The sequence below is a fragment of the Canis lupus genome, chromosome 1 (assembly GCF_003254725.2).
Source record: "Canis lupus dingo isolate Sandy chromosome 1, ASM325472v2, whole genome shotgun sequence".
Lineage (NCBI taxonomy): Eukaryota > Metazoa > Chordata > Mammalia > Carnivora > Canidae > Canis > Canis lupus.
Genome location: NC_064243.1, coordinates 73,362,470 through 73,610,191, shown reverse-complemented (window position 1 = coordinate 73,610,191; position 247,722 = coordinate 73,362,470). Strand labels below are relative to the sequence as shown.

Genomic DNA, 247,722 nt, shown 5'->3' with positions numbered 1-247,722 from the left:
TTTTAGGGAGCAGTGAGAATCCTTATACTCTGCTGGTACAGCTGTATATTGGTACTGCCGATTTTGGGAAAATGTTTTGCATTACCTACTAAAGTTGAATATCTTCAGACTCAGTAATCTAGCAATTCCACCCAAGAGAAGTGTGTGCACCTGCATCCAAAGCCAGGAAAATGACTGCATAACAACAGGGCTGGGAGGGTTAATTCCAGCAGGCCTTGAATTAGCCTGAGCTGTTGTGCTAAAGGTCCTGCATCACAATGACCTCTGGCCAAGGCATGAAACCTACTGATTTATAGGGTCATTTTGTTACCATAGGTGTAAGAAGTTTGGGGGTTGGTTTGTACCACCTTATCAATGTGGTTTATTGATAAAACGACATTGAAGATTCTCACCTGGCTTGATGAGACTAGCAGATGCTGGTGATGGAGCAGGAATATGCCTCCTTGATCCCCAAAATGTACAAAGTAATTGAGACTCCAGCTCATGCTCCCTGATTCTAAAGTGTTCCATACACACACTGGTTCCTGACTGGAAAAAAAGAGTGTGTCTTTCCCTTAGAGAGGCAGGACAATTCTAGCCTCAGTCTGGTCCCTCTGGACCCCTTGCTGTCATCTGTGGGGCATATTCTTACATGAATGCTTTGCCATAATAAATCCTTTACGTGCAATAAACTGGAGACCTGTATTCAGACTTTGTTTGGGTCCTGCAAGTCTTCTTGAGCAACCAAATCTTGCTTGATGGCCACGGGTATTGCAAAGCATTATTTGTAATAACCCTAGACTGCAAATGATCCAAATGTTCATCAACAGATTGCATAAATAAATCAGGCTATATTCATACGATTAAATACTGAACAGCAATGAAAATTACTACTAACTACATACAGAACCAAAATGCATCTTACAGACAGTGCTGAAAGAAGCCAGATACAAGAGAATTTGCTGTGTGCATGTTCAAATATGTGCCTACATGTACAAAACAGTGCAAAAATAGACAAAATGAATCTAAGGTACATACTGGTCTCCTTGGCAGGGGAGGGATGGAGTCATGATTAGGAGAGGCCTTGCAGGCAGTGTTCTATGTCATCACCTGGGGATGGTTCCATGGCTATGTTCAGTTGGCTATAATTCATCAAACTTGCAATTTTCTGTGTGATATTATAATTTTTTAAAAAAGCTTATTAAAGACAAACACCAGTGAGTCCAGGCTATTCAAAAAAAGAGAAAGAAACACCTTTTTTGGTGACCCTTGGAAGTAACTAGAACATCAGTGCCTTAATCTACACATTGGAAACTCAAGAGGGAAACTTCCTTTGTTGTACAGACTGTATTTCAGTGTCGTTAAATATGACCTACCTCATGAGGGAAAGGTTTTCTTTACAAATTATTCCCAGTTAATCAATGTGAAATTAACAGCTGATTTAGAAAAATTATCAGTGGGGGCGTCTGGTTGGCTCAATCAGTTAAGCATTTGCCTTTGGCTCAGGTTATTATCTCAGGGTCCTGGAATCAAGCCCCAAGCGGGGCTCCCCACTCATTGGGGAGCCTGCTTCTCCCTCTCTGACCCACTTGTGCTCTCTATCTCTCACTAATCCTGTTGTTATCTCTGTCTCTCTCACTCAAATAAATAAATCTTTTTTTTTTTTCAAATAAATAAATCTTAAAAAAAAGAAAACAAAAAAAAAAAAAGAAAATCATCAATGATCATAATGAAAATAATGAATCCAGGAAAAAAAAAATCACTGTATTTGTTACCTATGGCTGCCTAACAGATTACCCCAAAATGTAGCAGCTTACAACAAATATTATTTCACAATTTCTGGGGGTTTAGAAATCTGGGCCTGGCTTAATTGAGCGCCCCTGGCTCTGGGTCTCCCACTAGGTTGCAGGTGGTCAGTAGGGCCACAGGCATTTCAAGGCTTGACAGGGACATCTCCAGGCTCACTCATGTGGCTGTGGGCAGCGGATCTTAGATGCTCGCTGGCTGTTGGTCAGAGATACATCAGTTACTTCCACATGGACCTCTCCACAGGACAAATCAGAAGATGGCAGCTGGCTTCCCTAAGAGCTAGTAAGTGAGAGCAAGAGAGAGATTCCAAGATAGAACCACATTTTTTTTTTTTTTTTGTAATTTACTAGATAGAATCTAGTTTTTTTTTTTGTAACTTAATCTAGAAGCAACATCCTAGCATCTCTGCTGCATTCCATTCATAGAAGCAAGTTGTAAGTCTTGCCTAGACTCAAGGGAGGGAATTACATTACATGGGGTGTAACTACCAGGAGGCAGAGAGCACTGGAAGCTTCATAGAGGATGCTGATGGTAATCATCAGTAGAGGGAGGCCATTAGGTGAAAGGCTGATGGGTCACCAGCTAAATGCACTACTCAATCCCATAATCACTAAAAAAGGAACAGAGATATTATTTACCTTTTGTTGTGAAGTCATCTGAATGTACACAGCATCACCTAATAAAGTATTCTTTGAAAAATAGTTGAGGGGCAGCCCCGGTGGCGCAGCGGTTTGGCACCGCCTGCAGCCTGGGGTGTGATCCTGGAGACCTGGGATTGAGTCCCACATCGGGCTCCCTGCATGGAGCCTGCTTCTCCCTCTGCCTGTGTCTCTGCCTCTCTCTCTCTGTGTCTATGAATAAATAAATAAAATCTTAAGAAAAAAAAAGAAAAGAAAAATAGTTGAGCCTGAATCTAATAAAACTTTTAGAAAACATCCAATTTGCAAGAAATATGAATAATTGAAGAGTTAAAATGACATCATGAGGATACAATACAAATCTAGTTTATGGGAACTTCTACAGCATAATATACCTAGGTCCTCAGTAAGTCAATTACATGAAAAAAAAAAAAGAGGAATTGCTTTAGTTTAAAGAGACTTTATGAAACCAAACAATCAAATGCAATCTTTAGACCTGGCCTGGATCCTCCTAAAAAAGGCAGTTTTAGGGGATCCCTGGGTGGCTCAGCGGTTTAGCTCCTGCCTTCGGCCCAGGGCATGGTCCTGGAGTCCTGGGATCGAGTCCCACATCAGGCTCCCTGCATGGAGCCTGCTTCTCCCTCTGCCTATGTCTCTGCCTCTCTCTCTCTCTCTGTGTCTCTCATGAGTAAATAAATCTTTTTTTTTTTTAAGGCAGTTTTAAGACAATAAGGGGATTTTTAATATAGATAAATAAATGGTACTAAGGAATTCCTATTAATTTTTCTTGGTATAGTGCAGCCCCGGTGGCCAAGCGGTTTAGCACCGCCTTCAGCCCAGGGTGTGATCCTGGAGACCTGGGATCGAGTCCCACGTCAGGCTCCCTACACGGAGGCTACTTCTCCCTCTGCCTGTGTCTCTGCCTCTCTCTCTCTCTCTCTCTCTCTCTCTCTCTCTCTGTGTGTGTGTGTGTGTGTGTGTCTGTCATGAATAAATAAAATCTTAAAGATTTTTTTTTGGTATAATAATGTCATCATGGTTATGAAAGAAAATGTCCATATTTTTCTGAGATTCACACCAAAGCGTACAAGAATGATATCTTAGACATGAAGCCCAAGAAATTGCTTTAAAATACTTCAGCAGAGGGCTACCTGGATGGCTCAATTGGTTAAGTGGTCAACTCTTAATTTTGGCTCAGGTTGTTATTTCAGAGTCCTGAGATGGAGGCCTGTGTTGGGCTCTGTGCTCAGAAGGGAGTCTACTTCAGGATTCTCTCTCTCCCTCTGCCCCTCCCCGCCTCTCTGAGAGAGAGAGCGAGCTCAAGCACAAGCAGGAAGGAGAGACAGAGAGACAGGGAGAAGCACACTCCCCACTGAGCAGGGAGCCTGGGACGGGACTCCATCCCAGGACCCTGAGATCATGACCCTAGTCAAAGGCAGATGCTTAACTGACTGAACCACCCAGTGCCCCTAAATAAATCTTTTAATAAAATAAAATACTTCAGCAGGGGCACCTGGCTGGTTCAGCTGATAGAGCATGAGACTCTTGATCTCAAGGTTGTGAGTTCAAGCCCCATGTTAAGTGCAGAGACTACTTAAAAAAATAAAATCTTTAAGATACTGCAGCTGACACAGCAGACCCAATAACAAAAGGAATAGATGAACTAAGTGTGGGAAAATCATAATAAATGTTGAATCTAAGTATAAGTATATGTAGGTTCATTACACAATTTTATTTTTAAGACTGTTTAAATATTTTCATAGTAAAAATGGGAAGAAAGAGGTCAGGACTAGATGATTTTATAGTTGAGTTCTAGCTAGATTTATTTATTTATTTTTTAAAGATTTCTTTTTTTTTTTTTAAGATCTTATTTATTTATTCATAGACAGAGAGAGAGAGAGAGAGAGGCAGAGGGAGAAGCAGGCTCCACACAGGGAGCCTGACGTGGGACTCGATCCCAGGTCTCCAGGATCACACCCCGAGCTGCAGGCGGCACCAAACCGTTGCGCCACCAGGGCTGCCGAGTTCTAGCTAGATTTAAAGAAATAAATATTTCCAATATACAAATAGCTATGGCTTCACACATAAGATGAAAATCCCCCCAATTCATTTTATGAAGGTCACACAACTTTTAAAACTTAAAAAAAAAAATCTATGACATGAATGAAGAAAAGTTTATAATTGTGAGTGACTAGCTGGGGGAATGTCTGCATGCTCAACCATTTGTACAGATGAAAAAATAGATTATGAGCACCCCAGAAGCTGCCCCTCAGGCCCATCTCTAGATAGTATCTCCTGCTGAAGATATCCACTGTGCTGGAGGCAAAATCTGATTTAAAAAAAAATAGTGCCAGAAAAGGAAATTACAGAATAACAACTTAAATGGAGGCAGATTTTCTTATTAAAATTTTTAAAGAAGGTTTTCTTTTTAAGTAATCCCTCCACCCAACATGGGGCTCAAGCTTGCAAACTCGAGATCCAGGGTCCCATGCTCCTCTGAGCCAGCCAGGCACCCCATTTGGAAGCAAACTTTCTAAATAAAATATCAAGAACTGGAATCCAGAAATATATTTTAGTAGCTACACAATCACAAACATCTCTTATTAATCATTTATCTGCATTGATATTTGATCATGATTTCTTGCACTCCCTCTCAGAGTATGTGAGAGTACATACTCTGCAGGCAGCCCAGTTTAGCTGCCGCCTTCCATCCAGGGCCTGATCCTGGAGTCCTGGGATAGAGTCCCACGTCAGGCTCCCTGCATGGAGCCTGCTCCTTTCTCTCTCTCTCTCTCTTTCTGTCTCTCGTGAATAAATAAATACAATCCTAAAAAAAAAAAAAAGTTACAAAAAAAAAAAAAAAGAGAACATACTTTGCTAGTGCTTTTTTCAGCAAGGGATTATGGGCAGTAAAGAATTTCAGCGTTTGCATTTTTTTCAAACGTATTTATTTTAACCCTGCTCTTTCAAGATGTCTGGTTGGGTGGGTGAATTTCAGGTCTCTAGGTGTTTTCCTTCGGCATTTTGAAACACAATCGCTGTCTGACGTCTATTGTTAATGCAAGCTCTGCTGTCGATCTGTCACGTTTGTGTGTCCAAACCATTCTGCTCTCTTTCGTAGGCTGTATTTTCCTCTCTTGCTTACTGTTGTGTGGTTACGCTCGGTGTTTCTAGGTAGAGTGTTTTTGTTTCTTTTTTTTCTTGCTAATCATTCAGTGAGGTTTCTCCATTCAAGTTTTCATTCATTTCATTTCTGGAAAAGTATCAGTCTTTTCATTTTCAAACATCACCTCTTTTCTGTTCATTCTATTTTCTTCTGCAACTTCCACTGGATATACTTCTGAACTCCTCATTCTACCCTCCGAGACCCTTAACTTCTTTCAGAATTTCCTCCTTTCCTCTTACTGTGCCATGATTGAGAAATTTCTCTCTGTGCTATCTTTCAAGTCATTAATCCTCTCTCTTAAGATACATCCAGTATACCACTGAGATAATTTATTGAGGGCTATTAGGATTATTCTTTTACTTTAAATAATCATATTTTTCAATTTCAAGATTTCCAATTTTTTTTTTCCAAATCTTCCTGTTCTTGTTTTGTAAATGCTACTTCCTTCCTCGTGTTTTTAAGCAGTTAACATATTATTTTTTAAGTTCTCAGATTGCTCTCTACATCCTCAGGGGTTATTTGATTTGTTGAATTTACCAACTTTTTAAATGATAATACACTTCTTCATGTGCTTAAAATGTTTTAAAGAGCTATTCTTTCTCAGTAGTTCTCCTTCATAGGTACACTTACTTTTCACATGATCTAGATTTGTCTCAGCCCTTGTCCAGATGGATATTACTGATCCAAACCTGGTCTTATGTAAGAAGATCAATCTGTATCTTGTTCTCCATATTAATGGTTTAATTTTGGACCCTACATGAATATTGTATAGACTCAACTTCTACATTCCATCTGCTTCTTTACTTTTCAGGTGTAAGTTCAATGCTCTCAAAAACAAAATCTACATCCAAAATATTGTAATAAACTACATATTTTATTTAAGAAGAAGCTACATTTTTTTTTGATAATCAACTTGAGGGTAAATGACTAAAGACCCATGAAGGATAGGGGGGCAAATGACACCAGGCATCTCCCGGCTCTCCACAAATCTCTTCTCATCATCGTGCTTTATGTCTATGAATGAATCCAAAGCACTGTGCTTCCATTTCACTATCCCCTTGTAATATCGCCATTCAAGGTCCCTTAGATCCATGAATTGTTTTTCTGCAAAGAATCATATTTTCAAAGAATTACATGATGGTGTTATTTAGCCTTCAGTTATTCAGAGATGCTTCATGGACAGAATGAACCTTTGATGAACTCGCATCTTCTTCTCCCTCTGGTAGAAAGCTGTTTCTGGAGCTTTACATTTTTAGGGGGCACCTGTGGTGTTCATCTGGCCTAAAGCTCTCCTCCAAATGGGAAACTGGGTAGGCCTGGCTAACTGGGCTGGAGTGGACACTGCGAGGCCATAGCAGGTGGAGGGGCTCCCATTTGGTGTTTGGGTAATAATAATGGACAAATGGAGAGATCTACAGAGTACTGAGATCAAGAGGGAGGAGAAAAGGATCCTAATGAAGGCTTAAAACAAGGACAAAGATTAGTCAGAACTACATTGGTTGCTATTGTCATTTTTTCCAAGATTGCTAGTGTCAGCCCTGGGTATAAAAGGGCAGGGGCTAGCTTCTCTTTCAGTAGCTACCAATTTGTGGCATCGCTAGTAATTATAATCCCTTCAGGAAGCTAATGAACCATGGAAAGTTAGGCCAAGATACACTGCATATTCTCTTACTCAGCAGTCATTTCCCTTTCCCTTCCTTTCAGTTCCTTTAATGACTAAATAAATTGTAACCCCCCCCCCCCAAAAGAACAACAACAACAAAATAGAACAAAAAAAGTGTAAAACCAAAGGCCAAAGAGATGAATGTGAGGAGTATAAGGAGAATAGTGGATACAGCAAACAAACAGGAAGGCTGATCTAATTCTCTCTTACCATTCTCCTTGTACGGTGATGTTTGAGCAGATCACTGATGGTCTAGATATGGCCCCTCTGCCAATCAGGCCTCTGTCCTTGTACTAGAAAGGCCTGAGTTTCTGTATATATTTTCTACATGCCTAAAGTAGGAGACTGGGGCCAGGGACTGTTCCTTGAGTTCATACCTTCCCTAGTGGAACAGATACTGGATCATGCTACTGGTGTTGAACACTGGTGTTCAATGGTGTCTCCCTAAGGCAAGTTACCAAATGTCAAAGAGTTCAACAAGATCTTGGCAGGCTTGGCACTGGAAGAACTGGTTACAGAAGGAAGGAAAGGAGTACTTGATATGACCACAGAGTTGATGATTTTGATTATTTATGTTGTGATCTGTGGTAGACACTATAAGCTGGCTCATTGCATACCCACTGCAATCCTCTTCTGCTTTCCTCTACTGTAAAGGGTGAAGAACTAACATCTCTATTCACCACCCAACAGTCAGGATGGCTGCTGGACACAATTCCGACCAGTGAGATGTAGGGAGGAGACAAATGAGATACTGGAGGAGGAGTGTTCTGAGGAATTTTTGTTTCCCTAATAAAAGAGGACAGAAGTAGCCAGTGTGGCCCTTCATCTTAGCCCCCTTTCCTGCCTGGAATGTGGCCATAATACCTGGAGGTGAAGGAGACATCTTTTGGCCATGAAGACAAAAGCCATACACAAAAGGATGGTGGAGCCTGGGTCCTTAACAATATCAAAAAGCATTACTCCAATACTTGTCTGCCTGCCTCCAGACTTCTAAGTATATAAGAAAAATAATCTTTATTTGGTTTCTCTGTCAGTTTTGGTCAAACACATTCGTAATCTACATGGTCCCAAAGGATTTAGCCTGAGCAAGAGGAGCTATATGACAGAAGAACAAAATGGTAGTGCCTACTTTTTTCCTTCCCCAGTGCTAGTAAGGATATGTTCAATAATATATTTTGGTATACCAAGAGTCCTAAAATTCTTCTGGGCCGAGAATACTTTGGGGGTTGGCTGGCTGATAAAATGATAGTAATACTGAACAAAATAGGAAAGTAAAAAATGAATTGTTACAATACCAATTAAACCTAAGAAGTTACTGAATATTCTTCATATGGATGCCTACCCGGCTTGATGCATATTCCTTGATAGACAAGGTGTGTATCTGAGATTCTGCCTATAGGACCTGAGAAAATGAGGTCATGACGGCAGAGAAGAAACTCCAACATGGAGTCTGGAAGGCCTACATGGGAGACATCTAGAAGTTAGGTAGCCAGGAGACAAGCTACGTATTGGGAAGAAAGGACCCGTTGGCTCCTGTGGGTGGCAAAACCATGAACATCCTACCAAACATCCAAAGCCTTCAGTATTCTTTCAATAGCTCTTTGGCAGTACTTACTGATTCCTGATACTTTCTATGTTTTTTTCCTCTCTGGTCCCAGATTTTAATTTATGCACTTCTGTGGATTATCTAGGCCATTCCTACAATTGCTCTGATTTCTACTTCTGCCTGGGCTCCAGAACACAGCAAGTATGACTCTATCAAAGGGATCTGAAGCCTGCATTAGACTCTGTCAAGACATCAGTGCTGTAACTACAGCAAAGACTGTTCCAGCATCTTGGATCAAATATGAGCACAGTAATCAATCTATTCCTTTGAATTTGTTCCTCTTCTCTCTCCCACTACTTTTAGTACAAAAATGGTGCTGTCAAAATATTTTCTGTGCAAATGGTTTTATCTTGAGTTGAGAATCTACTTCAGGAAGGTTCAAATATTTTATATGATTGACTTCATCTATTTTTTTACAGCGATGTAGAATGAGAAATTATCACCTCCCTCAAGTTAGGGAAAATGAAGATCTTATGAGACACTCCCTTCTCACTGAAACTCACTACCATATATTTTATATATTTTTAACTTTCTCTGATTTAGGTCTTTGGTTTTAAGGAACATCTTCCTATTAAAGAATCAGAAATGAAGGGAGGAGTTTCTTCTTCTTGTTTATAGAGATGTAGCAATAAAGAAAGAGTAAAGGATCATGAAAAAATATCTTTATAAAACCCTCTCCATTGTATTAAAGCCAGGATACTTAAGAAAAATAAGCCATTATTTGGTAAATATTTGGCTAAGTTCATAATAGTTAGGAGTGATTTAGAGTCCAAGTTTAACTAGCTAATTTTATAAAGGTGACTTTAAGTACCACATCTATAAAACTTCTTTTTGAGACTGGACCTGAGATTTGCCCCTAGAATGTTCAGGTCTCTGCTCTCTACCTCATATGGACACTATAGGCAGCAAGCACATCAGCCATGAGCCCTGGGTTGGCAGGATTCCCATGGGACATTATTTGCCTGTTTTGGCTCTTGTAACCCAAGTAAACTTTGCAGGAAGATTTCCACTAATTTCCTCCTACAGAGCCTCATCTGTTCAGATTACCTGGATTAACTAAGAAGTACTTAGCAATTTTGTCTCCAAAGATAAAATTTTGTGGCCTGATCCTGGAAATGCCCAGCACGTGTAATATGTTGGCACTCTGAGTCTTCTCCTCTATGGGGATGGGGACCGGTGACAAAGATTTGGAGTGATCAATGAGAATCTCATAAGGAAAAGTGTGGGTAGGAGGAGGAATCCCACACTGGAAGAGCCTCTGCTGGGATCTGGAGAGTCTCTCCACTGGAGACAGTGAGCTGGTCAACAAGCTGCGATACAGGACTTCAGTCATCGAGTCTGGTTCCTCCTTTTCTTTTCTAACCACCTTGCACATGAAAATCGGCTGGAACACTTCTTCCCTCACATTAGTTCCACTGGAGAATGACATGGCACTGAGGTTTTGACTAAGCATTTCCTGTGCTTCACTAAGTGACATCCTGTGAGTTTTAAGGAGTTTCAATTTATTGCTCTTCTTACGAAAATGTTCAACCAAAGCATAAAATTCTGGCAGCTGTGGGGGAATAAAGGAAGAGAAGACATGAGATTGGATGCAAATGTAATTATCTGGTAGACCCACAACACTAGAACAAAAAGGATAACAAATAATCATGAAACAGGGAGGCACCTATTTTTGGAAGATATCTCTAACTAACCAGAGTTAGTAGTGGCAATGTCAAATCTCACAGCCATTCCCAGAAAGGGATATTATTTAGACGCATCACTTAAGCCATGAAATGGACCCATTAGACTTGGATTCTAAAGTCTGTAAGACCTTTCCAATATAAAGTATGATGAGCTGCCATGGAGAGAGAAAGAGCTGTGGAGGATTGCAACCCTTGTTTTGAGTAAGGCTACTTTTCTGTTAAGGAAGAAAGAGAGCCAGATGATGTAGATATCAAAGTTTCATGCCGGTGTCCAAAGGGTCCAGAATGTTCAGGAATGAAGTGCAAAGGAAAGTATAATAGCCCTTATTCACTAAGATATTTTACCAAAACAAATAATTATATTTGTGGAGGGTTTGGGAATAGTTGTTGGCAGAGAAGACAAGAAATACTTCCTCAGAGTACGCTCCTTATCTAAACTCCTGTATTGAAAGAATAAAATCTCATTTTCTAGAGCATCTGGCCTACTAACTTCCCAAGAAGCTTCTTAGGCCATTCGATTGGAAGGTCAGAAAGTCCAAAGTGAGAGCCCAAATTTGAGTCATTAGCTCAATGCAGAGTTCCCCTTCAATACTAGCAATTTGGTGCAAGAGCAAGAAATACGAATTGGGCTAAGGTGAGTGAAGGGCCTCTTCAATTGACTGCCATTGTCGTGAAAACAGCTCTCGCCCTTACTTGCTCGTGGAAGTGCTACATTTCACTATGACAAAAGAGTGTAACATATCCCCAGGTATGTCACCAGGTATTCAGTAATTGAAATCTTCACAATTTTTGAACGTAAAGTTTCCCATGTAGAGTATTACAGAATTGTAAGCACGTACCGACCATCTGGGAGACTCCGCCACCTCGTCCTCTTCATTTGGATTGGTGTCCCTGTTGAGGAACATTATGCTGAGATTTTATTCTCTAATTCCTGAAAAGGCAATATAAGAGAAGATGAAGTGAAAGATCAACAATCTAGCAAAGTACAAGCCAGGGTGGTGGGGGTGGGGGTAATACTTTTTATGTCCCCAGAACTTTGTGAGTGGGACACTTAAAATTTTATGTCATTTTAAGTGTTCTTTTTATCCTAGGTCTATCAAATTACTCACATGCTAATCAAATATTTTCTCTGAAACACCTCAAATTCTTACATGACATATATGCTCAGGCATTTAACACAGATTCAAAGAATCCTGTAAGAGTTGTTTAATATTTTTGTTTTACATATTTTGATCAACTTTCAGTTCCATCTAAAGAAAAACTCACTTATTCCCTACCCAGGAAAAGTGCTTTATATTCAGGAGGAAAAGGCTAATAAAATAATAACAACAATTAACATTTTTGAAATAATTTGCTTTGGGGAAGCTATGCTAGTATGCATTTTACAGATGGAACAGTGTTTAATCCCTTTGTGAAGAGTTAGAAATGGCCATAGAATCTTTATAATTGGTCTCATCAGTAAGTGGGAGTTCAGTTGCTCCAACCTTTTTTTCAAGATTTTATTTATTTATTTACAGAGAGATTGAGTGGAGGAAGGAGCAGAGGGAGAGGGAGACAGAGAATTTCAAGCAGACCCACCACTGAGCACAGAGCCTGAGGTGGGCTTGATCCCACAACCCTGAGATCATGACCTGAGCAAAAATCAGGAGTCAGTTGCTCAACCAACTGAGCCACCCAGGTGCCCCCATCTGCTCCAACATCTGACCCTGGGCTGGCTTTATGTCTTTAACTGACAGCATGAGGTGTAAGTGACATTGTGTGAGTGCCACAGACTAGATCGTAAGCTTCACTTCTCACTCTTGGGATCCCAAGCCACCATGCAAAGAGGTCCAGCTACCCTCCTGGGAACCCCATGTGGAGCTGAGAGCCAGCCAGCACCAACTGCTAGACACGTGAGGCCATCTTGAATTGTCCAGCCCCATTGGAGCCTCCAGATGGCAACAGCTGCATGAGTGTCTCCAGATGATCCCGAATGGAGAACAACTGTCACCCATCTGTGCCAGCCAACTCCAAAATTATGCCAAACAATGAATTATAGTTGTTTCAAGACATTAAGGTTTGAGTGTACTGTTACACAGCAATAAATAGCAGATAAACCCCACAATACTTCACACTCGGTTTAATTTATTTCAGTAAAACTTCTGTTGGAGATAAGGGAATGTATGAGGGAAAATGTCTTCCTGGGTACCACTGTGTCCAGATTGGTAGCTGCAGTAACTGAGATGAGTATCAGAGATGAACCAAAAGTATTCTTTTGGTGTTGGGGATGAAGTAAAACAATTAGGTTCTTCCTCTTTATATATGAATATATTTATATTCATTCTGGATTTTTCTAATTTGCTTGGGAAGAAGGAATAAACTATATTTGAATATATATTCATTCTGGGATATCTACCTATTACTTGGATATATATATATATATATATATATATATATATATATATTCAAATATATTACAGTCACTTGTGAGTACACTATGTCATATATATGACCCAAAAAAAGCAATATAATGCAGCATGATGACTCCCTTTCCTACATTTGCACAGTGGCTTCACATACATGTCTATTGTTGACCAGTTAAGATAAGATTTGATTGTGCTTTGCTTTTTTTCTTTTTTTTTTTTAACTGTACTTTCCTTTTAGTTCCTTCAAAGGAAAATATTTCTCTAATTTGCTTCATCTCAAACCTCTCACTGTCTCCTGGACAGCCATTACCTCTGCCTTTCAGTGGTGCCGTTCACCATGAGAGGGCTGCCTTTTCCCATGACCAGTGGACAACATACTTTTCTCCCTTCTCTTCCCCCTAAAGAGGGCTTGACTTAACCTCCACTACAAACATATGCTGAACTTCAATCAGAATTACTGATGCAGATAAATGATTTCCAACTTCAGTGGCCAATCCTGCAACCCTATAAACATATATTCAAAGCAATAGCTGAGGAATTTGTACTCATTTCATTACAATGAGATTGACAATGGGGAGTCAGACATAAGGAAGGTCAGATTCCTGGTGATTCTCTTTGCAGAATTACTATGGAGGACACCTTTGTCTTGTTGAAGCATCAGGATTCAGAACTCTATGATAGATCACTAGCCAAAGATGATTTTATCCCCTCTAATGCTGACTTCACTAACATATTTCTCTCTTAAGACCCTTGGCTGCAGCCAAGCCAGTGACTAAACTTAGATTAGCCCCTTAATCCAACTTTTCATGGAGAAAGTTCCTGGAGAAGTCATGAAAATATAGCCAATGGGCCTGTTATAGATTCATAGCAACTTGAAGGAGCCCCTGTAGGAGCTCTTCAGTACTTTTTTTTAAAGATTTTAATTTATTTATTTGAGCAGGGAGATCACGAGCAGTGGGGAAGAGTAGAGGGAAAGGCAGATTCTACACTGAGCAGGGAGCCCGATGTGGGACTTGATCCCAGAACCCTGGAATCTGACCTGAGGTGAAGGCAGACACTTAGCTGACTGAGCCGCCCAGGCTCCTGCTCTTTAGCACTTCTATTCATCTTTTGTTATTCCTAGAAATTCCCACAATAAATTCTAGTATTCCTGAGAAGAGCCAGGGCATCTAACAGGGACTCCCTTGGGTGGCATCCTCTTCTCCAGTTGTAGTCATATGCAATTCTTCACCCTACCCTCTGACCCAGAAGGAAGAGGAGCCCTGCTCATCTAATGGTAGCACTCTCTCTCTCCTACCCAGGATGGTATATTCTAGCCTCCTCTTAACTCTTGTTGAAAATTTCCCCTGACACTGGGGAAACAATTTTCTCCTCTTTGCTTCTCCACCATCCCCTTACCTTCAATCTCATGTTCCCCAACGGCTTCTTCCTTTCTTTTTTTTTTTTTATTTTTAAAATTTTTAAAAAAGATTTTATTTATTTATTTGAGAGAGAGAGAGAGAGAGAGAGAGAAGCAGAGACACAGGCAGAGGGAAAAGCAGAGGGATAAACAGGCTCCCTACAGGGAGCCTGACGTGGGACTTGATCCCAGGTCTCCAGGATCAGGCCCTGGGCTGAAGGCAATGCTAAACTGCTGAGCCACCCAGGCTGCCCAGCTTCTTCCTTTCTTATAAAACATGTAAAATCTTTTCATTTGGGAGAAAAACACAACTTCTCTTTTCTCCTATCATACCACTAACTCTTAAACTTTATCTCTTTTCCTTCTGCACTTGCTATTTTTACATTCTCATGACCGAATCTCCAGTATAATGACATTTAGCTTCCTCTCTGCTTGGTGAACCAAAATTGAATTAAAAAAAAAACTTTTTTTTTTTTTTGTAATCTCTACACCCAACATGGGGCTCAAACTCATAACCCTGAGATCAAGAGTCCCATGCTCTTCCTACTGAGTTGGCCAGGCACCCCCTCCCCCCAAATTGAAGCCTTGGAGGCAATATTGACTTCCTAATCATTAATTCTAATGTAGTTTTTACAGGCCTCATTTTTATCCATCTCAACTCATTTATTTATTTGTTTGTTTAAGTAGGCTCCATGTCTAGTGCTAAGCCCCATGTGGGGCATGATCTCAAGACCCTGTAACTCAAGAGTCTAACACTTAACCTACTGATCCTTCCAGTCACTCCTCCATCTCAACTCTTAACTACTCCTTCATTTTAAAACCGATTCTTAAAAAATATCTTACCGATTCTATCCAAATTCATTGCAATGAAAGAAACTTGATTGACTTCAAATTTGAAGTACTGTAGTTCTTCTGATTTCCTTGTCCTTATGTTGTTGTTGTTGTTACTTTTGTAATCTATCCTAAATTGCCTCTTTATCCTGCCATTCATTAGCCCTTTTTTCCAAACTTGATTCCTTGCTACTGCTAGGATTAAATGTAAATTTCCTGATTAGATTTACCAAACTAACCACAATTTGCTTTGAATATCTTCCCATCATTTAAAAATCATATTTCTGTGCCACTGCAATGCCACAATGTTCTCTCCATTTCAGCCAGCTGGCCAATTCATTTTTTTTTTCTTTTTCCTAAAACCATCTTCTATGTTTCCATGCAACCTGTGCTTACTTTGGTTTCCCATTTAATCAGCCAGGATGTTGGTCTAACATTCCTTCTCTTCTATATAAATTTAAATAAAAATTTATAGATAATAGAATTAAAGATTACATTCAAAGAAGTATAATGTTTAGTACCTATTGTGGCAAACAAAAGCAAAATGTAGAATAAGAAATCAAGATAGAAAAAATTAAAAATTCTTTCAGAAGGCTGCAGTATGATCGATCAATGTTTTTACAAAGTGGCAAAGACCAGTCAGTGGAGGAAAGAATAGTCTTTTCAACAGTGCCGGGACAACCGGATATCTACAGGCAGAAGAATGAAGTGGGACTCCTACCCCAATCCATACAATAAAATTAACATAAAATGGATCATAGATCTGAATCTAAGTGGTAAAACTATAAAACTCCTATAAAAACATGGGAGTAAGTTTTCATGACCTTGGGTTAGGCAATGGCTTCTTGGACAAAACACCAAAAAGCACAAGCAAAGGAATAATAAAATAGATAAATCAGAACTTCATCAATTAAAATTTCTGTGCTTCTAAAGACACCCTGAAGAAAGTGAAAAGACAACTCACAGAGTGGGAGAAAATGTTTGCAAATCATATATCTGACAAGTGACTTGTGTTCAGAGTGTGCAAAGAACATTTACAATTCAACAATACAAAGACAACTTGATTTAAAAATGGGCCAAGGGGGATCCCTGGGTGGCGCAGCGGTTTAGCGCCTGCCTTTGGCCCAGGGCGCGATCCTGGAGACCCGGGATCGAATCCCACGTCGGGCTCCCGGTGCATGGAGCCTGCTTCTCCCTCTGCCTATGTCTCTGCCTCTCTCTCTCTCTCTCTGTGTGACTATCATAAATAAATAAAAATTAAAAAAAAATAAAAATAAATGGGCCAGGGATTTGAATAGAGATCTGCAAAGAAGACATACACATGACTGATAAGCACATGAAAAGATACACCACGAACCATCAGGAAAATGCAAATTTAAACCATAACAAGACATCTTTCACTCTCACTAGGATGGTTATAATAAACACAGATAATAATAAGTGTTGGCAAGGATTTAGAGAAATTGGAACCATCATACATTGTTGGTGGGAATAAAATATGGTGTCGTCATTTTGAAAAACAGTTTGACAATTCCTCCAAATGTTAAATAAAGCAGCCATATGACCCAGTAGTTTCACTCCTAGGTATATATCCAAGAGAAGTAAAAACACAATCCACACAAAAGCTTACTGTGAATATTCACAGCATTATTATTCATAATGGCCAAAAAGTATAAACCCAAATGCCCATCACCTAATGAAAGGATAAACAAAATGGGGTACTTCCATACCATAGAACACTATTCATTGATAAAAAGGAACAAAGTTCTGATACATTCAACCAGATGACAAACTTTGAAAAATTAAGTGAAAGAAGTAATTCACAAAAGGCCACATATTGTATGATTGCATTTACATGAAATGTATAAAATAAGCAAATCCATAGAGACAGGTACTAGATTAGCAGAAAGTAGCCTAAGGCTGGGGGGCATGCAGGAATGGGGAGTGACTGTCAATCAATATGAGCTTTCTTTTAGGAGTGATAAAAATGTTCCAAAAGTTGATTGTGTGATGGTTCCACACTCTCTGAATATACTTAAAATTATTGAACTCTGCACTTTGGAAGAATGTAATGGTATATGAATTGTTTATCAATAAAACTATTAAAGATGGTTTGGAAGGAAAATGATAAATATGAAAGACTAAGGAGATACAACATATTTAACTGGTGACTGCAAAGGAAAAAACCCCAAATCATGGAATAGAAAAATATCTAAAATTAAAATTCAAGAAGATTTTCCTGGAATTAAATATTTGAATGTACATATTAAAATATTACAATGGCTAGCACTAAAACATATTCTCATAAAGTAATTGAATTTCAGGAAAAAAAGAATTCTCAGTTTTATCTATGGCAACAGTCAGACAAAAAGACAAAAAAGAAAAACAAAGTTTGAGCCCGGGATTTTTCTATTTATCCAAGCTATGTTTGAAAGAATAAAAGCTCAAGAAAAAATTTTGATCTTGCCAGAACTCAGGAAATATTGTTCCCGAGTGCTTCTTGCGAGAACTACCAGTCGATGGACTTTAGGCAGCCAAGAGATGAAAGGGACTTCAGAGGTCAAGAATCTTTCAGCAGTAGGGCAAGGTGGCCGCTATGCAAAACTGCAAATGCATATACTCTCTGAACCTAGAACTCCCACTTCTAAATATTATATTTTCTTACATTTGAAAACATGTTTGCATAGGTAACAGTGAAACCTAACTGAGATTATTCACTGCAACACTGTATAACAGCAACAGACTGAAAACAAGTTGAGGGTTCTAAGAGGATGAGAGCTCCAAGCAAACTCAATGCCCATCCACAATATAAAGGGTATGTTGTGCTTTTTCATACAATAGAACAATCTTCAGAAAAGGATTCTATACTTTATGTTACAATGTATGTAACACTCAAATATGAGCAAACTTAATCTTTAAGGTTAGGAGCCGGGATAGTTCTTACCTTGGGAGGGGTCAGCACTGGAGCATGAGAATTCCACAGCTGGTAAAGTTTTATTTACTTGATCTGAATGCTACCTGTGTTTAACTTAATATTTTTTTTTTTTTTAATTTTTATTTATTTATGATAGTCACAGAGAGAGAGAGAGGCAGAGACACAGGCAGAGGGAGAAGCAGGCTCCATGCACTGGGAGCCCGATGTGGGATTCGATCCCGGGTCTCCAGGATCGCGCCCTAGGCCGAAGGCAGGCGCCAAACCGCTGCGCCACCTAGGGATCCCATGTGTTTAACTTAATAGAACTCCACTGAGGTTTATCTTTATAGTCTCTGCACACTTTCATTAGTAAAGATCAGGGCCCCTGGCTGTCTCAGGCAGAACAGTATGTGACTCTTGATCTTGGGTCATGTGTTCAAACCCACTTTGGGCAAGGAGATTACTTAAATAAATAAACTTTTTTTTTTTTTTATAGAGATATCAACACAGGTGCCTGGGTGGCTCAGTCAGTTAAGCATCTGCCTTCAGCTCAGGTCATAATCCCAGGGGCCTGGGATGGAGCCCCACATCCAGCTTTCTGCCTCTCCCTTGCCCTCTGCTTGCTGCTCCACCTGCTTGTGCTCTCTTTAATTAAAAAAAAAAAAAAAAAAAAAGATATCAACAAAACTTTACATAAGGTGGAGAAAAAACAGTTTCTAGGGAAAGTGGAAGAAAGCCAAGAAAAATCCATTCATACTGTTTTTGGGCAACCAATGGGCTTAGATATAACTGTCAACATTGAAGGATGAATGATAGTGGAAAGGATCCAGTATGATAAATAGATGTCACAAAGTAGGAGAAAAACACATTGGAGAAAAAGTATAAAACAAGCAAAATCTAGGTTAAGGATGTGCTATGACAAAATATGAGGAACTATGGTTGATAATCACTGTGTAACAGTTTCATTGAAATTCATTATATTTTTCTACTTTTTTTGCAATTTTAAAGTTATATTCTATCTCCACTTTTTTGCATTTCTCTACTTTCATTTGCAATTTGTCATAAGAAATAATTTTTTAAATGCTTGGCTTATAGAAGAATTACTCAAGGAAACAAGGTAATTTTATAATCAAAATCTTCCGTGCTCTGAGTAATGTACAGAATTGTTGAATCACTATATCATATACCTGAAACTAATAGAAAACTCTACGTTAACTATACTGGAATGAAAATAACAAGTTTAATAATAATAAAAAAAAGCTTTAAAAAATTCTCCATGCTTTGAAACAAAGGAAAACATGGGTTCTGTGAAAAAGAAGTCAAAGAGATAAGACAATAGAATATTGGAAGAGGGCACCTGTGTGGCTCAGTGGTTGAGCTTCTGCCTTTGGCTCAGGTTGTGGTCCCGGGGTTGTGGGATCAAGTCCCACATTAGGCTCCCCGTAGGTAGCCTGCTCCTTCTTCTGCCTATGTCTTTGCCTCTCTCTCTCTCTCTCTCTCTGTGTGTGTGTGTGTCTCATGAATAAATAAAATCTTTTTAAAAATGGGAAGAAAAGAACAAAGGCATTAAAACTATAAGACGATAATTACAAAAAACAGTAAAGAACCAACATACATATATTTGGTCTTACTAAAGAACGCAACAGAAAAAATATTAAAAGGTATAATTTTTTAACTTTGCTAAATGAAAGGCCATAATAGTTCATCATGACTGAAAAAGTAATAAGAACGATGGAGATGGAGCCAGATTTTGTTGAGGAAAACAATAACAGCAAACATGTATAGTGTTTATAATGTGCCAGACACTGCTCTGAGTTCTTTTATATATCAACTAACTTGATTTTCATAAAAATGAGTAGATGCTATTATCAGGCCCATCTTAACAAACTGGGAAACTGAGGCATAGGTAAGTTAAGAATACAGTTAAGAATCCAGGATGGCAAAGATAAAAACATTAAAGTTATTTCATGTTGATGAGCTGCTGGGAAAAGAGGCAAGTTTTTAGGACATTTGGAAATAGGGCCTTCTTGGCAATCTGGCGATGTCTGTTAACATTCAAAATGTTCTTTTATGATTCTACAGTTGCATTTCTTGAAATTTTTCCTGCAGAAACTGTTGGCCAAGTATAAATTATGAACCAAGTTCTTCATAGAACAGCTTATAATCAAGATAACATCCAGAAAAAAATCAGGGAGAAGACAGATGCAGAGAAAGTCCTGGTGCATTTCGATTTCCTGGTACATATCACTCCTGAAACTGGCACCATCATGTACCTCTTGCATTGTAGTTATGTTTGCCAAAAATTTCCCCTTTGCTTATGATCATTTATATTTGGGGTTCTGTCCTCCCCAACCGAATTCTGATAAATATATTTGATGTATAAAGAGGTTTTTTTAAATCATTAATAAAAAGATGAACAGCTCATCAGAAAAAGAAATAATAGAAAAATACTCAAAGGGTTTGAAGAGGAAATTCTCACAATTGAGGATGAACAAAGCCAGTAAACATAAGGATATGCTCAAGTCACAGGAAATTACATGCAAATACATGTAAAATGAGATTAAAAAATTATCAGGTTGGGAAATATCAATACACTGAAAATGTCCATTTATTGGGAGGATGGAGAAAAACTGGCATTCTCATTCAATGTTAGAGGAAGTGAAAGTCCAAACTTTAGAGAAAAACCTGGCAATGTGCACTAGAATATGAGGACTCTTAGAACTAATAGTGCTATTTCTAGGGATATAGTGCTAAAGAATAATCAGAAAATTGTACAAAGGATGATCATTTTCAATTGCCCATAATATTAAAAAGCTGAAGTAGGGGATTAAATCAGTAAGACATTAACTTTTTAAAAGTCATTTAAACTACCATGCCATGTAACCATTAAAAAGAAAAAGGTAATTTAAAAATTATTTTCCTTGGAGGGGAATATGGCAGCAGAGTGGGAGGACCCTAGGTCCACCTCATCCCCACAAATACAACTAGATAACTATCAAATCATCCTAAATACCCCAGAAATGGACCAGAAGACTGACAGAACTCCACCACTGAAGGTAGAGAAGGGGCCACATGGAAGGAAGTAGGAAGTGCAAAGACAAGGCTTGGGAGACAAGTGACAGTGGCTGCGTGGTGGGGAGCCGAGCTCATGAGTTCAAGAGATAGACCAGCACACAGGAGACCTCAGAGGGGAGCTAAAAAAATTCCATAGCAATTGTCTTGGAAAGCAAGAGGGCCTAAATTTCGGGAGTTCTTATATCCAACGGGGCTTAAAGACTGGAGTTTCAAAGGTCAGTGTGCTTGGCTCTGGGAGAGCTCAAAGGACATTGGGGCTGCTCTTGGGAGAGAAGGTAGGGCAAACAGTCCATGAACACACGACATGGAAACAGCAATTTGAAAAGCACATGGGGCACATAGCGGGGAGGTTCCATGCTCATCTCAGAGCTATCCCAGAGAGACAGCATTCACAGGGAGACCCCTCTGGGAACAAAGGAACTGGCCAGCACCATTTCCCATCTCCAGCCCTCAGCATAAACACAGAGCCACCTCAGGAACCAACAATGCACCAACACTCACTACCTAACTTGCTTACACCAAGCCCTGCCCATCCCACATTGGGAATGCTCCCCACTCCATTAATACTTGCTGTAGTCCCAACCCAGTGGGCTCCCTCTGGCAGAAGACTGAACCTTGACAGTACCACCATCCAGGTGATTTGCAAGGCCTTGGCTCCAGTGATGGTGGAAACAAGTCTCATTCCACAAGCAGGCCAGAGCACATTTAGTTAAAACATGCCACATTTGGGCCAGGGACCAAACACTGCCCACAACAGGCAAAGAGAGCTTCTGCCAATGACTGGCATAAAGGATAAAGTGGCCAGGATACAAAAGCACAGTGCATGCAGGACACACTGGAGACACTCCCTGAGCACCTGGCCCCCGGGGAACAACAGATACTACACAGCAGGCACTACAAGACCTCGTCTTCATAAGGCCGTTACCCTCAGGAACATGAGAAGTGGCTGACATTCCTAACAGGCACAGAGACTTAGACAAAATGGGAAGACAGAGAAATTTGTCTTAAATGAAAGAATAGATGAAAGCCATGGCCAGAGATCTAAGCAAAACAGATGTAAGTAACATGCCTGATGGAGAATTTAAAACAATTATCCATAAAGACACTCACTGGACTTGAGGAAAGAATGGAGAACATCAGTGAGACCATTAACAGAGATAGAGAATAACATAGCAGAGATAAAGGGCTTAATAAACAAAATGAGAAACAGGCTGGAAGAAGTGGAGGAATGAATTAATGATCTAGAAGACAGAGTAATGAAAACTGAACAACCTGAACAAAAGAGAGAAAATAGAATTATGCAAAACAAAAATAGACTAAGAAAACTCAGTGACCCCATCAAATGTAATAACATTTATATTACTGGAGTCCCAGTAGAAGAAGAAAAGAGAAAAGGGGGCAGAGAATTTACTTGAAGAAATAACATCTGAAAACTTCCTTAATCTGGGAAAGGAAACAGACATCCAAACCCAGGAGGCACAGAGAACCCCCAAGAAAATCAACAAAAGCAGACCCACATCAAGACATATTATAATTAAGATGGCAAAATAATAAAGAAAAAATGATATACAAAAAATATTAAAAGCAGCAATACAAAAGAAGACAGTTACATACAAAGGAACCCTCATAAAGCCATCACTGGATTTTTCAGGGAAAACTTTCCAAGCCACAAAGCAGTGGTGTGATATATTCAAAGTACTGAAAGGGAAAAACCTGCAGCCGAGAATACTCTATCTAGCAAGGCTATAATTCAGGATAGAAGGAGAGAGAGTTTCTCATACAAACAAAAACTAAAGTAGTTCATGACCACTAAACCAGCCCTCAAGAAATACTAAAGGGGGGCATCTGGGTGGCTCAGTGGTTGAGCATCTGCCTTTGGCTCAGGTCATGATCCCAAGGTCCTGGGATCGAGTCCCGCATCAGGATCCCTGCAGGGAGTCTGCTTCTTCCTCTCCTCTGCCTATGTTTCTGCCTCTCTCTGTCTGTCTCTCATGAATAAATAAATAAAATCAAAAAAAAAAAAGAAAGAAAGAAGAAAGAAAGAAAAAGAAAGAAAGAAAGAAAGAAAGAAAGAAAGAAAGAAAGAAAGAAAGAAAGAAAGACTAAAGGGGACTTTTTGAATGGAAAGACCAAAAATGACAGTATGAAGGGAGGAAACATAAAAGCAGTAAAAATAAATAATTCTGTAAAAAAAATCAGTCAAGTAAGTCATAAAGGAAAAGGATGTAAAATATGATACTATATAACTAAAGCATCAGGAGAAGAAAAGTAAAGAATGGGTTCAAACTTAAGAGACCATGGGATGCCTGGGTGGTTCAGTGGTTAAGCATCTGCCCATGGCTCAGGGCTGGATCCTGGGGTCCTGGGATTGAGTCTCACATAAGGCTCCTTGTGGGGAGCCTGATTCTTTGTGTCTCTCATGAATAAATAACTAAAATCGTAAAAAAAAAAAAAAAAAACAAAAAACTTAAGCGACCATAAACTTAATATAGACTAGTATATGCAAAAGATGTTATACATTAACTGAATGGTAGCCACAGTTCAAAAACCACTAATAAATATGCAAAGAATGGGGCAACCTGGGTTGCTCAGTGGTTTAGCGCTGCCTTCAGCCTGGGGCCTGATCCTGGAAACCCGGGATTGAGTCCCGTGTCAGGATTCCTGCATGGAGCCTGCTTCTCTCTCTGCCTGTGTTTCTGCCTCTCTCTCTCCCTCCCTCTCTGTGTCTCTCATGAATAAATAAATAAAATCTTTAAAAATAAATAAATAAATAAATACGCAAAGAATGAAGAGAAAGAAATCCAAATATATCACTGAAGAAAACAGGCCCACCATGAAAGAGAGAAAGAAAATCAGAGAAAATCATCAGAAACCACAAAACAAGTAATAAAATGACAATAAATATATATCTATTAATACTTACTTTGAATGTAAATGGAATAAATGCTCATCAAAAGAGGGTGACAGAATGGATAAAAAAAACAAGACCCATCTATATGCGGCCTACAAGAGACTTGAAAGTAAGGGGATGGATGTCAAAAGAAAGCTGGAGGGATGCCTGGGTGGCTCAATGGTTGAGCATCTGTCTTTGACTCAGGTTGTGATCCTGGGTTCCTGGGATCGAGTCCCACATCAGGCTTCCCACAGGGAAGCCTTCTCCCTCTATCTGTGTCTCTGCCTCTCTGTGTCTCTCATGAATAAATAAATAAAATCTATTTAAAAAAGCTGGAGTAGCAGTTCTTATACCAGACAAACTAGAGGTTAGAACAAAGACTGTAACTAGAGACAAAGAAAGACACTATATAATAATAGAGGGAACACTCCAAAACAAAGATATAACAATTGTAAATATTTATGCATCCAACTTGGGAGCACCCAAATACATAAAACAATTAGAAACAAACGTAAAGGAACTAATTAATAATAATATAATGATAGTAGGGGACTTTAACATTCCCCCTTACATCAATGGGTAGATCATCCAAACAGAAAATCAACAAAGAAAAATGGCTTTGAATGACACACTGGACCAGATGGACTTAATAGATATATTCAGGATATTCCATCCTAAAACAGCAGAATACACATTCTTTTCAAGTGAACATGGAACATTCTCCAGAATGTTAGGCCACAAACAAGCCTCAACAAATTCAAAAAGATTGAAGTCATACTATGCATCTTTTCTGACCACAACACTATGAAAATTAAAAGTCATCCACAAGAAAAAAATTTGAGAAGACCACAAATACATGCTATAGACAAATACATGCTACTAAACAATGAATAGGTCAACCAGGGAATAAAACAAGAAATAAAAAGTACATGGAAACAAATGACAATGAAAACACGATGGCTTAAAACCGTTGTGATACAGCAAAAGTGGGAAGAGGGAAGTACATAGAAATAGAGGCCTATCTTAAGCAAGAAAAATCTCAAGTAAACAACCTTACCTTACACTTAAAGAAGCTAGAACAAAACAAACAAAACCTAAAACCAGCAGAAGGAAGGAAATAAAGGTTAGAGCAGAAATAGAAACAAAAAACTCAATAGAACAGACCAATGAAACCAGGAGATGGATCATTGAAAAAAATTAATAAAACTGATAAAACTCTGGCCAGACTTATCAAGAAAAAAAGGAGAAAGGGCGACCCCCACCAAAAAAGGGAAAGGATCCAAATAAATAAAATCACAATTGACAGAGAAATAACAACAGACACCACAGAAAAACAATTATAACGGAATATTATGAAAAACTATATGTGAACAATTGGACAACCTAGAAGAAATAGATAAATTCCTAGAAACATACGACCTACAAAAACCAAAATAGGAAGAAATAGGAAACTTGAACAGATAGATAACCAGCAATGGAATTGAATGAGTAATCAAAAAGCTCCCAACAAACAAAAGTCAAGGACCAGATGATTTCACAGGTGAATTCTAAATTTAAAGAAGAGTTCATACCTACTCTTCTGAAACTATTCCAAAAGAAATAGAAAAGGAAGGAAATCTTTTTTAAAATTTTCTGGTTGTTTTTTAAGATTTCACTTTTTCATTTATGAGAGACACAGAGAGAAGCAGAGATATACACAGAGGGAGAAGCAAGCTCCCTCTGGGGAGCTCGATGCAGGACTCTATCCCAGGACCCCGGGATCACAACCTGAGCCAAAGGCAGACACTCAACCACTGAGCCACCCAGGTGCCCCAAGAAGAAAATCTTAATTCATTCTATGAAACCAGCATTATCAGAAAAAAAAAGAAAAAAGAAAAAAGAAAAAAGAAAATAAAGAAACCAGCATTATCCTGACACCAAGCACCAAGACCAGATAAAAAACACCAAAAAGAGAACTACAGGCCAATATCTTAGATGAATATAGATGCAAAAATCTTCAACAAAATACTAGAAAACTGAATCCAACAGCATATTAAAAAAAATCATTCACCATGATCAAATGAGATTTATTTTTGATTGCAAAGATGTTTCAATATTCATAAATCAATCAACATGATACATCACATCAATAAGAAAGAGGATAAGAACCAAATGATCATTTCAATAGATGCAGAAAAAGCATTTGACAAAGTACAACATCCATTCATGATAAAAATCCTTAACAAAATAGTTTAGAGGGAACGTACCTCAACATTAATAAAGGCCATATATGAAAAACCCACAGCTAATGTCATCCTCAGTGAGGAAAAATGGAGAGCCTTTCCCCTAAGTTCAGGAACAAGACAAGGATGTCCACTCTCACCACTTTTATTCAACATAGTACTGGAAGGCCTAGCTACAGTAATCAGATAACAAAAAGAAATAAAAGGCATCCAAATTGGTAAGGAAGAAGTAAAACTCACTATTTGCAATATATGATACTATATATAGAAAACTCAAAGACTCCACCAAAAAACTGCTAGAACTAATTAACAAATTCAGTAAAGTTGTAGGATACAAAATCAATCTACAGAAATCTGTTCCATTTCTTTTTTTTTGTTCCATTTCTATACACCAATAATGAACTAGCAGAAAGAGAAATTAAGAAAACTATCCTATTTACAATTACACCAAAAATTTAAAAATGCTTAGGAATAAACCTAACCAAAGAAGTGAAAGACCTGTACCCTGAAGACTATAAAACACTGATGAAAGAAATTGAAAATGACACACACAAAAAACAGAAAGACATTCCATGCTCATGGATTGGAAGAACAAATATTGTTAAAATGTCTACACTACTCAGGAGCACCAGGGTGGCTCAGTAGGTTAAGCATTGGACTGTTGATTTTGGCTCAGGTCATGATCTCACAATGGTGGGATTGAGCCCACCCAACATCGGGCTCCAGTGCTCAATGAGATTCTCTCTTGATTCTCTCCAGTGCTTGAGATTCTCTCCAGTGCTTGAGATTCTCTCTCCTCTCCTTCTTCTTCTGCCCCTCTCCCTACTTGTGCTCTCTCTCACATGCACATAAATAAACCTTAAAAAAAAAAGTTTATACTACCCAAAGCAATCTACACATTTAATGCAATCCCTATCATAATACCATCCGGATTCTTCACAGGACTCAAACAAACAATCATAAAATTTGCATGGAACCACAAAAGACCCCAAATACCCAAAGCAATCTTGAAAAAAGAAAGCAAAACTGGAGGCATCACAGTTCCAGACTTCAAGTCGTATTACAAAGCTGTGATCATCAAAACAGTAAGGTACTGGCACAAAAATAGACACATAGATAAATAGAACAGAATAAAAAAACCCAAGAAAAATGTACAATTATATGGTCAATTAATCTTCAACAAAGCAGGAAAGAATATCCAATGGAGACAGTCTCTTCAATATATGGTGTAAGGAAAACTGGACAATCATGTGAAGAGGAAGGAAACGACCACTTTCTTACACCAGACACAAAAATAAACTCAAAATAGATTAAAGACCTAAATATGGACTGAAACCATAAATATCCTAGAGAAAAAGCACAGGCAGTAAATTCTCTGACATTGGCCATAGCAACTTTTTTTTATCTAGATATGTCTCCTGAGGCAAGAGAAACAAAAGCAAGAATAAACTAGTGGGACTACATCAAATCATTCCAATTTTCGTTTATGTGCTGCCAAAGCGAGCCCAGGACTACATCAAATCAAAAGCTTATTCACAGCAAAGGAAACCATCAACAAAACTAAAAGGCAACCTATGGAATGGGAGAAGATATTTGCAAATGACATACCCAATAAGGCATTAGAATCCAGAATATATAACAAACGTATGCAACTCAACACCCAATGAACAAATAATTTAATTTAAGAATGGGCAGAAGACATGCAAAGACAGTCTTCTAAAGAAGACGTCCAGATAGCCAACAGACACCTAAAAAGATGCTCATCATCATTTTTAAAAAGATTTCATTCATTTATTCATCACAAACACACACACACACACACACACACACACACACACACACACAGGCAGAGACACAGGCAGAGGGATCCCGCTGAGCCACCCAGGGATCCCAGATGTTCATCACCATTGATTTGATCATCAGGGAAATACAAATCAAAACTACAATGAGTTATCACCTCATACCTGTCTGAATGGCCAAAATCAACAACACAGGAAACAATGTGTGACAAGGATGTGGAGAAAAAGGAATCCTCTTGCACCGCTGGTGGGAATGTAAACTGGTCTGGTCATGGTGGAAAACAGAATGGAGGTTCTTCATGAAGTTAAAAATAGAACTGCCCTATGATCCATCAATTACACTACTAGGTATTGACCCCAAAACACAAAAACGCTATTTCAAAGGGATACATGCACCTCTAGGTTGATAGTGGAATTATTTACAATAGCCAAGAGGTGGAAGCAGACCAAGTGTCCATCAATTGATGGATGGATAAAGAAGATGTGGTACATATACAATGGAATATTATTCAGCCACAAAAAAGAATGAAATCCTGTCTTTTGCAACGACATGGATGGAGCTAGAGAGTATGACGCAAAGTGAAATGAGTCAGAGAAAGACAAAGACCATATGATTTCACTCACATGTGGAATTTAAGAAACAAAATAAAAGACCAAAGGGGGAAAAAAGAGAGAGAGACAAACCAAGAAACAGACTCTTAAAGAGAACAAACTGATAGTTACCAGAGGGGAGGTGGTGGGGAATGGATGAAATAGGTGATGGGGATCAAGAGTACACCTATCATGGTGAGCACTGAGTAATACATAGAATTGCTGCATCCCTATATCGTATACCTGAAACTACTAAAGATGTTTTTCCTCATTAAATGAAAACGTGAGGAGATCCCTGGGTGGCTCAGTGGTTTGGCACCTGCCTTCGGCCCAGGGCATGATCCTGGAGCCCTGAGATTGAGTCCCACGTCAGGCTCCTTGTATGGAACCTGCTTCTCCCTCTGCAGTGTCTCTGCCTCTCTCTCTTATGAATAAATGAATAAAATCTTTTAAAAAATAATAAAAATAAATGAAAGCGTGAAATAGTAGAACCATTTGTACAATATGATCTTGTTTTTATCTAATAAATATATCTCATAGGAGCTTAAATACTCATTGTAAAATCTCAAAGGATATATCCCAACAGTGGGAGTCCCTAGGAATTTGGGTTAGAGTGTAGCTTTTACTGTTCTCATTTGAAAATTTTTCTTTCATGAATATTACAAAATGAAAGCATTCACAGTTGGATGACAGGCAGTGATGCAACAGATGACAGAGAGGTGTGTAGAAATGAATCTCCAAAGACATTCAATAGAGTGTTATACAGACTAGAAGACAAATGGGAAACAATCTGAGTGTCCAATGCTGAGCTCATAACCTAACAGATTTGGGAAAATCATTACATTGAACAGAAATATTTAATAACAGGAAAGTTATTATACAAAAGTATTCTATAAAGGAAATGACCCCATTTCATCAAAAAGTCATTCATTTAGGTTCACCTAAAAATCTTTTTTTTTTTTTTTTTTTTAATGATAGTCACAGAGAGAGAGAGAGAGGCAGAGACACAGGCAGAGGGAGAAGCAGGCTCCATGCACCGGGAGCCCGACGTGGGATTCGATCCCGGGTCTCCAGGATCGCGCCCTGGGCCAAAGGCAGGCACCAAACCGCTGCACCACCCAGGGATCCCTTCACCTAAAAATCTTTAAAAAATTTTTTTAAAGATTTATTTTAGAGAGAAAGAGTGAGAGTGAGTGTGTGTGTACATATGAGAGAGAGAGGGAGGGAGAGAGAGCAGAGGGTGGGAGGGGCAGAGGAAGAGAGAGAAAGAGTCTTGAGCAGACTCCCCAGGTGGAAATCAAGAGTCAGAGGCTTCACAGACTGAGCCACCCAGGCTCTCCATGGCTCCTATAGGGAGTCCAATGTGGGACTGGATCCCAGGACCCCTGGGATCACGTCCTGAGCCAAAGGCAGATGCTCATCCACTAAGCCACCTAGGTCCCCATTCACTTAAAAATCTTAACAGTAACTCTATCCATATATAGGATTGATTTGGGGTGATTTGTGTTCTTTCTTAGGATTCTTTGTGCTTCTATGCGTTTTACAATAAGCATTTCTTTTTGCAATTAAAAGAACATTTGAATGTCAGTATTAGGAAAGCTAAAGAAATGGCTGGAGGGAGTTACCTGTGGGAGATGCACGTCATGGGGGACTGCTCATATGTCTGGCAGAGCAGTGAGGCCAGGAACTTCGGGGAGGCAGCTCCTTGTAGCTCCCTGACAGCTCAGCTAACAGCTGGAAGGGATGGGCTCTAACTCACAAGCAAAGGACCAGTGGTTACCTAGGGCTGCAAGTGGGAGCTGGGAGGGAATGCAGATGGGCACCAGGTTTCTTATGGGGACTACAGAAAAGTTCTTCTGGTGCTCCCCCCCCCGGGGGTTCGCAACGGGGGGTGCACTGTGGCCTGGGGGTCTAGGGGCTGTGGCGCCCTGCTCAGCAAGCCCCATGGGGGGGGGTGCAGCTGGCTTGCCTGGGCGTCCTGAGCAGGCTCTGCACTCGCCCTTGGGGAGCTCCAGCCTGCGGGGTCAGGTGCATTCCTTGTATCCTCATTCCGATTCTGCTCTGGATTGAAAAAATTCCTGGAGCTACATAAACCCTCTGATTTCCTTCTTTGTTAGTCGCATGTGGCCCAGAAAAGCTCTAGGAGAATCCTATGGTAAAAACAAAGGCAAAGGGGCGCCTGGGTGGCTCAGCCAGGCTAAGCATCTGCCTTCTGCTCAGGGCATGATCTAAGGAGCCTGGGATCCAGCCCCACATCCCCACCTCTGGCTCCCTGCTCTCCCTCTGCCTCTCCCCCGAGTTCGCACTCCCTTCTCCCTCTCTCTCAAAACAAAACCAAACCCCACAAAAGGCGAAGTAGAAGGGTGCAGGCATAAATGGATTACCAAAAAAAGGACCAACGGAAATCTCTGATAAAAAGACTAAAGTGATGATTCCAAAGGATCTCATTGTTTTTAAAATGGACCTGAAAATATGAAGCTCCTGGCTTGTATGTATGTATGTGTAAATAAATGCAAAGAAAAGTTCTAAAATCAGATTCCAGTAATGGTTGAACAACATTGTAAATGTATTAAAAGTCATTGACTTGTGTACTAAAAGGAATACATTTTACTCTAAGGAAATTATACCCTAATAAAGCTGTTTTTAGAAAGGACACAAATGAAAAGATAGACCCCCAAAAGTTGGTCAATTATATTGTGATCTGCTTGAAGAGGAACTATATTAATAGATGGGTGGAGGTCTGTATGGTGCCTATAAAAGGGAACCTGGCTAGTTACAATTTTAGGGCAGTTTTCAGGCTCAGCACACAGGATGATGGAATATTTCAGAGCCCGGAGATGTGTCCTAGAGGTAACAGAGGCACCAGCACATACAAACTGGGGATACTGATCTTTAGTAATGGCTGTGATCCAGCTAAGTGTTTTGTGAACACTTACTATGTGTGCCACACATTGTTCTAAGAACTTAAATGCATTATTCCATATAATCCCCTCAACGGCTCTTAGACATAAATACAATTATAATCTCCATTTTGCAGATCAGGAAGTTGAGGTATAGAGAGGAGGAACACTTTGCGCAACATAACAGAGCTAAGAAGTAGTAAATTGGAGACTAAACCAAGTAGTCCTACTTCAGGACTTCTGGATAGGGGCACCTGGGTGGCTCAGTGGTTGAGCGTCTGCCTTCGGCTCAGGTTGTAATCCCGGAGTCCTGAGATAAAGTCCTACACCCTCTGCCTATGTCTATGCCTCTCTCTCTGTGTCTCTCATGAATAAATAAATAAAATCTTAAAAAAAAAAGGAACTTCAAAATATTTTAAAAATTTATTATTAAGTAAACTCTACTACCACCATGGTGTTCAAACTCACGACTGAGATCAAGAGTTGCATGCTCTGCCCACTGAGCCAGCCAGGTGCCCCCAAGAACCCATATTTTTATATATTATGCTATTGTACATAAATATGATCTTGTCATACATGCATTTTATTTGCTTTTCCTTTTTGCTTCCTCCACCTTCCCCTATCTTCTTTCATTAACCTTCTTTCATTAACTTTCTTTCATCGGGTAACCTATATAATTAAATTTATCTGTGTTTATATATCATATAGTGACATATATGCGTACTCATGCATATAAATGATTTGTCCTAATTGTTTATAGAACTGAGATCACATTCTACATCTTGTTCTTTCACTAACAATTTCTCATGAAAAGTCCACCAACTCATCTAGTATGCCTCTGGCCATTATGGTTGTTCTCTTACAATTTTCTGCTTCAACCCTATAATTCAATGTATGATCCCTCAGCCCCGGCAGCCATACTACAGACCCTCTTGTCTGGGGAAGGGGAAGAGGCCATGAGAAAACTGAGACTCCTTGCTCTAGGTTTTGCTTGGAGCTGGCCTGCCTGGGGGCATCTCTCCATTCTTCTCCAGGTGGGGGAGCCCCGTTTATTTCAGGGTGGCAGGTATGGCTCTGCTTTGGTTGTGGGAGGGAGACAACAGTGGCTGTGCTGCTATGGGGACAGGGGTCCTTGGGCCATCCATGAGGGCTTATTTCAAGATATAGTTGACCCTTGAACAACTCAGGGATTAGGGCTGCCGACCATGGTGGAAAATTCATGTGTAACATGTGACTCTTGAAAAACTTAACTACTAAGAGCCTACTGTTGACCAAAATCCTTATCAACAACAGTTGATTAACACAGATTTTGTGTGTCATATGTATTACAGATTATATTCTTGCAATACAAGTTGGAAAGAAGAAAATCATAAGAGAAAAATACATTTACAGTGCTGTATTTATTTTAAAAATCTGCATTTGCAATGATGCAGTTGGAACTAGAGGGTATTATGCTGAGTGAAATAAGTCAAAGAAAGACATATACCATATTTTCTCATATGTGGAACCTAAGAAACAAACAGATGAACATAGGGGAAGGGAAGGAAAAGTAAAATAAGATGCAAATAGAGAGGGAGACAAACCATGAGAGATTCTTAGCTACAGAGAACAATCTGAGAGTCGCTGGAGGGGAGGTGGGTGGGGAGATGGGGTAACAGGGTGATGGGCACTAAGGAGGCCACGTGATGTAATGAGCACCGGGTGTTATATGCAACTGATGAATCACTAAATTCTAACCCTGAAACTAATAATACACTATGTTACCTAATTTAAATTAAAAAATTAAAAAATCTATGTATAAGGGGGACCCATACAATTTAAACCCTTGGTGTTTGAGGGTCAACTGCATTGTGTTTTACTAGAAAATCTGAGGCTCAGTAAGGCCAACAGACCAGGAGACAGCTGCCATTGAAGAGACAGTTACATTCCCAAGAGGGTGCATCCCATGCCAGGGGGGACCATACCCTGAAGGACCAGATCCATCAGGAGGCAGGTGGGGGTGGGAAACGTGAGCCAGAGCCTCTGCTGGTTTCTGCAGGGGGGAACTGGGTGGCACAGGCCCAGCAGGTTTAGAGATGGCTAGTTTGGATAATTTCAGCAGGCTCTGGGCCTTAGCGGCTGTCCCCTATGGTCTGACACCTAGCCCTGGGTGACAGGGCAGGTGGGTAGGGGGCTCAAAGTCCGAGCTTCCTAAGGAGGTGGTTGAGGTTGGGATCAGTTGATTTGCATCTGAAAGACACACTCAGACAGGTGGTTTACTATCCCAAGGAATTAGCTAACCCAGTCCCTCCAGGGCCAGCTCCTCAGATGGGAAAGCATCAGAAACTACAGGACATGGTTGATACAGTAGCATCTTTTGTCCTACGCAGCCTATGCCAGAGCTATCTTTCCATGGAGATATGATTCGTTTCCCTACTTAGTATGAATAGAGGGACCAAATTAGGAAGAGCAATAATACCCACCTAATAACTCCTTTGTAAGGATTATTACTGTTGTTTCTATTATTTGTTTCTATGATCTGCTTCAGTAGTGAGCACTGAGGACTTGGATTTCCTTGAAAAACAGCGGATTTTTTGTTGTTCTTATTGTTTTTTGTCTAAAGAAGCATTTACATACTTGTCACTAACAAACACTTGGAGCAAATCTCCAGGGATGTACTTTCCATCCCTGTCCTCAAGTACGTACTACCCAGAAATAATTCATATGCAACCCCTTTATAAGGGCTGTGCAAAGGTGTGCCTTTAATGATATTTACTTAAGGGGCGCCTGCTGGGCTCAGTTGGTGGAGCATGCCACTCTTGATTGCAGGGTTGTAAGTTCGAGCCCTGTGTAGAGATTATTTAAAAATAAAATCTGGGGCAGCCCCCATGGCCCAGCGGTTTAATGCCATCTTCAGCCCAGGATGTGATCCTGGATACCCGGGATCGAGTCTCATGGCGGGCTCCCTGCATGGAGCCTGCTTCTCCCTCTGCCTGTGTCTCTGCTTCTCTCTCTCTCTCTCTGTATCACTCATGAATAAATAAATAAAATCTTAAAAAAAAATAAAATCTGGGGTTCCTGAGTGGCTCAGTTGGTTAGATGAGGGACTCTTGATCTCAGCCCAGGTCATGATCTCTCAGGGTTGTGAGATGGAGCCCTGTGACCAGCTCTGTGCTGGGCATGGAGTCGGTTTAAGATTCTCCCTCTCCCTCTGCCCCTCTTCCCCCACCACTCACATACACACATTGTCCCTAATTAAAAAATAAATAAAATCTTAAAAAAAATTAAAGGCATTAGTTTATCTTTTTCACACAATGAAATGTTCTTTTTTGCCCGGGGAGCCTGATTGTGCTGTTGTGCCACCAGGCGGCGCTCACTGGAAGCTTGCGTCCACTATTTCCTATTTCCTACTTTTTCTTTCTCAACCTTTCTTCATCCTTCCTTCCTTCTGGACTGAATTTTTGGCTGTAAGACAGCATTGATCCAACAACACATAGCATTCATAACCTGTTGGGTACTGGACTTGGTCTTAGGGATGCAAAGGCAAATGAAGTGCAAACAATAAGGAAAGATTTCTAAAACATTTACAAAGAATTCATTGAACACCTGTTCTTACCCAGGCCCAGCTTAGACCCTGGGGTACACCAACATGCAGAACAAACATTTCTGCTCTTGTGACATCTACATGCCAGCAGAGGAGGCCCACAGAAAATCATATATCTAGTAAATGGATGTTTGAAAGCCAGAGTGCTCTAAAGGAAGTAAGCTATAGCAGGGTCGAGGGAGATTGGGAGTGCTGGGGGCCATATGTACCTTTAAATGGGGTAGCTAGGGTAGACTTCATGGGAAGGTGATATCTGAGCAAAGATTCGTAGGAGGTATGAGCCCTGAGAATAATGGGGGTGGGGTGGGGTGGTACCTTCCAGGCAGAGACCAGCCAGGGCCATGTGCTTGGGTGACTGGAGAGAGAGCAGGTTTCAAGGGGAATGGAACACGGGATGTGAGGGGAAGAGGGCAGAGGGGAAGAGGGTTCTGACACTCTGGGGTCTTGCAGGCAGATATGGACTTTGGCACTCCTCCTAGGGACCTGGGAAGCCACTGCAGGCTCTGTGACAGGCGCTGGGATATATGTACATATTTATTTATTTAAAGACTTTATTTATTTATTCATGACATAGAGAGAGGCAGAGACACAGGCAGAGGGAGAAGCAGGCTCCGTGTGGGGAGCTCGATGAGGGACTTGATCCCAGAACCTGGGATCATGCCCTGAGCCGAAAGCAGACGCTCAACCACTGAGCCACCCAGCTGTCCCCTGGCTTATATTTTATTTATTATTTTATTTTATTTTATTTTATTTTATTATTTATTTTTTTCCCTGGCATATATTTTAATGGAGTGCCCTGGCTGCTGGGTCCAGAAACATATTGTTAAATATGTTCTGTAAATGTTAATGGTAATTGTAAAACAATTCCACATATATAAAAATAAAGCCATATATGTATTTCTCTTTTTTGCCATATATGTATTTCATGTAGCAGACAAATCTTTTTGTATATAAAGTGAATATATGAACACAGTTTTCAATTCATAGCAAATCATCTGGAAGGACTTACACCAGTTTCAAAAGAAGAGAGGTAATAGGAAGGGGATGGAAAGGGAGATTTGCTCTCTTCATTAATAATGTGCATTTTGCTTGAAGTTTTTATACGATAAAAACTTCCTTTTGTAATGTCAAAACAGCTCCGTTAGGACATGGCTGACTTCCTGTTTTGAGGAGAAAGCAGCACATATGGGAAAGAAAGATAACCCCCACTTGTCTTGTGTCTACGGAGGTACTTATGCACTTAGTCACACGATAGGTCCTTTTAAGGATACTGGAAACAATATTTGAAATGGTTCTTACTCTCAAGAATACTTTTTTTTTTTTTTTAAGGAGAGGGAATGAGAGAGAGAGAGTGAGTGTGTGTGTGTGTGTGTGTGTGTGTGTGTGTGCAGGAGCAAGGAGTGGGCAGAGGGAGAGGGAGAATCTTAGGCAGGTTCCACCCCCAGCACAGAGCCTGTTGCATGACCCTGAGATCATGACCTGAGCGGAAACCAACAGTCGGACACCCAACCGACTGAGCCACCCAGGTGTCCCAAAAATATTTTTGATATAAAAAAACTAGGCATAGTTTTCTCTCTCCCTCTTAAATCATATATAATGACAATAAAGGAATTAGTTGTTAGAGTATAAATTTAGTACTAGAACAAAACAGCAAAGAAAATACTTATGAGGGGAGCCACGAAGTGGTCTTGCAGAAGGAGGATCTGGATTTGCAAACACCAGCTCTCCATCACACATACCTCACAGGGTGAAATGTGTACAGGTTAAATGAGGGTGACAGGAGCAGTTAGGTGTTCTGAGTTTCCTGAGAGTGCCCGCTCAGGCTTCCTCATGGGGACATGCTTTCTCTTTGACCCTGAACTTTACTCCAACAGCCTGGCAAAGTCACAAACCACCTCCAGGAAGGTTCTTCCCCTGAATCTAACATTCAAGTTCTGGAATCAGTTTCTTCCACACACCCAGCCCCAACTTCCCACATCATCCTAATAACCAGTCCTTACACCACACACCTTGCATTATAACTACTGCACCGTATCCCCCTCACACTTTAACATCTCTGAAAAGCAGGACATACGGTACAGTTAGTGGGGGCTTCACAGTTGGTGTTGGCCAAGTGACTCTAAAGACTTTTCTCATGGCCCGTGCTTGTGAAAAATTGGATGGGGCTGTTGATGTTGTTTAGCTTGATGATGCTGTTGAACAGCTGTTGTTCATTCCCCTAAATAATATGCATTATGGTAGCACAGGTTGTGTTCAGTTACTGTTTGAGAGCACCTGGGACCTGGGTGGCTCAGTGGTTAATCGTCTGCCTTCAGCTCAGGTCATGATCTTGGGGTCGTGGAATCAGGCCCCACATCGGGCTCTCTGCTCAGCAGGGGCCTGTTTCTCCCTCTGCCCCTCTCCTCACTCACGCACATGCTCTCTCTCAAATAAATAAATTTTTAAAGTTACTGTTTGTAGTGTTTTTCTCAGTCTGCTCTGTCCGGTATGGTAGCCACTAGCTACATGTGGCCATTGAGCACTTGATATGTAACTAGTCAATTGAGATGTGCTGTGGTATGAAAAAAATCAAAATACCTCAATAAGGATTTGTATATTGGTTATATGCAAAAGTATGCTATTTCAGATACACTGGGTTAAGTGAAATATGTTAAAATTATTCTTGCCTACTTCTTTTATTTGAATGTGGCTACTAGAAAATTTAAAATCATGTAACCGACTTGCATCCTCCTCTTTTTGACAGCGCTGGTTTATAAAATAACACTGATTCAGCGGTGATCACAGGCAGGCACTGCATGGAGCAGAGTATATAGAATAAAAGCCAGTGCCTAAATAGTCTAAGGAGCTCTTTTTCTTTAATAGAGAGTACATACACAATAAAAAATATAATGGCAAAGCCAATTAGTATTTATTTATTTATTTATTTATTTATTTATTTATTTATTTATTTATTTATTTATTCATTTTAGAGAGAGGGCAAGGGGCAGAGGGAGAAAGAGAATCTCAAGCTGACTCCCCACTTGGGGCTCTATCCCAGGATGCTGAGCTCATGACCTGAGCCGACATCAAGAACTGGAAGCTTAGCTGACTGAACCACCCAGGGGTCTTGAAAGCATGTTCGTATTTTAAATGGAAAGGAGTGATCATGGAATTTCATGTGCCCAAAACCCAGTCTAGGAGATTGAATGCCAGGTACAGCCTGAAGCCGTCTGTACCATCCAGTGCCACCTCCTTCCCTTCCCACACCCAGAGATAACCACCCTCCTGAATTTTGTGTTTAGCATTCTCTTCCTTTTGTTCTTCTCCCTGCTGGTTTTCTTATGTATGTATGTCTCCCTACAGATTTCTCCTGCAGCTTGCTTCCCTCTTAAAAAAAAATAAAATTTTTACAGCAAAATACAAATAAAATTTACCATCACAACCATTTCTAAGCATAGAGTTCAATCATGTAAGAATATTTCCACTATTGTCCAGAACTTCATCTTGTGTGGTGGAAAATGATTTCCTTTTTAAAAAGAATGGCAACTATGAGTGAGAAAATGCTGTTGCCCAGTCCCATGCAGGCGCAAGTGGAAAACAACCTGCAAGGACACCCAGGCCCTTGTCTGACCTCTGTGTCCCTGCGAGTTTCACAGGTCTCTTTGGGGGAGTCAGAGGTGGCACTGTGACTGTATCTTGGCTAATGTGGAGTTCACCCCTGTTGGGGCATCAGGTAGGACTACAGAGTGGGCTGGAGCGGGAAGCCAGCAAGGGTCGGGCATCACTTCAATTTTTGTGTTTTCTGCAGTTTGTTTACAATGGCCAACCTCCAAATTCCAGGAGTGGGTCAACACAGAAGTTCCATTTGGGGTACAATAAATACCCGTTGTTCATCTTTTCTCTCTGGCTTTTTATCTGGTTGTCTTTTCCTTCTGCTTTTTGAGCCTCTCTCTCTACTTTATCTTCCAACCCTTCTGTTTTGTGACTATGCAAGCACTTGGGTTTGTAAGAGCTGCTTGTGTTCGGAGTGTTCTTTCCATGTCCTTCTTTCTTGCTACATGATGCAACATTTCATGCCTCTGAAGACACCATAGTTGGTCTTTTTTTTTTTTTTTTTTTAAAGATTTATTTATTTGAGGGCAGCCCCTGTGGCTCAGCGGTTGAGCGCCACATTCAGCCCAGGGCGTGATCCTGGAGTCCTGGGATTGAGTCCCATGTCAGGCTCCCTGCATGGGGCCTGCTTCTTCCTCTGCCTCTGCCTCTGCCTCTCTCTCTTTCTCATGAATGAGTAAATAAAATCTTTAAAAAAAATTTTGTTTGAGAGAGAGAAAGTATGAGCAGGGGGAGGGGCAGAGGGAGAAGCAGACTCTGCACTAAGCATGGAGCCTGATGAAGGACCGATCCCAGGACCCTGAGATCTTGACCTGAGCCAAAATCAAGAATCAGACTCCCAACTGACTGAGCCATGCAGGCGCCCCCTATAGTTGGTCTTTTGAAGCTGTCTTCTCTCAAGATAGTCTGTCTCTCCTGTTTTGGCCCCTAACTTCCATGATAGGGGTAGTCTTCAGATGTCTGGTGAGCTGTGGTTGTCTGCTCATGAATACAAATGGGGTGCAAAAAAGCTGGCAGGAAACTCTATGCACACTAATGGGGCTTGTAGGTTTTGGGTGGACCAGTTAGGGGAGATCTTGTGATGTGAGCTTTTTTTTTTTTATTTTTTTTAACATTTTATTTATTCATGAGAGACAGAGAGAGAGAGAGAGAGGGAGAGAGAGAGAGGCAGAGACACAGGCAGAGGGAGAAGCAGGCTCCATGCAGGGAGCCCGATGTGGGGCTTGATCCTGGAACTCCAGGATCACACCCTGGGCCAAAGGCAGATGCTAAACCGCTGAGCCACCCAGGGATCCCCCTGATGTGAGCATCTTTAGGCCTTTCCTGGGCTGGTAAGATTCCCCATGCCCTGGTCTGGAGGGTGTTAAGTATCTCCCGGTGACAGGATAAATGCAGAGCAGGAGTGGGGCTGGGAATCCTTGTGTCCGGCGATTACCATACGTTTGCAAAATCCCATGTTGGTTGTTTTCCAGTACAATACTAGCACTCTACTGGGCCTGGCTCTCCCAGTCTGCAGGCCCTGTGTTAGCCTTTCCTTGGAGAAATTCTTTAGGCTATAGGCAGAGGCAATGAAGAGGGGGAGGGCATTCGGGGGTCCACCTTCTCATACAGTGCTCAGTAACCATCTTTTTTTAAAAAATATTTTATTTATTCATGAGAGACACACACAGAGAGGCAGAGAGACAGGCAGAGGGAGAAGCAGGCCCCATGCAGGGAGCCCAATGTGGGATTCGATCCTGGAACTCCAGGATCACGCCCTGGGCCAAAGGCAGGCGCTAAACTGTTGAGCCACCCAGAGATCCCCATCAGTAACCATCTTCTTGGTCCACCTTTCCCATGGCTCTTAGCTCCAGGAAGAGCCAATGTCGCTTGCAGAGGAGGCTTTTGAGAATTCGGGGGCATAATAGGGCCATCTAGTTTTCCATTTCCTCCAGTTTCCTGAACCATTAGTAACCCCTCCTCCATCTGCCTTCCTAAATGTTACTGATGTTAGCATCTCTCCAGATTTCATCTGTGTGATGTCTTTTTAACACCCTTGTGTTATAGTTTTGCTCCAAAGTCGAGGCATGAAATTACTCGGAGGTTTCAATCCAACATCTTAACGTACATCAGTGGTCTCCCTCTGACCTCAGTTCTTTATAGGGCAGGGTAGACATGCAGTGACCACAACTTGACTGTGTGCCATGTTCATGGTATCTGTCAAATGGCATCATACTCAAAATGTAGCTCCCTGGGAGTGAGATGGTGTATGAGTGGGCAGAGAGGTCCTTCTTCCTGGAGCAATAGCCCTCCTCCACTGCTCTCACTGCTCTTGCGGTAGAACACCTGGACATCTTTTTCCATCTACAACTCACCCCTCCGTGAACTGCATGTTCGGTGACACAGAACAAAGCATCACTGTGGTTTTCTGCCTCATGTTTACACACAGCACATACATCAATAGCTGATGACCAGCTCATGTCTGCAACTGGAAATGCTTTTGTCATATTGTATGTAATTAATAGTTGTACAGTAAGATCTTTGATACGGTGCCTGGTGGGCTCAGGTGGAAGAGCATGAGACTCTTCATCTCAGGGTTGTGAGTTTCAGCCCCACATAAGGTGTGGAGATTACTTCTGTAAATAAACTAAAAAAAATGAAATTAAAAAAACCTCTAAAGGGGCGGTTAAGTGTCCGACTTTTGGTTGTGGCCCAGGTCACAATCTCGAGTTCTGTTGGGCTCCATGCTCAGAGTCCGCTTGAGATTCTCTCCCCCTCTACTTCTGCCCTCTGCCCCCGGTTCATATACACACTGTAAAATAAATTTTTAAAATCTCTAAAAAATAAGATCTTTGATGACACTATTTGACCACTAGCTCATTTTATTTCTCACAAAACAGAACATATGTAACTCTGTAGATAGGATTATAACGGTAATGTAACATGTGGCTACTATCTTTGCTTCAATAAGTTAAGGTTTTTTTTAAAAATTTTTTTTTATGATAGTCACAGAGAGAGAGAGAGGCAGAGACACAGGCAGAGGGAGAAGCGGGCTCCATGCACCGGGAGCCCGATGTGGGACTCGATCCCAGGTCTCCAGGATCGCGCCCTGGGCCAAAGGCAGGCGCCAAACCGCTGCGCCACCCAGGGATCCCTAAGTTAAGGTTTTGAATAATAGGTTGGCCATTTTTGTCTTTACTCTGTGTTCAAGCCATGAATCATCTTGTCCCGGAAAGCAATTTTTTGTACTTCTTCCGGAAAAGTACCGTACCATCACCACCTTTTATTATTGAAGAACTCAAAAGCTTTGGTTGTACCACCTGACCGGGTTTTCTTCTGGCAAAGACCTGAGCAAGTGGAAGGCCCAATCTAGTTAAATTCAGTTTTCAGATATTCATTGTGGCACCCCCTTTTAAGTTCCCAGGTAAGCTCTAGACCCACTGTGGGGCTTGAACTCACGATGCTGAGACCCAGAAGTATCTCCTATGAAGCTGTAATTTTCAGCTGCTTTGTGTAATCACACCGCAGATTTGTTTAATAAATCCTGACATTCTACATCATTCTGGACTCATAGTTACCTTGGGTATTCAAAAGGTTTTTCTGACTTGTAGGAGATATATATATATATACACACACTGTTTCCATCACTATTTTATGCTTCAGTGAATACTTTGGGGCCAGTAATCCCTTTTTTAAAAAATGAAATGGAGTAAAATATAACCCAATTGCAATAATAAAGATTGCAAATTTGATACCCATAAGCCAGCCTATTGTGTGAAAAATTCATTAACCAGGATGTACCTTGTCAACTGAATGTTACTTAAGACAATCTGATTGGTGCTGTCCTTATGGAAAATGCTCAACATTTAAATATGGAATGGTAAAAAATATATATATATGGAATGGTTGTGGAGAACAAAATAGGGTTTTGCTGAAGTCACTATAATCTTACATTTCCAATTGAAGATGTGGGACTACCACAGTGTCATTGCTTTTTCCTCTGACACCCAGATGCCTGTGGCCCCCTGGAGAGGTTATGGGATTCCACGCTTTGGGAATGCTAGTCTAAGTGAAAAGAGGGCTCCTTGGGAAGTAGGTGAGAGCCCACAAGGACCTGAGGATTCATCCGGACTTTGTTAGCTCCTGCATGATTGCTCACTAAAATGCCTACTGGGCTTTCCTGGTTCCTTTCCCTGGATTCCTCAGCCTTGGACTCCATCTGCCCATGCGATCTACTTGCACAGCATAGTGGCTGGCACAGCGTAGGTGCTCAATTATTAGATCTTCTGCTAGGGTTGTTGGATAAATTGCATATAACACAATTGATTAAAGAACACAATGTGCTATTATTGATTGTAACACAATCAGAATTAGAACTGTGGATCCATCAGATTGAGCACCTCAGAGAGAGAAAAGGTCTGTAGCCAAGAGCACACATCTCTTCAATGGCATTGTTTTCCACCTTGTTGAGTTGTACTGGTCTTACCTCCCCTGGCTGAACAGTGGCTAAGAGAATCAAGGCCTTTCTTGCTAGCCATGACCTCAGTATTCAGTATACACGTATGTAAAATAGGCCTGATAAATATGATGTCAACTACCTAGAACTGCGTGAGGATTCAGCACGCTAACTCCTGCAGTGTTTGCAAGGCGGCCTGGTCCTGGCCGTGATGTATGTGTTCTCACAAGTGCTACGGGCTTAATCCTGCTACCACCACTAGCTGCTACTACTATGCTGATCCTCCTCCTCCCTGCTCCCCTCCTCCTGCAGGTCACCTCTGGGGGGGTGGGGGGAGACATCTTTGTGTTCTCCACAGCACAAGGCATCATGACAGCAAGGAAGGGCTCCATAAACACTTGCTAACGAAGCAGCTGGAGCCCTGTGGTCCCATAAAAAGCCAGCCTGAAACAAACCAGCAAGACAGATCTGAGTAGAAAGAGGCGCTTTCCTTGGAGGCCTCTCCAAACGCACCAGCCCCCATCCTCCCTGAGCCCAGTAGAAAGTGTTAACGAACATCTTGTGGTGATGTCAGCAGTTCGGTTTGCCATGTCACAGGCTCTCAGGGTGGGGGACGTGGGGTCAGCTCAGGGGCCTCAGGAGAGGACAGTGGAAGATGCCAGTATTTTTAGAAATGGGAATAAGTACCTGGTGTAGACTCCAGGGAAGATCTCTGCTTGATTCTGGTTTGCTTGGTGGCGGCAGCAGCACTTGACCTATAGGATGGAATCCCAAGAGGAAGGAGCCAGACTCCCAGAGATAGAAACCAAAGAGGGGTACTGTTCTGCTTAGCAACCTAAAAGAACAGATGTCCTTGGGGTTTCCCATGGCCAATTCCAACTGTGCCCACCCATCTCTGTACCTTAAACCTTTTCTGCCCCACTTCCTTTGATACGAAAGTCAAGCTGTGTGGCTGCATACAGTGGGCTTACTTCCCCACCTCTTCTCCAGGAACTGGCTAATATACTGAACAGGATCCTAGGCCAGTCCAGAAGCACCAGCTGAGTCACCAGGCTTTGCTCTGCCTGCTGTCCACACCATGGTGTGCTTGTGGGTGCCCCATCACCTGAAATGTAAGGTAGCATGTATGGAAGGGAAGGAGGAGGAAGAGACCCGAGGTGGGGAGCAGCTGCAATAGGACTTGAGATGGACTGAACAGTGTGATTCCATCCAAAGGAACAGCCGTGCACCGACACTGTTCTCTGTAGATGGTCCCAGGGAAGGACACCTGCTCAGGGCATTGGTTGGATGGACAGTGGCCTTGAGGACCGACAGGACTGCTTGGGTAAGGGGGACGAAGTAACACTTGGCAGCTTTGGATGGAAGCCGGTTTGAAGAGTTCATTTATTCCCACCCTTCAGTTTGGGCCCGAGACAGCTTGTCTACACAGGCTGGGTCTGGAAACCGGGAGAGGAAGCTCTCCACTACTTTTTGGTCTCCTGCTTTCAGACTGTCCCCTCTACCGAGGCTGTACACTCTCTGGGCTGAGGGCAGGTGGGAACGGTGGGGAAGGCAGGCCGCTGATGAGAGACCCTGAGGGAAGATGAGGTGGTTTCCTGTGACCTTCTTGGTCCGTTTCCCAACCCTGATTTGTAGACACGAACCCAGGCACCACTTCAACTCTCCAGCCCCTCCTCTCTCTCCACAGCCCACCTCACCCTTCCTCTCCTGGCGGCACCCAGGCTGGCTTCATTTCCCCTCTTCTCTTCTCTCATTATGCCCTAGCAGTGGGTCAGTGGCAGCACCTACCACTTGCTTTATGCTTATGGAGCCATCTCGTTCATGAACCTGTGGGTCTGGGGGCACAGCTGGGTCTCCTTAATCTGGCAACCCCTGGGCCAGCCTGGCATCTGACAATGCTAATGCTTAATAACTATGCATTGTGACATATGGACCTCCCCAAGGTCACATACACAGCTGTGTGACACAAAGGGTCAGGGGATTATCTTCCTACATGAGGGTAATGGGTGGAAGGTGGATGGACAGACATTTTAAAAGGTAAACATTAAATAGCTGAATTGTCAAGTTTTTCCTTTTATAGATATGGACAGGATGCAGAAGAGAAATTGAGGCAGTAACTAGGAGCCAGACTGCATCCTACACCTGCCCACATGGGCTGGCCCGCAGTGGCATGGGGCTAATGGGAAAGAAAATGAGGAGGAAGAGATCTGCTGTAGCACCAAGTGATGTCATTAGACTTTGTTAACTGACAAGAGTGAGGGTCATGCTATATCTTTAACTTCATTTTACCTGATGTTTCTCCCCAGGGTCCTCATGAAGAATTTCATCTGGGTCAGTCGAGTACAATCTTTTGATGCCTTTTTCCCCTTTTGATTCTTAAAACTACCCTCCATTGTTCATAAATAACCATCAGCAGTCACATCATCAAAGGACAATTTCATAGCTGAAAAACTGAGGACTCCATCATTGTGGGTTAAAGAGCAACAGTAGTCACTGTTTAGGCCTCGTCTCCTGCTGATGAAGATTAAAAATGTGTCCCCTAATGAGACACAGCAGGACAAATGCTATATGGACTGCAGGGCTATGAGGTGCCTGGAATGACAAGTCCAGAGACAGAGTAGGACAGTGGTTACCAGGGCCTGGCAGTGGGGAGGAAGGAATTTAGTGGTACAGAGTTTTGTCTTGGGAAGCTGAAAAAGCTTTAGAGATGGATGGTGACAGTTGTGCAGCAACGTGAAGAGACTTTAGGCCACTGAACTACACCCTTAGAAGTGGTTTAAATGGTAAATTCGGTTATGTGCGATTTACAGGACATATTTCCTGAGAAAGGCAAGACCCTGCGCCACCTTATGTGGCTGCTTAGAGAAAAGAAGGGCCATGTAAGACTTCTCCTCCTTGAGATGTCAAACTTGGTCTCTTCAAGAAGACTCTGGGCTCAGCGTGCAGAACCCCAGGCCTCCCAGACCTTTGGCATCAGGTCTGCATTATTAATAAGATACCCAGATTTATTTAAGATTTGAAGTGTGAGGACTGCTTCAAGACCTGGACTCCATGGAGAACAAAACATACCAAGTTTATTTTTTAAGTAATTTCTACACCCAATGTGGGGCTTGAACTCACGACCCTCTGATCAAGAGTTGCATGGTCTTCTGAGCCAGCCATGTGCCCCTAAACATGTACTTTATAGTGAACAGTAGGTATTACTCATTCACAGAAGTAAATCCATGATGCAATCCATGGCCTATCAAAGATATAGGGGAGTTTTACGTTGGGGGCTACCGCTGGTACAGAGCCCCTGCCTTGGGGAAGGTTCTGTTCTATGCCATTAATGAGCACTAGTCTTTATTAAATGTTTTGGTGGGCAGCGAGGGAGGCACTTGACATCACCCATCTTACTGTGACTTAGCCTTTGACTTGGGCTCTGCATCACAGAAGGAGATGGGAGGTCGGCCCTCAGCCTGGCTCTCTGCCGGAGGCCTGGTGTGGCTCTTCCCCCCAGCCCAAGGTGGGGGTTCAGCTACTTCTCCTCTAAGACACATCTGTCTACGTGGGATTTTTTTTTTGGGAGGGGGAATTTTTTTTTTTAAAGGGTGGGAAGAGCACACCCAGGCAGGGGGAGCAGCAGGCTCCCCACTGAGCAGGGAGCCAGATGCAGGTTTTGATTCTAGGACCCTGAGATCATGACCTGAGTTGAAGGCAGACCCTTAACTGAGCAAGCCACTCAGGCACCCTGACATGGGTATTCTCTTAACAGCCAATCAGCTACAAAGAGAATACAATTTCTCTGTATGATTATATATGTAGTTCTTTTCGAATAAGTTGTTGTGGTCACATAAGAATAAGTAAATCTAAAAAGAAAAAAAAAAAAAGAAGAATAAGTAAATCTTACCCAGATTTTAATTCCCTAATTGTATGGAAACGCTCCTTTCCCTAAACTTTTGCTTTGACTGATAATCACGGGTGAAAGAGACTAATACTACAACATACTGAGAGTCACCTCCAAGGTGGATGCTAATTTATATGCAGTAAGCTCATCAAATTTCCCCAAATTCTGAGACTGTTCTACAGAAGGGGTAACAGGCTCAGAGAAAGACCCTAACTGATGCCAGGTCAAGGCTTCAAAACAAAAGAGCCCATGACTCACATCCAGGTCCATCTGCCTCCAGACCTTATAGCTTTGCACACTAGCATCTCACCAACTGCTGAACTGAACCCCCGCATCAGGCCAGTTACGTTTGTATTCACCCTCGAGTTGATGCGGTCTCAGGGCCCCATATCACATTTGCACCAAGGCACAAACTGGACACCTATAAAGAGCTCTGCAGGCTACAAGGGTCTCACAGCTGTTCAATGACATGGGAATGACCATACAGCCTAACATCACAGACTCGCATTTCCTGGTCTCTCAGGCATCAAAACGAGACAAGAAAGGCTGTCTCTTAAAGGTATTTCCTGATGAATGAAACCTAGGAAGGACTGGAAATCTTAGGGACGTCTGATCTTGCAGAGATTTTTCCAACCCCCTCCCTACTTTCCTCTTTCCCAAAGAGAAAATCATTCTTGTGGGGCAGAGGCAGAGGAGCAGGGAGACACTAGAACAGCACTGCAGCCTCTGTCTCTTGAAATCCTTCCTGGTATATGTTAGCTTCTAAGCACACTCTTCTAACTAAAATACCATCACCTCTGTCTCTGTGTGAAGCTCCCACCACAGCAGCTGATGTGGGGCACTTATCAAGTGACCTCTCATAGGACACCTGGGGTTTGAAGTGGAGCTTGGCTGAAATGAGAGAGAATAGGACATGGCTGGTGGAGAGTCCTTTTGTCAAAAATAATTACAACATGCCTGGTGTTGAATGAATACCAATAAAATGATAAAACTCCTGTCTTCAAAAATCATTCAATATTGTGCAAGAGACAAAAAACAAAACAAAACAAAACAAAACAAAATTCGGTCAAATGTTGTTAGTTAGCCAGGGGCCACAATACCATGGCCCCGCTGAGGTTGGTCTGTTCAATGGAGTGTTGCCAACGGCACCTCCAAAGCCTCACATGTTCCCCCTCAGGCCCAACTTGGGGTTCTGCAGTTCTTCCTCCTGCCCCCCACTCCCACCAGCTTTCCCACAGGCAGCCAGCCTGATACGTCTGAATGTAGTCTACGGCCATACCACCCTGAACGTGCCCGATCTCGTCTGAATGTAGATATTTTGCTGGTACCCTGGTAAAGACTGAGGGGCTCCCTGCACCTGCAGCAGCCAGTGAAAGCCTCAAGTTCTGTCCTTTGCCCCTTCTATCCTTCACATTCTTCCTGCTTAACTTGAGTGCTTAGCTTCCTGCAGGTTCTCAATCCTCTTTAGTTTTATCCATTCTCTTCCCTCTTCCCTAAGTCTCTTATGGCTTTTAAAACTTGGTCTAGGTGCCATAACCTGAAAGTAACTTCTTAGAAAGTGCCTCCATCTTGGTTCTTATAACATGTGGCAAGGCCCAACTGCCAGGAGCACAGGCTGGTGCCAGATGGTGTGAGCTGTCACTCTGACCTGGCCACTTTCTGTGTTACTTAGGTCAACTATTTTATTCATGTTGTCCTTTAACTTCTCATCTATGAAATGAAAGCAGTCAGACATACTTCACCGGATTATTGTGAAGACTGTATTAGAACAGTTCCTGGCATATAGCAAGTATGCAATAAAGTTTACCTATTACAACACTTACAGTGTTCTCTTCATTGGCATCTCATTTGTCAATTCTAAGATCTCTCAGGTTGGGTAGTGTCTCCGGTCACCTGTGAAACCTCAGGGCTAGTGGATAGCAGGTACTTGCAAATATGACTGAGGTGAACTGTTAAGAACCTTTTTGAAGATGAACATAAAGGTTGGAGGACAGATTTGGAAACAGCATTTCAGGTAGGAAGAGTGCCACGAGAATGTAAAGAAGGGATCTGGGTGAAACATGGAAGAAGCAAAGCTGAAGACTGAAGAAGGAAGGGAATGCTGAGGTTTCTGGGGCCAAGAGTGATCCAAAATGGTTCTGTCAAAGAGCTGCATGGTGAACGAAGCAGCAAAAAGACTAGACTCAGCAGAATCTGGCAGAGAAAATTCTGTTAGTGACAAGACTGGTTAGAGAAAGATAGCCACCATTCATTAGTAACTTGAATAGCTACTATTCCCAAACCGTTCTTCCTTATAAAGAAAAGGCAATTTTATGATCACAAAGAGGCCACATTATTTTTTATTCACAACTCAATCTCTACATACATACAGTATTGCACAATTTAGAAGTGTACTGACAATTATATTAACAATACGAACTTAGGAGCATTTACATACAGCAACTGCTCTAGGTTTTGGTGCATTTTGTGCTAGGTACTTCAGTAAATATGATGAACATAAATATGACAGCTACTTCACTTCAGGAGAATCAGTTAGCTTTCAAAAAAGCTTATGTGTCACTTCATAGAATGCTTATTATGTCAAACCCAGGAAAAATCAATAACTAAATGACAGAAAAAAATGCTGTCAAAGAGAGGTTGTTGATAAAAATGTTAAGAATTTCAGTCATTGAACTTGAAATCCAGAAGGTATACATGTATTGGGAATTTTAAGAAAAGATCCTCACGTTCTGCTTCAAAATTACTATATTCAAAATGAGTATTTCTGGGCTGCTACAAATGTCTTCTCTGTTAGTATAAACCACTGTTTTAAAGTTGTAAAGAAACAAGATGGTAATTCACATAATAAGTGAGTTTTAAAAGAAGATTCTTCTCACTCAAAATAAACTAAATATGATCTTCATCAAATTACAAAGAAATCTTATCAAAATGCCAACCAGATAAAGAAGCCAGACCATACACTAACCTCCACCGACCACCTCTGACTGCAGAGCTAATGTCCCCTAATGGAAGGGGAGATGAGAGTAGTCCCAACTTTGCTGTTACACCTAGACCACAATATGAAGGTGGACAAAAGTCCTTCAGCTTCCTTGGGTGTTGCTTCCCCAGGTATAGAATTGAGGGGGTGGGCTGGATGGCTTTTAAAGACACCTTTCAACCAAAAGGATCTAAGCCAGCTTGAGATTCCACCTTTGAGGGGACATTTTGGGCGGCAAAAGAAATGGATTAAAAACAGCGGGTGAAGTCTTTCTTACCTTTTGATGCCATCGCTCAGAACTGTTCTGCACTGCAGTTCAAGGAAATCTTTGTTCGATACTTTCATCTACAGGCTGGTGCTGCTAAAGGGTAAAGCAAATGAGGCATCTGACAATGAAATTTTGAACAAAGATGTAGAAATGCCATGCCAAGGCTGGGTAGAAAACCCGTGCACTTCCATGTCACGCCAGCAGCCAGGATCCTCTGCCTCTGAATTTTACAGGAAAACACATTCACGCCATTCAACAGCAAGCTATGGAGTGCACATGTATTAAAAATATGTTTCCTGAAATCCTTCCAGGAAGGCAGCTTTCATGAAACTGGTTCTAATAGAAAGGATGCAAGACAATTAAGTGCAGGGTAGGATTTTTTTTTTCTTTACAGATCAGGAAAAAGACCCAAAGAGAGCAATGGATTCTCATTTTCTGCCCACTAAAATGAATACAAATACCGCTTCTTCTGGAATCTAACACACTGGCTTCACTTTCAAAATGCATCATTTTATTTTCCTCATAAGGCAGTCATACATTATAAACTTTAAGCACGTGACAGTCACATGATTTCTTCAGTAAGCCCAAGGACTTCCATGAGTTTTCCTGGAGCTTACAGCCAGAGTAGTCAAATATTAAAGCTTTCTCCACAGCCACACGTTCCTTTGATGTTTGGGTTATTGAAAACAAACTCACTGGATAATTTATCTTCAACATAGTCCATTTCTGTTCCTAAAAGTGTTAGCTGTGCTTTCTTTTCGATGAACACTCTGACTCCTTGGGGAGAAGAAAACATGTGTCACATAAAGCCTGCAGGTCTATGGAACCTGCTGATTCAAAGTACAAGTGAACTTTTTAAATAGTAACCACTGGCAAAAGTCAAACAGGAAGCTTCTGAATCTGTCTCATTATTTCCTTTAAGAGATCAGTGCTCAGTTTTCCTGTCTGTCCCTTCTTTTCCACCAAATAATCTATATCAAACACAGTATTAGGCTAGACAGTTGTATAGAAGCAAATTCCATGACAATTCTATGCAAAACTAGAATTTGCTTTTCACTATACTTCACTCATTTTCAAATTTGCAACATGACAGAAATGTGTATGTTCTTAGTAAGATTTCTGTAAAGACAGAGTCAATAAATGCATGAAAAGCCTGTAATGACAGCCATATGCATGACACACTGGCAAGCCTAGAGACACACAAGAACTGTGATATACTGGGCTGGTGTCAGAAGGCCAATCAGTGCAACATGGCTGTTTTGTTCTTCTGCTTATGGGCCAGAAAACTGGCAATAATGGAACTCCCTAGAATTATACAGGCAGAGGTTAGTAAATTCACAAATATAATCAGCTTAAGAAAGCTTTCTTCCTTATAAAGAAACTAATTACTCAAATATAAACTATACATGATTATTAGCTTGTATTCTGAAAAGTGAAAAATTTACTATTTAAGGTATTTCATGTAAGTGATTTAAAAAACAACATATTAACAAAAATGTCATTATTGGTTGCTAACTTCAGTTTAATGAAATGAATAGTAAGAACATAAAAGCTAGCTAACAGCACAGCTCTGATACAGAGCCACCACCATAAAACCTGTGCACACCTGAAGTTCCCCCCAAGGCTGAGGTATTATTTTGTTTTAAATAGGTTTTATCAGATTGTAGGGCAGGGGTTGGGGGCAAGATATTATTAAAGCACTGACATATTTTTATTTATTTTTTGACATTTTTAATAAAAATTAAAAATACAGATTGCTCAAAAAAGCATGAGATGACATTACTTATTTGGTATAGATGTCAAATGCTGCTTCACACAAAAATGGATGGTCAGTCTGAAGTTCTAGCATTTTAAAACCTTTCTGCACACAATGAGAATCTTTTGTAATTAAAATCAGCAAACAAATAATAAGAGCACAGCCTCTGCAGTGAACTTGATTATGTTCAACTTTTCACTAGGGCACCGAACTAGCTGAGTGACCTTAGGCAAGCTATTTTGTCTCTCCGTGCCTTGGTCTTTTCAACTGCAAATCAGGGGGACAATATGGTACAGTTCCCACTTAGCTGCTGTGTATAAATCACTGAATATATGAAAGTCCATCAAACCATCCTACCTCACAGCAAGCACTATATATGCTTAAAACTCACCATCTTGAACAACTTCTTCATCAGAATCTCCTTTTGTCTTTGTATATTCTAGAGTATAAGAAAGGCCATTACAACCCCTGGTTCGGACACCAACTTTGAGACCTACCTGAAAAAGCAGTGTAAATATAAACTTAGTTTTAACGTAGTATGTATTAAACATTCACAAAAACCCTGGCTATTTGACATTATTTGTTTCTTCATAAGCTTAAAGATAGATATTAGATTTCTAGCTATAAAATGTTCCCTTAGGAAGTATAAGTGAAAGGAGTTCAACAAGTATTTTAAAATTTTAACTATTTAAAAACATCCCTGCGACACTAGTAGGGATCCTAAAAGAATAAAAACAACTACATGCAAAGAAAAAAAACCCCAAAACAAAAGAGGGGGAAAAATGCCAAAAAACCACAGTCACTACCAACCACCGTTTTTTTTTTTTTTTTTTTTTTTAACTTTCCTTCCTAAGTGATCATTCAGTATTGGTTAACACTCCACTGCCATTCTTATCCTGCACTTCTAAAACTACCGTCCTGCCCTGAAATTATCATTAAAATTGCCGATACATCATTAACAATTACTGTAACTAAGTTTGGTCACTAAACTATATATACCATTCATCCAATGAACATTTGTTATCTATTTGCAGAATATGGCTTTAGGCTGGCTCTTCAAGTTTAATAATAGGTACAGTACATTTTGACTAATAGTAGGTCACAGCAACGGACATCAAAATAAGAAAAAATGTTGGACATAATTCCACCAAAACACCTAATCTGTACAAGGTTCCATGGTATGAGCCCTCTATATAATGTACAACCTGTAATTTCCCAGAAATCCCCAATGTAAAATTTAAATGGTTAGACTATGATTATACTAGAAAAAGCCACAAGCTTTGTGGCATTTTCTAAAAACCTATCTATAAGTTGTTCTTCTATAAGCTGTTCTCATAAAACCATCCATGTTGGTTTGGGTTCTCTGAGGAACAAATGATAAAATGGTATTAAACGTGAAAGAGATTTACTGGGGAAACATTTTGAATTATGAAAGGGAAAAGTAGGCAGAGTTTGACACCTATGAAGGAGAGAGAGAAGGAAAGGAGGATTGGGTAGGAAGAGTCTCAGACAGCAGTACAGTCTGAAGAAAGTACTGGGTGGGCTAATGTCCTCCATCACACTCACTCACTGACTGGGAACAGCCTGGGAGAAGTAAGTGTAGCCTCAGCAGGAACAGAGGAGTGGATTCCATGGAGCAGCAGCTGGGGTTTTCAGTCAACTCTCCTCCTCCAGGAGGAGATCTGAGTGATGCATATCCATCGCTGCTACAACATCTTTTGGAAGTCTTTAGTTTTTTTTTTTTTTGTTAATGTTTGATGGATATAAAAACCAAAACTGTTTTCAGGCCACCAAATTTTACCTATATAGATATTTGATTTGACAGCTGTCATGAAACATGTTATGAAGTTAATAATATGTGGCTTAAAAATCTATACAGTGTCCTTTCATTCCCAATCCCCATATTGGGCAGGTTCTGGGCCTCTGGGTCTACTTTTTTCTTTGGTAACAGGATTAATATCATCTGGAAATTTTGTCAGTGGGTCTTTCCCTAAATTAGAATCTTCTGGTGCATCAAAACAACATTCTGGTAACTTTAGCCTCATAAGAAACTGTTTGACAGGTTTGGATTTTTCTCCTTGAGAACTCATTTTCCTCAGAGAATGACACAGAAGGGGTAATCTTGCTGCTCTCCATTTGGTGGCTGGGACGCCGCCAAGTAACCGAGCCAGTCTTGATACAGTCATGGTGCTAACTCCCACAGGGTCCTCTCACAGAAAACGTCTTATATGTTTCTTTCCTTTTTAATTCCAGTCCTTGTCATACGTACACATAATCTAAACACAGGCTTTATTATAGCAGGAATAAGCCTTATTCTCTGCTTTATTTTTGCCACTTAAGACGTGATCTTTCCATGTGATGAGCTATCACAATTATCATTTGCATATAATGCCTTAGCAGTCCACTATACCAATGTGTATCTACTACTTAACCCTTGCTAATAGCCATTTAGGCTGGGAATAACATTTTTAAAGGAAGAAGGGTTTTTTTTTTTTTTTGTTTAAAGTTTGTTCTGCCCAATGTGGGTGCTTGAACTCACAACCCAGAGATCAAGAGTTATATGCTCTGCCTACTGACCCAGCCAGGCTCCCCTTAAAGGAAGAGTTTTAATTCTAAATGTGAATAATCATTATTTTTTTTTAAGGAAAAAGAAAAGTATCCAGTGGCAGAAATGACTACTTAACAAATTCTCACTTCCTCAAAAACATCTGTGCTCCACTTCATTGCATGAGATGTTCTCAGGAAGTTTCCCCATGGTTAGGTTCACTGAGGTCCATAGGCTGTCACCTGGTAATCATACTGCCTCTACACAGGGCCTTATCTTAACACAGAACTGTGCAAACATTCTCGAGTACCAGAAATCAAAAGACTGCAACCAACACAGATGTAAGAAGTTTAAAAATGACCAAACTTCACTTTTAAAATACCAATGTCTATCTTAATGTGATTTTCTAACAATATCTACTGAACTTCTACTCTTGGATTCTATCTGCTTTTTTGAAGTATACTACAGTAAAAGTATTAGCCCCCAATCATAAAAAGTATGATTTCACCAAGCAGATTCTGATTCTCTTTAAGAGAATTGTTTCAGGAAAGCAATCCTGGAGTGGAAAGGCATTTGGTGAGAGCAGGAGTTAGAATGCTAAGTAGCCTGGGAATTTTGATGAGCTGAAGTATTCTCACAGTAGTCTCTTCTGTCCTGAACAAGAAGACAGAACTGCGGTTTTATTCATTCTCAGAGAAAGCTGAGAATATGTGTTACATATTCGGCATGATCAAGAATAAACTGTTTAGCTGAAATTCTAGAGCACATGTCTTAAGTATTGACTTGACTTAGCTTTTATCTTTGTAAACAAGAAGACCCAAGAAAGCAGGAAGTCCAACTACTAGGAATGAAAACAGATACTTACCGAATTTGGAAAACACAGCTTTAGTAGCTGGGGTTTGGAAAAGGGACTGCTTATGCCATCAATGACACCCTAATGAAGTGTTTGCTTCATCCTTTTCATGTCTTTGTCATCCCTCAAATCTACACAGCTAAACCAGTGTTTCACTGGATCTCAGTGTTTCACTTGGTCGATACATATATAATCTTTTTATTAGTTTATCCAAACAGAGTTGGCATATTGATACATTTTAGCATTTAGTAATTCTTAGGAGAAATGTGCCAGAACTACATTACATTGTAGTGTAGGTTGTACAACAGAACCTAGAAGCCACTCCTTAGTCTAATTACTAAATATCAGGAGTTTAGTACTGGATATAATTTACAATATTCCACAGGCAACTAATAATGCACTAAGGTGAAGGCGATACACACACCCTTATTTAACAATTCTGTGTCTAGGAGGCCAGCTTACATAGTGCACTAGACCAGGCCTAAGGCTTAGTCCTCTAAAACAAAGGGCCTGGCACACTACAGACACTAAATATTTGCTGAATGAGATTTGTGGCAGCATTGGATGTAAACAACCCCAAAGACCTTTAATATGGGGGACTGGCTACATAAATAAAACCTGTTCAGTAAAATACACAAATATATGCAGCCATAAAAAAGAAGGTGGGTCTTTCTGTAATAATATGGAAAGAACTTGAAGCTATACTGTTAGGGGCAAAAAACAAAGCATAACCACAGCATGTATGGAATGCTTTTCTCTAAGTAGGAAAAGAGATACACATACAAACATAACATTCATGGTCTAGTAGGCCAGTAGTTCCCCTCAGGGAATTATGATTGGTTGTAAAAACTAAGGAGTGGGTTGGTGCACCAGAATCTAGTGCGCACAGAGGCCAGAGATACAACTAAACATTCTGCAATCCACCTCCAACAAAGAATTAGCAGCCCAAAACATCAATAGTGCAGAGGCTGAGAAACCCTGGTGTAGGCAGATAAAAATGTACAGATTGTCTCAGGAAGGACACTTAAGAGGTGGCCCCTTAGAAGAATGAAAGATAAGAGCTTGTGGTCACAAAATGACATCTTTTTCAGTGAATACCCTATTATATTTTATCTGGATTTCGAAAATCATGAGTATATTTTACTTTTTAAGTAAAAATCTGGGGATCCCTGGGTGGCTCAGTGGTTTAGTGCCTGACATTGGCTCAGGGCATGATCCTGGAGTCCCGGGATCAAGTCCTGCATCAGGCTCCCTGCATGGAGCCTGCTTCTCCCTCTGCCTGTGTCTCTGCCCCCCCCTCTCTCTCTCTCTCTCTCTCTCGAATAAATAAATAAATACAATCTTTAAAAATAGTAAATAAATAAATATCTCTAACCAATGAAGACACACTGTTTATCAGATAAATTCACTGTGAAAATACAACTTCAATTTTTTATTGAATATTCATCTGATTAGTATTACTTACGTGTTCAGGCTTATCTTTAAGTAGCTGTTTTATCTTGTTTACTGCTGAAGGGGTCTGAAAAGAGAACAAGTTATTAAGTTTTTAGCTATGAAACTTGCTTTCTTTAAAGCCTTATAGTTCCCTCATCTTTTTAAGACTATTAAAGTCTATCTTTAGCAAGTTCATGTGACAAATATATTCCATTCTTGCCTGAGCATCTTGGAGCTTTTATACACAAACATATGAACTCTCCTCAAATCAAAGTATTCTATTTTCATTTTTAAAATACTTTCTAGCAACATTTGAATCTTGTTCCCCCTAGTCAAGGTCAGCTCCCTGCCTTAAGTTCTCTGGTGCTCTCTACTTGCATCACAAATGTAATTTTTCTAGGCAGCATCTATTTTATGCCCTTCCTGCGTGCTCAGCAACAAGCACAATCCCTGACATACACAAGGCGCTCAACAGCCAATGAATCAATCAAGTAATCACTGGGGAAGCCAATCTTCAGGTATTTTTTCTTTGGATTATTAACTCTTTCGTGTGTGTGTGTGTTTTGTTTACCCCAAGTCTATTTCAAATCCATCAAATGCATAGAGGAAACAACATACCAGTATCAACCCAGAGGGTGCCTCTTGTATCAGTCCCATCACATGTTCACACAGATACTAAATGTGGCTTAAAACAACATCTCAGGGATGAACAGAACTGAGCTAGTCAACTACAGAAACAAGAAGGGAAGCATTTTTTAGGAGCACTGCTGTTTAATAATCCGGTCCATTTGTCCTCAAAATGGGGAAAATGCCACAATAGATTATATGTGTATGGGTCAGCATCACTGACCCCACTTTCTTGAAAAGGGCAATTTTCCAACATCTATCGAATTTCTTCCCTTGGATCCTATCTGCTTTTTCATGGTGCTGTTGTGGACAAAGTCTGTTTCAGGGCATTCCTGTCCTACTTCCTAGCCATGTCCAAGCCTGTTGCTTGGCTTAAATCAGAGAACAGACTCTCCTCCTCAGGATTCTTGTGAGGATTAAATCAATGAGTTCATGAAGTACATCTAGAACAGTGCCGTACATCTAGAACAGTGCCAGGCACAAAGAGCTCAATATAAACCAGCTACTTCATAATGATGACAGTATATTAGTGAAGAGATCAGGTCCTTCCTACTTTGTTTTCAGCTTCTTAGCCGGTACTGCTGTGCAGTTCTCCAGTTTTTGTACTGGTATTGTATTAGTTTATGAAATCCCAGAGACTGGATATCATGACCTATGGCTTGGAAGTAACTGTAGCCCAAACCCGAGCCTATGCTGAGGGAGCAGACAGAGAATGGCCCCAAAGTGTGCTCCTCTGGCCTGTCCAGTGGGCACTTGGTCAGATGAGGATGTTGAAGAAGAATCTGGAGCCAATTTGAAAAGCCATGAAACCAATTTAGAAGGTTGAAACTAGAATTTTTTAAAAACATAAACCAGAAGGGAAAACAATGCATTACATTTAATAAAGAGGTATGTTCAGTGAAATTCTGACTTCAATTATTTATATACAGTAAGTGTGCACATATATATTTTGTATCCATGTTTAAAAAGAAAAAGGTTAAAATTATCACCACCAGTAGGTGGTTAAAGCCCTTTTCCCACCATTCATTCTACCAGAACAGGAGCCAACCAGTGTGACAATAGTGGACAACAGGGAACAGTATGCTGCGGGAGGAAGAAGGAAACAGAGAAGAACAGAATTATGGTGGGTTTTTTTTTTTTTCTTTTGAGATCACAGCCATGTCAACCTCAAATACTTACAGAAATATTTCTGACAAAAAAAAGGGGGTTAAAAATATTCATTTACCCTCTAAACAACTGTAGTAAAAACTAGCTTCTGTTATTTTCATGGTCTTATTTCCCCATAATGAGTACCAAAGAAATTAATCTAATTACCGTCAAAGAGCAAAGGATTTCCCAGAAGTTAAAAAAAAAAAAAAAAAAAAAAGGCACAGCCATGGGAAAATATTTATTCCAAGTACTTGTCATGTAATGCTGGGGAGTCAAAGGTGAGAAGGGTTCATTGCTGCATGACCAAAACAAGGCGGACAGGGTGTACACACTACTCTCTGTCAATAGCCCAATGTTTTTACCTTAGGTAACTGAATATTCAGTTACCTTACCTAATTTGATTTTACAAGATAATGTATTTTCCTCTTTTCTCAACTCTTAGTAGGAAACACTTACACAGTGTAAACAAAACCAATTCAATTCCAAAGTGGCTGACTTCAACCTGTGTGCTTGGGAATGGTCATGATAGGAACAAGAATGAGTCTTTTTTTTTTTTTTTTTAGAATGAGTCTTTCTTAATATTCCTGTGTCAGGTCAAAACCAAACATACTCCATTGAGAGGAGTATTATTAATAATGGCAACCTAGTTGAGCAGTTACTTAAGGGGAAAGATATGGATCTTACAACTTTCCAAGTGAGGAATTTGATTTTCAGAACAAGTCAGAAATGACTAAAAGGGAACACGTGGCACTTAAAAAAAAGTTAGCTACAAAAAGTACTTTCTGTATCTCAGGACCAGGCGGAAGCTGAGGACCCTACCGGGCTCTATATCTGTTTGCATACTCTGGCAACTTTGAAGTACACTCAATCTGGCAAAGAGTCCTGAGAACATTACAACTAAACATGCTGCAGGCCTGGTAGCCTTCCAATTTCCGTGTACTCCCCCCAAACAACTGGGACACCTATACTTTTCTAAGAAATTTATGTGTAACTAATGATTTATTCACCTGAGATTTGGCCAATTAAGTTAAAACTTAAGATTCCTGAAACTCAATGAAAATGTAATGATGGTTTTTAATCTACACATAAGTATATAACAGAACAAGACCAAAGGCCCTTAAAAACAGCAAAGGATTTAGTCTTTTTACAGTAGAAACTTTTCTTTTCTTTTTTTTTTTAAAGATTTATTTATTTATTTATGATAGACAGAGAGAGAGAGAGAGAGAGGCAGAGACACAGGCAGAGGGAGAAGCAGGCTCCATGCCGAGAGCCCGACGTGGGACTGGATCCCGGGACTCCAGGATCGTGCCCTGGGCCAAAGGCAGGAGCTAAACCACTGCGCCACCCAGGGATCCCCAGTAGAAACTTTTCATCCTCAACTCTATATCCTTAAGTAACTCCCAAGACAATTTTAATAGTTTGCTGTTCAAGAAAACAAAATTAAAATCAGAGTAACTCCGTAATTATGTATACTAAGCAAGTGTCAACAACTACAATCAATCTTCATGATAAATGTGGCATTTTAATGATTAAAAGATAGTAGATAGCCAATGAACAAAGTACAGTATATATTAACTCATTCTTTAACAGCAATGGACAGCATTATGGTGTTTTTCCTTTTGTCTTTTCCTATTAATCTGTGTATGCTTTGTAGCCTATGTTTTAAACAGTTTAACATGTTTTCCACATAATACATAGTAATAAACATATATTAACCATTTACTGAGTACCTCCCAGGTTGCTTAATGGTTTATACGCATCATCTTATTCTTACAATTCTGTGATTTAGGTATTAAAGATTACATAATTGGCACAGGATAGTTATGAAGAATGAAGAGTTATGACTCCTTAACTTTAAAAAAAGAGCATTATTTACAGTGATTACATAATAGTTCACCAAGTGGATGTACTCACCAACTGGATCTACTCTATTTAACCTCTCTCACTGTTACACATTTAGGGTATTTCCAATTGTTTCCTAGAGAATACCCCTAAATTGCCTAAATATACAAATTCCTGCTAGGTCATTGTTCCTAAGGACTTCTGGTACTTCTCCTTCAATGAATTAATAGCTCCTTATTGGGGCTCAAATAACGTATTATTTCCTAGTCCTCCTCAACCAGGTGCCACTAGAAAGTTAAGTCCTAAGTCATCCACTACACATAATGAATTAGCTTCTCTCTGTGCATGAAGAATGATGCTATGTACCATCATTCTCTTTGTGCTTTATGCACAGCTGTAGGTATGTCCCTAATCCTAAATTACAGTTGCACTAATTCTAATTTGTAGAATGATGGAAATAAAAGCCTCTGCCAGTAGGGCAGTGTTAAATCTTCAGACTCTTTCAACATATTTTACTCTGGCTCCTACAAATTCAATGTCACTTGTCAATTCCTGGGTAGAGTAGGAACAGCATCATCTTTGGAGGTTCTCTGCAGGTGTCCAAAGGAACTCACTTTGATGTGTTGAGGTAGTCTTAAAACAATCAAGGAACCATCTCTGGTTGCATAAAAGTGTTAAGGGCAGCCTGTCACCAGACTAAGCCTTCTGTTCTAGCAAACCATCAGTCCTCTCCTCTCCTGGATTAACATCAGTTAATGTGGATACGTGGGGGTTGACAGCATGGGAACCATGTTTTCATTTCATCCAATTCCTTTTCCTAGCCTGTTGACGACCTGTGGTAGGCTCCACAGGTACAGCACTGACGAATTTTCACCATGTCAAATTCCTGATGCGAAGTTTATGTATCTGGATAACACTGATCTCTTCCTACCCATTTTATTGAATCCTCTCTGGTTTCATTTGCCTTCATCTGTATTCACTCATTAGCCCCTTGATCACCTCCCTGCTTTTGCACTCAACAGAACATGCTGGGATTTAAGATGTTTGCAAAAACACTCAAAAACCAAGAAGAGACAGCAATTCATTGCATGCCAAAGTGTCCTAAGACTAGGGAACATATGCTAGGATTAAAATGACTGCAAGCCTGCTTGCAGGCCACTGGTGAAAAGCAGCAAGGACTTGCGTTTTTCTTGGCACCAGCTAAGACTACGGGGAAAGGAACTTCTAAAGTTAGCCAGTTAAACAGGCTATATTCAGACAATGGACTTTGGCAAGTTAATCAGAAAGGCAACACGGAGCACTTGTGAACTAAGAATTGACAGGATAAAGAACTGACACAATCCTGCTAGCAGAACTAGCAGGGTAACAACAGTCATGAAGCAGGAGCAAGGGTAGAGAGTGCAGGTCTGAGAATATACGAGCTGTGTTATTATCCCTAGTAATTCTAGGGGTGGCAAACGCCTGGCCCACATCCCTGTCCCTGGAGAGTGGGAACTCTGTAACTCATTTATTTCTTGCCCTGAAACACAGCAGGTCTTAAATGTCAGCTGAATGACGAGGAATGGAGAGGAAGGGAATGACTCAGAGATTTTGAACAAGAAGGTGACATGCTAAATGTTGGACAAAGGCAAAAAAAAAAAAAAGTATCTCTGTACCTCCTCTTCCTGGCTCTACCATCACCAGTGGTAGAATTGTTTTCAGTTCCGAATTTTTTTTTTTTTTTTTTTCAACTGAGACCGCAAGATACAAAGTATGATTCGTGCCCTTTAGTTCTTGTGATTTCAAGACCTTGGAGAATTCTAAGATCTGATGTTGTATTCCATCGCTTCTCGGCCTTTTGGCTAAGATCAAGTGTGATGTTGTATTCCAGACTTGAAAGCAGGCTTGGTGGTACAGAGAATAGTAATTCAGAATAACGAGGATAACCTCTGCACAGGCTGAGAACACTGATCCATTATAAAAACGAATTCTCCCACCTGATCACCACTTCCTTCTATTGTGCTACAACTAACTTTCTGACAACGGCTTTCCTACAGCACTGAATCCGAGATCCACTGTATTCTCCCACTCTCTAGGTGCTCAATACTTGCACAAAGGCTTCTCCTTAACCGAGAATGTTGAACTAATCATAAGCTTCCCTATGAAATCCCAACTCTTTCAAGATGGCAAAAACAAGCAGCTGCCTAAGAGATGCTGAGTTTTCTTGGGGTGAAATGTCTTGAAATTAGATAAAGGTGATGGCTGCACAGCACTGGGAATGTACTTAAATGCCACGGAATGGGACATTTCGAGGTGGTCAATTTCACGTTACGTGAGCTTTCCTTGTGTTAAAAAGAGAAAAACAACTGCGCGGCGCACCAGGGATGCCATCTGCGGTGCGGACTCGGGCCCTCCCAGCGCGCTCGACCTTTCACCTGGAGAACGTCCAAGGCTCGCTCAGGGTAGAGATTTTTATCCTTCTCTGTCCTTTGTGAGAGCCGCCCAGGGCCGAGGCCCGCCGGAGGGGCAGAGGGGGTTTCAAAACGCCTCCCCTCCCCGACCCCAGGGAGGAAGCCTTTGTGCGCCACAGCCTTGATCTCCGCGAGGGGTGGGCTCTGAGGAAGCTGCGCCCTCCCGTCGTCCCCCGGCGAGCTCCCGCCCTCCCGGCGCCCCCCCGAGGGAGGGGCCCGGCCCCCAACCCCGGCCCCCAACGCCGGCGCCCCAGGGTTCGCGGCGGCCGCCTCGCCGGCCGGGGACTCACGCACACGCGGCGCCCCCCACCCCACGCACGCGGCGGCGCGCGGCCTGTTGGGAAACGTAGTTCCCCGGGCGCCCGGCTCCCGCGGAGCGGCCCCGCCCGGGCTTGTTTACCTCTGCAAGCCGGGGAGAGGAGAGCAGGGCGGCGAGGCGGCGGCCGCGGAGCGGGCCGGGCGCCCTGCCGCCGTGACCTCCTCGCGGGGGCCGAGGTGAACCAATGTCACCCGTCCGACCGCGCGCCCCGGCCACTCACCAGGGTGAGGGCGGCCCGGGTGGGCTGCAGCTTCCTCTTGCTCACAGCCCGGACAGTGGCCCGGACTAACGAAGCCGACATCGTCGCTGTCCCGGCGCCCGGGTACCTCGGACGGGAGCTCGGCCACCTCAGCCTCTCTCCATGGACACGGCGGCCGCATTGACGCCACAGGCTCCGGCGCACGGCGCCGCAAGTCCCGCCCCGCGCGGGCCCGCCCCGCCGCCGCCATTGGGCGGGCCGCGTGAGTGACAGGCGGAGGGCGGGGCGCGGCCCTGGGCCGTGGGCACGTGACGGGGGGCCGCACGGGCCGGGGGCGGGGAGGGCGGGGGCGACGGGCCAGGGGTCTGCGCCGGGTCCGCCTCGGCGCGGCGGGGGGAGTGGGCTTTGGGCCTGTGGAGTGACTGCCCCCGGGCAAGGTGCGGCGTCACTGCTTCAGGACGCCGGGCACGAGAGCCGTGCTCTCCGAGGCCTGGGGACTCGCGTTTGTCTTCCCTTTGGTCCCGCTGGGCAGCGCTTCCGAGCACAGAATCACGGCCGAGGCGGGAAGCCAGCGGCCCAGCCACCCCCTCCTCCAGGGCCGTGCTGCAGGGGCTGCTGGAGGACGGTGCTCCTGTAACTTTGGCTTCTAGGTGCCCGCGGACGGGGAACCCAACCCAGCCCGAGGGTGTGATCGGGCCGCTCCGCAGCTCTCAGGCGAGAACCACTGAATGAGCGTGGTGGACACCTGTTGTTTGTCCGGCCTGGTGGCCGCGCCAGGGCTTCTGCCTCTTAATTCTGCATGACACCAGGTACACGGAGGACGCCTGGTAAGTGGAGAGCCCAGGAACGGAGGAGAGGTCTAGACAGGACTCGGGAGCAGAACAGGAGGGCGGGGCTTTTCTCGTGGCCGCGCTTGTAGGGGGAAAGGAGGTGCGGCGGGGGTGGTGCTGGGGAGGAGAGCTTCTTGCTCAGTGTTGCGGCGTGGAAAGAACTAATCAGTGAAGTGTGTTTTTAGAGCCCAGTTTAGCTTTCACCCCCCTAAAGCCTACAGGATTGGATGATTCAAAATCCCCTTAAGTAGTTCTATCTCCGTTACTGAAATACGACTGCATGACGGTAAGAGAACGGTCCTCTTTGCCTCACCGTTTGTTAGCAAACGGTGAGGTTAGGGGATGGGAATATGTTGGGAGTGTCTTGGCTTCACCTGACGAGCTGGGTGGGTGATTTGGCGCAGGTGTTTTACTTCTCATGCCCTTCCTACAGACGCGGTGAAGATGAAATGAAAGGCCCTTGGAAGGGTGTACCAGCAACTCAATAAACGTTGCTAGTTTTTCGTGGATATTTAAAGAGGTCATCTATTGTGAAACTGATACAATGGTGGATAGACATGCCGTTATACGTTTGGCCAAACCCATAGAACATATCAGACCAAGAATGCATCCTAATGTAAACAATGGACTTTGGGTGATAATGTTGTGTCCACATAGGTTCCTCAGTTGTAACAAATAACCCCGCACTGGTGCAGGCTGTCGATGGTGGAGGATTTGGGCTCAAATGGGCCGGGGAGGGGGCGGGGGGCAGACGGGTATGTTCAAACTCTGCACTCTCCATTCAGTTTTGTTGTGAACCAAAAGCTGCTTCAAAAAATAAAATGTGTTAATAAAATGTTAAAAAAAAAAAGATGCCATGTATCATTCTTGTTGAAATACCATAAGGTAGTTGTGTAGCATTTTATAGGTTTCAAAAGCACCCTTGGGCACACGGTCTCATAGTAGCCTCACAATTTTAGGCTGAGTAGGCAGGAGCTAGTTTAAGTAGGATGGCTAGTTTAAAAATGATGCATAAACTCCGGCCTTTTAGGATAATGCATTAGAAAAAGATTTTAAAAATCTAGTACTAAATTTGGATTTAGGATCCCCATGTATGTTTAAATCTTTCATCTATTTAATACACACTACTCAGTTTTTAACTTGGTTGGCTGTTTTGCATGTGAGTGGTAAGTCACATAATCTACTTGTTAGTGGGGTCAGGCATACCTAATGTTATTTGAACTGCTGCAGCTTCCTCAGATAAACTGGCATTAAAAGAAGGTTTTCAAGACTATATTAAGAAATATGTGGGCTCCCTTATCTCAGGGCAGCAGCTGTCCTGGGGTGTCATGAGGAGGGTATGGTAACTATAGATGGAGTTGGCAACCACTTTTAGATTTCCACCAATAGGTTAAAAACTTTATATGGGAAAATGTTCAATGGTGCACTTTGGGCCTTAGTTTCAAGAGTTTTAGACATTTCAAAAAGTGTTTTTCCTATTAAGGCCTCACTTCTCTGTGAAAGGGCAGGTGTGACTTCTATTTTTATAGGCAAGGAAATTGAACTGCCATGATGTTAGGGGGGATTGTCACACTCTCAGCTGGAAAACCAGCAGACCCAGACCCTAATTAAGTCTAGAATTCCACCCAGGGAAGCATGCTAAATTCTTGTCTGTTGTCTAAACATACCTGCTTTTGAAGAAAAAAATACTGAGCACATCTTTACAGTTTTATGGGACTTTGTTGAATTGATTGCTTTCCACAGTTTTTTTTTTTTTCTTTTTGCTATGAACTCTATCGACCTATCTACCCAGGATTTTTTTTTTCCACTTAGGAAACTTTTTTTTTTTTAATATTAAATAGAATCATTTGTGAAACACATTTGAAAATGAAAAGTAAACTGAAGTGATGTCAGAACATTTTAGTAACATCTCTGTGTGCAGATTGTTGATAACAGTACCCACTGAGCAAGGGATTAGAAAGTGTGGACTGGGGCTGTAAAAATAGATTTCATTTTCTTGTTTACTCGAGAGAAAGAAGAAAGGAAATCATGCTAGTGGAGCATTTGTGAAATTTGTGGAGGGACAGGCCAGCTGCATTCGAATGATAACTATGCCCTGGGAGCAGGCCTCAGCATGGAGCAGATGCACCTGTCCCCTAGCTGGGGAAGGGACTGTGACTGGCGCCATCCATTCTCCAGGCCTGGTAAATACTGGTCACTGTCCCATTGGGCCAGTGTGAGGGACTGAAATCTAACACAGGAATGAGAATAAAATGTAGGAAGCTTTTAAACATTCTTCATGGTTTCCATAAAAAGGAAGATAATAAACTTGAATGAGAGGAAAAGGGAAGGTGGCGGAGTTAAGTGAGGATGATTAGAAGTGAAATGACAAAATTCATGTGAGAGCAAACAGCAGAATGAACACCAAATCCGGCCAGTCATGTAGAGATTAAGTTTTCCTGGCATGAAGGAAAAGAATAATAAAGAAATACTGAAAAAGGAAAAAAGTTTTCTGAGAAAAAAAATTAAGAACATACCTTCCCAAGTTGAAAAAAACCAACCACCAAAAAAACCAAACTGGACTAGGGAGATACATGGGATTCGCTTTTTGTTTTAGACAAAAGTGACTAACATAAAACTTATAGGGACAAATAAACACTGAAGCACCCAACCATAAAAATAAAACCTACAAAGGAACAAAAATTAGGCTGGCTTCCGATTTCTACTAGTATGCCAGAAGACAGTATTAATAAATAGGCTTTCCAAAGAAAGTGTGACAAGAATTGTGTGCCAAGTCAAGCTCATTTTCATGCTGAAGGCAGGAGAAATCAGAAAAGCAAGCTTCTGCCCAGGGTACATAATTCACGAGATTAATTCTGGACTTTGGGTTCATTCAAAATGAGTAAGGAACTAATCTCTTCTATCACAACTTCCCAAATTCTGTAGGTAATTTTGATAGGATTCTTCTTTAACTGGAGCATGTCTGTAAGTGGGTGAAAGGAAGGACTCTTCTAACTGGGAACGCTTGCCCAGCAAACACCCTCCCCATCCTTCGCTGTCTTCATCCTGCCAAGTCTGTGCCTCTCCTGTGGGCATTCCCAGTGCTTGGCACACAGTGGGGTCAACAAACAGTAGATTGCTTGAGCACAAGTATAGGGAGCAAGAGATAAAGAGGAGCAGATCTGTACTCACTCCCATCTGGTTTCCTTATGAAATTTAGGACTCTCACTAGAAAGTAATGTGGATAAAATTACAGGTTGAAATTTTGATTTTATTTCAAAATGATAAATAAACCGAGGCATAGTTCTGACCACATACTACTTCTGGAGGGCTTGTGGAGTTAGAGAAACAGTTCCAGGAGGGTTCCAGTCAGACGGAAAAGGACACCAACCAAACTTGTGATTGATTGGTGGAGATGGCCTCTTTAATCCTCAGGGATTTTTAAAAGTTCTCCACTCTAATTTCTGAGTATCATAAAAAGTAAAAAGCACTTCTCTTTTGTCATTTTTCCTTTGAAAATGTTTTTAGCAGCAAGCAGGACTACTTGTTTTCCTTACTTCATTTTTATGAGCATAGTAATTCTATGTCAACTTTCTTAAAATCGGAGAGGGAAAAAACCCCAGAGCCCCTCAGTGGCGCTGCTGACTCACAGAAGGCTCGCATAAATAGGTACTCAAGTTCTCATTGTCACTTCTACAAATACCAATAAAATAAGGTTTGTAAATCGTAAATACAGTAGTAGCAGTTCACACATATTTGATATGCTTTCACACAAGGATTCAGTAAACAACAATAAATATAATTTCCCCTCTTCGAAACAAAAAAGGGATTTATAGGTGAAAAAAAGGGTTAATTTACTCAGGGTTTATCAGCACATCACTTTTAGTGTGCTTTGAAAGAATTAAAAACCATGAAATTGTATTCTCTGAATACTGGCCCACAGTTACCCATTTTTTTTTTTTTTTAAATCTGGCTTAAAAAAAAAAAAACCTGGCTTAAATAAATACATCATGGCTTTCTCTTAAAATCTTACATCTATGGGGATTTGTGGTAGGTGAGACTATATTAATTTTTTTCCTCATTAACAATTTCATTAAGTTTAAAAAAATCTGACATTTCCCTTAAATGTTAAGTTGAAGCCTGATCTAAGCTGCTGTGTCCTGTGAAATGAACCTAATTTCAAAGTGAATGGGAATGCCTGAGTGGCCATTTAGAGTGCTGCATTTTTTCCTTCCCTCATGATTCCTGCTGGGTCCTCTTCGCTGAGGCTTTTCCCTGAGTCATATATTTACTGGAAAGGCTACCTAGAGGGGGGGAAAAAACAAAACCCAACATAAATAAAACAAGCCTTACTTTATCAAAAAGCCATAAAATTACTACTTATTAATTATTTACAGAAACTTTTCCCACTGGGATTGGTCACTTATTGTGAATTGAGTAAGCAGGCTAGATATAAAAAAGGTATGTATGGAACATGATCTATTAAACACAAACCTAGTCAAAATTCTTTCTAAATGCAAGCAAGTTGCTAGAGTGACATCATTCTAATACACTAGCATGTTCACTACTTCCATGTTGGTTCAGAGGGCCAGGTGGACTTTTCAAACCTCCACTTTGCATAGATCAGTGCCTTCATTTACAACCACACAGAACAGATTGCAACAAATTCTTTGGTTAGAAAGAAATATCTTGCATCATTACTTTGCAGATATGAACCCGTGAGTGGTGACATTCTAGCAATAACTTAGAAAAAAAAAGGAAATTTATTGTATTTACAGGTAAAGGACAGAAATGTGGATTACTAATTAAAACCATACTACAGAAGAGTTAATAAGTTTTGTTCTGGAGTGTAAGCAAATAGATCAATGAAACAAGAAAAACAGAAATTCTTAAGTGATTACATTTAAGAAAGGAGTATATAACAAACGTTGCATTTCTAACCAATGAGGTGAAGTATGGATTGTTCAATAGCTGGTACCATGTCAAAGAAGTCATTTTGGGAGGGAGGGGAGAGTTTTCTTTCCCACAACATATCCTTCCTCTCCATCCCAATTCCAAGTGAATTACCGAATTAAATATAAGAGCATCAGAATATAAGGAGTAGCGAATATTTATATAATTTTGGGGTCAGGAGGTTTCCTAAGCATACCACCTTCACCTATGAGAAAGGCTTGGTATGCTCAGTACTCAAGCAAGTCAACAGGGGAAAGAGGAACACTAATATATAGCTGGGGAGATAAAAAGCAATATATGGAAAAGGGAAAAAGTATATGAGTATATATAAAAAACATTAAGCATCAGTGAGTAATCAAAGAAATGCAAATTAAAACAACTTTTGATTACCAAATTGAAAGATCAGAAGGACAAGAGAGGTGAGTTGGAATTTTGCTAACTGAATAATCATAGAAATCTTATAAAAGTATGCCAATAACTTATGTGTCCAAAACTTGTGATATGACTGAATATATGATGGACATAATGGAATACTAGGTTTGCAAAGACGGATGATAATGTCAAAAGGTTATAAAACCACATGAATAGTATTTTCATAAAAACTAAAAATTAGGGGATCCCTGGGTGGCGCAGCGGTTTGGCGCCTGCCTTTGGCCCAGGGTGCGATCCTGGAGACCCGGGATCGAATCCCACGTCGGGCTCCCGGTGCATGGAGCCTGCTTCTCCCTCTGCCTGTGTCTCTGCCTCTCTCTCTCTCTCTGTGTGACTATCATAAATAAATAAAAATTAAAACAAACAAACAAACAAAAAACTAAAAGGGATGCCTGGGTGGCTCAGTTGGTTAAGTGTCTCACTCTTGATTTCGGTTTAGGTCTTGATCTCAGGGTTGTGAGTTAAGTCCTGCATTGGGCTTCACACTAGGCATGGAGCCTACTTAAAAAAAAAAAGACCACACACAAAACCCACTAAAAATTAAAACCAAACAAAAAACCCATCAATCAAATGTTTGGTGCCTCATTTTCCTTATCTGCAAAATGTCGGCCATTAGGGAAGCCCAGGTGGCTCAGCGGTTTAGCGCTGCCTTCGGCCCAGGGCGTGATCCTGGAGACCCGGGATTGAGTCCCAGGTCGTGCTCCCTGCATGAAGCCTGCTTCTCCCTCTGCCTGTGCCCTCCACCGTCTCTCTCATGAATAAATAAATAAAATCTTTAAAAAAAAAAAGGGCCATTATACCTACCTCCTTGGAGCTATTCTGAAGATTAAATAAATTGATACAGGTAAAACAACTGAACAGTACCTGGCACATAGGAAAGTACTCAATAAATGTTAGCTGTTATTAGTACATTGATGTGAAAACATGGGAAGACTTTATTTCCCAAACCTAAATAGTAATTATGCTCTAGAATGAAGCATAAATTTTATTTTATTCATTTTGCTTATCTACATTGACTAAAGCAAACATATTAAGTATGCAAATTGAAACTTATGCCCTCCAGAAGCAAACTTTTCAAAGCAGAGCATCCAGACAGTCAACTCACAGTGAAAAATGAGTGATATCACCAAGAAGCAAAGCACTCTCCTGTGGTATTTAACTCTAGAGCATTGACTGGTCTATAGACAACAAATCCTTGATATTCTGAATTGCCCAAAGTGTCAAGGATAGACTTTTCATTCAAGGGACAACAAATTTAGCTTACTATACCTCATACTTTACACACAATCCAGATGGGTTAAAGATCCAAACAGAAAAAATAAAATTTTAGAACTATTAGAAGATATTATAGATGGATATGTTTATGAAACTCAGGGAAGAATTTTTTTATAAAGATTTTATGTATTTATTCATGAGAGACACAGAGAGGCAGAGACATAGGCAGAGGGAGAAGCAGACTCCCCACGGGGAGCCTGATATGGGACCCCGGGATCACACCCTGAGCTGAAGGCAGATGCTCAACCATTGAGCTACCCAGGCATCTCTCAGGGAGTATTTTCTTAAAGATGACCTTAAAATCATTGAGCTACATGAACATGAAAACTAACTATGGAAAAATCCATCAATGATTATCTCAAAATTTAAAACTTTGGAGTGGCAACAGACACAAGTTGAAAAACAAAATAAATTGGAGGAAGATATCTGGAATGTATGTAAAGGAGCAGTATTCAGAATAAATGAATATTTAACAAATTAATAAGGAAATAATAAAGTAACAGGAAAATAGGCAAACGATAGGAACAGGGATTTCACAGAACTCCAATTGGTCAACAAACATATAAAAAGGGGCAATGATAGGAACAGAGAATTTAAGAAGAATAACTCTAATTGGCTAATAAACATAAATAGCATCACCAGTCAAGAAAATATACATTAGAACAACACCAAAATATTTTTCACCCATTAGATTTGTGAAAATAAACACTGCTGGTGGGAGTGGCAATTATTTCAACTAATAACCTGATAATATTTAACTAAGGTGAAAATGCACATAGGCTATGACTTAACAGTCTGCTCTCTAGACACACAAGCTATACAGAATATCTCATACTTGCTGAAGGAGACTCAGACAAGAATGTTCACTACAGCACTGTTTATAATGGCAAGAACCCAAATGCAATCCAAATGCTCATGTGCTAGGTAATGGATAATACATCCTATATTCATACATGGAATACTGGAAAGAAAATAAAACTCACACTATATACAGCAATATATATAAATTTCAAAATCACTTCATTAAATTGATATGGAAAAGGAGAGTACAAAACATTATTATACAGTATACACCATTTAAATTAAAAAATTCACCAAGGCCATAGATGTTAAAGGATACATACATAAGTTTAAACTTGGAGAACATCTGAACTCTTAATAACTGATGCCTCTGGGGTAGAAGGGGACATGAAGAATGGAGTGGGTCTGGGATGGTAGTCAAAGGGTACTTCGACCATCTTAATGATCTTTTATTGAAAAAAGATTGAAAATGTGAAGTAAAATAAGGTCAATTCTCTGGGAGATGAGTTATATTTGTATCTTTATATTTTCCCCAAAACGTTAGGAGACCACTTTTTTCTAAGAATAGTACTAATAGTCTTATTACTACATCCCATATGTAAAAAACAAAAAACAACAACAAAAAACAAATCTCATCATACCTGAAGAAATTTCATATAAAAATGTGCATGTAGGGGCACCTGGATGGCTCAAGGGTTGAGCATCTGCCTTTGGCTCCGGGTGTGATCCTGGAGTCCTGGGATCAAGTCCCACATCGGGCTCCCTGCAGGGAGCCTGCTTTTCCCTCTGCCTGTGTCTCTGCCTCTCTGTGTCTCTCTCCTGAATAAATAAAATCTTAAAAAACAATGTGCATGTAAAAATACTAAAACCACTAGAAATAAAACATGGATGAACTTGTATGTAATCTGAGGGGGAAGAACATGAAATTTATAGCTCTATAAGCCTGACTTGAAATCACCTAAAAGTTGGCTAGATGAAACTACTAAAACCAACAAGCAACCAACTCCTATAGAGCAAATCAAATAAAAAATGAGGCTGAAGGAATAATAGGAGTGATCAGGGTGAAGGATAGAACACATATGACAAAGCATGAATGGATTTCCATGTGGAAAGGGCTATAAACAAAGACAAATTACCTAATTAAAATATACAATGACAGGAACATGAATACAGATGAAAACATGTGAAAAACAGGAGACTTCAATGGAGAATACAAGCTGATGGACAAAAAGGCTATTCCCGTGAAGTGAGGGTCTGGGGGACAGGCAGTCAGGGGCTCTCTAGGATGGTCAATGATCCATTTTGGCGTCACTGGTGTCATTGCCAGAAGGTGTGTACTTTTTTCAGCTATCATTCTACTGCTTAGGAATTTATCCTGAGGAAGTAACTAGGCAAATATGCCTGGGAGTGTTTGATATAAACAGTGCTCTTTAAACTTGGGTACATGTATTCCTGAGCCAACTGAATAAGATGAGCAGGCAGGGAGCTTTAAGGGGACTTAACTGCAGTGACTCATGTCTACCTGGGTTCTTTCCGAGAATGCCTCTGTGGCTAAGGCTGTTAGCTGGTTCTCAGGAGGCACGCCAGTGTTCCTTGGCATGTCTCCTACTCATCTCAATCTTAATGTGGTACATGGCTCTGGGAAAAAACCTGAGCAGACAGGAAGGCAAATGAAATGCTGGTGTCTGTGGTAAATGTCAATGCCTCTAATAAAAGTTCCAAATTTTTAACTTTTGTAAAATTACATTGATAGCTGATGATCATGACAAAAAATTCCTGATGATACATTACTATGTAATTTTTGGTAACTTAGTTAAAAAGGAATGGCAATAACTGAGTGACACTGTTTTTTTTTTTTTTTTTTTTTTTTGAGAGTGACACTGTTGTAATACAACTTCCATTCCCAAAGAAAGTATATTTATTATTTTTAATATGCTATCATAAACACTAATGGGCTTTCTTGATGTTTGCCAACTATAAAGACAAAAAAGATTTGGAGTAAAAATGTAAGGGATACTGTTTAATTCCTGTAGTAAGTAGTATTGATCCAAAAATACATGAATGCCTGGGGAAAATCCCATCTATCTCATTAAACGGCAGTCATTTTTAGTATGTAAACATAAAAATTTTTTCACCCATAAAAAAGGCAATTTTTAAAAACTATAACATTTGTTTTGATCAATTATATATTCTAACACAAAAACTCAATTCAGAAGAAATTTTTACAGACTGATACAAAGCTTAAGAAATTCAATTTATAGGGGCACCTGGGTGCCTCAGTCAGTTAAGCATCTGCCTTTGGCTCAGGTCATGATCTTGGGGTCCTGGGATCAAGCCCTACATGGGGCTCCCTGTTTAGCACTGACTCTGCTTCTCCCTCTCCCTCTTCCCCTGGCTTATGCTCTTTCTCTCTAATAAATAAATAAAATCTTTTTAAAAAATCCAATTTATATAAATATTTTTGTTGCAGATAAGGAGGATATCCTGATCAATAAAATGCTTGAATCTTTTTTTTAAATTTCATTTTTAAGTAATCTTTATGCCCAAAGTGGGGCTTGAACTTACAACCCCAAGATCAAGAGTTTCATGCTCTATCCCCTGAGCCAGCCAGGCCCCCCTAAAATGCTTTAAATATATATGATAAAAATATACCATCTTAATGGAAGTAAAAGGAGTTCAAGGAAGAAAGTAAGATGACATAAAATTTCTGCCTGTTAAAGAGCTGTAAATGAATGGGTGGCAGAGATAAAAAAGCAGAGATATATATTAATTTCATCTGATATGTTTAAGGCTAATTGATAAGTTTTATTTTAAAATGTCAACATTTGGGCAGCCCGAGTGGCTCAGCAGTTTCGCACCGCCTTCAGCCTGGGGCGTGATCCTGGAGACCAGGGATTGAGTCCCACATCGGACTCCTTGCATGGAGCCTGCTTCTCCCTCTGCCTGTGTCTCTACCTCTTTCTCTGTGTGTATCTCATGAATAAATAATTAAAATCTTAAAAAAAGGTCAACATTTATTTTAAAAAATAAAACCTAGGAATTATATGTTTTGCAATTTCAATGAAAAATTTAGAGATCAACTTAAAAATATATGATATATATGGGCTTTCTACATTTTGGGGAAAGAATATGAAAGCAAAAATAGTTTTGGAGGACACTGACATACCAACTATTTGAAAAAAGCTAGTCCATTAATAAGGAATGATTAATAAATAATGGTATATTCATACACTGGTATATATACACTATTCATACACTATTCATACAATATCAAGAAGGGTATCAATAAGAATGATCTGTACTCACTGATAATAAGATCTCCCCATATTGTTTGCAAAGGTACTTCTGTTATTTTATTTCATTAAAGATTTTATTTTTTTAAGATTTTATTTATTCATGAGAGACACAGACAGAGAGAGAGGCAGAGACACAGGCAGAGGGGAGAGGCAGGCTCCATGCAGGGAGTCTGACATGGGACTCGATCCTGGGTCTCCAGGATCAGGCCCTGGACCGAAGGTGGCGCTAAACCGCTGAGCCACGTGGGGCTCACACTCACAACCCTGAGATCAAGAGTTGCATGTTGTACCAAATGAGCCAGCCAGACACCCCTATTTCTGTTATTTTAAATTTACTGTCATAAAGATTTCAAACCATGAGATTAAAATGGAATAAATGAAGAGACAAATGTGGTTTTTTTTGAAATGTAATTTTTCTTTGCAAAAAGAGGGAGGATTAAGGAATAGAGAAATGTCAGGGTTTTTTTTTGAGATTCTCATACTGAATAAATCATTATATGTAAACCAGAATAATTCCCTTATGCATGAAAATTAGTTGATCACTGTGGTCCTACAACCTCCACATAGTCCTGTTTTGTTACAAATTTCGATGATCTATTTGTTCTGTTAGTTAGAAGAGGGAAGGAACAGTGAGGCAGGAGACTGTTTACACAGTAACAAGGCAGTGATAACTTATTGAGGGATAATATGTGCCAGGTGCTGTGAGAAGAGCTTTAGGGATAGGAAATTAATCCTCACAACTGCCCTGTGAAGTGTCAGCCCCAATTTATTAAAGAAACTGAGGCACAGAGAAGTGTGAAAAGCCAGCAGATGGTTGGGCTGTATTTCAAACTCAAGTATGTCTGACTTGAAAGCTCTTATTCTTCACCATTCTTCCACTTATTCTTCTTTATTCTTTCAAAATGAATACACCTCTCATCAGTAAAACTCACTGAACATCTAGGGCACTGTGCCAGCTGTGTGTATGAGGAGGAGGGGAGTCAATGAGGAACGAGGAAATTCATGGACTCTTCTATTCACTACTCTCTCATTTGGTAGCTAAGGACTAGATATGGCGCAGTGGAAAGGGATGGAGCAGGAGGCATAAGGAAAGAGAACATGGCTTGTTTTAGGCTGGGTGCTTTAACCTCAGATTTGATTACATAAATGGGGCTACAGCCCTTCTCTAGATGAGCCACCTGAAGCTCAGAGAACCTAGTCTCTTGCCTGAGGTCAATATGGATGATGGGAAAGAAGAGGGGCTATCCTACCAATAGGAAACCACCTGTCTGTCACCTAGTACTGTGGAAAAGAGGAGGTCTGGGGAAATTTAATACTACCTACAGTTGAGACATAGTTCACATTTATAATATAGACAATTTTGGTAAATTTATTGTGGATAAATGTGACAAGTCTTAACAGCTGTTGTATACTTACTTGAAGAGTTTAAGATAGATTTTAACCACCCAAAAATGTTTTTTTTCTTGTATAAAGTAGGTATGTTTATCGTAATAATTCTTCTTCTGTAGTAAATTCAAGTTTTAAGTTTTACAGTTGCTTAAGATATTTTAAATATGTAAGTCTCTTATGCAGAAGACAATTACAGAAATCCTTATTGTCAATTGATAATGCCATTTCCCGGTATTTGTTCAGATGCCCAACATCTGTATTCTTCCCCCCCTTACGAAAAAAAGCATAAAATCATAATAAACTTCTACTTTCAAGATGTGTAAAACCTTCAGCAGGAGCCATGCCGATGGACGCCATGCAGGGGTATCAATGCAATCACCACCCCTACAAATCTCTGTTGGCCGCTACGCGCAGGTGCTGTTCTAAGTGCTTTTACATGGATTTCTCAACATGCCTACAAGTCAGGTATTATCATCCCCTTGTAACAGATGAGGAAACTGAGTAAGTGGAGACTAAGCAGGTTTTTCAAGACCACAAAGCTAGAAATCCTATCCTGCAATCTGACAGCAGAGGCCATGCTCTTCTTCACCACCTACCCTTGGCAAAAGGAACATCTCAACTAAGCAAGGATCAGTATTTTTCCTCTGTGTAAAATTCTGGAAATATCTGTTCAAGGCTGAAGCTTGTAAAAACAACACTCTTTTGGCTTGTTTATATATGGTAACTCTGTGATCCTCAAACTCTCAGAGGATCTATGGGAAGCAACCTCGAGCTCTGCAGTGGATTTCCCATACTTGGCTTTAAGAGGCAGCGCCTTGGCCGGCCTCCTCTGTCTTGGTTGATCTTGCTGTCCATCAAATTGTCTCACAAGGCCTCAGTTCCATTTCACTTCTGTTTGATTTGGGGGAGGGGGTGGTGTTTCCCACTAGAAATTTTCTCATTTTTACATCCGTCCATGCATCCTACCAGGAACAATTACAAAATCTTGCCAGGAAACAGCTGCTCCTGCATTTTCTCATCAAGCCTCCTGCATCTTTACCTTTATGCCCACCATTCCCTTTTTAGGGAAGGGTGGTACTTCTCTGAAGATTCCTTGTTCTTTCTCTTTCGAGTCATATGACCTCACTCTATACCAAACTAATGCCTATGGATCTTAAATTGTAACTGTGAAGATCTGATGCCACTTTAAATGTTTTCTCCAATCATTTAAAAAAACACAAAAACCCTAAAATTCATGTAGCATAAAAATAAATGCCTATTTCTATTTAGATTATTGTATTATAGTTGAGATACTTTACTTCCATACTGACAGAAACGTTAGTAGCTAAATAATTTAACAATTCCATTTATTTTTCTCTTGTTAACAACATTCAGAGTAGAGGGAACCAGACATCCCTTGCCTGGAGCTTTCAGAGCTTACCCAGGGTGCAATCACAGCGCCCTGGTTCATCTCAAACAGGGCTGGGAGTGCTATTTCTCAATAATGGAGGGCACAGACAGCTTTGTCTCTTGACATTCTAACTAATAGCATCTCTCCAAGCTAGAAACAGTGTTTTCACATCAGCAATGACATATACAATATGTAAAAGCTGAGCATAAAATCTGTGGGTTGTTTTACATACAAAAAATGTCTGGTTGTATCAATGAAGTCTTAAAATTTCAGAAACTTTTCTCACATAAACTGTACAATCAAAAAGACTACACATGCTCTATTTGGTTATATAATTTCCCTTCTTTAACCTACTTTATCGAATAGAATGAGAGAGAGAGAGAGAGAGAGAGAGAGAGAGAGAGAGAGAAACTAAGCAAAGTTACAAAAGGTGTTTGCAGGCCAGAACTCAAAATATTTGTTACCGAGTTTAGAGTTTCATCCCTTCTTACTAAAAAAAAAAAGCTGAAAAAGTTCCTCTGTATGTTAAAGTTACCTGTATGTTAAAGTTACTTTGTTTTTCCTTTTCCCTCTCAAGTTTCCTTTCCCTTTCCCAACTTGAAAGCACTCTTGAAGCACCAGAGAAAGGAAGAGCCTCCCGGTTTTGTCTCCCTCTGAGCATCTGTTCACAGGCCTGCAGGCCAGTGGGGGGATAGCTTGATGTTCGGCTGTCTGCAACCATTCTTCCAGCACTTCTCACCAGAAACCCCTGCAGTCAGGTTTTTGTCCTCTCCATTCCAGAGGGATGGCTCTTTCCAGAGTCACCAGTGACTTGTGCACTGCCAAATGCAATGCTTCAAGTGCAGTTTACACTGCACCAGACTTTGCAGCAGTGATTCCCACAAATCCTTTCTCTGAGGCCCCTTGTCCACTTGACTCTGGGAGCCAGCTCTCTTGCCACTCTGCTCCCTCACTGACCATATTCGGTCTGTCCCCTCTGTTTGAGTCTTTAACTGTTCTGTTCGTTTCTGCATTACTTGCTAGGTGATCTCCTACCCCAGGCCTTCACATACTATCTTTACACTGAAAGTACTCAAATCTCTGTCTTCAGCCTGGGTCTCTGCTCTAAACACTCAGCCTACACATCCCACTGGCTACCCAGCATGTCTACCTGGACATCCAGCAGTCTCTTAAACTAAATGGCTAAAACTGGACTCCTTTTCTCCCTGAAATCTGCTCTTCCTGAGTCTTTATCAACACAGGAAATTCCACTTCTATTCTTCCAGTTGCTCAGACCAAAATTGTTGTGTCATCTTGAGTTCATATTTTGTCCTATGTCATCATCTAACCCAGCAACAAACCACATTGGCGCCACCTTCAAAATATCTAGAACACAACCAGTCCTCAGGTTCCTCACTGCTTTCCCCTGAACTCTAGCAGGAGCCTCCTCACAGGTCTGTTGCTACTGTCACCACCTCATAGCAGCCATAAGGAAGCTTTAGCAACAGAGTTCAGGTTATACTGCCTTTGCTCCAAACCCTCCAACAGCTATCCATCTCACAGACAGAAAGAAATCCAACTCCGCCAGTCCCCGCCAGTGCTCAAGGCACCTCAGGATCCAGACCCTCTACGCTGACCTTGCCTCCTACCACCCTCTTTCCTGCTCAAGCCACTCAGTGAGGCCAGGGGACAAAAGTGGTTTTTCATTCTATTGTAATGATCTAACTCCACCTGACTCATCCCTTCCTTGATTTCTTTGCATAAATGTTACCCTATCAGTGTTTTCCTGGTTTGTTTTTCTCAGCACTTGTTGCCATAGGATATACTTATATATCTCTGTGACAAGAATGTAGAGTAAATGAGAGAAGGGGCTTTGCTGGTTCACTGTTGTATGGTCAGTGTTTAGGCTCATAACCTGTACTTGGGGGCTGGGCAGGGGTGGTGGGGGCATAATAATTATTTTGTTGAAGGAATGAATAAATGATGTAGCTGAGGGAGAGAGTGGAGTTCGGGCCAACAATTTCTTTCCTTACTTTGGTACGTGGCAAATAGTGTCATGAGAATACACTACTGACAGTGGCAATTTCAAAGCAGGAAGAAAAAGTGTGGAAGAGGAACAAAAGTCAGACTATGGTTCCTACTCAGGGATGGTAGAGGAATTACCTTCGAACATTTATAAGATATGCAGGCCCAAGCCTAACCACTGAAGAATCTGATTTGGGATGTAGAGGTGGGGACAGGGTAACTATATTTTTAAAAGTTCCCCGAGTGATTCTGACTTCTGGTCCCTGTTCAAACCACTTACTCAAAAGAAACATCTCAAAAGGCATGTGGTAAACTATACAGTAAATAAAATAACACACATCGTTTTTTTAAAAACCCACATACCTGACTGGGGACTCAAAAATATAGTTGTTTTTTGTTTCTTTTTGTCTTCATGTAAAAGCACTGCCTAAAAAATGAAATAGACTAGTTTACAAAATTGAAAGGAATAGCATTTGAAAAAACAGCCTTAAACTGTTACCATATCCAAGGAAGGCCAAAACTAGGCGTGTGGAAGGCAGAACTTTGCAAGTCAATTGAAAAGCAAGACAGAGACTGAGGAATCCTCAAAGCATGCCCTGGCATCCAGAGCATAGCAAGCCTCACCCCACGCTGCAGTGAGGGCAGAGGAAGGAGCCAGGCAGGTTAGTCGGGAAGGAGGGCAGGACCGGGCACCCAGCATCTTGCCCAGGGGGCCCAGCACCTCGACCAGGGCACAGGGGTGCTGGCGCACAGCTGCTAGCACTCAGAAGGCTTCGCTGAGCAGACAGATGACCCAAGGGCTTCCTACTCAGGTGTGAGCCAGGTTTACCTGAGCAAATGTGCCAGTTGGTCTCAAGGGGCTAGGTGAAGAAGGGGATCCATATACACAATCTGATTTAGACATACCTGAGAAAAAAATTAGCACTTTTTGTTTTCTCACTTTAAAATGAAAGCAGTAGCCCTGTTTTCAAACTTTCACAGAACAATTTTTCTGTGGATAGAACAGAAGCTCCACTCAGTATGTTGGGTGGACAAAATAATCACATATTTGAAGAAACGGAATGGGGCAGCATAATTTTTAGATAGGAAGAAGCAACGGATTTCCTTGAGTTGTTATTGGAGGAAACACACCACATTCTAAACTGCCCCCTTTCCTATTTTACCTTTAGAATACAGTGACTACTTGTTTAATGTGTAAATATTGCATTTTGAGGAATCCAAGATTCTAGTGCTTTTCCTTAGGCTTGAAAATACCCACCACCTCCTCCAATCCCAGGATACCCCTGGCTTTTCTTGATTTGTTGCTGCCCCTGCAGCCTGCCAGCACTGTTCTATTTTGAGAGCTTCACTAGCAGACAACTTAAAACTTGCTACCAGCTAGGAGGAAGAAATCCATCCAAGCTGGGGGCACACAGGGGCCTCCCCTCACTGCTGCACTGTACCAAAGAGGAGCACAATGATGATGTGCTTCATGCTACAGTAAGCATGGACCACCAGTTCTTCAGAAGGGTCTACAAAAATAACTTTGGTAAAACTGCATTACATCTTATCTATACTGTTTCCAGTTTCCTCATCTGTAAATGGGGTGATCAATACCACCATCTCTTGGGGCTGGGGAGAAAATCCGAGGAGATTGCCCACGTAAAGTACTTAAAATAGTGCCTGAATCATAGGAAGCAATCCCATGAATGTTGGCTCTAGCTATTATTTTAATTTCTCTTAAATTTATATTCCTCTTATAATCATAGAAGATCTGGTAGATGTCCCATGTCAGGGTAAAAAAAGTTTGAATTTAAATTTGTCTGAGTTCCTTAGAAGTAGGGCAAGCTGTATCTTCCATAAACACTGAAGTCCTATTTTAAAACCAATAATTAAATAATTTAAAAATATAGTTCATTCCATATAAAGCTCCTTTAAAAAAAAAAGAAGTGCTCTAAAAATTTTGTTTTTAAAAAAAAGAGACACTATTGCTGCTATGATATAATAAAATGGAAGAGAGGTACTAGTATTCTAGGAATGATGAACGGTAGAGTATTTTAAGGGAATTGTCATCAGTGCTGACTCTTTTACACCGTCCACACACATATACAGTTGAGGACAGGAACAGCAGAGGTTACTACTTTAATCTGAAAAAAAAAAATGACTTCCCTGGGTTTCTTTTCTATGCCAATCAAATGCCATCCACTCTCACAGGTTTGTTCTGGGAAATAAAGTCAGAGTGTATAAACTGCTTTATAAATCCTAACTTCTTATATACACACAAAGTACCTTCACTTTTAACAGTCTGTTAAAAAGGTGCCTGCACTGGACACTTTATCCATTTAATAGAAGGGGTCAGTGCAGATCCAACAACTCAAAGGGACGAGATGTATGGATGATATTCGACTATAGACTGATAATGTATTTTTCCTCATTGTAAGAATAATCATGCTTGCTGCAGGAAACTATTAAAAGGATGACGTACTCCGTAATTCTCTTCTGCAGTTAGAACCACCAGAACTGTGTAACACCATTCCTTCTAGTCCTTCTTCTAGGCATATGCATATATATATATTTAAACAAAAGTACAAATGGCTCACTATACAAAGCTTTGTGTCCTGAGATAATTTAGTTATGCCTCCCCCATGGCCAGTCAGTGCTTCAATTTCAAAAGTGCACAAACTGAGTAGTGAAGCTCAAGTGGCAGCTTGTTTTCTGGTCACTTAGGCTACATTTTATAGGCACTGGGGATGACTGGGTTTTCCATTCATTGATAATCCTAGAAAAGTCAACCGAATGACTTCCATAAGCCTCTCAATGGAACTGGGAGTAAGTTTAAGACATATAAGAGGGTCTGAATTAAAGGGGGTGGGTTTACTTTCTCAAAATCTTTTTAAGTGGATTTGTTAAAGAAATAAATATAACTGAAGTAGTAAAGAACTCTAAAACTCTAAAAAAGAGATTTCCCTTGAGATGTGAGTGCAAACATCGAGGTATGACCGGTATCCATACCTGGAGAGCCTTTAAACTGTGGGCATTCCTTTTTAATGTGCCCTTCTCTTCCACAAATAAAACAACGTTTTTCTCTTAAGTCTTTGTCATCCTGTCTCTTCCATTTTTCCATTGGTGGCCTGAGAATTTTCTCTCTGCCCAGGTCAACAGCTGCCCTCACTGGCTTGGCTTTCTGAGGTGTGCAGTGCATGGGCTTATCTTCTTTTGTCGACACCTCCCTCTCTGTGTACTTGTTCTGAATTTCTTTGTCCTCTTTGCTTCTCTTCTCTTTGTTCTCAGGGTATCTTTGGTTCGGGGTATCTTCCTGATCACGCCGTCGCCTCACTCTAGAAGATGATATAACACCGGTAGGAAAGATCTAAACAGAAACCTGGTAAGATATTAAGAGCATTCCAGGTTTGGGAGATAACCAGAGCTAGAAGATATCGGAGGGCAAAACAAGAATTTAACAAACTTAAGTCTGCCTCCTCTTTCAAGAAGCAACCTCAGGGAGATGGTACAGTTTTTCTTTTTGATTTTCACGACTATTCTAGTGCCACAAAACCAGTGTGGAACTTCTTGGTCCAGTACCTACTATGATATGGATGTTATGAAACTCCAATGATCTTTGGGGTGATTTCTTGCAACTTTGTGGCCCATTCTGTACTAGGCACTAGAAATTTGAAACATGGAACTTTCAGTTCACAAGGAAACAGGGGTTATAAGGAGATTTATATTCTTAAAATGTTAAAAACATTTCTTTTTTGCTCTATATGATCGGTGACTATTACTTGAATAAAAAACCAAAGTACTAAAAATAAGAGGCTCAAATTCCAGATGGTGCCTTATTTTAAGAGCATGTTTTAAGATGAGAGTATTATTGTCCAATTAAGACCACCACACCATCCAAAACAACATTATGTCCCAAGTAAGCAACCCAAACTGCCCCTCCCGCCCTGCCTGCCAAAAACATCACCAGAAGAAAGCATGGTGACCAAAGTGAGTGGGTCGCCACAGCAACTATATTTAGGGTTAAACTGCATACAAGTGAAGGCTCCTTCCTATCTGGCAATAAGCTGTACATGAGTCTGGCACAGCCCAGTTCCATACGGGGGTGGAAGTGATGTCCTCAAGGAGCCCATTTTACTTTCCTTTTCTCTTCTTCCATCCCTGTTGGAGGATGGTGACCAAATGGTAGAGTAGCAAGTGGGGCAGTGACCAAAATGAGGAAAGGGGACCAGGGCTGGAAGACTTTTAGCTGTACACCCGAGGGATGTCTGGTCACCTGCACTTAAAGGCATGTTTCATATCACTTCATTTTTGTTGTGAAAAATCATTTATCTGAGAACTGCTGGATTTAACACAAGTTTATTTTGTTACAATAGAACCTCATTTAAAAACTGGTACAGTAAGAAAGTAAAAACAAAACCACCCCTTTTGAACACTGACTTACTTTCTCCTCATAGGACAGTCCTTCATGAAGTGTCCAATTTTACCACAAATTCGGCAACATCTATCATTTGGGGCCAGCTCTCCTTCAGTTAGCACTTCTGGATCAAAAAAGTACTCCTAGCAGAACAATTTAAACATAGAAAAATATGAACAATTAATGTGAGATCAAAACACAAAAACTAACCAGGTATCACTCAGAGACCTTCTTCTTAATAATGATTATTATACTGTTTAATTCCAAAATCTAAAACCATTAAGAGGTTTACTTCAGGATAGTTTTACCTAAATTCATGATGGTTTATTCCTAGTCATCATGCACACCACAGTTTAACCCTACCCACAAAGAGAGCCTGTTTTTCCAGGACACTTCTACACAAGAGCATCACACATACCCCTGAGTCAGCTTCCCCAGGATTTGGGGGAAGCAGAGGCCAGGTATAAAGGCTTTGCTTTCTCATAACATGAAAAGGCTAAAACTCAGTAAACTGAGGAATGTGATTTGCATTACACAGATTACACAGAGAAAATGAAAGAAGCTATGTGTTGTTTTGTTTGTTGTGGCTCCTGGAGAAATTATACCAGAAGAAAGGAAAGATAATGTCTGGACTGAAGCCTCCTTGTCAGTGAAATTATCCTCACCCCAGATCTCCTGGATCAGAATTTGCGTTTTAACAAAATCCCCAACGTGGATTTTGCTGGAACAAGTTTCAGAAGCCTTGGTGTAGAAGATAGCTACTGCATATTCAGCAAAAACTAGATGCACAGATGTGATCTAATGCTGAATATACACCCCATACACTTAAGGTTCATTTAAAGTCTTTATTAAGAAATTTAATGTAGAAAAAAATAACTTTATTTTTTAACAGAAAACTCTCTAGTTCCTAATCCCCCCTTTTCTCTCACTGAGGGAATTTTCATTTATTTATTTATTCATTCTATTTTTAAAGATTTTATTTATTTATTTTACAGAGAAAGAAAGAACACACAAGCAGAGGGAGCAGCAGGCAGAGGGGGAGGAAGCAGGCTACTTGCTGAGCAAGGAGCTAGAAATGGGGCTCGATCCTAGGACCCTGGGATCATGACCTGAGCCTAAGGCAGAGGCTTAACGGACTGAGCCACCCAGGTGCCCCAAAGGAAATTTTTATAGTGCAATTTTGTTTTGTTTTTAATCAGTCCAGTTCCATAAAAATTTTGAGTATTAGGTTATATGACACCAGTTAGCTTGCTTCCACAGAGCAGTATCTCTCCTAGTCCCATTTAGAGATGTATTACTCTGCAAGCAGAGGGAACAACCTAGACTTCACATGAAGAGGGTGGAGGAACCATGGCTATATGCAAGCTGGATTTGGTAGAGGCTGCACAGAGCTGAACGCTGGTAGAGCAGCAATGCCATCTGCATGCATGATGTGATGAAGGCAAAGCAGCAGCACCAAAATGACTGATTTTCCCAAACTCCACTTCTGGCTGTTTCTCCCTTTTCTACTGATAAAAATGGCCTCAGAATTGGGATGTATATAAAAAAAGGTTTTTAGGAATTACTCTGTATTGTGATTATTTATTTGGCTAGACTCACCAGACTTTCAGAGTATTTATTATTGACATAACATGTACAAATTAAGGTGTTTAATAAAGTTCCTTTTTTTGGGGGGGATATTTGATATTTCTAATGGACACTTACCATTTTTGAGGGGCAGTCCTTTGGAAATCCTTTGACTGGAATACCAAATACTCTTCTACCATTAATAAATGCTTTCATTATAAAATTTGTCACTAGAAAGAAAAGAGTAAGTGCCCAATTAGATGGATTAAAAGGAAAAGGGATCACATTAACATTTATAAACAAAGCAACTTACTTTTCCTTGATAATCCAGCTCCAAGATTATGATTCAAATCAAAGGGATCTAAGTCAAGAAAATTAATGAGAACAAAAAAGATAATGAAATAGGAAATGCCACTATTCATCCATTTAAGTGAGTATATAATAAAGTGTTATATACTTTATCATTAATAAAAGTACAGGACCCTTGAACAACGTGGGGGATAGAAACACCAAATCCCCACACAGTCAAAAATCCATCCATAGCTTTTTGAGTTCCCCAAAACTTAACTAGTAACAGCATACTACTGACCAGAAGCCTCACCTATAACATAGTTGATATGTATTTTGTATATATATTATATACTGCATTTTTTACAATAAAGTAAGCTTAAAGAAAAGAAAATGTTAAGAAAATCACTAAGAGAAAATAAATTTACAGTGTTGTATTTATAAAAAAAAAAAATTCACATGTAAGTGGACCTGTGCAGTTCAAACCTTTGTTGTTCAAGGGTTAACTATATTAAATGACTGCTTTTTTAAAATGAGTTTCAAATATGTAATATAGCTAAGTAATATATATTCCTAAATATAAGTCAAATGTTTTCTTCAAAGTGTCCATCAAAAAAAGTGTGTTATGTTTGAATCCATATAGACTCCTTCCTATTATGAGCAGTTGCTTCATTTTGAACAACAAAATATTGTTTGGAGAAGACATATTAGTGGAGTGTTATCTAATGGTGCTGGTTTGGGAAGCATAAAGAGGTCATAAATAGATTTAGAACATTTTAGCACTGGGGATCCCTGGGTGGCGCAGCGGTTTGGCGCCTGCCTTTGGCCCAGGCCGCGATCCCGGAGACCCGGGATCGAATCCCACATCGGGTTCCCGGTGCATGGAGCCTGCTTCTCCCTCTGCCTGTGTCTCTGCCTCTCTCTCTCTCTCTGTGACTATCATAAATAAATAAAAATTAAAAAAAAAAAAAAAAAAAAACACATCCCAACTAGGGGTTGTCCAAAAAAAAAAAAAAAAAAAAAAGAACGTTTTAGCACTGGATGTTCCTGTTAACTAAAGTGTTTTAAGGGTCCCTTTAGGGCAGCCCGGGTGGCTCAGCAGTTTAGCACCACCTTTGGCCCAGGGTGTGATCCTGGAGACTGGGGATCCAGTCCCATGTCAGGCTCCCTGAATGGAGCCTGCTTCTCCCTCTGCCTGTGTCTCGCCCTCTCTCTCTCTCTCTCTCTCTCCTGTGTCTCTCATGAATAAATAAATAAAATCTTAAAAAAAAAAAGGGGTCCCTTTAGTCATCCTGGAGATCATAAAACACACTTATAAGACAAATTAAGACACAGACACCTGTCCCAATGGCATGCCAATGCCTACTTGTTTTTAGTGAAAGCTTCATAAAGGACTTCATTATGATATTAAATGTCCGCATCTCAAAGTCTTAGATAAGTGTGTGTGTATGTAGTATGTATATACATATATACATGTGTGTGTGTGTGTGTGTGTGTATATATATATATATATATATATGTTGTGTTCTGGATTATTATGTATTAGATGACCCAGAAAGTGGTAGGAATAATGAAAAAAATGCTGATGTCACAGAATTATTCGAGATAAATTTATTTCATGAATAAAACTTGTTCATGAAATAAATGGAGGTAAAGTACTACTTCTAAATTAAAGTACTATTTTATACATGATTTAATATACATACATAATAATTCAAACTTTGAATATTATGTGTAGATATTTAATTATTTCCCATAATGCCTAAAAACACTGAAGAAAAGCAAAGGAAAAAAAAAACCTAAAACCTTTCTTGGGGATCATTAAGAAAGTGGAAGACTGCTTATATACAGTATATACAAAAGAAGTACAGAAGTAAAAAGAGGCATCCTTCTGGTTGCCTGTTATGCTTTTCATGGACAATAACTGGGGCATATCATTTGAGATTCAGACTCACTAACAGGTTACAGAAACCTTCACTCAGTTTTGACCCTACACTAGTAACTGCTATCAGGTTACCTTCCTGGTAGGTTTGACTATGCTTTCTTCTGGTGTCTTTCATGTGTGTATATGTGGAAATAATTCTGGTTGTTTGCTTAATGCAGCAAAGATATCAAATATTTAGCTACTGGACAAACACTGTTGGGGCCACCACCTCTGAAACTCCTCCATTCTAGAATTGCTGGTTTAAAGTCTTCTTTCTAATTTAGCCTATTACTAATGGTTCATCTTAAAGTAATGTAAAAATGAGAAGTAAAAGATAAAGAGACTTCAAAAATTAAAAACAAAATATGGACAACTGGAGACCTTAAGAACCCACTATGATAATAGAAAGGTTTGAGACAAAGTTATAGGTTTTTGACATATGAGATCCTAAAAAGTTAAAACCCTATCTAAAGCCTTAGTGATCTGAATTTAATTGTATAAATATTCAAGAGTATTTTAATATTGCCAACAGGCAGAAGTAATGATGCAAATATAATCTAAAGTAACACACATTATTTAACTAGTATATTTTTTAAAAAATAAAAAGATTAAAGTCAATAAAATACTTTTTAAGCCATTTCTCAGTTCAGTTTTAAGCACTTAAACTCCATTTTGTCCCTAAAATTAAAATCCCACAAATTGAAAATAAACAATCAACTACAAACATATATGGCCCATGGATCCTTGCATTCAATGGAAGAAAAAGCTTCAGCATGGGCAAAAGAAATGTAAAAAATTGTAAATAATTACTTATAGGTAAAGTTCTTCATGAATAAATAGCAAGTAAGGATCCTGAAAATTCATTCTTAGTGGCCCCTCTTCAAACTCTCCATTCAGAAAGTGATAAAAGTTCCAGTCTTTGGAACGCCTGGGTGGCTCAGTTGTTGAGCATTTGCCTTCAGCTCTGGGTGTGATCCCGGGGTCCTGGGATCGAGTTCCGCATCAGGCTTCCCACAGGGACCCTGCTTCTCCCTCTGCCTATGTCTCTGCTTCTCTCTTCTGCATCTCTCCTGACTAAATAAACAAAATCTTAACAAAACAAAACAAAACAACTTCCAGTCTTTTGAAGCTGCCTATCTCTATTGCAAACTTATTCTCCAGTACGTGTTCAACAAAAGTCAAAGATGTGCCCTGGCCAAAAGACTTGAATTGGAGAGGCCCCACAGGAGGACACTGGTCATTTAAAAATAAATCTTTATGCTGTTATGCTGGAAACAGACAAGTGTCCTGATGTGGACAGTAACAAGATGGCTATGCGGCACATCCCAACCAGTGGCTCCCTGCTGTCCTGCAAGAGCTCTGCAGGGATGAAGAACAATGCCCTCATAGTTCAAACTCTATAATTCTATTTGATTTTAAGTTTCATTTTATTTGTACCTTCAATAACAATGTATTTTGAGGTCCACTGTTTCTTAAAAGTTGTAAGCAGACTTTTTCTCCTGATGCTAATAACATGTTCTTTAAAATCAAATTCCTCTGTGTAGAATCGAAGAAGTCCCAACCATAGCTGCCCAACAGATTCTGTATTTTTCCCATATTCTGGCCAATAGGTGGGCTAGAAATAGAAGGGAACAAGAGATATCATGCTCTATAGTAAAGTGTTAATAGCTATCTTCATTTGTATCTTAGGGAGTAAATTTGGACTTATTTTAATTAACTGGAATTTAAATACATAAAAATATAATTATGTAACTTTTCTTTCACATTTAAAAATACCATTTATATGAGTTTATTAATCTCTACCCTGTGAGTTGGAGATAGTGAGAGCTCAGGGTTTTAAATGTCAAACCCCAGAATGTATGTTTGTGGAAGAATCTGGAAATAAATTTGAAGAGCCTTGATGATGCCTGGGTTATAGATCTTTGAACTCAAAGTTTTTTCAAACTCTAAAAACTTTGCAAATATTCATTCACTTGGAATAAAGTTATATAACATTTGAAATTGACAGGCATTAAAGAATCCTAGATACAGTCCCTAGAAACTCACCTGGCTTAATAAAAATGTTTTCAATTTCAAAGGACATCTGTATATGCTAGTTTTTTACTATCATAATATAAATAAATATAACAAATGATAATATAGTTGTTGACCACTACACCACAGCATAGTACAGCTAACTTTTAGTCAAGGATGTAAAAAAATCTTTACTCTTAAAATACGTACCAGTTCATCTATTTGATCAAAAAAATAAATATTCCAGCCATCAACAAATATTTCAGGTTTCTTTTCACCTTTGTATATCTGAAATTAATTTTTAAACTATTAGTATGGATTACAAATTTAATGCATTGATACAAAAACTTGTAGGAAAATAGTTAAATATTTAACTATAGAACCACAGAATATTAGAGAAAGAAGAGGGCTCAAAGGCAACCCAGCTTTACAGATGAGAAACACAATTTCTTTTACTAATACCTCTTGAAGGACAGGAATGACTGGTGGATTCCTCTGCTGGAGAAAATATAGCACCATAAGCGTGTATGCATATGACGATAAGCTGCCTCTAGATGCATCACCAATATCACACATCTAGAGGGAAAGAAAACAAGGAACAAAGAGAAGATCACCAATGTTTTTTGGTAAATTTGCAGCTATTCTATTATTACTAAAAATAAGGTGCTTTGGGGGATCCCTGGGTGGCTCAGTGGTTTAGCGCCTGCCTTCAGCCCAGGGCGTGATCCTGGAGTCCCGGGATCAAGTCCTGCATCCGGCTCCCTACATGGAGCCTGCTTCTCCCTCTGCCTATGTCTCTGCACCCCCACTCCCTTCATAAATAAAATAAAAAAAATCTTAAAAAAAAAAGGTGCTTTTATAGAGCTTTAATATAAAAATTACATCTTCAAATGCTAAAATATGCCAACAAAAGCAAATAAGACCAAACAAAAGGACGTTGAAATCAAACAAAAGAAAAATTCCAACCATCAGCCACAAGCAAGATCAGATTATCATAGGTAAATTTAAGACGACAAAATTTTAGCCTTCCATGGCCAGCTTCCCAAAATAGCTAAAGGAAGCATTTAACATGGCTGTGGTTCTTTACAAAATAAAGACTTATGTTTTCAACTAGATTTGAAGACAGACTGAAATTTCCTGATGAATCCCAACAGGAAGCATACTTACCTTTGTAAATACTTTCATGGTATAGCATAAGTATTTCACTCTGGGATCAATGGCTGAATAAGCAGATAAGAGCCTTGTGTTATGGAGAGCCTGTTAAGAGGACAATTACACTACAAATTATCAATAAGAAGAAGTTTTAGGCTGGAATATTCTGAAAAGGTTTACACTGTAATTCATTTTAGGTTGAAGACAATTAGACTAAAATTAATATTTTTCCCCCAAACTGAGCTTCATTAACTTCTTAGATAATAAGAATTATGAATGACATCTGAGCTCGTGACTTGCATGTTAATATGTCCTTAGTCTAAACATTCCTAGAAATAAGGCTATTAAGATAATTCCATCTAAGTAGATGTTAAAAGTCCCCCACCTCACCCTGGCATTATTTAAACTGAATGCACCTATGGTCCAGAGAAAGCCCATAAAGCCCTGAAGTAATAATCCAAGTGTGAGATCAAAGACCTACACTCCAAAATTAAAATTCAAGCCAAACAAAAAGCACCTGCCACTCTGACCTCATTTTAAATAAATACTAACAACTCTTTTTTATATACCCAGTCTCAGAACACTGCCAGGCACCCAGCAAGCACTTCTAAATAATGATTAAAAGAATGAGTAAGATAAAATAAATGGCTTAATTTTGCTTGAGATTTTGTAAATTAAGAGACATTTGTTCCCCTCGACTGCCCTAAAGAAAAAGCCTAGAGAAAAATCTCACCAGTGTGTTATACAAACTGATGTCCACTTCCAGACCACTTCTCAAATGGAAGAACTTTACAATTGGCACCTTTGCTGTTGTAATGGGCAAGATATTTCGCAGACCTAGATTGGAAATAAGATAGTATCATTAAATACAGCAGCCGGAGCCATCAGCTACTCTTATGTTAAGGTTCTAACACAAAATGATATAAACCTAACTCTGACATGTTTCACTGCAATCACTACAACTACTCAATTCTGTTACTAAATATCTGGAAAGACTCTTCTGGCAAAGTTTATATTAGTTAAACACATCAATATCTGAAATTCAAGGATGAACAAGGCAGACACTGACCTCCAGGAACTCACTGGATTATGGGTGTGCACAGGGCTGTCAGTCTGCTAAATACCAGAACGGAAGAAGCAATTACAGAGCCTAGGCTATGTGGGCCCTTCCTATTCTCTCTACCCAACTATATCTAATACAGAGAAAAGCCTTTGGGGTAATCATCTGAATCCTCAAAACAAAAGCTACTCATCACAGAGCCAGAAGTTAAGACAGTAAAAGAAAGGAATCAACTTCAATAGGAGAGGAGGAAATTGCCTGAACTGGACTTTGAAGAAGGAGAGTGACAAGTAAAGTTAGAAGAGGCTGAGGGGAGGGAAAGGAAAGGCCAGGAAAGTACACATGGACAGGGCAGATGCCTAAAGCAGAATGGCATGTTTGAGAACTTCCATGGAATTGTGAAGGCTACAGAGTAGACTTGAGGGAAAGTAATAATGAGTGATAGGAGGTGTGGCAGAAACCAGGAAGAGCTTCTCTCTATATATCCTTAGAGGCAAAGAGACACCAATGAACTGTATAAGTTGGGGGGAATCACTGACCACATCTATCTGGACAATGCCCTTGGCAGTGGACAGACTGGAGGCACCCACTGGGAGGCAGTGTGACTATTACCAAAAATGATCTATCTGGGCCTGAACTATCTTGGTGGCACAGGGATGCAGAGAAGCAGGAAGACATGCTTAAGAGTATGTATACCTATATGCGCTAGGGAAGTGGAGGCAGGGGGATGGGAAGCAGAGGTAGGGGGGAATAGGGGAGAAGAAGGAGGATTGTAACACTAAGAACTACCAGTTCCCGCGCACCAGAATCCTTCACAAACATTACCTCCTAAAATGTTCACCCTCACCCAAAAGATAGAAGACAGAGACCCAGAGATACTAATGTGCTTAGGAATATGGAGCTAGTAAATCACAGAGCTGAAATCTGCATGTAGGTGTGACCGACTCCAAATCTCTACTGAACCCATTCCAGGACAGATTAGTTACTGCTTCACCCATTTTGGTGATTCAAAGGATGTCAATGTCAACCACTGAGAAACTAGATTCAGAAGGAAGGGCAGGTAGTAGAGGTTGTGGCAGAAGGAAGGCAGTAAAGAGAGAGAGGAGTTCATTCTGAGATGGAGTTGGAGTTTCTCAAAGAGGTAAACAGCAGTATCTGGCAGGCAGATACATAGTGATCCAGAACTCAGGAGAAAACTATGTAGACAACAGAAGAAATTTCCAAAAAAAATGTCTGTGCAGAGACAGAGGAGGTCTAACTTATACTGGATGGGGGGGGGGGAGGTAATTCATATTTGCTGAATACTTGGCATATGCTAGATCCTTATTCTACTTTGTAGATGAGGAACTGAACACTTATGATGAAATGAGTGTCTTTCTGGGAATACACAGCCAACAAGTGGGAAGCCAAGATTTAAAACCAGAGAACTGGGGTGCCTGGGTGACCCAGTTGGTTGAGCATCTGCCTTTGGCTCAGGCCATTATGCCAGGGCCCCATGTCGGGCCCTCTGCTCCCCAGGCAGCCTGATTCTCCCTCTCCTTCCTACTCATGCTCTCTCTCTCAAATAAATAGATAAAAATCTTAAAAAAAAAAAAAAAAAAAAGTTAAAACCAGGAATCTGATTCCAGAACTTCCACCAACTACTTTGCTATACTGTATTTAAATTAGATAGCCTTTCACTTTATTTCCTTCTCATTCTAGAATTTGACACTGTTGCCCATTATCTGCCTGTCCTCTACAGTTTATTCACAGCACATTGTCCTAGTTCTTGTCATTCCAATGGCTTTTTCCATGTCCTTTAATTTCTACCCACAGAAATTAAAGGCTTAGTCCTTAACTACTCTCAAAGGATCCCTTAGAATTCTTTTTATTCTTGCTCTCTCTCTCCAAGGATTTCAATGCAAAACTGTTTTCCTTTCGTTCTTCAATCCTGACAGACAACTCCATATTTCTAATTGGTTGCTGGACTTTTAAAACTTGGGGATTATACCTTCATGGTAAACTACACATCTCTACATGGTGTCTTCTGCAAACATTCCCATTTCTCAAGTACCCAAACATTAGTCTGAACTTTTATTTCTTACTTGTAGATACCAAAGCTAGGAGATTTCCCCTTGGGAATCTCTCCTCTCCTTTTCCTTTTAGGATCATTAGTATCTGGTTAAGGTACTAATGAATTTTGCCCTGAATTCACTTGGGTTATACCTTCCCTGAGAGACTCTACTAGCTGCTGAAAAAGCTTAAATTTTATTTTTATTGGGTTGCTCCTCTCTTGGAAGAAACTTCACTGGTTTTCAAATATCTGCAGGCTTTATCTTATCTAGTGATAGGAACCACCTGAAATTCCTCCCTAAATGTACTGATCTTCCCACTGTCCTACGAGATATACTACAGTAACTCTCATGTTCATGTGCATGCACTCTTAGGAAGACTTCTCCTTCTATCTTTCGAGTCATATCCATCATCACCTGAGATCAGTATAAACCCATCTCCTGCATGAATCTTCCCTATGCAACTCTTAAAAAAAAAAAAAAAAGATCTTATTTATCCATTAATGAGAGACACAGAAAGAGAGAGAGAGAGAGGCGCAGAGACCCAAGCGGAGGGAGAAGCAGGCTCCATGCAGGGAGCCCAACGTGGGACCGGATCTCAGGTCTCCAGGATCAGGCCCTGGGCTGAAGGCGGCGCTAAACTGCTCAGCCACCCGGGCCGCCCCCTATGCAACTCTTTACCAGAATCTCTCTATCTTCAGAGCTTACTGAATACTTATAATAGCTTCTGACTTGTTCTGAAAGATGAATACTACCTTACACTGTTACATGGCCTGTAACATGTAACATGGTGTCTTTCCTTTTTTAAAATCTGAAAGTTAGGACATCTGGGTGGCTCAGCGGTTGAACATCTGCCTTCGGCCCAGGGTGTGATCCTGGAGACCGGGGATCGAGTCCCACATCGGGCTCCCTGCACGGAGCCTGCCTCTCCCTCTGCCTATGTCTCTGCCTCTCTCTCTGTGTGTCTCTCATGAATAAATAAATAAAATATTAAAAAATAAAATAAAATAAAATAAAATCTGAAAGTTGTCTGAGGAAAAGACTTGTAGAGACTTTTTATTTTTCCACCATCCCTAAGTGCCCAACACTGTACTGAACACATAGTAGGCACCCAATAAGATAGTTGGGGACTGCTTTTAAAGATGTCAGGTTTCAGTCATAGCCCTCTAGCTATTATTAAATTCTTGTTCCATGCAATCTGTGTTCCATTACTATTATCTGTATGTAGAAGTCATTTCAGTCTAATAATGACCTGTTTTTAACAAGCATGGCTCATTCTTAGGATAGATACACTTTTGTATTGAGGGGAAAGGAACATGAGGTCTCTAGTTTTTAATCTCAAATGGTGCAGGAAAAAAATTGAGCAAATAAGAGAGAGAATAATAAATCGAATGTGATAAAATGTTAATAGCTAGTGGATCCAAATGAAAGATATACAGAGTTTGTCATACAATTTTTGGGGCTTTCCTGTAAGTTTCAAATTATTTCAAACAAAAAGTAAAAAATCTAGCTCAGTACTAAATAATAATTGTGGCAACTTAGCAATTTAGTTTATTTGCATGATTTCAAAAAAATTTAAAAAGCTCATGATCTTTATTTAAAGATTCTATTTATTTATTTGAGAGAGATAGCATGAGAGAGAGACAGAGCAGGAGCAGGGGGAGGGGCAAAGGGAGAAACAGACTCCCAGCCAAGCAGGAAGTCCAATGCAGGACTCAATCCCAAAACTCAGGGATCATGACCTGAGCTGAAAGCAAATGCTTAACTGCCTGGGCCACCCAGGTGCCCAAAAAGCTCATGATCTTTAAAGGTAAAATTCCCAAGTGAAAGGAATGTGTATTTCAGTGACAAAAAAAAGAAAAAAAAATTCAATGCAAATTAAAAAAAAAAAATGATGTTCTATGTTAATTTTCAGAGGGAATAAACTGAAATTAATATTTTTTCTTGTTATTTAAGTAATGTGCTATCCTTTTTATTTAAATGCTTGGAAATAAAAAAAATACAAAAAAAGGAGAGAGGGAGCACTCCATGTGTATGTTTGTGTGTGTGACATTAACTTACGTCTATTCTTTCTGAGAGAGAATAATAAGAGAGAGAGTCTCATAAACCATTTAAGTTTTGTAGGGTCATGAACCATATCATGCTCACCTTCATTCCCAGCTCCTAGCACAAAAATTTGCAAGAAATTTCAAGAAATTTTGAACCACATTTTAAAAGAAGAGTCTCACTGTTAACAGCATTCATAGCTGTCCCTGACAGCAAAATAATATGTTGTTAATGGTATGTCAGCACTGTGCACAATTTATAGCATCTATATGTTTTATAGTTGTAAAAAAGTGACCTGGTTCAGTTTTCTCAACTTATTGATGAGAGGAAAAGAGATTAAGTTAAATGACTTGTTCAGTGTCACATACGACTGTTGAGCAGCATAGCTACAAATACAATCCATAACCCCACCGTGCTTTCCATTATGCTTCACACCTGTCAACAACACTTTGATTGATACAGTCTCATTATGACAAAATGGGTTTCCAAAATTTCTTGCCTGTTTTGTATATGCTTTGTTTTGAAATAAAACTAAGCTAGGCAACAATATGCATTCGAATGATTACCAATTCTTTAGTCCTTCATGCTTATTCATACAAAATTTTTTTTAAGATTTATTTATTTACGATAGACACAGAGAGAGAGAGAGAGAGAGGCAGAGAGACACAGGCAGAGGGAGAAGCAGGCTCTATGCCGGGAGCCCGACGTGGGACTCGATCCCGGGACTCCAGGATTGTGCCCTGGGCCAAAGGCAGGCGCTAAACCGCTGAGCCACCCAGGGATCCCCCTCATACAAAATTTTTTACAGACATCAATATTGCAAATGTGCTATAGATGAGCCACTATACTGTTTCATTGGTATTAATAAATTCTAAGTATGCAAAACACTAGTAAAAAAGACAAAAATATTTTTAGAAAAAGTTTGCAGAGGTACCTGAATGTTTTTTGAGGACTCTTGCCAATTCTTCAATAGTTCTTACACAGTCCAACCCCTGCAACAAAAATTGCATATACTGAATCAAAAAAGGAAGACAAGTTCCTAACCTGCATCCATTACCTTTAGAAATAACGATTAATTTCAGCTCATTCATACATTTTTCCCTTTTAGGCAAGCCTTGGTCAGTATTCATAAGCAATATCCTATGGATATAAAAACTCCCGTAGACCCTACTTCCTAATGGTTTTTGGAAGTACAAGAGAGGCTGAAATCAGATGCCCCAGAAAAGTGTGAATCACTGTCCAAATGAGGACCTCCATTTTTCCTCTTTATGTAGTTGTGTTATTCATAAGTGCACTCTGTGCCAGAATAAATAAGAGGGAGCTTTTGTGCCCCACATTATTCATTCTGGGTGGACTTTCATTATATTTCTGTTAAGAGCTGATGACCTGCTATGGACAGTGATTAAGCTCAGGTGATCTCTCCAGAGGATTGTGTAAATGCACAAATTGAAGTCATACAGCAAATACGAGTGTTTAAAAAAAAAATTACACTTCAAAACACTGGGCTCACCTTTTACAACATAAACCCTTTGATGGCTACATACATCTCAGAATGTATTTGAAACTTTTGTTCAGAAATGTCCATAAAGCTAGTTTATAAGCCATGTAAAAATTTGATATTGATGACATACAATAAGGTAATTCCATATACTGGACCCACTCCTGCTTGTCCTCTTTACTCATCAAACTCAGGGTAGACAACTTTTGGCTATTTTCCCAAATCAGATACATCCTCAAAAGAAAAAGACTTGAAAATAAGGACAGACCTAAAAAGATCTTGAGTGACAACAACATCACTCATTTGGCTCTACAGTATCTGGACTGTTGTCAAAAAGAAAAAAAGATTCTTGGCACTTCTCAGACTTTATACTTCCCTGAAGTGTATTTTGTAAATGTTTCCTATTTGTCAGAGGCTAGCAAACCTTTCTGCTCTGCAAACCACATGACCCTGTTGTAACTACTCAATTCTGTGGTTATTGAGTGAAAGCAGAAGCTGTAAACACTTCACAAATGAAGGATGTGACTTGTGTCCTGAATTGACAAAACAGGCAGTACATAGGCTGGATTTAGCCTATGGGCCATAGTCTGCTGACTTGACATACATGATCCAAGCTGATGTGCACAATCTCCGGATGCAAGAGGAACAGAAGGTACTCTTTCCTTTTATAAATTATCAACCAAATACCACATGTTTAGGGACATATGAAACCAAGTTTGTCTTGAATCTAGGTCTCTGAACTGTGAGTTTAGCCCTCTTATCATTGTACCACATTTGTTGGCCTTCTAAAAAATGTCTCAGAGAACCACAATGCCCACCTCTTAAAACACTTTTCAAAAAGCCTTATGTGGGTGTGTGCATCAAAGTCAGCTTACTGGCCATGCCAGTAGGACACCAGAAGGGCTGGTTTGCCTTTATAGTGTTCCCACAGGCTGCTTTCAAATCCACTCTGTACTACAGGTTGAAAGTACTCCTTGCATTTACCTCTAACCTTAAGTATTTGACCAGAGAGACTATGCCAAATGGCATACTCCATATGGTACGTTCTGATAAATTTGGAAAATACCAAGCTGTACGGTCAGTCAAGATTGTCAAATCATACTGCCACAGCAAATTCAAGTTTTAGGTGGTTACGGTACCTCTGCAGTTTCAAGTCCATTAATTGTCATACAGACGTCAAGGTCACTCTGTTTGAACCCAAATCCATTTTTGGAGGAGCCAAACAAGCTCAATTTAGTTCCTGTTAAGGATATATGAAAAGTAATAATCAATTACTTGAGTACATTTAATTTTCTGATCAAAATAGCCCTCTCAATGAATCAAATATACCCAGCTATTAACTATCCTATATGAATCTCATTATAATTATCTTCTTTTATTAACCATTTATTACAAGCTGTTTTCTCTCAAAATTTATTTTTTTTCAAAATTTACTTTAAATAAATTCAATCTGCATAAGATGTGAAATACTACCAAGTGCCACTTTATTCTTAAATGTGCAAGGATATTTCAAGGAAAATGTGGATCATATTAATATATTTAATAATGTAATTTTATTGCTTTTTAAATATCCACTTTTTAGAGATGAACTTTGACTTTAAAGATAACACGAAATGAGGGAAGCCTGGGTGGCTCAATGGTTGAGCATCTGGCCTTTGGCCCAGGGTGTGATCCTGGGGTCCTGGGATTGAGTCCTGCATCAGGCTCCCAGCAGAGAGCCTGCTTCTTCCTCTGCCTGTGTCTCTGCCTTTCTCTGTGTCTCCCATGAATAAATAAATCTACAAAAATCTTAAAAAAAATAAAAATAAAAACACGAAATGAAATTTCACTTGTGGTGTCTGCTAACAGAAATCCCACACTGCTACTGTCTTTTCTGTTGGTTAACTAGGATCTGGCAGACCAAAGACCATTCTCGGGATATCACAAAGTAAGTGAAGCCCTGTCCCCACCATCACCACAAAATTACCTTCTCATTCTCAAAGTTAATGTGCTTGTAACACATGTACTCATTCTAAAGGAAGGTCATACTACCTTTCTTTTCTTAAAGGTAAAAAGTTATTTACCTGGAAACTCCTGTCTTATGAAACTTTCTAGGTTTTGCCGAATATGTTCACGAGCTTGATCTTCTGAAATAGTTGGAGAAAAATCCTCTGTTTAAAATAAAAAAAATTTAGAAACAAAGATTGTTCACACTCTCTGGAAAAAAACCTTTTTTTATAAAACAAAATCTAACATTAAAGTTAAAAAGAAAACTCTAAATTTTGTGTCTTCCTGGTAGACAGCATTAGTAATATAAAATAGAAAATGTCTCTCTTTGAAAAGAGTCTATCCCCACTCTTTTACACTGTTGGTGGGAATGCAAGCTGGTGTAGCTACCCTGCAAAACAGGAGGTTTTTGGAGGTTCTTCAAAAAGTTGAAAATAAAGCTACCCTATGATCCAGCAATTGCACTACTAGGTATTTACACCAAAGATATAAATATATTGATCTGAAGGGACACCTGCACCCCAGTGTTTACAGCAGCAATGTCCACAATAGCCAGACTATGGAAAGAGCCCAGATGTCCATCAACAGATAAATGGATAAAGAAGATGTGGTATATATATATATATATATATAACAATGGAATATTACTCAGCCATCAAAAAATGAAATCATTTGTACTGGTGTGGATAGAACTAGAGGGTTTTATGCTAAGTGAAATAAGTCAATTAGAGAAAGACAATTATCATATGACCTCACTCATATGTGGAATTTAAGAAACAAAACAGGATCACAGGGGAAGGGACAGAAAAATAAGACAAAATCAGAGAGGATGCAAACCATAAGACACCCTTAACCATAGGAAATTAACAGCGTTGCTGGAGAGGAGGGGCTGTGGGGGGACGGGGGTAACAGGGTGATGGGCATTAAGGAGGGCACATGATGTGATGAGCACTGGGTGTTATATAAGATTGATGAATCACTGACTCTACCTCTGAAACTAATAATATACTAAATGTTAATTAACTGAATTTAAATTTAAAAAGGAAAAAACCCAAAAGTTAATGATGTATTATACCACCCTAAAAATAAAAAATAATAAAACAAAGAAGACAGTCTGTCCCTAGGAGCTGCTCCTGGAATAGAAACAAATCTGCACAGCCGTTCTGCTACTAGATTTCAGAAACGCAGCGGTCTATAAAGGTGGCCTTCAGGGAGCTCCCCCAGAGTGTGAACACTAAAGTTTGCAAGCATGCACAAACATATTGTTTTCTTCGGGGACTCTGGATTCCTTTCATAGTTTATAACTCCCAAAAAGGTGTAAAAACGACTAAATCACTGGTTAACAAAGAAGTGCCTTCTGACACAGTTGCCTCAGGAGGTGGCACCATGGTGCATCAAGCTCATCTAAAGAGTTACCTGCTTCTCCTTTAAACGCGTTTCCTTTAACTTGAATTCTCTGTATACCACTGCTTCCCCACACTGGTATTCCTTAAAGGGCTGTTAGGGGGCTACTCATTAGTGTTAAAGTATTTTATGATTAAATTTTAGAAATGCTGGGATAAAGAGTTACATCAGTTCTTTACCTTAACATTTCTCAGAGGCCATTATTACCCTAACGTGCCCTTGGGTAATAATGGGCAGGGAGTAGCGGCTACACTCTTGGGCCGGGAGCAGCGGCTACACTCCTTCCCTACTTGACTTATGGAGTACTTCTTGCCATGACATACTATTAACTGCACTCAGGAAAACAATTCAAGGAACACCAGTTAGGAATGGTGTTAGACTTAGAAGTTTCTTAGAAACTTAGACAGTTTCTTCAACAGTTAGACTTAGAAGATTCTCCTTCCTTCCCTATCTTTCCTTCCACAATGGTTTACTCTGTCTCAGCTGAAACACACACACAGAGCTCTGTGGACACAGGGAAGAATGGAACAGACATGGTCCCAGTGATGGAGCTAACAGCTCAGTGATGCAGACAGAGGACCTTGAGCAAATGTCAATGCAATATTCTGACAAATGAAATGTTAATAACTTACTGTAACATTGGACGCAAACTTGATCTAAGATATTTAAAAATTTGGGTGTCAGTGGTGGCAGAGGTTCCAGCTGAATTCTTTTGAAGTCTTCGGGACAGTCTTTCTTGAGATGACCTTCTCGTTTGCATAAACTGCACACGACCGTAGGAGACTGCAGTAAGGGTCAAAGCAAAACAAGACATAATATACAACCCTGTGTGCCAAATGAAGGGGTCCTGAATCTTTTTTTTTTTTTTTTTTAAAGTCCATAGTCTACTCTTGCTTTCCAAAGGAATAAAAATAATGTGCAGTCACTCCAAATTATTTGAGATGAGGACATCTTATGGGATACTCAGGAGTAAAAGGTAGTAATTTCCACTGCCAAGAGCATTCCCTTTCTCCAAGGCAAATTCGCATAGGTCTAAGGAGGGAAGGAGATGGAGCAATTGTATTGGAGTGGAAGATCAACCCCTACCACCACCCAGACGGGGAGAACTCTGTTATAGTACACAAAAATTACAGGTGTTAAAACTGTTTAATGTCTCTTCTCTTAGTTCTGAGAGGGGCACTGATTACCTTGCCTTTCGTGAAGGTGAGTTTGCTGAATTCATAGAAGAAATCAGACTGATCCGAAGTTGAACTATCCTCAAATGCACTTTCTTCTTTAAGATTGATTTTGCTAAATTCCATTAGTAGAGCCCCATCTGCAGGTTTCCCACCTTCTTTTAAGTCTTTATACTTAGCAGACTCTCCTAGGTCATCCTCTTCCTCAGACAGGGCATCCTCATCCCCTGATCCTGTATATGTATTTTCTAATTCATCTTCATTAGCCAAGTCATCCTCATCTTCCCTTTGGGTAATGGACAGCCTGGGCTCTTCTTCATCATCCTCTTCCTCTTCCTCCTCCTCTTCATCGGAATGAAGGATTCCTGATGTACGGCCCTCTCTAGAAGGGGTGAAGTGGCTTAGAGCATCTTCGAGGTCATCAGTACCTCCTTCTATGCCTTCTTCATCAACATCAGCCTTGTCCTCTGAAGTAGTGAATCCATCACACTCTTTGGCTGTAGGATTTTGGAAGCCTTCTAAACCCAAAGTGCTATCTGTCTCATTTTTTTGTGTGCTGCCACAGATGGCAAGCTCTCCATGTTTGCTACTCCTTAAACCCAGATCACTGGCAGTCAAAGGATGCTTACCCTCTCTCACAATTTTACTTCCAGTTTCTTGATGGTATACTTTAACATCCTCATACTCATCACAACTGGCCCCTGTCTTGACACAGTCTGAGTTTTCCAGGTGGACACTGACATGTACATTTCCTATTTCCTCTGTTGGGGGGCTTCCAAAGCTTTCTGCAGTCTCTTGAAGAGTACATGGCTGTACCATGCAATTGTCTGCAGCTGAACTGGCAGCACTTGGCCCTTGAGCCAAAACTGTGCTTTTGAGTTTATCATCTTTGGCCTGTGTACCCGAGTCATGCTTGGCTACTTCTTTAGAATGTTTGGAAAGACAAGTGACAGTACTCAGAGACTTTGGAAGGCTGGATTTTGTAATTTTGTGTGGAAGAGCAAAATACTTATACGTTGTCCTTAAACAATGAAGTATATATTCAAACACGGGTTGATTATTTAGAGTCCTTGCCACATTTCGCTTAACAGAGTAGGGATCTGTAACAACAAAAAATCCACCACTTCATACATTTCTATTTCACGTTTTAAAAATTAGCCTGCTATAGATCAAAACAGACAACAAACAAGCAATACTAAAATTTAGCATGAATCTTTTATGCTTTTTTAAAAACTGGGGATGGGGAAGTAAAGATGTAGTTTAAGAACAAAAAGAAATGCTTTCTTAAACGTCTGCTCTATGAAGAGAACCCATTCAGTTCAGAACCAATACCCCTTCCCTATTTTGTTCTGTGACTGTGGAGGTAAAAAAGGTGTCATCAGTGTGGCTCTTGTGCCATGGGGAAGTGAGATCTTCCCACCAGGCTCTGCTGAGTGCTCTGCCTCCCCACTCAGCCAGGCCCTGTGGTGTGTAGAGCTTACCTCCACTCTTCTGCCCTGGGAAGCCCCATCACTGAACTGGCTGGACTGAATTCAGGGGCGAGAGGGAGGCACGAGGAGGAGACACCACTTCTCTCAATCTTTTCTCCTCCCCTAGAACTCCAGCAGGTTAGGCAATTGGCCAGAAGAGCTGAGCCACAGAAACTGCAGGGGAGGGTTTAAAAATGTGAGATCCCCATGACTGCACACAGAATTTATGCAAAATGCAAAAAAACAAAAAACAAAAAACAAAAAAACCCTCTTATGCAATATAAAGCTTGAAAAAAATCAAGCAAAAAATACAAGAATTCCATTTAGGAGGTTAAGTTATTTGAAGGAGGAGAATTAAGATTTTTAGAGGGGTTTCAACCTCCTAACTTTGCAAAGCTGAGAAGAGCTAGTCCACTTAAGGTAGTCTACAGGGCACATCAGCAAGTTTCATACGATGGTTTTAGTTAAATGAGCCTTCGCTAGAAAAAGTGTTTTTATGAATCAGTTTCAAATGCTACCATAGATATTCCAAAAATAACCAGCCCCTCTCTCTATGAAGAGGAATCCAACAAAGAATTATTTTTCATGAGAAAAAGTATTTTCTCACCTTCGTAAAACTAAACAGCAATAAGCGAGGAAAGGACGGAATCTAAAAATCCAGCAACCAGAACAATAAACAGGAAAGGGGGATTCACACATCATGGGGCGGGGTGCAAGCGGGCACGACTACATAAGCGTTTTAAGTTGTTAAGCAATTTACAGAGAAAGCAAGGACTCTGCCAGCCACTGTTTAACTGTTTAACTAAGATGTTTTACTGTAGTGCTTAAAAAGCCCAGGATAAACAAATTTGGTCCCTTGGGATGACCACAGTAACACATGCAAGATTCTAACTATTTCAACTTTTGGGGTCAGGCCTACATTACACGTGGAGGCTGAAAGGAGAAGTAAAAAAGCATGCAGTTAGACTGGTACCTTAAAAAGAAAGGGAATTAAAGATAAACATTTTGAGATACCTTCAATGGCAATGCGCTTTTTGGGCCAATCCTTCAATTCACGAGATACAGATTCTTTGACACGAATGCTTATCACTAAATCAGCTAAATTAAATTCTAAAGCATAGAATCGAAGCATTTCCACCCAGAGCTGCCCAACTGGTACTGATGGCACATGCCTGAGATCAAATATTAATGACACCTATTAAGAGAAAAGAGAAAACATACATGTTAGTTCAGATGTCAGCACGATCTGAAAAACTAGAGATTATTCAAGCCAGTTAACAAAATACCCCTGAGACAGGAATTTGACAATCCATCTAGGTAAATCACATCTAGGTTGTATTTTGTTTGTGGGAAAAATGACACTTCTACCCTGCACTCCTGGGATGAGAGCATGTTAAAATCTAACCATCATCATAGGAGCAGATAGGCAATTTGAGGTAACTAGGTGGCACTCTTCATTTTGAGGCCCTAAGGACAGGTGGAGAGAACCGTGCATGGATTTGCTACTCTCAGCACAGAGCTCTCCCTGGCACTGCCACCGGAGAGGGTACCTTTATACTTTATACAAACGAAAATGTGCAGCAGCCAGAGGTGGAGAGCAAAGGGCAAAACACTCCTTTCATTTGCTCTGAGAAGCTACATGAGCTCACTGAATCTGCCATGGGCAACTGATTTTAAAGTCAACTCTCTCTCTTTTTTTTTTAAGGTTTATTTAAGGAATCTCTATGCCCAACGTGGGGCTTGAATGCATGAACCTGAGATCAAGAGTCTCATGCTGTTAAAATTGAGCCAGCCAGGCGCCCCAAAGTCAAATAACTCTTGATATTGGAAATTAATGCCAGCTTTATGTTCACAGACTCTCGACAAACTGGAACATGCTGTGATGGAATATACTGGAAGGTGCATAGGACCTAGAATAGAAACAAAAGAGTCCAAATACTGACTGCCACTTCATAGCTTTTAACTGCTCTCTGACTTAGCCTCTTCACTCTCAGTTGGCATGATGGCACAGTGGCTGAGAGAACTGGTTTTGCAATGGGACATTAGGTTTGAAATCCATCTCTGCCATGGATTAGATGCGTATAATCCTGGCCAAGCTCTACATTGTCTAAGCCTCAGTTTCCTCATCTGAACAATGGGGATTACAGTACCCACCTCAGAGGGTTGTTGGGAGGACTGAGTGAGAGAATGTCTGTAAAGAGCTTAGCACAGTGCCTGGCACACATGTTCAAAAAATGGTCGCTATCATTATCTGCAGAGTAGGGATGATACCACCTATAACACAGGATAGTTATGAGGATTAAATGAGAAACAAGGGAAAGCACCCAGCAGGTCTGGTTGCTCTGTGTATTCTTTCACTTAGATACAATCTTTTAAGTACAAGAAATCCATTTATCATTGAAACATGTCACAACTGTAAGATGCTCTTGAGAGGTAATCCTTCAACTCCCATATGTTACAGGAGAAAACTGAAGCCCAGAAAGTTGATATGACTTGTCAAAGGTGCCACTGCTTGTCAGTGGCAGAATGAGAACAACGTCTCTCGATCCCAGTACAGTGCTCTTGTCACCACGCCATGCAACCAATCTCAACCCTGTCTAGGTCTTCATTTCTAAAGTAGTGGCATGACTAATCTCTCCAAATAGCACAAAAATGTAAACATCAAATATTTACTTGGGCTTACAGCAACAGCTTTTCCTTCTCAAGTATACAAATCTGTTTCCGATCACACTTTATTATATTGAGCTTCAAAACAGGTGATATGGTATTTTATTAACCACTAAATCCTGACCACAAACATCCTGTCAAATATGATAAAGTCATCAGGTAGATTTACAAAGCAGAACTGCCTGAAAATGGAAGTGGTCTAAGTCCCAAACACTGTAGTTGAGGACATAAGAAAACCCCTAGAAATTGAAAGCCTCATTAAATTTCACCTCTTATCCATAAGACTTACTCAGTATCACTAAGGGCTTTTTAAACATCTCACTGAAATAACTTAATACAATAACATGGGACTTAAGAGATCAACATATCTACACTTATAGTACACTTAAGCTGTTTTTCTTTTAAAGTAGAGAACATTTTCTTTAAAAAAAAAAAAAAAAGAAGGGCAACTAACATTTAATGTGTTTACAATATGGTTGGCACTGAGATAAGCATTCTATAAGTCAATGACCCTGAGAGAGTACCAATATCTCCATTTTTAAGCGAGGAAACTGGGGCCCAGGAAGATCAAGTCACTTGCCCAAGGACACACAGCCAGGAGGTGGGAGAACTGGGATATGAATTCATATATTCTGGCTCCAAAGTCTGTAGTCTTCTCCACTACTAGAACCCCAAATAGAAAACAGAAAAAAGTGGTGGTGTTCTGGTGGCAGCAGGCACTGGCACTGCCTCCCTTCTCTCTCCAGCGTTCAAGGATTCTTGAAAACACAACTGGAGAATCTATGATTCACCACCATCCCCTCATTGTAGGCACAGACCAGAGGAGTGACAGGACTTGTGTGAATACAGCTAGGACTAGAATCCTGATCTCAGAAGTATTTTGTGGGTATTGCTGCCACTTCATCCCAGAGAATTATGGGGAAGGTCGTGGGGTCAGGGACCATCCACCAAACTGGGACAGGTTCCTATTCTCATTTCTAGTATAATTACACAGCTCAGATTTTTGATATTTCAGTGGCAATTCTTTCCTTGTGCATAAGCTTCCCTGCCTACCCCTAATGGTATGGATGAGGACTCTGAAATACATTATATGGAATACTTATTCACTGTTATTTTAGTACTTTGAGGTGAGTTCAATTTTCTTGTATTTAAAACTCATAATACCATCTAAGACATAATGAGGATACACAGGGATTTATCTTTGAATTCTCAGCATCTTTTACAGGACCCTATATACAGAAGAAACTACATAAATAACTTGGATTCAATAACCTGAATTTTACCTTTTCTCATTGCTTGTCTATTTGAAGGACTGAACAGACTAGGAAATGAAACATCACAAAAGAGTAAAGATAGTTGATGGATGAGAGGACTGATTAACTCACCAGATACCACAACTAACAATGAAATCAGATATAAATACCAAAATTAGAAATGAGCAAGAACAGACCTGTCCCCTTTTAACAGGCACTTCTTTTGGTGCCTCTTCTTTTGCTGTGTCTGCATCCCCGGTGGCATTATCAGTGTATTCCCAGACCACAGTGTCTTTCTGAACGTCTTTAAGATTGAAGTTCCCTAGTTTGTTTAATGAGAATCCTTCAATCTAGGAAAAATTAAGACAAATACTATTATTACGAGGTAGAAAGGATTTTATATCAACCAGAGCATATTAATCCTGGAAGAAATGAAAACATAGATCATTGGAAACAAAAAAAGGTATATTGTTCATGGACTGATATATCTGTTCATTTAAAAATACTTTTTAAAGTAAAAAACAAGGTTTTAGTTTGCATAAGATATGGTAATTCTGTGAAATAATTCTTCAGTAAACAGTCTAAGAGAAGGTAACACAGCCTAAGCCCAAAGCCACCAGTTCTGGAGTAAAACTCCAGTGAGACTTTCTCCTGGTCTCAGGTTTCTCTAAGAACAGGTTACACTAGAACTTCCTTTAGGAGACAGTTGTGACATGAAACAACGGACATAAACCACTGACATGGCATATGGCATACGGTGAATGCTCAATGTAAGAAACTTTCTATTGATACTGTTGAAATGCCAATTACTTAGAATACAGTCTGGGCTCAAAAGGTCTAAGAAATGTGAAACAAAGTTGAACAGGTTTCTTTATTGTGCAGTGGGATTGATCACCGCCCTTTTTTTTAATATAATAAATTTATTTTTTATTGGTGTTCAATTTACTAACATACAGAATAACACCCAGTGCTCATCCCGTCAAGTGCCCCCCTCAGTGCCCGTCACCCATTCACCCCCACCGCCCGCCCTCCTCCCCTTCCACCACCCCTAGTTCGTTTCTCAGAGTTAGGAGTCTTTATGTTGTCTCCCTTTCTGATATTTCCCACACATTTCTTCTCCCTTCCCTTATATTCCGTTTCACTATTATTTATATTCCCCAAATGAATGAGAACATATAATGTTTGTCCTTCTCCGATTGACTTACTTCACTCAGCATAATACCCTCCAGTTCCATCCACATTGATGCAAATGGTGGGTATTTGTCGTTTCTAATGGCTGAGTAATATTCCATTGTATACATAAACCACATCTTCTTTATCCATTCATCTTTCGATGGACACCGAGGCTCCTTCCACAGTTTGGCTATTGTGGACATTGCTGCTGGAAACATCGGGGTGCAGGTGTCCCGGCGTTCCATTGCATCTGAATCTTTGGGGTAAATCCCCAGCAGTGCCATTGCTGGGTCGTAGGGCAGGTCTATTTTTAACTCTTTGAGGAACCTCCACACAGTTTTCCAGAGTGGCTGCACCAGTTCACATTCCCACCAACAGTGCAAGAGGGTTCCCTTTTCTCCACATCCTCTCCAACATTTGTGGCTTCCTGCCTTGTTAATTTTCCCCATTCTCACTGGTGTGAGGTGGTATCTCATTGCGGTTTTGATTTGTATTTCCCTGATGGCAAGTGATGCAGAGCATTTTCTCATGTGCATGTTGGGCATGTCTATGTCTTCCTCTGTGAGATTTCTGTTCATGTCTTTTGCCCATTTCATGACTGGATTGTTTGTTTCTTTGCTGTTGAGTTTAATAAGTTCTTTATAGATCTTGGAAACTAGCCCTTTATCTGATAGGTCATTTGCAAATATCTTCTCCCATTCTGTAGGTTGTCTTTTAGTTTTGTTGACTGTAACCTTTGCTGTGCAAAAGCTTCTTATCTTGATGAAGTCCCAATAGTTCATTTTTGCTTCTGTTTCTTTTGCCTTAGTGGATGTATCTTGCAAGAAGTTACTGTGGCTGAGTTCAAAAAGCGTGTTGCCTGTGTTCTCCTCTAGGATTTTGATGGAATCTTGTCTCACATTTAGATCTTTCATCCATTTTGAGTTTATCTTTGTGTATGGTGAAAGAGAGTGGTCTAGTTTCATTCTTCTACATGTGGATGTCCAATTTTCCCAGCACCATTTATTGAAGATGCTGTCTTTCTTCCAATGGATAGTCTTTCCTCCTTTATCGAATATTAGTTGACCATAAAGTTCAGGGTCCACTTCTGGGTTCTCTATTCTGTTCCATTGATCTATGTGTCTGCTTTTGTGCCAGTACCACACTGTCTTGATGACCACAGCTTTGTAGTACAACCTGAAATCTGGCATTGTAATGCCCCCAGCTATGGTTTTCTTTTTTAAAATTCCCCTGGCTATTCGGGGTCTTTTCTGATTCCACACAAATCTTAAAATAATTTGATCACCGCCTTTAAACTGGTTAATGTACATAATGAATCATGGTGTGGGGTGTGGATATGGTATCCTATTTCTCCACATCAAATGGGATACTTCTTTGGTTTAGTACATAGAATAATCCTTCTAAAACATAAGCATTCAATTCATTCCCCTGCTCACAATGGTCTCCTTACTCAGGATAAAATTCTGAGTAAGTCCTTTCCGGGCCTTAGAAAGAAGCTAGGTAATCTGGCCCTCTGCCACTTCTCTGTCCCATCTTCTCAATACATCCTACTGGCCAGAGTGCTACTCCCTCTGCTTTGAAGGCTCCTTTCCTAATAATCATGGAGCCACACTCCCTGGCTGGCTTGTGCTTTTACTGCTCTGAGAAATCTTCGGCTACCTGCAGGCTTTAAAGATTTTTCTCCTGTTTTCTTCTGGAAATTTGATAATTTTAACTTCTACATTTAAGTCTTTGATCTGTTTTGAGTTAATTTTGGGGTATGTTGTGAGGTAAAGGATTGAGGTTCATTTTTTTCCTTTGTATTTAGTTTTTCCAGAATCAACTGCTGAAGAGACATTCCCCCAATGAAATGCTTAGGCACTTTTGTTGAAAACAATATCAATGCTTTCATCCCACAGACTTGGTATGTCTCTACATTTACTTATATTATTTAATTTTCCCAGCAGTTTCTAGTTTTCAGGTTAGAGGTCTTGCACATCTTTTGTTAAATTTGTTCTTAATTAGTACACATTTTCAAGCAGCACTGTTAATGGAAATTTTCAAAACCATTTTTAAATGTTGCTAATATATAAAAATATAATATTGGGGGTATATAATCTTTATATTCTACACTCATACTGAATTTACTAGTTAGCTCCAGGAGTGGTTTTATAGTTTTCTGAGGATTTTCTATGAACCATCATGTCACCCACAATAGAGAAACTTCTACTTCTTCCTTTCAGGTTTTTATGACATTTTCTTTTCTTTCCTTATTGTAATGACCAGGACTTCCTATAAATGTTGGAAAGCAATAGTGTGTGTGTGTGTGTGTGTGGGGGGGTACATCCTTTTTTGTCCACAATGGTACGGGTAAAATGTCCGGATTCCAACATTAAGGAAGATGTTAACTATAGGCGTTTTTCACAGACACGCATTTTCAGATTGAGAAATTCCTTTCTATTCCTAGTTTATACAGATTTTTTGTTTTGTTTTGTTTTGTTTTAAATCATTAAATGAATGTTGAATTTTATCAAGTGAGTTTTTTTCCTACATCTACTGATGATCACATGGCTTTTTTCCTTTATTTTTGTATACTTCCAAGTTGATTAGTTAATATTTTGCTAAGGGCTTCAGTGTCCACATTCATGAGGGATATTGATATATAATAGCTTTCTTTTGCCTGTATCTAGTTTTGATATCAGGATAATGCTGGCCTTTTATTTCCCTTCTATTTTCTGAAAGAGCTTATGTAGTTGGCATTATTTCTTCCTTAAATGTTGATAGAATTCACCAGTAAAGCCATTTGGGCCTGGTGTTTCCTTCACTGGAAGGTCTTTAATTACAAACTCAATTTCTTCAGTGAAAAAAGGGCCACTCAGGTTATTTTTTTTTTTCTTGAATGCTCTTTTTGTATTTATTCTTATATGTATAGGTCTCTTTGATCAAGGTTTTCTAATTTATTGACATAAAGTTGTTTATAATATTCTCTTACTCTTTTAGTCTGTAAGATCTGGATAACCCTCCTTCATTCCTAATATTGTGTTCTCTCTTCTCTTCTCATGAATCTATCAGGGATTTTTCAATATTACTGATCAAACAGTTGGCCTTGTTAATTTTCTCTGTGTTAGTCTATCTTCTCTTTGTTGATTTTGCCCTTATCTTTATCATTCCCTTTAAGAACTTTCTTTGGGTTTGGGACACCGGGTGGCTCAGTCAGTTGACATAATTCACAAAAACTGCTATATTTTATATGTATATATATTTAAGGTATATAATCTGATGATTTGATATCTATATACATTGTGTGAAATGATTAATTACTGGTTTCTGCTGAGTAGTTTGCCATCATTCAAATCATTGTTCATTTATGGAAGGTTTTTTCTGGCTGCTTTTAAGTTTTGCTCTTTTTATTTTTGGTTTTGACTATCATGTGCTCCCCATGCCTCTCTTTGAATTTATCTTGTTTGAAGTTTCTTCACCTTACTCTATAAATTTGTCTTTTATCAAATATGGGAAGTTTCTGACTTTTTATTTTTTTTCCTGTCCCATTCTTATTCCTCTCCTTCGGGGACTCAAATTACCTATAGGTTACATTTTTTCTTTCTTTCTTTTTTTTTTTTGAAATTGTACCTAAGTCCCTGAGGTTGTTATTTTTTTCAAACATTTTTCTTTTTCTTCTTCAGATTTCTACTCATCTGTTTTCACCTTCACTGGCTCCAATGTCACCTCCATTGTTATGTCACCCAGTAAATTTTTTATTTAAAAATAACATATTTTTTCACTTCTAAAATTTCCACTTGTTTCTCTACATTTTCTGTTTCTCTAGCTGATACTTCCTATCTCTTCATTCATTGCAAGTATATTTCTTTTATCTCATAGGGTATACTTATAATAACTGCTTTAAAGTCTTTCAGAGTTCCCACATCTAGGTCATCTTGGGTTTGGCAACCGGATTTCTTTTCCCTTTTCCCTTGAGAGTGGGTCCAGTCCTCCTACATTGAGTAATTTTAGACTGCATTCTGCATACTGTGATACCATACTGCGAAAATTCTAGATTCTTTATGTTATTCCAAAACATGTTGATACTTTTGTAGGTAATTAACTTGGCTACACAAGCTGCACACTATCTCATCTCCCAGATAGCAATTCTGACCTCAGTTCATTTTTTTTTTAAGCCTTAGCCTTAAGCCTGTTTTTAGTCTGCTTCACATGTCTTATGGATGTGTCATTAATTTTGGAAAATTCTGTCATTATTCCAGATTATTTCTTCTGTTTCTTTCTCTTTCTTCTTCTGATACTCCCATAATTCATAAATTATAAACCTTAGTAACTGTCCTGCAGTTCTTAGGTATTTTTTTTTTCATTTTTCTCCCCTTTATACTTTTCAGTTTGGGAAGTTTCTATTGGAGAAAGCACGATCCTTTCCCCATCTGTGTCTAGTCTACTGATGAATCTGTCAAAGGCATGCTTCATATATATTATAGATTTTATTTCTATTTCCTTTTGATTCTTTCTTGGAGCTTCCATCTCTCAACTTGTATTACCCATCTGTTCTTGCAGGTTGTCCATTTTTTTCTGTTCAAGCCCTTAGCATATTAATCTTAGTTGTTTTAATTTCCAGGTCTGATCATTCCAATGCTTGCTCGATCTCTCCAAGCTACATTCTTTTTGCCTCTTAGTATGACTTGTAATTTTCTTGTTGAAAGCTGAGTATTATACTCAGTAAAAGGAACTGACAGACAAGCATCTAATGTGAGGTTTTATTGTGCTAGGAGTTAGGCCATGTTTATGGATTGTTGTAGTGGTAGATGTTAAGAGGCTAACACTTTCTGTGATGTCCTTGTTTTTGTTTTACTTGTTGTCCTTGGGTTTCCCAAGAGATTTCTTCTGAAATCAGGTCTTTCCATTGTAATCCCATTTTATGCACGAGCCCTAAAAATGTGGTAAATTCTGGGGGGAGGGGAAATACTCTACAGTGTTATGACCAGGTCTCAGCCTTTTAGTGAGCCTGCAGCATGAAACTGTGAGCTTGCAAAGTGCTTTTCCATCCTCCCCACTTGAGGTAAGACAGGAAGGCTCAGGAAAGGGGATGGAGTGGGTATTTTTCTTTTCCTCAGGCCAGTTAGGCCCTGGTAAAAAAAAAAAAGTTTCCCTTGAAGGCACGCTTTTGTTTAGGAGAACAGCATGCCCTGGGCATACTTCAAAATGGTGTCTTTTTCTCTCACCCTGCTTGAAAGCACAGGGGTGTAGAGGGTGGGTTTCCTGGGGCTAGCACCTTTGAAGTTGTTGGGAGGTTCCCTAAGACTGGGGCCCCTGCTATTTTTCACTTGCAGGCTTGTCCAGACTGAGTCTCCAGAACCACAGTCTAAGCCCTCCTACCCTGGTATTGGCTCTGTTCCTGGGCTTCTGCTCTAGCAAGTTATAATCTGCTGTATTCACTTATCTCTCCAATTTTGGGGGCAGTGGCTTTCCCTGTGACCTTAATTCTTTGATGGATCTAAGAAGAGTCATTGATTTTCAGTTTGTTCAGTTTTTTTCTTCTTTGTGTGAAGACAGAGTGATGATCTCCTAGCCTTTTCCATGACAATTGGACTGGTTCAGGAGTTAGAGATGTGCTAAGTATACACACAGAGTTAAGGGTTCCACTTCTCAATATCTTTCCTCCCTGGGTTTGACCCTTTTATCTGGTGGTCCTAGTTCCTCTGGGCAGAGAGAGAGCTGGCTTTACTATCGGAGGGGTGTGCCTTCAGGGGAAAAACCACAGAAGAGCAGAAACTTGCTCTCTGTTGGCCACTTGCTCCAAAGTTGGACTTCTCTCCAAAGTCTGCTTGTGCTCGTTCAGTCTCCAGAGCTTTCATGTTGTTTATGGATCACCTGGTTAGGAGGTCGTGCCTCAATATCAAAAGTAGAACTTGACTCTCTATTAAGGGGGAAAAGAACTACATTTGTTCTCCTACCTTGGTTCGGGAGCTCTACATTCATGATCTCATTTCATAATTTTCCCCAGATGAGGACTCCGAGGTGCAGACAAAATAAATAACTTGCTGAAGGTCACAAGGATATGTTTAAGTGAAAAAATCTGGAGGAACTGTAGGGCTAGAAAACCTTAAATTACTCTTCTCTCTACTGTATTACCTGGCGTCCCTCATGGGTAAATGACTGCTAAAGAGAAATCTATATAATCCAAAATAATACAGATTCCAAATAGTAACTACTAGGAGACTAGTAAACTACTGTTGTAGGGGATAAAAGATGCTGAGAAGACAGGGTTAAACCTCTTTATCAGTCACAACTCATATGATTGACTTTCAGTCAAATAAAAGTCTGGTAACAATTCATGAGAGTAAAAGGTCAGTGAGGGCAAGCCTCTGACATGGAATAGGTCTGCGTAGGTTAGGAGAGAATGGCTCAGGAATTTCTGGAGAGACAGACTAGGTAGGATACAGAGGCATTAAATCCTAAACTTCTTGCCTGGGAATTTTGTTTTATTCATCTGTGTATTCCCCTCCTGCCAAAGTACAATGAGAAAACATACACCAGCGCTTTAAAGATTTTTGAAGGAATTAACAGTTTGTATACTTTTATAAACATAATTTTGAACTCTTCAATGGGTCTTCTATAGAAATAATGATATAAAATTTCTGGCACCAATAAGGTACTGAATTTAATTTATTTTCCCGCCTTGCTTTACATTTCTGACTCTAGCAGAATCCTCTAGCATTGGTAAGATTTTAGCATTGATCCCTGATTAGTTTAAAACAGCAAAAACTAGATCATTTTGGTTAAGGCAGTAGAATGTACCTTCTTGATCACAGAATTGAATATTTTTGGCCACCACATACCTGTTTCTGTCATTAAATCTTAAATGAACAAATGGTATAATCAAAAGCAAATTCAATGTCACTTTGGAGAATAACCAGTGTCACTGCCTAGAATACACCAGCCATAGAATAGGGTATTCATATCACTGTTCTTAGGCGAATCCTGAGGAGAATCACTTCACCAGAATAGAAACATCTTTTCCTGTATCCTCACATAGTGACAGGTGACTACTCAGAGGTGACCAGGACTTCAGAAAGGGCAGATCTCACTAACACAACAGTGAGTATGGGAACACATACAATGTGTCTAAGGGCCCTCTTGGATGCAGGAGTCTACTGGTTTGATTCTATCCTAAACTCCTGTCTTTATTAAAGTGAAAGGAAAACCTTAAAGATCTTCACAAGTTCCCCTTTGGGTCTGATGGAAAGGGTTATCAGCTAAGGGCTGACTCTGTTCTCTCTTCTCTCCACGAGGAGAGCAGAGCGAGGGGAGAGGTTTAGCAGACACCTGCTGGGACCCTGCATTATTTCATTTCAGTACCAAAAGCACAAAGAGAGTGGCCTTCAGGCCAGTGAGATGTACAGTGGACTATGATTCCTCTGCCAGGGCAGAGTTCACAAAGGGCTTATTCTCCTTTAGTTTTTGTTCCTAGGACCCAGTAGATAAAGGTCTTTGATCAATTCTCAATATACTAAGTACAAAGAAAAAATTTTTTCCTATAGTCATATATTTTTGATATGTACCCCTAGTTAAGAGTTACTGCTATAGAACATCTCCTCCTTAAATAATGGGAATTCTACATACAGTAATAAGAAAGGTAAGGTTACCAAATATGTCCAAATAAGCTTTTCACCAACACTTATACAGTAAGTGTTCATATAAGATTTTTATCAAAATAAATACCTAGGATTTAAAAGTGAAGTTTCCAAGAGGATGAGAAGAGTATCATTTTGACTTTGAGATGGAGACTTCCTCAATCCTACTATTTGACTAAACCAACTTTAATTTATGCAGAAAAAAAATAGTGGTCACATTACTGAATTCTAAATCATCTTAAACATCAAAATATTCAAGAGGCGATGACAATATTCTGCATCATACAGTGTAACTAACAATCTCAATACTTCTATTTTCTTTGGTTTTGCAGGGAATAGAGAATGCAGAGAGCTAAAAGACTAGAAACAGGAAGTTACAGAACCAATGCAGTCTATCTGGAGGTGATCTGTAAATTTAAGTATTAGTTATACCAAAAGGAAGCATGTACCAAAGGATACATTTAATTTAGGTTCACATCTTCTTGTTTTAAACCCTCAGGATCATAGGAATTTTGCAAATTAAGAGCTTTTTCAGTTTAGAAAAATAATCCTATCCCTAGAGTATCCCAAAAGTGTATGCCAGCATTTTGTAGTCAAATACACTAATATTTCAGCAGTGAGAGGCATGAATATTCACATTAGTAGGATAAATAAATTCATGTCCATTCTGATTAGGTTTCTAGATTTTGAAATTACACATAAACAATTATGGCCCTGAAATAAAATCAATATCAGATATATAAGCAAAAAAGGTTTTATACCCATGATCCTAGGTAAACAGGCAGAAGGGGTTCTTTCCTCTGTTGAAGAAAGAAAATGGCCATCAGGGCAAACACATAAGGTGGCAAGCCTCCTTCTTCAGGGTGATCTATACTGCAAAGCTACAAATAAGAGAAAAAAGTAAGTATTATTTTGTACCAACCTATCATTTACACAATTTGGTCTAAAATGTAAAACACCAGTGACCAAAAATAAGACTTTCTTAAACTTCTGGAGCAACCACATATTTGTGATGCTGAGTGGCAACCTCAATTTCAAAGTTTTCATCTTGTTAACTAAACTAGTATTTGTTCTTTTTTCTTTCTTTCTTTCTTTCTTTTCTTTTCTTTTCTTTTCTTTTCTTTTCTTTTCTTTTCTTTTCTTTTCTGATATCCACGTCAAATCTGCTCACTTGGTTAAAAACGTTTGTTAGTGAAATAGAAATAATGATTCAATCCCAAGTGCAAACTAACTGGCTCTGCTCAGTTTAATGGTCCCCTCATCTGAACCTACTGCCTTGAAAATTCATGCTTTGCTCAGAAACATGACTGGGGAGAAAATGTAGGCAAACTCATTGGCACTAACCGGAATAACAATTTAAAAAGCATAGCCTACTTCATGATGAAGCAGGAAGCAACTTTTAAAGGACCGTATATTGTAATTATCAATTCACTCAGTAAAGAGAGGCGCAGTCCTTTGTTCATCCTAGGCCTGAGCAATAGGAACCACATATTGTTACTGCCATTTCTTAATCAGTAAATCTTTAGCTTTTCTCTATAAAGCACTCAGGCAGAATCTCAAGTTTATAATCATGATGGGACCTTAAGTTTTAAGGAAATACTAAACACTCTAACAAATACTAAAATATATTTAAAGCACATAGAAATGTAAGCATGACCAGAGACTGGCTTCCATTTTTGGAGTCTCTGCATACATGGTTGGAAATGGTATGAGAAACTTTATCTCAAACTTTCCTGTGCCTAACAAGCACTTGGGAAACTAGTTAGAATGTAAATTCTTGGGGCATGTCCTACATTTGACCCATAAATCTGATTTTTAATAAGCACTATAAATGACTTTGATCTTTTTAGCAATACTGTCCCAGTGAAATAGAGCGCTAAATTTTCTTTTCTGTAGACATTAAAATTTCTGTTCTAATACTCAGATGCCTACTCTCTTCCTGCCTATAAATACGCATCCAAACGTTTAAGATTAACCATGCAAAGATCGAGCACATTGTTTATGCATATGTAGAATGTGCTCATGCACTTAAAGAACTCAAACTTACCTTTGCCCAGTACCTAAAGGCAATCACCAAAGGAACCAGCTTTGATTCAAGTTTGCCAAGGGCAGTTAAATGGTTTGTCGTCAAACAAGCATTTTCATTTCCTGCACTCACTTTACAAAGAAGACCACTGGTATGGTAAGGGGTGAAGATGAAAAAGAAAAAGATAAAGAAGCATTAGACAGGTATCAGGTACCTTTTACACTGACAATAACTACTATGCACTGACAGTAAGTATCTTCAAAATGAAAATTAAAAACTCACTAAATCTTTATGGGTTATTTAGGTCACTGCACTAAGAAAAAGACGGTAGCTATTCTCTGAGCAAACTTTGTTTTTCAGAACTAAAATTCTGTATTTTCATACATTAAAACTATTTCTGGAGGGGGAATGAAAATTAGGAAAATACTGTAAAAAGTATCAAACGGGAGTAAGAATTTATCTTTGTAAAAGAGTGTTTTCCCAAGAGTTGGAGGAATCTGCCTAATGAAGAATCATTACAGCCTACAAACCACCCATTTACTGTGGTGATGATAATGCTTCCAGATGGAGGAAGAGACACATGGGGGAAGTCACACTAATTGTTATTCAGCACTGCTAAAAATGCTGCTAAAAAGGATGGCAAAGTAAGGTGGCTACAGCAAGTAACCATTCAATAAAGTTGTTTTTTGCTAGAATGAAATGGGTCAAAATGCTTCCTTCCTCTGCTCTTTCCTTTCAAATAATTTGATTCTTTTTAAAATAAAACACTTTCTCCTCTTGCATCAAATGCCCAAAGCATAGAGAGAATGCTACTAGTGAACCTGTGAAATTAACCACATAAAGAGCTTGTTATTCTAGAAATTGTGGACATTGGAATGTAATATAAAGTACATGTGCCCTTGGCAAGTTTCTATTTAATATATAAACAGCTTAAAGAATCGGAGACCTTTGCTTTTCTTTGCACACCACCACTGGCACCCTAGCATGGAAGTCTGCATCAACATCAATAAAAGACTCTGAGAAGAGAAGAAAAAATATTAAGTAGGTTAATTAAACTTCTGTTTAAAAGTAGAACTAGATAAAGCACAAGTTGTGACTTAATCTGGCCTTTTTGAAAGAGGATTACAAAATAAAACTCTGAGACGACTTGAGAAGGGAAACAGTATTATGTACAATAATCAAGTAACCACATGAATTTAAAACCCTTATTTTGGATAACTCATGTTTGATTAGAAATGACTACATTATTGAATCAGAATATTTAAGTGCTATGTAGATAAGGTAATTAGAAATGTGAATAGGATATATTCAAAAACAAAACTGCTACAAAAGCCACTAAAATATCTGGGCTTAAAATACATATTGACCAAAGTAAGAAGAAATATTTGAATTTGAAATATTTGAATCAACCCAAACAAGAAGGATGTGAAAGACTAATACCTGGGATGAGAATGTTTAATGAGGTGTATGGAGAACATAAAAAGTCTTTTGAGTCCTAAGCTGAACATTACTTTGGACAACTGATGACCCTAACCAGTAGCAAGCAATTGGTGATTTATTAATCAGGGTTGGGTCACACCCCTTTACTGACTGTAAGGTATTAATTTAAACCACAGAATGGTTTCTGTTTGGATATTACCCACAGAAATAATTAAAAGACACATGTCATTCTATTTTCAACATTTGACAAATTAAGATATCTAAATTATAGACAAAAGAAAAAATTAAGAGAAAAACGTGGGAAGAATATGGCCTTACCGCTATTCTTTAAACATTCTTGAACAAGTAAGAGAACATCTGGCTGAGACATCTAGGAAACAAATCAATAAATATATCACTAATCCATAAGGACTGTTGTTTCAATGAGAGAATAATATAGTAATTCAGTAATAATACAGTAATCTGAAATTATCCAAAGTCCTTTCCAAATTAGAAGGCACACTGCCGCCCCAGTAAATAAATTAATCATTATGCTATGTGCACACATCAGTCAGAGACAGAGATGAGTGCCAAATGAGGGCAAGAGACCTGTCACACAGTTAGCTCCTGGTTAATGAATTCCTGGGGTAATCATCAGCCTCTCTGCAAATCTCCAAGACGCGAAACTGTTAATGTCTCCTCTCATTCTATAAGACTACTTCAACAAACTGCTTGCTGGTCTCCACTTCAGCCTTGCCTCTCTCCAATCCTTGCTCCCTGTAGGAACTACAACCATATAACCTCATCAATCAGACCTAGTCATGACCCTCCTTAAAACCCTCAATGGCTTTCTACTGCCCTTAGGTCACAGCAAAACTCTTTCCCAAGGCCCACAGATCCTGCATGTTGGGCCCTCTGTCCTAATCTTAATGTTGCTTCTTTCTCTTGGTCCCTCCATCATGGCTATATAATCATCCATTCAGCTCCTTGAACAGGCCAAGCTCCACAGGGGATTTGTATGTTTGCAAACACTGCTCCCTCTGCCTGAAACACTCACCCTTTCACTTCCCTACTCCTTTTCATCGTTTAGAGCCTAGTGTCAATGTCATCGCTTCATGACCGCTGGATCTATACATCCCCTGTTCTTTTCTGTCACAGAACCTTGTTTTCCTGCATAGCTCTCATTATAATTAATCACATACATGTAATTACTTATCTTTTCCACTAAGTATGATTTAGATGAGGGAGGAATCCTAGCTGTTTTGTCTTCTGGGATCTAGGATAGTGCCTGGCATACAACATAGACTCAGTATTTGCCAAGTGAATAACAACACCAAAATGACTGCTGTGCTGATAAATTACTAATCAGAATTTAAGGTTAAAAGATGTGTAAACTCTACTGATCAGCTGGCCACAGAGCTGCAGCAGTCAGGGATGGCAAGGAATGAGAGGCTATACAACAGACACCTGGAGGTGATGCCCAGGAATGTTCTTTATTATTTTTAACTAGCAACCCAGGTAAATGGGTATAAACCACCAGTGGTTGAACAATCTCCCAGAGTACCTTCCAAATTCAAAATTCTGACTCATCCACATCTTTTTCAATCACATTTAAACCAGAAATCCAGGCTAGGTGTGGTTCTTCAAAAGCATAATTATTTTGACAAAGTAGGTGTATAAAAGTGGAAATTTAGGAACAAGTTGAGCTTTCAGGTCACAAATGTTTCCATGTCCAGACTGCTTAAAACCTGAAATCCTTTTCTGACACTGGAAAGTTGACTTTACCAAGATAATTTAATCCTCTCATGTTAACAGAACCTAAAAAGCCTCATTAGAGTCATATAGTTAGAATACCAGTATTTGAAGTAAGTATGAAAGATCTGCAGAGTAAAAGAAGTACAGAAATCTGTACAATATTAAAAGAAATGCTCTAAAATCAAAGGTAAGGACAGCGCTCTGAAAATTCCAACAGTTTGTACTTACAATGGCTGGAAATTGAATGTCGATGTTTACATCAGAATTTTTGAAACCCAATCTGCTACAGGATGACCCATATAATCTGAGAGAACAATCTGAAAAAAAATTAAGTCACAAATAAAATGAAATTTCTCCAAAGCCATAACAAAACACTGCTATTTCAGAAATGGAACCATCAATTAAATTTACGCATGAAAGTAAGACAGAATTCAAGTTTGGCATAAACAAATGAACAAGGAATGGTTGACTCTTTGCTCTTGTCTTCATTTTATCCTCTGTAACAGGGAAGGCTGTATTATCTGCAGTTTAGCTTGACAACTACTGTTTCATGTCAATTATAAAACACAGTTTTAAATAATTCTAATTTATTATTTTATATTTTGTGCAGAAAATTCTATTTGCAAGGATTTTTACAATGTGAAAGTCAAAAACAGATGCCTAACTTTACCTTATATTTATAAACCTGATCGTATACTAAAGAGTTAATACAAACATTTCACCTTTTAGAAAACATACACAGGTATAATATACTATAAAGATCATGTTTCAATAAAATAATCATAAAAATGACCTTCAGCATAAAGTTACTTTTCAGCATGATTATGAACAAAATAACCCTTAACATAATATATACTCTTAGGGAAACTTTTGAAAAGTAATCAAAATTTCACTGATATAACTTAAAATGCTAGGCAATAAGCAATTCATTCTTCAGAGGAAGACATACGTGTGTGTGTATATACTGTCTACATTTATTTATGGCATTTACCCCTCAATGTTTTCCTACTACTATGCCAAAAAATTATCTCCTTCCCGTCAGGGGATTTTGTGGGATTTTATAGGTTTGTTAAGTCAAGTGATTTCTTTGAGTTTAAGCAGTTTCCCATGACAAAGTACATTCAATTTTACAATGGAAATCTACAGCAAAAATCACTGATGTGAAAAATGTCTTTCTGGGAACTTGTCTACAATACAAAGGATGAGATACAGATAAAATGAAATGAAAAGATTCTTGCCTTTTATTTTTATGAAAGGTATACAAATATGAATACATGCTATATTAATGCTTTTCCAGTAGAACAAAGAGTTCTATGGGAGATATGGCAATAAATAGTGATTCTAACCTTAACTGTAGCTTAGAATCACTTGTGGAGCTTCCTAAAAAATAGTTTTCTGTGGCTCCACAGACATAACTTGGAAAATTAATCAACAGGACACAAACTCTATTATAAATAGTTTTCAGAGCTCATTTTAGGTGTTACAATTCCTTTTAAAAGTGGTTAAACAGAACCTTTTTTGGACAGATAACCTAGAAATGATTCGAATATACTTTTTATTTTAACTTAAAATATTGCGTCAATTTAGTTGGTAGCAAGGTAAACAAGAAGATAGACAAGGGTCCCACAGTGCCCCCATAGTAAGTACATGTCCAGGGAAATTGATAATGAAGACAGGTTTAATGACAGTGCATGTAAAAGTCTTTGTTACCTTGGGGGAAAGCCAGAAGAAACAAAAACACACAAAAAATTAAGAACTTCAGGACATGGCAAATCAATTTCTATTCGATGAAAATTACTACTGGTCAGAAAAATGCATGAGGCACTTTTAGGTAGCTAAAGAGAAAAACAAATCTAGAAAATACCTGGTAACTTGTGTTGGAACACATTTTCCATGATACGTTTAATTTCTAGTCTCTGTTCCAAGTTCTCATTGTGTAAGCCAAACTCCTGTACCACTTTGTCAATGGCAATACCAATTGCATTTATCTGGGAGGGTGTAGGCGGGGGTAACGTGGTGAGCAACTCTTCCTCTTGCTTCTCCTTTTAAGATCAATATTGAGATTAAAAATGACTCACACAGTTTTTACCTTCTACCATTCACTGAGACAACACCCTGTAGAATATTCTGGAATATTTTTCTTAGCTCTCCCTCTCACTTTAGCTATGTTAGTCTTCAGATCATCAAACATATATACTTCTTTATGCACATAAAGTGATAATAGAAGACAGGGATAAGGAAAAAATGCAGGGAAAGAACATTAAAAGCAGCAATGACAAATCACTTGCTTTATTATTATTGGCATAAGGGCATATACCGAGGTCCTATCAATGACTTCATTCACCCTGGTACTGTTCTTAAAGAAATTCACAAGACTGTCTGGCAAAACATGTCTGGCCAATGTAAAGTATTTTATTTATTTTTATTTATTTTTTATTTATTTTTTTTAATTTTTATTTATTTATGATAGTCACACAGAGAGAGAGAGAGGCAGAGACACAGGCAGAGGGAGAAGCAGGCTCCATGCACCGGGAGTCCGATGTGGGATTCGATCCCGGGTCTCCAGGATCGCGCCCTGGGCCAAAGGCAGGCGCCAAACCGCTGCGCCACCCAGGGATCCCCCAATGTAAAGTATTTTAGCTAAAATAAATTCAGTAATATAAGTACTAAAGTTTTAATATCATAGCCTTAAAGAAAGGAAAGTCGTAAAGATGGCAAGTAAAAACAACTGACAGATTTGTTTGAGTAACATTAAACTTACCTTAATGTTTTTCTTGTGTCTCTTCTCTTTGATATGCTTATGGGCAAATGCAATGGATTCAATTAAAACATCACAAAGTTTGCAGGTGTACTTAGCTGTAGGGTAGTTTCTTGGTCGCTATAATTTAAAGAGATTTAGAGAGAGATACGTGTATCTTCCAAAATACAGGCAAACAGATATTAGCCAGAAATTATTTCCCCATCACTTCAAAAACTGTTAACATATTATTGTCACTTTTTACCACTATCCTAATAGTCATTTTTTGGAAGTGATTCTATTAAATCAAACTGAGTATCACTTTTAACTTGGTGCTTAAAAGATATCTGTGGTAGAGTACCTAATTCACCAAAGCACACGTTCCCAATTACTAGCATAGTTTAAACCAACACAAGGGTTTTAAGTAACAAATAAAAGACATTACCCTTTTTAGCCTGTCGATGAAGTCTCTTTTTAATCGCTCCTCTGCCTGCTGTAAGCCCAGGAGCTCCTTCGTTGAAAGCACAGACTCGTCTATCACGGGGCCTTCCAAGTCTCCGTCCTGCTCATTTTCCTCATTTCTAGTCCTACGTGGCTTCCGAGGTCTGGACCTCTGCTTCTTGTTTTCTTAAGTCAGGGGGAAAATATTATGGGCAATATTGAGCAATACCACTCTGACAAAAAATCAGACCGTACAATTTTATTCATATGTATTTATTCACTAAATAATGTGATAACCTGAATGACATCTGAACACAGCAAAAGGAAAGCTCTTCCATGGATAAAATGTGTGAATCCTCATTAACCACCTAATCTGGAAACATCAATCCATAGAAATCCTCTTTTGGGAACACTGGAAAAGAATTTGCTTCAACCATACAATGTGATTTTATCATTTCTTCCCAGTATACTCCTGAATATACTCAAACAATAGTAAAAATTATCCTCTGAAGGCAAGTGTACCTGTAATTCTAATATGTCATAATATACTATGTTAATGTATCTAATATATTCTTGTATACCTATATCTGTTATTCTAATGAAAACTATCCACATTTGCTTTCATTTTTTTTAAGTGAACAGAGCAAGATGGACAATATGATCTTCAAAGGACTAAGAAATCAACTACATTCTCATGTGGAATGAATATTCATCATTTAGTTGTAAATTTAGCTTTCAGGTAACGGGGCCCTCCCCCAACACCGATACAAGAAGTCTAAGCCAAAATTTTATTTCCTGAGGACAATTAGTTCCCATCTTATCCTTACTTTCATTTTAGTTTCTTTGAACAGTCTGCTCAATAAGCACATATCAAAGAAAAATGGTCATTAGTTGAAATAAGTTTTCTACAAGTACAGACTAATTCATTAAATTCTGTTAGTTCTCCAATCTTTATAACTAATAAACGGATCTCTTCCCTTTTAAACTTACAACTTTTCTACCTGTGTAACTGAAGATGTCTGTGGGACCTAGCTATTAAAATAAATTGTTTTAAATAGCTTTGATAACTTCAATCAAGCTCTGAAAATTACCCCTTCGGTAATACATATGGTCAAAATAAATCTCATTTCCCCAATTGTGATAAATGGTTTGAATAATATTTAAATGGCTTATCAAAAGTTAATCTTTCAAAACATAAACCTACTGAAAAGTCCTGCATGAGGCAATTCCCATGTCAAGTTTTCAGTGGAACTCACTCATTTCTTGGACAGCAGTTAGAATGAATCAGTTGACTGAAAAAAATTCCAAGCCAGAAAAAGGAGATAGGTATAAGATCTCTAATTTGCAAAAAGCTGTTGCCAACACCTCCAACGGGAAAGGAGTAAGCATTGTGCTCAAAGTACCATAAGATGCATATATAATGAAATTCTGTAAACAGCTTCTATAAGTGGTAATTAAAATAAAGTATTACGTCAAATAGTTTTTTTTTAAGCAATCAAAATGGACCAAACAAATAAAATACTAAAAGGTAAAGTAGTCCCTTGCAGAGAAAAATCAGTCTACTTTAATATTTGCTTTTTAACACTCTCCTATTCCCAATGAAATTATCACGATCTTTTAAGGACAGCACTCTTCACTGGCATCAACTTCTGAGATAAGCACTTCTTTTAACTTAAGAGGTGTGTCTGTGTTCATTTAATTTGCATATCTCTACAAGTTCTACCCTAAATAGTTATATCTGATTTCAGTGTTCATAGCAAGTTTCTTACTTTGGCAAATAATCATTAGGATTTACACTAATATGTGCAATATCCATTGAAAAGTCCATATTAGTTCACAAAACAATAACTGATGTGGAACCAAATCCCTTTTTTAACTGCTCTCTAATCACAAAAGCTTTTCATATAGCTGTCTGCTGTCGTCTTCCTGAGTGACTTCAGTTTCCCTCCAAAGAGCATGATTAACTCCTTTTTCTTTTTAAAGATTTCATTCTTAAGTAATCTCTACACACAACACGGGGCTCACTCTCACAACCCCAGAGATCAATAGTCACACGCTCCAGTGAGCCAACCAGGTGCCCCATTCCTTATTGTTTTTATAAAGAGAAGTGGATGACTGCAGAAATTCTGTGTGATGGCAATGACAGCAGCTGTCATTACTGAATATTTTTTATGCAACAGGTGCAATGCCAAGTACCTTATGTGCATTGCCTTGGTTAATACCTATAGTGATCCTCTCATAGATGCTCAGATTATTCCCACCGTACAGATGGGGAAAATGCCGGCCCAGGGAAAGAACTTGCTCAGAAACACATGACTAAGTCAAAGTAATGGGTTTTGAAATAAAGATAAAAAAGCATGGACGGAATTCTGAAATTCAGCCTTTTATCTAACAATATAGGAACTGGAAAGAACTTACTGAAATTCCCCTTTGTTGCATATCCATTCACATCTAGAATGGACCATGAGTTTCATAGGACTGCATGGTAAAGAGAGTCAAATATAATCTCATTGAAGGGAATCTTGAAAGACAACACAGGGTATTGCTAAAAAGTTCCCACAATTACATAGAGGAAGACTACCTGGCTCATCGCAGGTGTCTTGTAACATGAATTCTCTATATACAGTATTCCAAGTCTCCCATATTTTATTTGCACATGGCCCATTATTCCATTCACAAAGGACATGTGTATTTGAGTGGATATTTTCCAGCTAAGATCACTAATGGCATTGTCCCAAATACATTAAACTGGCAATCTAGGATATTTGAGGGATGAAGTACAGGGCGGTAACGTAGAACTGAAAAATAGAAAATAAGTATTAAAGAACAAAGCAACTCTAAGATAATTTTTACTATGTTTTCTCACATTATTTAATGAGACTCTTCCTTATTAAGACAGAATTCCAATTCAAGGAAAATTTCAGTCCCTTTAATGAGATCCTTTCAGGATCCTGAGTGCAGTGCAAAGTTTATATTTCAAATTGAATTTCTATCTACAGTAAGTAATTTTATATCAAAGTTTAAGATTTCCCTTATGAAGATTTTTTTCAAGTGCTAGAAGCTGAACAGTCCTTCATCTAGCAACTGTGAAAGCACACACTTATTTTTCATATAGTAAGAACAGAGGGGTTTTTGGATTGCCTCAATTAAAAGGACAGTAAAAATGTATGTACTTCCTTTTCAAAACCACTTAAAAGCAACTTTTTAAGCTGCTTTTCAGACTAAACAAGAATACATACATAAGAAGTCTTTGGTCTGTTAACAGTTCCTATTAATGTCTGCCTGGTTGCAAACTTTTATTCTATAAGCCTTTGTTTTTATAATGCTACTCAAGACCAACTTTTTCTTTTAAAAGACTATTGTTAACTGAATTAAGATATTCATGTCCTACCTGGACACAGTAATATAGAAATATTTAAATATTCACAAACTTTAAAAAAAAAAACATCAATCAAAAGCTGAGAAGTTATCAAAATGTGTTGGGTTCCCTCTGTCAGACTCAAGGTCCAGTGAGGCTGAGTTAATGACCAAAGAAGCATAGCACTCAATTTCAGTTCCACTTCCTCATCCACCACCCCACAAAAACAAGTCTCAATAAATTTAACCTCACCAAGCCACAGCTGCCTGCTTTGCAAAACTGTGATTCTGCCCTGATCACAACAGCACTACATCAGACAATTCCTTCACTTTCTAGCTTTAAGATTGATGAAGCCAAGATTTTCTCTCTCCTGGAATTCCTTTTTAACACCTCATTCTGTTTCTGCTATTTGATACAAGGCATTTTCTCTTGCTTTTCCCATCTTAAAAAATATAAAACAGCATTTTTCCTCTCATTTAATACTATCATAAAACCCCTTAAAGATAACAAATGCCGTTTTCTCTGCTAAGTATTCTAAATGTTCAGGTACGAGTTCAAATGCCTTACCAATAACATGCTTAAATGTAAACTGTGCACTGTGAGATAATGCAAAAGAAAAGGGCTTCTATAAGCCTTAAAGTGATGGCCAATTTGCCACCCATTCTATATGGTCACTAAAAAAGGTTTGCAGTCAATATATTTAAAAGCCCATTTTTCCAAGCATAATTTGCATTTTCAGACTAGTTTTACTTTTTTCCTTCATATTTATGTTTATTTCATTTCAGTAATTACTGTCCATTAGATAATTTTCCTGTTTATAGAAATCATTGCTACATGAAAAAAATCTATTCACCTTTTAGAAAAAGGTATAACCACCTTGGAGCTATTATTATCAAGCACAGAGGGCACTTAGAAATGGGTTTTGGTGCTACAGAAACTAAAAGGCAAAACTTTTATCTGTATTTCTGACTTTCAAAACTTAATGTGTCCCAGCCCTTTTACCATGCTCACTTTTCAGGAAAAAAAAAAAAAAAATCTGGGAGATTCATGCTCCAGCCAAAAGACATATAACCCTCTGTGACAGGAAATATATACAATCTATATTGTGTATTTACATTGAATAAATTTTTTTTAGCTTTATATTCTGTCATTTATATTATGGACACATTCACCATTCAAATACAAAATTACAATACATAATTTAGAATATACAAACATACCACTCAGAAAATATGATATAGTCCCCATGGGGAATATAATCACCCTCTTCTGTAAAAAGCATCAGTGGGAAACGTTTACTGACATAAAATGAGCCTCATAGCAACTTTTTAAAGGGACCAATACATACAATGTGTTGAAGTTGCCCAAATACCATGATTACAATTTTTAAAGTATTCACATTAAATAATAAGCAGGAACTATGAAAGATCAGAACTGGAATGCTGAAAATAATAAACCTCATTTGGATGAAAAAGACATTGCGACTTTGGGGTTGTAACTTGACAAGTTGGAACACATTACCAGGGCTTCCCGCTTCCATTTCTGACATGGTTTCTAGGCTTGTCAAGTCTTTATGAAATAGCCGTCTTACAGTTCTGCAGCCTCTTCCATCTTGCCACCTATATCCATCCTCACTTTCTTGAAAGGAGTCTTTTCTTGGTCGGTTTATAACAGGAATTCTAGGTCCAGGTTTGAATTCCCTCCAAGTGTCTGAATTACCAGCAAGTTCATCAGAGAGCCATCTCTTACTCTGATCTTTGTGGTTCTCATTCATCCAAGCAGGCTGACTGTAAATTGGGTTTTTAAACGCATAGGGATTGCTGGAAACAGCATATGGTCCTTTTCTGGGGGTATTCCCATAGTTCCCTGGTGTTATTTTTTTTTTTGGAAGGCCCTTTTCCATTTTACTGCTATGGCCTTTAGCATAATCATCCATTATTAAATAATCTTGTTGGGGGTGACCCCTTCTGAAATCCTCATCATCTATACTCCCTCGGTCTTTAGTGCGTTTCACAAAATAAGGTTTTGCAGCATCTCCCATGGTCTTTGACTTCAATTTTCTTACTCTGCACCTGAAAGAAGGCATTTTGGGAAATCATCAAACTATAACAAGATATCGTACCAAGCACATGAAATACCACACGTTTATTGTAGATGTTCAAAAGCCTACGGGAAACTGTTCCTTTCCTAATGTCCATCCCATTCTAATCATCGGCGCGTTATACTAGAAGTTGGGAGGCTCGAGTCCTATAATATTCCATGAAAATCAGTACGTACTACTTAGCATGACGATTACATCTGTGACTAAGGGAAGCTCCTTACAGTCTCGAGAACTGCAGCATTAAAAAATGTTACTCCCATGAAGTTGGTTGGCTTTACCTATAATCAAAAGCGCCTCTCCACAACACAAAACCAAAAACCCTCATCCCAAGCCTATGGTGTTAGAAAACTCCGGAAACGGTCTTAAAAAAAAAAAAAAAAAGTTGGCAATTACTTTTACGTGTTGTACAAAGTAACCGAAACTTTCTGTGAACGTCGCTCATCTCCTCGCCGCCCCACTTCTCTGTCCCTTCTGCGTCCTTCAGGGAAGGGTCTCGGCGCCCCGTCCCCAGCGTCCAGGGCTGCAGGGCACAGGCTGCAGGGGCCCGCGCCCCACCACAGGGCAGGGGCCCCGCGCCCCAGCAGGGCTCCCCCCTCGGCTAAGGGCTGGGCTTCCCACCGGGAGACCACTCCAGCCACCCTCCTCCGTCCTCATCCTCTAGCCCCACACAAGTTCGGTTTGGTCGCGGACAGCATTTCTCCCTCTCCGACCCCGGCCTGATCGCCCCAGCCCCGATCTGCCTCAGTCTCCAGCCTTCGCGACCCGAGGCAGAGGAGGCGGCGGCGTCCCCGCACTCCCGGCCACGAAACCACCTCGGGGATCAGGAAGCAGGAAGTGACCTGCGTCCTCGATGGGGTTCCGGGGTCCCCCCGGCCGGCCAGGGGCCGGGCCCGAGCGCCTCCACCCAAGTCCCTCCTTCTCCGGCGTCCGCAGGGTCCGACACAAAGTGAAGGTGCGGACTCGAACCGAGAGCTCAGCGCCCGCCGGCCTGGGGGCTCCCGGGTCCGCGCAACCGGGGCGCGGAGGCCGGCGAGGGACGGAGCCAACGCTTCTCCCGGGCCGGGCCCGCCCTCTACTCCGGAGACCAGGGAACCCCCCGGAGGCCCACCGCGGAGGCGAGTCCGGGAGGGACGCGGGGAGAAGGCGCCCCGGAGCACTCACCACCTCCGCCGCGGTCCCCCGCCTCTTCCTGTCCCGGCCGGGCTCCCTCTCCGTGTTTTCCTTCGGCCCCACTTCCGGCGCTCAGCGCTGTCTCATTGTGCGCGATTAGGGGCCGGCGGTCCCCCGCCCGAGCGCTCCGCCGCGCACGCCGGAAACGCGCGCCGCGCCCGCAGGGCCGCCCGACGCCCCGCCCCCTCCCGACGCCCCGCCCCCTCCCGACGCCCCGCCCCCTGCCCCCCCACCCCCCCCGCCCCGCTGGCTTCCGCAGCCGCGCGCCGGCAGGGCGCTGGAGCCCGGTCTGCCCCGGGAACCCGCTCGGTCTCTCGTCTCCTCGCCGGGGCCGGCCTCGCCCAGGCCCCCGGTGACTCCGAGGCCTTGAAGGCCCCGGGGAGGCGCGAGGAGCACGCCTCTGGCTCTCCGCGGGGAGGCGCGGTGGGCTCGGACGCCGGGCGGCGCGGCCTTGCCCCAGGATGCCCAGGATGCCCTGGATGCCCAGGATGCCCTGGATGCCCTGGATGCCCTCGGGGGCGACCAGGGCGAGTGCGGCCTGGAGCTGGGCCTCAGGGCGCCCCCGCGGTTTTCCAAGTCCGAGTGACCTAAAGACCCAGCGAGGCCCTGCTTGCCTGCCCTCTGGAGACGTCGGAGTCTGAGCATCCGCCGTCCACCCACATCTCAGGGTGGCCCAGGCACAGGCCTGGACCTGTAGTTTCTTAGTTTCTGTACAGATTCGTTCACTCAACAAAACAAAACCGTGTTTTCAAGGATATGTGTCATCGCAAAGGATGATCCTGGAGAGTCATACTCGAATTTTTGAACGAAGGAGGCGCACCTGGAGCTTGCCAACAAACGACTTGGGGCTCCCTTTCTTTTCTTCTTTGGACCGTGTTACCTTCCTAGCTGTCTTGTTCTAAATGCTCTGAAAACCTCGAAAAATTAATAAAATCAAGGACCATTGAGAAAGTGTGACAGTCTTGTTTCTTGCGTTTTAAGAGCATTAAATTTAAATCCGTGAGTGTACGTGGAGCATTGGTCTTTATTAATGGACACATGCGTGCTGGGCGTCGCCAGGCTGTGTCCTGAGGGCTTTACAGATGCAACTCTAATCTTCACGACAAATCCTCTAGGAAAATATCATTACACCCGTTTTAAAGAAGGGGAAGTAGCATTTACCCTAAAGTAAATGGCACTGCTGGAAACCAAATTTTAGGGAAGCAGAGTCCATTATTCACTAGCATCTATACTAAAGGTGCTCTAAAGCACGTCGGTACCCCTCTTGTATAATGCCTTATCTGGATGCTTCAGTTCTGCACAGACTTGAGAATCAAGCCAATAATCTGTCTGACAGGCTAGACTGTGGTCTTAAATAGGCTCCAAAGGCAGTGTGGTGATACATGAAAACATTTATATTATGGGACAGTGGCGTCACCACACCCAGCTGAGTAACTCTTAGATGCAAGAGCTGGTTGAGGAAAGTTGACCTCGAGTGTCCAGAGTTCTACAGGATCAGTGGAGCATACATCTTTTTTGAGGTGTGTGTGTGTGTGTGTGTGTTTTAAGATTTTATTTATTCATTCATGAGAGACACCGAGAGAGAGGCAGAGATACAGGCAGAGGGAGAAGCAGGGTCCTCGTGGGGAGACCCATGCAGGACTCTATCCCAGGACCCTGGAATCATACCGTGATCCAAAAGTAGATGCTCAATCACTGATTCACCCAGGTGCCCCACATCTTTTTGAGTTTAAAATATTTTTTAATTATGTTTTCTTCAATGTGTTCCCCAATGCTCAACTGGCATTCTAAATTTGCTCTTAAGATTCATGTTGGGGTTAAATGAGTCTCTCTCAAATGTAATACTAATCAAAAGATATTGACAAGTAATATAGCTCTTTTTGTCCAAATTGTACTGCAATGGGGATTTGCATTGATCATGGGGACTCTTAAAACCCAATTGTAAAAGTTTGGTTTGATTTTTGTTTGGATGTCACTGGAGAGAATGCTGAGTTTCTCAGAACCTTTGTCATGAGCGTTTCAAGGTCTAGACATATTTCTAACATCAAGCAGAAATTGGGGACTGTCTGCTTCAGCTGGAGGTTAACATTGCTCCATATGTTAGATTGTATCTACTGTCTTCAACCACATGTTTGACATTGTGATACATCTTTTTTTTTTTTTTTTTTTTTTTTTTTTTTTTTTATGATAGTCACAGAGAGAGAGAAAGAGAGAGAGAGGCAGAGACACAGGCAGAGGGAGAAGCAGGCTCCATGCATCGGGAGCCCGATGTGGGATTCGATCCCCGGTCTCCAGGATCGTGCCCTGGGCCAAAGACAGGTGCCAAAACGCTGCGCCACCCAGGGATCCCGACATTGTGATACATCTTGACAAGTCTACCTTTAACATACCCAATGCCAGTGTTCTTTTTCTTTGTAGGGCCAAGTAATCTAAAGTTCAGGAGTTGTATTCACAACTTTGTTAGCCAGTTTTTTTCCTCATGTGTTTTACCTACTTTGTTGAGGGAGCTATGTTGGCTCCTTGTTCAAATACTTCTGGAATCTAGTGTTGTCTCACCATCTCCACTACTTCCAATCTGCTAGTTACCATCTTTCCTTCACTGTATTACTGCAATCATCAACTGTCACTTGTGCCCTCCTTTATCTATACAAGATAGCCAAGAAAGTCATGTTAAAATCATCTAAGCTAGATTATGATTTCCCCCTCCAGATTCCTCAGTGCCTCCCCATTTTTCAGGAAGTAAAAGCCAAAGTCCATACAGTTACTACAGAGCCCCTCCCTTTACTTCTGATCTCACCCCTAATTCCTCTTAGCCCTTCATTCACTCCACCCCAGCCACACTACCTCTTTGCAGTTCTTTCCTCACACCAGGAAGGCTCTTGCCTCAGGAATTTACATTGGCCATTCCCTGTCTAATGCTTTTCCTCTCTTTGGTGTTTGAACTGCTCACACCCACATCTCCTTAGTATCTTCTCTCAAGGGTCATTTCTCAATGAGGCCTACTCTGACTGCCTATTTAAGTTACTACCCAACACCTTCTCCTCTGCCTTCCCAACTCCGTTCCCCTGATCTACGCTGTTTTTACATTTTTTTTTTGTTTTTACATTTTTTAAAGATTATTTATTTATTTATTCATGAGACACACACACACACACAGAGAGAGAGAGAGAGAGAGAGAGAGAGAGAGAGGTAAAGACACAGGCAGAGGGAGAAGCAGGCTCCATACAGGGAGCCTGATGCAGGACTCTATCCTGGGACTCCAGGATCACGCCCTGGGCCTAAGACAGGCACTAAACCTCTGAGCCACCCAGGGATCCACTGTTTTTAAATTAAAAAAAAAAAATTTTTTTTTTTAAAGTAGGCTCCACACCTAGCATGAGGCTTGAACTCACCACCCTCAGTTCAAGACCTGAGCTGAGATCAAGAGTGGGACACTTAAGCAATTGAGCCACACAGGCGCCCCTCTATTGCTTTTTCTTGTAGCACTACATACACCTTGTCACCTGTGTTGCCATTTAATTATTGATCATGGTTATTTGTTTTCTTTTCTGTCTCCCTCTGCTAGAATATAAGTTCAGCAAGGGCATAGGCTTGACTGTTTTGTTTAGCAGTATGTCCTCTAGGGCCTAGACCATTGCCTGACTCATAGTAGACTCTCAAGAAATATTTGTGGAATTAATGAAAAATACAGGACCAGCCAGGCTCTACAGCAATGCTTCTTCATAAACATTTGGTTCCCCTCTCTTCTTGAGCTTTGTTAGTTCTCTTACAAAGGTCTAATATTACAGTGGGATAGACAATGAACTCAGAAACTAAAATACTCTACTCTCCCTCCCCATCTGCCTAAAGCCTTTAATATCTGCATAGTGGCTTTCTTTCTTTCTTTTTCTTTTTTTTCAAATTTCTCAGAAAATTATGTTAGAATATTTCTTTAATCAGAATGCATGCAGCTATGTTTGACATAAAACCTAATTTAAAGTGTAATGAGGGCACAAGGGCACAAGAGCACCTGGCACTGGGATCCCAAGCAGACCGGGTTTGGCCACTGACCACTGACAAAATCTAAAGGCAGGGACATGAGTGGTGGTGAAACAGGAAAGGAATTTATTTCAGTGAGTCCAGCACTGGGAAGAAAGCAGGCTAGCATCTCAAAGTCTGTCTCCAAAGTGCTGAAAATACTTATAGGTTTATATAAGGAGAATGTGGGACAAAGGTGGGTGGGTATGTGCAGGTAGGCAGTAAAGGCCACATAGATCGTTGTCTTGGGGTCAGTCTACACAGGCCCTCCTGGCTCAGGGCACTAGTTATTGCTTGAGAGGGTAGTTTTGGTTCCCATGATGGGATGCTTTGCCCTGCAGGGTCTTTTGCTCAAATTGAGAGAAAAACTGGAAAGAATTTAATGAGGAAGTACAGACTGAGGTCAAAACAAAGGTAGTTGAAGTCCTCTCTCAAAAATGGCTTACACAATGAGGATAGTTATTGGATCACAAAACTGGGGATTCAGAGGGGTGGTATAAGTTTCAATGTCAGCTTTATCCAGTGATTTTGCCTTCCTGTGTATGTGGACCTTATCTTCACATACACAGGATGGGCAAAACCCAGAGTAGCACAAGGGCATTGGCAGTTCCTGACTTCGCATCTGTTCACCACCATATCCGGCGGGAGGGAAGGTGGCCTCTGGAAGCCAGGACCAAGTTTCCAAGAAACTTGCAAACTGAAATCAATCCCTGGTGAGGAGAATGCCATTACTCTTAGAGCAGGGTTCCTCTACCATGGGGTTATTGGTATTTTGGGTTGGATAGTTCACTGTTGTAAGAGGCTGTCCTGTACATGGCAAGATGTTTTGCAATGTCCTTGGCCTGTACCTGGTAGATGACTTCCTACTTGTTGTGACAATGCAAAATATCCCCAGGCATTGCCAAACATCCCTGGGGTGCAATATCACCTCCCGTTGAGAACTTCACTATAGAGCCTTAGGCTCTTACCCTTGGAGTGAAGGGCTGGGGTCTACTTGCTTTGGGGGCACTCACATCAGTTGAGGGAGGATGGGAGAAAGAATAAAATGTGGGTCCTTTTCAGAAGGAGAAAGATGAGAATGGATGCCAGCCAACAATGTTTATGTCACCCCTATTAAACAAATTCACCTCCAGACTTTGCAACAAACTTTGGCTTTCCTGAAAATTAGGGTATGAATGGGAAAATTGAAAAAATGTGTTTAGACTTTTGATGTTTGATCAGAGAAGAGCTGCTAGTCAGATATCGACCTTTTTAGAATATCAGAGGAGACAGATACTCCTTCCTCTGCTCCATGGAAAGTAGAGGACAGAAAGTAGCTAGTGTTGTATTGGAGGGAGACGACGCTCAGGAGGCCTTTGATGGATTGGTCTCTTGGATATATGTGCCACATTGTTCAGTTTCCTTCTCCATTTTCCTTGGATGCCATCTGGGGATGTGATGCTCTGTAATCACAGGACTAGATCCAAGAAATGCCCCTGGATACACATCCACAGTCTCTGTGAGCAAATCTGTTGCTTCTCTGGGTCTTTCAAGTCTCTCTTCGTTGTCTTATTGTTGGATATCTAATGCTGAGCCTCGGGCTCAGGGACTCATGGTTAGTCCTCTCAGCCCAGTCCATTCCAGTGGTTTGCTGGTGCTGACTTGGACCACCCCTGTCCTTGATGGTGTTGGTCATCCCTCCTGAGTTCCAGCTGCAACTCCCAGGTGATTTTCAGCACAGATGCTCCACTGCACTCCCCCTTTCCCCTCAAGTTCTGCAATCTCTAGGCTACTTTCCCATCTGTCTTCCTTGGCACCAAGAAGAATACAGAAACACCTGGATACTTTTCAAAGACACAGAATCTCAAGTATGCCCGAAGTGCCAATTTCAGCTTCCTCAGCTTGGTGGTGCCTTGCGGTTACTTTTATACTCCTGAAATCATCTTTTGTTTCTCTTGGGTCATCTACTTCCCCCTGGTTCCAAGCTGGGATGGGTCACATGCTTTAAACTTTCCCCTCAAGTAATCTCACCCTCTGAGTGATGGAAAGTTCTGCTTCCCTTCCTGTTGCCATGGAGACCAGCCATCCTATCTTTCCCTCCTCTCCTCTGTCTCCTTCCAAGTCACAGTCATCTCTTTTCCCCATGGAAACCAAATACCCAACTTGGGGCTGTTTCTTAGATTCCACTGCATGCCTCTCAAACTGTCACAGTGGAGGAAAGAATCTCTCATCTCCATACACATCAAGTGCTTCACTCTAGACTTCTCTAGGCTTCCTGTAGGCCTTCCATCCCCAGAGCTTTCCCAGGGTCAAATTTCCCATGAGGCCTCCGAGCATTCACTGTATCTGGAACCTGAGAATATCCTAGAGCCTGCAGACCCTCCCTTTGGCTACCCCAAATTGAGACTGTCTAAGCCTATCAGAACTCATCACTAGACCATCTTTGGCTTTCAAGACTCAGCCTTCCCCAACTCCCAAGCCCCCCACCTCCCTCCGCCCCAAGACACCGGGAAGTTGCTGCCTCTCTCCTTGCCAGTCAGCTCTGCACAGATGAAATCCCTTCTCCAGGCACTGGACACAGGGCAGTGATGGATAGAAATCAGGGCTGGATTATTCAGAAAAAAACAAACTCTAAACAAAAACTGTACCTCTTTCAAAAGGAGACATAGCTGGTGGTGGGTGGGTCTGTGGCAGGAGGAAGGAAACCTCTATCAATTGAATAAACATTGGGCTGAGCGCTTAGTATAGGGGCCTGATGTCCCCTAAGAATTCTATAATTTGTGTTATGTTATAAAACAGAAGCTCAGGGGTAGCTGGGTGGCTCAGTCCATTAAGTACCCAACTCTTAATTTTGGCTCAGGTCATGATCTCAGAGTCATGAGATCAAGCCCTCAGCTGGGCTTCATGCTGGACGTGGATCGTGTTTAAGATTCTCTCTCTCTCTGCCTCTCCCCACTCAGTCATGTGTGCTCTCTCTCTCATTCTCTCTCAGAACAAAACAAAACAAAACAAACCCCAGAGTGAAATCATGGGGGCGGGGCAGGGTGGGGAATAGCAAAATGGCTTTAGTGGCCTAGTCTAGTTGAGACCTGACCAGAGTCTTTCTGACTCCCAGGTTTTTATGTTCTTTTTACCCTACCACGCACCAAGCTCTTGCCCTCTGTTGAAGCCCTCACACCTCACTCTGAGAGCACACCCTGAAACTGGGACTCACCAACCTCTGGCTATGGATCCAGCTCCACTTCTACTTTGCTTTGATCTTGGGCAACTTATCTTCCTCCCTGGGCCTCAGTTCCCTATGAGCCAGAGACAAGGAGCGTGAAGCCAAACATCCACTATTCCTGTCTGACCACAAGCAGATCAATTCTTCTTTGTAACTTATTTTGGTGTGTGAATTTCATAAATTTATAAATTTTTAATGACTTGCTTTTATTGATTATTTTAAATCCAACTAAAAAATTAAATATTTTGGGTTTTATTTTTCGATTTATCTTCTCTTTGAGACACTACATTTCCATTTAGAGTTGTGAAGTAAAATTTTCCTTTAAAAATATAAAGATCAAATGCAATTGAAGAAAATTACTAGCAGTTATCCAGAGATGTCTAATATCATAAAGATTATATATGCACAATTGAACTTTGGTAAGCACTAGATCTAAAGGAGAGAAAAGAAAACACTCAGGATTAAAAACTGAGGCTGACTAATCTTTAGACACTAAGAAAAAAGAAGCTGATAAAGAAAACCAAAAAAGGAGAGGCTTCACCGATAAGGAATTTAAAAAAAAATTTTTTTTTTAAATTTATTCATGAGAGACACACAGAGAGAGGCAGAGACACAGGCAGAGGGAGAAGCAGGCTCCATGCAGGGATCCCAATGTGAGACTCAGTCCCAGGAACCAGGGATCACGCCCTGAGCTAAAGACAGATAGATGCTAAACCAATCAGCCAACCAGGAGTCCCACTGATAAGGAATTTAAGAGAGCATAATATGTAAATCTTCTCTCTGATCTGTTCTGGCCTCATGGTGGCTAAAAATACCAAGAGTGCAAGACAAGACATCCATGGGGTCCCTTGGGATGGGAGGGTCCCTAACCGGTTTAGGTCAAGGCATTTAACTGGCATTGGGTGGGGTAACACGGTGACTCAAAGTCCCAGAAACAATCCCTGCTAATCATCATCTGTTGCTTTGGAGCTATTCATGCCTGTGCCAAAGGGGGAAGTTGAAAAAGGAAAAAGGTAATGTAAGAGAAGAGAAAAGCAAAGTAGAAATCAAAGCTGCAGGGTACAGGGTGAAAACTTTGAAATGCAATGAGAGAAAATTGAGTCTTAGTTAGGGTTGTACCAATGATATGTAAGAAAAAAATATGACTTGAGGAGTAGTCTTCATTGAAGAAGAGCGGGGTTTGATTAAATAAAAGCAGTAAATAACAAGTAGAATATGGTCCTAACCTTGAACCGTCCTGGTGTTCCTGACTCGGCAAGCTGTATTCCCTGGGCATGGAATAGGTCAAAGTGCCTTTCAGGGTGGGACTGCCAGATAAAATACAGTGTGATCCAGGCAATATTTGGGGCATACTTATACATACTTATACTTGGTTGTTTATCTGAAATTCAAATTTAACTGGGTGTCCTGTATTTAATTAATTGATTAAATAATTTTGTTGTTGCTAAGTTCATCTATATCCAAAATGTCCCTGGGACTTTTTGCTGGGGCTTGCACTCTTAGTAATGATCCATTCAGCTGGTGAATGTTTACTGGTTCTCAAATTGTCCAGTTATGCTGCCTTCTCACAGTGACTATATTAAAAGCCCCCCACCTTTGTTGTGTTTTGAAAAATGTCAAACCTACAGAGAATTTGTCAGAAATGTAGGATGAACATCCATTTGCTACCTATGTAACTTATCAATTTTAACATTTTGTCACATACTCTTCCTCCCTTTTTACCTCCCTTGTGCATGTGCTGAACCACTTAAGAGTTAGTTGCAGACGTTCAGACACTTCTGTTCCCAAAGCCTCAGCATGGGTTTTTCAAAAATGAGGATATTTTCCTCTATAACCATGATGCAATTCTCACATTCAGGACATTAATATTAATATTGACACAATACTATTTTCTAACGTGAAGTTCATATTTTAATTTCTGTAATTGTCCCAATAATGGGACACTTTGTCATTGAACACTGTTTTACTTTTTCTATTCCCAATTTGAGCAATTTATTTTGACATTTATTTTCACATCTCTGTAGTGTTCTTTAACACAGCTTGCCAATGTTTTGTTGTTGTTTGGTTATTCATGATATTGACATTTTCTAAGAGTCTAGGCCTATTCTTTAACAGAAGACTGGTTGTTTCCCATGGTTAGACTTAGGTTAACCATTTTGGCAGGAATACTACCAGGTAGTATTGTATCACACACCACAGTCTATCACAACAGAGGACAGATGAGGTGAATATGTCCTTTTAATGATGATGTTACATTTCATCATTTGGCTAAGGTGTTATTTACTATATTCCCCCCATTATAAAGATGCCCTTTCTCCCTTTGAATTGATAGGTGGCTTGGGATATGACACTTCGGGCTGTGTGAGTATCCGGTTCCCCCATCTTTTCCCCTATGATTTTAGTATCCATTGATGATTCTCTCCTGAAATCAAATATTACTACAGTAGTTTTGAAATAGTGATTTTCTATTTCTATTATCTCTTCTGTGTTCATTAGTTGGCATTCTTCTATAAAGGAAGGCTTTTCCTTCTGTCCTTAATTCCTTAAAAAATTAAAAAAATGTATCAGTATGAACTCATGGATTCTATTTTATTCAGCATATTATAATCAATTCCTGTCATTATCCATTTTACTGTTCAAATTTTCCTAAATCTGCCAAACAATAGCACATTTTACTGGTTCTTGTATCTCTTCAACATATTTTCCTTAGTTTTGAGCACTTCCTAAATTTCTGGCACAACCAGATATTCCGGGCTTACCTTGAAATTAAGCATCTTCCCAAAGGATTTGGGAAATGGTGTTCAGAAAGCAAGACCTGTAGTTGCTTATCACTTGGACGAAATCACTTTTCGGTCTTCTCAATGGACAGAACTAGGAAACACTTTTCAAAAATCAAGATTTCATAATGATACTTCTAATTAATACCCAAGCCAACAGTACAGGATTTTTTCTTTCTCTCCTCAATTCCATATTTGTATCCTTGTTCTCCCACGACAAACTTCTGCTTTCTCAAAACTCAGTTGCTCAATCCTGCAATATACACAAAGCAATTTCTGAATTGCCTCACTGACATTGCTACCCAAACAAGCCTACCAAGTAAAGTTCAAGATCTCTTTTGTCCTTAGATTAGATATCCCACTGAAAGCGCAGAGTCAGAATACCTTGTCATTGTGTTCATAAGCTTTTTGGATCCATTCTTTTTCTTTATAATTGTGTTATCAATTTGATTATAATCAAGTATATTCATTTCTTTCACTTTCACTTTCTCCTACCCATCTCCACCCTCATTCTTGTTGATTTAATTTTTTTGAATATGTAAAATGTTAACCTGGTTCAAAATCCAAAACTGTATAAAAAATTATATTCAGCCACATCCGAGCTCTTTCCCTCTCCACCCATTCCGCTCAAAACCACAGGTAACCGGGCAGCCTTGGTGGCCCAGCGTTTTAGCGCTGTCTTCAGCCCAGGGCGTGATCCTGGAGACCCAGGATCGAGTTCCACATAGGGCTCCCTGCATGGAGCCAGCTTCTCCCTCTGCCTGTGTCTCTGCCTGTGTCTCTCTCTGTGTCTGTCATGAATAAATTAATAAAATCTTTAAAAAAAACCTATAGGTAACCAAATTCATTTGTTTCTTATTTATATTTTCTGGGTTTTTTCTAAAAATAAATGAATAAATATATTTTACCTTTATCATACAAAATGTAGCATGCTACAAATAATCTTAGCACTTGGTTTTTTTTTTTTTTCACTCAATAATATATTCTGGAACTTAGTTTATGCCATTGCATAGAAATCTTCTTTGTTTTTTAAATTTTCCAGCTGTGTAGTACTCCACAAGTGCACATAGTTTATTCTATCAAACTTCTATATGGCATATTTTGCAATTACAAATAATGTTGTAATGAATAGCCTTGTCCATGGGTTTTCTTTTATAGTTAGAGGCATATTTTCAGGGGGATTCCTAGATCTGCCAAAGGGTAAATGCATATGTATATTCATTACAAATTACCCAATTCCCCTTCATTGGAAATCTTTCTGTACACATCGGTAGTGAATGAGAGTGTCCATTTCTCCACAACATGTCCAAAACACTGTTGTCAACAGTTTACACTTTTGTGAATATGAGTAAGAAACAGCTTCTCATATAGTTTTCACTTGAGCATCTTTTTTATATGTCCTTTCTATTTTAAAGTAGGTATTAAACTTTGAATGCTTGACTTGACTCTTTCATCTGTGTTATGATAAGATGAAACAAGATTCTTCTCAAAGGATATCCCTCTTGGTGGTTTTAAGTACATAAGAAGTAGATTTTTGGACCCCATTGTGGAGCTTGAACTGATGACCCTGAGATCAAGACCTGAGCTGATACCAAGAGTTGGACTCCTAACCCATTGGGCCACTTAGGCACTCCAGAGGTAGTTTTATAATGACTTTCAAGATAAAGCATTATTTTGTAACTATATTGCAAAACACCTTGATATATCAAATTAAAAAATTATCTGGGTGGAATAAGTTGTGCATTTTCCTTTGCAGTTTGGAGAAAGGTTAATAATAGTCTCTTTATTTGGCATATAGCTCTATTACAGAAGGCTCTCACTTTGATCCTGTGGGATATGTTGGGCAACAGTAATTATCCTTTTTTACAGGTGACGGAATTGAGATGAAGAGAATTCTGGGGACTTATCCAAGGCCATGTGACTAATGGCTGAGTCAGAATTAGAACTCAGGATGTTTGACTTCTAATCCAGTGTTCTTTGAATAACCAGACACTGAATTATGAAATTACATATTGGGCATTTGTGTTTCGATGGTGGTTCAGAATTGGGAGTTTTTCTTGTACATTGATGGAAAATTCATTTAAAAACATTGATTACTGGGGCACCTGGGTAGCTCAGTGGTTGAGCATCTGCCTTTGGCTCAGGGCATGATCTTGGGGTCCTGGGATTGAGTCCTGAATCAGGCTCCCTGCTCAGAACTTGCTTCTCCCTCTGCTTATGTCTCTGCCTCTTTCTCTGTGTCTCTCATGAATAAATAAATAAAATCTTTTAAAAAATCTTGATTATTTAAGTGAAATTACTATGTTAACAACATTAAATATTTTGTTTTTTGACTTTGGGCATGTTTAGTTGCTCAGGCTAAGCCAGGCTGATAGTCCATGGAGATGCCAAGGAAAGGGGGGATAACATATGAACAGGGGTCTCTTTTGTCATTTTCAGAATTTCTTGGGGGTTTCTGTCAATTTCCTTTCAATGACTTTCCAAGCTCTTGAGATAAAGATTGACTCCATCACATGGTCCTCAGTCTCAAGGGGCCTGCTTCTTGCCTGCCTTTCAATGTCACCCTGCCCATTCTTCCTGGGCTCTTTGCCCTACCCATACTTTGCTCCTCTCAGTCCTCATACCTGCCACCCCAGGGTCTTTGCACTCATTCTTCTTCCCAAGCTGCTTTTCTCTCCTTTCTTCATCCACTAACATCTCAACACTCAATGTTCACGTTAAGTATTGCTTATTCAGGGAAGCTTCTCAGATCTCCCTGACTGGGCTAATCTCTCTGTTATTCACTATAGTACCATGGAACCCTTCTTCATAGCACCCCTCCTCACAATAGTGATTTTACAAATGTTTCTGCAACGACTTGATAAATGTCTGTCTTACCCACTAGTGAGCAAGCACTGGGAGAACAAGAACTCTGGCTTTGCTTACAGTCCAGGACAGTGCCTGGAACATGGGCAGAGTCCCACCAACATTGATAGATGAGTGATGCAGTGCATGGTTGCATGCAAGCACGAGAACAGGGAGCTTGGCAGACCACTTCCATACCTTTTCATCTTCTCTACTCTTTCTTTACCTTTGCATATCTGCTCAGGACACTTTGAGTCTTTAGTAGATGTATGTATGTGTAACCACATTTTTTTTTCTAGCTCGTACTTCTGTTTTGTAACCTGTCAACTCAGACACAAACTCTACATGACCTCATAACCCACTTATAAGCCTTCATGTGTTTAGTGGTTTGGGTGAGACTCTAGAATTGTGTGTTCCATCACTACCTATCATTTCACTCGCTCTTCTTTCTTCTTTCTCCCTATTTTATATTCCTTCCTGACTCTTCTTCCTCTTCCACTTCTGGAGTGTCACGGGCACCCCACCCTGTGCAGGGTGGTTTTGCAGAAGCAATGGTGCTGGCCAACATCCATGACCCTACAGGTCTTCCTCTTCCCCAGGTGGACTGACCTGGACTTTTCCTCCAACAAACATGGATCTCATGCAAGATGACTACCAACTACTGAAAATAAGTAATAATAAAATAGTACCATTTTATTATGTTATGTTAGAGTGGTATCAGTTCTGGTCAAGTTTAAGGATGTCCACGCCCTTGCCAGGCAGGGAGAGATTGGTGGAGGGAAGGTTGAGAGGAAGTGAGAATAATGAGTCAACTTCTTCTCACTTCCTGAGACACATCCTTCCTGCCACAGTCCTGTCATAGGTCCTCCATACATTACCTTCCAGCTACCCCTTCTCTTCCCATTTCTACCCTCAGACAGAATAGTAGAAAAGATTATATTTTCGAGTTTCTCTGAGGCTTTGGGCAAAACCAGATTCATGACAGGTCCTTTTAATTTCTGGAATGGCTAGTTAGGACCTGAAGCCTGTTCAAAGAGCCCTAATCATGATGTGGCATCCTCCTTTGGCAAACACCCGAGTGTGTCTAAGTTATCAAAGTGGGTATTTCTGCCACCCTGGGTTCTTCTGTCAGATTTCATTGCATCCGTTTACCCCAAGATATCTTATACAAGCATTTCATGTGACACTGCTATCACTTTAGAGGTTGAAGTTTTAATGCCTACCCTAGAGAGTTTAATTTTATTCTGGACTAGGTGTTCGTAAGTGTGAACCTTTATTTAGATAAATCTGCAGCTATATACTGCCACCCCTGTAGTCATCCAACACTTGCTTGCCAGGAGCTGTCCTATGGTGATTGCCTGCACTATCTCATTGTGTCCTTACAACTGCCCTTTGCAACAGATTATCCCCAGTCATATAAGTGTGCAAACTGGAACTTGGGGAGGATAGGAAGTTTGTCCTAAGACAGAGGTGGAGTAGAGCCAGGATTTGAATCTCTGACTGATACCAAAGCCAGTGAGCCTGAATGTCAGGCTACTTACCGCGGCTGGAGGGGACAGAGGGTGAGGAATGAAAATCAGCATTTTGTTAAGTGAACAGATATGTTTACATGTCTCTGCAATTTGCCCAGAAGAGTCACACAAGAAGGGGCAGTAGCTCCTAAAAACACATTGGTGAACTTGGCTCTGCCTTAGCTGCCTTTAGTTCTTATTTTCTCTCATCAATGTCTTACTTTTTTTGTTTGTTTTTGGTTTTCGCCAGCATCATTTTTTGTTATTCATGAACCAAAAAGCTTCAGTGAACTCTCTTTTGAAATAACTGGTTTTCTGGAAAAAAAAGCCACTTCCCGTTTTGCTTTTTCCTAGAGTTTCTTCCCACAAAAGACAGCATCTCCAAATTTGCATCATTCCAGGCATTAAGGAACCATTGTCAAAGCTTTATAGGATTTTAAGGTTATTTTAATTCCGTTTGCCCCAGCACACACACACACACACACACACACACACACACACACATTGATTTTGCATAGTCATTATTCAAAATATAGACTTAGGGAGGTGCTTGGGTAGTTTAGTTGGTTAAGCATCCAACACTTGATCTTAGCTCAGGTCTTGATCTTAAGGTCATGAATTCAAGCCCCATGTTGGGCTCTGCACTAGGTATGGAACTTACTTAAAAATATATATATTTTAAAAAATAATAATATACATATATTATTTAATATAAGTAAATTATATTAACTAATATAAATATAAAAAATAATATAAATAAATATATATATATTTAGGGCACCTGACCAATTCAGTTGATAGAGCATGGGACTCTTGATCTCAGGGTCATGACTTCCAGTCCCACGCTGGACATAGAGATTACTGGGGAAAACAAAAACAAAAGAAAACAAAACAAAACAACAACAACAACAACAACAACAACAACAAAATATATATATATATATATATATGGACTTTAATCTCTCAACTGCTGGCAGACAATAATTAATGAAGGTGACTTAAGAATATGTTTTTTGTGTAAGAGTGGGGAGAAGGTCAGTTGCAGTCTCAAGATCTAGCCCATTGTGAATCAGTTGTGGAGGCTGCTTACAGACCACAGGGTACAGCAGGAGGGCTAGTGATATTGTTCCTTCTAGAAAAATAGAGTGACTCAGAATACAGATGTTCCACCTACCTAGGCCTGCATTTATAATTATGAGCCAGTTGGGGCAGTTCATGGGGAGTCTTTGAATCATCTGTTCTTATATTTTCTGATGCTGCTGCTCTTTTTAGAACAATCTAGGACATGTCAGCTGAAAAGTGCACCAGTTGCTTGCAAAGAGAGAATGGCTTTTTATGTGGACATGAGGACACAGTTCTTTTTCTCTCTCTCTGCTTGGTGACATGGTGGGGAGAATGAGCTAATCATTCTTGGGGAAATATATGAGTTCTCATGAACCCAGATACCTGGAGAACATCATGAAGTGAAGACAGATTAATGCGACTTTTAACTTTAGTTCTGGCATGTATAAATGATGAAGACATGATCATTTCACTTTAACAAATAAATACTATCACAAAGGAGATGAACCAGAGAAACCTGAATTTGTGGGCAGCTTCCTGAAGTAAAAATAAACTGGGTCCCTGTTGCAAAATCGTTTTTGGTGCAGTGTGCCTTAGGGCTGTGTCACTCCTGGTATTTTTGTCTATCTGCAGTGAGCGTCCCAGCTCAGGCAGACGCTGGATTGAGATAAGCAGATGGAACTTCAGGTCAGAGAAATTCATGGGTTTCGCTGACACAGAAGAGTTTTTATTATTATTCTTATTTCTATTTGTTAAGTATTTAACTGTATCAGGTATTCTATAGGGCATTAAATCCTAGTTTCTTTCTTTTTTTTTTTAAGATTTCATTTATTTATTCATGAGAGACACACAGAGAGAGAGAGAGGCAGAGACACAGGCAGAGGGAGAAGCAGGCTCCATGCAGGGAGCCCAACGCGGGACTCGATCCCGGGTCTCCAGGATCAGGCCCTGGACTCAAGGCAGCACTAAACCGCTGAGCCACCTGGGCTGCCCTAAATCCTGCTTTCCATGGAGCCTCATCACCCCTCCAGTTCCTAGGATTTGGAGAAGCAGAAGCAGCAGTATTAATATCATAGAATTTCAGAGCATAAAATACTTCAGAGGACTACTCCTCAAGTAGAGGTTTGTGTACAGGTTATAGCTAGGACGTTTTCTTTCTTCCTTCACTTCTTTCTTTTAAAGATTTTATTTATTTATTTTAGAGAGGGAGCGCAGTGCACGCATATGTGTGGGGTGGGAGGAGGGGCAGAGGGAGAGGGAGAGAATCTCAAGCAGGCTCCGCCCCCTGGAGCATAGAGCCTTCCGGGGCTCATTACAGGCTCCACATAGGGCTCAGAGTCCATCTCAGAACTGTCAGACCATGACCTAAGCAGAAATTAGGAGTCTCACACTCAACCCGCTGAGCCACCCAGGCACCCGACAGTTAGGAAATTTTCATCAGTTTGGACAAAATGAAAAAGAAACAAGGAAGTGAGTGTATAAAGTGAAATATTTTTAATTTGAAAGGAAATTTTTATAAAGAATGCTTGTCCTAGGGCACCTGGGTGGCTCAGTTGGTTAAGCATCTGGCCTCAGATCAGGTCATGATCTTGGAGTCCTGGGATAGAGACCCGTATGGACCCTGAGCTCAAGGGGGAGTCTGCTTGAGATTCTCTCTCCCTCCCTCTGTTCACCCGAATAGTTGTGCACACGCTCTCTCTCTCTCTCTTTCAAATAGATAAATAAGGGGCACGTGTGTGGTTCAGTGGTTGAGTATCTACCTTTGGCTCAGGTCATGATCCTGGGTTTCTGGGATCAAGTCCTGCATCAGGCTCTGCACAGGGAGCCTGCTTCTCCCTCTGCCCATGTCTCTACCTCTCTCTGTGTGTCTCTCATGAATAAATAAACAAAAAACAAAAAAACAAAACCCAGATAAATAAATCTTTAAAAAAGAAAAAAGAATGCTTGTCCTAAAAAGCCATTTGATGGTGATTTGGGGGGGGGGGGAATGAAATATTTTCTCCTCTATCATTTCTTTGTCTCTTTTCTGTGAAGGAAACCAGAATATGTCACTCAAAAATATGCCTTTTTGACAGAAAAATTAAGCTGAAAACAATTAAGAGAGAGCAAAAAGGGGAGCCTTTTCTGCCTAAAGGCAGGGTATAAATTCTCCTTTTACTGGAGATTGAATCTTATCAGCCCAAAGACACCAGAGGCATCTGCAGACAAACCTTATCTCATTAGTTTCCTCCTGTGTATTTACCTCCCCACAGTTTCCATCGTTGGGAGCCTGAAACTGCTTTCCTTTGTCCTGTCATCTCTCTAGGAGTTTATTGTTCATGGTTGAAGATCCTGCATAAGCTGCAGTTCTAAGCTACTACTTTGAGATGCTCTTCATTTAGGTTTCTCCCACGTGATGTGCACTGCATGTTTTGTTTTTTCTTGTTAGTTGTTTCTTCTTTCTTTCTTTCTTTCTTTCTTTCTTTCTTTCTTTCTTTCTTTCTTTCTTTCTTTTTTTTTTGGTAAAAGGTTCAGGATGAAAACCTAAGATGGATGGAGGTGATGGAGGTAAAGTTCTGCTCTTCTTGCACCTGTTAAAAGAGAAGAGGTTCAAGGCACTGACACCCAGATGGGGATCAAAGTGTCACATTCATCCCAGGCCAGGCAAAGAGACAGTGACACTGAACTCCAGTCCAGAGGGCAGCCTCCTCCTCCCTCCCCCACAACTGAATTCAGCCAGGCCCATTATACAAGGCCAATTGCCTCATAGCTGATCACAGGCAGAGGAGGTGGAGCAGAGAGATCAAGGATTGCTCTGGATTGCTAGAGTGGGCCAGATGTAGCTGGCTTAACCACACAAAGGGAAGAACAAGTGCTGTGAACTCTTAACTGGGACCTTGCCCGTCAATGGACCATGCTTGTCAGCTCTCACCAGTTAGATTCATTGCTTCTCTTCTTTTTGGATGGCAAGAGCATGAATTGGAAGCTCTCTTCCCAGTTTGGCCTAGAGATGGAAATGTTGGAGGAAGAGCTTTTTTTCTCTGGACCAAAGCGGGGAGTGCAGGAGGGCTTGGTAGGCTATGGGATTCACTAAAAGAACCCCAAGATATCCTGGTGGTTTGATTGCATCTGCCATCACTGGATAGCTAAGGGTTGGGGACAATCATAGAAAGGTTCTTAGTTCTACAGTCAGGCTAAAGGAGATTATTTTTATGAAAAAAATTTTAATTGTGCTAAAACACAAAATCTTAACCATGTTTTTTTTTCTTTAAAAATTTTATTTATTTGAGAGAGAAAACACGAGCAAGGGCGGAGGGACAGAAACAGATTCTCTTGCTGAGCAGGGAGCCCAACACAGGGCCCGATCCCAGGATCCTGAGATCATGACTTGGGCCAAAGGCAGTCGCTTAACTGACTGAGCCACCCAGGTGCCCTGAACAATCTTAACCATATGTCTGAGTGTACAGGTCAGTGATATTAAGTACATTTACATTGTTGGGTTCTCCTCACCACCATCCATCTCTGCAACTTTTTCATCTTCTCAAACTAAAATTCTGTACCTATAGAACAACAACTCCCAATCTTTCTTTCACCTCCTGGCAACTATCATGCTACATTCTGTCTCCATGAGTTTTACTCTTCAAGGTAGCACATAGAAATGAAATCATATAGGACTTATTTATTTATTTATTTTTTGTGTGTGTGAGCAGCTTCTTTCACTTGGCATAATGTCTCAAGGCTGATCTATGTCGTATCGTGTGTCAGAATTTCCTTCCTTCTTAAGACTGACTAACATTGGTTAGTCATATTATTGGTTACATATTAAATGAATCATTGTTTACAGGAGCTTGAACCAGACCCTCAATGTGGCAGCTGGTACTTGTTATACCAATAGTTCTGGGAATGGCCTAAAAATGCATGTGTGGACAGTCATAGTATCTTCCTGAGCATACAGTTGGGGAGTGGAAGATGCAGGATAAATATTTTACCTCACCTGAGAAGCAGAGTTATAGCAATCAAGAGGGAGATACAGGAGTGCCTATCAGATATCACTAGAACCATCTCAATGGCTCCTCTCTCAGGATCCATCCATCCATACTGGAAGATGCACATGGATGATTGCTTGCTTCTCGCTTGCTCCTGAAAGTACCTTTTGTTCCACTGAGATCCATGATCTTCTGTCTATAACACTTGTGAAGGAGACAGTTTTGATCTCAGGATTATGTACTTGAGAAGAAAATTCCTACCACTTGCAAATCTGAGTGAGCAAAATGTGGAAACTTAATGCCTTCAGACTTCAATCAGTCAGTCAAAGGATTTCATGTTTGGAATTCAGCCTCTCTCAGGAAATGTAATCACTGATATGAGTTTGTGTTAAAATTTGGGCTTTTTTGTTATGCTTTTGACTTTGCATTATTTGGAGTATTTGGATTCTTGACTGGCATTCATTGTAAGATCTCTGGTGAGTGTATTGAGCATCGAGTGAAACATCATTTGAGATAGAAAATAGAAAAGGCAATGCATTTTGACCTATAGTGTGTATGGCCTTGACAGTATCTGAATATTCTTTTCGAACCTGTTTCAGAGTTTTCTGGGGCAATAGCTGAGGTCCCCACTTCACAGCCCCCAGAAGCAACCATCAGGGGTGGGTGCAAGGAGCCATTCTACCTCATTCAGGTAGAAGAGGCTCTACCCTGATGGGCTGCTCTGCGTGGAACTGGCATCAGGCATGGTTGTCAAATCCAACTCATTGAGAGATGCCAGCTGGCGATCCCTTATTCAGTTTTATGAGATTCCCTATTACTCTGTGGGGCATTTGGCTCTTGACCAATCCCCTAATAAAGTTGTCTTTTGGGTCTTCATGGGAATCTCTGTGCTAATTCTCCACTGGTTGGAGCCAGGATGAGAAGAGGGATGAGTAGGTGGTTGTAGTTGTTGATATCTTGAATTTATTTCATATAGCAAAGAGTTAATCCTCAATCCTTGTTAATGCTTAAAATTCAATCCCATGTTAGTCCTTAAAATTGGAAAGATTTTTTTTTTTTCAAACTGACCCTTAGACTCATCATCTGGAATCCACTACCTTAAAGACCACACAGATCTACATGATCACTCTACCAATGAAGAATTTAAAGCCCAGAGAGTTTGCTTAACTTGCCCATGGTCACACAGATGATGACCCAGTTGTGCTCATTGCCACAAGCTGTTTCTACTAAACCTTCTGGAAGCCCCCAATCGACATCTAGGGATCCTGCTGCATTCATCTGCTATGATTTGCAGAGGCAAGAAATTCACTCCAGGACACAGAATGGTCTGATGGAAGGTGGGAGAGCCCCCTGGTGCTGTGCTGACATGGCAGTCATGTCTATAACCTTGGGAGGCTGAGATAGAGAGGAGAAAATAGGATGAATTTACTTTCCTTGCTTAAAAGCCACAAAACAAAGATAACACCTGGTCCCACCTATGCCATTGACATACTGGGAGGACAAATTTTGATAATAGGATTATGTACTTGAGAAGGTATATAAGCACTTTGTGAGTGCTTGGAAAATTATGATATATGATGCTCGTGTCAGGCTGCTGAGACAGATGTGCATGAACACTTGGAGAACCCCATCCTTTTACAAGCATGTCTAAGGGTCAGATTTCCAAAACAGTCTTCGAATCGTCGTTCAGAGTGAACTGACCAATTTATGAGATTCTTGAAAAAATTCTTTCTTGTTGATTTTTGAGTAGTGAATTGAGCTTTCTCTAATGCTTCCAATTAATGTAACCAGGTGTGCCAGCAACACAGAGACATTTTCCAAGTCTCGGATGGAAAACCATGATCCTTAAGCATTTCCTTTGTGCATCCCTTCTTAAAGATTGATATCTTTTCATGCCATCTTCTCATTCCCAAATAACTTTTAAAATGAGCTCTTCAGAGTTCTGATGGTCATCTGAGTACCAATGTGGCAGGGTTCAGAAATTGAATTATTACCTTATCGGAGCCAGGGATTGGACGCATATGATGACATACAGTATTAACTTACAAGGAGGAAAACATAGGGAAGGGAGAGATTTTAAATAGAAAGAAAGCAAAACAACTTTTATAACTTGCTTTACTTGTTCCGGAACATTCTTTCTAAGATTTAGCCTGAAGTAAGAATCTCTATCTTCTCTGATTTGCCTTTTTCCTTTTATTTTCTTTGAAGTTAAATTAAATTTTAAGTTTCAATACAGTTAATATATACTTTTGGTTTTAAAAAAGTGGATTTGATTCTAGTGTGACACAGTTCCTACTGATAACCTGTTTTTGATGTCAGAATTTAATCCTCAGAGGAAATGTTGATTTGAGTGGAAATACAGTGAGTGACTTGTAAGAAGCGTTGTCTCCTCAGAAGGGAAGAGTTTTAGTCCTTTTGGGCCACTATAACAACATACCACCAACTGGGTGGCTTTAACACAACAGAAATTTATTTCTCACAGTCCTTGAGGCTAGAAGTCTGAGACCAGGGGAACCTGAGTGTGAGGGCCCTATTTCAGGTCACAGATTTCTTACTGTGTCCTCACATGGAGGAAGGGGTGAAGGAGCTGTGTCAGGGTTCTTTTCCAGGGGCCAATCCCTTTCAAGAGGGCTCTCCTCTCATGACCAAAGGCTCTACCCCTAATGCAATTCATTACATTGAATATTGGGTTTCAGTATATGACTTTTGGGGGGACACAAACATTTGGTCTATACAATAAGTATATATTAAAAGCCAGGTGGTGGCCCGCAAATGGAAATGTGGTCTTCCCAGGAAAAAAGTCACAAAGCAAAACAGATGCTTGCAAATACATCTTAATGTCCATTTCTAGAGTGACCTCAGCAATTCTTTCATTCATTCAATGAACATTTATGGAATGTGTGTTGTGTGTGTGCCAGGCACTGCTCTAGACACTTGGGTTTCATCAGTGAACAAAATGGGGGTAGGGGGTTGTAAAAACTGCCTTCCTGAAGCTTCTATCCCAGTGGGATGAATGCCAATGGTCCCTGGGGAAGGGGGGTAGCGAGTCTAGGGAAAGGATGGGGGAGCAAGCATGTGCACATCTCTTTTGTCCTCCTTTTTTTTTAGCCTCCACTAGAAAGAAGGAAAATACCATACCGAAGACCTGAGTATGTGCTTGGAGTGAAAAGGGAAGATGTGGGGATCATTTGAGAGGCAGAATGGGCCAGAGGTTTTCACCAGGAAAAGCAGGCCTGGTTGTTTAGCTTATTTTCAGGGTAGTGTGAAGTACAGTCTCATCTTTGAAGGATATTTTGTTTCTTAGAAGCTTTTCTTAATCGAAAGCAAAGCAGAAAGACCATGGTAGTTTATTTTGCAATAAAACAGTTTATTCTGCATTAAGACAGGCCTTGAATCCAGGTAAGTAAACAAATAGTACACATTCACTTTCTCTTTTTTGCTGAGCCCAGAATTCTTTTTTCTTCACGCTAGGTGGCAGTAGAGTTAAAGGGGAAAAAAAAAAAAGTCCAAAGCCACTTTGTTGAATTTCCCTGCAAAGCTGTGATGAGGATGGAGTGGGTACACCCTCCATCAGAGCGCCACATGATCCAGGTGTGATGTGACACTCTAGCGTGTCAATGCCTCTTTCGGTAAAATGTATTTGGGTCAGAATGTCTCTCTCCATGTCGTGTCTTTGTGGGGTAAATAAAGCATTAGACACCGATTAAATCTAGCTCCTAATACATGATACAACTTTTGGTTGGCAAGGCGAAGAACTTGTCTTTGAAAATAGCTCCTGGGAGGTGCCTAGGTGGTTCAGTCAGTTAAACTCTGCCTTCGGCTGAGGTCATGATGCTAGGGTTCTGGAGATGGATGGTGGTGATGGTTGCAGAACACTCTGAGTGGACTTATGCCCTTGAATTGTACACTTAAAAGTTGTTAAAATGGTAAAGTTTATGTTATGTATATTTTACCAAAATAAAAAAAATTTTCTTCATTTTTCTTATTCATCTTTCTCAATTTATCCTCTCTCCCTCTCTCTCTTTTTTTAAATAATTAGACTCCATTCGCAATGTGGGGCTCAAACTCCTGACCCTCAGAGTCATGTGTTCTGCCAACTGGGCCAGCCAGGCACCCCTCAATTTATCCTTTTAAGGTGACTAATTTACAAGGTCTTTGAAGAAATGGATTTTTTCCAGCAATATTAACCATCAATTTTTATCATCTCCTTTTCCTCTCTCCCATGAAAGACCCACAACAAAATTGCTTTATTTACACTCATGATTACTGAAAGTCTTTTCTAAAAGAGGAAAAGCATTAATAGATTAAGAAATTCTTAATTTTGTGGGTAAAGAGTTGGAAATGAATGAAATGTTCAAAAATTGGGAAATAATTAAGACATTTAAAAAACCTGTTCAATAGGATATTATGAATCCATTAATATGATGACGACATGTGAAAATGTGTATAAAAAAGAAATGAAATGGCAGGCTATAAAACTTCATATGGGTAGGATCTTTAAGAAAAACACTTCATACACTCTAGGAATTAAAAATAAAAGCAACTTGGCCAAGATATTGATAGTACTAATCTCTGGTGCTTGTGTGATGAGTGATATTTATTTTCATTATACTTTTATGTATTTGTATTTTCCCCAACTTTTTATTATGAAAATAATCAAACATAATGGAAAATTGAAAGACTAATACAATGAACATCCATGTACTCTCTACTAAGATTCAACAACTGTTAATCTTTTCCTATATTTGCCTATCTATCTTTTTTAAAAAAAAAAAACCAATGTTATCCAAGACATTTATTTATTTATTTATTTATTTTGAAAGATTTTATTTATTTATTCATAGAGATGCAGAGAGAGAGAGAGAGAGAGAGAGGCAGAGACACAGGCAGAGGGAGAAGCAGGCTCCATGCAGAGAGCCCGACGTGGGACTCCATCCAGGGTCTCCAGGATCACACCCTGGGCTGCAGGCAACACCAAACCGCTGCACCACCAGGGCTGCCCTCTATCTATCTAATCTATCTATCTATCTATCTATCTATCTATCTATCTATCTACCTACCTACTTATCCTCTATCTATCATCTATGTATCTATCTGTTACATTGAGTTAGTAAACTATGGCCATGGTCAAATCTGACTCATCATCTGGTTTTGTACCGCCCTGAGTTAAGAGGTTTTATGCTTTCAAGTAGTAAAATTTTGGGGGAGCCTAGGTAGCTCAGTCAGTTAAGCATCTTCCTTCTGCATAGGTCATGATCCCAGGGTCCTGGGACTGAGCCCAATACCATCCTCAGACTCCTTGCTCAGAGAGGAGTCTGCTTCTCCCTCTCCCTATGCTCCTCCCCCTGCTTGATCCCCCCACCTCCACTCTTGCTCTCGCTATCTCTCTCAAATAAATAAATAAAATCTTCTTTAAAAAGTAGCGACATTGTAACTAGCTACATAGTTATCTACAAAATATCCTTGATTTTGTCTCTTGGTCTGCAAAGCCTAAAACATTTATTATGTTGCCCTTTATAGAGAAAGTTGGTCAACTCTGGATCTACACACACACTCACACAGATACAATAGCTGAACCATTTGAAAGTAAGTTACAGATGTTATAACATTTCTTTCTCGAATACTTTATTATGAGTCTCCTAAAAATAAAGAAATATTCCTACTTAACCATAATATTATTAATACACTAAGGAAAATGAACTATTATTTCATAATAACATAAAATACCCATCCACATGCTAATTTATGTGATTGTACTTGCCAATTTTACAAAATGAAAGCGCTTAACTGTGTAACAATAAAAGAAAAATTTCTGTTTTGGAAATCAGATTTTTATAGTCATCAATTTTTATTATACAAGGGATTTAGGAAAACTACTCTATGTAGCCATTCCACTGGGCATTTCAGGTTGAAATTCAATGTGTTTGCAAGTCGAACAGTTCATATTCTGCAAAGCATTCAATGTTGGTGGTGCTGTTATTGTTAGCTGTTGGTGTAGACAGAACAAGGTAGGATGCTCTATAATATTTTCTTTGTATTTAGGAATAGAGCTGCATGGCACAGGAGACAACCCATGTACATGGGAGCTTGTTATACTGTATCTCCTACCATTTTTGTATGGTTGAAGATTTCCATAATAAAAAATACATGTATGTATAGATCACTAGACCAATAGACTTGGCTCCTGACCTACATGTACTAAGGCAAAGTTGCATTTAAACTGTGTCAGACCCCTGTGTGTGTATGAACCTCTTATTTTAGAATAGGAAACATGGTAGTTATGTCAAACAAAACATAGGAAGATTGGCTTAAACATTTGAATGGATTTGAGAAAAGGCTACTTTGTCCTTCGGGAGTCTTATTTTTGTAAACATTTCATTTTTTGTGGGATGTGAATCATGTGTTGGAATCACCTGATTTAGCTGTGGTATAACTAAGTCTGGAGGGCTTAAGGACGACTCTGTTTTTAAAATTCCCCACCACCAATCATGATTATGGTTACATGAGATTCGAGTCTGTGTCCCAAAGCTTTGGAATTATTTATACCATGTACTTTGTAAGCTCATCTTTGTTCTGTTTGAGCCATAATGTTATGTCTGCTTTTACCACAATCATATGGATAAGAAACTGGCAGGTCAGGCCCTTTCTCATCATGCCACAATGGAGAATCTGCTCTATAAAGTCAGTATAAAGATCAAACAAATTTCTCTTCCTTGCTTTAGGAAGAGCTTGGGGATAAATATTCTAATGCATTTTTCTTTAAAAGTGGACCTAATCATGCTGTTATTTAGTAAGAAAACATTTTATAATAAAAAATTTGGAAGAGTTATAGTAAGCTCTTGAAGAGTTTAGTGGTTAAAAAATGTAGTATTATTATATTTTTGCAGACATAAAACATCCAGATTTTTAATGTGCTCAATGAGATACAAAGAGAAAAGCTATTAACTATGGAGTGTTAAATTCAGGGCAGCCAGAAATGCTTGATTTTGTATAATAAATATTCATTCTTTTGGAAAGAAATTGTGGCAGAACATTTTCTTCCCATCGAGTAGGAGATAATTTATTACATTACATTTACATTTATTACTACTTCCCTTTTGTGTGTTCTCCTTATTATGTCATAATCAGTTTTCTGCCTATACCACATGATCTGACACTTCTTTATCAATATAAACTTCTCTATATATATCATTTTTGTTTCATGTGGGTTCATGAAGCATCTTTTCAACAGTTCATGTCATTTCTCCAACAGATGTTTTCTTTCTTTCATTTTTTTCATACACTTATATACCACCTACTACAGTTGATTCTTATTAGTCACAGTCATTATGTTCTACAAAGTTACCACAGACACTGAATTAGCAGTACCCAACCATTACTTCTAGGGGAAAATACAGGAGTAGGCTCTTACCAGTTTCTGGTCACAATGTTTCTGTAAACCAATCAACACATAACTTGTTTTGTGTGTGTTTATGTACAAGGACACCTTGTTTAATGCAGATTGCTGACTTATTAACATTGAACTCACAGCCCACAGCATGATAACTCATGCCTGAAGGAAGCTTATCTAACACACATGTTTTCTCTGGAAGTAACATCCCAGCCTTCTCATACTTAGGAATACTGGACAGCACTTTAGCATTCATGGGCCATTTTCAACAGAGAAATCATCAACAAAAAGTGCAAAATTATTCTTTTAAAAAGTGGCATTATATAGACCATGAGAAGGACACTTGTTACAATCTGGGAGCTGAAACAAGAAGACAGGGCAGGGCCTTTTGGACCTCGGCTTGGAATGTGCGAGTGGAGCCACTCCAAGTTTTCATCCTCTGCACATGTGCATGTCCACAGAAGTACCCCTAATATTGATTTTGGGATGACAAATGAACTTTAGCAAATTCTTGGATATGGAATCTGTGAATAATGAAGACTGTATTTGCAGTTACTCTGCTGAATTCTGGGGACTCAAAAATAGGCATGACTTTATTCTTATGCTTAAGTAGCTCAAAATACATCACATGGGAGGGATGTGGAGGTAACCATGATACATAGTAATAACCATGGTATTTGAGCTATAGCAAGATGTTATCAGAATTTTAAGGAGAAAGCACTGACTCTCATTATGGAGATGAGAACAGTGAGAAGGCAAATCAACTTTGAAGTCAGGTTTTTGGGCACCAGTTCTGGCTCCGCCCTGAAATAGCTGGGTGACTGTTTCCAAGTGCTTGAAAATTTTGAGTCTCAGTCTACTCACTGGAGAAATGAGGATGGTAACACCTACTTTCCAGAACTACTGTGAGGAAAGCACGAAACACTGTACTTGAAAAATAGTAGGTACTCAATTAGGTACTTAGGATAGGTACAGGAAGGGTAGCTAAAGAAGGGGATGTTTGAGCTGTGCCCTGAAGCATGAGAGAGGTGTCCACAGGCATACTGCTGAAGAAGAGAGCAATGGGCTTCTAAGCCCCTGTGGTTTTATACTTTATATGCCCCCATCTAGTGGAGTGTGGGGCTGGGACATAACAGTTACTCAGTTAATAGATATGAATAGGTTGGTTGGTCTGTTGGTTGAATGAGTGAAAGGTGAAGGATTCCCCCCCGCTTTTTTAAGGATCCCTTTTTGATCTCTTTGGTGTCTGCTTCTTTGCCAAGCCACCTATTTTCATAATGACACATATTTTTGGCACCTTTATGACAGTATCTGGCCATTTAGTCTGTAAGTAACTGAACAAAAGAAGGTATGTACTTCAGCTAGGAATTGTATAATTCTAAACTGATTCTGAGTAAGAATGTGGTTGGAAAATGAAAGGCAGGAAGAAAAAGGAAGAACATGTGTATTTGTGTGTGTGTGTGTGTGTCTAGTATGTATGTGTCTGTGGGTAGGTGTGGGAAAGAGAGAGGGGTCACATACAACAATATGGATAAATCTTAGCAAAGTAACATTAAATGAAATAATAATTTCCCCCAAATATATGTAAACATACAGTCTGGAGATGCCAGGCAGCAATGTAACCAAGGGATCAAAGCAAATATCACCAAGGAGGGGCCTCTGGCTGTGATTTACTGAGAAGGACATGGCACATAGCATCACTTCAGTGGCATCTCTGCCAAAAATGAATAACCTGAATGCAATCAAAAGGGAACATTAGAAGAACCCAAACTGAGGGACATTAATAAAATCCCAGACGAATGTTAATTGCATGAAGAGCAAAGAAAAGTTGTAGAAATTTTCAGATTCAGGGGGACTAAAGAGAAACAATAACTGAATACAAGATGTGATTCTGGACCATACTCTGTATTTGAAAAAAATGTTGTAAATGCTAATATTGGGACAATAGGCACAATTTAAAAATGGACTGTTGATAAGATATAAGTGTATAAGTATGGTATTTATGTTGACTTTCTTCATTTGTGGTTATGTTAGAGAATTTCCTTGTTCTTAGGAAATACACGCTGATATATTGAGGGGGTAAAGAGGCAAGATATATGAAACCAATTTTCAAATGATTTGGAAAATTGTAACTCTCTCCATATATATATATATATATATATATATATAGAGAGAGAGAGAGAGAGAGAGAGAGAGACTATATATCAGTAAATCTGTATGAAGTTTGTGTATTATCCTTGAAACATTTCTGTAAGTTATTTCAAGATAAGTCTATAAAATAAAGCTACAACAAAAAATAACGCTAAAACAAAGAAAAAGCATTAATCTTTTCATAAACTTAAGAAACTAGAGTAAAAAGTTTTTAACACTACACATAGATACAATTAATCAGTATAAAAAGAAAGGAAGAAACAATGCTCGAGATTCTGCAAGGTAGCTACTCCGGTGGGGAAGCCAAGGGGTGGGGTAGTGGGCTACAGGGTGGTTTCCTGTAGGATATTGTTGTGATCCCCTTCTTTTTGTTTCAGTCACTAGTGGATTCATGGTACTTATTACATAAAAACAAGTAATTAGAAAAAACATGAGCCAAACAAAAGAACCTGCTGAGCAAGTCATGAAACACACAATATGATTAATCTTTTTGTTTTCATCTGAGGCCCATTAAAAAGTAAAAGAAAGGAAGTGGGAGAACAGGGAGGAGGGCAGAGAGGGGAGAGAAAAATTGAGAAATCTAGGAGCAGGGAAAAGAAACGGGTGTCAGGTCGTTTGAAGGACAAGGAAAAAATAAAACAACCCAGGAGGAAAGAATCTGAAGAAATGAGTGAGGAAAGACGGAGCATATGCCCAAGAGAAGAGAAGAATGGGTTGGAAGAAGCTGAAAGAATGAGAACGGGGAACGCGGAGGCAGAAGAAAAGCCTAAGTGGTATTTCTGAGCCGCAGGAGGGACACTCTGTCTCCACAGAGGAGTGTCAGCCAAAGGGCTGGATTCCAGGAAAGGGTGATGTGGTTAAACAACACACCGAGGTTTGGTCTAACGGAAGGCTGACACTCTGCCAGCTGGGCTTTTCCAAAAACTCAGAGTGTTGTGGTCACTTCTGGCTTCTTCAATACTCCAGGCTATTAATTAGGAGGAACCGCTGGATTAACCCGTGGCCATAATCACCCATGATGAGAGCCTGTGCCCAGATGCTGGTGGGTGACGAGGGCCTCCTCTGGGAGCTGCCGTCTTGTCCGGGCCCCGCTGGTGCCCAGGCTGAGAACAGGGTGCAGGGCGCAGCGGGGGCTGCGGGGCCCAGCCTCGGGGCAGTCGCATTTAGGAAGGACGCCGGTCCCTCCTGACAGCTGTCCTGCAGCCGCTGGGGGCTCAGTGGTGGCTGACCAATGAAAGACCGGCCGTGGCAGCATTAAAGTTGGGAGGATGCTTTGGAAATATTCAAGCGGTCTCAAGGGTTCAGGCCTTTCTCTGTTTTGCTCTACAGCCTTTGGAAACCGAAGGAAATGCCTTTGTCGGAGTGCGGAGGAAGGTTCCCGTGTGCCAGGTGACTCGGCCTGCCCCCCCCGGAAAGGGGAAAACAGGCTCTCTGGCTCTTGCTTCTCCAGACTTTTCTGTGCCTCCCCTCGGTGCGTTCCTACTGTGCTGAGCTGACCACAGCTCCCCGAACAAATGATGCTTTCCCCTTGTCACTCCCTCCATTGGGAATGTTTTATTTCCCGCAATCTGGGCAATGGATTTCATTCTTTAAAAGAAGTTACATAAACACTCCATTCTATAAAATTTATAGAATTATTTATTTATAGAATATTATAATTTATAGAATTATAATTTATAGAATATATTAAATCTATAAAAAAACACTTCTTCCATAAAATTCTTCCTGACACCCGGTACCCCTGCCCCATCCTCATCTACACAGAGTCTCTCAGCCCTTGGGCATCCCTCTTTTGTGTTTTTGGATGTCTTTCAGAGCACCAGAGTACTTTGCTGTATTGATCTGTTTAAAGGGCTTTCTTCTACTTCTGTCCGTTGCAGGCAGACAATTAAAACCAGTGTGCATTGACTGTCAAGCAGCTCAGTGAAAGAACAATAAGCACTTTTTACAGGCCATGTAGGTGCTTTACACATCATGCCTCATCTAAGCCTCACAGCCCTCAAGGGTGCTTAGGATTATTAATCTTGTCCTTAACAGATGAGGAAACCCAGGCTCACAGAGGTTAAGTCATTCCTCCAGGATCATATTATTAAGTCATAGAAGTTGGATTTAAACCTAGATAGTTTGCCTTCAGAGTTCTTCCTTTTAACCACTGCTCAGCGAGCACTTCCTGTCATAGTTCATCAAGGTCCTGAGCATTTCTACCCACTGTGGATGTGATTATCTCCAAGGCTTGAGGCAATCATGTCTATGCTGGGTGTTCACAATGTGTAAGACATAGGCTTTGCCTCAAGGAGTCTGACCCACTTGAGAAACTTCAAGTAATCTTTGGAGCAATTTGTGAACAATGCAATGTCATATGCACTCATCTAAATATATATTTTTTGCTACTCTTATGTTTAAGGCATATTGCTATAGATTGTGTGAGCTAAAAGAAAAATGCATCCCAATTTTCCAGAATGGGATGTTAAAAGTGACAGTTTTATTGAAATATAAGTCATATACCATAAAATTCACCCATTTAAAGTCTACAATTTAGTGGTTTTAAGCACATTCACAGAGTTGTGCAACCATTACCATTATCTAATTTGAGAATATTTTCATCACCCAGCAGGAAATCCTGTGCCCATTAGCAGTCATTTTCTATTCCCCTCTGACAATTCTCTGAGCCCCTGATAACCACTAATCTACTTTCCATCTCTACAGATTTGCCTATTAGTAAGATTGATTTCATTTCTACAAAACCTATTTAATTTGCAGAATGGACAAGGTAATGATCCTAAAACTCAGATGGAAATGCACAGGACCCCAAAACAGTCAAAATAATCTTGAAAAAGAACAAATTTGGAACTTTGTCAGTTTCCGGAAATGGAAAAGATCTCATAGAAATGTCATCATACAACATGTGACCTATCATGTCTGGCTTCTTTCACTTAGCATATGTTTTCAAGGTTCATCCATGTGGTAGCATGTATCAATAGTTCATTCCTTCTTAGGGCCCAAACACATTACATCGTATGTGTATACCACCTCTTGTTCATTTATTTATCTGTTGATGGGCTTTTGGATTGTTTCTACTTTTTGGCTATTATAAATAATGCTGCTATACACATTTGTATATAGTTTCTGCGTGGACATACAGTTTAAATCCTCTTAAGTACATACCTAGGAGTGGAATTACTGGGTCACATGGCAACTCCATATTTAACTTTTCAAGGAACTGCTTTGGCAGTTTTTCAAAGTGCTACACTGTGTTACTTGCCCACTAGCAATGCATGATGGTCCCAATTTCTCCACATCCTTGCCAACATTTGTTATTTTCTATCTTCCCAATTGTAGCCATCATAGTGGGGATGAAGTGGTATCTCCTTGTGGTTTCAATTTGCATTTCCTCATTGCCTAATGATGCCAGCATCTTTTCATGTGTGTGTTGGCCATTTGTATGTCTCTTTTGGCAATGTCTTTTTAAGCCCTTTGCCCATTTTAAACGTGGGTTGCTTGTCCTTTCATTGTTGAGTTGTAGGAGTTCATTTATTCTACATTCTAGACTTTTATTTGATATGTGATTTACAAATATTTTATCCTATTTTGTAGGTTCTTTCACTTTCTTGATAATGTCCTTGATGCACAAAAGATGTTAATCTTGATGAAGTCCAATTTATACATCTTTTCTTTTGTCATTCATGTTCTTGGTGTCATATCTAAAAATCTGGTGTGAAATCCAAGGTCATGAAGAGTTACCCTTAGGCATTCTCCTAAGACTTTTATAGTTTTAACTCTTTAGGTCACTCATGCATTTTTCGTTGATTTTTGTATAGTGTGTGGAAGGAGGTCCAATTTTATTTTTTTGCACATAGCTATCCGGGTGTCCAGGATACTAAAGAGACTATTCTTTCCCCAATTCTTGTCAAAAATCAATTGGCCATAGATATGTAGGTTTATTTCTAATATATAAATGTATGGGTTTATTTATTCCATTGATCAATAAGTTTAGCTTTATGCCAATACCACATTGTTTTGATTGCTATAGCTTTGTAGGAAGTTTTGAAATTGAAATTGTGAGTTCTTCATTTTTGTTCTTACACAAAGTTATTTGTCTGTTCTGATTCCCTTGCATTTCCATATGAGTCTTAGTATCATCAAGTTTTCAATGTCTGCAAAACAAGGTAGCTGGGATTATGAAAGAGATTATGTTGAGTCTATAGACCTGTTTGGGGAGGATTGCCATTTTGACAATATTAAGTCTTCCAATCTATAAAAATAGGGTGTGTTTCAATTAACTTAGGTCTTTTTTAGTTTTTTTGAATGATGCTTTGTAGTTTTCATTGTACAATTCTTACGTTTCTTTTATTAAATTAATTCCTAAGTATTTTTTCTCTTTTTGATAGTATTATAAATTGAGTTTTTAAAAATTTCATTTTTGTGCTGTTTGTAGATAGTGTGTAGAAATACAATTGATTTTTTTTCATGTTGATCTTCTATTTTGCAAACTTGCTGACTCAATTACTAGTTCAATATTTTTGTTAATGGATGATTTTATTTCTTTTTCTTGACTAATTTCTCTGTTTAGAACCTCCAGTAAAATGACGAGACTTGACAAGAGCAGACATTCTTGTCTTGTTCTCAATCATAAGGGAAAATTATACAGTCTTTCTTCATTAAGTATGATGTTAGCTGTGGGATTTTAGTAGATAGCCTTCATCAGGTTGATGAAGACTTTCCCTTTTATTCCTAGTTTTCTGTGCTGCTTTTGGATGGACTGCTTTATCAATGTTTGTTAGATGTAGTTGGTTTACAGTGTTTTTTGTCTTTTATTTCCTTTTTGATCTTCTAATTAATTGTTCTATCCATCACTGAAAGTGGGTTATTGAAATCTACAACTCTTATTGCTGAATTATCGATTTCCTTAAGTCTGTAAACTTTTGCTTCACATATTTTGGGACTCTGTTATTATATATGCTAATAATTGTTATGTCTTCCTAATGGATTGACCCTTTTATCATCATAAAATTTTTGTCTTAAAGTCAATTTATCTGATATTAATATAGGGCTCTAGCTCTTTTGGTTACTGTTTGCATGATGTATTTTACACTTTAAAAACTTTTCACCTATTTGGGTTTTTGCATTTAAAGTGTATGTCATGTAGACATCGTAGAGTTGGATCATTTAAAAAATCTATTCTGCCCAATATCTGCCTTTTGTTTGGAACATTTAATCTATTTACATTTAATACAATTACTGATAAGGTAGAATTTATGCCAGTCATTTTATTACTTGTTTCCTGTATGTCTTGTGTGCTTTTTGTTCCTCTATTTCTCCATCACTGCTTTCTTTTGTGTTAAATAGATACAATTTACATTCTCTTTCTTTAAAAAAAAAAAGATTTTATTTATCTATTTGAGAGAGAGAGAAAATGGGAGCATGAGCAAGGGGAGAGGGAAAAGCAGACTCCCCACTGAGCAGGAAGTCTGACTTGACTCAAGGCTCTATCTCAGAGCCCTGAGCCCAAGGCAGCTGCTTGAGCAACTGAGCCACCCAGGTGCCCCCTTGTTTTACTATATATTTTGTTATTTTTGTAGAAGTTGCCTTGGGGATTACAATTAACATCTTAATATAAAACAATCTAATTAGGATTAATACCCAGCTCTATTTCTGCAGTACATAAAACTTCATGGCTAGACTGTAATTAGGGTAATATTCTTTTCAAGAATGGTGAGGGCTTTTTTAAAAAAAGATTTTATTTATTTATTCATATGAGACAGAGAAAGAGAGGCAGGGACACAGGCAGAGGGAGAAGCAGGCTCCCTGCAGGAGCCCAATGTGGGACTCGATCCCAGGACCCTAAGATCATGCCCTGAGCCAAAGGCAGATGCTCACCTGCTGAGCCACCCAGGCATCCCAGAAAGGTGAGTTGTTAAATATGATTTATTTTTATACCTTTTTAGATTTCTTCTATAATTCTTTATCAGTTCATGTGTTTCTTGCTTCAAAGAACTTTTAATTTAGTTGAAGAGAGAATAGACATCTGTGAAGAGATGGTAGTGAAATCTTTAAATATGAATTCAAGGCAAAACAGATGTGAGGAACATAGGTCTAGATAGGAAATATGTAGTGGTTTAATGACAGAATATTTCAGAAAATCAGAGTTGGTGTGAGACCCATTGCCCAAATTGGTCAGAGATTTTGTGGAGTTGGAATTTGACCTAGTATGTGTGGACCTGAACAAACCCATCGAGATGCAAGGAGAATGGATGGGAACTCACTAATCTGTCTTTTGCCTTTTCAGCGAAACGGGCTGAGACCATCTATGCACCACTATATCCACAGCACCTAGGACATCGCTTTACGTGTTATAGGTGCTCAGTAAATATTTATCAGATGAGCTAATGAGCGAATTTGGTTGAATAAATAGATTAAGGGTACAACTGGGACCTTGGAAGAGAGAAGATACATTCTGGAATGTCAACTTCGGAACATTTGCTTGGTGATCAGACAGGAGGAAACAGACACATTAAGCCATCTGAGTAACAACTGGCTCTTGTAAGGGGTGTTCAATTGCTGGTATAGAGAGACCACAGCTATTATTTCCATTTCTCAAGAACCAGGGAATACCCTAGGGTTTTCACTTATGCTTAAAAAATCTCTATATATCTATATATTTTTTTGGAAGTTCAGAGAAAACCGATATAGTGACACTAAGTGTGTTTGTACATTTCAGTGATGGAAGAATTGGGTGACAATACATCTCTCTGCATGTATTGATAGAAGAGAATAGGAAATACACGGAAACATTGCTTCAAAACATCTAAAATAGAGGTGCCTGGGTGGCCCAGTTGGTTAAGTGTCTGCCTTTAGCTCAGGTCATGGTCCCAGGGTCCTGGAATCAAGTCCCGCATTGAGCTCCTTGCTCAGTGGGGAGTCTGCTTCTCTCTCTCCCTCTGCTACTCCCCCTGCTTGTGTGCTCTTTCTGTCAAATAAATAAATAAAATCTTTTAAAAAACCATCAAAAATAGCTTTATCATTACTTTCCTTTCTTAAACTCCATTCCTAGTCCTTAACTTTCCTGAGCAGAGCAGAAAAATCATCAGAAAATTTCAATAGTTTCAGCAAATATCAGAAAAAAAAAAGAACAGGTTTTATTTTTAAGAGTTTAAAACTGTTTGTGTTAATTCTTTCATCTGAGGTAAACTATTGGTTAAGATCTAAGAAACTTGCACTGCTCTTCTATTTCTTGTTCTTTGGAGAGAGGAATCTAGGTAACAGGCAGAGTTATGAAGTTAAACTCCTCTTTAACTGCAGTGGCAAAGCCAGTAGAGGGAGCAGTGTGTCTACCTTTCCGTTTCTGGGCTGGAAAATAAGTGCACAGATAGGCTGCTCCTCAAATAGTCTAGATAACCAAGCCTTCATTTTATCTAGAGAGAAGGGAGTCTGGGACTATAATTTGGGTTTTTGGCAACCATAGCTTTATGTTAAGGAATTAGAGTTATAGAATTGCTTTATTACCATTGGTGAATGTTGATGAGGGTGCTGCATAAAGACTGTTCTTCTGTTCTGCTTCCCAGGCAAAAAGTCATTTAAGATTTTTTTTTGGTACCAACTCCACAAAAAAAAGAAAAAAAAAAAACAGCTTGAATAAGCTCATCAAGTGGATTAGATTCTGGGTATCCAGGATGGCTTGCGCAATGGGTTGGGCAGGTTTTCTAATCCTTGGAGCCTTTGATGCGGCTGCAGAGTGGGAGGCTGGGACACATTCTTCCTCCCTGACTCACAACTTGCACTCCAGGAGTCTCCAGTGGTCAGTCAGCTCTATCTCCATGGCTGACTTAGCAGAGATGGGACCCCTCCTGTTCTTTCCTGTTCTTTCCTACCTCACCTGACTCACTCCCACAGCCTGATTCTTCCTTAGCAACAAGGCCATGGGCAGCACTGCTTGTGGCCACCTCTACCCCCTTTTGCCCCTGTTGGTTTTGTGCGACATTTTGCTCATCCTTTCTTCGTCAGATTCTCCTTGTGTTTCAGTTAACAGTTCCGACAGGCTTAAGTGGGGGCTGGTTTCTTTGCCTTTGCTTATCTTTTGACATTGAAGTGAATATGTCAGTGATATTATCAGTCCATCTTGTTAAGCCTTGCTCTTGGATACAATTCCTTTGACATTCACTTTCTGTCTTGTGATATCTCTTGTATTTCTTGAGCTGGTGTTTAAATCTCTCCTTTTCATTTAGTATTTTTCTTGCTATGCCTTTTCTTTCCAGCTAGAATGCTATTTAACACCGGCGGCTGAAAAAAAAAAAGCTCTTCTGACCTACAATCTTGGTATTCTACGTAAGAGTCAAGGGCCTTTTTCATTTGGCAAAAGTGATTTAAAGGAAAAAAAAAATAGAAATTCAGTACAAATCAGAAATTCTATTCTCCACCTTTTGAATAAAACAGAAAGAGATTTGTGGTATATGGGATTCAGTGGATCCTTTCCTCTGACAGGTTTTAGGAAATGTCCAACTCCAATAATATGTTAACATTTCCAGAGTCAATCTGGGTTAAAAAGTGAGTTCTGTTTTGTTCTTCTCTTTGGCTCTTTCTTACTGTGTCCTTTAGGCTTCTTCTTTTTTCTAACAGGTCAGGATCTGCCCTATGTTTCAGGTCGGTATGCTTGGAGGGAGAATTCCAGTCCAATGTTCTGGTAATCACTAATCATCGACATTGGCATTGTGAGGTAGACAAACTGTTGGCTATTCTTAAAAGATAGTTAGAGACAAAATCATGTCATATGTCTTTGACTACTGTATTCAGAAAAGATCTTAAATACAAGCATTTGGGAAAGGCGGCTTTGTCCTTTAAAAAGGATGACCACTCCATCAACTTTACTTTTATTTTGCAGTTGGTTCAGAGGTCAAGAAGGGAATGGGTACCTCTGACATCCCCAATGCCAAGATGAGGTGAGAAAGGTTGAGTTTTGACTGGAGCAGTAGAGTAGGTTTGTGTTTCAAAGTGTTTTTGGAGAAAGGGAGGAAGCCAGAGGGTAAGGCTATTGGTGATTAGAAATGGAAAAACGGAGAGAATTCAGAAAGCAGGATCAGAGTTTGTGAGGATTCCAGGTATGGCTTCTGTGGACCAGAAATGGAGACAGAAATCTAAGGGATTATGGAGAATGAGGGTCGAAAACAAGGTTACTATATGTGAAGAGCTGTTATTGTTGACCTGAAAGTTTCAAAGTTTGGGGAAAGAAGCTCAATTCATCATATCCTCTCAGCAAGAGAACTCTGACTTAGTGACCATTTTGTCTGGTATTTCTATAGCTACTTTAGCTTTTGTTTTGTTGGTATATGCCTAGTATATTTTTTCCTTTATTATAAGTGCTTTTAAAAAATTTAGATGTGTCACTTATAAATTGCATAACCTGGCTTCTTTTTCTTTTAATTGAGTTTTGCTTTCATTAATTTTTCTTAGTCCATGTAGCTTTATCATAGACTTTCTTTTTGTCTCATTTTTTTGTCCTCCTCCTTTTCCTTTTAAAAAAATCTTCTTTTTTGGGGCACCTGGTTGGCTCAGTTGGAAAAGCATGTGACTCTTGATCTGGGGGTTGTGAGTTCAAGCCCTATGTTGGGTATAGAGATTATGAAAAAATAAACTTTAAAAAAATGAAAAAAAAAACCTTCTTTGTTGACATCATTTGGATTTAGTTTTGGTTTGCTTGTCTTTAAATTTTTTTGATTCTATTTTTGTTTGGAGGTGGTATTCTATCTTTAAGTGTCTTACTGAAGCTAATCTAACATATTTGCCAAAGTTTAAGTCCATCAAAATCCTTATTTTTCTCTCATAAAATAGAAAGACCTTGGGATGCTTAATCTCTGTTCTCCCCCCTTCATCCTGAACGCTATTGCAGTTGTATTTTATTTCCAGAATGTTCTCTGCCACAAACTAGATTACTATTGTTTAATACAGGGAATTTGTTAAGATTTGCTTTCTTATTTACTGCTCCAGTATCTTTGCTCGCCAATTTTTTTACATCAGAAACTTTCTTAGATAATCTTTTTGCCTTAAGTATGATCCCTGTAATGTTTTAGTTAATCTAAAAATCTCCTTATTGCACTTCTTTCTTGGAAATCGGTCTTCCAGTATTTTATTTTGAAGATTTCCAAACATATAGCAAAGTTGAAAGATTTTTTTTCAAATGATACTTTATATTGAAATAAGACACTTATTGAATATTATTATTTTATTTCAAGTCCAATTTTGATTCCAGAGAAGGCAGTGTTGTCTTAAAGGCTTGGATAAGGTTTCCTTTTTCTCTCATTCCAGGAAGATCACTTAACAACAAATAGTTGAGGTTTCTTAAGCGATGTAAAGCAATGATGTCCTTGTCTGAGATATTTCCACATGAAATTGTTTCCATTTCCAACATGCTTTTTTGTAAAATTTCAAGTTTACTAAGTCTCTCCAAGCCATGGACCTTGATTTAATGACACGCTCCTAGCCTTATTTTTCCAACATGCTCTAAGCGCTTAAGTGATCAAATGCAACGCCTGTGATACAAGGGTTGGTGGCATCAATTGTGTTTGCCCAGAGGGCCTGCTAGGAGGAGGTTGTGGTCCTCCTGCCACCTCTCTGGGCAGTGGTGCTGCCCCAGGGCCCCACAGCACGGCAGCCCCGCACACATGCCCTGTCCCGGCCTACATCCCTAACGAGCCGGCCCTGACCCTGGGACTTCTTCCAGCCACACCACCGCGGAAAATCCTGCCAAACAGTTTCACCTGATCTGGGTAGTGCCTGCAGGGGGCGGCCTGGGGTTCTCGGGAGAGAAGGTGGGCGTCCTGCGCAGCCCGGCTGGCACCTCGGGTCCCAGAGTCCCAGGGTCCCTCCCACCCCCCACCCCGCACCATCCATCCTCGTGCAGCGGAGGAAAAGGGTAAGCAAGACAGTGTTGAGTAGAGGTCAAGAGCAGTGCTGGCAAAGCTCAAAGAATTTAAGAGTTAACACCCACATACTCATCACCTGGATTCTACCATTGCTGGAAAAGAATATTTGCTGGAGCTCGAGCTCCAACAATATGCTGGTTGTTACTGTCCGTCATCCAGTGCGTTGTCCTCTGGCCCCCAGTGCCTCTGGATGTCAAGACGGCGGCTCTCAGACTTACTGCCATTTCTCTTCCGATCGTCTATTTTCTCTCTCTGGCTGCTTTGAATTTTTTTTTTTTTCATCTCTGATATTCTTTAGTTTCACTATGATGTATCTCGTATATATTTGTTGTTTGGGTTTCATTAAGCTGATGATCTAAGGACTGGTAACCTTCAGAAATTCTGAAAAATCTCACTAAATATGGTCTCATCTTTATAATGATGATTCCTTCTGCGACTACTTTCTTCTTCTTTTTTTAAAAAAGATTTTTATTTATTTATTCATGAGAGACACAGAGAGGGAGGAAGAGACACAGGCAGAGAGAGAAGGAGGCTCCATGTTGGGAGCCAGATGAGGGACTTGATCCCCGGAGTCAGGGATCGTACCTTGAGCCAAAGGCAGATGCTCAACTGCTGAACCACCCAGGCGTCCCTTTTTTTGTTTTTGTTTTTTTTAAGATTTTATTTATTAGAGAGAGAGAGAATATGAGTGAGAGGAGGAGCAGAAGTAACTTTCCGCTGAGTGGGGAGCTCTAGGTGCGGTTGGATCCTAGGACTCTGAGATCATGACCTGCAGGCAGGTGCTTAACTGCCTGAGCCACCCAGGCACCTACTCCTGCAACTACTCTAACTTCTCTGCTTACAGGACTTTGTACTATCTAAGCACTAGGAATTGGTCCCAAAACCCTCCTGAGGGTATGAATCCTCAGGGGAGTTTTCTCCTTCTTTCCCTTTCCTGTAGCATGGATGGTGGGATAGGCAGGTTTACAGGAGTTCCTCTTCCTGTGGGGCAGTTTGGTTCTGTTACACATCCCGGGGCAGGCCTGTGGGGACTTAGCCTTAGGGAACTTCTGGCACATTCTTCCCACTGGCAGGCCATGGGCTCCACTGCCTGCCTCTCCCGCAAGACACTCCTTGCAGACAGTCGCAAGTACACGGCTCTAGAAATGCAGAGCAGGAACCAAGTGAAGTCAGGTTCGCCACTTCCTTTCCCCTCAGTTGTTGGCAAGTTAAATGACACATGCATGGCAATTCTGGGTGAATTTGGTTAGATGGAAGCAAGGGGTGTCATTTCGAGGCCATGATCATCGGAAAATTAAACCCGAGGAGAGCCTTTTCCAATCAAATGCTGAACTTTCTGAGAACATAGGGTTTGAGGGTACACCTCACAGTTGCTTGACTTTCTCCACTGGGGAAACCATTAACTTTAAGTCATGTCCATTAGTTCAGATGTACTAGTCCAGACATGGTGTACTGTCATCTGTACTGCAAAATGGACTCCAAGATATCAGGTGAATTGGAAACTTTTATTTCTATTTGAGGTAAGCTGTTTAAACATATGGAAAACTTTTTGGATTAAATTGACTTTTGGGGGGGACCAAATGTCATCTCAGGACATTTTTTCTTTCTAATTGTTAGAATTGTGTTTATATTGGCTAAAACTGTGCATGTCATTTATAGACATGTCATTTATATCAGAAATTTTAAGTACAATCTTATCATCATCAATACTGAAGAGTTTATATAAATATTTCAGAATGTGAATTAAATATCACCTGCCACTTGACTACATTTCTTATGCTAGTTTGTGTCAACTACATTCTGACTGTATCTAAAAAAAATTTGTCATAATTTATTCTTTTGGGATATTTACATATACTTTGGCAGTTAATGAAAAGAAATATGCCTCATAAAGATTTAAGGATTTGCACCCTTATGTCATTTTTAACATGTGACTCAACGAAGACACATAGACCCAAAGAAGAACTGTCAGTGAATCTATGCTTTTTCCATTAGGAGAATAAAGCAAATGATGAAGAAGTAAGTAAATTGCTGTGCTGCTGTTTATACTTCCTAAATCATTGAACTGTGGTGGATTTTCAGGACATTTCTCATGGAACAAGCCAATATTTATGAAATCACTATTTTTATAACCATTATTAATTGGCCATGTATGCACTTTGGCAGTAATATCTTAACTAAGATATTACATTTTGCAAATTAAATAATCCTTACTGTCATTTGTTATTTCATCCTGTGGGGAGTCAGCTCTAAAATTATGTTCAATAAAAGTGAGAAACAAGGCACACCTGGATGGCTTAGTTGGTTGAGTGCCTGACTCTTGGTCTTGGCTCAGGTCATGATTACAGGGTTTTAAGATCAAGCCCTGCATTGGCTCTGCACTGGGTGTGGAGCCTCCTTAGGATTCTCCCTCTCCCTCTCTTTTCTGACTTAAAAAAATAAAAAAATAAAAAAGATAAAAACTGCAATTTATTAAAAAAAAAAGTGAGAAACAAGTATGTGAAAAGCACTGAACAAAGTGGAGCCCTTCAAATACCAACAAGTCTCTTAACTATCTAATTTATTGTCAGAGAGCCATTTAGGCATTGGGCAATGTGATTGAACAACTAATTTGAGTCCTTCAGGTTATTTTAGATTTCAGTGTAATTTCTTGCATTAAGCCATGTGTTTTCAGAATTTATTTAGAAATAAATGTATTCTGTCCACTGGAATGTGAGCTCCAAGAGGACAGGGACTTTTTTTCTGCAACATTAATTCCTAGTTTGGGACACAATAGTTACCAAATTTTTTTTCAAAGAACAAGTTAGTACTTAGGAAATAATAGTAGAAGATATTCTAGTAGACACAGAAGAAATCAAGTATAGTCTGACTTTCAGTGAGTATTTCCTCAAAACTATTTATTTAATATATTTTGTGGCTCTAGGGTTAGGTGCATACAGGTTTTCTTTTTTAAATATTTTATTTATTTATTCATGATAGACATAGAGAGAGACAGAGAGAGGCAGAGACACAGGCAGAGGGAGAAGCAGGCTCCATGCCGGGAGCCCGACGTGGGACTCGATCCCGGGACTCGATCCTGGGACTCTAGGACTGTGCTCTGGGCCGTAGGCAGGCGCCAAACCGCTGAGCCACCCAGGGATCCCCCAGATTTTTTTTTTTAAAGATTTATTTATTTATTCATGATAGATACAGACTGAGAGAGAAAGGCAGAGACACAGGCAGAGGGAGAAGCAGGCTCCTCGCAGGGAGTCTGATGTGGGACTTGATACCGCATCCTGGGATCAGACCTAGACCAAAGGCAGGCGCCCAACTGCTGAGCCACCCAGGCGTCCCGGTGCATAGAGACTTAAAGCAAGTATAGTTTCCTGGTGTGTTATTCCTTTTCTCATTAAATAATGACCCTCTTAATCTGTAACAGTGATTTTTATTTATTTATTTATTTATTTTTTTGGTCTTAAAGTTTCTTTGTCCAATATTGCTATTCTGGCTTCTTACTGCCCTCCTCCCACCTCCATCCTTCTCTTGTCTTCTTCCTCTTTCCTTTTCCTTCCCTCCTCCCCCTGTTCTGACTTTCCTTCCCCTCCCTCTCCCCTGTACCCCTTCTTAGTATTTGCCTGGTACATCCTCTTTCATCCTTGTCATTAGTTTACTTTTGACCTTTTTGAACCATTATAGATTCATTTTACAGAAAACAGCATATAGGGATGCCTATATGCTTCTTCCTGAAGCACATATATATTTTAGTTTTACTTTGAATCATAGAATTTTTTTGCGGGTCAAAAATAGGCAGATAGGAAATAGTTCATATGGTTCACCTTAATAGCCATTTCAGGGAGGAATTGTGGGTAGTAAATGTTTTTCAATCAGTTTATCTAAAAATGTTTTCATTTCGCCTTCACAGCTGTATAATTTAGCTGTAAATACACTCCACAGAAATTGTCACTTTCCCTCATTCCTAAAGATATTTCACTGCCTTCTGTAATCATTTGATGAGATGATGAGAAGTCTACTGTCATCTAATGGCCATTTATTTATAGATAATTTTTCTTTAGTTTCCTGAGTTGTTGAAGTTTTGAAGGTTTTCTATAACACCTGAATATGGATATTTTTGTTAATTTTTAACTTCAATGACTTTGTCCTTTTCTAGAGGTCCTAGTTGGCTTCTTTTCAAACTGGCCTGTTCTTTTTTATTGTCTCCTATCTTTACCTTATGGTTTTTGTTCCTTTGTTATCTCCTTACAGATTGTAAATAAACTTGTTTGTAGTCTCTTTTGCATTGTATATAATCCCTATTTTGGAAGTGCTAATTTTCCTGTTGATTGCATTTTCTGAATCTGCCTCATAGTGTCTTGATTTCTCATTGAGTTTAAAATCCTTTTCAGCTACGGTGGATCCCCCACCCTCACATCTCCCCCCATGAAACTTTCTTAGGTCCCTGTTTTTAAAGTTTCCCCCAGAGAGTGGTTTCACATTTTCTGGGACGCTAAGTCTTTTAGAACCATTTTTCTATCAACGGCATGGTTTGTGGTGCCTTAATGGTGTGGGTGTTACACATTAAAACCTACACTTATGTATAATGGGTGCCTGGAGTTTTCATTTCTCACAGGTGATTTATTTTTAACCCAAGGCCCTGGAGGGGTGGCAAGCCTTCTAACTGCTTTCATAGTCAGGTGGGAGGAGTTATTTTAGTGTTTTCAAGGAGGAGGTAGTATTTCAAGGCTCCATGCTTCACATCTTTCTCACACCCCACCCCCACCCTACAGACATTTTATCTCCTGTCCTCAAAGAGGCATTAGATGGGGTGCCTGGCTGGTTCAGTCAGTCGAGTATGTGGCTCTTGATCTTGAGATTGTAAGTTTGAGCCCCATGTTGGGTGTAGAGATTACTTAAAAATAAAAAAAAATGTAAAACAAACAAAAAAAGAGTCATTTGAACTTAGCCCTGAACCTCTAGGGTCTGTGATTGATGTTTGAACTGCTGTTGGGTGACCTCTCTGCTCTGGCTTTGACTTCTCTGTTTATCTGGCATGTGGGATATTCTCTTTTTTTCTAGCATGGCTATGTGTTAATTTTGTTGTTGTTTTTGCTACATTTTCCCATACTTCTAAATGCTTATAATGAGAAGGCGATTCCTCCAGGACAAAATAGAAATTCATATTCTTGAAAGTCCTATTTGCCTTGGAGATTAATTTTTTTAATACGCGTTGCCAAAGGAAACTCTGACATTCTGAGTATATGTTTCTAAGTAAGCTGTATTATCTTAAAATTTAATATTATATTAATATATATAATATATATTTCCATTAAACATGTATATTCTTACAGTTATGAAAATCCAATTTGTTGAAAATTAGTCTCCTCAAGTTGCAAGACACTTCCTAAGAAAATAGGGACAAACTTTGAAATAATTTTTCTTCCTTCATCTTTACTAGGAATGCTGAAATTAAGGTTTCTGAGGATATCAGTGTCCAAAAGCTAATGCAGAATTTTTAAGCAAGTATTCTGAAATGATCAACCATTTTTATTCCTTTTTCCTTTTTATTTTCTTCCATACACATATCAAATACTAGTAAGTAACCAAACATTCACTTTGCAAGATCATTAGGCCTTTTTTTTTTAAAAGATTTTATTTATTTGGGAAAGAAAGTGCACAGAGCAGAGGCAGACTGAGAAGCAGCCTCCCTGCTGAGCAGAGAGCCAGATGAGGGGCTTGATATCCATACCCCAGGATTGTGACCTGAGCCAAAGGCAGTGCTTAACTGACTGAGGCACTTAGGCACCCCAGGATTTTTAGGTTTTAAAGGTGTTATTTTCATGGATGAATACATGTTATTTATTTACGTTTTTCAGTGGATGGAGATTGCTAATTTTTAAAAGAAATGATAAATTGTGGTCAGTAAATCCTACTGTTTGTACTAAGGAGATTTTATTTATTGAGTCATTCATAAATTGACAATTTCTATTTTTATTAATAATATTTTTATTAATTAAAAAACAGGTAAAGAGAATAACTTACAGCACAGCAGAGTGTGTACTGTACACACACACACACACACACACACACACACAGCTGTGCCATGCCATCAACGTCATTTTCACTTACTTATTGTTTTTTCTGGCAACAGTGGAACATGCCCTGACAACCCACCTTCCATTATAAATATTTTAAAAACTAGGCAGGAGAGAGCCATCCCTTGACCACAGTCGTATAATGTAATGAAGGGTACACACAGCTGCAGCAACAGTGTGTAATTACTTAATTTGTTTTTGACAGCTCCCATTTGTAGAGGAGGGGAAAGTATGAACCACACATGGGCAAGGATTTTATATATGCCCAAATTTGTTTGTCAGTTGTGAATAATCACACATTTTCTAAGGGGAATGGTGCAAAGTAGGGGGCAGGAAACCAAAGCCAACATTACCCCCCTCCCAGTATAGAAACAACTCGACATGTTTGCTGTCCACGGAAAGTTGAAGTGAAAACCCAAGTCAGTGTCCTGTTACTAGATTAGCAACCACTTTCCAGCTTGTGGTGTTAGGGTGGTAGAGTGAGTTAAGAATGTAGACCCTAAAAAGGCGAGGTGGGTACCTGGGGGGCTCAGTTAGTTAAGTGTCTGACTTTGGCTCAGGTCATGATCTCAGGGTCCTGGGATCCAGCCTTGCATTGGGCTCTCTGCTCAGTGGGGAGTCTGCTTCTCCTTCTCCCTCTGCCTCCCCTGCCCCAATAAATAAATAAAATATTAAAAAAATAAAAAAAAAGAACACGGGACTTGCTTATCTGATGGAAGTGCTCATTTTAATGAGTAGATGGAGCCTAAGGCCACATTGCATTTATCCCAAGCCACCTCTCATAACAGTTATGTGTTGGGTGATGTGTTAGCTATTCCTGTGGTTTCTATAACTCACTTCTAGGGGCTGAAGATCCCCCTTAAAATGCACGCTGTAGGTAACAAATGTCAGTCTATAGGACAGAGGTTGACAGGTGGGATGTTCCCTGGACCTCCTGAGGCATATCCTGAGTTGTTTGGGACTGAACACTTTATGAGGCCTGGTCTTTTTTTTTTTTTTTTTTTTTTTTTTTTTTGAGGCCTGGTCTTGAGGTAGAATTAGGGCAAGATGAAACGCAGTGATCAGGGATGTGTGATTATAATTCGAGCTCTTTTGGGGGTGTGTGAGAAATAGTCTTCTACTGCAAGCGGGTGTTGGTGTGGTGCTCCTGAACGACAAATCCAGACAATTCTGGAAGGGCATAATGGAAGGATCACAAAGTGGGCAGCACCAGGACCAGTGGGACATTTTGAGCTAACTCAGAATTGTCACCCGCAGTCAGAACTGTGCTTCTGGATACAGCAATTGGGTCGGATTAAGAGGAAGTCTGTCATGGGCAGCCCAGGTGGCTCAGCAGTTTAGCGTCACCTTCGGCCCAGGACCTGATCCTGGGGTCCTGGGATTGAGTCCCACATCAGGCTCCCTGTGGGAAGCCTGCTCCTCCCTCTGCCTGTGTCTCTGCCTCTCTCTCTCTCTTATGAATAAATAAATAAAATCTTTGAAAAACTGATTAAAAAAAAGATGTCACCTCAGAGAGACAGAATCAGGGCAGTTGATATATAAATTAGTGTAGGGAATTCTAACAAAGTGTATGTCATTATTCTATTAAAATTTAATCATAAGCAAGATAGGAAAGAAAGGCAAAATTCTGGACTGTCCTTTACCTAGTAGACACTTGATGACCTAGTCCAATTAAAGATCTGTCTATGCCGGGGATCCCTGGGTGGCTCGGCGGTTTGGTGCCTGCCTTTGGCCCAGGGCGCGATCCTGGAGTCCTGGGATTGAGTCCCATGTCGGGCTCCCGACATGGAGCCTGCTTCTCCCTCTGCCTGTGTCTCTGCCTCTCTCTCTCTGTCTCTCTCTGTGTGTGTGTGTGTCTATCATAAATAAATAAATAAATATTTTAAAAAAAGATCTGTCTATGCCTTTTCTGTCTCCAATTGCCTTGGTTCTTTCTGGTAATTGAATTCTAATGATTGAAACCACATGCAAATATCATCACGGTAATTAAAGGAAGAGTCCCATGTGGTCTAGTTAGTCCCGCCTTGAAGAAATTTCTTGGGAGAAGTTGGGGAGGATTTGTTCTTTGCAGAAGGAGGTCATGAACGAGAGAAATTTGACTTAGGAAAAGGAGTTTGAGGCTGCAGGCTCCAGGGAGCTCCTGGTGACCCTGAGTGATTTGGTCCTTTGGTCCAGTGATGTGGTTATATATTCACCTTGTCTTGAGTGTTCTACTCAGCGGGAAGGAATCAGGGCCCAGTTCCGATGCAGAAACTCCCTCTCAGGTCTGAAGTATGTTGATCCAAGGTCAGGGTCATCAGAGAGCCTGTGGTGAGATTGCTTTCCCTGCCCTTACCAGCACCCTACGGCCTCAGGATTCCAAAATAGACCTGATGTTGGGATCACGCTTGACCAGCCTAAAGGTATGGGGGTATATAAATTGTAGGGTGCTGAAGGTTGTGGGACATCTTTATTCTCTTTTAATCTTATGTCATCTTATTCCAGTTTCCAGTTCAGTCTTCCAAAGCACATTCTAAGCTATGTTACTTGAGTGGTAATCTCCTTTCTCTAGTCATATTAAAATGTTATTTGATGCTTTTGCTAGTGAGCACATTTATATATATTTACATATATTTACTTGAACTTTGGTGAGTGATTTTACTTGATGAATCTCAGCAGCTTAGTACATGACCAAAAAGATTTGTCTGAAGGCAATGGCAAATTATGGATGAACTTTCTAAAGCCAAAATCCTGTGGTCCTATGTTGATTTTTCAAGTCCTCTCTTTCACATTAGAAATATTTGAACTTTGATTGCATACTACCTGGATGTCCCATTTTTTATAGCATTGTTTAATGCTAGATTATTCTTGTATACATATAGATGCTTTTTTTGTAAAACTGGAGCTGCTACTTACATTAGGCAAATTTAACTAATCAAAAACATTCCTGAAGAAGAATTCAAGGTGGAGTGAATGAAACAAAGATGTTCATTGCCAGGGCGCTTGGGTAGCTCAGTTGATTAAGTGTCAGACTTGGTTTCTACTCAGGTCATGATCCCACGTAGTGGGATTTAGCCCTGTGTTGGGCTCTGTGCTCAGAGCGGAGTCTACTTGAGTTTCTCTCTCCTTTTCCCTCTGCCCCTCCCTACCTGCCCTGTGTTCTCTCTCTGTCTCTGGAATAAATAAATAAATCTTTTTTAAAAAGGATGTTCATTGCAGCACTATTTACAACAGCCAAGACATGGAATCAACCTAAATGTCCATTGACAGATGAATGGATAAAGAAGATGGGACACACACACATACATACACACACACTGGAATATTATTTAGCCATAAAAAAGGAAACCCCAGGATCATGAGCTGAGCTGAAGGCAGATGCCCAACCAACTGAGTCACCTAGGTGTCCCCCCTACACACATTCTTACACCTATATGGTGGTTATTTTTGGCTGTATTTTAAAAACTAGGATTATAATTACAGATGTGTATGCTCTCATTTTTCTTTGCTGAAGAAATTCAGTACATTTCTTTTCACATTTTATATAATGTATATTTCCCTCAGGGATGATAGATGTAGATCCTATTTAATTTCAGAGAATAAAGTTGTGTAATATATTATTTAGATATCACAATTTATTCAACCAATTGATAGGCATCATACAAGAAATGCATACCTGCTTCTTGTCTTAGGGGAAAAATGAGATCAGAAATATGGATTTGCTGGGGGTCATGGCTGGCTCAGTTGGTTGAACATCCAACTCTTAACATCAGCTCAGGTCTTGATCTCAGGGTTGTGAGTTCAAGTCCCATGTTGGGCTCTCTGCTGGGTGTGGAAAGAAAAAAAAGAAATGTGGATTTGCCTTTAAGAATGAAAGCTAATCACTAAACAGTAAGGTCCTTGTCAGCTGGGTTTCCAAAGCTGAGAGGAATCTGAAAAACAGGTACATTTCCGCTTTGTACCTGTTTTCAAGCTTCTGACACATAAGAGAGAAAAGGCAAAAGTTTTCTAGTGTTAATAAACTTTACTTTTCTACACACATATAGATTCTTTATAGAGCTTAGTTATTCCAAATGTTTTGGGAATGCTGTTTGGATAATTACCTAAGTCACAAAACAGTGGTTGCTGTGAAAAAATAATAATGGTTTAAAAATGTAATAGCTCATTTAATGACTCATCAGGAAACTTATTAAACCTTTAATAAAGATCTATTATACTAAAAAATATAGTGATGCTCATTGTGCCTTGGGGGTGTTAGATGAACAATGAATGTAGGTATTTTCTCATTGTAGTAGATTAAAAAGAAAAAGCAATTTCTATCTATAGATGCAAAAAATGCATCTCTTCTTTGGTCAGCTTTTCTTTACACAATATTTGAACCACTATAAATAACATGCAATCAAGGCACTAGCACCTATATATTTACAGTCACTTAGTCTGAGTGGTTTTTTTGTTTAAGATTTTATTTTTTTGAGAGAGCGAGCGATCATGAGTTGGGGGCAGAGGGAGAGGGAGAAGTAGACTCCCCAGTGAGCAGGGAGCCTGATGTGGGACTTGATTCCAGGACCCTGAGATCATGACCTGAGCTGAAGGTAGACATTTAACAGACTGAGCTACCCCAGGGCCCCTGTTTCTTTCTTTCTTTTTTTTTTTTTAAAGACAATCTGGAAGAGGCAGATTTATATAGGGGCAGAAATCACATCTCTGATTGCCAGGGGTAGACTACAAAGGGGCAGTAAGAAAGTTTTTTGGATGATAGAAATGTATATCTTGATTGTGGTGGTGTTTACATAAGTATGTTTATCAAAACTTACTGAATTGTGTACCTTAAAAGAGTGAATTTCACTATATGTAGATTATATCTTAATAAGCTGCCAAATAAATAAGTCAAAAGAAGGAATCAATTTAAAGCAATTATCAAATAATTATAGAGGTGGTGTGTAGCTATGGTAAAAGATGGTAAGCAAATGATCAGAAGTGTGACATATTGAACTTAAAGATTTAATTTAATTTAATTTATGTACTTGAGAAAGAGAGAGAATAAGCTAGTGGGAGGAGGGGCAGAGGGAGAGGACCTCAAGCCGACTTGGTGCTGAGGGTGGAGCCCAGCACAAGGCTCGATCTCATGACCCTAAGATCATGACCTGAGCCAAAAATCAAGAGTTGGATGCTTAGCTGACTGAGCTTCCAGGTGCTCCAAGGGACATACTGAATTTAAGGATAATCTCAAAATTGAAGCATTACTTAGTTGCATTAGAGCATTACTTAGCATATTTTCACCTCCCTTTGTTCTAGTTTATCTGTGTATGGAACACCATTTTGGGTTCCCAAGGCCTCATCAGTCTCTTACTCCAGGCACCGGTATAATGGATTTTGCAGGGCTCTGACCACTTGCACACATGTGCAACTCAATAGTGCCTCATCTCTGGCCATGAAACCATGTGACCTCCACTGATGCAGACCCCAGACATGTTAGAGAGATATCTCTCTGGGCAAACCTGTGTCTAATGCAGGGTAGAGCCTGGAGATAATTGCTTTTCCCTTGCTCCCTAATGGATGATCTCGAGTCACACTGCATAAAATTCCCAGGACCATCCAGCAGGATCCAGCAGCCAGTTCCCTGTAATTGGTAGCCAACTCCTCAAGGCCTCTTTGTTCTGGCTCTCCCTCCCTTCTGATTTTTCTCCCCACTTTCCCTCACTCCTGTTGCTTGGAATTATACTCCCAAATAAGGTTGTTGTTGTTTTTAAATAGTGATAAAATGCATGTAACATAAAATTTACCATCTTGATAATTTTTTTTATTGAGATATAATTGACATATATTAGTTTCAGGTGTGCAACCTAATGTTTCGACATTTGGATGTATTATGAAATGATCAGTACAATAAGTCTAGTTAATATCCATCAGCACATTTAGTTATGATTTTTTCTTAAGATTCACTGTTTTAGCAATTTTCAAATATGTAATACAGTATTATTAGCTGTGGTCACCATGCCGTACGTTGTATCTCTAGGACTTACTCATTTTATAACTGGAGGTTTGTATTTTTTCTCCGTTTCTATGAGTTTTTGTTTTTGTTTTTTTAGATTCCACACATAGGCAAAATCATAGTATTTGTCTTTTTCTGTCTGACTTATTTCACTTAGCATAATGTGTTCAACGTCCATCCATGTCACAAATGGCAGGATATCCTTTTTTTTTATGGCCAAATACATTCCATCGTGCATGTGTATATCACATTTTAAACCATTTTAAAATATACGTTCAGTGGTATTTAGCATGTGCATATTATGCAACCATCACCATTATCCATCTCTAGAATGCTTCATATTGTACAACTGGAACCCTATGCCCATTAAACAATAACTGTCCACTCCCCCCCCTCCCCAGTAAAGTTTCTGTTCTTTGACCTTTGTCTGGGTTACTGCTTTCTGGGTAACTCACACAAAAAAGTCCATTCCACACCCAGTCTACCTTTGTCTTTTGTTAAAATGAAGACTCTGCAAACCTAATGTTGATAGGCTAAGATGTGAGTTATAATTTTTAATCGTTTATTTTTCCTCTTTCTTGAACTTGGTTTCCTCCCTTTAAAAAAATATGCCACTTAGTTCTTAGATTCTATGTCCTTCTTCACTCAAATATTAGTGAAATTCGCACTGTGGGGCAGTGGACTGCCAGAGGTTTCTACTCTGTGCCTTTCCGACCACATATGGTTCCACATCTTCCTTTGTTTGACCTCCTTATTTGGCTTCCATGGCATTTTGAAAAAATTCTGTAATTGACAGACATCATGCTTGGCCAGGAGACAAATAGCTCAGACAGTTGTTTGCTACTGGATGCCCTTTGCCATTTGAGTTCGTGGTCCCTGGCTACCTTGGTGGCTGTAGGGTGAAGTGGGGCTTAATCCTGAGTCCTGGGGATGGTAAGGATCCGATATTATGTGGAAGTGCAGCCAAGGATAACGGTTGAACCCTGTGCTTCTCAAATACGGCTCTTGTTTTCCTGGGTGCACAGGGTAGGGTTTCTCCTGGTCTTTTACTCCTTTTGAGCAGTGATCTTATATTAGCTTCATTCTGAAAAGAACAAAACTACTGTATGAAGCAAAATGCAAACTTTTCATTGATGTTTAGGACACTGGTATTTACAAATGTGGTCCCTGGGCCCAAGTGTTTCCAGCCATGCCTCCAGCATCTCTAAGGGTAAGAATTTACTCTGTCATTAGTTTCCTTGGAAAAGTCTGAAAAGTCCAGTGTTAAGGCACTCCATGGCCTCTCTGGCCTTGCCCTCCTTTAGTGAGTGAGCTTGAACTTGGCAACTTCCCTGCCTTCTGACTTGGAGCCTACCTGGTCCTGGCTTGCTGACCTGGATCTTACCTTTTGTGTTCTTGGCTTTACTTTCTCTTTTCTGATTCTCTCCTCCTTCAGGTTTTTATCTTTAGGTTTTGAACTCTGGTTTGGTGTCAGGGTTCTGTTTGAAATCTGTTTGAAATCTCAGCCAGAGCTACCCAGAACCCCCTCATCCCGACATTTGGGTAAAATGAAGCAAAGGCTAAAGACCATATAGGACTTTGAGCTCCTTGGACCCGGTTTCCACCTTCTTGACTATCAGGACTTTATTTCTGTGCTTCCTCTTTTTCTCTGTGTTTTAGATTCTCTCCATGTAGCTATTTTAGATGGCTGTTTTACAGGCAACCTTTCTGTTTCAAAACGTTCTTTCCTGTTTGCAGATGAGCTTTTCTTATGAGCAGTTGCTGCTACTCTGCTAACTGACTCTCCTTTATCAATAAGATTTCTTGTTTTCCCCAGATTTTTTAAAAACCTGAGAATTAACTTTCCAGGAATGCCAAACCACTGCATTTCATCTTGACTCATTTGTCACATGGGCAGGCTTCCCGCTGCAAAATCAGCATGAGCTTAAACTTTTTTTTGTTGTTGTTAGAAGAAAAAGAAAGCAATGTGATTCTTTGGCAGATACTCACATTATTTTCCCAGTAATCTGATAAAATCCATCCCTCCATCCCCTAAAAGCAAATCTTGAGCTAAACTTTCAGCTTGTTTTTTTGGGAAGGGGCTTAAACAAATGCACTCATTTTGGGGGGAACAGATCTCTCTCTAGGCAAGGCAGGCTGGGCTGCATTCCTGCATTTCTTATGCTGCAGAGGGAAAAGTTCACGAATGTAAGGGATTGCTTTTCTAAAGTTATCTGCGAAGGGAAAGGAATAATTACGTCTGTGTGATTCAAACCTGGGCACCATCCAGGTCCCCCCAATTAGCTGTAAGAACAGTGCCTTCTATTGTGTCTTGGAGAATTTCAAGGAAATTTGCTTTTCTGATCACTGTAAATGACAGCACGGTCCAACCAGCTTCTCGAGTCTTGAAGCAGAAGGGGTCATATGATGACAGAGACATTAAGAGAAGAACAATTGCTGTAGCATTTCAATGCCGGGGGTAAAGAGGGACCAGTGATGTAACATTTTATATTTTCCTAGAAAAAAAAATCAGAAACTTCTTCATTATGAGGGGTGATGGAATATAGATATTTTCCATACCTGCACAGATGGTGGGAGTTATAAAACGTGTTTTCTTTTCTTTCTTTCTTTCTTTCTTTCTTTCTTTCTTTCTTTCTTTCTTTCTTTCTTTCTTTCTTTCTTCTTTCTTTCTTTCTTTCTTTCTTTCTTTCTTTCTTTCTTTCTTTCTTTCTTTCTCTTTCTTTCTTTTTTCCTTCCTTCAACCTTGTTTTTCAGCATAACTTGTGTTTCTGAAGTCACACCGGACTGGGGGTAAAATTAAGGTGAAAATAAGTCACAAAGGAAGCTCTGTCTCTATAAACTCTGGAAACTCCAGATTCTCACACTCTTCCTTCCACATGGTGCTGGGAGTCCTTCTGGAGGCACGTCACATGTGCTTCTTGGGTGCCATGTGGCATCTGCCATTTCCTGCCTCTTCAGGTGTGGTCCACAAGGACTACCACATTGTGTTTTCTCTGATGACCTTGATACCTGGTGCTGATGCTCTAGGGTCTGTGTTGAGGGCATCAGTCCTAATGTCCTCACCTGTTACGATACCACTGCCAATTAGGTTGCCTGCTGATGGGGTGAGGCTTGGCAAAGCTTATGCCATGACCCTGATGGCTCTTGCTCAATGTGCTCAGCTCTGCACAGAGGTTGTGCTGGGAAAGCCATTGCTCAATGTGGCTCTGTCTGTGCTCTCAAAGTCCTGTGGAGATATCTTTCAGTGTTTCTTTTAACAAACTTGTTTGAATTGAGGACCTGTGGCATAAGTCCTGGATGACCAGCAGGGTAATTTGAGTGACAGGCATATATTTTCTTTCCAAACAGCCTCCCTCTCTTTCCTGGCTTGTTCTCCTGGAATGGACCTCACAGTGAATAACCTGTGGCTCCTTCATCCCTCACGTGCATCGCCTCTGTTCTCAGATGTGCCTGGGTATGCCTTGGTCTTTGGGTGAATACAACTGAAAAGAGCACCTACATGTGTTTGACTTCGTTCCCTGCAGGGTGAAAATATGTGAACCAAGAGTTGAGCGTTTTGCAAATCTGTCCAACACACTGATCAGAACGTGGACTTTGCTTTGCCTCCATGGGCAAGGATAAGCCTTTGTTTGTGTGTGTGGGTGTGTAGCAGGTGAAAATTCTAGAGCCTACTTTAGTACTTTTTTTTAGGCAATAACTCCCAAATTTATGACTCCAGTCTGGATATTTCCTCTGTGCTTCTGATTCTCATCTTCCCAGAATCTCCTCCTGGGATCCCTGTTTCCATCAATGGATCAACCAGCTTCCAAACCAGAATCATCCTTACATCCCACACAACCAAAAACTCAATTGTAAAATTTAACACGAAACCTCTGACAGTTATAATATGAGCAGAGAAGGACAGGAGAGTGGGGATTGTGAGTCCTGTATTTTTCTCTAGAAAAAAATACACTGGAGATAATACCTAATAATTGAAACATTGAATTAATACTCCTTGTCCTAATAGGAAGAAAAGGTTTCCATGAACAAATGTTACAGTTTGGGACCTATCAATTTTTTTTTCTGTCATTTACTAATATCTCTAGTAGTCAAAATAATGGAAGGCTTTAACTTGGACATATTCAAGACATGGAAAAAGGAACATACTGTCCTAAAAGTGAGCACAGTTGGAGAGCACATATTTGGGGAATCTCCTGCAGGTGTGTATATTGTCCCCTGAAGTGCAGGGTGAGAAAATCATCTTGTATAATTGTTTTTAAAATGGTGGCTTTCCTCTGCATTTAAACTCAGAACATTTTATGAGATTTACTTTTTTAAAAATTAAATATTTATTTATTTGAGAGAGAGAGAGAGAGAGAGAACAAGCAGAGGCAGCAGCAGGCAGAAGGAGAGGGAGAAGCAGACTCCCTGCCAAGCCGATAGCTCAACATGGAGCTCTATCCCAGGATCCTGGGATCAAAGCCAGATGCTTAACTGACTGAGCCCCCCAGGTGCTACCATTTTATGGGATTTAAAAGCAACAGATGACCCATCTGTGAATGCCCTTTAAGAAACCATTCAAGACAGAAGTTGAATCTGTGTGCTGGTTGCTGTCTTGATCGGTTGGAGGGAAGTGTCCAAGACATCACAGGTGCCCTGGAGTCCTGGACAGTAGAGTTGAGGCCTCACAATCAAATGGTCTCCATGTTTTCTGTAACTGGAGGCCAAGGCTGACGTGATGGGCTCTATCTTCTCTGAACATTTGGCTTAGTGTGGAATCGAGTGGTGGGGTGAATCCATTGAGGAAAGCCTTGCCTCACCAGAACCTGTGAATTAATAGTTTAACTAGTTGAACACTGAATTCAACCAGTTAGACATGTAACCAAAACTACTTCCAAACTTCTGCTGCAAACACTGATGGTTCTCTGCAAGGATAGTTTTGTGTGAGCACAGATGGCTTTATGAAGATTCAGATATCTTGGGATTCATGAAGGAGCTACTCTAGAATAAGTAAACAGGCGCACTTGAAAATGTTTGGAAGTTCTTTACTTTTAGTGCTCACATGAAAATGGAGCCTTGGGTCCTAAACCAGATATTGTATTATGACTCATGCCATGATTGAATTACAGCTATAATTTCCCAAAAGCAAATCATCCTGAGAATGCAGTAAGGAGTTTCCCTTGCTGCAGCAATATTAATTTGCTGAAGGGCTAGTGAGGTTTAATCTACAACAAGACATTAGCACAAAACTTAGTCAAGTCAGCAGCAAAGAGAGGCCAAGGAACCTCAGCTATTAGTTTTCCCACCTAATGGCTACATGATTTTAGACAATTGATTTAAGATGCCTCCACCACTTTTAAAAATTTATTCACTTATTTCAGACAGAGAGAGTGAGAGACAGTGTGAGTGGGGAGAGGAGCGGAGGGAAAGGGAGAGTCTCAAGCACACTCTCTACTCAGCACAGAGCCCAGGGTGGAGCTTCATCTCATGACCCCGAGATCATGACCTGAGCTGAAATGAAGAGTCGGACTTAATGGACTGAGCCACCCAGGAGACGCTCCCCTACTTTAAAAAAAAGAATATCTCTCCATTTATTTAGATTTTATTTCTTTCTACACTGTCTCATAGTGTTCTGTACATAGATTTGTATGTATTTTGCTAGATTTATAACTATTCCATTTTTGAGTTTGATAGTAAATGGTTATTTCAAAAAATTCAATTCTACTGGCTCGTTGCTGATACATGAGAAATGTGTCGACTTTTGAGTATTGACATTGTACTTTGCTTTTTGTTGTCTCCATCCACCATCTTCAAGATATGGGGAACTGTTTTCTGTTTCCATCATTTTTTCCCCCCATGGTCCTGCAGATCTCTCTTTTTTCTTTTTATCTTTTTTCTTAATTTTTTTATTGTGGCAAAAACACTAAACATATGTATTCTCTTAATAAATTTTTAAGTGCACAGTCCAGTGTTGTTAATTATAGAACAATGTTACAGCAGATCTTATTCATCTTGCAACTGAAACTTTATACAGTATAGTTGAACAGCAAAGATCTGGACATTCTAAACTTCAGTTCTTTTTCCAGTAGCCATAAAGTTTATTGGAACACAGCATCACCTATTAATTCACATATTATCTGTGGCTGTTTTTGTACTGCAGTGCAGATTCCCCTCCCCCCCCAGCTTTATTGAGATATAGTAGACATATAACATTGTGTAAGTTTAGGAGTACAGTGATGATTTGATACATGTATATATTGTGAAATGATTGCTACAATAAAGTTAGCTAACACCTCTATCAACTCCCATAATTACCTTTTTTTAAATGATGAGAACATTTAAGATCTATTTTCTTTTATTTCTTTTATTTTTTTTTTACATTTTTTAAAATTTAAATTTAAGATCTATTTTCTTAGTAACTTTCAAGTATATAACACAGTATTGTTAAGTGTAGTTACTATGCTATATGTCAGATCCCTGGGGCTTATTCATCTTATAGCTTTAAGTTTTGATTAACGTCTCCCCTCCTCCAAGCCCCTGGCAACCTTCTTTCTACTCTTTGCTTCTGTGAGTTTGACTGTTTTAGATTCCACATACAAGTAGGGTCTAATAGTATTTGATTTTCTCTAACTTATTGCTCTTTGTACAATGCCCTTGAGGCTCACCCATATTGTTGCAAATGGCAGATTTCCTTCTTTTTAATGACTGAATAATATTCCATTGTGTATATGCCACAGCTTTTTTATCCATTCTTCTCTGGATGGACACTAGTCTGGGCTGGTGTGCATTATACTGCAATGAATATGGGGTACAGATTTTACTTCAAGATAGAGACTTCATTTCTTTTGGATAAATACCCAGAAGTGGGATTTCCAGATCATATGGTAGTTCAATTATTATTATTATTATTATTATTATTATTTTAAAAAGATTTATTTATGTAAGAGAGAGAGAGTGCTAGCATATACAAGCAGGGGGAAGGGTAGAGGGAGAGGGAGACAAGCAGACTCCCCACTGAGCACAGAGCCTGACGCGGGGCTCAATCCCAGGACCACAAGATCATGATCTGAGCCAAAACCAAGCATTGGGTGCTTAATCGACAGAACCACCTCCAAATTTTTAATTTTTTGAGGAAACTCCATACTTTTTCTTTAGCGGCTGTAGCAGTTTACATTCTTACCAATGGTGTATAAGGTGAAGCTTAGTATTTCTTATCTGTGAAATAGAACAAATAATATCTATCTGGATTGTTGAGGCTACACTTAACATAATGCTCGTGAAATACTAACAGTAGATTTCTATGCTTCCTGTGTATAGAGAAGCTATTATCAATTCTGCATATCCCTGAATATGAGAACAGTATGAGTGGAGTTGTTGGAGTGTTTGGCCCCGGAGCTAGCACTTACAGGTTGCTCTCTGAGTGTTGACATGCCATTTTCTCCCACTACTGTGAATTCCGTAAGCTGGGCCCTGTTGGTCCTTGACACCTACTAGGCACTTGATGCATGTTCAGATCTCTTAACTTCAGAGCTGCTTACATGTTTTCAGAAACAATTTGAAGAAGTCTAGATACCAGACTTTTTTTTCCCTACCTTTTTTGACTGAAAAATAAGGTGTGCATTATCTGTGGACATTTGGCCTGAGGGAGATTTTGGTAAAGCAACTAACTAGAATTGTACTATTAAATGTCAAACTTGCTACCCATTAGCGTGAGTCTAAGACTGATGTTTTATGGGAGAATTCTTATGTTATTTTTTTTAAAGAGTTTTCTTTGAAAATATTTTAACAATTTACCCTGAGCATAGTTTGGGTTTAGTCCACTTATTGCCCTGGGTTTTTTCTCTAGTGGTGAATGGTTTTGTTGACTAAAATTCGTTAGTTCCATATCAAATCTACGATATGAGATTGTTGAGTGTGATTTTTTCTTTTTCTTTCTAGGCTAAATTGGAACCTTATGGACATCGAACCTAGAAACATATGCTGATGTGATTTATAGGTAGAAAATCTCTTTTCATATTATTAACAAAATCACTATTGTGTTCTACTCTTTGTTCTCTGGGGATGAATCTTAGGAAATCACTTCCTGCCATTCAGATACCTTAGAGCTCCAACTGCCTGAAGCTTAACAACAGATTCAACAGAAAATATGATTCAAAAATCCAGCAGGTTATGATGACAGGAAAAATGTTTCCCATTTCTCCTGAAAGGGTGGGGAGGGGACAGGAAGGAAAGGAGAGAATTTTAGAATCCGGTTCTTCCATGTCTGAGAAGAGACAGTTCAGATTAATTACAAGGGCCTTGAATAAGAAACAGAACAATATTCTCTGTGGAGCATCACATTAGCCAGCCACAAACATTTGGTACTCATCCCCCAGGCGCAGAGAGAAGTTTAGACAGGTCTGGAAAAAAAAATCAGGCCAAGCATGTCTTTAAAAATGAAAATTGGAAATAAAACTCATTGTGCTCACACAGCTCCTCTTCAGACCTATGAGCCCTCTCTGTAGTTGAGTCTATCACTTTAACAACCCTGGGAGGTTCAAGGTTTCCTAAGTACATGTGTCTCTACTATCTCCTCCCACCCCCTATAGAACATATTTTTCCAATTTACTTTACAAAGAGATTTAGGTCTTCCCTGTTGTGCTTTATTCACCTATAACAAGGGGGATCATGAATATGTTTCCATCTCCCGGGGAACATTCTCTCACGTTGCATTTCCAGGATTGCTGTCCAGATGTGAAAGGTTAAGTTACTTTTTAAATTTTCTTCAGAACAGGGAATCCCTTAATGGAATATATTAAGTTATTCATGCAATGCCAGGTTAGTCAGGGTGCCTTTTGTTAGGATAAACAAGAACACTTCGGAGCTTTGCCTTTTTTCTGGAGCTTTCCATCCCAGCCACTGTGATAGAGAAAAGGCTGAGAATTTGGAGGAGATTTGAGAAGAGTAGAGGACTGATTCAGATCTGTTACTTTCCAATTCCTGAGCACTCAGTTTTTATGAGCTTGTTGCTTCCGATGAGTCTTAATCCTGGGAAGGCAGCCCCCAAATCTGGCTCCCAAGCCATTGGTGTGTTGCTGGGACCAGCAGCATGTGTGGGTCAAGATCAATGAGAATTTCTTTTGATGGGGGCACCTGGGTGGCTCAGTAGTTGAGCCTCTGCCTTTGGCTCAGGTCGTGATCTCAGAGTCCTGGGATCGAGTCCCGCATCGGGCTCCCTGCAGGGAGCCTGCTTCTCCCTCTGCCTGTATCTCTGCCTCTCTCTTTGTGTCTCTCATGAATAAATAAAATCTTTTTAAAAATTTTCTTTTGAATGAAACTCACAGTGGCTCGATCCAGGCTATGAATTAAATGATGCTGGCTTTTTTCCTTTGAAGAACTGACTGCATCTTTACGTCAGTTAGAAAATAATCCATTTTTGCAAAGGGAAAGACTCTGAAGGGAAAGGAGAGGTCATGGAAAGCCCAAAGTCCCTCCCTGTGTTGATCCTTCCCCTAAAAGGGGGATTGCTAGCCTGGCCCATCCAGAGCACAATTGGACTCTTTATATTCCTTCTGCTTCTATTTCCCTCCTCATTAATGCTTCCTGAAGCTTAAAAAAAAAAAAAAAGTGGGGGGGATATTCGTGGTTCTTGGGCTTGAATCTTAGAAACACCTCAGGCGGTGTAGGGAAAAGAGATTAAGAAACTAGACAGTCTGCACAAGACACCTCAAAAACCCTGAGCTATGTATTGCGTTAAACACATGTTTGTGGGAAACATAATTTGGAACCAGTGGATTTGGCCCTTGAATATTGGGCAGGTACTTCCTGAATGTTTTGTGCCAAGTTCTTAACTTTTCTAAATCTCAGGCTAATTAGTAAAACGGGAATAATTGGATCTTCCTCACAGGTGGTTGCAAGGACCCCATGAAATATATGACATTGAACCATAGGAAGCTGCCAGTATTCAATTGTTTTTGACCTTCGCCGACATCTCTCTTATTCCTAAACCATCCTAGCCACCCAGGTGTTCCAGGGGCAAACTCTAAAGTACACACCAATTTTAGTTATAATAAAGTGAAAAGTTACTTTTTCCTCTCCTGTGTGGGAGAAGTGGAACTTTCTTAGGGAGCAACTAAAGAATAATGTGACAGGAGGGTGTGTGCAGAATTTAATGGGAAAAGATGAAGAAGATAAAAATAAGTGAGATGAATTTTTATCTGTTGGACAACCTTTCACCACTTTAATGTGGAACGGGAATTAGGTGGCTCTGTTTAATCAACTGGTTTAATGAGCTGTGGGTATGCGAAATATTCACACCATTCCTTGTTAATAGTTTCGAAAGTCCGTTTATTTAATATCAAGACTTGATATTAAATAAACTATTGTATTTTTCAAAGGGTGAAACATTTCCTAGTCAAGCCCCTCCATCAAAATCCTCCAATTTAATAATATGATTAATAAGGTCACTTGAAATTTGGATGATATTCACACATTGCATAAAGGAAAAGCAACTTGATGTTACAGGTCATCTGGAATAGGTGATCCATTTAATATTTATTTATTTATTAAAAGATTTATTTAATTTATTTATTAATGAGAGATATGGAGAGGGGGATAGGGAGAGAGAGAGAGAGAGAGAGAGAGAGGCAGAGACACAGGCAGAGGGAGAAGCAGGCTCCATGCAGGGAGCCCGACGTGGGACTCCATCTCCGGTCTCCAGGATCACACCCTGGACGGGAGGCGGTGCTAAACCACTGAGCCACCCGGGCTGCCCTAATATTTATTTTAAGAAAAAAACAAAGAGATACAATAACACTAGCATTTTTTTGAGGTGACTATAATTCAAGGTACAGTAAGGCTTAGTAAATAAACAGGGTAATGAGTTTGAGTATCACACTTGATATATTTTCTTCTTATCTAGTTGAGTTATGTTAATATATAAAACATATGTATAAAGCATATGTATATATATATATATATAAAGCAGACTGATGTTCTGAAGCTAGAGTTGATAGTTTAGGTTTAAATCCTTGAATAAAGATTGTGATAAAGTGGAAGGTTTGAAACAGTGCTAATTCCCTACCTCAAGGGAAAAATATCAATTAGGAAGAATTAGTATTTTCCATGATCCTATAATCATGTGGCTTTGTGTAAAAAATCAAATGAGGATATTTGCATTGAAATTCTCAGACATGAGTTTTTGTTTTGGGTTTGGCAATGAATTCTGCAGTGGGTTAAACCATTTGCCTTTATATTTTCATGGATAAAGATGCTTCATTAAGTATTTGGGTGGTTTTTTTTTTCTCTTTTTCCTTGGGTAGAGGGTTTCCATATGTGCAGAATGTACATGTATGTTGACTATCTGGATGCTTTGAGGGGTCTGTAAGATATCTGCTCTATTTTAATTCTCAACCACGAGAGATATTTCAAAACCCAGGAAAGATTTTTGTTTTTGGTTAGGGAAAGACCTGACTTGTGCAGAAGTGTGCTAAGTGATCAATCTTACCGTGGGGGCAAACCCCAGTGGAAACCAAGACCCAAAGTGGCCCATCAACACAAGTGTGAATATGTGTTCGGGCCTACATGGCCCCCATGGAGAGGTGACATGTGTATATGGACTTTGTCAGGGACAAGGAAGGAAGGAGAAGAAGGTCTCTGTCTCAGCATAATGATCATCAGCACCTCTTTCTGTGTTCAGAACTGCATTAGTATGGATGATAAATTATATGGCCTCTGCAGGAGGAGCTCAAATATACCAGAACTGCATCTGTGTCCTCAGGAGGGTACCGGGGCTGAAGGAACATTTACCATCTCCAAGTTTTTGTGGTTGTTGGTGATCTCTTTCTGTTTGTCCAAAGTATTTTGCAGCCTGATCTTAGGGCTGGTGAACCTGTCTTCAGGGTCAGCAGAGAGGTGGGTGGGAAAGATACGGGACAGACTGCCAGTGCTTGGGAAGAAGAGCAGCAAAGAATGGAGCTGGTGGCGGTCTTGGGAGGTACCCAGGACTGAGTTTTACTGAAAGACCCACAGGCTCTCCCAACAATGTTCTACTGAATCGTTGGGTCATGATGATAGCATTTCAGAATTGGGAGTGGTCTAAGAGGTTAATCTAGTTTCTCCTTTTGCCTCAAGTAGACATAGGCTGCCATTTAGATGGCCTATAGAATCTTGTTTTGGTATGTCACTGTACCAGGTTTCCTCCTGGGTGTGCAGTAGCAGATTCACCCGGAGAGTCAAAGCTGCCTTGGTAGTGGATGTTGTGAAGAAATTGGTACAAGCGGTTATTTTTAAATAACTGAACACACAGTTAGAAATGGAAATGAGTCACTGAAGAATGGATAGCAAATAGTAGATGATGTGGTTCTGGGCTATTGTCTAATCCTGCCTCAGTGTGAATTAGTAAAGGTGTGGTAAAGGGAAATGTCTTCTTGATAGTTTCTGGATTCTCTTCTTGATTGGCACATTCTCCTGTGACTCTTCTTTAACATTGTTCCAGGTCCAGTTTCTCTTATTCTTGAGACCTACTCGGTTCTACTTCAGCCACTTACAGCCCAGTAAAGGTTCATGCCTTCATAGTGTTGAGAGCCTTACCTGCCCAGAAATCACCATTCCTACTGCCACCAAGGAGCCCCCATGCATGATGCCAATAAGCAGGGGGAGACCCTATCCCTGGATACCTGATTGATGACATCCACAGGAGTCTCTCAGTTCCTCTGGGGCTCCCTGGATGTTAGGGAACAAGAAGATGGAGGTTGGGTAACCCCCCCTCCTTTGCAATGACTTTGCTGGGGCTCCTTCTTTCCTTGAGAGGCTCCCTTAGACATATTTCATTATTGTGTTTATTCAGCAAATGTATATATATATTTTAAAGATTTTATTTGAGAGAGAGTGTGCATGTGAGTGGGGGGGCACAGAGAGGGAGAGAGGGAATCTCAAGCAGACCTCGTGCCCAACTCAGAGCTGACGTAGGACTTGACCTTACAATGCTCAGACCATGACCTGAGCTGAAACCAAGAGTCGTATGCTCAACTGCCTGAGCCACCCAGGTGCCCCCAGCAAATTAAATGTATCTTGAACACTTCCTATGTGCCAAGATGATGCTAGTTGCAGTTCCTGTGGGCTGTACTAAGAAGTTTGATGAAAGAGTTTTTGTTTTGTTTTTTTAATTTAAAAAAATAGTCAGGAAGTGATATGATCTAGTAGCAAGAATTTAAAAAATACTCTATCTGCTGTATGGAACAGAGGCAGCTGCTGGGCAGGCATGGAAGCAGGAAGACCATCTAGGGGCTGCCTTGAGGCCATCCGTGGGGGCTGGAGCAGGGGTGGTATGGGTCAGGATGGGGAAGGGTGGGTGGATTTATACTACAGTTTAGAGATAGAAAGGATACAGTTTGGCAGTGGATTAAATAACGGAGATGAATGAAGAAGGAATTAACAATGACTCCTAGGTTTGTGACATGTGCGAATGGACAGTTACGTACTAAGATGAGGAAGATGGCAGGGGTGGTAGGGTCATGGGAGGATTACCAGTTCTGTGGGGTAAATAAGAACCTTTTGAACTTCTCATGGACTTGAGGGCATGTCATAAATTCACTTCTGAAGAATCCTTTTTTCAGCTGAACAATTCTACTTAACAAGATAAATTTATTTTAGTTTGTCCATACTGGATCATGGTTGACCATTGTGTAAAGAAAGTCATTAAAAAAATATATCTCCCTCTTTAATTCTGTGGCGTTCTGCCAATGTTACTTCCTTACTCATTAAGGAGTTCTGCTCTCATGGTATGTCTTTGGCTCATTCAATTTAAACAACACATTTTGTTTAACTTTTTGTACTTGTGAACTAAACTTGATCTTTTATCACTACCAGTTGTATGTCTTCCAGATCCCACAGTCTTATTTTTCAGTACATAGCCACTGATCATGGTTATAATTACATTTTTTCCATTTTAAATGGTTATTTTCCTTTGTTCAACAGAGAAAAAGTGCAGAACCAGAGACAAAGATCTTTAGTGTAAGCAAGTTGAAGGATGTCTTTCTAGAGGGACTAAAGGAATAATTCAGGGGGAAAATTGCTCTGGAAAATACCCAATTTCTATTTCTTTAAATATTAGTTGTCAAAGAAAGTTTCATAAATCATTGGTTAATATTTTAAGACAAATATAGAATTAGATAAAAATGTTTTCCTCAAAAATATCCCAGCTGTTCCCAACAGAACCTCAGAGTCTCACTTCCAATCAGAATCTGGGTTGAACAATAGTCATTTTAGGACAGATGTTCCCCAGTGCCAAGATTTTTGTGGCTGGAAAAGTCAAGAGAGAAATGTAGACCAGCTTTATTGTGCTTGGTCAGTAATTTTCAGTACTTGCTAGGTAATCACAGTGGAAGATAACAGCAGAATTGGGCTTTAGAGTATCCTCACAAATAATCATTTGTAATTTAATCTTAGAATTTCCTCTGGACCCCAGTCAATTTTCATGAATTTATATTTTTCTGGTTTTCTGTGGGTATGGCTTGCTTGTCCAAGCCTTGTATTTTTGATAAGTTCCCATTTTTAGCATCAATAAACAAGGGGCACCTGAGTGATTCAGTCACTTAAGCATCTAACTCCTGGTTTCTGCTCATATCATGATCTTAAGGTCATGAGATTGAGCCCCACATGGAGCCCAGGACTAGGCTCGGCATCTGGCTTCGAGTCTCCTTGAGATTCTCTCCTTCTGCCCCTCCCTCGCCCTCCATCCCTCCTCCTGCCCATGCTCTCTCTCTCAAATAAATAAAGTTTAAAAAAAATAAAAAAAAAATAAAAATTTTATTGAGGTTGAAACTGTCCTGGTGAGGCTTATATTTAAGAATGAAAATAAGCCCTTGGTTGGAAGTTCAGCCTTCCGTGACCGCCCCCCACCCCCAAATCCCCCACACTGCTTTCTTTCCCATTTTTAGTTGGAAAGCAGAGTGGCAATAGTTTTTGTTAGATGGATTATTAATGTTTCCTTTTGACATAAGCTTGGTGTTTGGAACATAGAGCTAAGATCTTTACTTTTGGTTTGAAATTTACTCTGTGATCAGTGGTTCATATCTAGACTTTGGGATTCTGAGTTTTAAAATAAGGATAGAGGGATGCCTGGATGGCTCAGTGGTTGAGCGTCTACCTTCAGCTGAGGAAATGATCCTGGGGTCCTGGGATCAAGTCCCACATCGGGCTCCCTGGAGGGAGCCTGCTTCTCCCTCTGCCTATGTCTCTGCCTCTCTCTGTGTGTCTCTCATGAATAAATAAATAAAATCTTAAAAAAAAAATAAAATGAGAATAGTAATTCCTTTCTGCCCTGGGGTAGGGTGGGGGACTGTCATGAAGCCTCATGAATTTGTAATTTGTAGTATGCTTTGGAGAATAAAAAAACTTCATAGAAATAATAAACATTGCTATGACTACAACCTCTGTGTTTGTAAGCAAACTATTACTACAAGTGAAGCCGTGGACACGTCACAAGTTAAGTGAACACTTGGCTTTGTTTCAGTCAATTTAATACATGTAAATAGCTGAAACACGTACTTCATTACATAAGTAATGTAATTTTTTTTTTTCTGGAGGAGGAGGTACTCTTGAATAAACCAGTTTCTTTTCTTTCAGATGAACTGAAAGACTGTTAAATCTTTTATTTTGTAGATGCAACTTCTACTAGGTATTTAGTTGGTTTATTTTTAATTTTTTTAAAAATTAAGTAGGCTCCCCATCCAACATGGGGACTTGAACTCATGACCCTGAGATCAAGAGTCACGTGCTTTACCCACTGAACCAGCTAGGCACCCCTGTTTTTGTGTTTTTAAACAAAATAGCCACTTCTACTGACAGTGTTAAGCATTGGCAAGGATTAGGGCTGTCAGAAAAACACAATAAAATTTGAATTTCGGATAAGTAAGGCATAACGTTTTAGTGTAGGCACGTCCCGTGCAGCAATGGAGTGGAGAAGTGAATTGTGTTTTCTTACAATAGAGCAATAAGAATGGACAGCAGTGAGAATAAACAAACTGCGACTGTTTGCAGCAACTGGGATGAGTTTCAGATGTAATACTGAAGGAATGCAATAGTCACGGAGTGTGTACTGTATCATCCCATTTATATGGAATTTAAAGAGAGATAAAACTAAATTATGGGATTAGGTCAGTCTTGTAGTTACTCTTGGAAAGCTGTGACTGGGCCAGGTAGGAGGGGGCCCTGGAAGTGCTGGTTGTGTTCTATTTCATGATTTGAGTGCTTCATTTTATGAAAATTCATTGAGGGGGGCACTTGGGTGGGTCAGTTGGTTGAGGGTCCGATTCTTGCTCTCAGCTCAGGTCTTGGGCTCAAGGTCATGAGTTTAAGCCCTGCTTTGGACTCCACACTGGGCGTGGAGCCTACTTAACAATGCATAGCTTTAAAAGAAATTCATTGAGGTGTTATGATCTATGCAATTTTCTTATGCATGTTGTATCTGAAGATAATTTATAAGAAAGGAGGAAAGTAGTATACTTTAACATACTTTAGCATATTCCCTTTTTGAAAAAAGATTTTATTTATTTATTAGATAGAGTGCAAAAGAGCACAGAGGGAGAGGGAAGCAGGCTCCCTGCTTAGCAGGGAGCCCGATGTGGGACTTGACCCCAGGAGCCTGAGATCATGACCTGAGCAGAAGGCAGATGCTTAACTGACTGAGCCACCCAGGCACCCTGACAGATTTCTGAAAGTTTCAAGAAAGTTTAGAAAGTTTCAAGAAAGAAATTTGAGAAAGTAAATAACTTGACAAATATTCATGTAATTGTTCATGTATTACTATAGATGCCTATTTATTCCATGAAATTAAGATAGCTATTTCAGGTTAAGGTAACATTTAATATGTTCCTTTATTGGAACTAATAGTCACCATTTCTAGAAAAGCAATTTTTATAAAAGGTAAGAAAGTGTTGATCCACAATGTTCTAAATCAGATGGCTGCTGTTTCCGGGAATAAGTCAAGTAGAATGGAACAATTAAAGTCATATGTAGGCTTCGGGAGTGCCTGGGTGACTCAGTCAGTTAAGCATCTGCCTTTGGCTCAGGCCATGATCCCAGGGTCCTGGGATCAAGCCCCACATCGGGCTCCCCGCTTGGAGGGAGTCTGCTTCTCCTTTCCCCTTTTCCCCTTCTCACGTTCTTTCTCTCTCTCAAATTAATGAAAAAATATTTTTTCAAAAATGAAATCATACGTAGGCCTCAAAAATAGACTCGGCTGTGAATCTCACTAAGATGGTCACTAGCTACCTTGGCAGTCCACCTCTGTGAGCCTCATTTTTTCACCCATAAAATAGGCACAGTAACACCTTAATGCTTTAAAGATGTTGCTGTGTCTAATAAAGACAACAACACTGAAACATGGAGTGTAATCAATAAAGCATGGAGTGTAGTTTCTGTTGTGAGGAAAGTACTCAATACAACAAGCAGGAGATGAAGAAGACCAACAAGTCAACAGCTTGTTTAGGTCTGAAATCCTTATTGGCAATTTTAGCTAGAGATATCATTCTATGGTGGATCGAGTAGAGGCTATGTCTTACAAACAGGGCAGGAGAATAGAACATTAATTTGCTGGTGCCAAGCTAGGAACGTATTCACGCAGTGCGGTAAACCAACGCCTTGTTCGAAGTGGGCTGGAGCTCGGACGGAGAGCCTTGCTTTTGGTATTGAATTCCGTGAAATAAAAAGAACCAGACCGAAGTGGTACCTTGACTATCAGATGGGCCTGTCATGGGCAGGACTGTCCCTGGGTGACCTTGCCTTTGCTCTTTCAAGTTTCTTGTTTCTGACAATCTCAAGATCTGCCTTTTGGATGAGCCTGCATGCAGGACCGTGCCTGTATGTGCATGTCGATGTTACGTGGTGTGAGGACAGGATAGTCAAAGGTGGGGTGCACCCTGGTAGCAGAGCCGCAGTGCTGTGCGAGACAGGAGTGGTGGGCGGCTTTGTAAAGGAGTTTTTATCCTCACCCTGGTGGCCAGGACATTGGCCACACCATGAGTTTCAGCTGTCTCAGAAATAAAGCACAAAACTGTTGTTTAAAACCAGCAGTTCTGGGACCCCTGGGTGGCTCAGTTTGTTAAGCATCTGACTCTTGGTTTCAGCTCAGGTCATGATCTCAATCTCAAGATTGAGCCCCACGTCAGGCTCCCCATTCAGCAGGGAATCTGCTTTGAGATTCTCTCTCTCTCCCTCCCTCTGCTCCCCTCGCCCCCCTGCCCTGTGTGCTCTCTCTCTAAAATAAATAAATCTTTAAAAACCCCAAACAAACCAGTGGTTCCTCAGTGGTTGTAGAACGAGGACGCCTTTTAAACACCAGGCATCTCAATGGACCCCACATGATTGTGATCGTGCCTGTACTTTGGATCTCAGTTGCTTGAGAAGATGCAAAGTGGCACAGAGATACAGTCAATTCAGCGACACGTTTATGAATGTGTATTTTAGCAGTAATAAGCATTGAAAAAACGAGCATGGCATATTGTCTGCTTTGTCTACAGATGATATGGGGTGCACCTGTGAACGTGGGGTGCCTCGCACTGCCTCCAGGGTCCCCTCAAGGGTCGTCGTTGTTGGGAGCACAGCCCTAAGCTCACTGTGGGAAGCACCTCTGGTGGCCAGACATCACCCACGAAGTACTTCACCGAGGGAACCCCCTGGCGGCATCATCTCAGGCAAAGCAAGTCATCATTTGCAAAGTGGGACTTGAAGCTCACTCGCTGGGGTTGCTGTGAGGAGTGACAGGCCAGGGGGCCTAGAATAGTCAGGCACAAAATGCAAGCTCAGGAAATGTTTGCTCCCTCTAGTGGCTTTAATTGTCTTTTAAAAATGTAAAGGAGATCATTTTGCTTTTCTACTTAAGTCTCTTCAAAGGGTGTGGCTTTGACTTTGAAGAGACATAAGTAGGAAAGCAAACGGATCTCGTTTTGACAAATTAGTCAAAGTTAGGGACGCCTGGGTGGTTCAGTGGTTAAGTGTCTGTCTTCGGCTCAGGTCGTGATCTTGGCGTTTCAGGATCGAGTACAGAGTCCACATCGGGGTCCCCACAGGGAGCCTGCTTCTCCCTCTGCCTATGTCTCTGCCCCTCTCTCTGTGTCTCATGAATAAATAAAATCTTTTTTTTTTTTTTAAGTCAAAATCAAAGCCACCGGCTCTGGCCTTCCTCACCAAACCTCTGGGGCCTTCGTACCTCTGTGGCCTGAGTGCTTTCCTGCAGGAGAAGCTTCTGTGTCCAGGAGCAGCCCCTGGAGCTTCGGGCTTTGTTTTTCCCTTGTGGTGTCCTCAGAGAGCCTGTGTCTGAGGCCCGCTCTCCTGAGCACCCCGCCCTGTCCTTCTCTGCCCGCGCTGGTTTCCGTGATAGCATATTTCACCATTTCTAAAAATTAACTAAGTCACTCACTCACTCACCTGCTTTCCTGTGTCTTTTCTGTCTCCATCAGGACAGGGACTGGCCCCCCTGCTCACGTCTGCTTACCGTGCTTCTCAGGGCTTGGCACCGAGTAGAGGATTGACGTGTATGTGTTCAGTGACTGGTGGTGCCTGGCACACAGTAGGTGCTTAGTAAGTGGTAGCTAATTGTTTTACGGAAGGAGTATCCTACCCAACAACTGGGTGTGGTAACCATGTCCAGATATTGTCAGTTTTCACTGAAAAATGTGGATATTAAACCCTATCACTCTGGTTCCTCTCCACTATAGAAATATAGAAATATAACTACACCCCACTCCCGCAGTATGCCCAAATTCTTTCTGAGAGTCTATCATGTTGCTGTTGTCATGTGTCGTGTGTGTGTGTGTGTGTGCTTAGAGCACTAACTGGCACATAGCAGGCACTACGTGATGTTAGCGATCATCATCACCATCGCCAATATTAACATGTGTTGGGATTAAATTCCTCACTCCTTCTCTCTAGTCTTCCTGGCATGCCTCCCTATGTCTTCCTCAATGGCATGGCCATCTTTGGCGAAAGGGCAGTGGGGCTTCCTCCTTCCTCTGGCTGATGTTATTTATTTATTTTTAAAAAGATTTTATTTATTTATTCATGACAGACATAGAGAGATGCAGAGATACAGGCAGAGGGAGAAGCAGGCTCCCTGCAGGGAGCCCGATGTGGGACTCAATCCCAGGACCCCAGTATCACGCCCTGAGCCAAAGGCAGACGCTCAACCACTGAGCCACCCAGGCGTCCCCCTGGCTGATGTTATTACCACTCCTCTACCCTTAGGGGGATGATGCTGCCATCCTGAGGACTCCACCTCAAGTGGAGGGTTTTCCTTACACTTCCCTCAGAGCAGAGGCCAGATCACAAGTTTTACCAGGTCCTTCTGTGACCCAGGAATAACTGACGTGAGGCCCAGCAGCCTAAGTGACTTGTGTAGCTCCCAGGAGTGCCTCTCCTGCAAGCCCAGGGACCCCGATTCTTCTTGGGTCTTTCTCAGCTGCCCCATTTCACCTCCACCCTCAGGACATGTTTGAGGGAGACAAAAAGAGAGAATTCAGTTTCTCTCACTCAGGAAAGCCAGAAAGCCTCTGAGTCACAACTCTGACTCAATTCTGTGTAACAATTGACATTTCCAAATCAAGGCTTAACTTCCTCTCCTAAAAGCACTGAGTTAAATTAGAGGGTTTTTTCCCCCTCCTCTAACAACCATTGGGAATTTTCTTGATTTGTATTGATGTAACCAAAGGGCATATATATATATATATATATATATATATATATTTTTTTTTTTTTTTTTTTTTTTTTTTTTTTTTCCCTAAAATAAGGTAACAATTGTCTGGAAGGTGAGTCCAATCTTTCTTTGAGGAGACAGAAAACTGCTTTTAAACACTGGCCAATGCTCTCCTTGTCTTTCCTCTACGAGCTTCAGGCCATCATTGCCTGAACAGAAGGACCATGTCACACACTCTTGTCCCCTTCAAAGAAACAAGCATCCTGCCTCCCTACGATAGGTGTGTGTAGCAGTCAGGATTGCTTTTGGCATGCTGCAGTAACGAACATCTCCAAAATGTTAGTGGCCAAAATCACAAAGGCTTCTTTCTCACTGGCATTACATGTTCAGGGGAAGTGGCTGTGCTCCTGACATTGTCTCAGAGACCCAGGATGGCTAAGCAGCCACCATTTTGAATTGTAGCCACTGTGTCAAAGGGATGGGGAACTCTGAGTCTTACATCCACAGTTCAGTGTTTCCTCCTGGAAGTGGCACATGTCATTTCTGCTGTTTACCTACTGACCAGAACAAGCCACATGGCCCAACCCTACTAGTTGGGAGCCCAGAAGTGCAATTCTCCCCCAAGACACTGGGGAAGAGCTGGCTGCTTTGATGAACAGCACCAGTGCTTCTCATGACATTCTGAATAAATATTTGGTGACTGATTTCAATTCTTTCCTCAGAAAGAGCTCATGGATCTTCTTACTTCCATTTGGATTCTCTTTCATTTCTCTTCTTGAAGACTTAGAGATAAAAAATAAGGCCTATCACATAGTATCAAGAATGCATTTTATTTTTCAACCTGCTATTCTCTTTCACCTTATTTTTCCTTGTGTTACTTCATCCATTCCTGGGACTTTTGGTGTGTTCTGTTCTTTTCTAACTTTGACATGACTCTGAAAATGTGAAATTGGAACTGACTAATACTGGGAAAAAGCATTCAGCTTGGCTCCGTTTCTGGGTCCTGCCTTGTGTCACACTTTTTTTTTCCTTCCCCAATATTCATATATCAGTGTTACCAGATTTCTGAGCATTCCTGAGAGAGCCTCACATCTTTCCTTCCCTTTCCTCCTGAACTTCCAACTCCAGAATCTCTTCGACCACATAAAGGGAATTGTGCTGTGAAAATCACAATGCTGACTGCAGTCAAGTCTCTCTTCCAGGAAAAAGAAAGTAGATTTCACCAAAAAACAAAACAAAACAAAACAAAACAAACAAACAAAAAAACTTTGCTGCAAGATGGTTCTAGCTGCTTCCCATATTTTGTTTGTTCAGATGCAATGTCCATGTTGTAGAGTTTAGTAACCATGGTGGTGGTATAAGCCAAAGCTGTAATAATGTGAATTATCTACTCAAGTCCTGGAAATAGTAGCGCTAAAAGCAATTATACAAAACCAGCTTCTTCCAAGTGAAAAAGTTGCATAATTTAAAAAAAACAGAGACATTGCTTATAATCAGACTCTTTAAAAATGTTGGTGTATATTTAGCAGATTTCAACTTTCCCATGATGAGGTAGTTCACTCTGAGGTAAAACAGATAGATGTGTTTATCCAAACATGGGGATAGCCTTACTTCTGAGCCCTTCCCTTAGAGCCATCTATAGAGATATACACAGCTATAGAAGTGTCTTTGCAACAGGAAAATGCAATGGAAAATAAACCAGACCATGATCTGCATTGAAAGCAAATGATGTGATATATTGTAGGGCAGGCAATTTTAAACACTTCTGTTAGGTCAGGCTAATTTTCTAGTCTAAGATCAGAATGCAAACATGGCTAAGCTAATGTATGTGGATTTCTATACAAAACATATGTGAATAATATTATTTTTGGGAAGATTATGGGCAGGCCCTTTCTTGTAAATATAATTATTTAGGATTACGGTTCAATTCCTGGCAGTGTCTGTGAAGCTTAAAAGCTTTCCAGGGAATGGAAGTTTTTGCTCTCTGTATGTCATAGCTCCATTTGACCGAGAATAACAGGACACGAAGCAAGCAGGGTTGTTTTTTTCCCTGCCAGGTGCGAGGTGCTCCTGTAACATGAGCAGCAGACTCCTTCCCAGGAAGGAAAAAGTGATCAAAAATGAAAAAAAAAAAGATTCAAGTGAGACAAAAAATGGAATAGAACAAGCTTTTACAAACATAGTAGTCCACCCCTTATCTGCAGTTTCTTTCTCTCTTTTTTAAAAAAATAGTTTATTTATTTGAGAGAGAGAGAGAGTGATAGAGGTAGAGACAACACAAGCAGAGAGGAGGGGCAGAGGGAGAGGAAGAAGCAGACTCCTTGCTGAGCAGGGAACCTGATGTGGGGCTTGATTCCAGGACCCTGAGATCATGGCCCGAGCCTTGATCCTAGGAACCTTGAGATCACCACCTGAGTCAAAGGCAGCTGCTTACCCCACTGAGCCACCCAGGTGCCCCTTATTTGCAGTTCCTATTTCCATTTCTATTTCAGTTACTTGCAGTCGGCCAGGGTCTGGAAGCAGATGGTCCCCCTTCTAAGGTATAATCAAAAGGTCAGTAGTAGCCCGATGCCTTGTCACAACGCCTACGTGATTCACCTCGCTTCATCCTATTGTGCAGGCATTTTATCCTCTCACATCATCACAAGAAGGGTGAGTACAGTATAAGATATTTAGGAAGAGAGAGAGAGAAAGACCACAATCACATATATTTTATAATCGGTCCACTTCTTTTTTTTTTTTTTTACTGGTTATTGTTTATCTCTTACTGTGTCTCATTTTTAAATTAAATGATCAGGGGATCCCTGGGTGGCGCAGCGGTTTAGCGCCTGCCTTTGGCCCAGGGTGCGATCCTGGAGACCCGGGATCGAATCCCACGTCGGGCTCCCGGTGCATGGAGCCTGCTTCTCCCTCTGCCTGTGTCTCTGCCTCTCTCTCTCTGTGTGTGTGTGACTATCATAAATTAAAAAAAAAAAAAAAGTGGGGATGAATATCATTAAAAATAAATTAAATGATCATAAGAATGTATGTATAGGAAACAAATAGTATACATAAGGTTCGGTATTATTTATGGTTTCAGGCACCCCCACCCCCCCGGGGGATAAGGGGAGGATAACCGTTTGCCTCCATCCCACAAGGTGGCGGTAAAGACATGCCTAAGTAGCCCTCAGCCAGTGAGAAGCACGACGCCCCTAAGGGCGCAGTAGTATTTCAGTGTGCTGTAGGAATTGATGCTCTTGAAACCAGAGCAGAAACATTTAAAGCCCGGGTGAGTGTTGTCTGTGAGAAGCTCCCTCTGCATCTCCCTTCCTTAGCTCTCAGGAGGGAAATGAAGGAAAAAAAAAAAAAAAAAAAAAAAAAGAAGTGTGGCTTGACTCCATACCGGGAGTTTCTGTCCCCTAGAAACAGGACCTCAAGCTGGAGACCAAATCATACTTTCCCCCTGCTACAGTCTCGAGCTTTCCTGGAACTGAGATAATAAGCAAGCCATCTATTGGCTTTCAAGGCTGAAAATACAGTCTACAGCTGAACTGGGAACTGGACAAAAAGTTTAGACCAAAAGTACTGCGCTTCGAGCAAGAGGTCATAGAATGACCCAGTGACACTGACATTAGTTTGCTTAGATTTTTTTTTCCTTACCTAGAAAGATAAAATCATCTGCAACTCGGAAGTAGCAATATTAAAATAGTTAAATTAGAACCTCTTGGGGTGCCTGCGTGGCTTAAGTATAGACTCTTGATTTTGGCTCAGGTCATGATCTCAGGGTCATGAGATCGAGCCTTGGGCTCTGCATGGAGCATGGAGTCTGCCTGAGATGCCCTCTCCCTCACTCCCTCTGCCCCTCCTCCTGCTTGCGTGTCCTCTCTCTAAATAAATAAAGTCTCACACACACAGGAAAAAAAGAACTTCATCACCCTTGTTTTCTGATTCCATTAGCACTGGAGAAAGACATGTGAGATTTAGGTTAGATAAAGTAAGTTTCTAAACACGGGAGTTGAAGAGCCTTTTCTGCAGGTCTAGCCAAATTGGATGATTTAATAAGAATTATTCAAGGCCTTGCTAATCCTAATCTGAATCCGCATCTCTCCCCTGAAGGGAAGGATCAGGCACTTGGAAGCACATGTTGGGCCACTTGGCACAAGGGCAACAAATACTGGTTGAGCAATCACTGTTGAATTCAGGCCCTGAAACTCAATAATGAGAAAGGCACATAGTCTGCCCTCAAGGATGGGAGGCAGATATTTTCTTTTCCATCTTTTTGCAAAAATTGGTTAGTAGCCTTGTTTATGAGCTTTGTTTCCATATAAAACTTGGGAGGACATTTGAGGAAGAATTGATCTGAAGTTTCTGTTGGGCCTCGAGTAGGCGTCTAGCTGTAGCTGGTGCTCCACTGGGTCTTTCTCATGACCATGGCATGACTAGTGAAAGAAGAGCTTCCATTAATTTTCCTTGGCAAGGGCTACAAAATGGGTTTATTTTCCTCTCTGGCCAGAGGATGATCCATAGCTACTAAGCAGCATTCTCTTGGGACAAAGGGAGGAAATGAAATCTAATATTTACTATAAACATCATGTTCTTTGAGGACTTTCTTTCTAGTGAGCTCAGTCTGCTCCTAAAACAAGGCACAGACACAGAGAAGCATATTGTCTCCATTTGACAGATGGGGGAGACTGAGGCAATGGCAAATTAGGAAATTCACCCATTCTCATGTCATCTGTCATCAATAGAGCTAGTTGTAGGGTCTGACGGCCTGTTGACATCTGACCATATGTCATATCTTCTGCCCAGAGCCTCTGTTTGACTAGAAAATGCTTTTTTTGCTCCTTAGGGAAAGGGAGGCCCTTTGGGCAAATGCACCCCCGTGGGTGCCTGGCATGGCAAAAGGGTCACAGGCTGCATTTCAGTTCCTTCTCACCTCTTTGGTTGGGTGCCCTTGTGCAGTACACAACCTGCACTACTGTGCATCATCCCTGTCTCCATTATCACCTCATACTTGGGAATCAGACTCATACACGATCTGGTGAGAAAACTGAGCTTTGGAAAAGCTGGAATAGCAGATCTGCCATATGGCAGGTGTATAGTGTTTGTTTGATGATTGGGTTAGGTAGGCCATTCCATCATGTGATCACCCTGCACTATTGCTCCCCTGTGGCCACAGAGCTCCCTAAGAAGGCACGTGTGGGGCAGAGATAGAGGCCGGGGGGCAGGTACAGTTCTCAGTTATGTGCACCTTCTTCCTAAGTGTGTTACTTCCTTTGGAAGTACTTGCTCCCAACCTCCATGAATGAGGGGAATAAAACCACTAACCCCACCTGTTACTTCTTCGGGTTTGACCACACACCTATAAACAGGTGGGCACCCTGCATGCAGGTCCCGGACGAGGAAACCAACAGCTCTCCCTCTACCAGCCCCTCGGAGTCTCGGGTGAGAGGGGTGGACCGGGGCCATCTGTGGCTTCTCTCAGAGGCTGAGATTTACAAATGCCCTGGACCATTGGGTGGGAAGCCCTTGGGGCAGCCTGGGCGGGGGGGAGGGGGGGCGCCTCTCCCCGGCCTGATCAGGGAAGAGTTAGAGAAAATGGACTCTTGTGTTCAAGGGCTTGAAAAGCACCTGTGTGCACTTTCGGATGGAGTGGAGAGAGAATCAAGACTGAGAGCTTCCCCAGTTTTAGTAAAAACCAGTGAGAAACTCTGAGGAGGAGCACTGTCCTCTCTGGCTCCTGTGTCTCCTGCCGCGGGGAGCTTGCTCGGCTGGGCGGTGGATGAGGCTGTCTAGCCCCACCTACAGCTGCTGATAGAGCCCAGCTTGGTCCAGGAAGGACCCTGGTCCAGGGTGTCGGAGACAGGCCCAGAGAACTCCTCTTCGTAGGTGCCAGGCTTAGGCCATTTTATCTATCCTCAGCTGTTTTCCCAATGCAACTGTAAAAGTGAAATTATCCTGCCTTGGAAAAGAGACTCCCTTCTGCCTCCTCCAGCAGAGTCCAGGCACCAGGCTGAGTTCCTTTCCCTTTCGAGTCTCAATTCCCCCAAGTCATCTTTCTGGGGGCAGCTCAAGGATTAAATCTGGATGGATCCTTTACGTTCTTAGACAACCATGATTTGTTGGTCATTTTGATTTCTATGTTTTGAATGAAATGAAAAAAAAATTAATTCCAGCAGAGTTAACATTTAAATGAATTTTTAAAAATGGGCTGCCATTACTTAATTTCTTGGTTGTTTATGTATTAATATTTTTTTGTGGGAGGGGGGAGGCAATTGAACAAGTAATGAGAGGATTGTTTGAAGAAACCTTATACCAGCAGCCGAGTGGTGAGTATGACCCCCTCGGCTGTGGCTTCTGAGGTCAGACACACAGAGCTTTTACTACATGTTTGATTTATCCACCGGTCAATAGGTTCCTGCTGCTGATGTTACAGTTGTCCTGTGACAATATGATGCTGAGGCCCTGAGAGAGGCCGGGCCATACAAGAGTGTCTTTAGATGATGAGATTCACTCATGGGGCAGCTGCCAGGGGAGCAGATAAAGACCATCTGGGAGGGGCTCTCTGTTGGGAAATGTGTTTCTTAAATCTGTCCTTTGCCTTGTGAACTACAGACTCACATGGCCAGGGCAACGTTCCCGAGTAGGAATTATTTCTTTATCTTCCATCGGAGTAACATTTCTGTTTTCTGTTTCATTTTGAAGTAACCTCTTTAAGTATAATTCTGGCTGGTGTTCCTTCAGGAGCAATGATGGGAAAGATTACTTACTAATTACCAGCTTTCAAGCCTTCTGCTTTGCATCAGCTCCTGAGAAATTAGCACTTGAGCTGTGGTCAGTTGACATAATGACCCATTAGGCTGAAGGTTCTCCACATAAAAGCAACACCACATGGTATATATGTTTTGCTAGAAACTTTCTTTTCTGACGGAAAATGGATCAACTTTTGAGGTTCCTACCCATTTTTTTTTGTTGTTGTTCTGAATTAAAAAAAAGAATCTGCGTGAACCCAGCTTTTAGCATTGGTGTCAGGCACACAGAAAGACCTCAAACAGCAGAGTTAATATAAGAATGAATGGAATGACCATGAGTGCTTTTGAGTACATTTGAGTATCTTACTGTATGGGGCTTGTGCCTTGTTGTCCAGTCTCATCAAAACCACAGGTAGCTTCAAAATATGAACATGTTGGGGCACCTGGGTGGTTCAGCGGTTGAGCATCTGTCTTGAGTTCAGGTTGTGATCCCGGGATCCTGGGATCAAGTCCCACATCGGGATTCCTGCAGGGAGCCTGTTTCTCCCTCTCCCTAGGTCTCTGCCTCTCTCTCTCTCTCTCTCTCTCTCTCTCCCCCCCCGTGTGTGTGTGTGTCTCATGAATAAATAAATACGATTTTTTTTTTAAAAGCTAACATGTTTGGCTTCACTGATTTGGGGCAATTATTGAGCCACAAAAATGCTCCTGATGACATAAGTTTCCAGTGGCCAGGGCATTTCCACAGTCATCTCTTCCTTTGTTTACCTATCAAAAGGCATAGAGATCACAAACCATGTGTACTGGAGAATTCTCTTCTTGTCTCATGAAATCCAGGGAGGAATAATGTAGAAGGGTAAGGGCCACACAGTGTGGTATTTTGTGTTAGACCCATTTTCTGGTTCTTGCTGGATCAGCTCTGCTTTCTCTCTGGCCCGGGCATGTGGGCCAGTGCGTATCCACACAGGCGCCTACAGACATAGGGCTCTAACGTCTACCAAGCACGGATGTAAATCACCAAACTCATAATGTCACAGGATCAAACGTTTGCTCCAGTTAGGGGTCTAGCCTCCAAAAATGACAGTCACACCACAAATGCTAAGTGTCGAGCCCTGTGTTCACACTCACACTAGTGGCATTCCTTCTTGACGACTGTCCTGTCCCTGGTTTGTGTTTCCTTGTCACCACTAATTCAGTAACTGTAGCAGCTTGTTTGACCTCTGCTTTGAAAAGAGATAGTGATTAGAAGGTTATTGTCTGCACATTTTGAAATGTGTGGTGAACCATTCAGCACAGAGGTTGTGAGATTCATTCATTCATTTATTTGTTATTCTGAATGCCAAGCACAGCGCCTGGCAGGCAGGAAGCAATCAGTCCATGTGAACGAGTGACAGAGAAAGGACGGGACGTCTTACTGAGTTTTTGGACAACATGCCAAAGCCTTGAGCAGTTTGTAACGCATACAAATGTCTATGGTTTAACGCCAGGCACAATTTTAAATGCTTTGCCTATCTCGGCAGATTCAATCCTCCTAACAGCCCCCAGAGGTGCTTTTCACTGTCACCCAAGCTTATAGACGGGGAAACTAGTCACATGCAAGTTGGCTAAATCAGTAAGTGGCACGACTGAGGTATGAACTCAGGCGAATGTTCTGTGGCCAGAGACTGTGCCTTTTATCACTGTCTCGCACTGCCTTTCCTCTTTAGATGCTGCTCACATTCTTGGGCCCTAGGAGAAGGAGCATACATAAAATAAATTCATTAAAAAATGCACAAAAAAAACAAACAAACCAGATAGTCTCTTTCCTTCAAGTCTATTCCAGATTTGACACAAATATTTGGGATTTGGTTTAGGAGTTAGGAAGGGTAAGTAGAATCCAGCTCACACACCAAAGTACTGGAATCTTATCTCGGCTGATTTCTTATCTCATATTTCATGTTGCACATAAAATACCTCTGGACTTCTTTGTCCTCAGAAACCCACACAAAGGGCACTTGATTTAATGACGTCAAGTGATCAATCTCTGTACAGTAGTCTTATCACGAGTGCTATGAAAGTATTTTTATAGTGCTTCCTTCTGAGCAGCTATGGAGACAGGTCCAGATCCACAGCTAATTCCCATTTCCATGAGACTTCCGTAGCATCTGGTGGGTGTTCACGTCTAGACAGTCTGCTCAGCACGTAGTACATGAAATTAAACTTGAAGAGAAAGTCTCATGAATCTAGATCATGGATTCAGTTCCACAGGCACCTCCCTAGTGTTCTCTTTCTTATTTATAATTTTCAATTATGCTTTTTTAATTATAAAAATAACATGTAATTGTTGTCACAAATGAAACAACATAAAGATATATAAAGTGAATCACTTCTCCCCAACACACACACACACACACACATACACGTGTGTGCACGCCCACATACACACACAGTCCTCTCCTAGAGTAAGCAAGAGTAACAGCCAGGTATTTATCCTTCTATATTTTTCCCTATCCAAGTAAAAAATTATGCAAATACAGATGCACATACTATCATAAACATTCATGCACATTTTTAAAAATAATTTACTAGACTTTATTTTTAGGGGCAGTTTTAGGTTTAAATAAAATTGGGTAGAAAGTAGAGATTACCTATATAATCCCTGTTTCCAAACATGCATAACCACACCCCTTATTAAGATCCCCACCAGAGTGGCAGGCTCTTATGACTGAACCTAACTGCAATGTATTTTTTAACAGAGCAATATTGAGTTAAACAGAGTTACCAATATTTGACCATCTTGACCTACAAAATTGGCAATTTCAGATGCTTCAACATAATAGCAGATCCACTGATACTGATTTTTATAATAATTTCAAATAAATGCATGGATGCACAAAATTCTCTCATGGTTATTTGCCCATTTTCCTATGGATCATCAGATTGTTTTCAGTTTTTGAGAGCACAACGATGCTGCAGTAAACATCCTTAACCTTTTTCTCTCTTTCTTTTAAACAATTGTTCATGGCTATATCTCAATTTCTTAGAGAACATAACTTGGCATATAGAAGGTACTCAACAAACATTTGTTGAGTAACTAAATGGGGGAGAAGCTCAGATGCTATCATGCCAGTTGTGTGAATCTTAGGCCACTCATCTGATATATTAACTTGTTATTGGATGGAACCATGGCTTCTCCACATTTGGTCTCATTCTTCATACAACTCCCTGACATTTACCTCTGTCTGTGGCAGCCAGGGAGTGTTTATCAAACAGATTCCTTTTTTGTTTCCTTTAAAAAATAGCTTTGTTGAAACATAACTCACATACTATACACTTCCCCCATTTGAAGTGAATGATTAAGTGGGATTTTAGCATATTCACTGATATGTGCAACCATCATCACAGTCAATTTTAGAACATTCTCATCACTTCAAAAAGAAATCTCACAGGCTTTGTAATTAGGTTAGTTGTCTTATTGAGTTTATTTTTTTATTTTTAAAAGATTTTATTTATTCATTCATGAGAGAGATAGAGAGAGAGAGAGAGAGAGAGAGAGGCAGAGACATAGGCAGAAGGAGAAGCAGGCTCCATGCAGGAAGCGCAATATGGGACTTGATCCTGGAACTCTAGGATCACACCCTGAGCTAAAGGCAGGTACTCAACTGCTGAGCCACCTAGGTAGCCCATCTTATTGAGTTTAAATATTCTTTATATATTCTGGATACTGGACTCTTATCAGATATATACAGCTTCGTTTCCACTGAAATTCTCCATGTAGTATTTCCCACTTCCTTAAATGAACACTGCTTGCTCTTAAATGATGTGCTCACAAGGCACACAGGAACCAGGAGGAGAGAGCCCTGTGTAAAAGTGTGAAGTATGAATGTCTCCAGCTGGCATTCAAGAGCATGTTATGCAGAGCTCCTTACTCTGGTCGATCCCATGGCAATAAAGCCGGAGCTGGTCTTTTTCAAAAACTACCTCATTGCAGAGGGCTACTTATTGGGCAGTGGATTAATGTTCAAACCTCTTAGCTAATTAGTATGGAGCACAAATCACCCTTACATAATAAGGTTTGACAATAAAATGAGAAGTCAATGTGAATGTTTCAAATGGATGTCCACTCCTTAGAACCTTTGAGACAGCTGGACGAGCTGTCGGTGGCTTCTCTAGTCCACTGCTGATCACTTCCATGTTAGGAGGAATACTTTCTATTTTGCACAGTTACTTCATGGAAAAATCCAAGATAATTTATATATTAAGGTTATTTTCTGGAGCTCTAAATGGAGAATTAATTTTGCACAATTTGATTTCATTCCAGAATGAGATTTTTGTGGATTTCTGTGGTGGAAAAAGTCTTAATTTAACTAATTAAATTGACTTAACTCCTTAACTAGCAAGGAGACAAGACCAACGGGACCTGATTGGTGGGGGTAATTGCTAAGTTATAAATGAAGAAAATAACAAACTCTACCCAGAAAACCTTCCCAGAATTCCCTGGAATTCCTCTTAACAGACATGTTATACTTAAATGGCTATCTGAAGCTGTTCTTCCAAGGACAATCCTTTGGATAGATGCCTGACATCTGGTTTTTTGCATAGCTGTCTCTTGTTACAAGAACATATTGTGTAATGCTAATTGATAAATGATAAGTTTGGTTGCGATCTTGAGCTATCCAGGACCTGAGGTATTCAGTTTGTGGCACTATGAATATTTGTTTTTAGTTTATTGATCTTGGTGATTTTTAAGCCACCCGCCCTAAAGAAGATTGGTTCACAAGAGCATCTTTCTTTAAATTGAGATATAATTGACATATGATGTTGTTTAAGGCAAGTTTAAGGTGTACAACATGTTGTTTTGATAAATTATATATTGCAATATGATTACCACCTTAGCATTAAACTAAAAGCTAGAACCTCTATCCCATCACATAATTATCAGATTATTTTGTGGTTTTTATTTATTTATTTATTTTTGTGTGTGTGGTGAGAACAGTTAAGATCTAGTCTCTTAGGAACCTTGAGGTTAATCACACAGCATTGTTGCTGTAATCACTCTGCAGTACATTAGATCTCCAGAACTTATTGATGTACTAGTTGTAAGTTTGTACCCTTAGACGATATCTCCCCGGTTATTCCACTCCCAGCTCCTAGTAACCACCATCCTCTGTTTTCACAAGTGTAGATTCTATATGTAAGTGGTATCATCCAGGATTTGTCTTTCTCTGTCTGATTTATCTCACTTAGCATAATGTTCACAAGAGAGTCTTAATAATTACTGAAGACCACAAACTCTATATGTAACCAAATTGCCAAATTAGAGTTCGCTGGCCACATGAGGGTGGTGTTGACTGTAAGAACAAAGGTGTTTTCATGGTCTATAGAACTCAAAGTTACAAACAAGGCTTCCCAGGATGGTAGTAATGGAACCTTGTATCTACCTGACTCTTCTGTGTGGGACACAGCACGTGGCCCAGGTTCCCACTGGCGTTCTCCCTTTGGCTGGGGAAGAGCATAGATGTGGGAGTGAGACAGATCTGTGCCAGACTCCTAGGTCCACCCCTCACCAAATGAATGATGTAGGACAAGTTACTTTATATCTCTGAGACTCTGTAGAGATGACAGTTTAATTAATCTCATAGGTTCATTGCAAGGAACCAATGAGAACATGTTTAGAAAATGCCTCTTCAAGTAACTAGCCCAAAGCAGGCATTCATCACATACTACTTCCCTTCCCCTCTCTGTTCTCTGTCCTCTTTCCTCCTACCACGCTGCCTCCAGAATTTAGGCTAACTGGGCATTTGAGCTCTTGGGAGAGTAGGCTTGGTCTTCCACTGAGAAAAGAGACAATGTCCTAATGCTCTCCTTCAGATCTATGTGGAAAGTAGAACGCCTTTCTAGTTATCACTGACCTTTTGGCAAAACTTAGTGCTATTCTCAATTCCTGGGTTGTTCCTTGTACAGATTCTTCCTGGTTACTCTTTCTTTTTTTAATTGAGATATAATTGACATGTAACAATTATCTTAGTTTCAGGTATACAACATAATTATTTGACATATGTGTATATTGTGAAATGATCAGCACAATAAGACTAGTTAACATCCATCACCATGCATAGTTATGATTTTTGTCTTGTGATGAGAACTTTTAAGATCTACCCTCTTAGCAACTCTGAGATACACAATAAATACCATGTTATTAACGAGTCACCTGGCAGTTATTGTCTTTTGCTCATCTCATAGGTGTAGGAAAAAACAACCTCAGTAAAAATAATGGTAGTTTACATTGATGAGCGAATCAATGTGATTAAAGAATTATGAAAAGATGCTCAAATCCACTGGTAATTAGGAAAATACAGACACACATAACAATGAAATAACACTGGCAAAATTTAAGAGGCTAATACCTATGCATGCCTAGTAGCAAGGTGAATTAACACTACGTTTAGGGAAAAAACCATGTAACATCTGATGAATTCAGCCTTTAAAACAATCTATGAAAATTTAAAAATACATGATTTTCAAGCTAGTAGCCAAGACTATAGTCTTGTAACTATAACTCTCAGAAATTAAAGCATTAGGGTGCCTGGGTGGCTCAATAGGTTAAGCGTCCGACTCTTGATTTCAGGCTCGGTCATGATCTCAGGGTCATGAGGTCAAGCCCTGAGTGAGGACCCTGGCTGAACATGGAGCATACCTAAGATTAAGATGCTCTTCCTCTGCCCCTCCCCCGTACTCCTGTGTGTGCTCACTCTCTCAAAAAAAAAAAAAAAAGGGAAAGAAAATAAAAAGAAATTAAAGCACCAATTTGGAAAGTTATATTTACAAGGATATTTATTGAAGTATGGTTAGTAAATGAAAAAGCAGAATCACAAACAAACAAATACAAGCTAGAAATAGAGCTGTAGGGGTAAAGCTGATAAAGTAATTGGTATCACTTCACTAAGGTGTAATTTTAGCTATTAAAAATAATGTATTAGAGTTACCACAGTTGATAAGGTGTTATAGAATAAGAGAATAAGGGATGCGGAGAAATCTGTATAAAGTGATCCAACTTGTGGGCAGCCCGGGTGGCTCAGTGGTTTAGCACCGCCTTCAGCCCAGGGCGTGATCCTGGAGACCCAGGATCGAGTCCCACGTCGGGCTCCCTGCATGGAGCCTGCTTCTCCCTCTGCCTGTGTCTCTGCCTCTCTCTCTGTCTCTCTCCTCTCTGTGTTTCTCAGGAATAAATAAGTAAAATATTAAAAAAAAAAGTGATCCAACTTGTACAAAAAATGGCAGCCAACAAAATCCTCTGTGTGTGTGTTTGTGATACGAGAGATGAAAATAAGGAAATAGCTTTAGGGATACTGAGTAATTAAAGTTAGGGGACTTGGGGCAAATGAAAAAAGAATAAAAAAAGACTGCACTAAGCTGATCTCTGTCAAATATGACATGATTCCATTTATGCAAAATTAATGTGCGTATGCATATATGTCCAAAGAAATGAGAATGAGGCGTTAGAACTTGCTCTACCAACTTGTAGAGACAATTGCTCTACAGAGAAAAAAAGAAAGTATCTGCAGTGTTGGGAACAGTATTATCTGAGTCTGTAAAACAAAAGCTATCCCAGCCATTGTCAATGAACCCGTCCCTCTCCTCCTACCCAGCTGTACATACGTGTGTGCACTTTAATTTTTGACTGTGCCTTACACACGTCTGTGTGCCCAGAGAAGGTCATGCAAGAGGCATGTGGATGTGTTGGATAGCTTTTTCTTCATGCATCTTGTGGACATTTGAAAGAAATATCTACTTAAACATTTTTAAAATTATTTTTGTGACTTGAAAAAATATTTAATAAAGGAAACGGTTATTTTAAGATAATAAATTATTTTTTCAAAGAAAGAAAAGACCTTCCAGAGGCAAGCTAATGGTAATCAAGGGCCAAGAGGCAATTTATGAACCAGTTTGGAGAGAATCTGGTTGGCTGCCTTGGTGGGCATTAACTCAATGTGAAATAAGTTATTGGTGAGCTGAAAATGAAAATCATAAGAGCAAATGTGTGTATGCAGAGCTCGCCTTGGGCCGGACTGTCTCAGTTCCCGAGAATTTCAGCTGAAGAGCCAGGCTGCAATGGGGCATTCCAAGCCTGACTTGGGTCTTGGGAGGGTCATCTTTCAAGGGCAGGCCCTGGCCGATCAAGTGCCTAGACAGAGCTTGGATTTCTTGCCCAGCACTCCAGATTTCAAATTGGACTGTCACTGTGGCTTCCGTGAAGAGTCCCAGAGTTCTAGAAACTTGAGGTTAAACCCTGGCTAGTACACAGTGAACCTGGAAACAGCCTTTTCAAAACAATCCTTTAAAAACACTATTGGGCCCCAATGGGAGCAGGAGCAGGAGGAGGGAGGGAGGAGCACCGCATTATGTGCTGGTGGATATTCCGCCAAGCAGAGTCGTGGAGCTGCTTAGAGTGTTGGATAGAAAATTAATGAAAGATTTTGTTTTCCCACGACTTGGGATTTGTCTGACAGCTGGTGTTAGAATTCCAGACTCTTTTGGATCACTGTGGTCATTTAAATTCTGCCGAGCTTTAAAGCCATCCTTGGGATTCAGAGAGGTGGGGCACCGAGTAGCTCTCATTATCTTGACTTTTCACCACAGAGGAGGATCAACAGTGAACCAACAAGCCTCCTTTATCTTTTGCCTCCTTGTCCCTCAACATTTGTCTTCTTCCCCAATTTGCCATAATATCACAAGGCAGTTATAGATGTTGAATCAAAGTACATAAATTGCAGAGGCCTTTTATCTCATATGGCTATTTCTCTGGATGGATGTTACAAATGGACGTTATGAATCTCATAAGAGCACTGATCTATTAAGTAATCCTAATCCAGAAAATTCATAGACACCTGCCTAATTATGACAAAGGCACAAGAACACTGACTGGAGCGGTCTAGTGACAATTTCTGATATATTAGAGCACTTGTGGTGTCTCCCTTAGATTTATACGTTTTATTTTTATGCCAATAATTCTGTATAGATATAACAGGAGAGCAGAAATATTTCTGGACATAGTGCTTCCCAATCTTACTCAGAGAATACCTGGTCTTTGGGAAAGAATGGAGTAATCCAGACACAGGAAAATACTAGTTATTTTGTGTAAATTTATATGCTTTGCACTTAAGCTTACTTTTGAGCAACTTCTGAATCAACTTCTGAAGTAACTACCAGGTTTGCAAAGACAAAAACCACCAGCCTCACCACTTCTCCTTTAACCAACAGAGCCTGTTCATCCCTCCATGTATATGTTTTGTTTCTTTAATTTCTCTCTTGGCAGTTTTGCAATACACTTAATACACTTATTATAAGATGCCTCAACTATGCCTGACACCTAGTAGGCATTCATTCCATATTTTTATCTGAAGGAATGTGGTGATGATAAATACATTTAGTCAGGATGGGCTAGGTTATGCTGTTGTAACAAATCACTCTGAAATCTCAGTGGCTTAGCACAACAAAAATATATTTCTTGCTCATCACAAACTCTGATGTGAATTGACATGGGGTCTTCCACATCTGGGGAATTGAGGATTCCCTTCAGTTTGTGAAGTCATCCTCTTAACCCTTGACTTCCAGAGTTGTCCCAGCAAAGGAAGAAAAAGATGCAGGTGATCCACTGACTCTTGAGTGCCTTGGAATAGAGATGGCACATGACTTCCTTATATTCCCGGGTGCCAGATGCAATCACGTGACCCTGACCCAGCAACAGGGCCATCTGAGAGATGTAGGGAGCCCATGAATATTCAGTGAGTGCTGATGGTCTCTGCCAACCTTGACCAGAGAGAGAATGAGTGGGAAGGGCAAGAGGGCGAAAGTGAGAGAATCTGAAGCAGACTCCCAGCTGAGTGGGGAGCCCAGCTCAGGGCTTGATCTCACAACCCTGAGATTCTGACTTGAACCAAAACCAAGAGTCAGATGCTCAACTGACTGAGCCACCAAGGTGCTCCCCAACCTTGAGTTTTAGGAAATAGTGAGGTATAAATTAAAAGCCAATCCACTATTTTCCATTTTTAGTTGTCTACACTTTATTATCCCTAGTTCTACAAAGGACTTGGTGGGGAAAATTTTTTCATGGTAAAACTAGTTGGAAATGCTGTGTACTCCTTTTACCTCATTGAATTTATAATGTGCAATTAGTAAAGGTTTTTGAAAGGGTCACATTAAAGAAACCTATTTAATTAGAATAGGCAAGATATCAGACAGTGAAATCAATTTGTTTATTTATTTGATGAATATTTTTTGAACATCTACTATTTGCCAGAGGTTGACCTAGTCTTTGGGGGGAAATTAGATGCATAAGGCCCTTTTCTCACCCACAAGGAGAGTAACTCCAGGGGAGGAGTATAAAGCAATTCCATACGAGTACTCACATTATAATAGGGGATAAATCTTTACCTATTTATCTTATTTATCAATGTCTTTTAACACCAAAGAAACAGTCTGTGATTCACTAGAACTTATTTGGGGTGCTATTTTACAGCATATTCTTTCTATAGTAAGCAGACAATTTTTTTTAACTTGACTTTATTTTTTAGAGCAATTTTAAGTTCACAGTAAAATTTAGCAGAAGGCACAGAGATTTCCCACATACTTCTTAAGGCAGGTAATTTTCAAGTATAATGACACTAGTTTATTTTTTGTGTGTAGTTGGCAATTTTTCTTAAAGTATACACAATAAAACAATTGTTTTAAAGATAAAATATCATGGGATGCCAAATTAATAACAAAATATACTAATGTGGCAAGTTTTTAAAATTAAAAGGTGGTACATTCTTACAGTAAAAAATATTTAAAAAGCTTAGAATATATACATACATGTGAAGGCTTATACTACAGCCTTTAATCTAAGGCATTTTATCTTCTTTTCAGAAGTAACTGCTGTTACCATTTTTCCTGTATTCATCTAGAGAGAATTTATTATATATACAAATGCACATGCACATATACATGCATATAGCCTCTATCTATCTATCTATCTATCTATCTATCTATCTATCTATCTATCATCTATCTGTTTTTAAATACAAATGAGAACTTGTGATGAGGTCTATTCTGTGTTTTGTTTTTTTTAAATTAGAAATATACCTAGGGACACCTGGGTGGCTCAGTGGTTGAACATCTGCCTCTGGCTCAGGTCATGATCCTGGGGTCCTGGGATTGAGTCCTGCATTGGATTCCCTGCATGGAGTCTGCTTCTCTCTCTGCCTGTGTCTCTGCCTCTCCCTGTGTCTCTCATGAATAAATAAATAAAATCTTAAAAAATACATATCTAAAATTTCGTACCCCACCCCCTGCACCCAGACACTGGATATACCATAGGTTATATTGTCAGCACTCTACTGGTGATCATTTAAGTCAAAATGACTTTTAAAGTTGATTTTTTAAAATTTCATGTTTTGAGTTAAAAAAAAAACAATAAAAGTAAAATTAATGCCCATTCTTGAAATGTTCTTGTGAGACATTTTTAATACCAAAATTAGTTTTTTAAAAAAAAGTGTACTCATTTTTTTCTTTCTTTCTTCTTTTTTTTTGTAATGTAAGCTCTTTTTTTTTTTTTTTTAAATAGGCTCTAGGCCTAATAGGCTCAAAGTCACGACTCTGCGATCAAGAATTGTATGCTCTACTAACTGAGCCAACCAAGCTGCCCCTGACTTTTGCATTTTTTAAACATATAAGAATATATCGGAAAGTTCATTCAACATGTGTATTGTTTTATCTGCACCTTAAAAGTGTGTTTTTTTCCCCTTTTAAATGCATTTTATTTTTTTAAAAAGAAAGTTAACTGGTTTAAGTGTCAAACACATTAGGAGAGAGCATGGATACAGTTTCGAATTCTTAGAAATACTCCCTTGCACATAACATGGGCAGAAATTGTTGCACAGAGATAATTATCGATTATAATTCTATAGCTGTTGTAGAATTTTACAAAGATATTTTAAGTTCTTGCATCTAAAAATGTTGATGCTTTCTGAGTTGTGGTGAAAATGTGTGAAACTCATGAGAACACAGAAATTTAGGGCAAAAGGGCTACTAGGATTCCCTTGGGATATCCCATGTTTGCAGGCAGAGGGAGAGAGAAGGGCATTACATTCTCTCCCTCATCTAAGATGAAACAAGCCGCCAGGACACTCCTCGGGCAGATGGAGGGCTTGGACCAGAGACCTTCCACCTGCTGCAGCAATGAGCAATCACTCCCGTCTTTGAAGTGATTACAAACACCAATGGAGCTTCCCAAAAGCAGTATGAGGTAGGGAGGTTATAATGACCTTGTTTTGCAAATGGGAAATGCAGACACAAATGGGTTCAGTGCCTTGCTGGGGGAACCCTGCAGTTCCTTCCGGAGTCACACCAGCTCCCCAGAGGACCTTGGCTTCACCGGCTCTGCTCACAGCCCTACCCTGGGCGACCTTCCCATTCCTCTAGGGGAAGGCCCCTGGCTTGCAGAGACCAGGTCTCCATCAGGACAGAGGGGTAGGGAGGGAATCAGGGCTACAGTGAGGTACTTCAGTGACTCCCATAGATGTGTATGGTGACCACCTAAGGGCAAGGACTGGGAATGTCTTCCCTCATGGATATGCACCCAGTGGTCATTCAGCTAGGGCTTGCTGGTAATCTTGGCAAGTTACCCAATTTATAAAGGGGACATTCTTTCCCTTTAACTATTTAATCTTTTTTTTTTTTGAGCGGGGGAGGGAAGAGGGAGAGGGAAAGAGAATCTCAAGCAGACTCCCCGCTCGGAGCAGAGCCCAGTGAGGGGCTCGATCCCATGACCTGAGATCATGACCTGAGTGGAAATCCAGAGTGGGACACTTAATCACCTGAGCCCTCAGGGCTCCCTCTCCTTAACTATTTAGATTATTGTCCAGTTTGACTTTTCCAAAGACTTGACAGAATCCAGATTTCAAAAAGGTATCTCTCATCATAATGAGGGTTAATTTCCCCCAGGATGCTCCTTTAAACTGTAAAGCCGAATTGAGAGAATTGTGTGGCCGGTATAGAATGATACCTAGCTTGGCACCCTGGCCATGAGGAGTCAGGCCTGTCTTGACCTTGTCCGCATCCTACAACATTCAGACGCCATGCTTCTTAATATGCTGGGATTCTGAAGGTGCAAACCTGTAAGGGAAAGTGTAAAGAGAAGCCTGGTAGGGAGTATCACTCATGCATTCATTTCCTATTGCTTGGGCATAGGAGAAGTTTGGGGAAAGATAAGAATCAGAGCATGAGGTGCACCCAGGTGGCTCAGTTGGCTGAGTATCCAACTCTTGATTTCAGCTGAGGACATGATCTTGGGTCGTGAGATCAAGCCCCGTGTGGGGCTTCACACTCAGCCTGGAGTCCGTTTGTCCCTCTCTGTCCCCCCTCTGCCCCTCTCCACCCGTCTCTCAAATAAATAAATAAAATCTTAAAAAAAAGAAAAGAATCCAAGAGTGAATAAATGTTTTAGAAACAGTGCTTTGTTATGGCTTGAGAATTGATGAACAGCCTCCAACCGGCTTCCTGTGACCTACAACAGTGGACACAGCCAGTGTGCCAACTAAGGGAAGGACACACACGCCACATACGGAGAAGGCCTCCACAGAATCTGAGACAACACGTCTTGGACAATGTGCATGTGCACACACACACACACACACACACATACACACACTCACATATGCATGCACACACCCCAGGTAAAAATTTCTCATCAATAACTGTGTCTAAGGGAATAAATACATAGTGACATTCACTCTATTACACTTTTGTGTATGTGTGTGTTTCAGTTATTTGTGCAAGTGTCTTGCCTCCTCCTAAGGGGGTGAGCTCCCTGACAATTGGAGGGACCAGACTCTTGGTCTTTTTTATGCTACAAGAGACTTAGCACAGTTTTTTGCTTATCACTTGTCGAATAATATCCAATCATGTGCACATAAGAGTATAACCTACTCTCTCAAGAGACTTAACACTGGCCAGGATTGGTTTGATCTTTCAGAGCTTTGCTACCTGGGACATAAATCTAGAAGTCTCTCTTAGAAAGGGTTCTCTAAAAACGCCAGTGTAATCACTCCTGACCAAAGATACGGACCAAAGTTTATAATTTAAATGTCTTCTTTTCCATCTCACTTTGTATTGTTCTAGTAATGAACCATGGTTAACAAAAATTAGGAACTGCTGCTGGAGATGACAAAGCAGCAGGGTGACTAATATTTCTTTACCCCGCCTGTATTGCTGGGATTTAGAATTTCAATAAATTTCAGTGGGTTCTCTGCTTTTTTCTCTTTCCCTGAACTCCTAACCGAGTGAGTAACCTTCAGTGTTTATCCAACTTTTCATTTTTTCTTGAAGTGTTCTGGTAAAGTCCACAGATGTCGAAATTGCATTTAAAAATGCATGCGTCTCAAGGTTTTTAAAAATTAAAATAATCGAACCCAAACCAAACCACAATATAAAAAATTCGTCTCTCTTGTGTTTGTATGTAGATAATTTGAATGTTCCTTGAGGAATGAGTTCCACTGATATTTATTCATCTTTTCATTTTTATTTCGATGCAAAGATCTCGCTGCTTTTTCTCACAGGTTGTGATACTGCCTCAGCTTTTGGTTGCTTTTCCTCGCCAGTTAGCTCACTTCTCGTGGTTAGTTGTGGCTTCTGGGGCGGGGGAGGGTTTGCTGGCTGCAGTGGGAATCCCTGCTTTATTATTTCACGTTCTGCCCATGGTCCTGGGTGCTCTTTCAGCCAGCACAGGGCCCTTCCTGCTCCCTCTGCATTCATCCACCTGTGGGTAGATCAGTTCCATCTGTCCTCAGTGTTCTTTGAACAGTGGCTCACTTCAGAGCCATAAATGCCTGGGTCCGTGAGCTAATCCAGTCTCCCTGGTTGATAGAACCCATGACAGGATCACAAGCCACAAGGTCATAAACATCATTTGGGTGCTAATAAATTTCAAGCTTTGAAAGGAGGTGTTTATGTCTAGCAAGAGATACTGTTTGCAGAAGGAACTTTCTTGGGGCGTCTGTAATGTGTTTGGTGGCAGGGATACCTCAGTGGCCTGGCAGGAGAATTCCTCTCAGGTCTCAGGTAAAGGGAAGAGTGCCCCATTTGGTAGCAAGAGCCCCGAGACTGCCTGGTGCCCTCTCCCCATCTCTGCCCCTCCCCTGACACCTCACTCTTGTGTAATTATTTTCAGAGTGTATCTTTGCTAGTGGCCTCTCTCATATCTGTAAAGAAATAGCCATGTAGGTTTTAATTTACTGGGGAAAGGGTGTTAATTTTTATTATATCATTATATGATATTTATTTTGTTATGTATATTATTATATTCTTTAGCCCTCTTTGGCTTTCCCCATGTGTGTACTCTCTTCCTTTGGTGATAGAATTTTGGAACGTGGATCTTCCAGTCCAAGGTTTTGGGTTGGATGAATAAACACGTGTGGGAATTTGTTCTTCAGATGTCTTTAGGAACAGGCTAAGTTCTTATTGCAGTTGGGCTGTCTGGCGCCGTGTGATGTGTTCAACTGGCTGCGCAGACAGGCCTGTATTGATCTGTAAGCGTTGATGAGTCCTCTTCCACTCATACAGGACTCTTGGGTGATGATTGAGATCCACGGAAAGAGAAAGCAAGGCCTTGCTGTTGGGCTGGGAAGGGAAAAAGCAGGAGAATGAGGAAGAGCAAGCCTGTGGCTAATGGATGTACGGTTCTCCCCCCCCCCCCTTTGAACTGGGGTGGCCCTGAGGGGCTGGCTGGCCCCTGGCAGGGGGTGTGTGCCTTCCAGGTGGAGGGGGTTGTGAGGACCTGCCGCCTGGCTTCACCAACTGGGCGCCGGGAGCTGTATTTCTTTTTATATTGTTTATTTATTTATTATTTTTTTGGTATAATTTTTTTAAAAATTTAAATTCAAATTGCCAACATATAGTATAACACCCAGGGCTCATTCCATCCAGTGCCCGTCACCCAGTCACCCCAACCCCCCGCCCACCTCCCCTTCCACTACCCCTTGTTCTTTTCCCAGAGTTAGGGGTCTCTCATGGTTTGTCACCCTCTCTAATTTTTCCCACTCAGTTCCCCTCCTTTCCCCTATCATCCCTTTCACTATTTCTTATATACCCCGTATGACTGAAACCATATGATGATTGTCCTTCTTCAACTGACTTACTTCACTCAGCATAATACCCTCCAGTTCCATCCACGTCGAAGCAAATGGTGGGTCTTCGTCCTCTCTGATGGCTGAGGAATGTCCCCATGTATATGGCTATATAGACCCCATCTTCTTTATCCATTCCTCTGTCGATGGACATCGAGGCTCCTTCCACAGCTGGGCTAGCGTGGACATTGCAGCTGTGAGCACTGGGGCGCAGGCGTCCCTGGGTTTCACTGCATCAGTGTCTTCGGGGCGCATACCCAGCGGCGCAGCCGCCGGGCCCTCGGGTAGGGAGCTGCACTCCGAGCTCCTTGGCTGACGGCTTTGCAAGACTTCCGTGTTCCCAGGGGTGGTGGAGGGTTTGGTGGGTCGTGGGTGCCTGCGGGTTTGCAGCGGCTTCTCGGTGCCCCCGCCGCCCCCAGCCCCCCGTCTCCCACGGATGCCTGCGCTCCGTCTGGGGAGGGCCGCCGGGTGAACAGGTGAGCGCAGGGCCGGGGCGTAGGGCGAGCTCTGCGGGCGGGAGCCCAGAGGGGCAGCCGGTCAGTCTGTGAGTCCTCTGCGGGGGTCCGCGCGAAGGCGCTGGATCTACTCTTTTATTTTCAAAAGCGGCAGGCCACGAGGCGCCACCAGCACGACGTCCCCGCCGGGCGAGAAGGGCGGGGGTAAATCGCGGCTCCTGCTTCGGGCTTCTGCGCAGTCCTGCTGTGCACCCGACGCCCTGAGGGCCGAGGCCAGTCCCGCCCGCCGAAGCCCAGGGTTCCCGGGGCGGCCCGGGTGTCGCGCAGCTCAGGTCGCGAGCTGACAGCCGGGCTGCGGCACCCTTGAACTGCTCCGGGCCTCAGGCCACCTAGCAGGTGGGAGGTGGGTGCAAGGGCCCTGCACCCACCTCCCACCTGCGAGGACAGGCAGCGAAAGGAAGGGGTACGCTTTGAGAGAAATTCCAAGCTTCTATTGTGCATTTCCCCATTTTGCCGCCCAGATTACCATTGCTGGAAACCATCACGGAAAATAGCAGACGGGCAGGCTGTTCGAGAATGTCTGCGCGAAGCCCAGGTGCGTCATATCTTAACGCTTCCGTCGAGGGCCTCCTGTGTACCAGCCCCTCCGCTGGGTGCTGGGGGCCGCAGGTTAGCACACGGGGCTGTCATTAGCATTCCTGTGACTTTCCGACCTGAATTGCATATCATCATTATGAAGGAGGCGCATTAATGTCTCTTTCTTTTGAAGAAGGTCCCACACCAGCAAGTAAAGTAAAAATGGCATATACCCTCATGCTTATTTTCCACCATCAAAATAGATGCCACTTTATGAAAACTCATTTCTGTAGGATTTTCTTGAGAACCCTATTAATGCAGCAGTGTATTTTTAATTTTTTTTTTTTTTTGGAAGACTTATGAAAGAAGTTTCTCTCAGGCCTCACCTACATGAATATCTGGAAGCTTCACAAGAAAGTGGTTTGCCTTCATCTTGTTGACGCTGTGAAGTCAAACTTACATTTCTCTCTTTGTGGAGATGTTAGGACACTCCGGCTAGTTTGGTCCTAGGATGCTGGCGGTAGCACACGGTTTCCCCCTACTAATGCTGTTTCTAACTTGATTTAGTTTTCCTGCCCCGATTTTCCTTCTGTTTTGCTTTTCTCACTTATTTTAATCTTACAGCAGAATTATTTACACACATTTAAAAAAATCTCAAATTCTGCCTGCAATGAGGTGGAGGTATTCATAAACACATTAATAAAATAGGAAGCAGCTACACCTTAAGATAAACTGCAGGCTGGGTATATTTATGCTTAGACATGTCTGGAGGTTTTAGGAATGTATCTGGATGGTATTTATGTTCTTCAGGTCTCAAGTAAAAAATTCACATATAGCCGGCCCCTCGTGTAGTTGAAAGCCCACGGATAGCTCTGGACTCCACCAAAACTTCACTATTAATAGCCCACTATAGACTGGAAGCCTTACCAGTAACGCAGTCGACTAACACATATCATCTGGTATGTGATATGTATTAGAGACTGTGTTCTTACAATAAAGCAAGCTAGTAAAAAGGCAATGTTATTAACAAAATCATCAGTACAGCACTGTATTGTATTTGTTGAGAAAAATCCACATACAACTGAAGTTGCGCAGCTCAAATCCAGGTTGTTCAAGGGTCGACTATAACTTTGAGAGAGTTTTAGAGTCAAGATGGGACACAGAGATATCTAGTTCATTTTTCAGAATGTTCTTCATTTACTCTTGTTGGGGTTTGTGTATATAGTCATATAGAATATTTGTATATAGTATATAGAATGAGACAATATATTTTTCTCATTTCATATTATAAAGATAATATAAGGGATCCCTGGGTGGCGCAGCGGTTTAGCGCCTGCCTTTGGCCCAGGGCGCGATCCTGGAGACCCGGGATCGAATCCCACATCGGGCTCCCGGTGCATGGAGCCTGCTTCTCCCTCTGCCAGTGTCTCTGCCTCTCTCTCTCTCTCTGTGACTATCATAAATAAATAAAAAAATTTAAAAAAAATATAAAAAAAAAAGATAATATAAGCTCATGTTAAAAATTTCCCACAGCATATACATGGGAATTAAGTAGTAAATTAAAAGTCTTTTCCCTTCCCAATATCTAAATCTCATGTCCTGTGTGTAACACTATAGACTTTTCTCTGTACCTGCAGGAATATGTATGTGTGAGGATACTTTGGTGTTATTTGAATGAACCATATTCTTCTGTGAAATAGGCTTTTGTAAGTTGACAAAATATGGACTTTTTTCAGAGCAGTATAACTAGTTGTCTTTTATTCTTTTTATAGCAGCTTATTATTCCATCATCCGAATACATCATACCTTATTTGACTGGTCTCCTAATGATGGACACTTAGAGAAAGGCTCCCCTTTCTTGCAAGCAGAGATTGCTGCAACCAGTGTCTTTGGTCTTGTAATTTTTACACACTTGCGGAAAAGATACTTTTCGAGAAACATAATTGCTGGGTATGCATATTGAAAGTTTTGATAGATATCCCCAAATGGTCCTCCAAAATGGTGTTCTCCTATTCTCTCATCCCAGCTCCTTTACAAAGACCAGATATAATACAAGTTCCGTCTGTTATAAGGAAGGCAATAATGGCAGTTTGTGTCCGTTTTCATGTGAAATTCATTATTATGAGTGAATTTGAGTACCTTTGTGTATTAATTGCTTCTTTGGGTTTCTTTTTCTTTGGATAATATCTTTAGCTCCTTTGTACATTTCCCCCTGTTGGATTATCCAGCTTTTTCTTACTGTACGGAGTGTTCTTTATTTAAATTTTCTGTCATGGTATGTCACAATTAAAAAAAATCTTGGTTAATCGTTTGTGTCTATCATTTTAGGAGATATGTCTATGTGTCTCTCTATATAAAATAGATCTATATCCCCACACTGAATTTCTGATTTGCAGTCAAATTTAGCATTATTTCTTCTAGGGAGTCTTTTTTCCATGCTTAGATACTCTAAAGGCATATTTAGTTATGCTTTTCTGGTACGTTCTGTGGGTTGGGTTTAGCTTTTTAAGCTTAGATCTTTGACTCATTTAGAATTAATTTGATTCAAGAAGTGATGTATGAATTGAGTGGTTTTTGTTTTTGTCTGCCTAACCAGGTTCCCCAATATTATCTTTTACTAACTGATTTGAAATACTACCTTCATCTTTTCTTCTGGATCCTTATTCTAGCCCATTGGCCTGTTTCTATATTCTTGGCTCTAGGATTAGAGGGGTTGGCTCTATTTATTTATTTGTCAAAATTTTGAAAATTCACATATATTTAATAGTTTCAGGTGCACAACTCAATGACCTGATATTTGTATATACTGCAAAATGATTGATACGATAAGTCTAGCTGACATCTATCCTTATATATAGTTAAAGACTTTTTTCTTAAGATGAGAACTTTTAAGATCTACTCTCAGCAACTTTCGAATATGCAATAGAGTATTGTTAAATATAGTTGCCATGCTGTGTATTATATTCATTTTATAACTGGAAGTTTGTACCTTTTGGCTACCTTCACCCATTTCACCCATCCTTCCACCCCCTGCTTCTGGCAACCACCAATCTGTTCTCTGTTATCTATAAGCTTGATTTGTTTTGTATGTGTGTCATTGTTGTTGTTGTTGTTTTAGAATCTACATGTGAGATCATACAGTATTTCTCTTTCTTTGTCTGACTTATGTCATGATGCCCTCAAGGTCCATCTATGTTGTCACAAATGGCAGGATTTCCTTCTTTTCTATGGCTGAATAATATTCATATATATGTATAGACACTATGTTTTTTATTCATTCATCCATTGATGAACCTTTAGGTGGTTTCCATATCCTGGCTATTGTAAATAACGTTGCAGTGAACATGGGACTGCCTATATTTTTTCAAATTAGTGTTTTCAAAAAAAAATTAGTGTTTTCATTGTGTGTGTGTGTGGGGGAGATAATAAGTATCCAGGAGTAGATATGCTGGGCCTTATGATAGTTCAATTTTTAATTTCTTGAGGACCCTCCATACTGCTTTCCACAGTGGCTGCACCAGTTTGTGTTCCCACCAACAGTGCACGAAAGTTCCCTTTTCTCCACACTCTCACCAACACTTATTATGGCTTGTCTTCTTTTAGAAATTATTATTATTTACTTGTTTATTTTTATTTTTTTAAAGATTTATTTATTTATTTATTTATGATAGAGAGAGAGAGAGAGAGAGAGAGGCAGAGACACAGGAGGAGGGAGAAGCAGGCTCCATGCTGGGAGCCTGACGTGGGACTCGATCCCGGGACTCCAGGATCGCGCCCTGGGCCAAAGGCAGGCACTAAACCGCTGAGCCACCCAGGGATCCCCTTACTTGTTTATTTTTAAAGATTTTATATACTCATATATTCGTTTGAGAAAGAGAGAGAGCATGCATGAGCATGGGGAAGAGCAGAGGGAGAGGGACAAGCAGACTCCATGCTGAGCACAGAGCCTGATAGGGGGCTCTATCTCACGAGCCTGAGATCATGATCTGAGCTGAAACCAAGAGTCGGATGCTTAACTGACTGAGCCACCCAGGCGCCCCATGTCTTGTTTTTTTTGGTAACAGTCATCCTAACAGGTGTGAGGTGCTATCTCATTGTGGTTTTGATCTGCATTTCCCTAATGATAAGTGATGTTGAACATCTCATGTACTTCACACACCATCTGTGTATCTTCCCTGGAAAAATGTCAGTTCAGATCCTCTGCCCATGTTTAAGTCAGATTTTTTGGTTTATTTTTCTATTCAATTGTATGAGTTCCTTGTATATTTTGGATATTGACCACTTATCAGATACAGGACTTGCAAATATTTTCCCTCATTCAGGAAGTTGCCTTTACACTCTATTGATGATTTCCTTTGCCATGTGGAAGCTTTTGAGTTTGGTGTACTCCTACTTGTTTATTTTTGCTTTTGTCTTCTTTGCTTTTGGTATCAGACTCAAAGAGCCAATGCCAAGACCAATGTCAAGGAGCCTATTATTTCTTCTAAGATGTCTGTGGTTTTAGGTTTTACATGGAAGATTTAATCCATTTTAAGTTAATTTTTGTGTATAGTGGAAGATAGTGGTTTAGTTTCATTCTTTTGCATATGACTGTCCAGTTTTCCCAATACCACTTGGTGAAGAGACTGTCCTTTCCCTGTTGTATATATAGTCTTGGCTCTTTTGTTGTAAATTAAGTGCACAGAAAGTTTAAATTTTTTTTTTTTTTTTTTTTAGTTTTAGAATGTATTAGACTATATGCAGATTGTTTGAGTCAAATTTGCCTGTAGTTGGATTTCCCACAGGACGTGGAGCATCCTGGCAGTGTGGGAAGCAGGCTGGGATAAATGAGCTGAAACTAGTTAGCTGGTCTTTCTGTGCCTCTAAGTGCAATCCATTGGCACAACCAACCCAGCTCATATGCCACCATGATCACGTATTTACTTTAGACTTGCCAAAGTGTTTTCATATGTACTATCTCATTAATCCTAACAATAGTCTTCCAAGGTAAAGGTTACTATTCCTATTTTGGGAAAATGACTTTCATGAAGGTTTTGTCTGAGCTTTGCTCAATGTCTTCCAGCTCCCACTGGCACAGCCAGGACTCCTGGCCTACCTCGCTCGTGCACTTGCCCTGAACCAGAGCAGTCTCGTCTCTGGGGCTAATACTGGATCTTCCACTCGACATTAGCCCCACCACGAGGCGCTCCTTCTTCAGGCCTTTGAGCAGATGACTTCTCAATTGTATCTGAGATTTTACTTGTGGTTCCCATCCATTGAAATCATCAAGTTCCCTTTCAGAAATACACCTCATGGAAATAGCACTGCAGGCTGGCCAGTGCGGAGATCTGTTCCCTCAGCCTTTGTCTGCAGTTCCTTCAGCAAGCACAAGGCGGGAGGCAGCTGATGGCTGGGCCTGTAGAGTACTTTCTTTCTTAAAAGGATTAAGTTTTCCATTCTCTGCTTTAAAAAAAAATTTTTTTTTAAACAAGGGAATTTTTCTGTAACACTATAAATTCTTCGAGCAGATAGTTATCAGTAGGCTCTGTGATAGCAAAATACTTTTTAGCAGAGAGTCAGTTTGACAGATAAATGTGCTGCATAATTAAAGGATTAAGCATCCTTTCGCCTGAAATTAAATTAAGGAGGGAGGACATTTGCACTAACTTGTTTATGATAAAATTATTTGTTGTCATTTTGCAGGGAATGGCTCTCAAGCCATGAAGTGGTGTCAGTTTTGATATTTTAGCCTCAGAGGCAGGTGGGAAATGACATTTATACATTACACTGACCACAGTGGTACATACCTGAATTGTCTTCAGGTTGTCAAATCCAGATGTTTCCCGTTCATGAGTGTGGGGGAACACTTCCCTCTTTCTCCCTGCTTTGTTTTTCTCTGGAAGGAAAAAGTTCCATCTCCCAGTAGATTCTGGAAGCAACTTGACTTTGGTGCAGACTGAATGGTTGCTCTTATTGAGTGATTCAATCTCTCCCTGACCTGGGCGATAGCGACTGCAGAGGGGGCTTGGGGAAGTCTTGGGGGGCAGAAGACCTGCCTAAGGATTGTGCAGAAGACTAGTTTTATCTAGTTGGCTAAGCCTGTTTCATAACTTCTGACCCTCTGTTGATTTCTTTTATGCAGGTATCTTCTTGTCTCCATAGAAGAAGAGCTCATCTGGCTGGAGCATTCTGGGCATTTGTTTCATCAAGCCCTTTGGTGTGTGGGGGTAGGGGTCGGGGTGGGAAGGATGCTTCTCTTTAGCAGAGGCTCTGGCCAAGCCAGACTGCCAGTGTCGGTGCTCCGGGAGGGGGTTTCCCCCAGGGAAGCCGTCCAAGTGTCTGATGCGACAGGAAGAACTGGGCCAGGTCTTGTCAGCATGTCACCCCTGAAGTCTGTGCTCTTTCTCCATATGCTGCCTCCCAAAGATGGTATTCAAAGTGGGGCTTTGAAAGATAGTAGGATTATTTTAGGCTCAGATTAAAGTGGCGGGGGGGGGGTAGGAGGGGGGCGGACAAGAGTTGCATGGTGAAGGCAGAGAAGTTGGAGACACCTTTGGGGAAGAAAGGGAGAGGTTTCAGAAGCCTCCCTGTGCCTTGAGTCATGGCCCTGTGGCCTTCCTGTGATTTCTGTGCCTCTGCAGTGCCATGGTGGTCACCAGCTCCCTAACATCCATCTTTCCTCCTGCCCTGTTTCACCCTCTGCTCCCTCACTCCTGCTTCCCGGGCTCTCCTTTCAAAGGACCCCCCTGGATATGATCTGCAGGTTGGTGGCAGGGACTGCTGGTTGTTAGCCTGAGCAGGTTGGTAGAGCCGGCAAGGGAAGCTGTGGGGTATTCGGGAGACACAGGGAGGAAGGCATCAGGCTGATGGGCAGAGTAAACACCATGAGCTGGGTTCCTTGATAGATCATCTGCAAGGAAAATGAAAGTAAGGAAGGGGAACGTCTGAGGAGAAGAAATGAAAACTTTTCGGATTTTTAAAAGTATGGGCAAGAGCAAGCTACGCAGTGTCTAGGATTTCACACTTGGCTGATAAGACGATAAGGAAACCCAAGAAAAGGATTAGCACAGAAGTCCCGATTGTGATTACCTTTCAGAGATGGGTGTGGGCTGGGATGGAGCATGTGACAGGGATTTCTAAGGGGACTGCAAAGTTCTATTGCTTGACGCGGGTGGTGGTTATAATAATTCATTAAATATTTACATTTGTTTTGCATATTTTATCTGCACCCGTATTATATTTTGCTTTATAATGGAAAGTTTGAAAACCCCGGTAAGTATGATACAATCAATCTGTGCACTAATGAAAATTGTGTGTGTGCAGAAAAACAAGCAAATGAAAACAGCAGCTGAGCAGTAGGTGTGTAAAATTATCCCTGACAGCTATGAAGAATATTCTAGAATTAGGCCAGGGACTCTCCCTTTCCAAATCTCTGAGGCCTCGAGGCACTGGGCTGGGCAGCTCTCCTACCTAACTTTGTCCAGACAGACGGAGGCAGGAAGGATCAGTTTTGATCATGACTGCTGGATGTGTGAGTAACATTCTGCCTGGTAATTATTTTTGACATTTGACAGTTCTGGGCACCACCTTTTGCAGCTCAGAAATGTTGGCAGGGCACTTATTTTTGAAGGGTTCACATTTTCCTATAAGTAATCAAGTATTCATGGGCTATGTCTTTGGGTCCTTAGTTGCCAATTAAGGTAGAGCGTTCTGGAAAGTCACAGACCCAGAGGGCAGCTTAGAGTTTCAGGGAATAACTCATCACTTAGCAACAACAACTACAACAAAAGTGGGAGTTTTATTTATTTATTTAAAAAAAATTAATCTCGGCAGCCCCGGTGGTTCAGCGATTTAGCACCGCCTTCAGCCCAGGGCATGATCCTGGGGTCCCGGAATCGAGTCCCATGTCGGGTTCCCTGCATGGAAACTGCTTCTCCCTCTGCCTGTGTCTCTGCCTCTCTCTTTCCCTCTGTGTCTCATGAATAAATAAATAAAGTCTTAAAAAATTAAAAAAATTAATCTCTACACCTAACATGGGGCTTGAATCCATGACCCTAAGATCAAGAGTCGTACGCTCTTCTGACTGAGCCAGCCAGGCATCCCAAAAGTGGGACTTCCAAATTAATTAAAAAACAAAACAAAACAATCCAGTCCCTGTATATTGAGCTTACAGTCTTTCAGAGCAGATACCAGATGCATCTTTGTTCCCAGATTTCTCCCCGACCTGTCGGCCACACTGCTGAAAGTCCAGGTCTTTTAGATCACGCGGGAGGCTAGTGAGATTACAAATGCAAGTGTGCCTGGGAAAAGTAGCCAGGTAAAGACAGTCATCTGTGGTGAAAAAAAACAGATAAAGAAAGGGATTCCAAACTAGAGAGAAAGGGGAGGAATATCATAAAGGACGGGGAATGGCTCAGAAGCAAAATGCCTGGAGCTTTGCCAAAGCAGGCAATAAAAAGGCGCTGAATGTCTCCAGTGACATGTATGGGGATTTTATCAATTAGGTTCTTTAGATTTTAAGTGACAGAAAATTCAACCTGAGATTAAGGAAACAATAGAAATTTATTGGCTCATATAATTTAAAAGTCCCATGGGAGATTTGGGGGAAGGTTTCAGGCACGGTGTGATCAAGATGCTCAAACAATACTTTCAAAGCTTGGCTTCTCTGCTGTTACACCTGCTATTTCTCTCTTTGGGATTCCCTCTCAGCAGGCCCTATGCAACCTAGGGCTCCTGTCATCTCCAAAGCATAATGGGCTCTTCCTGGCTTTGATGACTGCAGGAAAAAAATTGTGGAATTAGCCTTAATTAGCTCTGTTTGGCCATACACTGATATCTGAACCAGATGCAGTGGTCTGCTGGGCCATGCTGGAGTTGTGTGCCTCCTCCTGGAGCCAGAGGTGGTCAGTGCCATCCATTCACTTGCACTGAGGTAATGCAGAAGTGACTAGAAGGGAGTGGTGTGCTGAGAATGTAGATGGTGCATGTCCTCCTCAGCAGTCTTTGCGAGTTCCGGTGTGGAGTGGCTATGAAATTAAGTTGTTGGGCCGTGACCAGGATCACAAAATTATCCCAGAAGGGAATTTAATAGAAGATAGCTGACTGTGTACATCCATATGTGCATATATACAGATACATGTGGTTATCTATGTGTATACAAATATGTGGGTAAATATGTATAAAACACCTCTCACCATAGGGCATGCATGAAGGTATAAAAATGCTGCTTCCTGGGATCGTATGCCAGGCAATGTGCACTGGTAGTGCTACTCTTGTTCACACCTGCCTCTTCCGGCCTCTCGTCTCACCAGCTTGGCATGACCTCTCTTCTGTTCTCATCCACTCGCTCCTTGTCTTCAAGGTTTGGCTCAAATGTCACTTCTCCATGAAGACTTTGCTTCCTGGTATCCCCACCCATGCCCGGATACCCAGCTCTTCTTTGTGGCTTTGGAGAGGCTGGCACTTGCCTTACCCGGCCCGAGAAAGGGGTAGAGTTGCACCACCCACTGTGGCCACCATCGGCCTCGGGGGGGCATTGAGCACTTCAAAGGTGATGCGTCCAAACTGAGATGTTCTGTAAATATTAAACATGCCCTGGGCTTTGAAGATGAAAAAAATTGTAAAATATCTCATGAATGGTGGTTTTTAGACTTAGTCCATGTTGATAGGATAGTATTTCCGAATGTATTAGGTTAAATAAAATACATAATTAAAATTAGTTTCATCTGTGTCTTCTCATCTCTTTCCAAATGTGGCTACTAGAAAATTTAAAATTACACTCGTGGCTCACATTTTATATGTACAAAACAGCACTGGAATAGAGCATTAGCACCTGAAGCCTGGGCCCTGGCTTCCTTCCCAGAAGGCAGTGAGTTTGGTGCTGGGTGAACTCCCGATTTCACAGCAGAGACAATAAGAACTGGACTCGTAGGATATTTGTACTATGAATGGAATAATTAATGGCATGTGGGGTGTGCTGAACAAATGGTTGCTTCTGTGAAGTGTGGCAAGGTCCCATCTCTCTACTGGATTAGGTCTCTCACTGTGTCTTAAGATTTTTATTTATTTATTCATGAGAGACACAGAGAGAGACAGAGAGAGGCAGAGACACAGGCAGAGGGAGAAGCAGGCTCCATGCAGGGAGCCCGGTGTGGGACTCGATCCCAGGACTCCAGGATTGTGCCCTGGGCCAAAGGCGGCGCTAAACCACTGAGCCACCCGGGCTGCCCTCTCACTGTTTCTAACACACTGCCTGGCTCCTAGCGGAAACCAATAAATTTGAATGAATGAATGAACATCAGAAGTGATTTGGGGGATCCCTGGGTGGCACAGCGGTTTGGCGCCTGCCTTTTGCCCAGGGCACGATCCTGGAGACCTGGGATCGAATCCCACATCGGGCTCCCGGTGCATGGAGCCTGCTTCTCCTTCTGCCTGTGTCTCTGCCTCTCTCTCTCTCTCTCTCTCTCTGTGTGTGACTATCATAAATAAATAAAAATTAAAAAAAAAAAAAAAAAAAAAGAAGTGATTTGGGAAAATTTCTCCAGGACAAAATTTACCCACTTGATAATTTGATTAAAAACAAGTCTGTCAGAGATTCTAAGCCGCTTTATGATTTGCCTGAAGGAAAATTCATAGCTAGTAACTATGGCAACTGGGCAATTCTCATCAATCCTCCTCAATCCTCCTCGCCCCGTCCTGTCCCACTTCTCCTCGGTGATCCTGGAGTTTGATCTCATCTCCTGCCTGAATGAGCATTTAAGCATTTTCAGTTTCTACCATTCTTGTTTGCCTTTTTTTTTGGTTATTTGTTTAAACTTGTTTTTTTTTTTTAAGCCACATCTTTTTCAGATTTCTACTTGATACGTGTAATCGATACCATGTGACAATTACATGCACTTGGGAGGGTAACTGTATGTGGTTTTCCCACAACTATGAAATATGTGTGTGCTTTTGCTGCATGGATGTGCATGCACGTGCACACGTATGCACACACATATACTTTTTTTTTTATCCTAAGGGTATTTGGTGTAGCAGATTTAGAAATGAAGGTTTTGTGTTACAGGTCGCCACAAGAGAGTGGGATATAGTGATGTTAAAAATATTAAAAATATTAGGTTAAGGGAAAATTTCCTTCATACCACAGAAGGGCTGAGGCTCGTAGACACTGGCCAGGGGCTCCTGGGAGAAATGTCCTTAGATATTTCTTGACCTCATTCCTCCCTGCCTTTCTCCGACCCTCCCTGAGATTCTGGCTCTAGCATTTGCATAAATGTGCCAGAATACAATTCCTCTGGACATGAAAGCCTGGGAATATAGAGCCTCTGCTTATTATGGCTGAGGGGTACTGGGGCAATGCTAGAGCTCCTCAGGGGCCATGGTGTGAACCTGGGACAAGTATTTCAGCTCTCTGCAGCCTCAGTTTGTTCACCTAGAAAATGAGGGTACACCATTTGCCTCTGAGTGGTTTTATAGAGATTAAATGTGATATTATGTTTGGAAATAGTGTATCAAATATGAGATATCTTAAAGATGTAGGTAGAATGATACATTTGAGTCTCAGAGTTAGCAAGAGAGTTGAAGATCCGAATGAAGATAGCGTCTGAGTAGGGGGTTTCAGAGTTGGCCAAACTCAACTCTCTATTTTATAAGACTGGGCTTGTGTGATGAACAGTTGGAAAGTATTTAATTGAAACTCTAGCTAAAATGGAATTATGCCCTTGAGACAAAAAATAGACCGTTAAACAAAAGCCAGTTCCCAGAGACACTAAGCACTCAAGATGAGTGTGTATGAAGTGTATGGCCAGATATCAGTGTATGAAGGTCCTAGTGGGGGATAGGTGCCCCTGGGTGAGTTTTTTGGTATGTGAATTATATTTCAATTTTTAAAAAAGGCCATGGGGATGAATTTGGGAAATGGATTAGGAGATTCAAGGGGGCAAGCAAGAGCTTAGTGGCGTTAAGACTAATTTCTCTTGTCTACACTAGCATTTTTCATAATCATAAAATAGTAGTGAATTCATTTGTTCATAGTCACAGTGGCCCAGACTAGATGACCATGATGTGCATATTTTGGAAGTTCCTCTACTTCACATTTAAGATAAAACTTGTGTTAGCTTTGGGTAACATTTATCGTATTTATCTACTGCTATTATTTTTAATTATGTTATTTTAATTATTTAATGATCTAAATCCTATTTTCTAATTATTGTTTTTTTTAATTTTTGTTTTCTTGTCACATCTGGGAAACAATTTTTTTTGTCAGTGAAAACAAGCAATAGTACTTTGCAATCCATACTACAGAGAAAGAACAGAATTTCTGACTCAATTGCCAGAAAAATAAAATCATTTGCCATACTTGTATTTTCTTTGCCGTCTCTCGACAACAGTACAATAAATGAAGACTCTGTGGTTTATCAGCAGTGTGAATTTGGGAAGGTTACTTAAAGTCCCTAAACCTCATTTTTCCCATCTATAAAATGGGAATAGCATACTACTTACCTCAAAGGGTTGTTCACTGAAATTCTGCAGTGAATTTACAGAGTCTGACAGGGTCTGGCCCACACTAGTGAATAAGTATGTAGTATTAGTAGGGAGAAGGCATATAATAAGGCTTAGACAAGAAGCTCTAAAGGAACTTTTTCCTAAAGGAAACCATGAGCAGCATTAATAATATCTTCTTTTCCTTCCCATCTTTTAGATCAGGGGTCAGCAGACTATGGCTAGTGGGCAGAGCCTGAGTGAGGGCACATGAGGGTGCAATTTGCCTCTTCACTCATCCTTCAAGCACTCTTGTTCTCTCATGTATAGACACTGAGGTCTCACCACCCTGAGAAGATGAGGAGAAGGGAAAGCAAGGCATTAAAAATGGCAGGTGCTTGGAACTTGACAATGAATCTTCCCACCAAACCACACATTGTTAGAGGAGGAAATTTAGATTTATGGGGGCCAAATAACCTGCCCAAGATCCTCCAGTGACCAAAGGGCAGAACCATGACTCTGGCTATGAATCTCAAGTTCTTTTTTCTTTGCCAAACCACTTATGTGAATAAGAGAAAATCAGGAAATGTCCAATGACCAGATTAAAATCACTAAGCAATGGAAGAAATGAAACCAAAATATGCATGTCCTCATGATCTAGTTTGAGCCACTGTCACTATGAACAAATGACCTCTTGCATACCCTCACTCAGATTTGATGATTATGAAAAAAATTTGTGTGGACAAGAGAAATGGTCTTGATGCCGCTGAGCTCTCGCTTGCCCTCTTGACTCTCCTAATCTATTTCCCAAATTCATCTCCATGGCCTTTTTTAAAAGTTGAAATATAATTTACATACCATAAAACCCATCCATTAAAAGTGTATAGTTCTGTGGGTTTTGATGTATTCCCAAAGTTCTCCTCTCTTCCCTCCCATCTTATAGATCATGGATCAGCAAACTATGGCTAGTGGGTCAAATCCAGCCAGTGGCCTATTTCATACAGCCCTTGAGCTAGAAATCATTTTTACATTTTTAAAGGGTTATAAAAATCAACCAACCAATCAACTAACCAACCAACTGAACAAACAACCAACCAAACATAAAACTAAGCAATATGTGACAGAGAACCATATGTAGTTCACAAAACCTAAAGTATTTACTATCCAGCTCTTTTCAAGAGAAGTTTGCTGACTCTTTTTCTAGAGCAAACCCTTGAATACCTGAGCAAAGTCCACATCCATGGAAAGCACACATCTATACAATGATATTCATACACAGAAGATCCCATTGGGCACCCTCTTGGCTCAGAGACTAACAAATCTTTCTGCATGTTGAGAACAGTTGCCGTGCTTGAGAGCTTCATCTTCTGAGTCTTTCTGTAAATGCAATTATCTCCTGGATCTTAGGGTCTCAATACCTCATTCCTCTTTCAAATCTTTGGCTCTTGCTTGCATGTGGAAATCTCCAATGTCTCCAAATGTTCATAGGCCCCTGAGGGAAAAAAGACGTCTTTAGTATTTGCAAAATATTTCGGAAAAAAAAAAAGTCTGCATGTCCTAGAAACTTGTAGAAAGATTGTTTTTTTGTATGAAGCAAAAAGGAGGTCCCTAGGTGCATTGATCATATCATTGTGTTACAACTCTGAAGCTTTTCAAAGCAAAACAGATTTGCTGGCCCAGAGATTAACAAAAAAGATATTTAAGCTATAGTTGCAAAATATATGACATAATGGAAACATGCACAAATATTTCAGAGAAAAAAAGAAGAAAAAAAAAGGAAAATAAAAAGTGGCAGCACAGATCTGACTAAATCAGAGCCAGATGGGATATGTGGATTTGACAAGAAGGAATGAGCTTCAAGAATAATATTTTTTGTGCTAGTACTGTGTTTAACTGTACCTTTAAAAGATACTGAAAAATGCATCATCTTCTTTATTAAACTATCATGATGATACTCAAACTCGGAATCTTAATTTTACAAAGAAAAGCCATCCTCCTTGAACTTTAGCATTCAGAGAATAAATCCATTAATTCCACACATATTCCTTCAACAGATATATTGTCTGTAAGTGCTTACTACATACCAAAAACTGGGCGAGGACTGTGGTCTCAGTCCTTAGGCAGGATGCAAACTTGAGGTTAGGCAAATAATAAGTAAATAAACAAGGGATTAGATATTGAGGTAAATTGTATAAGGGAAATAAACAGCATTTCGTGATAGAGAAGAACAGGAGGAGGCATTAGGGGGTCCCCTACTTTAGAGAGGGAGAGTCAAGGGAAGGCTGTCCCTTTAAGGATTTGACATTTTAGCAGAAACTGGAGGGTGTCTCACCCTCTGCCCAGGGTTCAGGTTCCTCTGAACCTGCCTCTGTCAGGTTCATCTGCCTGGGGAAAAAGGGAGAGCAAGAGTGAGGACAAGCTGAATGGTGGACTGAATGAGAAAGGAGGAAAGGAGAATAAGACGAGACAGAACCAGTTTGTGGGAAGGAGTAGGATGTGCCCATCATATTTAATCATGGCTCTCCTGTTTTCCCCTTCCTGCTCCTCCCGGCCTGTCTCCCATGGCTTTGCATCTGATGGAGTCAGTATGGAGCACACGGGTGCCACCTTGCCAGGAGTGCGATCGATGGGTTTATCTCTGAACACAAAGATGATATCTGCATGGATTTTGTCAGACAAAGCATCGCTCTATTTGGGAAAGGTAATCTTGATGGCTTCATCCAGCATGTGTGTTTACAACGTGACTGATTTTGTTCTTGGTGTGAAGGGTTTGTCCTTTCTTGTGATCTACATGCACTAGATTTTCTCCAGAAACACCCACAGGGAATGGGCCACAGATGGGGTGTGGTGACTGAGGGGGCTCACCTGAGAGTCCTGGTCAGACCACTGAACTCAAACATAACCCAAGCCTCTAGTGGTTCTTCATTCTCATACACAACTATGTTGTCTGGGATCAAGTCATTGTAGGGCTGAGTTGGGTGGGTAGCTGCAAAGAAGATATTGAAATGGTTTGAGTCAGCAAAGGAAGAGACAAAGGTGACATGTGGAGCCCTACGAATGGTGTAGAGAAAAAAAAGCCATCGAAGCCACCTACGTAATTACCAGTAGTCTTTTTTTTTTTTTAAGAGTTATTTATTTCTTTTAGAGGAAAGTACATGCACATGTGTGTGGGCATGAGTGGGGAGAGGGGTAGAGGCAGAGGGAGAGAAAGAATCTCAAGCAGACTTCCGGCTGAGCAAGGAGCCGGGCTTGGGCTGGATCCCAGGACCCTGAGATCGTGACCTGAGCTGAAGTCACAAGTCACATGCTGAACCTACTGAGCCAACCAGGTGCTCCATTACCAGAGGTCTTTATTAGTAGAATGGTGGAGAGTTGAGGGTAGCACAACTCATTCTGGATCCCCCCATTCTGGCTTACCCCTCCTAGCTCCTAAGCAACCTGTAGCTCCTACAGAGTCAGGAGGCTAATAGAGAAACAAAGCCTACCGCCCGGGAAGATTAAGGTCACTCTTAACAATCTGACAGTGTCATAAATCCAGAATTTATTTGACTCTCGCGAATAGCAATCCAAAGAACTTCATTAACAAGTAGGTACAGAGGGCAGGATTGAGAACTCCCAGGCAAGTGCAATTTTCTGGACCTGAAGCTCGAGGACTGCAGCGCCGAGGGAGAGACGGTGGCTTAGGAACGCTGAGTACAGGAGCGGTGACGGCACAGCTCCCCGGGTTCACGGTTTGGCAATTTCTTCCAGAGCTGAGCATGCAACTACCACACAGTTCAGCAGCTGTGTTCCTCCCAGAGAGACGGAAGCTTACGTTCACATAAAAACTTGCACACAAGTGCTCGTGGCTGTTTTGCTGGTAACAGTCAAAAAGTGGAAACTCCGCAGAGATCTTTCAGTGGGTAAGAGGCTCAGCTGTGGTACTTCCACAGCATGGGATCGTTCTCAACAATACAAAGGAAAGAAGTATCGATACACACAATAACTTGGATGAATTGCAAGGCAATTATGCGCAGTGAAGAGAGGCAATCCCCAAAAGTCATATACTGTGTGACTCCATTTTTCTAACAAATTATATGACAAAATTCAAGATACGGACACCAGGGGAGTGGTCACCAGGTGTGAAGGTTGGGGGTGGGTGGGTGTGGTTATAAAAGAGCAACACAAGGGGTTCTTACGATGGAACTGCTCTATCTTTTAGCTGTGGTGGTGGATAACAGACACGCACACATGCACACACACACAGAGGTACAGTTAAAACTGGGGAACCTGAATCAGAAGGGTAGATTACACCAGTGGTAACGCACTGGTTGTGATGTTGTACTTAATCTTGTAAGCTGTTGGGGGAGCCACTGGGGGAAACTGGGTGAGGGGCACATAGGATCTCCATCTTATTTCTTGTAACTGCAAGTGAATCTGTGATTATCTCCAAAAGTTCAATTTTTACAAAGTAAGCAAACAAAACAAAACAAAAGGGTGAGCGACTGGCCTTGGGCTCCAGATCCCAGATCTTTGTATATCCAGACACACGTAGGTGATGCGACAGGGAGATAGGATGTAGGTGTAAGGAGCTACTACAGACCCATGGAGACAGAGGAGCTAGAGAGCCCAGGGTGACCTGAGTCTGCCTCTGCTTCGATTTTTTTCTTTCCTTTTTAAGAAGATTTTGTTTGTTTGTTGTTTAGAGAGCATGAGCGGGGGGAAGGGGCACAGGGGGAGAGAGAGAGAGAGAGAGAGAGAGAATCTCAAGCAGACTCCCTGCTGAGCACGGAGCCAGAGGTGGGGACTCCATCCCATGACCCTGAGATCATGACCAAGAGCCACACATTCAACTGGGCCCCGAGGTGACCCCTCTGCTTCTGTTTCCCCAAGAGTCCCCAGAGCTCACCCATAAGGGACACCAAGAGGGTTCCCTGAAGCAGGATAGCTCATGAACTGAACAGTGGTGACGGACACCACTCATTTGATTAGGACACATTTTCGAATGCTTTGTGCTCAAGCCCAGGCTGGCAGGGCGGTATAGATCTGGAACCATCACTCAGCTGGTCTAGAATTATGATCCAGAAGATGCCGCTGACCATGGCCCCAACAGGAATGGGGCTCTGGAAGCTACCTGGCGCTGAGCTTCATGCCCCCCACCTAGTGTCAGGGGGACCCCCTTGGGTGGAGGCAGCATAGGGACCCGGCCGGAGGCCAGCTTCTTGGGCTGCAGATTCTCTCTTGCCAGATCTGTGTCATATCCCTAGAAGCCGCTTCCACAGCCGGGTTGGGTCCGGAGACCCTGGCTGGCACCTCCTGGTTAGAGCCCACAGGCATGGGCACTCTATTTCTGAGGACTTTCTTGCTTTCTTTTTTTAGAGATTTATTTATTTATTTATTTGAGAGCGAGCGAGAGCTAGCGAGCCCATGTGTGAGCATGTGCTAGTGTGCAGGGGGAGGGCGGGAGAGAAGGAGCAAGGCTCAAGCAGGCGCCCTGCTGAGCAGGGAGCCCTGCGGGGGGTGGGGGGGGGACGACCCACGACCCTGACCTCATGACCTGAGCAGAGGTCTGGAGTCAGACGCTTAGCCTTAGCCGACTGAGCCCCCCTCTGTCCTCCACCACCGCCCCAGCCCCTGCTCCCCCCTCCCCATCCAGGACTTTTATCTGGAAACTCCACCAGCCCCGGATGCCGGAGATGAAATTAGCCTGATATTTTCCTGGGGTCCCAGAGGCGGTGTGCGGCTCTCTAGGGGAGGTTCAGGCACTGGCCGTAGTCCCCTCTTCTCTGTCCCTGAGCATCAGGGTCTGTTCCTTGCTGGGAAGGATGGGGCTGATGCTTGCTCGAGTTCAGAGGAAAGCCATTCAGTTTGGGGGAGAATCAGGGCTGAAATGACAGCCGGGGTGATGTCCCCGGGCAGGGATTCGGGCTCTCTCCACCTCCTCTGCTTTAGGTAGCTTTCCTTCGGCGAGGGGACTTCCCATGTTGTCTCCCTCTTCCTGCCTGGGAGACTCCAGAGGGTCGAAAGCTAATTTGGTTGAAAGCTCCTTCCCTTCCAGGAGGTCCTGGGTTTCTGTGTCTGTGATGGTTCATGGTTTTTAGGTTTCCTGACTCAAAATGAAAGTTGCTGGGCACCTGTGACACCCCCAACCCAGGTGTTCCCAGACACTGGAAGACTGAGCCTGGGCGGGGGCTTGGGGTGAGGAGGGGGGCAATTCCCACGGCCCACAGCGGCTCCAGGGACGGAGGGAAGGGAAGGGAAGGTGGAGGCGAGGCCCTCCGGGGTGGGGGCCGAGCCCCTGTGGGAGCACCTGCAGAGGCAGCGGCCTCCTGACGCCGAGTGACCACGTGCTTGCTGGTGAAGTAGCTTCTGTGGCATACTTTGTTCATCCATTCTTAACGATTACATTTGCATTTCTCGATGAACAACTTTTTAAAATGTCTACTGACAAAAGGGTGGGCGGTGGTCAACTTCTAGCCCCTTCTTCAGCACTGCACTGGGTGGTTCCACGTGCTGGAAGGGTATTCAGGAATACACATGTCAAAGAATTGAATTCTTAAGGGATGAAATCCATTTCAAAAGCCATTCGGGGAAAGTGGTGTAATAACCATTCACTTCAAGCCAGAATTTCTTTTCCTGTTCGAACATTGTTCATTTTAAGAATGATCTCGATACTTGAAGGGGTATGTTCCCCATAGATTCTTTTTTTAAACATATTCAACAAGTTTTTTTCAACAGTGGAATTACTTCAATAAAATGGGTTCTTTTTCTTTCAATTTGCGTATTATTGTTGTTAAAGTAATGAAAAGTACAAACAAGAAATAAGTAGGCTTTGCTCATTGAATTATGTAATAAATCAACTGAAATTTTGGGGGCCTTTCTTTCAGAATTTAAATATGATTTCAGTGCCTCAAATGGGATGTTTATCGTAGATTTTTAGGGAGAAAAATGACCTACTTCTAATTTATAGAGTAAAAAGATTACTGTGGATGTTAAAATACTGTCTGTCATTTAGAGTGTTTTTATTACATGCCAGGCATTGTTCTAAGTTCTTCTAGCTCTTGCCTCACTTCATTATCAACAAGTATATTTTTTTCTTCATTTTACAAAAGAGGGAACCAAGGTTTATGAAAATCAGCTTTACTGAAGTATAATCTCTACTTAATAGAATCAACCTATTTTCAAATGAACCTATTTTAAATGTAACATTTGATGAATTTTTGACAAACATATACAGTAAGATAGCTGCCACCACAATCAAGATCTAGAACATTCCCATCACC

General features: G+C 40.6%; 3 protein-coding genes and 2 long non-coding RNA genes across 28 annotated transcripts; 2 read left to right on the top strand and 3 right to left on the bottom strand.

Moving 5' to 3' along the window:
• Nucleotides 1-6,445: 6,445 nt before the first annotated feature.
• ISCA1 (iron-sulfur cluster assembly 1) lies at nt 6,446-63,736 on the bottom strand. Of its 15 annotated transcripts, XM_049116066.1 has the most exons (7): nt 44,973-45,091; nt 44,086-44,289; nt 43,872-43,939; nt 43,502-43,628; nt 11,386-11,477; nt 9,909-10,413; nt 6,446-6,696 (listed from the first exon to the last, which is right to left on the bottom strand). In XM_049116066.1, the coding sequence occupies exons 5-7, from the start codon at nt 11,449-11,451 to the stop codon at nt 6,482-6,484; spliced, it is 786 nt and encodes a 261-aa protein (XP_048972023.1). In that variant the 5' UTR covers nt 11,452-11,477; nt 43,502-43,628; nt 43,872-43,939; nt 44,086-44,289; nt 44,973-45,091; the 3' UTR covers nt 6,446-6,481. The 15 variants fall into 15 exon arrangements, with proteins under 15 accessions (XP_048972023.1, XP_048972006.1, XP_048972013.1 ...); XM_049116049.1 differs by lacking the exon at nt 43,502-43,628 and having other exon boundaries at nt 11,386-11,437; nt 44,973-45,092; XM_049116056.1 differs by lacking the exon at nt 43,502-43,628.
• On the top strand, nt 45,103-50,219 carry LOC112644627 (uncharacterized). Its single transcript, XR_003126586.3, has 2 exons — nt 45,103-45,221; nt 45,491-50,219. It is a non-coding gene; the product is annotated as an uncharacterized LOC112644627 (long non-coding RNA).
• Nucleotides 52,576-56,928, bottom strand: LOC112644625 (succinate dehydrogenase assembly factor 4, mitochondrial-like). Its single transcript, XM_035700207.2, has one exon. It carries the CDS (start codon nt 54,255-54,257, stop codon nt 53,958-53,960), a length of 300 nt encoding a protein of 99 aa, XP_035556100.1. The 5' UTR covers nt 54,258-56,928; the 3' UTR covers nt 52,576-53,957.
• Nucleotides 63,737-63,825: 89 nt separating the features above from the next.
• Nucleotides 63,826-64,828, top strand: LOC112644626 (uncharacterized). 2 transcript variants are annotated; one of them, XR_007413974.1, is made up of 3 exons: nt 63,835-64,316; nt 64,505-64,605; nt 64,753-64,828. It is a non-coding gene; the product is annotated as an uncharacterized LOC112644626 (long non-coding RNA). The 2 variants fall into 2 exon arrangements; XR_007413973.1 differs by having other exon boundaries at nt 63,826-64,605.
• Nucleotides 64,829-67,548: 2,720 nt separating this feature from the next.
• TUT7 (terminal uridylyl transferase 7) lies at nt 67,549-131,712 on the bottom strand. 9 transcript variants are annotated; one of them, XM_025423153.3, is made up of 29 exons: nt 131,574-131,712; nt 129,833-130,383; nt 124,958-125,139; nt 124,537-124,653; nt 123,640-123,817; nt 122,004-122,092; nt 120,360-120,411; nt 119,548-119,617; nt 118,623-118,749; nt 117,337-117,456; nt 107,984-108,136; nt 104,881-105,061; nt 102,410-103,497; nt 101,855-102,005; nt 99,896-99,982; nt 98,972-99,072; nt 97,269-97,326; nt 91,911-92,014; nt 91,193-91,282; nt 90,488-90,601; nt 90,236-90,313; nt 89,450-89,627; nt 86,114-86,161; nt 85,939-86,030; nt 84,262-84,377; nt 82,830-83,155; nt 80,668-80,744; nt 80,202-80,265; nt 67,549-68,602 (listed from the first exon to the last, which is right to left on the bottom strand). In XM_025423153.3, exons 2-29 carry the CDS (start codon nt 130,350-130,352, stop codon nt 68,535-68,537), a joined length of 4,629 nt encoding a protein of 1,542 aa, XP_025278938.1. In that variant the 5' UTR covers nt 130,353-130,383; nt 131,574-131,712; the 3' UTR covers nt 67,549-68,534. The 9 variants fall into 9 exon arrangements, with proteins under 9 accessions (XP_025278938.1, XP_025278942.1, XP_035556637.1 ...); XM_049116005.1 differs by lacking the exon at nt 67,549-68,602 and adding an exon at nt 69,043-72,593; XM_049116008.1 differs by lacking the exon at nt 67,549-68,602 and adding an exon at nt 69,043-72,593 and having other exon boundaries at nt 131,521-131,622.
• Between the last annotated feature and the right edge of the window lie 116,010 nt (nt 131,713-247,722).

Excerpts from the sequence above, each read along its gene's own strand:
- LOC112644625 (XM_035700207.2), bottom strand. The coding sequence starts at position 54,257 with ATGACTGTATCAAGACTGGCTCGGTTACTTGGCGGCGTCCCAGCCACC.
- ISCA1 (XM_049116049.1), bottom strand. The coding sequence starts at position 44,142 with ATGCAGCCACACAGCTTGACTTTCGTATCAAAGGAAGTGGGGCAGAAA. Across the intron at positions 43,940-44,085 it reads TGGGGCAGAAAAGGTTTAAG|GTCAAGTGCTGCTGCCGCCA; the intron begins GTACAGAGATGG and ends TCCATCCTATAG. Across the intron at positions 10,414-11,385 it reads CGGAGTCTCCCAGATGGTCG|CTGCCAGAATTTTATGCTTT; the intron begins GTACGTGCTTAC and ends ATTCCCCCACAG.
- TUT7 (XM_049116005.1), bottom strand. The coding sequence starts at position 130,352 with ATGGGAGATGCTGCAAAACCTTATTTTGTGAAACGCACTAAAGACCGA. Across the intron at positions 102,006-102,409 it reads TCACCTTCACGAAAGGCAAG|TCTCCTACGGTCGTGTGCAG; the intron begins GTAATCAGTGCC and ends CCCTTACTGCAG. Across the intron at positions 99,983-101,854 it reads AGTTTGCGTCCAATGTTACA|AGGATTTTTCTCCAACTATT; the intron begins GTAAGTTATTAA and ends TATTTTAAACAG.